This window comes from Schistocerca serialis, chromosome 3 (assembly GCF_023864345.2).
Source record: "Schistocerca serialis cubense isolate TAMUIC-IGC-003099 chromosome 3, iqSchSeri2.2, whole genome shotgun sequence".
NCBI classification, from domain to species: Eukaryota; Metazoa; Arthropoda; class Insecta; order Orthoptera; family Acrididae; genus Schistocerca; species Schistocerca serialis.
Genome location: NC_064640.1, coordinates 126260890 through 126549247, shown reverse-complemented (window position 1 = coordinate 126549247; position 288358 = coordinate 126260890). Strand labels below are relative to the sequence as shown.

The window sequence follows — 288358 nt, the reverse complement described above, 5'->3', positions numbered from 1 at the left end:
GGAGTGGGGGGCAGCAGTGACTGGACCAGGATGGGGGCAGCAGCCCCTCTGGTAGGCGGCGAAGGTGGTCCGGCATATCCCTCCCGGCAGCAGCTGGATGATGACGCATGGTATTCCCAGCTGGGGCCAGAGGTGAGTACCGGGTGGACACTGATGAACGAATGAACAAACAAGCGAATATACACGGCTCTTCCAAAAGCATTGATTGCATTGATAGTGTAGCTCAGGAAGTGTAATCATCTGATCTGGAAATGAGGGGATCCAACCCTCGAGATGACTGCTATTTTTTTTTTCTTTATTGTATATCAATGCCTCATATGGGGTAGGCTGGCAGCAGCTTAGGCACCACTCTTCAGCTGAGAGACAGACAGTAAGTACATCACATGGAGACATTTAAAACAAACATAAAGGAGGAAATACGGTGAAACAGACACATAAAAGGGGAAAACATAATGGAAGATAGAGTAAAAGGAGGTGACTATAAAAATGGTGATAAAAATCTAAAAACTGTACACAAAAGTACCACACACTGTGACAACTGAAAGAAACACAACACGAAGTACAGCCAGAGCATAAAAGTAGCGATGCGCAGCGTAGCACATAACAATCACTGACAGCAACAGTATGTACAAGTACGGCACACGATTAACATCACAGCTCTTGACGTCACGAGAGAGCAGCACCAAACACAACACTGATGTAGCACACTGACGATGATGAACAAACTGAGAGGATCTGCCAGGGAGATGGAGACGATGGAGAAGGGAAGAAAGGGGGGAGGGGGTACTAGAGAAGAGGAGAGGGGGGAGACAGGTGGGGAGCGCTCCGAAGGGGGCAAAGGAGGGAAGGATGTTGAAAGGGAACAGTTGAGGAGGGGATGCAGAGAGTCAGGCGGGAAGGAGAAAAATCCATTCTGGGGAGAGGAAAAGGGGGGCCCTGGGGAGGGGGCGGAGCAAGGCCAGGCTACGGTAGGAAAGGAAGATGTCACAGTGAAGTTCAACAGCCAGCCACTGGTGGCCGAGCAGTTCTAGGTGCTTCAGTCCGGAACCACGCAACCGCTACGGTCGCAGGTTCGAATCCTGCCTCAGGCATGGATGTGTGTGATGTCCTTAGGTTAGTTAGGTTTAAGTAGTTCTAAGTTCTAGGGGGACTGATGACCTCAGATGTTAAGTCCCATAGTGCTCAGAGCCATTTGAACCATTTTTTTAAGTTCAACATCCGGGAGGGGGAGGTGCTGGAAATTGCCCTGATAAAGGAGATAGAGGGTGTGGAGGTGGAGAGAGGGAGGGATAAAGCAATAGAAGTGTGGCAATGTGCAGAAGGAGGAAACCAGGGGATGGGGGGATCAAGCCTGCAGTCAGTGTAAAGGATGCAGATATGTTGGAGGAAAAAGAGGAGATGGGGGAAATGGATGAGGTCATACATGAGTCGTCTGGGGGAAGGAAGGTGGATAGGGAAGGCAAGGCGGAGTGCATGGCATTTGAGGATTTGGAGGGCCTTATAGAAGCAGAGGGGGGGGGGGGGGGAGGTGGGTGGAGATCCAGACAACGATGGCTTAACAGAGGATAAGATGGATGAGGGATTTGTAGGTGTGGAGGATGGTGGAAGGATGCAATCCCCATGTCTGACCAGACAAGAGTTTGAGGAGGCAGAGGCGGGAATGGGTTTTCTGCTGGGTTCAGGAGGGGTCCAGGTGAGGTGACAGTCGAGGGTGAGGCCAAGGTATCTCAGGGTGGGGGTGATCTGGATGGGACGACCATAAATGGTTAGGTAGAAGTCATGGACACAGAAGGAGCGGGTGGTGTGGCCTCTGATGATTGCCTGGGTTTTGGAGGGGTTGATATGAAGGAACCACTGGTTGCACCAAGTGGTGAACTGGTGAAGGTGGGTTTGAAGGGTGCATTGGGACTGTTGAAGGGTAGGATAGAGAGCCAGGAAGGCAGTGTCATCAGCATATTGGAGGAGGTGGACAGGTGAGGGTGGCTTGGGCATATCTGCGGTGTACAGGAGATAGAGGACAGGGCAGAGGATGGAGCCCTTGGGGACACCAGCAGTGGGATAAAAGATATGGGAGTTGGTGTCATGGAGGGTGACGTAGGAAGGATGGAGTGAGAGGAAGGAAGCGACCAGACGGACAAAATTGATAGGCAGGGTGTAGGTTTGGAGTTTAAAGAGGAGACCGGGATGCCATATGTGGTCGTTCGCATTTTGGAGGTCGAGGGAAAGCAAAAATGGCAGAGCGATGGGAGTTATGTTGGAGGGAGAGAAGGTGGACGATGTTAAGGAGTTGGTCTTCGGTGGAGAAGGAGAGTCGGAAACCACACTGGGTAAGGAGGAGGAGGTTTCGTTGACTAAGGTGGTGATGGATACGACAGGAGGGGACAGATTCGAAGACCTTACTGAAGATGGAGGTGAGGCAGGTGGGACAATAGGAAGAGGCGACAGTAGGGGGTTTGTTGTGTTTGAGGAATAAGAGTATGCGAGAAGTTTTCCACAGGTCGAAATAGAAGCTGGTAGAGAGGATGACATTGTATAAATTGGCAAGGACAGTCAGGAAGGAGAGGTGCATTCTCTGAGGTGGCGGTAGGTGACACAGTCGCGACCAGTGGTCCTATTGTATGGAGGATAAGTTTGAGGCAGCTGTCCCAAATGACTGGTCTTTTTTTTTCCTTTATTGAGTTTCGATTCCCCCAGAAGGAGGCGGGCTGGCAGCAGCTTAGCACACCGCTCTTCAGCCTACAGAATTTTTAAAACATAGGAAGATAATAATCAATAAAAGCAGGCGATAAAAACAGTGACTTAAAGTGTAAAATGGCGGAAAATTGTGGAAGTTAAAACATAAAACAAAGGGTTGGCGATGCTAATAAAATACACAGGAAGCAGACAGGTAAAATAGTAGACAGACAATTAAAAAACACGGCGACAGTCTGGTTTCTGTTCGCAAGAGGTATAAAAATCACACATAGCGACAGTCGCAACACTTCAGAAAAGATGCACAACACTTAACACTCACTTGAAACATTGCACTAAAAACTTGGCACAAAGATGACACACCACAGCCAAGGGCAGTTGGGGGAGGGGGGGGGACCTGGACAGACGAGGGGGAAAGAAGGGGAAGGAGAGGAAAAACGAAATGGGCAGGGGGGAACCAATGGAGCAAGAGGACTCATAAGGGGGGAAGGGCAGATGCGAGAGGGAGTGGGACAAGGCAGCGGAGGGGAATGCAAAAGAACTCGAGGGAGAGAAGGGAGGCAGAGAGAGGGTAGGCGGGGAAAAAACAGGATGGAAGGGGGGAGAGGGAGCCTGGGAAAAGGACAGAGGAAGGGAAAGGGAGGTGAGGATCAAACTTGATATCAGGGATAAATGGAGGGAGGGAGGGCATCATCCAGGAGGGGGAGTCGAAGCAAGCCACATTGGGAAAGGAAATGAAGGGTGTAGAGGTGGAGGGTACGGGGGACACAGTGATGAAGGCGCAGCAGAGGGCGGGGGTTGGAGAGGAGAGAAGCAACCAGGGGATGAGGGGGATGAAGGCGGCGGCAGGTGTAGAGGACGCGGAAAGGTTCAAGGAATAGGAGCAGATGGGGGAAAGAAATCAGGTCACAGAGCATCCGTGTGGAGGACAGGTGGCATATATGGAAGGTGAGGCAGAGTACATGGTGCTCGAGGATCTGGAGGGCTTATAGAATTTGCTTTGGGGGGGGGGAGGGGGCGGATATCCAGGCGGGACTGGCATAACAGATGCTAAAATGGTTCAAATGGCTCTGAGCACTATGGGACTTAACATCTATGGTCATCAGTCCCCTAGAACTTAGAACTACTTAAACCTAACTAACCTAAGGACAGCACACAACACCCAGCCATCACGAGGCAGAGAAAATCCCTGACCCCGCCGGGAATCGAACCCGGGAACCCGGGCGTGGGAAGCAAGAACGCTACCGCACGACCACGAGATGCGGGCATAACAGAGGATGGGATGGATTAAGGATTTGTAGGTGTTGAGGATGGTAGAGGGGTTCAACCCATGATTGGTCTTTTTTTCTGTATTGTGATTTCATTCCCCTGTCCCATATGGGCAGGGGAGGGCTGTCAGCGGCACAATCCACTGCTCTTCAGCCAAGTGACATGACAGCTAACACAAGAATAAAAGAAAGGCGATAAAAAAGGGGGACATAAAACAGAGTAAGGGGAGATAATGGAGGTAAAAATACACTGACACCGAGACGTTCATGGGGGGACAATTAAAAAGGTCGACATAAAGTTAGAAAACACAGTTGGCGATTCGTAGGGCACAAAAAAGACACTGAAGTCATATGCACAGGTTAAACGTTGGCCACAGTATTAAAAACATTCCAGAACAACACACTTTAAACCCACTTCGAGCACACATGATGAAGAATAAAACTGCCAGATGGGACGTGCCGAGGGAGAGGCCTGAGAGGATTGAAAAGGAGGGAAGAGCAAGGTGCAGCAGGGGAGGGAGCGGGATGAAAAGAGTAGGGGCGTCTGCGGGTGCACCAAGATGCAGGAGACAGGTGGGGCGGGAGATGAAGAGGAAGACAAGGCTGGAGGGAGGGCAAAGACACTGAAGGGGAGAACAGGAGAGGAAGTTGGCGTAGTAGGGGAAAGCCGCTCAGGAGAGGGGAGGGGGAGGAGAGGGAGCCCTCAGGAGGAGGCAGGAGGAAGGTGGGGCAAGAGTTGGTAGGAAGGGTAAATGTCAGGGCAAAGTCCATCATCCCGAAGGGGTAGATGATGGAAGTTGCGTTAGGAAAGGAGGCAGAGGATGTGGAGATTGAGAGAGGATGGGATACAATGGTAAAGGCGCTGCAATGGACTGGTGGTGGAGAGGAAGGGAGACATCAGGGGGTGAGAGGGATCAAGGCGGCGGATAATATGTAGGGTGCCGATGTGTTCAAGGAAAAGGAGAAGGTGGGGAAGAGGATAAGATCATAGAGGATCCGCATGGGGGACGGAAGGCAGATGTGGAAGGCGAGGCGGAGTGCAGGCGTATTAACTGGTCAAAAAAATAGAAATGGGGCCCCTCCATGCTCGCACCAACGTGGTGACCAAACCAAAAGTTCTACTGTCACTTCCGTCAACACGTTAGTTGTCTAATAGGTGGATCACAGGATGCTGGGCTGTGATGTTATCCGTGCGCATTAACACGGTCCATTAGGTGATAGATAGTGGACAAAACGCGAATGAGGGTAGCAATTTGAAGATCAGAGGGAAAAAAGTGCCAAGGCTCGTGCCGTGGGAAAAAAAACCTCTGCAACAGTGAGATGGGTAGTAAGAGCAGTAGTGGCTTACTAGCTGCGATAGTTCATGCAAGGTTGGGTTTGTTAGTGTGGGTATAATGCATCATTACCGTGGCAGGCAATGGCGATGCATCCTGGTTTGCTGCAGCCGCTGTATTCCTGGAACATTCGGGATCGTTATATATTAGTGGGAGATCGGCCATAGATCATCTCACTGTAAGGGGGGGGGGGGGTAGCTTGTTTGCATGTATTGTACGATACGGATTCCCTGCATGGTGCCAGTTATTCAGCAAGTGCTTCCAACTGGATATCCAGTAATGGCGGCTGATTAACAGGGGCTCACCTATACCGTTGTGTTTGCGTGTACTTGGCCATAGATGGTGGGTCCTTGCAAGTATGTCTTTTGGTCTTTTATGTTTCCATCTATGGTTGTGGTTGTAGTTCCCCAGATTCAGAATGAACGGATTCTGTGAATGTCTGGAGTTTCTTTATAGTCTTGTGGTGAGTTTTTGGATTGCCTCCGTAAGAGTCTCAAGTCGGTATTCCCGGTGAAGATCCGCGATGTATTGTGGAGCATTGCTTATGATTTAGAGTACTTTGTTTTGTATGATCTGCAGACGGCGCAGGCGTGTGGGCGGATCGTATCCCCAGACAGGGGCTGCGTATGTCATCAGGGGTCGAATAAGTGTCATGTGCATGGACCTCGGCACCCTTCAGTGCTCCACCTGTTGAACATAGGGTAAAGCTGTTTGAGCCTCACACTTGCTCTATGGCTCATGTGTTGTATGTGGTCCCTCGGAGTAATTTCCGGTCCAGCCAGACACCAAGGTATTTGGCTTTCTCGTGGAAACGTATTGGGCGTGCATGTAGAGTCATTGGTCTGCAGTATCGGTGTTTGCGCAGTTGCTTCGGTCTTCTAGTGAACAGAATGGCTTCACACTTGTCGACGTCTATTCTAACATGCCATTTCTCTAACCAAGGCTCAGCCACTCTGAGTGCGGTCTGTAGTCCTGACGTAATGTTTGATGGTTTCCAATCTTGCGCGAGGATGGCTGTGTCATCTGCGTAGATTGCCATCGTTGTGTTGTGTGTGGTTGGGAGATCGTTTATGTAGAGGTTAAACAGTAGGGGCCCTAGGATGCTTCCCTGGGGCACTCCTGCGTGTTGTGTTGATTGTTGTCCCTGCACGTCAGTGTTGAAACTCCTGTCTGTGACGTATGAGTTTATGAGACGCACCTACCGATCTGGGAACCGCGCATCGCTGAGTTTGCGAATGAGGCCGTTGTGCCATAGATGGTCGAAAGCCTTTTCGATGTCCAGGAACATCACCCCTGTTGCTTTGTTTGTATTGAAGCCATGAGTTATACGTTCAATAACATGTAAGAATTATTGTGTTGTGGAGTGGTGATTCCTGAAGCCGAATTGCTCTGGTCTCAGGACGTCATTTGTTATGCAGTGCCTAGTGATGCGTTTGAGAATCACCTTCTCAACAATCTCGCTGAGCGAACTCAGAAGACTGATGGGTCGGTAATTTTGTGGGAGGCTGTGTTCTTTCCCCGTCTTCCTGGACATCAGGACCTTGGCCGTCTTCCAAAAGGTGGGGAAGTGTTGGTGTTGTAGTATGGCATTCGTTTTGTGTGTTAGGTATTCAGTGGTTTTATCCGCGAACTCCTGGAGGACACAGTTTTAAATGCCATAATGATCAGGGGCTTTTCTCGCAGCGGAATGCATTATAGCCCAGGAGACTTCGGCTGTACTAGCATGTCGAATGTCGTCGAGCAATGGTTGGGCTAGAACGCATGTAACCTCCTGGTCAGCAGCAAGTGTGAACACTGGATCTGATGCTACCCGGTTTGGTGTGAATGACGCTACGATTGTGCGGGCCATTAGTTGTGCTTTCTCCACCGCTGAGTATGCAGGGCCGTCAGGCCCTTAGAGCGTTGGGGTATGCATTTTCTCCCTGGTGAAGTGTCGGGCTAGATGCCACACATCAGGTCGCGCGGTGTCCAGCCCTTCAAGGTTTTGGTTCCACTGCTGTGTTCTATGTGTTTGTATTTTGTCGCGTATGATGTCCTGTAGCCTGTTAATGTGCCGTTTGAAGTACTGACGCCTGGTACGCTGCCATTGTCTCCTGAGGCGATTCCTCATTGAGATGAGGCCCAGGATTTCCTGGGGCAGGGCCGCACTGTGTTGTTGTGAGAGGCGATCAGGTATGGTGCCCGCCATTGCGTCCTGGACGGCATTAGTGAGGGTTTCTACTGCCTCGCCGTTTTTTGCTTTTTCGTTAATTTCATGTATGGGTGGGATGTGGCTATTGAGCGTTTCCTTGAACAATGTCCAATTCACACGCTCGTAGTTCAACATCCTGCATTGTTCCATGTGCTGCAGTTTTTCTTCAATGTATAGTATTACAGGTTGGTGGTTTGAGGGCAGATCGTTTTCAACGGCAAAGTTGAGTGTCGATGTAATACCTTGATGAGGGCCATGTCTAACACGTCTCGCCTGTGTCCCCTCTGATAGGGAATGTGCGTCCGTTCAGTCGGCACTAGTATAATTTAGTTCCTGCCTAGTGAATGTTCTTATAGTTTTTTGCCATTGGGATTTCGTATGCGTGAATTTCATTCTGGGTGTTTTGCGTTTAAATCTCCAGCGACTATTACTCGCGGTGAGATGTTGAGAAGTGTGCTGATATCGCGTGTTAAAATGCCTTCAGGACTCTTGTATACAAATATCAGTGTAGTGTAGGCTCCGTTCAACTTGACCCTGACGGCCGTGGCCTCGATTTTTTCCAGTTCAGGGAGGTCTATGTTTGTGTGCTCAATGTCTTTGTGTATGACGATTCCAGTTCTACCTGCCGCGGCGTCGCCCGGTCGGTCGGTACGATAGACGCAGTAACCAGGAAAGTTTAATTGTTTGTGCGGTTTAAGCTCAGTCTCGTATTCATGTAAGGGTGTGAAAAAGTGTCGTGATGGCAGTGTGTATGACAGCCTAGTATTGCCCAGGTTCGGCGCTCATGAGCTTGGTGATGAGTGTAGTGACGGTCGTCAGCACCTTGGTAAGGATTTGAACGGTCGTGTGTCGAGGGAATATTCCCCCAGGTGATGTGTTGGTGTTGGGTGTGGCAGCCTGTGGTGCTGTTCTAGAGTTAGCAGCCGCTTGTGCAGGTATTGATGTGTTGTTAGGGGTGGCATTTGTGTTTACATTTTGTGGCAGAGGTTGAGGCGCCTGTGTTACTTCTGTGGTGAGGGGGATGGTGGTGTGGGTTACAGTCTCATTGTCTTGTTGACTGTTTGCCTGTGTCTTACTGGTCTGTTGTTGCTGGGTGACTTGTTGTGGTGATTTGGTGTTCCACGCCCTGTGCTTTCGTGTGCGTCTATTCTTCCTCTGGGCTTGGGGTTCTGGGGTGTAGGTGCGTTTGCCTGTATAGTGTGCGTTTCTTCGCAGCACGTGACTTCCAGGAGTGGGGTCGTGTTGTTTGGGGGCATAGGTGTTGGCACCGCTGCTTGTTGGTTTTCTGGTGTTGTCTGTGGCTGTTGTGTAGCTGTTGCAGCGTTTGTTTCGCGTGCGTGTGAAGGGCGCTGAGGTTCCGCAGCCTGTGCCGTTCCGCCAGGGCGTACAACTGTGGCAAACGTTACGCCTTTGCTAACTGGGTTCGGCGCTGACCTTGGACGTGGGGTGTCGTGCTGTGCCCTGTGCTTGTCTTGCTTACGCTTCAGTGCCTGTTTGTATATACTGCACTGCCTGAAGTTGGCCGCATGGGGCCCATTGCAGTTGGCACAGAGTCGTTGGTTTGGCTGTGTTCGTGTACATGTGTTGGATTTGTGATTGCCAACACATCTGCGGCAACGAGTTGCCAGGCCACAACGAAGGGCCGAGTGGCCGAATCGCTGGCAGTTGTTACGTTGTTGGGGGACCATGGGTGGTTCGCAGTGTTCTACACATACATCCATCCACAGAAAACTCTTTATCTGCAAGATGGCGCGGAAATCAGCCGTGTAGTGGGGTAGCGGTGCATGTGTGCAGAACCCCGCCATCCGGTAGGCACTTTTACAGTCGAATCCCATATAACAGAGCGCCGCCTGTACTGTCTAGTTAGAGGTACTGGGATCCACTCCCTTGATCACGTATTGCTGGATTCTCTCGTCCAGCGTTCTGTATGTGTAGTGTTCGATCTTCCGATCTTTGAGGAAGGTCAGAAGATCTTTGTATTCATTGTCTGTGGCAACGTACAGTGAGGCCCTATTCCCAGAGTACTTTGCATGTAATGTGTTGTTAATGTGCCTTTCCGCGAATGCAGTGTTAAGGCCACTAAGGTTCCCATAGTTTTGTATAACGACTGGGGGGAATCCAGTCTTGTGTTGCGTGGGCACAGATGTGGCTTTGTATGCTTTGTTGTTATTCGCCACAGCCGTGTTTGTGCTTTGCTGTTGCTAGCCTGAGATGTGCTAGTTAGTGTACGCAACAGCACCTTTCGGTTACCTAGCGAGTGTAGTTGCTAGCTTGTCTGTGCCGTTTTTCTTGGTTTGCGTCTAGGGTCCTCCACCTATTCAATAGTTTTTTTAATCCTTTGTTGTAATTTTGATACCTGTACAACAACAGGTAGGCTGGCAGCAGCATTCTACACTGCTCTTCAGCCTTAGAGTAGACAATGATTAAACAGAAAGAAGACACATAATATACATAGTGGCGGGTAACAAACAGGAGACACAGAATATGGAGCCACTCATATTGGACTAAAAATACACTAAAACACGTTGGTACAGCACACAAACACTGATGATTTCGATAAATGGTCTCCCTCCATGCTCCCTATATACAGGAATCATGTGGCAACAACAACGGGGAACGAAACGCTCTTTTATCTATTTATGAGTCGCAAGTCACATCCTAGCCAAGAGAAACAAGGGAAATGCACTGTACGATATTTTGTACGAATGTAGTGCTAATTACCTTATATGAACAGGCATGTCAAGATGAAATACTGACCAGACACCTCCAGTCTACTACAGCGCCATCTACCGAGTCTATTGTGTATCTGAAGAGCTGGAGTCTTCTTTGCACCTGCCGGTCACGAAAGACCTTTTAGCCACGGCTTCCAGTCAGCCAAGCCCACGTGACCACATCTGTCGCTGGCTGCGACCCGGCGTTTCTATCTACTAGCACACTGTGAGACAAACAGTCATCGTTTGGACATAGAGCTATAACTGCAGTTTCATCCCCAACGTAAACTCCCAAGTTTAAAAAATCCAGTGTATCCAATCCGAGGTGGGGATTTTGTTGTCCATACACCTCGAATTCATCACAAAAAATGTAGATTCCTTTCTTTCACGTGCGTTATTTTTGAAGACAAAAGAAATTGGAGCATGCAAGTGTTTTCACATAACTAAAGTATCGTTCTTAGGTGGAAATCCTGTACGACAGTATGACATGCTATATTTCCTCCATGTATTCTCTCATTCGGTGAAAAAAAAAAAAAAAAAAAAAAAAAAAAGTCTGCTCTTATCAGCTTAACATCTCTTATGTTCTGGATCTCCGGCGTTAATCCAGAAGGATACCGCCCTTCGATTGGCCTTTCGATTCTAATCGAAGCGTTAGGTGTATTGTAGTTTCCAGCCACCCTGCAGCAGTCCAGCCAGCAGCCAGCAGCCAGCAGCGTTCCCAGCCAGCGGCCAGCAGCGGTTCCTACCAGCAGCCAGCAGCGGTTCCTGCCAGCAGCCAGCAGCCAGCAGCAGTTCCTGCCAGCAGCCAGCAGCGTTTCCTGCCAGCAGCGAGCAGCCAGCGTCCAGCAGCGGTCCCAGCCAGCGTCCAGCAGCGGTCCCAGGCAGCGTCCAGCAGCCAGCAGCGTCCAGCAGCCAGCAGCGTCCAGCAGCCAGCAGCGTCCAGCAGCCAGCAGCGGTCCCAGCCAGCAGCGGTCCCAGCCAGCAGCAGCAGCAGCAGCAGCAGCAGCAGCAGCAGCAGTGTCCCCACCGGCCGGCCAGCCAGGTCGCCTCTCCCGCCAGCAGCAGCAGCAGAGTTGGGCTTCGGCCCCAGTTTCCTTCATCGTTTCTCCGTCCCTTTTACTCTGTGTTTCTCGTCGCTTTGTCCGTCCCTCGTTTGCTTCTTTGTCCAGTCCTGTGGTTTTCCCCTTGTCACCATGTCATGTCAACCCCCACCACCACCACTACAGCTACCACCACTGCTATAGTATACACATCTCCCTCCGCCGCCGCCACCACCATCACGTGGTGTGCCCAATCCCCCCCCCTCAATCCATCCCCCACTCCTCACTCTCCCATCTCCCTCACTCTTTGTTGCTCCATCCCCGGCTCCTCCCTGCCTCGCCTCCTCTGATCCCTTCCCTCCACTCCCCCCCTCTGCTCCTTCCGTTTCTGCAGCCTCCGCTTGGGTGGTGGCCCGGAGGGCCACGGCCCATGCTCAACTTTCCCCTTCACCCTCTTCATTTCATCGTCTCCATCATCACCGTCGCCATCGCCTTCACCATCTCTGGTGCCGACTCCAGCACCGGAACCTGCCCCTCCACGCCACCTTCCAGTTGCTCTCGTCCCCCACACCTCCTCCGCCGCCGTCAAACGCCCTAGCGCTACCCCTGCCTCTTCTGCATCCAAAAAGGCTCCACCCCGTCCCCCTTCACCTGTCCAAGATGCCATGGAACTCTCGCCATCTGTCCCTGCCCCCTCCTCCTCCTCCTCCTCCTCCTCTTCCTCCTCCTCCTCCCCCTCCCCCTCCTCCTACCGCTACATCCTCTCCCGTCCTGATCCCTCCCTTCTTGAGGCCCGGAACCTCACCCTCTTCCTTCGCCAGAATTTTTCTGGTGCCCCCATCTCCCTCCTCACTCCTTGCCGTGATTCGGTGTTCATCTCCTCCTCCAGCCCTACCCTCCACATAGATCTTCTTTCCCGCATCCCTGTCACCCGCTTTGACTTTAATGCCTCCCTCACCCCTGCTCCTTCCCCGCCTCCTTCCCACCAACCCCAACCCCCATGTCGCCCACCGACCCTCACCGCCGTGATCACTCGGTTAGTCTGGCGATCACGGAGGAGGAGGTGTTGGCAGAGCTCAAGGCGCATCCCCATCTGGAGGTGTGTGCGGTTCGCCACATCCATAACTCCGCCGGCCCCACCCGCCTTATGTGGGTCTTTTCCGACACGCCCCATCCATTGACCATCTCCTGAAGGAGGGTACCCTTCTCTTTCACCAACGCTACCAAGTTGTGCCTTCCCGTTCCCCTCCTCAATCCCTCCACTGCCAAAGGAGCTTGCGGTAAAATTCACACCCGACATCTGAGTGCCGCGAGGCCCCCACCTGCCCGCACTGTAGGCAAGCCCACTTTTTACCGCAGTGCCCCAATCTCCAGTCCCCCCCCTCCTGTAATACCTGTAACCTCCCTCATCCTACTTACTCCCAGAAATGTAAGGCCCGACCCCCTCCTACCACTCCTGAACTCACCGTTCCTGTCCACCCTCTGGACGCCCCCACCCCTCCCGGAAATTCCCTTCGCCCACCCCCTACCGCTGAGGACATCATCAGATTCCTCACCATCGTCCTTCAGAATGTTCATCCTTTTCAGCGCCCCCACACCCTCCAACAGATATCCCTCGCCGCCCGTTCCGTTTTCCACCTAAAAATGTACGCCACCTACTCCAACAACCAGGCCCATTTCACCTTCTCCTGTCTTGACACCCTTGTCTAAATCCCTGTCATGGCACGACAGCACCATATCCTTTTCAACAACATCCGCTCCCTTCCCGCCAACAAGAACCTCTTCCTGCACACCCTTGCCACCCCCCATGAGGATGCCTTCCTCCTCAATGAAACCTTCCTCCAACCCCACCACACCATCCACACTTCGCCCTACCTCCTTCACCGCTCCAATAATCCCCTCCTGATAGCGTGTGGCGGAGTCGCCATTGGTCACCACCGCCAGATCCCCGTTTGACTCCAACCCCTCCTTCCCGACCCCACCGAACACCTGATCCTTAGCCTCTTCTTCTCTGGCCTTACCGTTGCCTGTGCCACCATCTATGTCCGGCCTAACGCCCCTATTCCCTTCGACTTCCTCTCCCACATTGACAGTACCTCCTCCTCCTACGTGATCGCCGCTGACCTCAACATCCATAGTTGTTCCGCCGCCCAGTTACGGCGGTGGCATCGGCTCCTCTCCTCCATTCAAGGCGACCTCCTCCCCATCCCCCAGCACACCCGTTCCGAATCCAACTCCACTCCCAATGTTATCCTTTCCTCCCTCAACCTCCTTGGCTGCATAACGGTGGATGTCCTGGAGCCTATTGGTAGTGACCATCTCCCTGTCCTCCTCACCATTTCAGACGGTCGTCGCCCCCACCCCGACCCTCGTAATGACCCTCCCCCTAAGTACGTCCATGACCATTCCCGTGCCAACTGGAATGCCTACCAGGATACCCTCTCCACCCAGGTCAATAGCCACCCCCTTCACCTACCACCACCCTGACGATGTAACCCATGCTGCCTCCTTTCTCCAGCAGACCTTGTCTGAGGCCGTGGAGGCCCACATCCCTACTGTCGCCATCCAACCCCACCGTCCTACCTTACCCCCACAGGCCGTCCTCCTCCTCTGTGAATCCCACCGTCCCTACCGTGCCTTCCTCCACACGCGTGACCCGGACACACTACAATGCCACCGGCAACTCCAGCGACACATTCGTAATTTGGTCGCGGCTAAGAAACGCCGAGACTGGCGACAGGCATGCACCCATTTAAATGCTACCCTACCTATCAACTTGTCCAAGTTCTGGTCAGCCTTCCGTCGCTTTACCGGAACTAAACCCTCCCCCTACTATCCTCTTCTCCATGATGATCACCCCTTCCCTGACACCCTTAGTAAGGCCAGTCACTTTGCCTCCTACCTCTCCGATGTGTTTTCCATCCCCAATGATCCCCAGTTCGATTACTCCCTCTTCCCAGATGTCTGCGATCGAACTGACACCTCTGTCCCTCCCCTAGCACCTGGTTTCCAGTACTTGGACAACATTGCACACACGGAACTCAATGCCCCTATCACTACATAGGATCTCATTGCTACACTCCACACAAAACGCAACACTGCTCCTGGTCACGATCGTGTCACCTGCCATCACCTTCGTGAAGCTCCTGTCTCTTTCCTCTCCTCTCTGGCCAGGCTCTACAATGTAGTCCTGTCCACTGGTTACTACCCCGACCTGTGGAAAACTTCCCGTATCCTGATGTTCCTTAAACCTGGCAAACCGCCGTCTCCTCCTACCGTCCCATCAGCCTTATCTCGGTCTTCAGCAAGGTCCTGGAATCCATCCTCACCCGACGCATCCACCGGCATCTCCGCCAGCACCACCTCCTTCCCGTTACCCAGTGTGGCTTTCGGCTGTCCTTCTCTTCAGATGACCTTCTCCTTCACCTCACTCATCTCCTTTCCGACCAGCTTAATTCCCGTCGCTCCGTAATCTTCCTCTCCCTGGACCTCGAACATGCTTATGACCACGTATGGCATTCCGGTCTCCTCTTCAAGCTCCAAACCTTCGCCCTTCCCATTAACTACGTCCGTCTGATCGGCTCCTTTCTCTCCCACCGTCCTTCCTACGCCACCATCCATAACACAGATTCCTACACCTTTTTCCCCTCTGCCGGTGTGCCCCAAGGCTCTGTCCTCTCCCCCCTTCTGTACCTTTTGTATACGGCGGACATGCCGCCGCCGTCACCCCCGTCCACCTTCTCCAGTTTGCCGATGACACCGCCTTCCTTGCCCTTGCCCCCACCCTGCAGCGCTCCCAACACCTTCTCTAATCCCATCTTGACCGGTTCACCGCTTGGTGCAACCAGTGGTTGCTCAAGGTCAATCCCTCCAAAACCCAGGCGATCATTGCAGGCAAAACCACCCCTTCCTTCCGCCTCCTTGGTTTCTATCTCACCATCTATGGCCGTCCTATCGCCCTCACTCCCACCCTTAAGTACCTTGGCGTCACCCTCGACCGTCGCCTCTCCTGGACTCCCCATCTCTGGACAATCCAAGTCAAGGCACGCTCCCGGCTCCATCTCCTCAAGCTCCTTTCCGGCCGTACGTGGGGTCTGGACCCCTCCACCATCCTCCACACCTATAAATCCCTCATCCGCCCTATCCTTTGTTACACCCATCTGGCCTGGATCTCTGCCCCCCTACCTTTTATAAATCCCTCCAAATCCTTGAACGCCATGCTCTCCGCCTCGCCTATTGCATCCATCTCCCCTCCCCCACGCGGATCCTGTACGATCTCATCCCCTTCCCCCACCCCCTCTTTTTCCTTGAAAGGATACGGATCCTGTACACCTCCCGCAAACTCGATCCTCCTCACCCGCTTGTCTCACCCATCCTCTCCCACCCCTGCCCGCTGCCGCACCTGTATTCCCACGTCCCACCTGGTCTCCATCTCTCCACCCTCCTTACCCTCTCCCAAGGTGGCTTCCGCCAGCTCCCCCTCCCTGATGATGTCCTCGTCCCCTCCATCAACCCCCCCCCCCTATCAACTTTGATCCTCCCCCCCCCCCACTTCCTGTGTCCTTTCCTTTAGGCACCCTCCCACCCTTCTCTATCCTTTTCCCCCATCCCCCTTCCTCCGCCCCTCTTCCCCCAGGCTTCCCCTCTCCCTTCCTCCCTCCCCCTATCTCCCCTGCCCATGGCATCTCTGCTCTCCCCTCTCCCATTCCCCCTCCTCCTCCTCCTCTCTTGGCAGGTCCCCGGACTCGCACATGCTCAATGAACATTCGCGCGCCGGAGATCATCGCCATCAGTGTCTCGTGTGTGTACCTTCGTTTGTGTTTAGTGTTCTTTCGCTGTCACGCCACCACTGTTCACGTGTGCCGTCGCCGTCGTCCATGTTATGTGCGCCGTGTCAACTAGTGTTAGTGATATTTCTCGTCCAGCGTGAACGGCTCCATGTTTTTTGTTTTTAGTGTCTACAGTTTTTGCCCGCCATTTTGATTGTATTCTCTGTGCCACCTATATGTAATACCTATTGTACGACTCAAGGCTGAAGAGCGGCGTAATATGCTGCTGACAGCCCGCCTATGTATAAGGTGATCAAAATCACAATAAAGAAAAAAAAATCTTATGTTCTGCATCGCAAGACTGGAATATGGAAGTCATTTCTGGATCGTGATGGAGTGCTGAGATCGTGCTCTCTCTCTGTAAGGATGCGTCCTCACTTTCGAACTCTCTTAAGGTAGGTCAAATGCGTCGTCATCTACGAAGTCTCTTAACGTAGTCAAATAGCATCACAGAGAAGTTGTAAATATCAGGTTAATACTACATATCACTTTATAAGTTCGGTAATATAGCTGCTTTTATTACGATGACCATCTCTGCCTGTGTATACGTAAGATTGAAATTTCCTTAAAAGATTCCACCGCAGCGAAAAAACGCCTGATTGCTGCTCCAACCCGCGAATCACAGCCGTGGCACTCTCGCTCCCGCTTCCACCCGCCCGGTGGCACGTCATTGATATCAAACTGATTGACAAATTAATTAAATTGATCTTGAGAGTTCCTTTGGATAGTGAGTAATTTTTTCCTACGTTCGGGTTACACTCGCCAGGTAACACAAATGGGAATCCCTGGAGGGAAAGCGATGTTCTTTTTGAGGATTTTTAGAGAATAGACATTTGAAACTGACTGCGGAAGGATTCTACTGCAGCCAACATACGTTTCGTGCAAAGTCCACGAAAATAAGACGCGAGAAATTAGCCCTCATACGGAGGTGTATGGACAGTCTTTTCTTTCCCTTGCTGTATTTGCGAGTGAAGTAGGAAAGGAAATGACTAGTAGTGGTATATGGTACCCTCTGCCAAGCACCTTACCATGGCTTGTGAACGATGTATATATATGTAGACATAAATTTATCTATTAAGATGTCAGTCCATCCATTTACAGGGACACAAAACTCATGGAAGAATGTTGTCTCCTATTTATCGAAGAAACAAAAGACAACATCCGCTGCTGATAGTCTCTCAGTAAAAACCTTCAAATCAGCATCTACTTTTCTCATTAGAATCGCTTCGCGAGACTTATGTGAGGTGCTGTAATATGTGTGCCCACAACTCTTAGAAGAAGCGGTATAGAGCTCACCACTTAACTCCACTTTTGTCAGAGTATCCCTTACCCGCCATATTCTGCAGGTAACGCTGTTCCATTAGTTAGAGGCTGTCTAGCTATGTAGAGAACTATCACAACGAGAAAAATAGTACACCAACGTTCAGGGAGAAATTCACCACCATGCAGATTCTTGCGCCTGTATATTTTTGACGATTGGTACTAGTGATTTGAGTAAATGGCATAATACACGAGCTATTTTAGATTCAATAGTTACATTTCTTTACATACAGCTCCAACGCCCACCAACCCTCAATCCTCTGCAAATTGCTATAGCTTACAGGTGACACAACTCTGCTATAGACAGGAGCCTAAATCTAAATACGCTTTACGCAAACTACTACAGAGTGTAGACTATGTCGTAGCAGTACTATCGACCACTTCGTTTTTTTCCAGTCACATGCGTAACGATCGAGTAAAAATGAATGTCTGTATGCATCTATATATATCTCAATCTTCTCTATGATCGCTACCTTAGATATGGGTTCTTTAATGTTCAAAGAAGCCATTCTGCTGCACCTCTACTATATGAGGACTGCACAAAGAAAATCTTATACATCTGCAGTACATCGATATCGAATGATTGTCTATAGATATGTCTCTCTATGTGTCCTAATTTCCCTTATCGTATTCCAATGATCACTGCGCTACATATGCGATGGCATAATGGTACAGAATCTTCGTTGGCAGCGTAGTGTTTCATGAGAAATACATCACCAGTTTTTCAATTGGGATACACCTCCATAATACAATTCTAACAGTATCGCAGAGCTTCCAGCACGCACACTATCCAGTGAATCATTTAACAGCCTCGCACCTCCACGCACAGTTCAGAGTTACTGCAAGAGTAGGAAGGTTCAGGGTTTAGTCATAGCATTGTTCCTTTGTCCCCCACGCGGTCTTCAGAAGTGAACCGACCACGATACCTTATTCCGTCTAGAACAGAGTATCTCCACATGGTAGTAGACATATATGTAGTGTAGTTGTTCACTTAGAAGCAAACCCAGTACCTGCACACTCATCAACTATCGTACATCGAGAGCAAATTAACCAACAAGTACAAGCCAGACCAAATCAACGTATGTTTCCTTCAACGACAGGAGTCATCTTCGTGTCTCTTACACCTCGATCAGATTTTTACTACCATAGCCTCCACGTGAAATGCCATGGGAAGTGCGGCCACTCGCACACGTCCTACACTGTCACTTCTTAGGCGGATTACACGCCCTTAAAAAAACATGCATATGAATTTGAGCCTGACATATTCTTGTGCTTTAACTCACTGACTTGTCAGTTCTTAGTGTTTGTATTGCTCCCCTCAAGATTCCGGCAAATGAATCAGAACCCGAAGTATGCATTTTACTTCATTTTGCTCCAGATGCTTATTGCTAAGCGTTTTACTGCAGTTAACGCTTCCGGTGACACTGTACAGGATTTCTAGTCCTATTAATGTGCAATACAGGGTGAAAAGTATTTAAACCGACAAACTCTGGGAGGTTGTAGCGAACATCAAAACAAATATTTTTCCCTAATGTCATTTTTTCCTATGAGGATTATTTAAACCGGTGGAGGCCGTATTACGCTCTTCAGTTGTTAGAGGGCGTATTACGATCTTCAGTTGTTAGAGGGAGTATTACGCTCTTCAGTTGTAGGCAACTGCTGTCCACCAGTGTAGTAGTGCATTGTCCCTGTTTACTAATGGAGCGATACACCTGTAGTGAATACACTGATATGGTTGGTGCGCACTACATAGCGCACCACAACGGACGAGCTGCACAGCGGGTTTATCAACAACAATGTCCTAATCGCCGTATCCCGCATCATACGACATTTGATGCTGTGTACCAACGTCTGCGTGAGACCGCGTCATTTAGCAGATTACCTGGACAGGGATTCCGTCGCACGGTAAGAACGCTGCAATTTGAGGAAGCTGTCTTGCAGCGTGTGAAGCGGGATCCTTCAATCAGCACTCGTCCAATTGCACGTAACATGGGGACGAATCAGACGAATGTAAGAACAGTCCTTCGAGAGCAATTGCTACGTCCATTTCACTTACAGCATGTCCACAACCTGGAACCAGTTGATTATCCACCCAGAGCACAGTTTTCACAGTGGTACCTAGAACAGTGTTAAATGCATCCTACATTTCCATCCTCTGTGTTGTTTACTGATGAAGCAACGTTCGGGCGTGATGGAGTCTTCAACATGCACAATTCGCATGTTTGGAGTGAGGATAACCCACATGCCACAGTTACTAGCACTCATCAAGTGCGGTTCTTCGTTAATGTGTGGGTCGGTGTTGTTGGGGACTGTTTAATTGGGCCATATCTGATACCTAGGCCATTGGTTCAAATGGCTCTGAGCACTATGGGACTCAACTGCTGAGGTCATTAGTCCCCTAGAACTTAGAACTAGTTAAACCTAACTAACCTAAGGACATCACAAACATCCATGCCCGAGGCAAGATTCGAACCTGCGACCGTAGCGGTCTTGCGGTTCCAGACTGCAGCGCCTTTAACCGCACGGCCACTTCGGCCGGCTCTAGGCCATTAAATAACAGGAACTATTACAATTTTCTCACCACAGCATTGCCAGAATTGCTGAAAGACGTCGCGCTCCATTCAAGACTACGCATGTGGTTCCAACATGATCGGGCGCCGCCACATTTCAGTCGTCGTGTGCGTCGATTCCTGGACCGACGGTTCCCAGAAACGTGGATTGGCAGAGGTGGTCCTGTACCATGGCGTGCTCGATCCCCAGATATGTCCCCTCTGAACTTTTATGTGTGGGGAGAGATGCGCAACCTTATTTACGCAACTCCTGTTGCATCAGAAGAGGGTCTGGTTGCCCAGATAGTAGCAGCAGCAGGAACAATTCAGGATACTCCTGGGGCTTTTGCCCGTGTCAGACAGAACATGATCCGACGGTGGAACCTTTGTTTACGTGTCAATGGAGGCATTTTTGAAAATTTACTGTAGTTGAAATTGGGTTGTGTTAATGTGTTGTCTCTTGGTCATAAAAAAATGGAAAAGTGTTTGTTGGCTTAATTAATTTGCCGCCAGAGAAATCTTCCTCTACCGCTTTAAATACTCCTCATAGGAAAAAATGACTTTAGGGAAAAATATTTGTTTTGATGTCCCCTAAAACCTCCCAGAATTTGTCGGTTTAAATACTTTTCACCCTGTATATTTAGTTACATTACAAAACAAATACACTGCAAGGTGTTGTATAGCGTATGGTGGAGGATGCATTGTACCAGTATTATCGATTGCCCTTCCATCCCAATCTCATGCGCTGATCGAGTAAAAACCAAAAGAATGTCTATATTCGAGTAGTGTATGCCAACCTATACGATCCAAGGAGCATCTACATGATGCTTTCGCCCTACGAATCAGGCACGTAACCTGAACTGATGTGGACTCACATGATTGGTGGACAACAACTATGTAGTGTAGAGCTGTCGAATCGATGTTATTGTTCACCAGTACGAATCACTTAACCACAAATGGTTCTACGTATGTTAATGGCGCAATAGCAGCTGACAATGACCTCAAAGTTATAGTGGATGTTGAGAATGTATGGTGAGGTACGTAGGTGAGGCTCATTCAAATACAGTGGGACAAGCTGTACGCAGACTAACGTATATATCGATGGGCCGTTGACAGTCAAGTGCGGCACATTCTGTCTCCGCATTCCCGTTGTTACTGCATCATTACTCATTGTGCTTAGTGTTGCAACGTTAAAATTAACAACTCAGGAGTCACCTCAGAGCGTATTCCTTAAAGCATCAAAGCGTTATTCACATACGTGGTCTGCAGAAGCGGTATGTGCTGCAGTAGAGGGAGAGTAGGTCTGTGGTTTTGTCTTGATTAAGATAGCGAGAGCATTGAGACGGAGATGCGATGTTTATTATTTGGGTCACTCAATCATTCTAAGACAAAAGAATGTTCAATGGATGGTGCTATACTTATTCCAACAAGTTTTGTGCAATAAATGTAGAATTCAGAATACGCAAATACAGTTATTTGCGAAATACTGTCACATAGTATTCAAATGTAAGTCAATGCTATTTAAGTACAGCGATGCTGTGTGTGTTGTACTTCCTCCAACCATTAACAAATTTTCCATTAAAAATACAGTCTTCCACGCCGTATACATCCCACACTGATTTTTGAAATGTACTTCCGTATTGCTACCATTTAGACAGGATCAAACTCGAACAGTCCATCTCCTTAGTTATAAATCAGTGCTTAAAAGCCAGAAATCCAGGTTCTTTTTAGCGGAGGAAGGTGTAAACGTTTCTCTCGGACGTCATGTAATCGCACTTATCCATTCTGATTAAAAAAAGTCTAGCGTTTTATCCGAATTCATAAGCTAGTAGTCATCTGTAGAAAGGTGTTGCAATACCACAGGCTGATGGTCCATTTCAACATAACCAGTTCTGCTTTAAATAGAGTTTTTTTATTGACATTGCATCCATACCAATTTCTTCTAATATACATGCTGCTCCTGACTATGGAAAACAGTACAATGTTTCTAGAGTGCATAGGCTTCCCCCTGTTAAAATACTGATATATGACATCATCCTTCCATCAAAAATATACTGCATAGATTAAGAAACCAAGCACCTTCAACCACCAATTCCGATTACATGTGCTGTGTAATGCCTTATAATAAACTAATATGACACATGGTCATCGGCAGCACTCCGATTTTCTCCCTGCAGTACACCCCAGTATAGAATCTAGTCGCTGCTAGTCTAGTTGTATGTACATGTCACAAAACATATGTTACCGGATCATATGGAACTATGTAGCACCGACCTTAACAGAAGCACTCTGCTGGGGGACGAAATGATGTTTTTTAAATCCCATGGAAGACTGCATACATCGACAGAACGGTCGTGTTGTATGTCAGTTCTATGCTTAGACACTAAAAGATCACGATTATTCAACACAGACCACAGTGTTATCATAGCTATCATATTAAAAACAGACCTAAGTTGACTGATGTTGGAGAAAACAAGAAAAGAATACTTTTTCACGATAATGCTTTATTCTTCACAATGTGTATTAACAAAGTATAAAAAATACATCATAAAATAATAGCATCTCCCCCTTCTTGCAGCGGTGTACCGTAGGTCTCTAGAAGAGCGTAGCGTTCCAAAGGATTGGAAAAGGGCACAGGTCATCCCCGTTTTCAAGAAGGGACGTCGAACAGATGTGCAGAACTATAGACCTATATCTCTAACGACGATCAGTTGTAGAATTTTGGAACACGTATTATGTTCGAGTATAATGACTTTTCTGGATACTAGAAATCTACTCTGTAGGAATCAGCATGGGTTTCGTAAAAGACGGTCGTGTGAAACCCAGCTCGCGCTATTCGTCCACGAGACTCAGAGGGCCATAGACACGGGTTCACAGGGAGATGCCGTGTTCCTTGACTTCCGCAAGGCGTTCGATACAGTTCCCCACAGTCGTTAATGAACAAAGTAAGAGCATATGGACTATCAAACCAATTGTGTGATTGGATTGAAGAGTTCCTAGATAACAGAACGCAGCATGTCATTCTCAATGGAGACGAGTCATCCGAAGTAAGAGTGATTTCAGGTGTGCCGCAGGGGAGTGTCGTAGGACCGTTGCTATTCACAATATACATAAATGACCTTGTGGATGACATCGGAAGTTCACTGAGGCTTTTTGCGGATGATGCTGTAGTATATCGAGAGGTTGTAACAATGGAAAATTGTACTGAAATGCAGGAGGATCTGCAGCGAATTGACGCATGGTGCAGGGAATGGCAATTGAATCTCAATGTAGACAAGTGTAATGTGCTGCGAACACATAGAAAGATAGATCCCTTATCATTTAGCTACAAAACAGCAGGTCAGCAACTGGAAGTAGTTAATTCCAGAAATTATCTGGGAGTAGACATTAGGAGTGATTTAAAATGGAATGATCATATAAATTTGATCGTTGGTAAAGCAGATGCCAGACTGAGATTCATTGGAAGAATCCTAAGGAAATGCAATCCGAAAACAAAGGAAGTAGGTCACAGTACGCTTGTTCGCCCACTGCTTGAATACTGCTCAGCAGTGTGGGATCCGTACCAGATAGGGTTGATAGAAGAGATAGAGAAGATCCAACGGAGAGCAGCGGGCTTCGTTACAGGATCATTTAGTAATCGCGAAAGCGTTACGGACATGATAGATAAACTCCAGTGGAAGACTCTGCAGGAGAGACGCTCAGTAGCTCGGTACGAGCTTTTGTTGAAGTTTCGAGAACATACCTTCACCGAAGAGTCAAGCAGTATATTGCTCCCTCCTACGTATATCTCGCGAAGAGACCATGAGGATAAAATCAGAGAGATTAGAGCCCACACAGAAGCATACCGACAATCCTTCTTTCCACGAACAATACGAGACTGGAATAGAAGGGAGAACCGATAGAGGTACTCAAGGTACCCTCCGCCACACACCGTTAGGTGGCTTGCGGAGTATGGATGTAGATGTAGATTGTTACTTTCGTCAAAAATGCTCTTATTGTACCTATAACAGGTCTCTGACACACGGCACACAGGAAAGGGTAGGTCCACATTTAATGCAAGCAGCAATGTGTCTGCAGGTACTCCTACCTCTCCTTGGAAGCAGATTTTAGACAGGTAAGAATTGTCAGAAGCTCTCACAGTCACATGGTATTCTGATGCTGCTTTCAGGAGATTTGATGGAGGTTTAATATTAGCTGCAACCTTTGCAGTAGTTTTTGCTTCTCTGTTCTGACAAATATCATCCACAAAATCCTTACCCATCGCAAGAAGCACAAACAAGCACTGGGGAAATGACACATTGAACTGCATTCAGGATTGGGAGTATCAGGTTACAAGTATCACACAAAACAAACAGTTCGACCCACCGATATACCCCTTCCCCCCCCCCCCCCACCCGCCCCCGTATAAAAATAAACTCCTGAGATGTTACTACGTTACAGAGTGACCTACTTGCAAAGCTCCTTTTACATATAGCTTACTCTAAAGATCCAAGATGCTGCACTTCTTTCTCACATGATAACGACGTCAATCCTGGCCACGCATTCAAAATTTACTTGTAAATATAGTACAGTTGTAAAAACTTAGCACAATAGCTCCACTTTTCTGTATGTACGTGTATCAGTTTCTCACGAGAGAGGAGATTAGGATATAAACATTGGCACACAGACATTCGTTTTCACTCGATCATTACACATATGACTGGGAAAGGAACAACGAAATCCATAATACTGCTGTGACATAGTCCACTCTGTGCAGTGGTTTGTGGAATACAGGGTCTATCAAAAATAATCATCTGATTTGGCATCTGTGTATTTCTGAAACTAATAAACACAAACATTTAATTTTGTTTTTTCATGAGTGGAAAACTCGAAAAGTTTTTTTTTCATACCTTTTCATAGGTGTTCAATATGCCTCCCTTGACATGCATAGCATATGTCAATGTTGTATTCAAATTGTTCCCACACTGCAGCGAGCATGTCTTGAGTTACAGCTTCCACAGCTGCTGTTATGCAATGTCTCAGTTCATTCATTGTTGCTGGAAACGGAGGCACATAAACGGAGTCTTCTAGCAGTAGTAGTAGTAGTAGTAGTAATAGCAGCTTGATTCATCCGTAGATCTCTTTTTACAAGGATATAGGATATGTCAAAGTATTTACAAGGTTAGACCAATTTAAAATAAGCTAATTCGTATAGACATGCAATTACAGATTTCTAGTTAGAGACAATCATTAGATTTACTCCTGGTATACAATACTTATTTACAAATAACTTGTAAAATAATGAAAATGCCACACTGTTCACTCGTATCTCACTATCAGTCACTGCACACACTATACACGCATTGTTTCATAACACTTCCCTCACTACACATACAAACACACACACTCACACACACACACACACACACACACTAGTGATGTCTGGGCCTTTTTCTGTACCACAACTTCCCATTCTGTATCCTGAAAAACTGAGTCAGCATCCATCTATAATGGGTGAGATGTTGAGCTCAGAAAGAAGAAGAGGTGTTAGTATTGTGCAATGCGTAGCTTGGGGGTAAGTTTTTCTAGAAAAAGAAGAAAGAAGGAAAAAAACATAGTATGAAAGTGTTATGTGGAATGTTGGATGTTTTATAATCATTATTATTATTTATTTGCATAACTTTTTTACCAAACCCTTATTTTGTTTTATCTAAGCAATCCATTAATGTATAAAATGTATACCATAACACGTAATTTTCAGCTGCCTTTGTAAATAAAGTACTTTTGCAATTTATCTGTTTTGGTAATTTAGTGTACTGTTTTATTCCTTGGCAGAAAATGCTGTTTTGAGTTTTATTTTTGTTTTTTCTTGGCAAATATAAGTTGAGTCTAGTTCTTGTTCCATAGTCATGGACATAACTGTTTGTGCAGTAATTACCAATGTTATTTTTGATGTGCACAACTGACTGATAAATATATTCACACAGAACAGTTAAAATCCCCAGTGTTTTGAACAGATCTTTACAATGAGCTCGACTACCATTTTTGGTTATGATTCTTATGGCACTTTTCTGGAGTCTGAAAATTTTTTTCATATTTTACTCATTTTTCCCCCAAAAAAGTATGCCATAGCTAAGAACTGAGTGTACATATGAATAGTATGTAGCTAAAAGATACTGCATGTTACACACTGATCATAGGATTCTGAGGGTATAACATGCTGATGACATTCTGTTTGCAAATACCTTTGTGTGTTCACACCATTTCAACTGAGATTCAATATTCATAGCTAGAAATTTTGCATTTGTTACACAGTCTATAAGGGTGCCATCTACATTAATTCAACATTGTCATTTTCCCTCTTCAAACTGAAATGACATTAGTTTTCTTTATGTTCAATGTCACTTTATAGCTTGTTGACCAGTCATTAACTTCCCTGAGAGCTTCATTTGCTTTCTCTGCAAGGAGTTCTTTTGTTTTCTCAGTGACTATAATATTGCTGTCATCAGGGAAGAGAATTTTTTCACAGTGAGTAATACTACTGGGAAAGTCATTGATGTATATAAAGAATAGTATTGGTCCTAATATACTACCTCGTGGAACCCCTATATTAATGTAGTTTGGTTCTAATAAGTGTTTTACCAAATGTTTAGATCTATTTGCAGTATGTGTTATCTCTACTCATTGTACCCTATCTGCTAAGTATGATCAAAACCTGTCATTAGATACTTCTCTTATTCCCAATGCTTCTAATTTATTTAATAGAATCTTGTGGTCATATGTATCAAAGGCCTTAGAAAGATCCAAAAATATGCCTGTGACATACTCAGCTTTGTCAAGAGCATCAAGTGCAACCTTTGTGAATTCTACTATTTCTGACTCCATATTTTTGCCACTTCAGAAACCAAACTGTGATTCACTTAAAAGATTGTATTTATTCAGGTAATTCATTAATCTGTCTTTCATAATTGCTTCCATAATTTTTGAGAATGGTGACAGCAGGGAAATGGGCCAGTAATTTCCTATGTCTTCTGCATTACCTTTCTTGCTTGTTTTAACTGCTATGGAAATGTCCCTGATGTGAAGGATTCATTTATTATATTTGTTAAGGGGCCTTGTATAATGTCTATGCATTGTATCAGTACACACATTGATATTTCATCTAAGCCTACTGACTTTTAATTTTTTAGTTTTTGAACAGCTTTATTGACTTCATTCTCTGCAGTTGGAAGTAACATCATTGTATTTAGTGCAACATTATTTACAGGTGTTATATTTGTTTTGGGGAATTTTTGCTGTGACTTCTCTGCAATATTTGAAAAATGCTCGTTTACATAGTTTGACAAGTGTTGTGCATCATTTATTACCTTATCCCCCTCCCTTAGCAGTATGTCATTCTGCATTTGTTTGTCTCTCCCCTTTTTTTATAACATCTCAGAATGCTTTGCTTTTATTCTCTGCATTATGTGTTATTTTGTCATTAAATGACTTTTTTGCAGCAATCAGTACTTTCCTATAGATCATTTTGTATCTATGATAGAAATTTAATAATTCTGGATCATTGCGACTCTTTTCCATCGAACTGAGGTATTTAAGTATTTTGGAGGACTTCTTAATACCTACTGTTATCCATCTGTTTTTGTGAGATGTTGATACAGATATGGATACTTTTGGAAATACCTTTTCAAAGTTCAATTTAAATAATACGGAGAATTTAGAGAATTTCATATTCATATTGGTATCCTTATACACTTCATCCCAGCTTTGTTTAGCACATTCCTTTGAAAAATCTTTCATTTTGATTTCTGATAGATGTCGTTTGTAGGCTTGTAGTTTAGGGAATGATTAGAGCCTGATTTTACTGTTGTTATTTGACAGAGATGGTCTGATAGTCCGAAACCTTTTACAGCTACATCACATTTTCCCTGTCCATATTTGTGGCCACATGGTCAATTACTGATGCAGTCATTGTAATAATCCTTGTTGCACTATTGACCAATAGGGACATACCAAAACTTTGAAGGATATTTATGAGGGCGCTGCTTGATTCATTTATGATATTAGTGTTGATGTTAATGTCCCCACACAGAATTATTTTGACCTTTGTACTTGAGACTTTATCTAGAACTTCTGTTACAATATTGAAAAAAGTGTCAACGCTACCACTGGGAGATCTATAAACACATAAAATGATTAATTTCTTAGTGATATAAAGCCCTGTTAGCTGATATCTCAAAGTGTTTGTCTCTACTTGCTGTACTGAGCTCATGTCTTGATTTGAACTGTGTTCCTTTTCTGATATAAATGCATGGTCCTCCACCCCTTGAAGTAGTTCTGCAGTAAGACTTCGCCCTTTCATAAGATGGTAATACTACATGTTGGATTTCTGTCTCTCTACACCTGTGCTCAGAAACACAAACTACTGTGCGGTTCAAAGACTGGAGTTCAACTTCTAATAGTTGTATTTTATTTTGTATTGATTGCATGTTTCGATGGAGGATTGTTAAGTCTGTGAAATGCCCCATGTTACTCTTTCCAACTGTTTGTTTTTCTTTGTGACGTCTGGTATGTGCGATATTTGGAGTGTTAAAATGTGTCTTGTGAATGGCTGGCTGGGGTGGCTGAGTGGTCCTAGGCGTTACAGTCTGGAACCGCGCGACCGCTATGGTCGCAGGTTCGAATCCTGCCTCGGGCATGGATGTGTGTGATGTCCTTAGGTTAGGTAGGTTTAAGTAGTTCTAAGTTCTAGGGGACTGATGACCTCAGAAGTTATGTCCCATATTGCTCAGGGCCATTTGAACCATTTGTCTTGTGAGTGATTGTTTCAGTATTTTTTAAAGTGATGGAAATATGCTGGAGACATTCTTTAGGCAGGGGAACCTTTTCTCTGGGTTTATCATCAAAAAGACTTACTTTTCCTACCCATGACAGCAGATATTTGACCATATGCGGCCTGAGATCCACCCCCTGAACTTTAGTGAATCAGTTGAACCAATCTTCCCTTCCCAGTCCTGTTGAGGTGTAGGCCATGCCTAGTGAAACCCCATCTGTTGATAGTCCCAACAGGCACCAGAGAAATATGAGCATAGTTGCCTGCCCTCAGAGCCATCCTTAACCCCACATTGATTCGCCTCATAGTTCCATCAAGGTGTGCCTGATCATGACGCCAGAACAGCTCCACAAAGTGTACATTGGTGCCATGAGTCAGTGTATAAACACCTACAAGAAATAATCACATGCAGTCATGTCTGATGACCTCAAAGGCCAGTAATGTAAGGATAAAGCATGTGGTCCAGTGCGGCCGATCCATCGTTCAGTAATCCTTTGATTTTAAAATTCCAGCACTTCCAGATGCCAGTGTGGCGATGCCCCATCCTATTGGCTAATGAAGTCGTTCGAATCAGATTCCATCAAATTTTGGAGAGTCCCTCTCATGATGTAAAACTTCATGTGGTTGCTCAGTATCCCACATTATCACACTTCGACATTTCACCTTTCCATTTAAATGGAATGTTGCCTAATCACTAAACACTATACGTGCAAGAAAACTGTCATCCTCCAACTTGCCAAGAACGAAATTAAAGAGCTCCGCACGTTGTTGTTTTTCACGTTCACGCCGGCCGCTGTGGCCGAGCGGTTCTAGGCGCTTCAGTTTGAAACCGCGCGACCGCTACGGTCGCAGGTTCGAATCCTGCCTCGGGCATGGATGTGTGTGATGTCCTTAGGTTAGTTAGGTTTGAGTAGTTCTAAGTTGTAGGGGACCAATGACCTCAGATGTTAAGTCCCATAGTGCTCAGAGCCACTTTGTTCACCTTCACGCAGAGCTTGCAATAGCTGAATTTTGTATGGTTTCATGTATAAACGTCGACGCAACTCACGCTAGACGGTCATAGGGGGCATGTTGAGCTGTCGAGCTGCACTGCAAACGGATTTCTGTGTACTCCTTGTGAAACTACAGCGGATGCGTTCGACGTCTACGTCAGACGCTCTGGGACAGCGTGGCGATTCGCCTGTACACCATCAAATGCTCTGAGCTGCAGGAGTATCCACACCATACCTTGTATGAAAGTCACACTGAACAGTTGTTACTGACACGCACTGCGCAAAAAGTAGAACACAAAACGCTTTCTGTTGTCACGACACCATTTCTACTAGAACTGAAGTGGGCACACACTATTGCTGTCTAGCGGGAACCATGTAAAACATGAGACTTTACTTTTTCCAACAGATACACCAAACTCACCTTTTGTCAGAATATCACTTACCCGCCATATGCTGAAGAATCTTCCGGTCTTCGATATATAGCTGTATATACCCCCAGCCAAGTCACAAACCCCAAATAATTCTCTCGAAATACCATCACAATTCAACAATACTGTTTCATTAAGCGCTTCGCCAGTTACTGGCTATATGATATGTATGGCTCTTATGAGTATATCTACAATCAGCTCCAACACCCATCATTCCTCAGTCCTCTGGAAATTGCTATAGCTTACCGGTGTCACAACCCTGCCATAGACAGGAGCCTACATCTAAATACGTACAGTGTGTATCAAAAAGAATCATCTGATTTTTAAAAAATCATAACTATTTTGTTCTTTGAGACGTGTGCGTGAGCAACGTACTGTTGAAAGAGTAAACTCTCGAGTTTTACATGGCTCCCACTAGGTAGCAGTCAGCTTCAAATGCCAGTTCTCTAAATTTTCTCAAGTGTTCCTCGAAATGAACATTTCTTCCCCTCCAGTGACTCCGATTAGAGTTACCTGGCGACTGCAAAAAAAAATTACCCACCGTCTAAAAGGACTCTCATGACCAAATTAGCTAATAAGTCAATCAGTTTGATATCAATGACGTGCCGCCACGCAGGTGGAATGTGAGAACGGGAGTACCGCGGGTATGATTCGCGAATTGGGCGTTTTTCCGCTGCGGCGAGGTCTTTTGGGGAAATTTCAATCTCCTACCTACACAGCCAGAGATGGTCATCGTAATAAAATCAGCCATATTGCCGAATTTATAAAGTGATATGTAGTGCTGCTATTTGGTTACCTTACGAGACTTCGAAGGTGACGACGCATTTGACTGCCTTAAGGGAGCTCAAAAGGGAGGAGGCATCCTGTTACAGAGGTGGATCACGCCCTTAGCACTCCATCATGAGCTAAAACGAGTTTAATATTCTATTCTTGTGATGCACGACATAACAGATATTAAGCTGATAAGAACAGATTTTTTTTTACCGAATAAGAGACTACTTAGAAGAAAGAAAGCCTATCCCACACTGTTGTACATGATTTGCACACTAAGAACGATGCTTTAGTGATGTTAAAACACATGTATGCACTGATTTTTACTGTTTTCGAGAATAATGTGCATAAAAGAGAGGAATCTACATTTCGCATGTGAAATTCGATGTGTATGGACAAGAACACCATCCTCTCGGATTTGGTAAAGTGGATTTTTTTAAACTGGGGAGTCTATGTCGGGAGAAGAAGTGCAGTTAGAACTCTAAGTCGAAGCCACGCCTGCTTGTCTCACAGTGTGCTAGGAGTGCAACGGCCAGAGGCAAGCACGGTCACCACAAGCTGCAGTTTAGCCTGTCGCGACCGACAGGTACAAAGAAAGGCTCCAGGTCTTCACTGGAAGTGACTGGCAAGTTTTTCGTCTGGAGATGCCACGTTCATGTAAGGTAGGGCCAGCCACGGTGTGCCAAATTGCACGTATGTGTAATGGGCGGGCCGAAGTTAATTGTGCCTCAGCTTTCCTGGGTCCTTCGCGAAGTACTTGGTACGCCGCGAATTTTCGTCTAGTAGAGCAATGCTGCACGGTTTCTTCTAGCATATTGTGTGGTAACTTTCGAATTGCCATGGCTGTGTATTCCTTGCTATTTGCTTGTGGTTTAAAGGAAATGTAACAGAGCAGTAGTCTCAAAAAGAAACATTCTAACGCCATATCGACACAACCATTTAAATATGAATGGGAGTTATAGTACTTTTTCGAAGAGAAGGATGAAAATTCTCAGCGTCTATTATGCTGTCGCATAATCGCCAGGCACCACAGGATATGCTACAGAACGACATAACACCACAATGTACAAGGAATTTAAAGTTGCGCATCATGCAACTACTGTGCACAGTTTGAATCATAGCACGATGTCCTATGGCTGCAGTAAAAGCATTATTCAACATGATGGCGTTGTTGCCAAGGTTCCTCCGAGCCGTAATCCGTAGGCAGCGGTCATCCACTGCAGTAGTAGCCCTTGGGCGGCCTGAGCAAAGCATGTCATCGACAGTTCTTGCCTCTCTGTATCTCCTCCATGTCCGAACATCGACGCTTGGTTCACTCCGAGACGCCTGGACACTTCCCTTGTTGAGAGCCTTCCTGGTACAAAGTAGCAATGCGGACGCGATCGAATCGCGATATTGACTGTCTAGGCATGGTTGAACTACAGACAACACGAGCCGTGTATCTCCTTCCGGCCGACCCCCTCCGTCTAATAGACGCTGCTCATACATGGTTGTCGATGAAAGAGAAAAAAAGATGGTGCATCTAAAAATGTGCGGTGTTGCACAGCAAGCCGATATCAGCGTGAAAATTATTGTGTTTTTGCTGATTGTATTTGTACGTATTTGCTTGCAGAAATCCAATGTGTTTACGGTATGTTGTATTGTTTCTAATTTTTAGCCGGCAACAAACTATAACGGCTTGTCATTAAAAGCGAGCTACAAAACAGAGCTCAAAATTGCCACATCTAAAAGAAACTTTCAGCGACGGCAAGTTCGTTAATGAGTGCATTGTTGAGGCAACGGAACTCGTGGCGCCATTGGAGGTACAGACGTTTACCTAAATTAGCCTTTCGCGCCTAACAATAGTTCGCCGCATAGCTGTGACGGCCACGGGTGTCTACAGGCAGTTAACTGACAATGCCAGCGAGTTCTTGCATTCTCTATTGCTTTGGACGTGTCGTTTGACATTTCGGACACGACAAAACTTGTGATTTGTGTACATGGAATCGACCGTAGTTTGCACTTGACAAAAGAACCGTTAGATCTGCTGCCAATTAAAGACACAACGAGAGGGATCGACATGCTGAAAACTTTTGTAGAGGCAGCTGAAGGAGTTGGCCTGAATTGGAACATGTTGGTCTCAGTTACCATGGTTACGATGGAACGCTAGCGACGCGAGGAGCACAAAATGGGCTCATAGCATTGTTGCACAAAAAACTACGACGATTAACAGACGATTTGTACAGAATTCATTGTTTCGCACATCAAGAAGCACTTTGTGCTAAATTTTTAGGGATGGACCATGTCATGCAGTTGATGGTACGAACAGTAAATTATTTAAAGTGACAGGGGTTATTACATCCTCAGTTTAAAGAGTTTTTGATGGAACTGCAGAAACAGTATGGAGACGTGATTTACTACTTCGACGTAGACTGGTTAAGTCGATCAGCATCCTTGGAAGAATTTTTCCAGTTAAGACCCGCTATTGTTCAGTTTATGAACGATAAAGGAAGGGATAAACCAGCGTTAGAAGATCCGGAACGGACTGCTGATATCTCAGTTTTAGTTGACTTGAAAATCCTCAATAAGACGTTACAAGGCGAAAAGCATTTAATATCTGACTGCCGCGCGCGGTAGCCATGGGAACCATGTAAAACTCGAGAGTTTACTCTTTCAACAGTACGTTGCTCACGCACATGTCTCAAATATCAAAATAGTTACGATTTTTTAAAAATCGGATGATTCTTTTTTATACAACCTGTACGTATTTAAGATGTAGGTACCTGCCTATGGCAGGGTTGTGACACCGGTAAGCTACAGCAATTTCCAGAGGACTGAGGATTGGTGGGCGTTGGAGCTGTATGTAGATATACTCAGAAGAGCCATACATACCATATAGCCAGTAACTGGCGGAGAGCTAGACACCTTCTAAGTAATGGAACAGTGTTGTTGCATTGTGATGGTATTTCGAGAGAATTATTTGGGGCTTGTGAGTTGGCTGTCGATATATACAGCTATATATCGAATACTGGAAGATCCTTCAGCATATGGCGGGCAAGTGATATTCTGACACAAGGGGAGTTTGGTGTATCTGTTGGAAAAAGTAAAGTCTCGTGTTTTACATGGTTCCCTCTAGATAGCAGCAGTGTGTGCCCACTGCAGTTCTAGTAAAAATTGTGTCGTGACGACAGAAAGTGTTTTGTGTTCTACGTTTTGCGCAGTGCGTGACAGTAACAACTGTTCAGTGTGACTTTCATACAAAGTATGGTGTGGATACTCCTCCAGCACAGAATATTTGACGGTGTACAGGCAAATCGCCATAGTGTCTGACGCAGACGTCGAACTCATCCGCCATAGTTTCACAAGGAGTCCGTAGAAATCCGTTTGCAGTGCAGCTCGACAGCTCAACATGCCCCCGATGTCTGTCTAGCGTGTGTTGCGTCGATCTTTACACATGAAATCATACAAAATTCAGATACTGCAAGCTCTTCGTGAAGATGAAAAACAACAACGCGCGGAGTTCTTTAATTTCGTTCTTTGCGAGATGGAGGATGGCAGTTTTCTTCCACGCATGCTGTTTAGTGATTAGGTAGCATTCCATTTAAATGGAAAGGTGAAACGTCAGAATGTGAGAATGTGGAAGACTGAGCAACCACATGAAGTTTCACATCATGAGAGGGACTCTCCAAAATTTGATAGAGACTGATTCGAACGACTTCATTGGCCAATAGGATGGGGTGCCGCCACACTGGCATATGGAAGTGCTGGAATTTTAGAATCAAAGGATTACTGAACGATGGATCGGTCGCACTGGACCACATGCTTTAGCCTTACATTACTGGCCTTTGAGGTCAACAGACCTAACTGTATGTGATTATTTCTTGTAGGTGTTTATACACTGACTCATGGCACCAATGTACACTTTGTTGAGCTGTTCTGGCGTCATGATCAGGCACACCTTGATGGAGCTGTGAGGCGAATCAATTTGGGGTTAGGAATGGCTTTGAGGGCAGCCAACTTTGCTTATGTTTCTCGAGTGCCTGTCGGGACTATCAATGGGGTTTCACTAGGCATGGTCTACACCTAAACAGGACTGGGAGGGGAAGATTGGTACAGCTGATTCATGAAAGTTTAGGGGGTGGATCTCGGGCCACACATGGTCAAATACCTGCTGTCATGGGTAGGAAAAGTAAGTCTTTTTGAGGATAAATTCAGACATCAGATTCCCCTGCCTAAAAAATATCTCCAGCACTTTAAAAAATACTGAAACAATCACTCACAAGTCAGATTTTAACACTCCAAATATCACACATACCAGATGTCACAAAGAAAAGCAAACAATTGGAAAGAGTAACATGAGGCTTTTCACACACTTAGCAATCCTCCATCAAAATATGCAATCAATACAAAATAAAATACAACTATTAGAAGTTGAGCTCCAGTCTTTGAACAGCACAGTAGTTTGTGTTTCTGAGCACTGGTGTAGAGAGACAGAAATCCAACATTTAGTGTCATCATCTTATGAAAGAACTGCTTCAAGGGGTGGAGGATCATGCATTTATACCAGAAAAGGAAAACAATTCAAATCAAGACGTGAGATCAGTACAGCAAGCGAAGACAAACACTTTGAAATATCAGCTATTGAATTAACATTGCTTGATATCACCCAGAAATTAATCATTTTATGTGTGTATACATCTCCAAGTGGTAATGTGGGCACTTTTTTCAATATTGTAACAGAAGTTCTAGATAAATTCTCAAGTACAAAGGTCAAGATAATTCTGTACAGGGACATTAATATCAACACTAATATCGTAAATGAATCCAGCAGCACTGTCATAAATATACTGCAAAGTTTTGATATGTCCCTACAATGAAGCATCAGTAATTGAACATGTGGCCACAAATATGAACAGAGAAAAATGTGATGTAGCTGTAAAAGATCTCGGACTACCAGACCATCTCTGTCAAATGACAACAATAAAATCAGGCATCGAAACATTCCCTAAACTACAAGCCTACAAACGACATCTATCAGAAATCAAAATAAAAGATTTTTCAAAGAAACTTGCAAAACAAAGCTGGGATGAAGTGTATAAGGAAACCAGGAAACCAATGTGAATATGAAATTCTATAAACTCCGCACATTGTTTAAATTGAACTTTGGAAAGGCATTTCCTAAAGTATACATAGCTGTGTCAACATCCCACAAAACAGATGGATAACAGTAGGTATTAAGAAGTCCTCCCAAATACTTAAATACCTCAGTTCCATGGAAAAGAGTCGCAGTGATCTAGAATTCTTAAATTTCTATCATAGATACAAAAGATCTATAGGAAGGTGCTGATTGCTACAAAAAAGTCATTTAATGACAAAATATCATGTAATGCAGAAAATAAAAGCAAAGCAGTCTGGGATGTTATAAAAAAGGAAACGGGGAGAGGCAAAGAAACGTAGAATAACATACTGCTAAGGGAGAGGGATAAGGCAATAAATGATCCACAACACTTAGCAAACTATGTAAATGAGCGTTTTTCAAGTATTGCAGAGAAGTAACAGTAAAAATTCCCCAAAACAAATATAACACCTGTAAATAATGTTGCACTAAATACAATGATGTTACTTCCAACCACAGAGAATGAAGCTAATCAAACTGTTCAGAAATAAAAAATAAAAAGTCAGTAGGCTTACATGAAGTACCGATGTGTGTACTGAAACAATGTATAGAGATTATACAATTCCCCTTAACAAATATAATAAATGAATCCTTCACATCAGGGACATTTCTAGAACAGTTAAAAAGGCAAGAGTTGTACCTTTGCTTAAGAAAGGTGTGCAGAAGACATAGAAAATTACTGACCCATTTCCCTGCTGTCACCATTCTCAAAAATAATGGAAGCAATTATGAAAGACAGATTAATGAATTACCTGAATAAATACGATCTTTTAAGTGAATCACAGTTTGGGTTCTGAAGCGGCAAAAATACGGAGTCAGCCATAGCAGAATTCACAAATGTTGTACTTGATGCTCTTGACAAAGATGAGTGTGTCAGAGGTATATTTCTGGATCTTTCTAAGGCCTTTGATACAGCTGACCACAGGATTCTATTAAATAAATTAGAAGCATTTGGAATAAGAGAGGTAGCTAATGACTGGTTTCGATCATTCTGAGCAGATAGGGTACAAAGAGTAGAGATAACACATACTTCAAATAGATCTAAACATTTAGTAAAACACTTACCAGAACCAAAATACATTAATATAAGGGATCCGCAAGGTAGCATATTAGGACCAATACTATACCTGATATACATCAATGACTTTCTCAGTAGTGTTACTCATTGTGAAAAAGTTCTCTTCGCTGATGACAGGAATATTATAGTCACTGAGAAAACAAGAGGACTCCTTGCAGAGAAAGCAAATGAAGCTCTCAAGGAACTTTACGACTGGTCAATAAGCAAAAAAGTGACATTGAACATAAGGAAAACGAATTCCATTTCAGTTTGAAGAGGGAAAATGACAATGTTAAATTAAATGTACATGGCACCTCTATAGACTGTGTAACAAGTGCAAAATTTCTAGGGATGAATATTGATTCTCAGTTGAAGTGCTGTGAACACACAAAGGTATTCGCAAACAGGATGTCATCAGCATGTTATGCCCTTAGAATCCTATCATCAGTGTGTAACATGCAGTGTCTTTTAGCTACATACTATTCATATGTACACTCAATTCTTAGGTGTGACATTTATTTTTGGGGAACGAATGCACAAAATATGAACACAACTTTCAAACTCCAGAAAAGTGCCATAAGAATCATAACCAAAAATGGTAGTCAAGCTCATTGTAAAGATCTGTTCAAAACATTGGGGATTTTAACTGCTCCGTCTGAACACATTTATCAGTCAGTTGTGCACATCAGAAACAACATTGGCTCTGTCCATGACCATGGAACAAGAGCTAGACTCAACTTACATTTGCCAAGAGAAAATAAATATAAAACTCAATACAGCATTTTCTGCCAAGGAATAAAATTGTACAATAAATTACCAAAACAGATAAAAGAAATTGCAAAAACACACTTATTTAAAAAGGCAGCTAGAAAGAACCTATTATGCAATACATTTTATGCATTGAAGGATTACTTAGATAAAACAGAACAGGGGTTTGCTAAAAAAATGTTATACAAATAAATAATAATAATGATTATAAAACATCCAACATTCCACATAACACTTTCATACTATGTTTTGTTCCTTCTTTCTTCCTTTTCCAGAAAAACTTACCCCCAAGCTATGCATTGCACAATATTAACACCTCTTCCTCTTTCTGAGCTCAACATCTCACTCATTATAGATGGATGCTGACTCAGTTTTTCAGGATAGCGAATGGGAAGTTGTGGTACAGAAAAAGGCCCAGACATCACTAGTGTGTGTGTGTGTATGTGTGTGTGTGTGTGTGTGTGTAGTGAGTGAACTGTTATGAAACAGTGTGTGTACAGTGTGTTCAGTGACTGATAGTGAGGTACAAGTGAACAGTGTGGCATTACATTATTTAATAAGTTATTTGTAAAATAAATAAGTATTGTATACCACAAGTAAATTTAATGATTGTCTCTAACTAGAAATCTGTAATTGTATGTGTATACGAATTAGCTTATTTTAAATTGGTCTAAACTTGTAAATACTTTGGCATGTCCTATATCCTTGTAAAAAGAGACCTACGGATGAATCAAGCTGTTACTACTACTACTACTAAAAGACTCTGTTTATGTGCCTCCGTTACCAGCAACAATAAATGAACTGAGACACTACATAACAGCAGCTGCGGAAGATGTAACTCAAGACATGCTCGCTGCAGTGTGGGAACAATTTGAATACAACATTGACATATGCTATGCATGTCAAGGGAGGCATATTGAACACCTTTGAAAAGGTATGAAAAAAAAACTTTTCGAGTTTTCCACTCATGAAAAAACAAAATTAAATGTTTGTGTTTATTAGTTTCAGAAATACACAGATGCCAAATCAGATGATTATTTTTGATAGACCCTGTATTCCACAAACCACTGCACAGAGTGGACTATGTCACAGCAGTATTATGGATTTCGTTGTTCCTTTCCCAGTCATATGTGTAATGATCGAGTGAAAAAGAAAGTCTGTGTGTCTAATCTCCTCTCCTATAAGAAACTGACACGCGTACACACAGAGAAACAGAGCAGTTGCGCTAGGTGTTTACAACTGTACTACGAGTATATCAGCAGCTAGCATACCGATGATTAGAAAGTATTCACGAATGTGCCACAATTTGGGATTATTCCGTCCAATGTTAAAGACTGCGATGGAGCTCCGTATGCCACGGCAAACTGGCTGACACTGACGGCGGCGGTGCACAAATGCTGCGCAGCTAGCGCCATTCGACGGCCAACACCGCGGTTCCTGGTGTGTCCGCTGTGCCGTGCATGTGATCATTGCTTGTACAGCCCTCTCGCAGTGTCCGGAGCAAGTATGGTGGGTCTGACACACCGGTGTCAATGTGTTCTTTTTTCCATTTCCAGGAGTGTATTTCAGTATGCGGGCCATCATCGCGGCAAGCGAGAAGACCCGCCCAACGTAATATACTTTACTGAAGACATAGGTTTCTAAAACCCGTACCTTGTGAAGGAGGCTAAGGAAACGGCGTTCATGTTCAAGGATCGCCCCGTGAACACGACTCGTAACCTCACGCCAATTTAGTATCACCATTTTGGTCGGATTGTGATCCACTAAGATCCCTAAGGTCTTATGGCGATTGATGACCGTCGCCCAAGGAATGACGACATTATCGAAACCTCTCAACGATAGGAACGTGCATTTACGATCATTAATGCGAGCACCAGCAAGACGACAAAATGAATCCAAGGTATCCTTTAGCCTTGGTATGTCCTCTACATGTCGTACTAAAACCATGACGTCATCGGCGTATGTACGGACCTAAAAACGTTCCCCCAATATAGTCCAGCCACGTAATTGCATGACGAGGCGGCGAAGTAAGGGCTCTAAGAACAAGACAAAAAGGGGCATGGATAAGGGGCTTCCCTGGGGTAAACCCTATTCTAAGCTCAAACGTAAAGAGATATTTCTAACAGAATGACCTCCTCCATGACAGCCAGCATGGATTCCGAAAACTTGGGTTTTGTGGAACCCAACTCGTGCTTTCCTCACATGATATCATGAAAGCCATGGATCAAAGCAATGAAGTAATGCAGTATTTTTCGACTTTCGAAAAGAATTTGACTCAGTGCCACACGTGCGCTTATTATCAAAATTACAATCGCATGGGGTATCAAGCGAAATTTGTAACTGGACTCAAGATTTTTTGGCAGGGACGACGCAACGTGTTGTCTTGGAGGGAGAGTCATTGGACAGATGTGAAAGCAGCTTCTGGTGTGCCCTGGAGAAGTGTGTTGGGACCCTTGCTGTTCGTGTTGTATATTAATGACTTTACATCTACATCTGCATGCGTACTTTGCAAATCACATTTAAGTGCCTGGCAGAGGTTTCATCGAACCACCTTCACAATTACCTATTATTCCAATCTCGTATAGCGTGCGGAAAGAATGAACACCTATATCTTTCCGTACGAGCTCTGATTTCCTTTATTTTATCGTGGTGATCGTTCCTCCCTATGTAGGTTGGTGTCAACAAAATATTTTCGCATTCGGAGGAGAAATTTGGTGATTGGAATTTCGTGAGAAGATTCTGTCGCAACGAAAACCGCCTTTCTGTTAATGATGTCCAGCCCAAATTCTGTATCATTTCTGTGACACTCTCTGCCATATTTCGCGATAATACAAAACGTGCTGCCTTTCTTTGAACTTTTTCGATGTACTCAGCCAGTCCTATCTGGTAAGGATCCCACACCGCACAGCAGTATCCTAAAAGAGGACGGACAAGTGTAGTATATGCAGTCACCTTAGTAGGTCTGTTACATTTTCTAAGTTTCCTGCCAATAAAACGCAGTCTTTGGTTAGCGTTACCCACAACATTTTCGTGGATGGAGAGTCTTTGGACTTTACAGACAATATTAATAGCGATCTGAAGATCTATTGCAGATGACGCAACTATCTATAATGAAGCAATGTCTGAAAAAAGCTGCACAAGCATTCATTCCGATCCTGATAAAGTTAAGAAGTGGTGCTAAGACAGGCAACGTCATCTACATCTACGTAATTACTCTGCTATTCACAATGAAGTGCCTGGCAGAGGGTTCAATGAACCACCTTCAAACTGTCTCTCTACCGTTCCACACTCGAACGGCGCGCGGGAAAAACGAGCACTTACATTTTTCTGTGCGAGGCCTGTTTTCTCTTATTTTATCGTGATGATCATTTCTCCCTATGTAGGTGGGTGCCAACAGAATGTTTTCGCAATCGGAGGAGAAAACTGGTGATTGAAATTTCATGAGAAGATCCCGTCGCAACGAAAAACGCCTCTATTTTAACGATTGCCACTCTAATTCACGTATCATGTCTGTGACGCTATCTCCTCTATTTCGCAATAATACAAGACGAGCTGCCCTTCTCGATGTCATCCGTCAGTCCCACCTGATGCCAATCCCACACCGCACAGCAGTACTCCAGAATAGGGCGGACAAGCGTGGTGTAAGCAGTCTCTTTAGTAGACCTGTTGCACCTTCTAAGTGTTCTGCCAATGAATCACAGTATTTGGTTTGCTCTACCCACAATATTATCTATGTGATCGTTCCAATTTAGGTTATTTATAATTGTAATCCCTAAGTATTTAGTTGAATTTACAGCCTTTGGATTTGTGTGGCTTATCGCGTAATCGAAATTGAGCTGATTTTTTTTAGTACTCATGTGAATAACTTCACACTTTTCCTTGCTTTAAATGTTCAGAAATGTAAAACTGCACATTTCACAAAACGAAAATGCATAGTATACTATGACCCAAGTATCGACCAGTCACAGCTGGAATCAGTGAAGTCGTGTAAATGTGTGTGTTTAACCATTTGTAGCGATGTGAAATGGAACAATCACATAAGCTCAGTCGTAGGTAAAGCAGGTGGCAGACTTCGGTTCTTTGGTAGAATATTAGGGAAAAACAATCAGTCTACAAAAGAGATTGCTTACAAATCACTTGTGCGACCCATCCTAGAATATTGCTCAAACGTGTGGGATGCGTACCAAATAGGACCAGCAGTGGATATTGGACGTATACAAAGGAGGACAGCACGAAAGGTCACAGATTTGTTTCACCTGCGCGAAAGCGTCACGAAAATGTTGTTACAAACTGAACAGGTAGACGCTTAAAGATGGTCGCAAAAAATCCTGGGCAAGGCTACTTAGAGTTTCAAGAAACAGCATTAAGTGAAGAATCTACGAATACACTGCATTGTCGAGTCATAGTAACGTTACCATGTATAAAATGCCTGAGTAAGCACCTTTTGCAGCACAGACCACTGTGAGACATGCAAAAGAGAGTCAATGAGGTTCTGGAAGGTGGATGAGGAGCCATGACGACTCCACTGCCGTGGTCAGCTGCGCTAGTTTCTCGGTTGAGGATCCATAGCACGAACAGCCCGATCGAGGTGATCCCACAGGCCCTCGACTAGTTTTAAATCCGGGTAGGATGGTGGCCAGGGATGCATACTTGATCCATTGTGCCTTCCAGAATGACGAGATCACCCAGGAGATGCAACGAAAACATTCCCCTATAACGCTCACTCCTCCGGCCTGGACCGTTCCGACGATTGGTTCAAAGCACTATGGGACTTAACATCTGAGGTCATCAGTCCCCTGATCTTAGAACTATTTACACTAACCTAGGGACATCACACACATCCATGCCCAAGGCAGGACTCGAACCTGCGACCGTAGCAGCAGCGCGGTTCCGGACTGAAGCGCCTAGAATCGCTCGGCCACAGCGGCCGGCTTCCGATTATTTTTGCAGGGCGTTTGCTATCAGAAGTTTCACGCCGTATTCGCCAACGGCCATCTATGATTCCAATAGTCCACCTGTCGCCACTCAGTGGATGTCCAGATGCGGTAGTGACGTGCAAATTTCACCCTTTGTCGCCGATGAACTTCAGTCATCATGGATGCACGAACCAGGCGCCTCCTACGGAGGCCCGTACGCAGCAACGTTTGCTGAACGGTCGTTGAGGAGACACTGTTTGTGGCCCCTTGGTTCATCTAAGTGGCCAGTTGCTCAACAGTTGCAAGCCTATTTGCTCGTACACATCCCCGCAGCCGTCAATCACCCCTGTCATTTATGGGCCGTGGTGCACTACAGTTACCTCAGCGTCGATACTGGATAGCGCCATTTTGCCATGCATGTTCTTCAAACACGTCGGCACGCGAACAGTTTAAAAATTTAGCCGTTTCGGAAATGGTTCTATCCTTTGTCCGGAAACAATGATTATACCGTTTTGGACGTCAGGGAAGTAGCTCTTTTTCCGCGTTACGACAACCACTGCACTGTTTTCCGCATCCTCGACGCGCTTTACACTGAAGAGCCAAAGACATTGGTACACTTGCCTAATATCGTGTAGGGCCCCCGCGACAGCGCAGAAGTGCCTCAACACAACGTAGCATGGACTCGACTCATGTGTGAAGTAGTGCTGAAGGGAATGGACGACTTGAATCCAGCAGGGCTGGACATAAATCCATAATAGTACGAGGGGATAGAGATCTCTTCTGAACAGCACATTGCAAGGCATCCCAGATATGCCCAATAATGTTCATGTCTGGGGAGTTTAGTGGCCAGCGGAACTCAGAAGAGTGTTCGAGCAACTCTGTAGCAATTATGGACTTGTGTGGTGTCGGATTGTCCTGTTGGAAGTGCCCAAGTCTGTCGAAATGCACAATGAACATGAATGGATGCAGGTGATCAGACAGGATGCTTACGTACGTGCCACCTGTCGAAGTTGTATCTAGACATATCAGGCGTCCCGTATCACTCCAATTGCACACGCCCCACACCATTACAGAGCCTCCACCAGCTGGAACAGTCCCCTGCTAACATGCAGGGTCCGTGGATTCATGAGATTGTCTCCATACCCATACACATCCATCCATTCGATACAATTTGAAACGAGACTCGTTCGACCAGGCAACATGTTTCCAGTCATCAGTAGTCCAATGTTGGTGTTGACGATCCCAGATGAGGTTCAAATGGTTCAAATGGCTCTGAGCACTATGGGACTTAACTTCTGTGGTCATCAGTCCCCTAGAACTTAGAACTACTTAAACCTAACTAATCTAAGGACATCACACACATCGAACCTGCGACCGTACCGGTCACACAGTTCCAGACTGAAGCGCCTAGAACCGCACGGTCACACCGGCCGGCCCAGGTGAGGTGTAAAGCTTTGGGTCGTGCAGTCAAGAGGGGTACACGAGTGAGCCTTCAGCTCCGAAAGGCCATATCAATTATGTTTCGTTGAATGGTTCGCACGCTAACACTTGTTGATGGCCCAGCACTGAAATCTGCAGCAATCTGCGGAAGGATTGCACTTCTACATCTACATCTACATTTATACTCCGCAAGCCACCCAACGGTGTGTGGCGGAGGGTACTTTGCGTGCCACTGTCATTACCTCCCTTTTCTGTTCCAGTCGCGTACGGTTCGTGGGAAGAACGACTGCCGGAAAGCCTCCATGCGCGCTCGAATCTCTCTAATTTTACATTCGTAATCTCCTCGGGAGGTATAAGTAGGGGGATGCAATATATTCGATACCTCATCCAGAAACGCACCCTCTCGAAACCTGGACAGCAAGCTACACCGCGATGCAGAGCGCCTCTCTTGTAGAGTCTGCCACTTGAGTTTGCTAAACATCTCCATAACACTATCACGCTTACCAAATAACCCTGTGACGAAACGCGCCGCTCTTCTTTGGATCTTCTCTATCTCCTCCGTCAACCCGATCTGGTACGGATCCCACACTGATGAGCAATACTCAAGTATAGGTCGAACGAGTGTTTTGCAAGCCACCTCCTTTGTTGATGGACTACATTTTCTAAGGACTCTCCCAACGAATGTCAACCTGGTACCCGCCTCACCAACAATTAATTTTATATGATCATTCCACTTCAAATCGTTCCGCACGCATACTCCCAGATATTTTACAGAAGTAACTGCTACCAGTGTTTGTTCCGCTATCATATAATCATACAATAAAGGATCCTTCTTTCTATGTATTCGCAATACATTACATTTGTCTATGTTAAGGGTCAGTTGCCACTCCCTGCACCAAGTGCCTATCCGCTGCAGATCTTCCTGCATTTCGCTACAATTTTCTAATGCTGCAACTTCTCTGTATACTACAGCATCATCTGCGAAAAGCCGCATGGAACTTCCGACACTATCTACTAGGTCATTTATATATATCGTGAAAAGCAATGGTCCCATAACACTCCCCTGTGGCACGCCAGAGGTTACATTAGCGTCTGTAGACGTCTCTCCATTGAGAACAACATGCTGTGTTCTGTTTCCTAAAAACTCTTCAATCCAGCCACACAGCTGGTCTGATATTCCATAGGCTCTTACTTTGCTAGTCAGGCGACAGTGCGGAACTGTATCGAACGCCTGCAGGAAGTCAAGGAAAATAGCATCTACCTGGGAGCCTGTATCTAATATTTTCTGGGTCTCAAGAACAAATAAAGCGAGTTGGGTCTCACACGATCGCTGTTTCCGGAATCCATGTTGATTCCTACAGAGTAGATTCTGGGTTTCCAGAAACGACATGATACGCGAGCAAAAAACATGTTCTAAAATTCTACAACAGATCGACGTCAGAGATATAGGTCTATAGTTTTGCGCATCTGCTCGACGACCCTTCTTGAAGACTGGGACTACCTGTGCTCTTTTCCAATCATTTGGAACCTTCCGTTCCTCTAGAGACTTGCGGTACACGGCTGTTAGAAGGGGGGGCAAGTTCTTTCGCGTACTCTGTGTAGAATCGAACTGGTATCCCGTCAGGTCCAGTGGACATTCCTCTGTTGAGTGATTCCAGTTGCTTTTCTATTCCTTGGACACTTATTTCGATGTCAGCCATTTTTTCGTTTGTGCGAGGATTTAGAGAAGGAACTGCAGTGCGGTCTTCCTTTGTGAAACAGCTTTGCAAAAAGGTGTTTAGTATTTCAGCTTTACGCGTGTCATCCTCTGTTTCAATGCCATCATCATCCGGGAGTGTCTGGATATGCTGTTTCGAGTCACTTACTGATTTAACGTAAGACCAGAACTTCCTAGGATTTTCTGTCAAGTCGGTAAATAGAATTTTACTTTCGAATTCACTGAACGCTTCACGCATAGGCCTCCTTACGCTAACTTTGACATCTTTTAGCTTCTGTTTGGCTGAGAGGTTTTGGCTGCGTTTAAACTTGCAGTGAAGCTCTCTTTGCTTTCGCAGTAGTTTCCTAACTTTGTTGTTGAACAACGGTGGGTTTTCCCCGTCCCTCACAGTTTTACTCGGCACGTACCTGTCTAAAACGCACTTTACGATTGCCTTGAACTTTTTCCATAAACACTCAACATTGTCAGTGTCGGAACAGAAATTTTGGTTTTGATCTGTTAGGTAGTCTGAAATCTGCTTTCTATTACTCTTGCTAAACAGATAAACCTTCCTCCCTTTTTTTATATTCCTATTTACTTCCCTATTCAGGGATGCTGCAACGGCCTTATGATGACTGATTCCCCGTTCTGCGCTTACAGTGTCGAAAAGTTCGGGTCTGTTTGTTATCAGTAGGTCCAAGATGTTATCTCCACGAGTCGGTTCTCTGTTTAATTGCTCGAAGTAATTTTCGGATAGTGCACTCAGTATAATGTCACTCGATGCTGTGTCCCTACCACCCGTCTTAAACATTTGAGTGTCCCAGTCTATATCTGGTAAATTGAAATCTCCACCTAAGACTATAACATGCTGAGAAAATTTATGTGAAATGTATTCCAGATTTTCTCTCAGTTGTTCTGCCACTAATGCTGCTGAGTCGGGAGGTCGGTAAAAGGAGCCAATTATTAACCTAGCTCGGTTGTTAAGTGTAACCTCCACCCATAATAATTCACAGGAACTATCCACTTCTACTTTACTACAGGATAAACTACTACTAACAGCGACAAACACGCCACCACCGGTTGCATGCAATCTATCCTTTCTATACACCGTCTGCGCCTTTGTAAAAATTTCGGCAGAATTTATCTCTGGATTCAGCCAGATTTCCGTACCTATAACGATTTCAGCTTCGGTGCTTTCTATCAGCGCTTGAAGTTCCGGTACTTTCCCAATGCAGCTTCGACAGTTTACAATTACAATACCGATTGCTGCTTGGTCCCCGCATGTCCTGACTTTGCCCCGCACCCTTTGAGGCTGTTGCCCTTTCTGTACTTTCCCGAGGCCATCTAACCTAAAAAAAACCGCCCAGTCCACGCCACACAACCCCTGCTACCCGTGTAGCCGCCTGCTGTGTGTAGTGGACTCCTGACTATCCAGCGGAACCCGAAACCCCACCACCCTATGGCGCAAGTCGAGGAATCTGCAGCCCACACGGTCGCAGAACCGTCTCAGAGCCATTTGAACCATACGAACCAAAGGTCACGGCCAACTTCCTTCCTGAATCCGATGAGACCGATGACCTCGCTGTTGTGTTAGTCCGCTTTTTATGCTCTCCTTGCTTCGTCTGTTATGGCTTATTTTGCTTCCAAGGTAGCAGAATTCCTTAACCTCGTCTACATCGTGGTCACAAATCTTTTGCTGTTTCTCGCTACTCTCATTTATGCTGCTCCTCATTACTCTGCTATTTTTCCAGTTCACTCTCAATCCATTTTCTTTGCTCGTTAGACTGTTTATTCCATTCAACAGGTCCCGTAACTCTGTTTCACTCCCACTGAGGATAGCAATATCATCTGCGAATCTCGTCACTGATATCGTTTCACCCTGAATTTTGATCACACTGTTGAACTCTTATTTCCGTCATCCATTCTTCGATGCATATATTGAACAGTAGGGGCAAAAGACTGCGTCCCTGTCTTATACCCCTTCTAACCCGAGCACTCCGTTCTTGATCATTCAGTCCTTTCTGGTTCTTGTACATATTCCTCTTTCCCTATAGCGTATTCTTATTTTCGGCAGAATTTCGAACATTTTACTCTATTTTACATTATCGAACGCTTTTTCTAGGTCGACAAATCCTAGGAGCCTGTTTTGATTTTACTTGTCTTGTCTTGTTTTCATTATCAAGGTGCAACGTCATAACTGCCTCTCTAGAGCCTTTACCTCTCCTAAAGCCAAATTCATCGTCGTCTAACAGATCCTCAACATTTTTCCATTCTCCTATATACACTCCTGGAAATGGAAAAAAGAACACATTGACACCGGTGTGTCAGACCCTCTATACTTGCTCCGGACACTGCGAGAGGGCTGTATAAGCAATGATCACACGCACGGCACAGCGGACACACCAGGAACCGCGGTGTTGGCCGGCGAATGGCGCTAGCTGCGCAGCATTTGTGCACCGCCGCCGTCAGTGTCAGCCAGTTTGCCGTGGCATACGGAGCTCCATCGCAGTCTTTAACACTGGTAGCATGCCGCGACAGCGTGGACGTGAACCGTATGTGCAGTTGACGGACTTTGAGCGAGGGCGTATAGTGGGCATGCGGGAGGCCGGGTGGACGTAACGCCGAATTGCTCAACACGTGGGGCGTGAGGTCTCCACAGTACATCGATGTTGTCGCCAGTGGTCGGCGGAAGGTGCACGTGCCCGTCGACCTGGGACCGGACCGCAGCGACGCACGGATGCACGCCAAGACCGTAGGATCCTACGCAGTGCCGTAGGGGACCGCACCGCCACTTCCCAGCAAATTAGGGACACTGTTGCTCCTGGGGTATCGGCGAGGACCATTCGCAACCGTCTCCATGAAGCTGGGCTACGGTCCCGCACACCGTTAGGCCGTCTTCCGCTCACGCCCCAACATCGTGCAGCCCGCCTCCAGTGGTGTCGCGACAGGCGTGAATGGAGGGACGGATGGAGACGTGTCGTCTTCAGCGATGAGAGTCGCTTCTGCCTTGGTGCCAATGATGGTCGTATGCGTGTTTGGCGCCGTGCAGGTGAGCGCCACAATCAGGACTGCATACGACCGAGGCACACAGGGCCAACACCCGGCATCATGGTGTGGGGAGCGATCTCCTACACTGGCCGTACACCACTGGTGATCGTCGAGGGGACACTGAATAGTGCACGGTACATCCAAACCGTCATCGAACCCATCGTTCTACCATTCCTAGACCGACAAGGGAACTTGCTGTTCCAACAGGACAATGCACGTCCGCATGTATCCCGTGCCACCCAACGTGCTCTAGAAGGTGTAAGTCAACTACCCTGGCCAGCAAGATCTCCGGATCTGTCCCCCATTGAGCATGTTTGGGACTGGATGAAGCGTCGTCTCACGCGGTCTGCACGTCCAGCACGAACGCTGGTCCAACTGAGGCGCCAGGTGGAAATGGCATGGCAAGCCGTTCCACAGGACTACATCCAGCATCTCTACGATCGTCTCCATGGGAGAATAGCAGCCTGCATTGCTGCGGAAGGTGGATATACACTGTACTAGTGCCGACATTGTGCATGCTCTGTTGCCTGTGTCTATGTGCCTGTGGTTCTGTCAGTGTGATCATGTGATGTATCTGACCCCAGGAATGCGTCAATAAAGTTTCCCCTTCCTGGGACAATGAATTCACGGTGTTCTTATTTCAATTTCCAGGAGTGTATTATTCCTGTCAGCAGCTTGAATGCACGAGCTGTTAAGCTGGTTGTGCGATAGCTCTCGCACTTATTGGCTCTTACTGTCTTCGGAATTGTGTGGATGATATGTTTCAAATGGTTCAAATGGCTCTGAGCACTATGGGACTTAACATCTGAGGTCATCAGTCCCCTAGAACTTAGAACTGCTTAAACCTAACCAACCTAAGGACACCACACACATCCATGCCTGAGGCAGGATTCGAACCTGCGACAGTAGCGGTCGCGCGGTTGCAGACTGAAGCGCCTAGAACCTCTAGGCCACTGCTGGCAGCGCATGATATTTTTCCGAATGTCTGATGGTACATGGCCATTCTCATATGATCTACACGCCAACTAGGATAGTCGTTTGGTTGCCACTTCCTCCTGTGGTTTTAAGAATTCCGATGGAGTGTTATCTACCCCTTCTGTCTTATTTGTTCTCAGGTCTTGCAGAGCTCTTTTAATTTCTAACTCTGATACTGGATCCCCTATGTCTTCCCTAAGGACTAGACTCCATTTCCTCTTCTATCATGTCATCAGATACTCCTCACCTCACAGAGGCCTCCAATGTACTCCTTCCACCCTATCCGTCCTTCTCTGCATTTAACAATGAAATTCCTGTTGTTCCCATTGTGGTCTTAATGTTCCAATCCTTGTTTTCAATTTCATCGAAGGTGGTTTTGACTTTTATATATGCTGAGGCAGTCCATCCGACAATCATTTCTTTTTCGATTTCTTCACATTTTATATGCAGCCATTTAGCCTTGGTTTCCCTGCACTTCTTGTTCATTTTATACCAAAGTGATTTATGTTGCTGTATTCCTGTGTTTCCCTGAGTATTTTTGTACTTCCTTCTTTCGTCGATTAATTGAACGTACGCTCTCGGGACTTCAACAGTAAACCACTTCGTGTCACAGAACTATGTTTCAGCGTCTGCCGCTAGAGTTGGCTGAGCATCTACGTAACGAAACGCGCTGCCCTTCTTTTTATCTTCTCTATTTTCTTTATCAATGCTATCTTGTATGGATCCCAGAGTGATGAAAAATATTCAAGTATTGATCGAACGAGGGTTTTGTAAGCTATGTACCTCCTTTGTGCGCGGACTCAATTTCCTGAGATTCTTCAAATGAATCTCAGACTGTCAAACTTCCTTACCTGCAATTAGTTTTATGTGATCTCCTTAGAGGGGAGACTTTGCCTTTCTGTCTTGCCACGCTCATCCTTGTGCTGTTTGCTGGTTCTCCCTGAGGAGTCATGTACCGCATCACATGGGTTGTGGTCTGCGGGTACGGTAAGCCTCTGAATGGCCCGCTTTCGCCTCGTTGAAATGGTTTCTGCTGCCGATCACGACGTAAACTGATCCATCTTAGCAAGCAATGAAAAGTATTCTGTGTTAAACATAGCTTAAGATTTTCTAGAATTCAGAGCCATTTTCGAGACATTTTTACTTCATCCTCTGAAACGTAGGTAAGAAATTGAATAACTGACAGTGTCTACCTGATCAAAAGCATCCAGACACCGTTATGTAACCGAACGAGGTGGCAGTACACAGGACTCGTATTCGGGAGGACGACGGTTCAAACCGGCATCCGGTCATCCTGATTTAGGTTTTCCGTGATTTTCCTATATCGCTTCAGGCAAATGCCGGGATGGTTCCCTTCCACAATCCGATGGGGCCGATGACCTCGGTGTTTGGTCCCCTCCCCCAAACCAACCAACCAACCCCTACGTAATGCAGAATTGACCACAATGTCACGAGAGGCGGATCCGCCGGGATAAAAGGAGGCAGGTATTGTGTTGTCAGTAGAGACGTAGTAACAGCATAATAGGTCGAACAGAAGAGCTCAGTGATTTCGGATGTGGACTAATTATTGGATAATTAGTAACAAATTCATTAGGGATATTTCAACCCTTGTAGAGCTGCCCAAATAGGCTGCTGATGATGTGACTGCAAAGTGGAAACGCGAAGAAATAGCCACGGCTAAACCAAGACCAGAGAGACCCCATGTATTGACGGACAGTAACCGCCGAGAAAGGCGGAGGGTGGTTGTAGGAGTTTGCATGAAACAAGAGGATGGAATCACTAGTGAGAGGTTCCAAAGCGCTACCACCAGTTCAGCTAGCTCAGAGACTGTGCTGTGAGACAGAAATTGTGGGGTAGAATGATCGAACAGCTCCTCATAAGCCACACATTTCTGTAGTCAATGCTAAGGCCAGTATTACACTGTCAAATATCTTTGACAAAGATCTTTGCTCAAAGCCCTTTTATCAAATCTTTGAGAGTACTAAGGAAACTTTTATCAAGGATTTCTTTGATCCAAGATCTTTGTTCAAAGTTAGAGCGTGGGCCTAGCTTTCGGCAAAGTTCGCCGTAATGTATACTTGTTTGACTCGCTTAAGTTTAACCTGTAAGATGACTTCAAAGTTTATTTGGTGTGTGGCTGCCACTACATGGTTAATTTCCAAATATGAAGATATGACGTTATTCGTAACACCAAACACATTGATTATACTCTGAGGTGACGAGAATGGTTGTAGATTCCTCGACGTATGCTTTGGGGTGGAAGGTTATAGGACGCCTCTCAATAGATCAGGGGTGCACTACACACAGGAAGCAGCTACATGATTAGCACAGTACTTGTGGCGTGCACATGAGTTTTTTTTTTTTAGATTAGGTTCCTCCCCACGAGAAACAAACCGTTGACCTGAAAAATTACCAATTCATGACACTGATGTGGGTGTGGCAACTGTAAAAATTGTTAGTTCGGCTAAACAGGTCATTCCAAAGGATTTAAATATGCTAAATCTCATGTAAGTAAATTTCGAAGTGTCTGTAGCAAGATCCTCGACTTACTCTCCGAAATAAACAGTAACAATGCCAATATTGTATTAGATACCGAAAGTTGGTCGAAACCAGACATAAACAGCAGTAAAATTTTGAACTTGGATTGGACAATGTTCAGGAAGAATAGGACTGATGCTATGGGAGGTGATGTGTTCATTGCAGTTTAAAGCTGTTTAAACGCAGTTGAGATCGATACTGGGTCGGACTGTGAAATAGTCTTGTCAATCAGACAAGGATTGACCATTGTATTAGGATGTTTTTATAGACCACCAGTATCCGCAACAAACGTCGCAGAATGTTTCAGGGAAAGACTTGAGTACATAGGAAATAAATATCCAAATTATCTATTAGTTATAGGTGGAGACTTTAATCTGGCATCCATTGACTGGGAAAATTACACGTTTATCACAGGGGTCATAAGCAAAGACTCCGGTGAAGTTATTGTAGGAGCGCTCTCAACATACAACTTTCAGCAATTGGTTAGAAAACGAACTCGAGATGGGAACATACTAGATATCCTGGCGACAAACAGACGTGATCTTTTTGAGGAAGTTAATCTAGAAGAATGTATTAGCGACCATAATGTCGTTGTGGCTTCTATGTCAGTGGAAGATGCAATAAAAAAACAAAGAAACAGCGTAGAGTTTTCTTGTCTGGGAAAGCACATTAAAGTGTCATTAATGAATATCTTCACAGTCAGCTCCAAGCATTCACAGCGGGACACAAAGATATTGAGCATCTTTGGTTGGAATTTAAAGGTTCAAAAAATGGTTCAAATGGCTTTGAGCACTATGGGACTCAACTGCTGTGGTCATCAGTCCCCTAGAACTTAGAACTAATTAAACATAACTAACCTAAGGACATCACACACATCCATGCCCGAGGCAGGATTCGAACCTGCGACCGTAGCAGCAGCGCGGCTCCCGACTGGAGCGCCTAGAACCGCACGACCACCGCGGCCGGCGGAATTTAAAGGCATTGACCTCCACCTGCTAGAGAAGTATGTGCCTAGCAAAAATATAGGGGAAGGAAAGGATCTATCTTGGTTCAACAAACATACTAGGAAGTTGCTGAGAAAGCAGAGAATTTTGCGCAGTCGTTTTAAGCGTAGTCACTGCCCCGCTGCCAAACAGAAATTATGCGAAAAGGTCAATGAGAGATTCTTTTAACGAATTTGATAACAGTTCTGTCACTAAATGTAACTGGGTTTTCCTTTTGATGCTAGTCAATTGCCAGGATGAGCATTACTGCAAAGGGCATTTGATTCTAAAGCATTCTGTCAGGATGAAAATACTAAGTTAATTACTTTTCCTCTCTTAACAACATGTGGGCAGGGTGGGTTCTTCCTTGGCTCGGGTGTGAGGTAGAATGAAACAGCATTTTTACATAAGATAACTTTTATTGAAGATTTGTACAACTGTTTCCTTACTCGATGTTCTGGCTCGGAGAACGGCAGCTGTGTCGTTTGCGAAGCCTTCTGCTGCGGTAGCGGCGGCGTCTGATTACGCGTGGAAGTGTGTATCTCGTGTCGCCGTCTCGCCCAGTTGACTGGAGACGCGCCGCGCGAGGTGGCCCGTTTAATTATTGCGAGCGAAGTCGTGCATCGGATGGTGATACCTTGGATGTGGCGTCCCGGTGTTTCTCTTCTCTAAGCGGCCGCGTGTGTTGTGCGTCGGCCAGTGGAGCGGCGCGGCGGGGGGCGGGGGAAGGCCAGTGTCCCGGACTCGAACAACGGACTCCCGCTTGCCAGTCTTCGGCTGTCAGATCTTCATCCCAACTCACAGGTGACTGCTGATGTGAGGCCGTCTCCTTCCCGTCCTCACGAGTCACCCGGGTACGTAAAAATCAGACTTCAAATACCTCTTAACTTCTGTCCTCTGGTGCCGAGGCAGCTGCTTGCTATTCCATTACAGCGGCGGACTTGGTGCGTCTGTGTATGATGTAGTCTCTTCTTGCATGACGGTCTTCAGCACCGAAACTGACTGAAAACTACTGCTATTCTCTTCTCTTCCTTTGTCTCTCGGGCCCACTGCGTCTCACATATTTATTCACTTCAGTTCACTGGAGGTGAACGACTTCACGGTCATTGCCTCTTCTGCCACGTTGAAAAGCTTCTCGAAGAATCTTCTTAACGTCGGTCATTGGCTCTTGGAATGTAGGCGAGGGCCTTTGATCACATGTGACAACTGAGAAACACCTGAGCCGGTCATTGCCTCTTCTGTCACGTTGAAAAGCTTCTCTAAGAATCTTCTTAACGTCGGTCATTGGCTCTTGGAATCTACATTCCGAGGGTCTTTGCTCACTTGCGACAACTGAGAAACACGTGAGCCGGTCGGACGATGCCCTGACGGCTGAATCGACAGCGTCCACTTATGTGGGGAGGGCGATGGCTTCTTCTGAACTTGCTGACTTCACGGTCATTGTCTCTTTCTGCTCTGCTGCTCTGCCCGCTGTTTGGCAGTGTGTAATTCTTCTAAATTAAACCGAGTTTTTCATTTATTTTCTAATTTCTACTTTGATTTCACTAATTCATTTACTTGTCTTAAGTACCACTCAACACGATATTTTATCTGCATATTCTAAAAATAACCCCTAAAAATTTTGGTCATACGTAGAATCTATGAACGCTACAAATAATTCAATACCTTCTCTTGCTGACAATACTGGTAATGTAACGGATGATGATAAATAGAAGGCCGAAATTCTAAACCTAGTTTTCAAAAACTCGTTTACGGTAGAGGACTCCAGCACCATTCCCCCTTTCAATTATCGAAAAAACGCAAGGATGGCTGACATAATGTTTAGTGTGTCTGGGATTGTAAAACAGTTAAGATCTTTAGACGCTAGGAAGACATCTGGCCCAGACGGTATCCCCGTAAGATTATATATTGACTATGCTACAAATATAGCACCATTCTTATCCATCATCTATCAGAGATCACTGGAACAGTGGAAAGTTCCACGGGACTCGAAGAAGGCTCAGCTCATAGCAATCTATAAAAAGTGTAGAAAATCGGATTGCACATAATTACCGGCCAATTTCACTGACATCGATTTGTTATAGAATCATGGAACATATTTTGTGTTCAGACATAATGACCTTTCTAGACTCTGAGAAGCTCATCTGCAGAAACCAGCACGGTTTTAGGAAAGAGAGGTCATGCGAGACACAGCTGGCCCTCTTTGGCATGATATACAACAGGCTCTAGATACCGGCTCCCAGGCTGATGCCATACTTACCGACTTTCGAAAGGCATTCGACTCAGTTCCGCACTGTCGCTCGCTCCAAAAAGTACGCGCTTACGGTCTATCCGATGACATATGGGGTTGGATAGAAAGTTTTCTAACAGACAGAGGGCAGTATGTCGTCCTAAATGGGGTGACTTCAACAGAAACAAGCGTAACTTCAGGTGTGCCCCAGGGCAGCGTAATAGGTCCGCTGTTTTTTTTTCGATATACATGAACGATCTGGTTGATGGTATTGACAGCGGCATTAGACTGTTTGCCGATGACGCTGTAGTCTACAGGAAAGTGGTATCACACGAAAGTTGTGAACAAATCAATGAGGATTTGCAGAAAATAAATGCGTGGTGTAATGACTGGCAGTTGTCTTTCAATATTGGTGGGTGAGGCCTACTGCGTATAACAAGGCGAAAATCCCCATAAATGTACGAGTACAAAATAAATGCCCAGTCTTTGGACGCGGTAACATCCATCAAGTATCTGGGTGTGACTATTCAAAATGATCTCAAATGGAATAATCAGATTACACAAGTAACGGGCAAGGCGAACTCTAGATTGCGGTTTATTGGTAGAATCCTGAAGCGATGCAGTCCTTCAACAAAGGAAATCGCTTACAATACGTTAGTTCGTCCAGTCTTAGAGTATTGTTCGTCTGTATGGGACCCTTACCAGTTGGGTCTCATTCAAGAGATTGAGAAGGTCCAAAGAAGAGCAGCAAGATTCGTGACTGGTACACTTAGCCATCGCGAGAGCGTTACAAATCTCATAGAAAGTTTGAAGTGAGATACACTTGCAGATAGACGTGCTAAACGGAAGAGGCTGCTCACAAAATTCCGAAATCCGATCTTCGTCTAGGATGTAGAGCATATATTATTACCACCAACTTTCAAATCGCGCAATGATCACCACTCAGAGATAAGGGAAATTAGAGCTCCTACTGAGGCGTTCAGACAGTCGTTTTTCCCTCGCGCGATCCACGAGTGGAACAGAGGAGGGGGGAATATGACTTTGGCGCGAATTGTACCCTCCGCCACACACCGCTTGGTGGCTAGCGGAGTGTTGGGTTGGGTTGTTTGGGGAAGACCAGACAGCGAGGTCATCGGATTAGGGAAGGACGGGGAAGGAAGTCGGCCGTGCCTTTTCAAAGGAACCATCTCGGCATTTGCCTGGAGAGATTTAGGGAAATCACGGAAAACCTAAATCAGGATGGCCGGACGCGGGATTGAACCGTCGTCCTCCCGAATGCGTAGCGGAGTGTATATGTAGATGTAGACAAAAGTCATGGGATACCTCTTAATATCGTGTCGGGCCTCGTTTTGCGGAGCGTAATGAAGCAGCTCGACTTTTCATGGACTCAACAAGTCGTTGGAAGTCCCCTGCAGAAATACTGAGCAATACTGCCGCTGTAGCCGTCCATAATTGCGAAAGTGTTGAGGATTTTGTGCACGAACTGACCGCATGATTATATCTCATAAATGTTCGATGGGATTCGTGTTATGCGATCTGCGTGGCCAAACCATTCACTCGAATTGTCCAGGACGTTCTTCGGGCCAATCGGGAACAATTGTGAACCGGTGACATGACGCATTTTCATCCATAAAAATTCCATAGTTGTTTGGGAATATGACGTCCACAAATGGCTACAAACGATCTCCAAGTAGCCGAACATCCAGAGAACACAGTCCATTCCCTATAAATGTATAGTTATGTGTAAAAAAAGTTTTGTCAATAAAGTGTACATAAGTGAAATAAATAGATTTATTTGTTACTCTACATAACGTAACCTCTCTCATTAATTCCACCCATTAATTCCACCTTACGTGGTTTATATGTCGGTCCATACGTTTCTGAAATAATACCTATAAGGGGGATGCGAACGCTGTGTTGTAAGCTCCAATAGCTTTCGTCTGTACCGAGACTCGAGCTCGGGACCTTTGTCTTTCGCGGGCAAGTGCTCTACCAACTGAGCTACCCAAGCACGACTCACGCCCCGTCCTCACAGCTTTACTTCTGCCAGTACCTCGCCTCCTACCTTCCAACTTTACTGAAGCTCTCCTGCGAACCTTGCAGAACTAGCACTCCGGAAAGAAAGGATACTGCGGAGACACGGCTTAGCCACAGCCTGGCGGATGTTTCCAGAGTGAGATTTTCACTCTGCAGCGGAGTGTGCGCTGATATGAAACTTCGTGGCAGATTAAAACTGTGTGCCGGACCGAGACTCGAACTCGGGACCTTTGCCTTTCGCGGGCAAGTGCTCTACAAACTGAGCTACCCAAGCACGACTCACGGCCCGTCCTCACAGAAGTAAAGCCAGGAAGTTTCATATCAGCGCAGAGTGAAAATCTCATTCTGAAGTACGGAGCATGTTGTGTTTGGTACTGAGGTGTTTTTCGCGGTTATGGTGTGGTTCCCTTACTGCATGCTTAAGAAAACGCTAAATGTGGAAGGATATCAACACATATTACAGCATTGTGTTCCATATATAGCAGACAAACAGATCGGAGGCGATGATTTTATCACCTTAACAATGCATTCTATCATCTGCGACGCAACGCCTTGCTTACAGTAACATTCCTGAAATGGATTGTTCTGCCCTGAGTGCCGACCTGAATCCAGTGGAATATCTTTGGGATGAGTTAGAACGTCGACTTCGCTCCAGACCCTTGTGTCCAACACAACTACCTCCTCTGCTTTCGGTTTTTGAGCAAGACTGGGCTGCCATTCCACCTCGCTGGAAGTGGCCCCAGCAGAACTGAAGCCGCCATAAACTCGAGGGGTGAACACACGCCATACTGATATCCACTAACAGGTATCCTACTTTTGTATCCCGTTTGGAAGGCGGCGCGTGGGTAAGGAACAGGAACAGGAAAAGGTACTAATCTCTCGGTACTGATGTAGATGAAGATGAAATGGGAGATATGATACTGCTTGAAGAGTTTGACAGAGCACTGAAAGACCTGAGTCGAAACAAGGCCCCCGGAGTAGACAATATTCCATTGGAACTACTGACGGCCGTGGGAGAGCCAGTCCTGACAAAACTCTACTATCTGGTGAGCAAGATGTATGAAACAGGCGAAATACCCTCAGACTTCAAGGAGAATATAATAATTCCAATCCCAAAGAAAGCAGGTGTTGACAGATGTGAAAATTACCGAACTATCAGTTTAATAAGTCACAGCTGCAAAATACTAACACGAATTCTTTTCAGACGAATGGAAAAACTAGTAGAAGCCAACCTCGGGGAAGATCAGTTTGGATTCCGTAGAAACACTGGAACACGTGAGGCAATACTGACCTTACGACTTATCTTAGAAGAAAGATTAAGAAAAGGCAAACCTACGTTTCTAGCATTTGTAGACTTAGAGAAAGCTTTTGACAATGATGACTGGAATACTCTCTTTCAAATTCTAAAGGTGGCAGGGGTAAAATACAGGGAGCGAAAGGCTATTTACAATTTGTACAGAAACCAGATGGCAGTTATAAGAGTCGAGGGGCATGAAAGGGAAGCAGTGGTTGGGAAGGGAGTAAGACAGGGTTGTAGCCTCTCCCCGATGTTGTTCAATCTGTATATTGAGCAAGCAGTAAAGGAAACAAAAGAAACATTCGGAGTAGGTATTAAAATTCATGGAGAAGAAATAAAAACTTTGAGGTTCGCCGATGACATTGTAATTCTGTCAGAGACGGCAAAGGACTTGGAAGAGCAGTTGAACGGAATGGACAGAGTCTTGAACGGAGGATATAAGATGAACATCAACAAAAACAAAACAAGGATAATGCAATGTAGTCGAATTAAGTCGGGTGATGCTGAGGGAATTAGATTAGGAAATGAGGCACTTAAAGTAGTAAAGGAGTTTTGCTATTTGGGGAGCAAAATAATTGATGATGGTCGAAGTAGAGAGGAGATAAAATGTAGGCTGGCAATGGCAAGGAAAGCGTTTCTGAAGAAGAGAAATTTGTTAACATCCAGTATTGATTTAAGTGTCAGGAAGTCATTTCTGAAAGTATTCGTATGGAGTGTAGCCATGTATGGAAGTGAAACATGGACGATAAATAGTTTGGACAAGAAGAGAATAGAAGCTTTCGAAATGTGGTGCTACAGAAGAATGCTGAAGATTAGATGGGTAGATCACATAACTAATGAGGAAGTATTGAATAGGATTGGGGAGAAGAGAAGTTTGTGGCACAACTTGACCAGAAGAAGGGATCGGTTGGTAGGACATATTCTGAGGCATCAAGGGATCACCAATTTAGTATTGGAGGGCAGCGTGGAGGGTAAAAATCGTAGAGGGAGACCAAGAGATGAATACACTAAGCAGATTCAGAAGGATGTAGGTTGCAGTAGGTACTGGGAGATGAAAAAGCTTGCACAGGATAGAGTAGCATGGAGAGCTGCATCAAACCAGTCTCAGGACTTAAGACCACAACAACAACAACTGCAAATACGGTTTAAGCACCTTTACTAGTGGATAAACATATGCAAACATGTTACATAACTTGCAAGGTGGTGCGAAGTTGAAGCAAAGTGTCCTGGGTGTCGGCACCTGAAGAAATGGGCTGAAGTAGTCGCGGGGCTCGTAGACCTCGACAGGGCCGGATAGAGGGTGCTGTCGTCGGTGTCCCTCGTAGTGCCAACCTAGCAGAGCGGAACTACGTTGTGGCATCGTAGCTATCGATACCACACCTACTACTATTTTTGATCATTTGGTGTACAAGGTCTGTTCAAAAAACTCCGGAAACTTTATCCCCAAAATTTTTCGACGCGTAGCTTCTACTTATTGTGCATGGTCTCCTTCTATATACCCTCCTCCTCAATTGATACACCACTCCCAAGCAGTTTCCACTTCGGTACGCCTCTTGCTGGATCGCGCGAAGCGCCGTCTGCAAATTTTCTTTTATTTCGTCTATCGTTGCACTCTTCGTCCTTTCAACGATGTTCTGAATTTTGGAAATAAAAAAAATTCCGCAGGGGCCAGGTCTGGAGAGTACCGAGGATGAGGCAGCACAGTCATTTGGTTTTTTGTGCAATAGCCTCACACCAACACGGATAAATGTGCAGGTGCATTATCGTAATGTATGAGCCATGAATTGTCTCGCCACGTTTCAGATCGTTTCCTTCCCACATTTTCTCGCAGGCGTCGCAACACGACCCGATAGTACCATCGATTAACAGTTTGCCCCTGTGGCACGCCGGCCTCTGTGGCCGAGCAGTTCTAGGCGCTTCAGTCTGGAACCGCGCGACCGCTACGGTCGCAGGATCGAATCCTGCCGCGGGCATGGATGTGTGTGATGACCTTAGGTTAGTTTGATTCAAATAAGTTCTAGGGGACTGCTGACCTCAGGTGTTAAGTCCCATAGTACTCAGAGCCATTTGAGCCATTTCCCTGTGGCACGAATTCATGATGGACTAATTCTTCAAAGTCAAGGAAAACTATCAGCATGCCTTTGACATTTGACTTGACCTGAGCCATGGTCTCAACGTCATAACCATAGACCCATGTATCATCACCACTTCTGATTCTCTTAAGGAACATCTCGTTCTCATTCGCACGATCCAAAAGCTCTTCACAGATTGGGAGGCGAAGGTCTTTCTGGTCTTGACTCATGAGGCGTGGGACGAACTTAGCGGCAACACAATGCTTTCCAAGATGCTGTGTCAGGATTTCTTGACATGTTCCAACTGCAATCTCTCGTACATTGAGTCTTTTATTTGCACGCACAACTTCGTTGACGTCCCTGACATGAGCGTCGCCGGTAGACGTCGAAGGGCGTCGTTAACGGAGGACATCCTTCACTTCCCTCCGACCATTTTTAAACCGTGTAAACTATTCGTAACACCGAGTACGGCTTAAGTACTCATCACCGTAGGCTTCCTGCATCATTTGGTGTGTCTCTGTAAAGGTTTTCCTTAGTTTCACACATAATTTAATGCAGGCGCGTTGCTCTAACTCCGCCATCTCGAAATTCACAAACTGTGAGACAAACGTTCTTCTCAATACAGCACTGAACAATAACTAACAAACATATAACAATGAAACTTCCGGCAGTTGCACATTATACACAGGCGTATGAAGGAATGCGAACTGCATTTCGCTCCAACACAAAATTGGCACGAACTTACGAATGTTCCGGAATTTTTTGAGCAGGCCTCGTATGTAAAAACTGGAACACTTATAGTAAAATATTCCTTGGTGCAGGGTATTATGACCTCCATGATCCGCTCCTCATACATCCGCGGATGAGTAGTTTCAGCATTTTTGACTGCGATCTGTCATTGTTTTGTTGTGGCAGAATCTTTCCATTCAAACAAACTCACGAGGGGACCTTCTGGGAGGTGCATCGAGTTATGAGCTCCCACTTCGCCTGCTTATGGTGTGGGTAGGCACCTATCGCACCCTAAAATTGTAGGTGCCAATGCGGCCTCGTTTTTGAAATATTGCCTGTTAAAGTTTGGGCAGCACTTTATATATAGAAAAGTTTCACTATTGTGGCAAGTGAGCGAGTAGCCGAGTGTCAGCCGGCACGGTAGCTCAGCGTGTTTCGGTCAGAGAGCTAGTTGGCCTCTGTAATAAAAAAACTGAGTGGAAGGATCAACAATCGAACTTTAACGGATGTCTTGTGGCGTCCGCAACGACCAAACACCACAACGATCAACAACGAAAAAAAAAAAGTAGCAAGTGAGCTAGACTCCCGTCCAGGCGACCCTGGTTCGAGACCCGTCTATGCTACTTTTGTTTTCGCGACGCTAGATCCATCGCAAAAAGAAGTATTCCACAACGTCAATGCAGTTGCGTTTCCTGCGGACTTGAGAAAATACAGATGCGATTGCGACGAAAATGAATGTGCATTGCCCGCATCTCGTGGTCGTGCGGTAGCGTTCTCGCTTCCCACGCCCGGGTTTACGGGTTCGATTCCCGGCGGGGTCAGGGATTTTCTCTGCCTCGTGATGGCTGGGTGTTGTGTGCTGTCCTTAGGTTAGTTAGGTTTAAGTAGTTCTAAGTTCTAGGGGACTGATGACCATAGATGTTAAGTCCCATAGTGCTCAGAGCCATTTGAACCATTTGAATGTGCATTCGTACAATGTTCGTGGTGTCGAAAGTACAAATGTTTTGATTGTTTTTATAACAAGTATCATCCATCGGAATGTACTCGTCAAAATATAGGAAATATCGATTAACTTTCCATTAAATGAAACCTATTTTTAATCACTCATTCGTTGCTTTTTTAAATATTCCCTACCTCAACGGAACAAAATTAAAAATACAACGAAAACAAATTGAAGAATAATAAAATATTTCAAGAAATTACATTACGGTTAATTTCCTGTTAAAATAGAAAAAACGCAAAAGATTGAAACAAAATGTGACATTCAATTTGTAATTTTGATTTATAGAGGCTTGTAATTCTTTTTAATCTATTCCTTGTGGAATGTTCACTATTAATTATAAATTAAAACAGGCATTTGCAAAAAAAAAAAAAAAAAAAAAAGGAAAACAAAAGTAGCATAGGCAGATCTTGAACCAGGGTCGCTTGAACGGGAGTCTACCTCGCTTGCCACTTTTTTTCCGCTGTATCTGCTCGGTGCGGACGTCGTAAGACACCCGTTTAAGTTCGCCGTTGGTCGATTAACTCAGTTTTTTTTAATTACAGAGGGCAGCTAGCCCTCTGACCGAACACACTTTTTTTTTAAACTAATTTGTTCGTTATAGTTCGTTGCAATTGTTCGTGGCGGACGTCACCTGACGGCCGTTGAAGTTCATTATTGATCCATTCACTCAGTTTTTTTTCTTTTTTTTATTACAGAGGGCAGCTAACCCTCTGAGCTACCGCGCCGGCTGGCCACTCGGCTACTCGCCCACTTTCCACAATAGTGAAACATTTCCGTGTATAAAGAGCTGCCCAAACTTTAACAGGCAATATTTGAAAAACGTGGCCGCATTGGCACCTACAATTTTAGGGTGTGATAGGTGCCTACCCACACTATAAGCAGGCGTGGGAGCTCATAACTCGATGCACCTCCCAGAAGATCCCCTCGGCAGGGGGGAGAGAGAGACAGAGAGAGAGAGAGGTCTATACTGCGCATCTCAAAGGTAATTTAAATTTGTCTGGTGACCGTGGGCACGGCTGCAGTGCAGCTGGGGCGGCGAGAGCGCTGCTTAACTAGCGGCTGTTGGAGATAATTGCGCAGATAGCGCGCTGGGCAGAGCCGCCGCAGTGGACCAGCTGTCCTAGTTGCCGCTGCCACCGCCGTGCTCATGGCCACCAACGCGCGTGAGCGCTGCCGCACGCACAAGTAAGCTTCCTACAACACACTCTTTTTCATCTCTTGCTGCCAGTTTCATTTCACCAATTTATCTTAAAACAAATAACAAGTACCAATAAAATTAACTTCTTAATGCTACCAATTCTACCAGGCTTCTATGTAATGACTTTATGTAGTACGGATGACACCTTTAGCTGTATTTACAGGTCTTATTTCATTTGCAATCAGTTTCAATGTTAAGCGAGGGCACTTCAAAAAGTGAGTTACACATTATTTATGCCAGGCCAAGCAACTTACATTTTATGCTGCACGACACTTCGAAGTGACACATTTTTAAGATAGTGGAGCCATCCACGCCGACATTAGCATAGTGATCAGCGCAAAAGTTCTACTGTCACCTCTGCAATATGGTGAAAATTCAAATGTAGGCATCACGGGTGCGGGTCTGTGATGCTGTTGACTGGTTGATTGATTCGGGGGAGGGGACCAATGCCCGTATGTCTGGGCACAATTACGCACTAATGCCGTCCTACCTAGGGGACAGTTGACAGAAAGAAAATGAAGGGCAGTGGTTTTTAATGGCAGAGGGGGAAAAAGTGGCATGGCAAGTACTATGGGAAAAAGGCCTCTGCGATTGTCTAGGCGGGTAGTAGAGCTACTGGCGGGTTTTGGCCAGTGACGACAGTCTTACGCAATGTTAGTGGAGATGTATTACCATTGTAGCTTGTCTCCGACGAAGTCTTCTGGGTCTGCTGCAGCGTCAGCGTACCTGTAACATACAAAGTCGTCATCTAAGTGGTCAGTTTGATTATAACCAACCGAAATGGCCTTGTTTCGATTCCGGCTGGGTCGGTGATTTTCTCCGCTCGGGGACTAGGTCTTGTGTTGTCCTTACGTTTGTATCGTCATAGCTGACATTCCACTGTTGAGATGGCTGTATGGGCACGTCCCGAAAGCCAATAAACAAATAAAAAATTGTTATCAAACTGGCCGCTCGTTATGTGGAGTTGTTTCTGTCTTGTGTGTCCGGTTTCCCTGTTTAAGATCACGTTCTCATTGAAATGAGCAAAAAAATAGGCAAAGTTTGGACTTTTTTTGAGGCAACGAAAAGACATACAAAGGATCTGTTTGGGAGATATAATTGACCATACTTCGAACTTTATTTTAGATATTTAACTTAAAAGAGCAAAATGGCACCAGTAATTATGGTCTGATCAAGGGCCAGCGAGTTTGAAGTACGCAGACTGCGCACAGTTACCTGAAATAAAAAATGGATAACATCAGTCGACACTACATTAAATTGATGGGAGCTTATACCCAGTCACAATTAATCAACCTTAAATTTAACGATAATGTGCTACCCTGAACTTGAAGTTCGATTTTTTGACTTTTTTCTCTGTTTATGTCTTTAAAAACAGTTAATATTAACAAATTTCATATATTATAGATGTAAGTTCTCAAGAAAAGTGTTTACTTTTCGCGGGTCAGAGGGAGATGTTAATAGGTTGAACCGTTTCTATTTTATGCTGCACGCAGTTTTGAAAAATCGTTACTCGAGAAAAACCTGTTTAAAGCATACGTATTTGCATAAAAACTACTGTACATGTTATTACATATTTTTAATGTCGCTGAAAACAAATCTGAAGTTAGATTTTCTAAATTAAAAATGGCTAATCCAATATGACAAACCAAAAATTATGTTTTGACCAATTTTGACCAAAATTTTACCAAAAAAATATTTTCGTTACTTACGTTTAGTCTGCAATTCCAGGACCGTACACCAACCCTTCTTCTAACTCTAATTGTTCCTGGAGAGCACTTCCCTCGTACTTCTTGTTGAGAAAAGTCAATCTGGTTGAGCTGGATCTTCTGCTTTCGGCAGCCTGCACATGTTGCTTGTCAGGTTTCTCGACGAATATTTTTGCAAGCATGCTGCAATATAAATCATTTTGTGAACGTGCGTCACGGCACAAGTTTTCTAGGTGAGCCGGGTGTCTCCGGCTAAGAGCATCCCAGGGCGGCCGTAACACTGCTTCGAACAATGGGCTGTAGAAACTTTTGTAATGCACGAATTAAAAAATCTGTTCGTCCCAATATTCTAGGCACGTATACTTTTCAAAAAATGCAATAGAAATCGGATTTTCGATAATTTTGAATGAGAACCTGGCCTTATGCAGTGTAGCTTGTTTTATAACGGTGCCAGTCGGGTTTGCTGTATTAGAAGGGATCGTCGATATAGCGTTATTTGTGTGCTCAGTTAACGCTGTACGGCGAACCTCCGTATTACAGCAAAGTGACCCATAGACACGACGTCATTTTTCAACATTGTCACCGAGTCTCTGTAAACAACTGTCTGAACGTTCTACCAAACGTCCAATTTCTCGATGATAGAAATTCGCTTCTTGGTCACGGAACCATTCCAGAACTTTTTATATTAACTCTCTCATCGTTGGAAAATCTTTTTTCCCCCGGAGGTTCTTTCAGCGTGCCGAAAAGATGGAAATCGCACAGTGCAAAATTAACGTCACCCACGTATCTGCTGCCCTCGTCAAATTGCTGGCACCATTTCACTACGGCTGGATACGACATTTAATTTTGTCCTCATATCGCCAGAATTTCGTTGTGTACTTGTGTGCTGTTTAGATGTTTTACCCATAAGATATATACCGTCTCGCGTACTTCAACTTTGGAGTAATTTTCCATTTGCCGCACCATTTCAATCGCACACTGTGATGCACCTGTTTTCTGTACCGCAGCAGATCTGTGTCCTTAGGGATTAGGAAATCCGGAACATGTACTTTCTTTATGTGCCACTCTTATTGCGCAATTCTCTTAGCGTGGGACGAAAATGCTTACTTTTTGAAGTCCCTACGTATTACACTCTATTCACGCCCCTGAATGTAGTATATCTCTGCCGCAACTGTACAAAATTCAGTATCAAAGTATCTATAGTGCCTTTATAATTAATGATACGTTGACTATACAATTCCGAGTTTGTTTGCGTGGCCATCCTCCGCAGATGGCACACAAATATTTGTTTTGTAAATTAAAAACGCCTTCTCTTGCTGCACTGTATTTTATTTCTTCCAGAAGCGTTTCGCCTTTTCTCACTTTAAGGCGTCATCAGTGGGATCTAGAATGACGTAATTTTGTTTTGATATGTGTTATTTGTAGATTATAAAACAGTTCACGTCTCATTTTTTATGTAACAGTTGTTCGCGTTTTTAAGTTGGCATCTGCGTTTCCTCCCATCTGGTCACATGCTGGAGGTTAAACTATAGCATTTAAGAAACAGAAACGTCTTTTTTTGTTCCGAACATTTTCCCACTTTCCACAGGGCAAAAAAGATGGAAAGCGGAAAGAAAAAAGTCGTACTATAATCAGACAACTTACAACATACACTATGCGATCAAAAGTGTCCAGATACCTGGCTGAAAATAGCTTACAAGTTCGTGGCGTCCTCCATCGGTAATGCTGGAATTCAATATGGTGTTGGCCTTGATGACAGCCTCCACTCTCGCAGGCATACGTTCAATCAGGTGCTGGAAGGTTTCTTGGGGAAAGGCAGCCCATTCTTCACGGACTGCTGCACAGAGGAGAGGTATCGATGTCGGTCGGTGAGGCCTGACACGAAGTCGGCGTTCCGAAACATCCCAAAGGTGTTCTATGGGATTCAGGTCAGGACTCTGTGCAGGCCAGTCCATTACAGGGATTGTTATGTCGTGTAACCACTCCGCCACAGGCCGTGGGAAGCAAGAAGGTGCTTAAAAAATCAATGCAGCCCATACTGTGATAGTGCCACGCAAAACAACAAGGGGTACAAGCTCCCTCCATGAAAAATATGACCACACCATAACATCACCCTCTCCGAATTTTACTGTTGACATTACACACGCTGGCAGATGACGTTCACCTAGCATTCACCATACCCACACCCTGCCACATTGTGTACTGTGATTCGTCACTTCACACATCGTTTTTCCACTGTTCAATCGTCCAATGTTTACGTTCCGTACACCAAGCGAAGCGTCGTTTGCCATTTACCGGCGTGATGTGTGGCATGTGAGCAGCCAGTCGACCATGAAATCCAAGTTTTCTTACCTCCCGCCTAACTGTCATAGTACTTGCAGTGGATCCTGATGCAGTTTGGAATTCCTGTGTGACGGTCTGGATAGATGTCTGCCTATTACACATTGCGACCCTCTTCAACTGTCGGCGGCCTGTCAGTCAACAGACGAGGCCGGCCGGTATGCTTTTGTGATGTACGTGTCCCTCAACGTTTCCACTCCGCTATCACATCGGAAACAGTGGACCTAGGGATGTTTAGAAGTGTAGAAATATAGCGTACAGACGTATGACAAAAACACCCAATGACCTGACCACGTTCGAAGTCCGTGATTTCTCTGCCTCGTGATGACTGGGTGTTGTGTGCTGTCCTTAGGTTAGTTAGGTTTAAGTAGTTCTAAGTTCTAGGGGACTGATGACCATAGCAGTTACGTCACATAGTGCTCAGAGCCATTTGAACCATTTTTTGAAATCCGTGAGTTTCGCGGAGCGCCATATTCTGCTCTCTCACTATGTATAATGACTACCGAGGTCGCTGATATGGAGTACCTGGCAGTAGGTGGCAGCACAAAGCACCTAATATGAAAAACGTATGTTTTGGGGGTGTCCACTTTTGATCACATAGTGTATATGTATCACACTAGATAAGACAGTAAATGCACACATGTATTTCTTGTGCACTTGACACGTTCCACATCATAACGGATACCGTACTGTGCGACTGAGCAATGGAAGACGCAACCACCTGACTAACTAAACAAGGAATTAGATGCACAAGAGGTTATTCAGCAGACCGTTGAACCATACTGGTCTATATCAACCTTATGAGGGAAAGGGGGAGCGGGGTTGCTGCAATTCTCTTGTGTCAGTGATATTAAACATTCACATGGTGTGGCGCGTAACGCGTCCTTTGCATCAGGTCGTACCCGAATGTATCATAAAACAAAAATTTAACGTACAGCCAAGGCAGTTAAATCGTTTAATCATATGGTAAAGACCATCAGTTCAAATGGTTCAAATGGCTCTGAGCAGTATGGGACTTAACTTCTAAGGTCATCAATCCCCTAGAACTTAGAACTACTTAAACCTAACTAACCTATCGACAGCACACACATCCATACCCGAGGCAGGATTCGAACCTACGACCGTAGCGGTCGCGCGGTTCCAGACTGTAGCGCCTAGAACCGCTTGGCCACCCCGGCCGGCGCCATCAGTTCAGGGCAGAGTCATTACTCGTACTGTAATACATTACAACGGCTATTTACGGTGTTCTACTCACTTCGCCTACGTGAGTTAATGTGCGAACTAGTAACTGGTGTGGGTACTCCTGCACGCATGGTAGCCACTGAACAAAGGAGGCATTTATAACTGAGAGAGCCATCGGCCTTGCCGCAGTGGTCACACCGGTTCCAGTCGGGTCACCGAAGTTAAGCGCTATCGGGCTTGGCTAGCAGTTGATGGGTGACCGTCCAGGCTGCCGAGCGCTGTTGGCAAGCGGGCTGCACTCAGCCGTTGTGAGACCAATAGAGGAGCTACTTGACTGAGAAGTAGCGGCTCCTGTCACGAAAAGAGAAAACGGCCGGGAGAGCGGTGTGCTGTCCACATGCCCATCCTTATCTGCATTCAGTGACGCCTACCGGCTGAAGATGTCACGGCGGTCGGTCGTTACCCTGGGGCCTTCCGAGACCTGTTCGGACGACGTAGAGGAAGACAGTATTATAATTCACGCACCATTGGCAAAACAGCTCAAACGCTTGTTCCCACTTACGCATAACATATCCTTGTATGAGTTGTGTCTAAATGTAACACTAGAACAGAAAACATAACAAGTAGTTAAGGTAGCTAAGTATTTATTCGTGCTGCAAAACACGACAAACATAGGACAGAATCACTGTTTAAATCATAAAAGATTACACTGGTCTGTTTACGATCTCTTACTCTATTTCATCTATGTAACTAAGTATGCGACCATGTGAGAATATTTCAAAATGGCTCTGAGCACTATGGGTCTTAACATCTATGGTCATCAGTCCCCTAGAACTTAGAACTACTTAAACCTAACTAACCTAAGGACAGCACACAACACCCAGTCATCACGAGGCAGAGAAAATCCCTGACCCCGCCGGGAATCGAACCTGTGAACCTGGGCGTGGGAAGCGAGAACGCTACCGCACGACCACGAGCTCCGGACTGAGAATATTTGTTCAAATGGCTCTGAGCACTATGGGACTTAAAATCTGAGGTCATCAGTCCCCTAAAACTTAGAACTACTTAAACTTAACTAACCGAAGGACATTACACACATCCATGGCCGAGGCAGGATTCGAACCAGCGACCGTAGCAGTCGCGCGGTTCCGGACTGAAGCGCCTAGAACCGCTCGGCCACCGTGGCCGACTGAAGAATATTTGTAACTCTATACGCGTGGCAGCCATGAATAAAGGAAGTCCTAATATAAACGCTACGAGCACGTCGCGTACACGCCTCCCGACAGCGACAACTGGAGGTTCACACGAACAGCAGTGCGGGAGGTTTGTTACTGACAGTGAAACATTCGTATTAATCATGATGTTCAAACTTATTGGAAGGAACTAGAATCTACTCACATCTATGATATCTGTGATCACGCGAATACTAGCTAATCATCATTATACATGTAACAGACGGTACAAAAAATCTATGTCCGCTATCCTAAATATCACACAGTAAATGAAAATGTAAATTATAGCAGTTCTATATGTCAGAAGTAGTCGTGAAGTCAGCCATTCTACTTCCTGCATACCTTCCTTTCTCCTTAGAGTGTAGATGGTGGCAGCACATCAACTAGACTGTTGAAAGGAACTGGGGTTCTAAGTTGACAGAATCTGTTAAAGGAGTCATTCTCACTACATAAAGATGCAGTAACAGCTGTCATCCCATGATCTATCGAACGATGGATGTACGGGGATTCGAGGTAGTGGTTGTTAAGCGTTTTTACGTATCGTTAACTGGGAAAGCTTTACTGGAGTTTGGAAACGTATATATTTTATGCTCTGCCACGTTCCTGAACTAAACTATATGGTACCAATGTTTGCATCACACAAGGAAAACGTTTAACAAAGGTCATTTTATGCATTCTCAGCTTAGTCACACGATAACAGAAGTTTCTCGGTGTTTTAGCTTTCGTCTTGGAGGAGACAGTTTTGAGCAAATTATTACTGACTAAAATGCTTCTTAAAGGTCAGTGAATACTGCATCTACTTGACTCCAATGGTTCACTGCACTCAGAATGCCGTGTGAGAAAAGCATGAATTGTGTTTCAGACGACAGATGTTTCTGGGATCCACAGTAATTGGCACGTAGGTTGTGATTCTGTTCGAGATACCTCATTACGTTCGTGCTCATGATATATTATGCTATATAAAACAGATGGATGTCAAGGGTATGGGACGGTAATTTTGTGGATCCCTTCTGCTACCCTTCTGGTAGATGGGTGTGATTTATGCTTTCCTACTACTGAGCACAGTTTTTTGTTCGAGTTAAAACTTATATTGCTTACTAAAGCATATAATTGTCTTCCAGAATCACCTTTGCGTGTAAATATTATGCTGCATTTAGTTTTTACAATATCACTTGTCAATATTGCACAAGACCTTGCTGGAAATGGGATAGGCGCGCGGAGTGGCCGCGCGGTTTGAGGCGTCATGTCACGGATTGCACGGTCCCTTCCGCCGGAGGTTCGAGTCCTCCCTCGGGCATGGGTGTGTGTGTTGTTCTTAGCGTAAGTTAGTTTAAGTAGTGTGTACGTTTAGTGACTGATGACCTCAGCAGTTTGGTCCCTTAGGAATTCAAACACATTTGAACATTTGGAAATGGGATAACTTTGCCAAACTAGAATTTCATAATTTTCTTCTACTTTTTCCGTGTTTCTTTAGTGTGTCGCGTTGTTAAAAAGCCAAGAAGCACTAAGACCAAGCTGTGAGTGAGCACTCATGAAAATTATGACGACATCACTCTGCAACTTGCTGTCTCTACATTGTTAGGAAAAGAGCAGTGGAAAGGCAGCTGAAAGGTATAATACGTCACTTAGAACCATTGAAAATAACGGGAAGGGCTGCAATTCAAAGACACTATGGCGCCAAATTGAACTGAGCATTGATGAGGATGAAAAGTGTCTCAAATAAGTCATTGACGATTTTACGGAAAGTACGAGGTATCGTTTCTTCGAGCAACATCCCAAACATTGCTCAGTTTACTAGGCATTATGGGTATAACTGACGCTGCTTACAATGAAATCTGGGGAAAATTTCCCTTTTCTGGTGAAATTGTAGAATTTTCTGTGAATTCAGAACTGTGTGAATTTGAAGCTACTTGTTTTAAGTTTTCAATATTTATATGTACATATCTTTTCAATACGCACGTTTCATAGTTCAGATAAACTTTCTTCTCGTATTATTTGCTGGTTTCCACATGTTTTAACGCAGCAGGCAACTCTGCCATGTTTATGACGTGGTGTAAAAATGTTTGCTTAAATTGTCACGCTTCCACAAATTGTGAAACTAGAGTTAAGACTAATGGCCTATGGCGGTTTTGAAACATTTTCGTATAAATCAGTCACTACAGCAGTTAAAAGAAAGGGAAAAAATAGCGAAGTTGTCCCTGTTAAACAGTGGTCGTCCAACTTCTTTGCTTAAGAGCCAATACTGACATTTCAGAGCGACAACTCGGGCCGCGTATGTACCGATCTTATTACACACATCAATAAAAGTTTTGCGTCACCTCGATTCGGGAACCTGTACAGAAATTGGAACAGAGATCAACATAAACATCATTTCCGCTCTTTTTATTGCTCATGAAAACCACACATTGCATGTTGTACCGCCAGCCAGGGTGTCCGAGCGGTTCTAGGCGCAACAGTGTGGAACCGCGCGACCGCTACAGTCGCAGGTTCGAACCCTGCCTCGGGCATGGATGTGTGTGATGTCCTTAGGTTAGTTAGGTTTAAGTAGTTCTAAGTTCTAGGGGACTGATGACCTCAGAAGTTAAGTCCCATAGTGCTCAGAGACATTTGAACCATGTTGTACCACCGGAGGTGGTGGTCCAGACTGCTGTACACACCGGTACCTCTAATACCCAGTAGCACGTCCTCTTGAATTGATGCATGCCTGTATTCGTCGTGCCATACTATCCACAAGTTCATCAAGGGACTGTTGGTCCAGACTGTCCCACTACTCAACAGCGATTCGGCGTAGATACCTCAGAGTGGTTGGTGGGTCACGTCGACCATAAACAGCACTTTTCAATCTATCCCAGGCATGTTCGATAGCGTTCATGTCTGGAGAACATGCTGGCACTCTAGTCGAGCGATGTCGTTATCCTGAAGGAAGTCATTCACAAGATGTGTACGATGGAGGCGCGAATTGTCGCCCATGAAGACGAATGCCTCTCCAATATGCTGCCGATGTGGTTGCACTATCGATCGGAGGATGGCATTCACGTATCGTACAGCCGTTACGGCGCCATCCATGACCACCAGTGGCGTATTTCGGCCCCACATAATGCCACCCCAAAACAGCAGGGAACCTCCACCTTGCTGCACTCGCTGGACAGTGTGTCTAAGGCGTTCAGACTGACCAGATTGCCTCCGAACACATTGTCTGGTTGAAGTTATATGTAACACTCATCGGTGAAGAGAACGTGATGCCAATCCTGAGCGGTCCATTCAGCATGTTGTTGGGCCCATCTCTACCACACTGCATGGTGTCGTGGTTGCAGAGCTGGACCTCACCATGGACGTCGGGAGTGATGTTGCGCATCATGCAGCGTATTGCGCACAGTTTTAGTTGTAACACGATGTCCTGTGGTTGCAGTAAAAGCATTATTCAACATGGTAGCGTTGCTGTCGGGGTTCCTCCGAGCCATAATCCGTAGGTAGCGGTCATCAAATCTCCGACATCACTGCGGCCGGAAAAAGATGCTGCAAGAACGGGACAAACGACGACTGAAGAGAATTGTTCAACGTGACAGAAGTGTAACCCTTCCGCAAATTGCTGCAGATTTCAATGCTGGGCCATCAACAAGTGTCAGCGTGCGAACCATTCAACGAAATATCATCGATATGGCCTTTCAGAGTCGAAGGCTCATTCGTGTATCCCTGATGACTGCACGACACAAAGCTTTACGCCTCACCTGGGCTCGTCAACACCGACATTGGACTACTGATGACTGTAAACATGTTGTCTGGTCACATGAATCTCGTTTCAAATTGTATCGAGCTGACGAACGTGTACGGGTATGGAGAGAACCACATGAATCCATGGACGGCAGCAGATGTCGTTCACGCTGCTGGTGGCTCTGTAAAGGTGTGGGGCGTGTGCGGTTGGAGTGATTTGGGACCCCTGATACCTCTGTGTTCAAATGTGTGTGAATTCCTAAGGGACCAAATTGCTGAGGTCATCGGTCCCTAGACTTAAACACTACTTATACTAAATTATGCTAAGAACAACACACACACCCATCCCCGAGGGAGTACTCGAACCTCCGAGGGGATGGGCCGCGCTCCTGATACCTCTAAATACGATTCTGACAGGTGACACGTACGTAAGCATCCTGTCTGATCGCCTGTATCCTTTCATGTCCATTGTGCATTCAGACGGACTTAGACAATTCCAGTAGGATAATGCGAAACCCCACACGTCCAGAATTGCTACAGAGTGGCTCTGGAAAGACTCTTCTGAGTTTAAAGACGTCATCTGGCCATCAAACTCCCCAGACACGAACATTATGGAGCGTATCTGCGATGCCTTGCAACGTGCTGTTCAGAAGAAATCTCCATTCCCTCTTCCCCTTACGGATTTACGGACAGCCCTGCAGGATTCATGGTGTCAATTCCCTCCAGAACTACTTCAGACATTTGTCGAGTACATGCCACGTGACACTGCAGTGACACTGAAATTACGTGGCGAAATGTTGTTGGTTAATAACAGTAAGTTTACTTACATTTAAATGGACGATGCAATATGAGACAGGGTCACAAATGTATACCACATGTTTTGAATTTCATTTTTCTTCTACTCCATGCGCCTATTGCAACAGCCTTAATTTAATTTCATATTCTTTGCTAGAAATATGTGCCGCATTCGAAGATGACAGTCTCGAATCCATTTGACTTCTATCAAAAATGTATACCATAGCAGCTGACTTGTACCAGGGACACACGTTCATGAGTTGTCAGCACTGTAAGACAAACAAAACAACATTTTCCTTATCACGTCCCCTCACCTTGCAACGATAAATCTGCCTCTGCACCCATTTTCGAGCCTTAGGTAAGCGGCCAAGTCTATTTGGCTCAAGGTCCAATTCACCAACGTCATGACAATGAAGCCCCACTGACATATTCGTCTTCAGGTACACTAGCATACCTCCACCTTAATTTCTACTTAGGATAGTAAGAGCCCGCCAGACTACACCTGCCCCTTAACATCAGCTAGAGTTGGTACAGTCATAATTCATTAAATACAATGCCTAGCAAAAAAAGTGAGGCACCCAGAAGACATGGTTACAGGTCGCCATTGACATCTGACCATGTCTTCTGGGTACTTCGTACATGTACACACCATCGGCGACTATGTAAATGATATATAAGAGTTGCAATTTTCGTGACAGATAGGATGGCTACCAGACTGCATTAGTGTTGTTCGTTTTTTAGTATTATTACCAAGCTTGGTAGGATGTATAAGAGGTGAGAACAGCGTCAAATGTTGAGTGATCACTGTGAAGGGCAGGGAGATGCCACGTACTCGTATGAGCAAGATCAGCTCCTGGCAGACTTTGAAAGGGCCTCATGTCTGTTTTCCACATTTTCGGGGCATTCGGATGTGACAGCGGCCAAATGTCGGACTACATACATCTACCTCTACATCTTCATAGATACTCCGCAAGCCACCGTACGGTATGTGGCGGAGGGTACCGTGTACCACTGTTAGTCATTTCCTTTCCTGTTCCACTCGCAAATAGAGCGAGGGAAAAACGACTGTCTATATGCCTCCTCCATATGAGCCCTAATTTCTCGTATCTTCATGGCCCTTACGTGCAATGTACGAGGGTCACTCCAAAAGAAATGCAGACTATTTTTTTAAAAATCCATCTTTTATTCTAAATGTTTGAAAGTTTTACAGTGTGTAGATACATCCTTCAGGAACAATATTTTCATTTTTCCACATAATTTCCATCCCTCCCAACTGCCTTTCGCCATCTTGGAACCAGCGCCTGAATACCCGCACAGTAAAATTCTGGACCAACCTGTTGGAGCCACTGTTTGGCAGCGTGCACAAGGGAGTCACCATCTTCAAACCTTGTTACACGAAGAGAGTCTTTCAGTTTCTCAAAGAGATGATAGTCACATGGGGCCAGGTTAGGACTGTAAGGCGGGTGTTTCAGTGTTGTCCATCCGAGTTTTGTGATCGCTTCCATGGTTTTTTGAGTGACATGTAGCCGTGCAACAGCAAAACATCGTGCTTTTGCCGATGGTCGAACACGGCTCAGTCGAGCTTGAAGTTTCTTCAGTGTCTTCACATATGCATCAGACATCTCTGGTTCAACTTGGCATGATGTCCACAAGCAAGAGTCCTTCGGAATCGAAAAACACCGTAGCCATAACTTTTCCAGCAGAAGGTGTGGTTTTGATTTTTTTTTTTTCTTGGGTGATTTGCACGATGCCACTCCATTGATTGCCTCTTCGTGCCATGTTTCATCACCTGTCACAATTCTTCCAAGAAATTCATCTCCACCATTCTGGTACTGTTCCAAAAGTTCGCTGCATACCGTTTTTCTTGTTTCTTTCTGAGCCACTGTCAACATCCTGGGAACCCACCTGGCACAAACCTTTTTTAACGCCAACACTTTCAGTATTCTGCAAACACTTCCTTCCCCTATCCCAACGTAGCGTGACAATTCGTTCACTGTGATGCATCTGTCAGCAGTCACCAATTCGTTAATTCTCTGCACATTGTCTGGAGTATGTGTAGTACGAGGCATGCCGCTGTGAGGACAATCCTCAATACTGCCGTGCCCACTTTAATCACGTAATCTGCTTGCCCATCGACTAACTGTACTGCGATCGGCAGCAGCATCTCCATACACCTTTTTCAACCTCTTAGGGATGTTTCCCATTTTCACAGCACAGGAATTCTATGACAGCACATTGCTTCTGACGAACGTCGAGTGTAGCAGCCATCTTGAAGACATGCTGTGACGGCGCCACTCACGGGAACAGGTTGAACTAAGTTTGAAAACAAGCAGGAAGGATCTATCTACACACTGTAAAACTTTCACACATGCAGAATGAAAACTGTACTTTTACAATAATAGTGTGCATTTCTTTTGGAGTGACCCTCGTATGTTGGCAGCAGTAGAATCGTTCGGCAGTCATCTTCAGATGCTGCTTCTCTAAATTTTCTCAACAATGTTTCTCAAAAATAGCGCCGCTTTCCCTGCAGGGGTTCCCATTTGAGCTCCCGAAGCATCTCCGTAACACTTACATGCTGTTCAAACCTACCAGTGACAAATCTAGCAGCCCATCTCTGAACTGCTTCGATGTCTTACTTCAATTCGACCTGGTAAGGATCCCAAGCACTCGAGCAATACTCAATAATAGGTCGCACCAGTGTCCTATATGCGGTCTCCTTTACAGGTGAACCAGTATTTCCTAGAATTCTCTCACTAAACTGAAGTCGACCATTCGCCTTCCCTACCACAGTTCTCACATGCTCGTCCCATCTCATATCGCTTTGTAAAGTTACGCCCAGATATTTAAGGGACTTGACTGTGTCAAGCAGCACGCTAGTAATACTCTTTTTCCAATAATTTTCGGGTCAGCAGCCGGATCCCATCAGCATTCTGCCACGATATTTCGGCCATCCTCAGGTTAATAGACGAATATAGTGGCAGAATCTTGATGGGATCCGGCCGCAAACCCGTAAATTACTGGAAGAAGAAATACGCCGGGAAAATTTCAGAAGTCACAAGTAATACTGTATCCGAACTGCCATTCATCACACCAACAGGAAATTTTGTCTAACAAGGGGAGGCCGCCAATTGTGAAATTCAGATTCGATTCATACTGCGCATAATAAAAGCTCATGGCCAGAAGTGTAATGTGGCAAAGCACCAAGATGCACTTCTCAGCCGTTGTAGAGAAAATCGGCAGTTAAAAGAAACCGTTGCGGTGAAATACTCTCTACAATTAATAGTTTTCTACAGCGTCGTGGCGCAGCGGTAAGCGCTCGGGTTCGTAATCCGAAGGTCGCCGTATCAAATCTCGCACCATGCAATTTTTTTTAATAATAGTTTTTTGTAATTCATATATATATACTATTAATGAATTGCTTATGCATGTTGGTGAAGGCGGATCGCTCTCCAATTGTACCGCCTCCATTTTTCCGTTTTTTAACAGGGTGTAACAAAGCTCTCCCGTCCGCACTGATTTTCGACGATGTTATAAGTTGCGCTAGGGACCGCATCTACCTTCTTTCGAAGTTAGCAGGCAACTAAGCTGTTATACGGCTGCTCGTTTCGGCCCATTCAACATCTGTCCTTCAAGTGTAACGAGCGAGTAACGGAGTTTATATTTCATACCTGCCACAGCGAATTTGTGTTCGTGGGGTCTCTATTCTAATTCGAACGTTTGACTTACGCTATACGTATTCGTTTCGGAATATCGTTTCTACGTCTTCCGTTAACTATACGCGGTTAACATTATGAAGACAATTAATAACATTTGTGAAATACAACTTTGTTTGCGGAAAACATAATGATGTTCGAAGTCGCCAGTTTTTCCACGACAAACGACTTTCAACAACTTATTATATGCATAATTGTTGCAACTGATTTTCGGGAAATATATATATATATATATATATATATATATATATATATATATATATATATATATTTGAATTACAAAAAATAAATACTAAAAAAATTGCATGGTGCGAGATTCGATCCGGCGACCTTCGGATTACAAACCCGAGCGCTTACCGCTGCGCCACGACGTTGTGGAAAACAGTTAATCATAGAGAGTATTTCACCGCAACGGTTTCTTTTAACTGTCGATTTTCTCGACAACGGCTGAGAAGTGCATCTTGGTGCTTTGCCACATTACACCTCTGGCCATGAGCTTTTATTATGCGCAGTATGAATCGAATCTGAATTTCACAATTGGCGGCCTCCCCTTGTAAGTCGTTTTGTATCTTCCTACAGTCACTCAACTTCAACATCCTACCGTACACCACGGCATCATCAGCAAAAAAACTGCAGATTGCTGGCCACCCTGTACGCCAAATCATTTATGTATATATAGAACAACAGCGGTCCTACCACACTTCCCTAGAGCACACCTGACGATACCCTTGTCCCTGATGAAGACTCGGTGTCCAGGACAACATATTGGGTTCTATTACTTAAGAAGTCTTTGAGCCACTCATATGTCTGTGAACTTATTCAAATGGTTCAAATGGCTCTTAAGCACTATGGGACTTAACATTTCAGGCAATCGGTCCCCTAGACTTAGAACAACTTAAACCTAACTAACCTAAGGACATCACACACATCCATGCCTGAGGCAGTTTTCGAACCTGCGACTGTTGCAGCAGCGCAGTTCCGGACGGACGTATCTAGAACCACTCGGTCACAGCGGCCGGCTTGTGAACTTATTCCATATGCTCGTACCTTTCTTAACAGACTGCTATGGGGCACTGTATCAAATGCATTCCGGAAATCTAGAAATATGGACACAGCCTTCATCCATAGTTCTCATTATATTATGTGAGAAAAGGGCAAGCTGAGTTTCGCACGAGCGATGCCTTCTGAAACCATGCTGATTCGTGGACATAAGCTTCTCAGTTTCAAGGAAGTTTATTATATTCGAACTGAGAATATGTTAAGGGATTCTGCAGCAGACTGAAGTTAGGGATTGTTGTTGTTGTTGTTGTGGTCTTCAGTCCTGAGACTGGTTCGATGCAGCTCTCCATGCTACTATATTGTGTGCAAGCTTCTTCGTCTCCCAGTACCTACTGCAATCTACATCCTTCGGAATCTGCTTCGTGTATTCATCTCTTGGTCTCCCTCTACGATTTTTACCCTCCACACTGCCCTCCAATATTAAATTGGTGATCCCTTGATGCCTCGGAACATGTCCAACCAATCAATCCCTTCTTCTAGTCAAGTTGTGCCACAAACTCCTCTTCTCCCCAATTCTATTTAATATCTCCTCATTAGTTATGTGATCTACCCAACTAATCTTCAGCATTCTTCTGTAGCACCACATTTTGAAAGCTTCTATTTTATTCTTGTCCAAACTATTTACCGTACACGTTTCACTTCCATACATGGCTACGCTCCATACAAATAATTTCAGAAACGACTTCCTGACACTTAAATCTATACTCGATGTTAACAAATTTCTCTTCTTCAGAAACGCTTTCCTTGCCATTGCCAGTCTACATTTCATATCCTCCCTACTTCGACCACCATCACTTATTTTTCTCCCCAAATAGCAAAACTCCTTTACTACTTTAAGCGTCTCATTTTCTAATCTAATTCCCGCAGCGTCACCAGGATTTAATACGACTACATTCCATAATCCTCGTTTTGCTTTTGTTGATGTTCATCTTATATCCTCCTTTCAAGACACTGTCCATTCCGTTCAACTGCTATTCCAAGTCCTTTGCTGTCTCTGACAGAATTACAATGTCATCGGCGAACCTCAAAGTTTTTATTTCTTCTCCATGGATTTTAATACCTACTCCGAATGTTTCTTTTGTTTCCTTTACTGCTTGCTCAATGTACAGATTGAATAACATCGGGGAGAGGCTACAACCCTGTCTCACTCCCTTCCCAACCACTGCTTCCCTTTCATGTCCCTCGACTCTTATAACTGAAATTTGGTTTCTGTACAAATTGTAAATAGCCTCTCGCTCCCTGTATTTTACCCCTGCCACCTTCAGAATTTGAAAGAGAGTATTCCAGTCAACATTGTCAAAAGCTTTCTCTAAGTCTACAAATGCTAGAAACGTAGGTTTGTCTTTCCTTAATCTATTTTCTAAGATAAGTCGTAGGGTCAGTATTGCCTCACGTGTTCCAACATTTCTACGGAATCCAAACTGATCTTCCCCCTAGGTCGGCTTCTACCAGTTTTTCAATTCGTCTGCAAAGTATTCGCGTTAGTATTTTGCAGCCGTGACTTATTAAATTGCTAGTACGGTAATTTTCACATCTGTCAACACCTACTTTCTTTGGGATAGGAATTATTATATCCTTCTTGAAGTCTGAGGGTATTTCGCCTGTCTCATACATCTTGCTCACCAGATGGTAGAGTTTTGTCAGGACTGGCTCTCCCAAGGCTGTCAGTAGTTCTAATGGAATGTTGTCTACTCCGGGGGCCTTGTTCCGACTTAGGTCTTTCAGTGCTCTGTCAAACTCTTCGCGCAGTATCATATCTCCCATTTCACCTTCATCTACATCATCTTCCATTTCCATAATATTATCCTCAAGTACATCGCCCCTGTATAGACCCTCTATATACTCCTTCCACCATTCTGCTTTCCCTTCTTTGCTTAGAACTGGGTTTCCAACTGAGCTTTTGATATTCACACAAGTGGTTGTCTTTTCTCCAAAGGTCTCTTTAATTTTCCTGTAGGCAATATCTATCTTACGCATAGTGAGATAAGCCTCTACATCCTTACATTTGTCCTCTAGCCATCCCTGCTTAGAGATTTTGGACTTTCTGTCGATCTCATTTTTGAGACGTTTGTATTTCTTTTTGCGTGCTTCAGTTACAGTATTTTTATATTTTCTCCTCTCAGCAATTATATTCAATATTCCTTCTGTTACACAAGGATTTCTACTAGCCCTCGTCTTTTTGCTTACTTAATCCTCTGCTGCCTTCACTACTTCATCCTTCAAAGCTACCCATTCTTCTTCTACTGTATTTCTTTCCCCCATTCCTGTCAATTGTTCCCTTATGCTCTCCCTGAAACTCCGCACAACCTCTGGTTTTGTCAGTTTATCCAGGTCCCATCTCCTTAAATCCCCACTTTTTTGCAGTTTCTTCAGTTTTAACCTACAGTTCATAACCAATAGATTGTGGTCAGAGTCCACATCTGCTCCTGGAAATGTCTTACAATTTAAAACCTGGATCCTAAATTTCTGTCTTACCACTATATATAATCTATCTGATACCTTCTAGTATCTCCAGGCTTCTTCCACGTATATAACCTTCTTTCATGATTCTTGAACCAAGTGTTAGCTATGATTAAATTATGCTCTGTGCAAAATTTTTGTGCAAAATTCTACCATGCGGCTTCCTCTTTCATTTCTTACCTCCAATCCATATTCACCTTCTACATTTCCTTCTCTTCCTTTTCCTACTATCGAATTCCAGTCAACCATGACTATTAAATTCTCGTCTCCCTTCACTATCTGAATAATTTCTTTTATCTCATCATACATTTCATCAACTTCTTCGTCACCTGCAGAGCAAGTTGGCATATAAACTTGTACTACTGTAGTAGACGTGGGCTTCGTGTCTATCTTAGCCACAATAATGTGTTCACTATGCTGTTTGTAGTAGCTTACCCGCACTCCTATTTTCCTATTCATTATTACACCTACTCCTGCATTACCCCTATTTGATTTTGTATTTATAACCCTGTATTCACCTGACCAAAAGTCTTGTTCCTCCTGCCACCGAACTTCACTAATACCCACTATATCTAACTTTAACCTATCCATTTCCCTTTTTAAATTTTCTAACCTACCTGCCCGATTAAGGGATCTGACATTCCACGCTCCGATCCGTAGAACGCCAGTTTTCTTTCTCCTGATAACGACGTCCTCATGAGTATTCCCCTCCCGGAGATCCGAATGGGGGACTATTTTACCTCCGGAATATTTTACCCACGAGGACGCCATCATCATTTAACCATACAGTAAAGCTGCATGCCCTTGGGAAAAATTACGGCTGTAGTTTCCCCTTGCTTTCAGCCGTTCGCAGTACCAGCACAGCAAGGCCGTATTGGTTAGTGTTACAAGGTCAGATCAGTCAATCATCTATACTGTTGCCCCTGCAACTACTGAAAAGGCTGTTGCCCGTATTCAGGGACCACACGTTTGTCTGGCCTCTCAACAGATACCCCTCTGTTGTGGTTGCACCTACGATACGGCTATCTGTATCGCTGACGCACGCAAGCCTACCCACCAACGGCAAGGTCCATGGCAGGTCTGTTCTTTAACCCTTCTTATATATTCGAGTCACCTGCCCTTTTTTCCGGTGGGTTGGGTCTTTGTGCTGGGCGAGAGATCCTCGATAAATGCAAGCTATGTAAGGGGCCATGCCGTAGAGTATTCTTTGTAAAATCGAACTGGGATTCCGTGAGGGCAGGCATACTCGTCGTCAGAGTTGGGGTCGAACACGTCTGACCACCACAAGGAACGATGGCCATATTGGGCATCAAGCTCATCGCAACCCCTTCATATTTCCGCCTGCTATCCGAGAACAAGTAGTGGACTCCTTGTAACGTTCTATGTCATCCCGAACCCTTGGTCAGAAACTAACAGCACCCAGACGAGGGAATTATCGTCCTGTGCGTAGTCTGCCGTTAACACCACAACACAAACGCCTGTGTATGGTAGTGTGTTGCAGTGACCGGAAATCATGGGCTGCAGAGGAATGGGATCATATTGCGTTCAACCGATGAATCGCAGTGCTGCCGTACTTCGGAAGACTGTCGTCGGCGAATATGACAGCAAAATCTACATCTACATCTGCATGGCTACTCTGCAAATCACTCTTAAGTGCCTGGCAGAGGATTAATCGAACCACCTTCTCAATAATTCTCTATTATTCTATTCTCGAACAGCGCGCGGGAAAAATGAGACCTACGTCTTTCCATGCGAGCTCTGGTTTCTCTCATTTTATTACGATGACCGTTTCTCCCTACGGAGGTCGGCGTAAGCAAAATATTGTCGTATTCGGAGGAGAAAGTTGGTAGTTGAAATTTCGTGAGAAGACTCTGCCGCAACGAGAAATGCCTTTGTTTTAATGATGTCCGTCCCAAATCCTGTGTCATGTTCGTGACACTCTCTCCACAATTTCTCGATAATACAAAACGTGCTGCTCTTCTTTGAAATTTCTCGATGCACTCTGTTTTTCCTATCGCACAGCGCGCAGCAGTACTCCAAAAGAGGACGGACAAGCGCAGTGTAGGTAGTCTCTTTAGTAGATCTGTTGCATCTTCTAAGTGTTCTGCCAATAAATCACGGTCTCTGGTTCGCCTTCCCGACAACATTTTCTATGCGTTCTTTCCAATTTAAGTTGTTCGTACTTGTAATACCTAGGTATTTAGTTGAATTTATGGCATTTAGATTTCATTGATTCACCGTATAACCTAAGTTTAACATATTCCTTTTAGCATTCATGCGGATGACGTCACACTTTTCATTATTTAGAGTCAACTGCCAATTTTCGCACCATACAGATAACTTTCCTAAATCGTTTTGCAATTTGTTTTGGTCTTCTTCAAATGGCTCTGAGCACTATGGGACTTAACATATGAGGTCATCAGTCCCCTAGAACTTAGAACTACGTAAACCTAACTAACCTAAGGATATCACACACATCCATGCCCGAGGCAGGATTCGAACCTGCGACCGTAGCGGTCGCGCAGATCCAGACTGAAGCGCCTAAAATCGCTCGGCTACCGAGGCCGGCTTTGGTCTTCAAATGTCTTTACTAGACTTACTGACCTGGTGAGACGTCCCATTCTTGCAATGTTTTGAAAAGGCACAGAGGTGTTAGAACTAGCTTCAAGGTATGGGGAGCCATCGGATATGTCTTCCAGGTCACTGCTGGTAATGCTTGAGAGAAGTCTGACGGCACAACAGTACGTCACGAATATCCTGCGACCTCATTTGTTACCTCCTGTGTGACAGCAACGAGGTGCCGTTTTCCTACAGGACGATGCTGTTCCACAGATGGAACATGTCTCTATGAACTGTCTACATGATTTTGAGGTACTTCCCGTGGCGAGCAAGATCCCCAGATCTATCCCCAATAGAACAGCTGCGCGATTATTCATAAGTACCCCCGGGGTTTCAAAAGACGACTGCGTGACAACTACAAGACATACAGCAAAATGCTACATATCAGTGGATAGACCATCTCTCCAAGTTTCGATTCGTAATACGCGCCATTGCGAAGTTGACAAGTGCACCACAAGAGGGCAGGCGTGACACAGAATTGCGTACAGTTGGACGACGTGTGCATTGTGTATTCTTTAATTCGCTAAATATGAGTCAATTACGATGGTTCAGCGATGATTTCGTACCATATTTCATGTGAAAACTCCAATGGACAAAACAATCCATGGGCAGTAAAACATACTCCGTGAGAGTGGCTGTTTATGTGGCGCAAAGAGAAATGGCCATCTGGGACTGTCAGCAGAGAAGGTGGAGCATATGTGGAAACCATTCGTCAGGAACCCGAAGATATCGATGAAACGTGAGATCTGAAGTCAACTGTCAGGCGCATTCTACGCGAACGTCTGCATGTAAAACCATAGAGGCTGTAGTCGTTACATGCAGGGACTACTCGGAACAACAAGCTTCGTCCTGAATTTTGCTGCGACTTGCAGATGCTACTGGTGGTAGTCGGTTTTCACAGATGTTAGTTGGCAACGACGAAGCCACGTTTCATGGGTATGGAAACGTGAATTGTTTGAATGTGAGTGCTTTGGACACACAACATCCACGTGGGACTGTGGTACACATTCGTGATTCACATAAAGTTAACGCTTTTTGCTATGTCCTCTTCAAATGTTTTTGCATAATTTTTGTTTGCGGTGAAAACTGTGACTGGCTTTGTGTACCTGTGGACATGCTGCATCAGTGACTTATGCCACTATTACAGCAAGACACCGGACACTTGATTTTGCAACAAGACGATACTTCACAACACTTTGTTTCAGAAGTTCTTGATTACTTCTCTGCCGAATTGCCTCAGCACTGGACTGAACATGCTTCCCATCATGACTCCCCTCTTCAATGGCCATCGCGGTCATCTAATCTAACTGCACGTGATATCCTCTTATGGGGTTATGAAAGATCGTGAGATTCTGGCTCCACTGCTACTTAACTTTGAAGAACTGCAGGAAAGGATAATATGTGTGGTCACTGATGTCGACCATGATTTGTTGGAACGTGTATAGCAAGAGTTTGACTATCAGGCTGACATTTACCACTTTCAATGTCAGATAAAAACTTGAAGAGATGCTCTCTACTTTTAATTATCTGTCTTTTTTTTTGCGTCTCGTAGTTTTCATGTAGTCGTCCTCTGGAAACCCAGAGGTATTTATGAATAACCCTGTATAACTGCAAAGGAAGACGAGCAATCAAGATCGATTCAGTAGTCACATTAGTTTCGGAACGGAATAATAGAAAAAAGTATATTCTCATCTCCCAGTTGAGGTAACAGATGTACCACAGATGTAAATCTTTTCTGCAGTCAGCAGCAACCCAACCAATTCTTTGTTTACACAACTGATAGCAGTGTTAACCCACTGCCAGTCAAGGTGTTGCAGACTGAAATTTGGTGAGAGTGTGTGGTGGTCTTTGCCTGTTTTACGTGGTTTAGGTTTGGACCATTAGTTTTGGTCGAAGGGTAAATTAAAAAAAAATGACACTTGCATAATAATGACACCACAGTAGTAGTTAACACGAGGCTTTTCTGCATCAGCCTCGTAATGCTCCTGTCAGGACGACGTTGACGTTGTGGTGTGGAGAACATTAGCTCCTTTTGCTGTTCTGATCAGAGGCTGTACCTGAACCCAAACGAACATCTTTGGAATGAAGTGGAATGTCAGTTGCATGTCAAAAAGAACTTAAGTAAACTTTTTTTCACTATTTCAAGAAAAAATTCAAGATTTTTCTGATTCAGTGTATCATGATGTCTAAAGATTATTCTCTCCAATACCAGATCCTAAACGCTATTTTTTTAAAAACCTGGCGCCCTTGGAACGAACAGCAAAAGACGTCTGGACATTTTTAGCTGAAAAGCTAATTTCATTTGGAGACCTACTACATTAGCTGTGTATTTACAATTTTGTGTAGATATAACAAATATTTGACGTCTGTATATAACATAACCTACGTAACTTAGAGATCTCTGATAGTTTATAAATGTTTCCTGTGGTGCCAGCTGGCTGAGGTGGCCGAGCGGTTCTAGGCGCTACAGTCTGGAACCGCGCGATCGCTACGGTCGCAGGTTCGAATCCTGCCTCGGGCATGAATGTGTGTGATGTCCTTAGGTTAGTTAGGTCTAAGTAGTTCTATGTTCTAGGGGAATGATGACCCCAGAAGTTAAGTCCCATGGTGCTCAGAGCAATTTGAACCTGTGGTGCCAGAGTGAGCAATTATAAATGTGGGCATTTTGAGTTTACTGTGGCAAATGATGTGCAATATCGTAAATAATCATGTGGCGTAACGAATGAAGACTATGGTTTGATAGTGAGGGATATTTTTCGTATTGTAACCAATTCTCACATCTACAGCTATTTCAAGTGGGAATGTGGACTAATCATCTTGTAGAAGAAAGTGCACGTGAGTCAACTGATAATGATGATGACACTGAGTGCAGTTCCAGTGACGAATCGTGCCATTCTCAGGTACCGACCGGCCGCCGTGTCATTCTCAGCCCTCAGGTGTCACCAGATGTGGATATGGAGGGCCATGTGGTCAGCACACCACCCACTCAACCATTGTCAGTTTTTGTGACCGGTGCCACTGCTTCTCAGTCAAGTAGCTCCTCAGTTGGCCTCACAAGGGCGGAGTGCACCCCACTCGCCAACAGCACTCGGCAGATCCAGATGGTGACACATCCAAGTGTTAGTGAAGCCCGACAGCGCTTAACTTTGGTGATCTGACATGAACCAGTGTTACCACTGCGGCAAGGCCATTGTCTAAAACCACATAAAGTTGGTAAAACAATGCATAAAATGGTCTCTGATGGTGTACAGTTATGCGAGTCTATGATCATATGCGAAAGTGAACTGACTACAGGAGGGTTTACTGTGTTTCCATCTTGGGCGAAAAATGTGGGGAAGTGTGTGTGGTGTGGTGTGGGGGAGGGGGGGTTAAAGTGGAGAGGCTTGAATACAGTAAGTTGGTTTTAAGGGATGTAGGTTGCACAGATGAAAAGACTTGCACAGGACAGGCTAGTGTGGAGAGCTGCATCAGACCCCTTCAGAGTGAAGACTACCAAAATCATTTCTACTGCCACTCCAATTATTTTCATCCAGCTTGTAAGCGCCGGCTTCAGGTAGCCACTGCATCCCACATGATGCGACTCCTTTGAGCACTATTTTTCTACATGATAGCATATCGAATTATGAGAATAGTGCGCCATTAAATTTGCCACCTCAAGACAGTAAGGATGAGATATCGGCATGGCAAATTTCCTCGGTTTTTGAGAGTCGCAAGGAATGTGTGGATTTGTCTTTGGTGTGCTAGATGGCGGCGCAGGGCCTTTCTTATTGATCAGTTTGCTTGATTTCTCTAAATTTATTGGTGCTATCTATTCTGCTGTTAACAACAGAGTTTATAATAAGATGTTTGAGATTTTTGGGAACGAATTGTTTTTTAACGCCCATCCCTCCTCTACACACAAAGCGGCAATCCTGTTGCGTCAGTCTTCGATTTTCTTTCGTTCTCAGAACTTCATCTAACTTCAAACACCTATTTTTTGTACATCATTCTCCTGCATTGCCAAATTTTGTTACCTGTAATGGTTAGATGGGGCGGGGGTGGGGTGGGGGGGGGGGTTAGGACCAAACAACGAGATCATCAGTCCCTCGATCCAAGAGTAGTGCATCCAGAAGCCAGAAGTAGTGATGTCCACTGAGAACGTTTTCTGATCTAGTCAGGCGATTCATAATAGTAAAAGTCAGAAAGATAAAAACATAATGGACATCTTTTGTACCGTCAATAACACAAAGTAAAAGCAAGATGAAGGAAATTCGGAAGTCAGCAGGTGGGCATTCCCAGGGCTCTGCATGCGACAGGTAGTGTCTTACCTACAGCTGTCGCACCACCGATCCATTTCAGTCAAGAGCGCCCACTGTTCAACAGAGTGCGACACCTAGAACAGGAAGTTAGGTGCGACAGAAAGGAAGCAAATCGAATCTAAAAGTAATTAAAACAGAGAAAAAAAGAGGGGTGAAAGAGTAGCTTGGTTGAGGAAGTAGGGTCGGGGAACCCCCAGACCTAGCATACAATGGGAGACGCCCACTCCCCAATCAGCTGCCCCTTATAACTGAGAATAAAAACCACTTTCACGAAGAAAACTCAGAACCAGGTCAACCATCCGGGAACTGACCGCCCATATATGTGGCAATGAGTCCAGAAGTCCATGATTAGCATGCAGAGCCAAAAGGAGCAGGTGTTACACCAAGATATGAACTACTGTCTGTAAGACTCCGTAACCACAATGTGGCGGTGCCTCGTCACACAAAATAAAGCTGTAGGCTAACCAGGTATGACAGATGCGGAGACGCCATATGACTGTAGATTCCTTTTGGGAGAAGCGAAAGGAAGAATATCATGCTGCAGTAGTCTCCTTGACAGTGCAGAATTTATTACCCATAATGAGTAGTTTTAAAAATTAGTGAAAATTTATACTGCTTCAGCTGTTTTTCGCACATGGAATTTTGATCCACCATCAGTTCATATGGAATCGATGTATTACAAAAGAGCGTTATCTAAATGGTTTAAAACTATGCTGATATCAACGTTTAGTTCCCTGCAGATATTATGGCTGCTAATATGTTGGTGCCGCTCAATATTTATTGTGATATGATTGTTTTTCTAACGCTTCGTTGAAAAAACTCTAGTGTATTTTTGACATCAAACTTCCCAAATTGAAAATGATTATACTAACTTTTTGCCTCGTGTAATGTTACCGCATCATGTTCAAAAGCATCACAAATCGGTTTTGGCATCGCGAATAGCATTCATTCCATTTTCTAAAACAGCATTAAAATACATCGATTGTCCGCTGTGTCTTCGCTTAGATTTTCAAGATGCATAACCTTTTCCAGGATACGCTGGACGTACTTAATGCCAGATCGGGATAATACTTAATGAATTATGCGATTGCAAAGCCATTCATTGCAGATAAGCACAAAATTTCTCTCTAACCTTTTGTGTTGCATTCGCTTTCTTTTCTTAAACTATAACAATACTAACATGTAGAGTAAAGCTATCTCTTGTGGATAGCTAGAAAATTCTTCAAATGTTCTTAACTTACCAATAAACTTTTAAAATGAAACTCTGCTTCAGAAACATTCAGTGTGCTACTTTGACTAAATAACTAAACGTGTTTTATTTTAAGCTAACTTCTAACACTGCCACCAGTATAACAAAAAAGTTAACTTATTATGTGTTCAAAAACTTTAAAGGCTCTGACGGAAATCGGAAGTGCTACGCTACGAAGCATCAGTTCGATATATATTTAACTTTCTGGATACGTTCATCACACAACGGATATTAAATGATCATTTCATTCAATTCGGAACTGAAGTATACCATCAACAACAGCATGGGGTGTCAGGAATTAATTACAATACCTGAAATACACACTGTGTCAGTTCATGAAGATGGTTGGAGGTTGCTATGAAAGCATACATCCTCCAGTCTAAATCCAGACATGTTCCATGCATGACAAATCATAGGAAACTGCAGGCCAGTCGAGGACGCGAACATTCCTCAAGGCGTTTCTGGTGTGAACTGCAGTGTGGGTTCTTGCATTATCCTTCTGGAATTTACCACTTTGTAGCTTGGTCATAAAGGGTACAGCCACAGGTTTTGCTATCCTTGACAGTTACTGACGAGCATTCAGCCTCCCTTCAATAATTAACAAATCACTTCTATCGTCATATTCAGTAGCTACTCCCACAATGATCCCAGGAGTTGGACAGGTATGAGTCGAGAATCGCTGGCTCCTGCGACCTTTCACCAGCTCACCTCACTCTCTGGCGTCGATCTGACCGCCACAGACAGAAGCGAGACTCACAACTGAATATCACAGAATGTCACTCAGTGACCCAGTTGACTCTGGTTCTACACCGTGCAAGTCTCTGTTGTCTGTGGTACGGCGCCAGCGTTAAAAGACGCATGGCAACTGGAACCTCAACCCAGCTTCCAGCCGTCTGTTTCTGGTGGTTGGTGGTGACACTGCCTGTAACCTCTATATAAGTAGTTCCGCAAACGTTTTCAACAAACTGTGCATTGCAAACCACACGACAATGAATACACGCAGCATCAGTTTGTGTTGGATTTAGCTGGTCACTAAAGACATCTGCTCCTCTCAATCGCTCAAACTTATTTGACACAGCAAAGTACTCAGGGCAAATCATGCGGGAGATGTGCAAGTGCAGACATGTGGCAGCATCTGATTGGTACATCGAAGTCACAGTTTCCACAATTTTCTCTGAAGGGCAGTTCTCCTGTTCGTTAAATAGAGTCAATTCCGCGTCAGTCTTATAAATACACTGGTGTGCAAAGATTAAGGACAACACGAACTTTCGTATGATGTGTCACTGCCAGGTAACATAGCTAAGAAGTGCTACATGGTAGTACAGAAGATAACTGAAAGAAATATATAATGAGATGAACAGAAATGACACTTTTATTCTAAGACAATAATTTCAACGAAGTCACCGCGATTTATGATAATCCCCTGCACATTGCAAAAGGTGGGACATGGTTCTTAATAGGGTATGTGATCACCGTGGACGGTAATGCATTATTTGTGCTGCTATGCTAACCACAAGGTTGGTAAGGAGCACTTGCTGCTGGGTGTTTCATTCCTAAACCAGTCTAGTTGATAATTGCCAGATGGTCGTTGGTGCATATTGACATGCTGCATTTCATCTCCCCAACGTTGCATCTCAAATCCTATCGAGCAAGTTTTCAATGTCATCGAGTGAGATGTATGCGTCTGGGTCACCTCTGACAAAACTCTGTGAGTAATGGTCTGCAGTTAAGCGATCCTGAAACATAATTGTTCCCAAGTTCTGAGGATTTAAGTCGGCTGAACGTAAACACAGTCAATTCACCGAATATCCTCTTTTTCCAAGAGCTCTCCCACTTGCGATGTTCAATGCGGTCGCGCATTGTCATCCATAAAAATGGAGTCAGAGCCGAATGCACCTGTGAAAAAGACACACGGGAAGGAGAACAGTGCGACAGTGTCGTTGACCAGACAGTGTACTGTGTTCAAAGATTTGGAGGTAAATACACCCACGTTACATTATGGCCGCCCCACACCCCACAACACCTGGACCACCAAACCGATCAGGTAAGACCGTGTCACCGGAAGCATTACGTGTTCGCATCTCTCCCCCTGCATTGTTGAACATGACCGTTTTGGTGGGTCAGGTGTAATTGTGTGAACAGGCATTATTTGTATGGGTGCACTGAACTTTGAATTTTCAAATATGGTACATTCACCAGCCGACGTTATTGTGAGAATAGATTAGATTAGTACTTGTTCCAAAGATCATGAATACGACACTTCGTAATGATGTGAAACGTGTCAGGTTAATAAAAGGTGTCTATACAAGATATTACATTACACAAAATATTACATGACACTTAAAATTTTTAATTTTTTGTGGGATTTGGGGAAATTACCCACTTACTTTATCCAAAAATTCATCTAATGAGTAGAAGAAGTTGCCATTAAGAAATTCTTTTAATTTCCTTTTAAATGCTATATGGCTATCTGTGAGACTTTTGATGGTATTAGGTAAGTGACCAAAGACTTTTGTAGCAGCATAATTTACCCATTTCTGAGCCAAAGTTAGATTTAGCCTTGAGTAGTGAAGATCATCCTTTCCCCTAGTGTTGTAGCCATGTACACTGCTATTACTTTTGAATTCGTTTGGACTGTTAATAAAAAATTTCATAAGTGAATATATATATATATTGTGAGGCTACAGTGAAGATCTCTGGCTCTTTAAATAAGTGTCTGTGGGATGATCTTGGATGATCTCCAGCAATTATTCTGATTACACGCTTTTGTGCAATCAACACTCTTTTACTCAATGATGAGTTACCCCAGAATATGATGCCACACGAAAGTAGAGAATGAAAATAGGCGTGGTAAGCTAATTTACTGAGATGTATATCGCCAAAATTTTCAATGACCCTAATAGCATAAGTAGCTGAACGCAAACGTTTCAGCAGATCTTCAATGTGTTTTTTCCAGTTGAACCCCTCATCATTGCATACACCTAGAAATTTTGAATTTTCTACTTTAGCTACAGATTTCTGATCGAAGTCTATATTTATTAATGGTGTCATTCCATTTACTGTGTGGAACTGTATGTACTGTGTTTTGTCAATGTTTAATGAGAGCCCATTTGCAGAGAATCACTTAATGATTTTCTGAAAAACATCGTTTACAATTTCGCCAGTTAATTCTTGTCTGTTGGGTGTGATAGCTATACTTGTATCATCGGCAAAAAGTACCAGCTCTGCATCTTCGTAAATATAGAATGGCAAGTCATTAATATATATTAAGAACAGCAGAGGACCCAAGACCGAACCTCACAGCACCCCATTCTTGATTGTTCCCCCGTTTGAGAAATCACCAGCTTTTTGCATATTATATGAATTGCTTATTTCAACTTTCCGCACTCTTCCACTTACGTATGATTTAAACCATTTGAGCGCTGTCCCATTCATACCATAGTACTTGAGCTTATCTAGAAGTGTTCCATGATTTACACAATCAAAAGCCTACATATACATCTTCCCCATGTGGGTATTTTCAGGGGCTCATTCGGCCCCGACTTGATTTTTATGGATGAAAATGCACAACCACATCGAACGTTGAATATGGAGGATCTCTTGAAACGAGAGCATGGTCGGCAAATGGACTGGCCTACTCGTTCCCATCGATGACATGAGGGATGCGTTGGGGAGACGTACTGCAGCACGTCCACAAGCACCACTGACCGTCCAGCGTTTGCAACCACGCTGGCAGAGGAATGGAACACCCTCCATACCAGAGAACTCCTATGAGTCTTGTGGCCAGCACGGGAGCACTTTGTGATCATGTGTCCTGTTAAGAACCAAGTCCAGCGTTTTTTAATGTCCAAGGGACAATCATAAATCACAGTAACTTCATTGTTACCATTGTCTTTGAAAAAAAAAGTCATTCTGTTCGTCTCACTGAATATTTATTTCAGTTAAGTTTTGTATTATACTGCAGCAGTTCTTTCTATGTATGGTCTGAGTTTCCTCAAGCTATGTGACTTGGCAGTGACACAGCATGCCTAAGTTACTTTCGTCCTTAAGTTTTGCACACCAGTGTATTTTCCGATTCAGTTTTATTATGCCCAACCTGTGTGATTGTACGATCTTCCTGCGTGAATGATTTTTAAACGCAAAATTTAAAACGCCACTCTTCCTTTTGTTTTCTTACAGCCACACCAGACTGGTCGACGAGGAGCTACCTACTTAGAATTATATATTAATGCCTTCAGCTGCTGACGGGCGTTGATATACATCAACGGGGACAGGTGAAAATGTGTGCCCCGACCGGGACTCGAACCTGGGATCTCCTGCTTACATGGCAGACGCTCTATCCATTTTTCTTTTTTTATTGTTCTCATTTTGTTCGTTGCATTTGTTCGGTGCGGATCTACATCTACATCTACATCCCTACTCCGCAAGCCACCTGACGGTGTGTGGCGGTGGGTACCTTGAGTACCTCTATCGGTTCTCGCTTCTATTCCAGTCTCGTATTGTTCGTGGAAAGAAAGATTGTCGGTATGCCTCTGTGTGGGCTCTAATCTCTCTGATTTTATCCTCATGGTCTCTTCACGAGATATACGTAGGAGGGACCAATATACTGCTTGACTCCTCGGTGAAGGTATATTCTCGAAACTGCAACAAAAGCCCGTACCGAGCTACTGAGCGTCTCTCCTGCAGAGTCTTCCACTGAAGTTTATCTATCATCTCCGTAACGGTTTCGCGATTACTAAATGATCCTGTAACAAAGCGTGCTGCTCTCCGTTGGATCTTCTCTATCTCTTCTATCAACCCTATCTGGTACTGATCCCACACTGGTGAGCAATAGTCAAGCAGTGGGCAAGCAAATGTGCTGTAACCTACTTCCTTTATTTTCGGATTGCATTTCCTTAGGATTCTTCCAATGAATCTCAGTCTGGCATCTGCTTTACCGACGATCAATTTTATATGATCATTCCATTTTAAATCACTCCCAATGCCTACTCCCAGATAATTTATGGAATTAACTTCTTCCAGTTGCTGACCTACTATATTGTAGCTAAATGATAAAGGCTCTCTTTCTATGTGTTCGCAGCACATTACACTTGTCTACATTGAGATTCAATTGCCATTCCCTGCACCATGTGTCAATTCGTTGCAGATCCTCCTGCATTTAAGTACAATTTTCCATTGTTACAACCTCTCGATATACTACAGCATCATCCGCAAAAAGCCTCAGTGAACTTCCGATGTTATCCACAAGGTCATTTATGTATATTGTGAATAGCAACGGTCCTACATCACTCCCCTGCGGCACACCTGAAATCACTCTTACTTCGGAATACTTCTCTCCATTGAGAATGACATGCTGCGTTCTGTTATCTAGGAACTCTTCAATCTAATTAAACAATTGGTCTGATAGTCCATATGCTCTTACTTTGCTCATTATACGACTGTGGGGAACTGTATCGAACGCCTTGTGGAAGTCAAGAAACACGGCATCTACCTGTGAACCTGTGTCTATGGCCCTCTGAGTCTCGGGGACGAATAGCGCGAACTGGGTTTCACACGATCGTCTTTTTCGAAACCCATGCTGATTCCTACAGAGTAGATTTCGAGTCTCCAGAAAAGTCATTATACTCGAACATAATACGTGTTCCAAAATTCTACAACTGATCGACGTTAGAGATATAGGTCTATAGTTCTGCACATCTGTTCGACGTCCCTTCTTGAAAACTGGGATGACCTGTGCCCTTTTCCAATCCTTTGGAACGCTACGCTCTTCTAGAGACCTACGGTACACCGCTGCAAGAAGGGGGGCAAGTTCCTTCGCGTACTCTGAATAAAATCGAACTGGTATCCCATCAGGTCCAGCGGCCTTTCCTCTTTTGAGCGATTTTAATTGTTTCTCTATCCCTCTGTCGTCTATTTCGATATCTACCATTTTGTCATCTGTGCGACAATCTAGAGAAGGAACTACAGTGCAGTCTTCCTCTGTGAAACAGCTTTGGAAAAAGACATTTAGTATTTCGGCCTCCCAGGACACCCGTTCAAGTTCAGCGTTGAGTCGTTAACAGTTTTTCGTTACAGAGGGCAGCTAACCCTCTGACCGAACACGCTGAGCTACCGTGCCGGCATCCATCTAAGCCACCGAGGGCACAGAGGATAGTGCGACTGCAGGGACTATCTCGTGCACGCCTCCCGCGAGACCCACATGTCTCACCTCGTATGTCCACACACACCATTCGTAGTGTCCCTGCCCAACACACTCATTACTCGTGGAAGATATTCTTACCAAGTCCTGTAAGAGTTCGGGTAATATGTGTGCATCTGCACAGAAGAAGAAGGTCATGGCCGGTATTAACCAGAACTATATACTTATATGGATATGGTGTCTGTTCTTTCGGACATGTCCGAAAGAGCAGACACCATTTCCATGTAAGTATATTCGACGTACTTAGCGATTTTACGCAGGACCAGAATTTTCACTTTTTCTCGGCAAGATGTTTCGCTAATGTGTGACGGTGGAAGTTGACGCATGTTTCGTGCATCGATCTTTTCACAGACTACAAATTTCTACAAACTTTTGCTGTCGTCTTGCCTGTGTTCTTTCTCTGAAGCGAGGTGGTAACAATCTGTTTCCTGCCCATTTTCCGAATTTTTTTATTAAACCATGGTGGATGTTTTCCGTTTTCAATCCACTTACTCAGTGTACTTCTCTCCCAGGTGCGATTTACAGTCAGTTACTTCCCGTAATTCCTCAACATCTGTCATACTATGCCTAAATGGGGTCCGTTCACTATCTAAGTAGAATGCTAACAGCTTCATCTGCTCCTTCCAACATAAAAACTCTCTTAGCCTTCTTGATGGATTTATTAATATTAGTAATCATCGTGGCTATGATGACTTCGTGATCGCTAATCCCTGTTTCAATACTGACACTGTCGATACGGTCAGGCCGCTTTTTTATAGTTACAAGGTGCACAATATATCCATTGGGTGTGGGTTGTCCGAGTAGTTGCTCAAGACTTTTTTCGGAGAAAGCATTCAGAACTAATTGACAAGACTGACTGACTGCACCACCTGCAACATTTGTGGAGGTGTCCCAGTCTATACTTGGCCTCCAACTAATACTGCGTGATTGTTGTACTTCCACCCTACTGAACGTATTGTTTCTATGAATGATTCTACAAATGTACCAGCGAAAATGGGTGGTCAATGAAAACACATGAAAATTAGTTTGAATTCTTCTAGATCGATACTTGTGTCCAGATAACTTTGCAGTCAGACTCATTTTAGACCTCGATAGACATAATATATTTGTCAACTGCAATGAGTACTCCGTTTCCGACGATGTCTATCTTGGCTTTCTACTTCGATTCCGAGTATAATTACAGTGCGACAGCTTTTCTGAGGGGGGGGGGGGGTACATCCAGGGTCTTTTCCGGCAGTTTACCGCTAAAATCCAGACACTCGAAGTGTCTTAACTTAATACACAATCTGGTTTCGCTCACTGCGTATTGACTGACAAATATTCTTCAGAAGACTTCAAAGTATCGCCTAGCCTAAAAAGTTATGTGCACACTGCATTTACTCTGCTACCCATGTAGCTACTGCCTTTGAGTCGTGCACCTCAGACCTAGAATTCGCCACTCCATAATGCAGGTCTAGAAATTTTCAACCAAGACCACTACAAAATCGATGGACCCTCTGTTTGTGCTTTTCCAGTCGGCATAAAGCCTAAAGACCCTGATCAGTTCTGGCTTCAATACTGTAAAATAGTAAGCTCTATCTGAACTATGTGAGCAGGGCCAGCAGTTTTCCCCTGTTCCAACAGCTGCATATAGGAACTGACAACAGCCTCAAAATCCAAGTGATAGGCGTCACTGATGCCGACATGAGCAACACCTAGCAGATGACTGCACCATGCACCCTCAATAGCTGCAGGTAGGGCCTCCTACACATCTCAGATGAGGCCCCCTCCCCCTTGGAATATTCGATGTCTGTATAAATAGCAGCACTCACCGTCCAGGAGGTAGTTGTCTTCTGGCACTATGTTCGGTGTCCATAATAAAATATGCTTTCAGAGCTAAGTGCTGTACTTCACTGATGACCATGCTTTTGGATTTTCACTTGATGCTTGTTACGGTGTGAAATTGTTTGGTGCAGGCACCATATACCTACTTCAAAACATCTACATCACCATAGTCCCAATTGGACATCAATTCTGTTACTTACACAGGCAGGAACCTGTATAGACGCAGTACATTGTTCATTTGGGAGACCCGTGGATCCCAAAAGAGAACTGAGCTGCACAAACTGCATCCATCAGTGTTCTCCGGTGATGCTGATAAGGACCAGACGAAATGACTAAAAGGATGTGACCAATCACCAAATACAGTAGGTGGGATGACATAATGTGTTTGGCAGGTGCATAATTTTACTTGGATGGCACAGTGCAGTACTGGTTTAAGAACAATAAAGAGCAGCTGAATAGCTGGGACAAATTCCACACTGAATTGAAGAAAACATTTGGTGACAATCAAAAGCAAGTCCACTTAGTGGAAAAAGAATTGATGAATAAGGCCCAACGTCATGGGGAAACGACAAAGTCATACATATAGAACGTTTTGGCTCTGTGCCAATTTGTGGACCTAAATGTGACAGAAGCTGACAAAATCTCACATAATTCGCCAAATGATTCCAGTGCAAAGAGTAAACGCATCAGAAAAAGATTCGAATGAAACAGGTATGACCGAACCCAAATGTGGTCCCTATGGTAGTTGTGGAAGACCATCATGACCTCACCTCTCACATGCCATGCAGTACTGGTAAGAGAAGAGATACTGCAGTTTAGGAAGCCAAAAATATTGGACAGAGTATACAGAGAGATAGTAGCCCCATACATCAGGACGAAATAGAGAATGTTGAACAAGAGGTGTACTCATCTCCACCACCAGTTGTCATGCCATGAAGAATGGATGCAGACAATTAGAGGACAGAGGATAACATAATGATATGTTAACACTCTGGGCGCCCTGGACACATTGTGCACAACTGCAGAGAAAGAAAACATTGTTCAGCGATTACTACGCTGCAAGATATCAACATTCACAACAGTTTCATTCACGCAAGATAACAACTGACGATTATAGCCAACATGTGAGATGAAGCCCACAACGGTACCCTTGATAATGCCACTCCTCAACACACCATAACCATTTCCCATCACCATATGGAGTTGCCAGTTGCTCGCATAGTCTCTGAATTCAGTAAAACTAAGAGAGGTGACCAACTATGGAAGTGAGACTGTACAGGTGGAAATCCTCCATGGGCAAGGCACCAAGAAGTCAGGAAATCTCATTGATGACATTAACAGTGGACAACCTGTCCAGATGCCTTACGTCTCAGCATGTCCATTTCCTGTAATGTCAAATGCTTATTGTCACCAGCTAAAGAAGACTATGTTCCATGATACAAAAGTGATTGCACTGAAATTTACAAATGAGAAATATGTCCAGCCACCAGGAACATGTATTGCAAGAATAACTAGTAATGACAGAACACAGCCCTTCGAATTTGTCATTTTAACAGAATGCAGTCAGATGGTTATTATCGTATATAACTTCTTGCAGGCATCACAAGGGGTCATAGTCAGTGGAAGATCAGAGCTCCAGACCCACAAAGTTATTCCAACAAGCACACATAAAATGATTGCTTCAGGAAATTGTTTGTCATTGGAGACATTATTCTGCCGTCTTCAAAGAGAGGAGTCCCAGTCATAAACCTAGATGCTCCTTTAAAACTGTGCAAAAAGCTGTTGAGGCTCACAAAAGAAATCTACTTGCCAGCAACGATCATAAGTATTGTAGGTAGTCAAGGAAAACTTTGGACCATTAATTGTCACAAGCAACCGCAATTCACCCCTAAAGGTGTTTGCATAGGAACAGTTGAACCAGTGCTTCAGGAAGGGTACTTTAGTGTCACTGATGAAGAATCATGCTTTGCTACCTCTACAGGCAATCCAGTGGAGCAAGCTGCTGTCAAAATTCCAGCAGGACCTGGCTTGACCAAGGAACAATATCGGTGAGTGTTAGCCATTCTGTACTAGTTTTTGGATGCTTTCCAATAAATAGTGGAGAAAAGACAGACCAGATACCTCATGGTATAACACTGTGTCAACACTGGAGCTCATCTACCAACCAGTTAGCCAGCATTTGTATAGGGTTTCGCTGACTGGATGGTGAATAATCCAGGAGGAAGTGGAGATGATGCTACAATGACATCACTGAATCTTCAGAGAGGCCTCGCTCACCTACTGTAGTCTTTGTGAAGAAGAAGGAAGGCACATGGAGTGTCTTTGTCAACTACCAATGACAGAAGAAAATCACAAAAATGTATGTCTACCCATTACCACGCATTGACGACACCTTAGACTCAACTGTGGACATACAGACAGGTTACTGGTAAATCAAGATTAACAAGGCTGACCAGGAAAAGAATGCCTTCATAACTCCTAATAACTTCCATGAGTTTAAAGTTGTACCATCTGGACTGTGTAACACTCCAGCCACCTTCAAACATATAATGGACAACCTACTTTGACACCTTAAATGGACAGCATGTCTTTGATATCTGGATAACTTTGTTGGCTTTTTGAAGACCTTTGAAGAACATCTGAGTCACCTGATAATCACGTTGAAATGTGTTCAGACTGCAGGCATCTGCCTGAATCCAAGAAAGTACCTCTTTGTCACTCAGGAACAAAAATCTTGAGGCATCTAGTTAATGGTGATGGATTGGATTAGATTAGATTCAGTTTTTGTTTCATAGATCAAAAAAATGAGATGAATCTCATGGATGTGGAACATGTCAGTCTGTCCTGATCCAGAGAAAATAAGAACATTCACAAATTTACTGAAGCCTCGGCACGTTATTTATGTGAGAAGCTTTTTTTTCAGAATGTGTTCACACTACTGACTATTTATAACAGAATTCTATTTCAAAATATGTCCCTTGTAAGAGCTACTGCAAGGAGACAGCAAATTTTCCTGGAACAGGGTGTAAGAAAGATCTTTCCTTGTCCTTAAGGAGGTGTTAGCATCTTCTCAATTCCTAGCACTGTATGGTGAGAATGCTGGGACAGAACTTCACACCAATGCCAGTAGCTTTGGGACAGGTGTAGTTCTAGTGCAAATTCAGGGAGGTGCTGAAAAAGTGATATTGTATGCTTCTAGAGCACTCTCCAGGTCCTAGAGAAACTACTCTACAACTGTGAAAGAGTGGCTTGCAGTACTTTGGGCAATCAACATTTTCTGCTTATAATTATTTGGCAAAATGTTGTGACAGGTCATCATTCTCTGTGCTGACTGACTAGCCTGAAGGATCCACTAGGTTGACTGGTGATATGGGCACTGATGCTTCAGGAGTATGATGTCACATTAGCATAAAAATAAAAAGGCCACAAACATGGGACTGGTGGCTGCCTTTCAAGGAATCCTTTGGCAAAACAGTGCAGCATGGACAAAATGTCAGTCACTGCTGCATTTAATGATGCTGGTGCTAAACAGAGGAAATATTCAGTAGTGCTGCAAAACATAAAAGCCTTGAAGAAAGAGGAGCCAACTAATGAGAATTCCAGTTAATAAACAGAATATTGTATAAGATCTAATGTGGCAGAAATAGTGCTAGTAACAGTGTTCCACAGATTTCGTGTTTGATTTGAATACAGTCAGAGAGAGTCCCTTTAGTCAACCATAGTGCCAGCAGTGCTAGAGTTTGTTTTTAATACAGTCCAGAGACAGGTAGTGCTATTTTCATTGTTTTCTACAAGGAGTGGCTAACAACCACAGTTTAGTCAACTATCAGCCGCCTTTAGTGAATTAGCAGTCTAGTTAAAAGTTGATTAACTCTCTACAGTAAATTGATTTCTTAGGATAGATAGGATGTGTGACTGCTGTGTATGGACGCAGGAGGAGCTGGTCACTGTTCGCGAACAGCTGAATGTGTTGATGGCCGCGGTCAGCCGTCTTCAGGCTGCTGCCTCGGAGTGTAGCGGCAGTGGGGAGTCTGGTGTGTCGCATGGTACACCCCCAGGTGTTACATGCTTCACCCACTGTCCCTGCTGTCAGGACATCTTCGCGGGTACTGGGAGCGGTTGGGCCACCCTCTCCGCAAGGGGAGTGGCAGGTTCAGCGGCGCTCGCGGCGCACGAGGCGGAGGGTAAATGTGGAGGCTGGCCATGTGGCATTGCCCACTCTGCCTGTGAGTGGACATGTGGCCGCTCCTTCAGCAAGGTCCGAGCAGGCACACGGGGGGAAGGGTTTATTAGTTATTGGGAGCTCCAACGTTAGGTGGGTGATGGAGCCCCTTAGCGAAATAGCGGAAAGGTTAGGGAAGGAGGCCAGTGTTCACTCTGTCTGCTTGCCGGGGGATCTTATCTGAGATGTGGAGGAGGCCCTGCCGGCGGCGATAGAGAGCACTGGGTGCATCCGACTGCAAATTGTTGCTTATGTCGGCACCAATGACTCTTGCCGTCTGGGTTCAGAGGTCATCCTCAGTTCGTACAGGCGGTTGGCGGTATTGGTGAAGGCGGAAAGCCTCGCTCGTGGGGTGGAATCAGAGCTAACTATTTGTAGTATCGTTCCCAGAACCGATTGCGGTCCTCTGGTTTGGGGCCGAGTGGAAGGCTTAAACCAGAGGCTCAGACGATTCTGCCGAGATCTGGGGTGCAAATTTCTCGACCTCCGCTATTGGGTGGAGAAATGTAGGGTCCCCCTGAATAGGTCAGGCATGCACTACACGCCCGAAGCAGCTACAAAGGTAGCGGAGTACGTGTGGAGTGCACATGGGGGTTTTTAGGTTAGAGAATTCCCTCCCTAGGCCCGACAAGACACCTCCTGACACGCAGCAAGGTAGGAGTAGGCAAAATGCAACAGGGAATAACAATATTAATGTGCTAATAGTGAACTGCAGGAGCGTCTATAGAAAGGTCCCAGAACTGCTCTCATTAATAAACGGTCACAACACCCATACAGTACTAGGGACAGAAATTTGGCTAAAACCAGACGTAAACAGTAATGAAATCCTAAACTCAGATTGGAATGTATACTGCAGAGACAGGCTGGACAGTGAAGGGGGAGGCGTGTTTATAGCGATAAGAAGTGCAATAGTATCGAAGGAAATTGACGGAGATCCGAAATGTGAAATAATTTGGGTGAAGGTCACGGTTAAAGCAGGCTCAGACATGGTAATTGGATGTCTCTATCGGCCCCCTGGCTCAGCAGCTGTTGTGGCTGAGCACCTGAAGGATAATTTGGAAAATATTTCTAGTAGATTTCCCCACCATGTTATAGTTCTGGGTGGAGATTTTAATTTGCCAGATATAGACTGGGAGACACAAACGTTCATAATGGGTGGCAGGGACAAAGAACCCGGTGAAATTTTTTTAAGTGCTTTATCTGAAAACTACCTTGAGCAGTTAAACAGAGAACCGACTCATGGCGATAACATATTAGACCACCTGGTGACAAACAGACCCGAACTATTTGAAACAGTTAACGCAGAACAGGGAATCAGCGATCATAAAGCGGTTACTGCATCGATGATTTCAGCCGTAAATAGAAATCTTAAAAAAGGTAGGAAGATTTTTCTGTTTAGCAAAGGTGACAAAAAGCAGATTACTGAGTACCTGATGGCTCAACACAAAAGTTTTGTCTCAAGTACAGATAGTGTTGAGGATCAGTGGACAAATTTCAAAACCATCGTACAATATGCGTTAAATGAGTATGTGCCAAGCAAGATCGTAAGAGATGGAAAAGAGCCACGGTGGTACAACAACCGAGTTAGAAAACTGCTGCAGAAGCAAACGGCACTTCACAGCAAACATAAACATAGCCAAAGCCTTGCAGACAAACAAAAATTACGCGAAGCGAAATGTAGTGTGAGGAGGGCTATGCGAGAGGTGTTCAATGAATTTGAAACAAAAGTTCTATATACTGACTTGGCAGAAAATCCTAAGAAATTTTGGTCTTATGTCAAAGCAGTAGGTGGATCAAAACAAAATGTCCAGACACTCTGTGATCAAAATGGTACTGAAACAGAGGATGACAGACTAAAGGTCGAAATACTAAATGTCTTTTTCCAAATCTGTTTCACAGAGGAAGACTGCACTGTAGTGCCTTCTCTAGATTATCACACAGATGACAAAATGGTAGATATCGAAATAGATGACAGAGGGACAGAGAAACAATTAAAATCCCTCAAAAGAGGAAAGGCCGCTGGACCTGATGGGATACCAGTTCGATTTTACACAGAATACACGAAGGAACTTGCCCCCCTTCTTGCAGCAGTGTACCGTATGTCTCTAGAAGAGCGTAGCATTCCAAAGGATTGGAAAAGGGCACAGGTCATCCCCGTTTTCAAGAAGGGACGTCGAACAGATGTGCAGAACTATAGACCTATATCTCTAACGTCGATCAGTTGTAGAATTTTGGAACACGTACTATGTTCGAGTATACTGACTTTTCTGGAGACTCGAAATCTACTCTGTAGGAATCAGCATGGGTTTTGAAAAAGACGTTCGTGTGAAACCCAGCTCGCGCTATTCGTCCACGAGATTCAGAGGCCATAGACACGGGTTCACAGGTAGATGCCGTGTTTCTTGACTTCCGCAAGGCGTTCGATACAGTTCCCCACAGTCGTTTAATGAACAAAGTAAGAGCATATGGACTATCAGACCAATTGTGTGATTAGATTGAAGAGTTCCTAGATAAAAGAACGCAGCATGTCATTCTCAATGGAGAGAAGTCTTCCGAAGTAAGAGTGATTTCTGGTGTGCCGCAGGGGAGTGTCATAGGACCGTTGCTATTCACAATATACATAAATGACCTTGTGGATGACATCGGAAGTTCATTGAGGCTTTTTGCAGATGATGCTGTGGTGTATCGAGAGGTTGTAACAATGGAAAATTGTACTTAAATGCAGGAGGATCTGCAGCGAATTGACGCGTGGTGCAGGGAATGGCAATTGAATCTCAATGTAGACAAGTGTAATGTGCTGCGAATACATAGAAAGATAGATCCCTTATCATTTAGCTACAAAATATCAGGTCAGCAACTGGAAGCAGTTAATTCCATAAATTATCTGGGAGTACGCATTAGGAGTGATTTAAAATGGAATGATCATATAACGTTGACCGTCGGTAAAGCAGATGCTAGACTGAGATTCATCGGAAGAATCCTAAGGAAATGCAATCCGAAAACAAAGGAAGTATGTTACAGTACGCTTGTTCGCCCACTGCTTGAATACTGCTCAGCAGTGTGGGATCCGTACCAGATAGGGTTGATAGAAGAGGTAGAGAAGATCCAACGGAGAGCAGCGCGCTTCATTACAGGATCATTTAGTAATAGCAAAAGCATTATGGAGATGATAGATAAACTCCAGTGGAAGACTCTGCAGGAGAGACGCTCAGTAGCTCGGTACAGACTTTTGTTAAAGTTTCGAGAACATACCTTCACCGAAGAGTCAAGCAGTATATTGCTCCCTCCTACGTATATCTCGCAAAGAGACCATGAGGATAAAATCAGAGAGATTAGAGCCCACACAGAAGCATACCAACAATCCTTCTTTCCACGAACAATACGAGACTGGAATAGAAGGGAGAACCGATAGAGGTACTCAGGGTACCCTCCGCCACACACCATCAGGTGGCTTGCGGAGCATGGATGTAGATGTAGATGTAGAAATAACTGCTCATCATCCCAGATCATCTACAGCAGCTATACTGGAGTTTTCCCATCATGTTCCAATATCTGGTCACCTGGTATTCAAGAAGACACTATACAGAATCAGACACATATATCACTGCTTAGGTTTCTACTAACTCAGTAAACACTATGTGAGCCATTGTAAGGAATGCCAGCAGCAGAAGCATGAGTTATGATTACTTCTGTGACATTGGGTACCAATTCCACCTGCAGCAGTGCCATTCTACTGAACTAGTATCAGCCTCATGGGGAGTTTCCCACAGTCGACTAACAGGAATCGATGGATAATAGTCTGCGCTGACTACATCAGCTGCTATGCTGCCACAGCTCTGGAAATTGCAAGATTATTTATTGATGACATTATTTTGAAGCAGAGAGCATCCCATGTAATGATATCTGATTGTGAAAAAGTCTTCCAGTTAAGGTTAGTATCAGAGGTAATTTCACATTGCGACATCACCCACAGGTGGCAACTGGCTACCACACACAAACAAATTGTCTCACAGAATGCTTTAATAAGGTGTTAACAGACATTCTCTTGGTGTATATTGATGCTGAACACACACACTGGAATACAGTACTGCCTGTTGTGACATTCATGCCCAGGAGAAGGACCAAGAGCGCTATAACACCAAGCACAAGCCAGTGAGATACAGCCTGGGAAACTTAGTACAGATTTTTATTCCCGTACAGAAGGTGGGACTCTTAGAAAAATTACTAAAAGGCTACTTTTGGCCAATTCATAACCTACATTACTTGTCGGATGTCACATATGAAGTCAAGAATTATAACCCTTCGTCAAGAACATGAAAGCAAAAAGACATCGTCCACGTCCTCTGTATGAAGCCCTACTACAGTCCTGCGGCATAGAGTGATGGTGGGTGCTTTTTGTTCAAGGAAACTGAAGACCTACTTCATGATTACAAAGCTTTGATGGGAGGGGCTACCTTCAATCCTCACCATAGTGAAGAGGATGTGGCAACACAACCAGAATGCGAAAATCCCTCAGTGCTAAAATACAGAGGACCCCTAACAAGGTCTAGATCCAGTGTGCTATAGTCAGCTCCAATGAAAATCTCTGAAAGAATGGGTCACTGGTTCTCTATGAGAGGGAGCAATGCCACAAGCTGTGCTGGCACACTGCAGGTCACCAGTTTGAATCCAATCACCAGCAAATATTTGTTATTCAGCATCTATCATTTCTGTAAGATTCTCAGAATTTCTTATTCTTGTGACATTTGCATATTGTGGAATATTCATTGTCTGTGTAAGCAGCACTCTCCATCCAGGAGTTCAGTTTGTGATATGCCTTACCTGCAATGCTTTATTGCCTTCAGATGCTTATCTTCAAGTATTGACATGATATACTCAACACAGCACTAGCTAAGGTGTTGCAACTTCACATTTATTGATGCATATATCCACTTTATGATCAGCTTAATAAAATATCTCATATTGAATAATGACCACAGATAAGCATATGCATTTAATTATGAACTAATCAGACAGTGGGCATGCTTTTATAGTGTCCATTCACCACCAAATTCTGACTAGTTAATACAAATATGAAAACTATAACTATGAAACATTCACAATGTTCAGAACTCCCACCAACTCAAAGAACTTCACAATGACATTTGAGCTCACATGTAGTTGTTACCAAAACTGTGAATCTAACATAGATATACTAGCTCAACTCCAACTCTTGCTACATAAATATTACTTATACACTATGTGATCAAAAGTATCCAGACACCCTGCTGAAAATGACTTACAGGTTTGTGGCGCCCTCCATCAGTAATGCCTTGATGACAGATTCCACTCTCAGAGGTATATGTTCAATCAGGTGCTGGAAGGTTTCTTGGGGAATGGCAGCCCATTCTTCACAGAGTGCTGCACTGAGAAGAGGTATCAATGTCGGTCAGTGAGGCCTGGCACGAAGTCGGCATTCCAAAATATCCCAAAGGTGTTCTATAGGATTCATGTCAGGACTCTGTGCAGGTCCGGCCATTACAGGGATGTTATTGTCACGTAACCACTCTGCCACAGGCCATGCATTATGAACTGGTGCTCGATCATGTTGAAGGATGCAATCACCATCCCCAAATTGCTCTTCAACAGCAGGAAGCATGAAGGGGCTTAAAACATCCATGTAGGCCTGTGCTGTGATAGTACCAAACAGAACAACAAGGGCTGCAAGCCTGCAAGCCCCCTCCATGAAAAACATGACCACACCATAACACCACCACCTCCAAAATTTACTGTTGGCACTACACATGCTGGCAGATGACGTTCATCAAGTATTCGCCATACCCGCATCCTGCAATTGGATCGCCACATTGTGTACCATGATTCATCACTCCACACAACGTTTTTCCACTGTTCAATTGTCCAATGTTTACACTCCTTACACCAAGCGAGGCGTCGTTTCACATTTACCAGCGTGATGTGTGTCTTATGAGCAGCCACTCAACCATGAGATCCAAGTTTTCTCACCTCCCACCTAACTATCAAAGTACTTGCAGTGGATCCTGATGCAGTTTGGAATTCCTGTATTACGGTCTGAGCAGTTGTCTGCCTATTACACATTATGACCATCTTCAATTGTCAGTGGTCTCTGTCAGTCAACAGATGAGACCGGCCTGTACACTTTTGTGCTGTATGTGTCCCTTCACGTTTCCACTTCACTATCACATTGGAAACAGTGGACCTAGGGATGTTTAAGAGTGTGGAAATCTCACATACAGATGTATGACACAAGTGATGCCCACTCACCTGACCATGTTCAAAGTCCGTGAGTTCCGTGGCGTGCCCCATTCTGCTCTCTCACGATGTCTAATGACTACTGAGGTCGCTGGTATGGAGTACCTGGCAGCAGATGGCAGCACACTGCACCTAATGTGAAAAACGTGTTTTTGGGGGTGTCCAGATACTTTTGATCACATAGTGTTGTTGTTGTTGTTGTTGTTGTTGTTGTGGTCTTCAGTCCTGAGACTGGTTCGATGCAGCTCTCCATGCTACTCTATCCTGTGCAAGCTTCTTCATCTCCCAGTACCTACTGCAACCTACATCCTCCTGAATCTGCTTAGTGTATTGATCCCTTGGTCTCCCTCTACGATTTTTACCCTCCATGCTGCCCTCCAATGCTAAATTTGTGATCCCTTGATGCCTCAAAACATGTCCTACCAACCGATCCCTTCTTCTAGTCAAGTTGTGCCACAAACTTCTCTTCTCCCCAATCCTATTCAATACATCCTCATTAGTTACGTGATCTACCCACCTTATCTTCAGCATTCTTCTGTAGCACCACATTTCGAAAGCTTCTATTCTCTTCTTGTCCAAACTGGTTATCGTCCATGTTTCACTTCCATACATGGCTACACTCCATACAAATACTTTCAGAAACGACTTCCTGACACTTAAATCTATACTCGATGTTAACAAATTTCTCTTCTTCAGAAACGATTTCCTTGCCATTGCCAGTCTACATTTTATATCCTCTCTACTTTGACCATCATCAGTTATTTTACTCCCTAAATAGCAAAACTCCTTTACTACTTTAAGTGTCTCATTTCCTCATCTAATCCCCTCAGCATCACCCGATTTAATTTGACTACATTCCATTATCCTCGTTTTGCTTTTGTTGATGTTCATCTTATATCCTCCTTTCAAGACACTGTCCATTCCGTTCAACTGCTATTCCAAGTCCTTTGCTGTCTCTGACAGAATTACAATGTCATCGGCGAACCTCAAAGTTTTTACTTCTTCTCCATGAATTTTAATACCTACTCTGAATTTTTCTTTTGTTTCCTTTACTGCTTGCTCAATATACAGATTGAATAACATCGGGGAGAGGCTACAACCCTGTCTCACTCCTTTCCCAACCACTGCTTCCCTTTCATGCCCCTCGACTCTTATAACTGCCATCTGGTTTCTGTACAAATTGTAAATAGCCTTTCGCTCCCTGTATTTTACCCCTGCCACCTTCAGAATTTGAAAGAGAGTATTCCAGTTAACATTTTCAAAAGCTTTCTCTAAGTCTACAAATGCTAGAAACGTAGGTTTGCCTTTTCTTAATCTTTCTTCTAAGATAAGTCGTAAGGTTAGTATTGCCTCACGTGTTCCAACATTTCTACGGAATCTACATCTACATCTACATCTATACTCCGCGAGCCACCTTACGGTGTGTGGCGGAGGGTACTTATTGTACCACTATCTGATCCCCCCTTCCCTGTTCCATTCACGAATTGTGCGTGGGAAGAACGACTGCTTGTAAGTCTCCGTATTTGCTCTAATTTCTCGGATCTTTTCGTTGTGATCATTACGCGAGATATATGTGGGCGGTAGTAATATGTTGCCCATCTCTTCCCGGAATGTGCTCTCTCGTAATTTCGATAATAAACCTCTCCGTATTGCGTAACGCCTTTCTTGAAGTGTCCGCCACTGGAGCTTGTTCAGCATCTCCGTAACGCTCTCGCGCTGACTAAATGTCCCCATGACGAATCGCGCTGCTTTTCGCTGGATCATGTCCAAACTGATCTTCCCCGAGGTCGGCTTCTACCAGTTTTTCCATTCGTCTGTAAAGAATTCGCGTTAGTATTTTGCAGCTGTGACTTATTAAACTGATAGTTCGGTAATTTTCACATCTGTCAACACCTGCTTTCTTTGGGATTGGAATTATTATATTCTTCTTGAAGTCTGTGGGTATTTCGCCTGTCTCATACATCTTGCTCACCAGATGGTAGAGTTTTGTCATGACTGGCTCTCCCAAGGCCATCAGTAGTTCTAATGGAATGTTGTCTACTCCCGGGGCCTTGTTTCGACTCAGGTCTTTCAGTGCTCTGTCAAACTCTTCACGCAGTATCTTATCTCCCATTTCATCTTCATCTACATCCTCTTCCATTTCCATAATATTGTCCTCAAGTACATCGCCCTTGTATAAACCCTCTATATACTCCTTCCACCTTTCTGCTTTCCCTTCTTTGCTTAGAAGTGGGTTGCCATCTGAGCTCTTGATATTCATACAAGTGGTTCTCTTCTCTCCAAAGGTCTCTTAAATTTTCCTGTAGGCAGTATCTATCTTACCCCTAGTGAGACAAGCCTCTACATCCTTACATTTGTCCTCTAGCCATCCCTGCTTAGCCATTTTGCACTTCCTGTGTGTATGATCTTTAAAACCCAACTGACTGCACAAAGGGCTCTCGTAATTACTTATAGATTTACATCAGAGTAGTAATTATTATTGTTATTAGATTCTAGTTTGCAATAAGAGCTAGGTAGTTGCAATTACATCACAGAGAAACATGTAATAATTTGGTTTATTTATATGATGGATTTCTGTAACATTAATAATGTTAGCTGGAGTCTTTAGTTATTGCATTGTACATATCTGATTTTTATGCAAATTCTTAGGTTCATTATTTTCTCAAATTTCTTAAAATTTTAATTAAAAATATTATTTAAAGCAAGTGTTTTTAATTTAAAAAATAAGGGTAACTAATTACTACATAATTTCTGAGAATCAAACAGTCTTAAAGGCCAAAATAGTGAAAATTTCTTGTGGGAAACAGAAATTATAAATATCTTTTCATATAATAAGTTCTTGGAAAATATGAACAGCTTATGAAAGAAGTAAATGAAGGACTTGTCACTGAACCTCATTATTTGACAAACCATTAACTATTTGCTCACGGGTATAGCTGTAGCATATTTATCACATGCATAATGAAAAGAAAGAAAGAAAGAAAATTATATTTGTAAGGAATGAAATTATAGCAAGTGGGTGTAAGCCCCCAGCCTCCTTTTTCCCCTCTGAATTTCGAGTTCTCTTGTGTCCATATGTTGGGAATTAACATTCTTTCAGAGCTAAGTGTTGTACTTCAGTGACATCCCTGCTTTTGGATTCTGACTCAGTTGTGTTACCACATGACAATATCTACCAATGAGGAACTGTGATGCTGGGATTTATTAAGAGAAAGTGTCAGAAATAGTACACAAATATTGTAAGGTCTGTTACAGTAATCAACATCTTGAATAGAAAATAAATAATATTTACTGATGAGCCCAAAGTTTATCTTTGAGTTGAAAAGATGAGGAGTTTACTGTTATAAAGGCATGTAAACAGATGGCTGGTTGCTGGGTTGTCAAATTTTATTCTTTAAGTGTTGGCATATTTTTATAGATAGCATATCCCTATTTCATAAACTTATTTTGTAAGGCTGCATATTTCTGGCACTAAGTCATGTTAAACATTGCACAGGTGTCAGTAAGGATACTGACACATTTTCTGCAGCAGAGTGGACAAAAAATTCCACACATGTATTGCATTTAATGTAGATGCTTGAAAATTAGTTAATACTATCAGACCCTAATTTTGGTATCTTTGAATTAAAATCAAAAGACAAAATAGTTACTTAAACCAACAGTGCCCAGTTCCTTATGTTTAACCAGTCTTCATCTAAAGTCAATACAAATCATTAACAAGCTAGTTTTTGTTCTCACAGATATTTGGATATTCTCACATTTAAAATGTCTAGCCCACACAGTTGAGACAAAAGAATCAAAAATTTGTTCCATAATACTACATTTTCATTTTAAAGAAAATATATTATAAAAACAATTATCAATTAATCTGAATTTCCACCAATACAGTGTGAACTCAGCATATACAGCACTGCGCTCGCTGATACCAACAGAGCCACGAGATCGCAAACTTTCACGGATTGAGACGTTGCGTCTTGCTGTGAGCTACATTACACACCTTAGCCATCTCATCACAGCAAGTAAGTCATTTTACTGTTAAGAATCTACTTATAAGGCATTCACAAATATTAATTTAAGAGTTCATATTATTTTTAAATCATTATCAAAATGAAGTTATTGTTATGAGAAGTATCTAGTCAGGTTGGTTAACTTTACGACATAATTTGGGAAGAACTGAAAAGTGCCAATGAGAAAAAAAGAAAATTTGAAGTGATGTCACATAGATGTTACTGCATTGTGTCACAGTGGTGTTACTCACTGTCAGTATCCATGGATGTGTATGGATGGGTAGCCAAAATATTCATAATCAGTATGATCTAGAATGTTACCAGTGTTAATATTGCCACTTTGTTGTTTCACTGATTTCAAATGGGTTGGAATACTCAAAGCTTAATGACTGGTTCTTTGTTAAGTGTGTGGTATGGGCCATCCAAAGATATTGTATGCAATACCTTCACTGAACTTTTAAATCTCAGCAAGGATAATGTACACTATCTGAATGTATTTTGATCACAGGCATGGTGTCTACAGAAATATTTAACTTTGAACCATCACAATGACATGATACATCATAAGAGGCATAAAGAATATGTAAGTGTATGAATTATAACCTGCTGTTTCCTCTGTTGACTCCACTGCACACTGGTGTGCTTGTCAGCTTAAATAAATATTTAGGCCGAATTTCACTTTCATTCTCATAAATTTTGAACTGCTCGATTTTCTGTCTTATAATTTCACTCACAGAGAGATATAGCACAGTTCTGATCTCAATGATGAAATTAAGAACCAGTGGCATTCAAACAATGTTGACAATAATGAACATTTGAATTCCTGAGAAAGATGATACTTCAGTCAACACACAGTTATTTTGACTTCTTCCAAAACAGGCATTATAAGAGCCACCATAAAGTTATTAATGACTCACAAAATCAGAATGACAGTTTAAGTTATTATTTTAAACATTTCAAGAAAATTTAAAATTTTGCTCATTTGAGTTTAAATGCCATAAAGGGAGAGAATCGGTATTAACATAATTTACAAGTTTCATAACAGTTTTCTGTTATTCAATACATGGGTTAATAAAGTGCCCAATTCACATGTAAACAATGAAAGCATTAACAACATTAAATCACAATTCAAAGAGCTGAAAACAAATGCCTTTGCTTAGTAATCAGGCATTGACATAAGATGGCCAGCATGAGCTTAGCCCAGATATTGCTCAGTCCCTTTATTCGGCTCATATTAGATACTCTAAAACACACACAGGGTAAAAACCCGCATAGGCACAAGGTGAAAACAACAGAAATGAATTACATGTTGGATGCCAAAAAAATCTCATAAGGCCCTTTCAGACCTTAGCTGTGAACAATATGTTTCTATATTTTGAATCAATAATCCTGATTTTTTTTTAAATTGGCAATTTATCACAATGAGTGTGTAAAAGGGAATAAACAATTTTAATGATTAATCTTTCATGGCATTTTAACTCATTAGTCTTTAAAAATAAAACACACAAGTTAAAATTAATAATTCTGCTTATACCTGGCCATTATTGCACCAAGTAGTAAAAGAGTTTCAGTTTGGTAAGGTATTGCTTTTTACGAGTGGGCTTAGCAATAACTTGGGCATCTTCTGGAAACATGGAATGCTGGTCCACATTGAGGACTATGACAAATATAACAGTTACTAATCAAAGTTACAAGGCATTATACGCAAGAACTCAAATTAAAATTCCAGTTCAAAGAATAGGGATTTTCACAAATCACAACCAGTACTCTAATCATACATACAAAGGCTGCTCATTATTTTCTTTCTATGACAATCACTGACTGTGTAGTAAATACTGGCAGCTACGCAGCCACAAACCAATGCAGTAGAAGTGGGAGACTCTTAACTCTGAAGGTGCAAGCTCATGACCACGAAGGCAGCAGGAAACAGTAATTCTTTGAATACCATAGGCACACTTTTCACAGTTGCAGATCATGATCCACAACATGACAAACTGGATCTCCATCCTCAGTGAACAACTGTAGCTACGATGTGAAACAGCGAGCAAGACTCCCCAGCAGTGCAGCAACATCTGCTCAGCAAGTGGCTATGCTGCATCTGGCAAAAGGCCAGTGAACTTGTCACTACGATATGAAGTACAGAAAAGTTTACTGAGTGACAGTTATCACTACTAATTAACACATCTCAATAGTTGCATTAAAATCCCATCTCATCCTGATGAGACTGCAAACTAGTCTTTAACAGATGCTATAAAAGTAGGAAAACATATAATTTTACATTTAACTGCACTAAATGATAGTATTGTTTAATTGATGTTTCATACTAAAACCTAACACTAAATACATTATAAAAATACTGAAATACTGCAATTGCAAAAACAAAAAGGTATGATCAAGAAAAATGATCAAATAACCTCACCCACTGCTAAAGTTTTTTATGTGCTTTAATCCACCAACATGAATATGAATAGTTTCCCCACATCATATGCAAAAGGGGATTGCTCACTAAACATTTTGGCAGTTTACATTAGAATCCTATTACATCATATGAGTTATTATGTCACTATATGAGTACGGTGTGCTCCATTGCACCATGTGTGTAATGAGAAGGTGGATTAGGATGGAAGGGAATACAGTGTTAAGGAAGAAACCATCTGGAGTTTGTGCAGGGAAACCATAACGAAATTTCCTTCCAAGAGTGGTTGAGATGGATCTTCATTATGTGTTTCAAGCAGCTATTGCTTCATTGGAAACTGATTTACAGCAACTGGACATGCAAAAATGTGCCAAACCCATACAATACAATGAGAAGCTCCTTTTGTTTCCTGTTGTGATGTATATTTTAAGTTGCTAAAATGATAGACACTATGAATGTTTTGCTGCACACCAATTGTTATCTTGAAACTTTTTAAATAATTTCCACTACATTAAATGTCACACATCCTTTAAAACAATTCATAAAGCCAAGTCGGTTGGGTCTTCTAGCTGCTGGCCACCTTCATTATTCCATTCCTACTGAAGATCGTCATCTGCACAAAATTTTCATCTTTCAAGTGTGTCTTCACTAATCTGTGGTATAAAGAGGTCACACAAGAATATTTGTACCTAAATAGCCAGGACAAATTTCTGGCCATATTTATGATGATGACAGAAGCAAGTTCTGAGTCTCAATTTCCAACAGATAGTTTTACACACCTCTGCAACTCAAGACAGGAATTTTTTAGAAACCACATTAAAGTAACAGATTTCTTTTTGGAGTAAGCATCCTATGTTTCAGTAACATCATGGCAGTTAGAGGAAACTGCTACATTCTCTTCTGGGCATAAAGAAACCTCCAGACAAGCAAGTGTACTCTCATCATCAATCATCTACTTCTTGGTTTGGGATCTGTATCAATATGGCAAAATATTGATTATCTGTTAAAGGCACTAATCAGGTAACAGCTGTGTGAGTTTCAGTTTTTTTTTCAGAACTTATGCAACATGAAACCCAGTGTGTCATTTATAAACAATAAAGCTTTCTCACTTGCCATTAGCTTCTCTCAATCATATGGAAACTGTGAGTCAGTTCACAAGGTATGCTCAGATTACATTACATTAATACTTTTTCCATAGATCATGAATATGACATTTTAATGATGTGGAATGTGTCAGTTTAATATAAGGTTTATTTACACAATAATTTTTTGACTCCAACACTTTAAATTTGTCCTAAGAAAGAAAGTATCCTAATTCATGTTCCAAACTGGGACTTAATTTTACATGAGCACAACTAATTGATTTAAATTAAATTGCAGCTGGCAATAAGAATGGTGAACTACACAATAAACACAACTTATCCACTGCAAAAAGTAAAATAAAATCTCAGTAACAATTCTGTAACTGTGGAAAAGCCAAACTACTTTCCATACACATTATCTCATATATGATAGATTAACAGCAGTATGGGATAGCCTGTACTGAATTTGGAAGGAACAGAGATGATTTAGAGATAAACTGGTGATTTCAGTCTGTCTCTGAAACTTGTTCAGTATTTCACTATACACATAATATTATAGAATAAATTAAATAACACACACATATGATTGAAAACATTGTTATGTTACAACTAGAATAAAAGCTGGATTGTAGGGATATTTGAGAAAGATAGGCTCAATTTGTATGAACTGTAGTGGAACCATAGAAAACAGTTTTGGAAATAAGGTAGACTGAGTTGTGACAGGTCGGGGGGGGGGGGGGGGGGGGTAGGTTGAGGAATCTGACTGAAAAATGTTAAGAGAGAGTGGAAACAAGGATTTACAAAACAGGGTCATTTTTGGAATGTGAAACAATTAATATCTGTAGAAAAGTTGTATCCTTCGACAAACAGTGGAGCTTGACATCAAAGTACTGCTTTCCAGGTATGATGCTTGGATGAACCATGTAAAGAAAGCAAATGAGTAATACAATTTATGAGTCATCTAATTCTCTCATGTTATTCTGAAAAACATTTCATATAATTGAGTATTTGATCATGTTTTCAAGTATTAGGCTGCAGTCAACAGAAGTGCAATGGTGAGAAGGAATTTTAAGAAGTATGATACTTTTATTGTCTAGAAATGACTGTGATTGAAAATAAAAATGATTTTAACAAATATAGCAGACACAGTTGGGAAGCCTACTCTGTCCTATGTCGGGGGAAGACAATGCAAAAGGGTAGTTAATTGTCAGCAATTCGTATGAACAGAAAGTAGTGGTACCCTGTATGGAAATGGCAACAAGGGATAAGAATGACAATCTTGTGCACACAGTGTGCCTGCCTGGAGAAGATCATTCAACATTTTGAACAGGTTATTCCAGCAGCCATTGAGGGAACAAGTTGTAACCACTAGCAGATTGTGACAGACACTGGAACAAATGAAGTCTGTCATCTGGGCATCATAGTCATACGCGTATCATCCTAGTGACTGACAGAGAAGACTGAGGAAGAACAGCATTTTTTATGGAATTTCAACACAACTCACACTCTGCAGTAGTGTCACCGAGGTGTGCACACACCATCTCCAAGCCAGCTGGATGATGGGGTCAGTCATGGTGGTGTTCCCGTGTGAGGCTCCCAATTGTGACAGCATGCTCACCTGCTGCCACCCTTACCACACGCTACACCATTCTTCCATTGACCCCATAGTAGGGCACTAATGGGGATAGCTCCAGTAACTGCTGATGTGGGATCCTGAGGAATTTGAACCAGAACCCTCCTTCCCCCCTCTCCAGTGGACAGTTCCTCACTACTGATGATGTCAGCTGACTGCCCGTTACCACAGCCTCCGCAGTATTCTGTCCCTCCAGAGGTGTCAGCTCTGTCTGCATTTTCTCCCTCATTGGTCAATCCACTGCCGGGGAAACTTTTATCCAACAGAGGATGCCACAGTTGCCAGGACACTTCACAAAATGAAAAAAAAGCATAATATCCTATTACAGCAATACCAATGAGTCACAATTCGAATCAGTCCACTCATACAAATACCTTGGTGTAACAGTTTGTGAGGATGTGAAATGAAATGATCATTTAGTATCCCCACCAGCAGACACTGAGATGGAGGCAGATGAGATGACATAGGTATCACAGCAAAATAGTGCAGAATGCTGTCATGGAGAGCTTGCATGAAACATCATAGGGGCAGGACCACTGACAAGGGTGTTCACTTGCTGGTGGTGATAGGCCTGGTCCAGCAGTTCTTATACTGACATAAACATACCCAGAGCTGAATATTGCTTTGCACCATGCTCTGGGTTCCACCTGCTGACTTTCTCAATCATTTGCATGGATTGCATTGTGTCTTTCTCCATACTCATCTGTATGTGGTGTTCAGATTTTCTGCTCCCCCATAAATTGACTCAACACGTAGTTTTGTTCCCTCCCCACGGTTTCAACTACTTGGCTTTGCAATCAAGTCACTGCAGGCAGGTACAGTTACATCTGTGCTGGTGATGATGGTTCACGGCCTTGTCACATCTCTATCAGATACAAAAGTGGTGATATAGGATGTTCTTACAAGTGGAACACTTCTCCCCCACACCGCCAGTGCCGTTCACTGGCTTCAACAAATCTATGGGATGGTGGGAGAATTGTCTGCACTGGTTCTTGCTGCACTGCCAGGTAAGGCATTTTGCCAGTCCATTTGATAACGCTGCCTTATTATCATCCAGCAGTGTGGTACTGTACAAGACTGTGCAAACTTTTGCATTCACAATGGTATCCAGCATCTGACTACAGCCTCATTTCACCTGGTTTCTAACTTGGAGGTAGAGCAATTTGAGCAAGCATTCAAATTTCAAATGAGGAAATCTGTGTCTGCTTCATCCTGCGATGATGCCCTTTCTATTTCTCTTGCCACATGCTTTGAAATGCTAGTTAATGGTTGCAGTCCATGGAAAAGTTTGCGTGGGTACCAGCCATGGGGTCTTTTGGATTCGTTGCACCCCAAGATGCACTCCCCCGATTGCCTTGGCCTGCCTTGTTTTCCTTACAATGGTCATTCGGTCGGCAGCACAAGTGGCTGCCAGGTGTCATGGTGAGATGGCTTTTTTTTTATTTTTTTTATGGGTGTCATTCAGGAACAGCTGACCTGTCATTCTAAGCAGGCACATCTGCCATCTCCAAGCCAGACAGGTGATGGGGTCAATTGCACTGTTCTTCTTGTGGGACGTTCCCAATTGTGGCAGCATGCTCATTTGATGCCATCTCTACAGCACCCTCCACTGTCCCATCTTTGACTGCCTAGGGCATTGGCATGCATAACTCCAGTGACTACTGATGTGGGAGCCTGTGAAATTTAAACCAGTACCGTTATCCCAGCCTCTAGAACATACGCCCCTCTGGTGAAGCCAGCTGCATTGGCATTGTCTTCTTTGGTGGCCTATCCACTGCCAGGGAATCTCGAACCCTCTCTTGTTTTGTGACAGAGGTCACAATAAAAGCTAGGCAATTTTTGACCTTTGTGGCACATATATGCTCCAAGTTAGATTTCATCATACAATGTAGAAAGGCTTGTGCTGCTGTGTGTAGAAAGCCTTATGCTGCTGTACACCAGTGAGGAGTTAATATGTGAAGCAATTCCCATCCCATAAAACAACACATGGTCCCATAAACAACAGATGGTCACGCAGCATGAGAACAGAGATGCGAGCAGGAGCCATGTCTTAGTGGAGCATATAGACAATGCAGAGATTCACACTGCAAGGCTCGGCAGTAAACATATAACTGTGGTTATTAATATTATATGTTTAAATGTTTATATACAACTCCAACTAGACTGTTGACATTATCCATACTGACAGCTTTGTGCCGGCCAGAGTGGCCGTGCGGTTCTAGGCGCTACAGTCTGGAGCCGAGCGACCGCTACGGTCGCAGGTTCGAATCCTGCCTCGGGCATGGATGTGTGTGATGTCCTTAGGTTAGTTAGGTTTAATTAGTTCAAAGTTCTAGGCGACTGATGACCTCAGAAGTTAAGTCGCATAGTGCTCAGAGCCATTTGAACCATCTGACAGCTTTGTAAACATGCTTTTAGTAACTAAAAATCAAGCTCACTTTTTAATCAGAATTTCGTATAATATTATCTATCACTGGCTGAATAAATCAACCAATCAGAAATGTGTCCTATGCAAGCAGGCTCTTTGACTATCATTCAGGCTGACGACATGTATGTATTTATGCAAGTAGATATTTTATGGTCTTGAAATTAAGTGAGAGCAGTATTTGACCTCATAAAATATTTATGTGTGATCTTGCATGTGTGTGATAGTGTGTGGTCATTAAAGTCAGATGGATATTTCTGTGAACTTACAAAGATGCTCGATAAATGATTATTAGGATCTGTGAACTTAGATTCAAGTATTAGTATTAGTATTAGACTGGCTCTATAGACTCTTATTTTTCCTTAGTTTTATTATAAAAAAGGTGGCATCCTTTTATTTTGAGGCTTTCATTGAAGTAGATCAAAGACTTTCCCATTTGCACTCCCTCATTCACAGTTGATTGTATCCATGTTAGAATCTGCAACCGGTGGAGAAGACCAATTGGGATATCAAGCCAACCTATTAATGGTGAAATATAGAAGTCGCAGGTGCACAGAACCTACTCTTCACTGGTTAGTCAACTCCACATGCAACAACTCGTGAGAAACGACTCACACTGTTAGCATGTCCAACACCATAATGTGTTATGCAAGTAACATTCCATATATCTCAGGCAGTGGGGTTTAAATTTAAAAGGAGCCACTACAAGGGTAGTCCTTGTTGGGAAAAAACTGTTAAATATGGTGATTAAAAAAATGCATATCTTACATACAGCATCCCTGGTGGGGAAAATGCTGGTCTACAGTAATGAAGTTTTAAAAGGATGTGCTACATATGGTATCGCTTTCTGGGGAAAACAGACAATATAATGTGAGTGACTGAAAATGTTTTGAACATTGGGTGCCATATCATTACACTCGGCATACCTTTCTGAGGAAAACAGCCAATAGACTGTAGTGTCTGGCGAGACACAAAGCGTTTGAGCTGTGAAAATTGCATGTGAATTTTGGAAATTGCAAGTAAACTGAATTTGTATGACAGGAAATATTTTGAACACTGGATTCTACATATGTATTTTGAAATTAGTCATTGAACAATATGTAATAGGCATGGCAAGAAGTGTTTGAACAATAAATATTGAATATGGCCAGTGAACAGTAAATTATTAGCATGTCATGAAATATTCTGAACAATGAATATTATGTGTGAGCTGTGTTAATAGCCATTAAACAATGAATAACTACTGAGGCAGAAATTATGTTGAACAATCAAAATTACATTTGGCAGAGTTGATTATGTTTAACATTGAACATTAGGAAAAACTTTTGATTTTGAACTGATACTGAGGGTTACATTATTATGAACAGTGACACTCAATATTTCTGTGTCCTATGTGTGGCAATATTAATTACAAACAGTAGTAGAAGATGTTGATTGCGGAGTGTTGTTGTGGAACATTGTGGGTATTAGAAACTGTGATTGGATGTTTATTGCCATGACACTAATCTGGTGACAGTGAGCAAACTGAAGTGGAGGTGGATGTGTGAAGACAATGTGATCATCGGATGGCATGGACGGCTGCAAGTGCAGCAATAGCAGAGGTGCATTACTGGTGACTGATGGTGATTCGGTCAAGTAATTGGTAGCCTTGTATCAACTTCATGGCATCAGCGGCTCTTGATAGATGGTGTGCACAACTTAGAGTACAGCAGGCGGCAGCAGCAGCAGCAGCAGCAGCAGCAGCAGCAGACTACTGGCAGTTGATATGGGTCTGGCTGGGTTGACAGCTTGACAAGCATGGCTTCAGTTTCATGACAGCATGGAGACAGCACCTGACTTTACAGTAATTAATGTACATTGTATTTACAAAATTATTAAAGAAAGGAACTTTTGCTGTTGTTTAAGGGGCTTAATTTTGAAATTTTAGGAGTTATAAATTTTGTGTTTTGTAAATAATTGCTACTGCAAATCAGGCAAAATTAGTTCAGTTAATGAAACTGCAGGTGAGGAGATCACCATTCTGGGAAGTGTTGCTAGTAAAGAGAACAATATTAATGTGTTAATTAAAAGAGATAATGATGATATATTTCACTGAGTTAATATCGAAGTATAGGGTACAATGATATTGTTTTGGCAAATAAGTGGTACTTTGTTCAAGATAAAGACTCTCATAATTTACTGTGCCATTTTAGGACTGATAGTTAATGGCTGCTACTATAGAGTAACTAAGGCGAGCTGAGTTATGCTAGTAAGAAAATATGTGACGATATGGCCATGCAGAAAAATATTGTCAATATGGATAATAATGTTAACATGTTAGTTAATAACAAATGTGATTAGATGCTCGCAGTTAGTGAATCTCAGAAAGTGAAGGATGATGTCACAATTAAGCTGACTGAGAAACGAAACGTAAATAGTGGTTTAGGTAAAACATGAGTGGCACATAATAAAAAGAATTATAGAATGACACAAGTATAAGGAGATGTTACATGATTTAGCACAACTTCTTGGGTGGGAGGAAGATTACATTTGGGATTTCTCTGTAAGGAATAAACTAAGGAGAACATGATTCATTGAAAGAAATTCATGGAGGATTTGAACAAACAAATAAACACACTTTTGGGCTAACTGGTCAACTAAAAATTGTTTATGACAAAACATCAAATTAGATAAGTAAAGGTGAACTACACAAAATGATGATGTTTGGTTTGTGGGGCACTCAACTACGTGGCCATCAACACTCGTACAAAATCCCAATTTTTACACAGTCCAATTTTTTACACAATCCAACCTAGCTTCTGTCACGAATGATGATGAAATGATGAGGACGACACAAACACCCAGTCCTCGAGCATAGAAAATCTCCAACCTGGTGGGGAATCGAACCTGGGACCCCATGATCCAGAGGCTGTAATGCTATTACACAAAATGGACTCTGATTTGATGAAATTGACAAACATGATTATAACGATGGGTATAAATATTGACAATGCCAAAATAAACACTGAAAAGAAAATGTTGGGAGTGGTTATTTGTGATAAAAATAATGTACAGGCAATAAAATGGGAAAAAGTGAGGATCAGAATTATGAATTAATGTCATATATAGAGGCTGTAAATTGAGGTATAAACAGCAGCCGAATCATAGGTGTCACACTAGCTACTGAGATGTGTCAAGGTGATGTAAGGCTTTGTTTTGTCCATCAACAAACTAGGCAACTATTTATTTTTTTAATAAGTTCGTTCATATTTTTAAATATTAATGTAAATAATATTCAAATTTCAGGAAGATTATGACATTGTATATCTCTAACGTGTGTCTTGTTTAATGTACACTCCTGGAAATTGAAATAAGAACACCGTGAATTCATTGTCCCAGGAAGGGGAAACTTTATTGACACATTCCTGGGGTCAGATATATCACATGATCACACTGACAGAACCACAGGCACATAGACACAGGCAACAGAGCATGCACAATGTCGGCACTAGTACAGTGTATATCTGCCTTTTGCAGCAATGCAGGCTGCTATTTTCCCATGGAGACGATCGTAGAGTTGCTGGATGTAGTCCTGTGGAACGGCTTGCCATGCCATTTCCACCTGGCGCCTCAGTTGGACCAGCGTTCGTGCTGGACATGCAGACCGCGTGAGACGACGCTTCATCCAGTCCCAAACATGCTCAATGGGGGACAGATCCGGAGATCTTGCTGGCCAGGGTAGTTGACTTACACCTTCTAGAGCACGTTGGGTGGCATGGGATACATGCGGACGTGCATTGTCCTGTTGGAACAGCAAGTTCCCTTGCCGGTCTAGGAATGGTAGAACGATGGGTTCGATGACGGTTTGGATGTACCGTGCACTATTCAGTGTCCCCTCGACGATCACCAGTGTTGTACGGCCAGTGTAGGAGATCGCTCCCCACACCATGATGCCGGGTGTTGGCCCTGTGTGCCTCGGTCGTATGCAGTCCTGATTGTGGCGCTCACCTGCACGGCGCCAAACACGCATACGACCATCATTGGCACCAAGGCAGAAGCGACTCTCATTGCTGAAGACGACATGTCTCCATTCGTCCCTCCATTCACGCCTGTCGCGACACCACTGGAGGCGGGCTGCACGATGTTGGGGCGTGAGCGGAAGACGGCCTAACTGTGTGCGGGACCGTAGCCCAGCTTCATGGAGACGGTTGCGAATGGTCCTCGCCGATACCCCAGGAGCAACAGTGTCCCTAATTTGCTGGGAAGTGGCGGTACGGTCCCCTACGGCACTGCGTAGGATTCTACGGTCTTGGCGTGCATCCGTGCATCGCTGCGGTCCGGTCCCAGGTCGACGGGCACGTGCACCTTCCGCCGACCACTGGCGACAACATCGATGTACTGTGGAGACCTCACGCCCCACGTGTTGAGCAATTCGGCGGTACGTCCACCCGGCCTCCCGCATGCCCACTATACGCCCTCGCTCAAAGTCCGTCAACTGCACATACGGTTCACGTCCACGCTGTCGCGGCATGCTACCAGTGTTAAAGACTGCGATGGAGCTCCGTATGCCACGGCAAACTGGCTGACACTGACGGCGGCGGTGCACAAATGCTGCGCAGCTAGCGCCATTCGACGGCCAACACCGCGGTTCCTGGTGTGTCCGCTGTGCCGTGCGTGTGATCATTGCTTGTACAGCCCTCTCGCAGTGTCCGGAGCAAGTATGGTGGGTCTGACACACCGGTGTCAATGTGTTCTTTTTTCCATTTCCAGGAGTGTATGTTACATGGGGTATGATGAATGAAGATTGATGAACTGATGACAAAGGGAATGCCATCTACATCTGAGAGCCATGACCTGCCTGTGTATTGACTCTTGATTCCGCAAACACATCAACAAACATGAGCAGAACAACCAGTAATGTGGCTGCTTCATGAGTGCGATTAATAAAATTCATTATTACAAAATTATAAAAAATTATATTATTGTAACAGAAAACTCAATTATCAAAGGCAGAAAATAAGTACTGATTCTTATTCATACATAGGAGGCAGTAATACAGTATGCATTCTTCACTTATGGTTCATGAAATTTTGTAAGTGGTACTTTGTGAGATAGTTGGTATCTACCTTAAAGTGCCTGCTGGTTCAGGTTTTTCAGCCTTTCCGCAGTGGTCTTCCAGTGGCCCAACAAATTTGTGTGGCAGTTCCTGCTGTCCCACTTTGTATACATTCAGTATTACTGTAGGTCCTATTCCGTATGAGTCACATACATTTGAGCAAATATTGTAGGATGGGTCACAAGACTTCTTAAGCAATCCCCTGTGTAGACTGCATTTTCCCAGTTATCTACCAATGGACCAAAGTCTGCCATCTGCTTTACCTATGACAGAGCGTATGTGATCTTTTGTATTTGTCCCTGAACTGCCTCTGTTGGCACAAGTGTAACTGTATTAGCCTACATTGGCTTGACAACAAAGTTGAGGAGCTGAAACCCTGGAAGAGGGAAAGAAACTTGATGTGTGAGTCAACCTATGAGGAACAGAAAATCTGAAGACTGCATAGTGATGAGCACAGAAAAAAACACAATGAGACCAGCATGAACAACTGAACATCATGGCACTTGGAACCCAGAGCATGGCACAAGGTGAGAGCCAGGCCCAAGTAACTTGATGCCCAAAGGCCCAAGTAACTTGATGCCCCATGAGAACTCTTGGATCAGGCCTATTGACACCAGAAGTAAACACCTGGGTCAGTAGCTCTGCCTATATCACACCTTGTGCCCATCAACTGTGACAGCACTTTGCTGTATTCTCTGTGATACCCACACCATCTCATTTGCATCCATCTCAATGTCTGCTGAGGGGATACTAAATCCTTACTCCCTGAAAAGGTCACATAGAGCCAAAAATGGCTTGGCTTCTGCTGTAAACTCTGTTGCAAAACTGGAGAGGGTAAAAAATTCTCTGATAGCTGACTGACTACAGAAGGAGGCAACACTGATGCAGCTGTCTCCACTATAGGGGTGGAAGTTGGTGGAAACTAGGGTAATGGTTGGTCTGTCAACATTGGTGTGGGGGGGGGGGGGGGCTCATACACTGGTGAGGGGGGAAGGAGGGCACCAGGCTAACTTATGCAAGCTCTCCATCGGTAGTTGTGGGAGCTATACATGCAGTTGAAGATAAAATGGCTGATGGCGTAGTGGGGGTGGCAGTGGGTGAGCATGCTGCCTCAATTGAGATCGGCCCTGTTGCCCAGCTGGCTTGGGAGATGGCAGTGTCTAGGGTCCAACAGGTTGCAGATCCAACTGATTGGAATGATTGGTCAGCTGCTCCTGACTGACATTCACTACAACCAAATGCCACCTTTGTGGCCCATGACAACACTTGGCAGCCACATGTGCTGCTGACAGAAAGACCTGGCCTACACTGCAGCCCCATGAGGAAAACATGGTGGGCCACGACTGTCCAGGGCATTCAACTTGGGGTGCAACAAATCCAAAAGACACCTAGACAAACATTTCATTAGACTGCACCCATTAACCGGCATCACCCACCCAGTATGTGGCTAGAAATCTATGTAGCATGTCATCATTGGACGAGGCAGGCATGTACTTCTTCATTTGAGACTTGAATATTCACACAAATCGCTCCACTTCTGATTTAGAAGCTGGGTAAAATGAGGCAGTAGTCAGATCTGCATACCACAGCAAATATAAAAATTTGCATGATTTTGTACAGCCCCACACTGCTGGACAATGACAAGGCAGCATTATCAACTGGACTAGAGGTATGCCTTATGTGGCCGTGTAGCAAGAACCAGTGGAGGTAATTCCCCCACATTTTCATGGACTCGCCAAAGCCAGTGAACAGTACCTGGGCATGGTGGGGAGAAGGCTTATCTGCAGACACCTGGCCTGCCAGCAGCATGGCCTGCGTACAGAGCAGTTTCAATTTCTTTTTAGGAGTTGTTGCTGTTCCTGGAGACCCAACTGTTCCTGCCAGCATTCCAAAAATGGTGGGTCCATGGTGACCACAATTTAACACTATTTAAAAAAGATAAATAATTTTAAAAAAAGCATTACGTGTAAGAAGGTTGTATGATGTCACTTTCGTATCTTACCTGGATGTGACAATGCCACAAACCATCACTGTTGACACAAATGTAACTATACTGTCCTATAGTGGCTTGACTGCAAAGCTAGGCAGCTGAAACCTCGAAAGAGGGAATGAAACTCGACATGTGAATAAACTAGTGGGTGAGATGAAAATCCGACCACCACATAGAGATGAGTACAATGCAATCAGCATCAATGAATGAGCCACTCGGTGTCAAGAATCCAGAGTGCAGCATGAAGTGAGATCCAACTCTGAGTATGTTGATGTCAGCATAAGAGCTGCCAGGCCTCATCACCAAGTAAACATGTGGGTCAGTGGCTCCCTTTATCACACTTTGCGTCTGCCCTCCATGGCTGCATTCTGCACTATTCCACTGTAATACCCACACCAGCTCATCTACGTACATCTTGATGCCTGCTGACAGGGATACTAAATCCCCCCCAGAAAAGATCACTTAGGGTGTAGCATATACCTTTTTAAAATGCTCCATTGTTTAACAGCATTTTCTTGCACAAGACATGCCCCGTTGCCTAACTAATAAATTAATTGAGATTAAATATAAGGAATGTTCCTGGTGTGACATCTTACTGCATTGGATGCCAACAGCATGAGTTGTTCCACATGAATTGTTGCATGTGGAGGGCTATGTTGACCAACCCATAAAGAAAAGGTCAAGCACACCTGCTGCTTCCTTAATTCACCTTCAAAACATTGTGTTACCTCATGTCTTGTGAAGTTGTCTCAATGTCCAATTAATATTCTTCTCTGCCAGTCGCAGATTCTAATATGCGAACAATCAACTGTGAACGATGGAACTGCGAGTGGGAAAGTCTCAACTCTATTTCAGTTAAAGGCTCAAAATAAAAGGATGCCACCTTGTTTATAATAAAACTAAGGAAAAAATAACAGTCTTTAGAGCCATTCTAACAGGAATACTTGACTCTTATGTTCGCAGAGTCTAATCATCATTTATCGAGCACCATTGTAAGTTCACCAAAATCTCCACATGACATTAATGACGACTCAAGATTGCACATAAATGTTTTATGAGGTTGGATAATGCATTCACTTAATTTAAAGAACATAAAATATCCACTTGCTGTAAGTAGATGATTATGTCCTGAGTACTAATCAAAGGCTGCTTAGTGAGCTAGCTGCAGTGTTTCACACCTGCCTGCACAGGGGGAATTTCTGATTGTACTATATTATATAAAATTCTGATTAAACTGAGGCCTTGCAAATCATGGTTAGGGAGCTGGCAGTGTGGATAATGTCAACAGTCGAGTTGGAGTTGTATACAAACATTTAAACAGTTAATATTAATAACCAAAGTTATAAGTTTGCCACCAAACCTTGCAGTGTGAATCACCACATTCTCTATATGCCCAGTAAGAGACAGCTCCTCATTTTTCCATTCTCATGCTGTGTGATTTCCTGTTGTTTTATGGCAGGGGGATTGCCACCGATCTTAGCTGTTTGTTTGTTGACGTATAGCAGTGTAAGCCTTTCTACACAGTATGATGAAATCTAATAAAATGTGGGTCAACATGAGGCTTAAATGCCACATATCCCTCAAGAAAAATGCTTTTTTTTTTTAAAGATTTCCTATTTTTATTTACAATACAGAAAATTTAAAATGGTAAGAAAACTCCAATGCTTATGGAGCTTTATTCACGGCATTACAATATAGGTTCCCCAATATTTTTCAACTGTTATTCTTTTGTTTCAAAATTTCAGATTTCTTTCGTCTCCTAAGGTACTCATCCTTACAGCCAGATAACACTTACAGTTACTTAATAAGGCAGATTAGGTCAGAAAAATTTAAAAAGGGAAATGGATCAATTACAGTTGGCTATAGGTAGAATCAGTGAAGTTCAGTGGCAGGAGGAACACAACTACTTCTCAGGTGAATATAGGGTTATAAATACAGAATCAAATAGGGGTAATGCAGGAGTAGGTTTAATAATGAATTGAAAAATAGGAACACAGATAAGCTACTAAGAACAGCATAGTGAATACATTATGTAACCAAGATAGACACGAAGGACTGCACCTACCACAGTGGTACAAGTTTATATGCCAACTAGATCAGCAGATGATGAAGAGATCGAAGAAATTTATGATGAGATAAAAGAAATTATTCAGATAGTAAAGGGAGACGAAAATTTAATAGTGATGGGGTGGACTGGAATGCAATAGTACGAAAAGAAAGAGAAGAAAAAACAGTAAGTGAAAATGCACTGTCAGAAAGAGAAAGCTGGTAGAACTTTGCACAGAGAGTAATTTAATCATCACTAACACTTGGTTTAAAAAGAATGAAAGAAGGTACACATGGAAAAGATCTGCAGACACAAGAAACTTTCAGACTAATTATGTAATTGTAAGACAGATATTTTGGAACCAGGTTCTTTATTGTAAGACATTTCTAGGGGCAGATGTGGAGTCTGGCCATAATTTATTGGTTATGAACTGTAGATTAAAACTGAAGGAACTGCAAAAAGATATAAAATTAAGGCTAAACTGAAAGACCCAGAGGTTGTTATGAGTTTCAGAGGGAGCATTAGGCAATGATTGATAAGAACAGGGGAAAGGAATACAGTATAAAATGAAATGGTGGCTTTGAAAAATGAAATAGTAAAGGCAACATAGGATCAAACAAGTACAAAGACAAGGCCTAGGAGAAATCCTTGGATAACACAGGAGATATTCAGTTTAACTGATGAAAGGAGAAAACATAAAAATGCAGTAAATGAAGCAGACGAAAGGAATACAAACATCTAAAAAATGAGATTGACAGGAAGAGCAAAATGGCCAAGCAGGAATAGCTAGAGGACAAATGTAAGGATTTAGGGATTTAGAAGCATATATCACTAGCAGTAGCAACATTAACTTGAGAAAAGATAAACAGATGTAGGAATATCAAGAGCTCAGATGGAAAACCAGTCCTAAGCAAAGAAAGGAAAGTGAAAGGTGGAAGGAGTGTATAGAGGGTCCATACAAGGGAGAAGTACTTCAGGGCAATGTTACAGAAATGGAAGAGGATGTAGATGAAGACCAGATGGGAGATGCAATACTGCGGGAAGAATTTGACAGAGCAATGAAAGACCTAAGTCAAAACAAAGGCCTGGGAGTAGATGACATTCCGTGAGAAATATTCATAGTCTTGGGAGAGCCAGCGATGACAAAACTCTTGCATCTGGTGTACAAGATGTATGAGACAAGTGAAATACCTTCACACTTCAAAATGATTATAATAATTCAAATTACAAAGAAAGCAAGTGCCAACAGGTGTAAATATGACCAAACTATCAGTTGCAAAATACTAACATGTCAACCTTGGGGAGGACCAGTTTGGATTCTGGAGAAATATTGGAACACGTGAGACAATACTGACCCTACAACGTCTTTTTGAAGCTAGGTTGAGGAAAGGTAAACTTACATTTATTGCATTTTTAGTCTTAGAGAATGGTTTAGACAATTTTGACTGGAATACTTTCTTTTAAATTCTGAAGGCAGCAGGAGTAAAATACAGGGAGCAAAAGGCTATTTACAATTTATACAGAAATCAGTTAGTAGTTGCAAGAGTTGAGGGACAAGAAAGGGAAGCTGTGATTGGGAAGGGAGTGTGGCAGTTTTGTAATCTATCACTGATTTTATTCAATCTGTATTTTGAGCAAGCCGTAAAAGAAACCAAAGAGAAATATAGAGTAGGAATTAAATTCCACAGAGAAGAGAGAAAAACTTTGAGGTTTGCCAATGAGAATTTAATTGTTATTTGGGCAGGAAAATAACTGATGGTGGCCAAAGTGGAGAGCATATAAAATGTAGACTGGCAATGGCTAGAAAAGCATTTCTGAAGAAGAGTAGTTTGTTAACATCGAATATAGATTTAAGTGTCACGTAGTCTTTTCTGAAAGTATTTGTATCGAGTGTAGCTATGTACAGAAGTGAGAAACATGGACAATAAACAGTTTAGACAAGAAGAGAACAGAAGCTTTTGAAATGTGGTGCTACAGAAGAATGCTGAAGATTAGATGGGTAGATCACGTAAATAATGAGGAGGTACTGAATAGAATTGGAGAGAAAAGAAATTTGTGACAGAACCTTACTAGAAGAAGGGGTCAGTTGATAGGACACATTCAGAGACATCAAGCGATCAGCCGATCACCAATTTAGTACTGGAGAAAAACGTGTGAGGGTGGGGCGGAGGGGAGGGGGTGTGGAGGGGTGAAAATTGGTCTCCCTCTACAAGAGATGAATACAGTAAGCAGATTCACAAGGACGTAGGTTGCAGTAGTTATTGGGGAATGATGAGGCTAGCACAGGACAGAGTAGCATGGAGAACGGCATGAAACCAGTCTTCAGACTGAAGACCACAATGTAACACACAAATATGATGATGTCTGAAAATAAACATAATTTGCAGGTGAAAGGTGAAAATCTCTTGGCCTGGCAGTGAAAGGCTTTGTTATTAAGTCTAATACACACTTAGCTTTTGATGTTGTCATTTTTTATGGTAATGAAACTGTCCACTACTTCTGCAGTGAGTCCATTCCATCTGTCAAGTACAATTCTGAAAGGTCTGTAAAATATCCATCTACAGCAGCTGTACTCAATTCAGTGGACTCAAAATATTTTCCACACAGAAATTTCATTAAATGTGGGAATATGTGGAGGTCAGAGCTTGGCAGATCTGATGACCAGGATTAATCTTCCAACTGTTTGTAGTTCAAACCTCTCAGCTTTTCCATTGTCCAAGCACCTTTATGAGCAGCAGTGTTGTCCCAACAGCTGTTATTTTCTGTAATGTACTCCAGTCCTCTTCTGAGGTATTTTATCCAGTTGATACAGAAAACTTGCACAGTATTCACAAGTTTTTTTAGTCTTTGTATGAAATCTGAAGAATTCCCATTGCATCTCAAGAAAAAAAAAATCTGCCCTAAATTGTTCTGGCAGATAAAATAAGACTTCTTTTTTAATACAGGGCTACTAATTTCCACCACAACAATTTTGTTTTGTGGCATTGATCTTCCATATAGCTTTCTTGCTGTTAATTCTTCCTGTAGAATGCACAGTACTCTTTCTTAGTATATGCCCGTGATGATAGCAGTTCCATACATGTTTTAACTGACCATCATCCAATACTACATTATGCACTTCCTCAGTGTTTCACTTCTCGGGTGTCCTTTATGTGGATATTTTCAAGAGAAAAATACCAGTATTTGAATTCAGCAACACACTGTTTTCAATGGGAAGTGATAGACTATTTATAAATTTTCATCTACCTCAACTGAATTTATGGTTGTGATAAAACTTCAAAACAAGAACTTTTATGTTGACACAGTATTCCAGTTTATACATTTGAACAAAACAAAATTACTTTAAAATGCCTAATAAATAAAACTTTTCTGCAGGTCAGTTGGATGCTTGGCTGATTTCCTTGATTATGTACCAATGTAACAAAAACAAAGCTGCATAAATGTGATCATCATCTATGTGCAGGACAGGGACTTTTCTCCTTTCCTTAATGGCTGTGGAAACTGGATATTGCATTTTTCACCACATGATTATTAAAATAATGGGGTTCTAATGTTTCACCTATGATCACACACTGAAAGTCTCAGAGATTCAAAAATGAAGGGAAAGATGGTTAGAGTGTAATGTTTGTTCATGTCTATGTCATTAGAGAAAGATTCCAAATTCAGTTGTAGATGTGTGGGAGAAAAAAGCGACGAAACCTTATTTAAGGAACAGCCTCAGTGTTCACCTGAAAAGATTCGGGGGAAACATCAAAGGACACACATGGATCTGAGATTGTTTACAATTTATAGGAACAATAGAAGACCTATGTTTGAGTCTTGTGGGACCCTATAAGTGATTTCTCTCAACAGAAAAATGTCCCCTGCTGACAGTAGTTGAATTATTAGGTATAACTTTCTGCATTATTTTAGTTAGATATGACATTATCCAGTGGTTTGCTATACCATGAATTCCATACTGAAATATACATTTAACATCAGTGAGTGTTCCATTACATTCTGGACATTATGACATTGCTGGTCACAGTGTTGAAATATACAGTATGCATGCCAGATGTCATGTTCACCACCTATTACGTTTCACTAGATATTTGCAAAATAATTTTTGCTTTGTGTTTATTGAATCAGTCTTTTGGTGGCTCACACACACCACAATGTTGGCTGGAACAGGAGATGTGGATTGTTGGGCAAGGAAGATATGGCAAACAATAACAACTAACATTAACTGACTTGTCTCTCTGTTACTGACTACACCAAAGACTGAACGAGAAAAAGTCGTTTAGGCACAGCACTTGTATGGCCTGGCACAGTAACATTTTTTGATACATTTTCATACAACAGCCTGGTGATTAAGTTTCCATATACCCTTTCGTCACACCCTTGTGCTAACTCAGGCAACTCCAAGTGCCTGCAACCGTCATGCAGCAACACTAATCAATGACTGCTTGAGTAGTGGTCATTCTCTGTATTTTGCTGTCCCTGGCAATACATACTGTTAAACCAACTATCATGATTGAACAATCTGGAGCCACTCAACAGAATGGGTGCAGAAAATTCCTCTATAAAGCCATTTACTTTCTAACAAGAACAAACAGATGTTTACTGTCAATGCTGGGCATCACATTACAGACTGAAACGCCAAAGAAAATGCACATGACAAGTCTTAGGTTGGACACACCATATATATGGTAAATGTTTTCCTAATAACATTTGAAGCTCATTTAGTTCTTATCCTTTTTTTCTAAAAGAGCCTTATACAATAGTAGTAACATTATAAATGAGATGAGACATAAAAATTTTGTAGTGTAATTCAGTGTAAACAACAAAGCTTGCTACAGTTATTGTAAAGTGATTAGTGGGCTGGACATCATTAAGTCATTTAAGATCAAGAATGGACTATCCGACGATTCAGTTCTATTAGTTCAATTGAGTGGCCACCTAAGATGCAACGCTATGCTTTATAAATAGTGACTTGTGGACAGCCCAGGTTTTGAATGTGGAGCACCTGAGCAAACTCTGACCCTATCATAAAAATGTGCCCTATAAGCAAATACGGTGGATCAGCTGACTACTTCGTAGAAGCCACACCTCACACTATGAAGTGGATACAAGATCTGGACATCAATATGTAGCCAACAACTAGTCCTACATCATACTTTGTATTTGTTATGTGATACTTATTATGTCCTTTATGTTGCACACTTGTATTCTTGTTTATTATTGTAGTTTATATTTGTATATGTACTGCTGTCATGTGCCATATGATGATAAATTAAGGCCATGGCTTAATGAGAATTTTGCCTCAGTTGGAGTTAAAGCACACCACTAAACACAAACCATAACTGAGCAGTATGGCACTGTAACAAACAGTTATATAATTTGGCAGAATTTGCTCAACAACACATTTCAGTGTTCGGCAGCCCAAAAATGAGTCACAGATAACATACTCATAACATTACATAGAGTGGATAACGAAAATATCTGGAGCACACCTGATGAAGGCATGAAACCTCTCAACCTAAACACATTTTAGATTTTTAGAAATGTGGCCCAAACATTTTAATGTAAGAAACAAACATATTGTTACAATTTTCTTCTGGAAGTTACAGCCTGGAGGAGCATTACTACAGTACTAGAAAACTCTGGGTGGAATACAATGGAGTCAGGAAAAACAATCCTTCAGCATATTAGAGAAAGCTTTGAATATGCATATAAATAGAAACTGGAAAATCATATTACCTGACAAGCTGAACATGATTCCAGCACATTACAACAAGTGGATTGGTGCCATTACTCAAGCAAATAACAACTTTAGTGGCTGCTACGTTACTACACAAACAAAAATGGACATAATTTCTTTACTTTATTGTTGCTCATGACACTTCACTATCAGTATCTCTGCAGTTACTCACTAAGGTGATATCACATTCGTTGTTAGCCATGACCATGGTCATACCTGACTCTCCACTTGAGTACGTGCTATTAAGTAATACAGTATTTTCAGTTTCATTGTTCATCACAGCACGAGTCATCCCATGATAATCACACACTTAACCTACCATTTTTCTTCTTAACAACAGCATCATAATAAGACTGTATACTGCTAAAATCTCTGAAAGGAAAGACTGACATATAGTAATCATGAAAAATTATTCGCAAGATTAAAAATTAGTTATTCTGGATTTCAATCAGGGTGATCCAGTGCGTAGTGGATATGGTGAAAACATTCTTCTAGCAAAATATTCTAAGAAATGAGAAACAACAACATTTAAACACTGGCTGGAATTACTGATGTTTGGTAGTAACACCAAGTGCTCCACCTTTCCAAGTACTGGTTCCCTGTGTAATGTGTCAAAGCACATCTCATCCAAATAATGTGATTGTTGTTAGGACTTGCCTGCTTTGTTTTATCAAGGACATCCAGTTGGTAAATACATCCTGTTATTTGCTTTTGGCCATCTGACTATCCTGGTTCCATTTAAAACAAAATCATACAGAGAAAATAGGTTTCCTGTGGATTTCTTTCCTATTCTTGGAGCCCAACTCTTTGCAATAAATGTTGCAAAGTTTCCACAGAAATGGCATTTTCGTGTATACTGCACAGTATCTAAGAAACAGCTGTCCCACAGTACGCTTATGCAGACTGTCCATAAAACTTACATTAAGCAATCCTCACCTTATTTCTCTTTTCAACGAAAGATGTTCAAATTCCATTCCATGGTATCCCAATATTGTATTTTATGCACTGTCATCTTATGGTAAGTCGCCTGTAGTTGCTAACTATGCTTACATTCTGAGATAACAACATTCATCTTTTTTTAAGTTGGCTTTAGGCTTCTCAACCAAACAGCCAACACATCAGTCTTATAATCTTTGCCACCTTTAGCAAGTACATGGGGACACGGGATTGCTAGTTATCAGGAGCTCCATGTTAGGTGTATTATGGAGCCCCTTATGGAGATAGCATCCAAAGCTGGAAAAAGTCCAATATGAGCTCCGAGAATGTTTGCCAGGATGTAGATTGAAAAGACTATGCAAGTAATCAACCTAGACGAATTCAAGTTAATCATTGGGTATTTCCACCGGCCACCCAATTCCACTGGTACATTTGCAGAATCATTCAAAGAAAGACATGCTCAGTAGCACAGAAGTACATCAATCATGCAGTGTTAGTTGGAGGTAACTTCATACCAAGTACAGATTGAGATATCCACCCAACTGTTGTAGGTGATACGGACAATCAGTCTTGTGAGGTGGTTCTGAACTCTACCTCTGAAAACAGTCTTGAGCAACCACTCAGACAACTCACATCCAATAGAAACATTTTAGACCTCATAGCTACAAACAGGCTTGTATATAGGCCAGTATACAGACAGGGATTTGTGATCATGTCATCATGATAACAATGGTTACCAAAGTTAATAAATCCATCAAGAAGGATGGTAGAGTTTTTATGCTTGAAAGATCAGAGAAGACAGTTGTTAGCCTGATGGACATAGAGGAATTATGGGCAAAGTTTAAACTGACTGTAATCACACTCTGGAGAAATATATGCTGTACAAGTGGATTAAAGACAAAAAAGACCTCTGAGGTTTAATAACAAAATCCAAAAAATGCTCAGGAACAGAGATTGTTGCACTCTCATTTTAAAAAAGTATGTCGACAGACAAAAGGTTGTAGAAATTGATCCATCTATACAAATATTTTTGCACAGTGCATACAACAATGTCCACCACTCTCACACATCAATCAAAGATCTTGCTGAGAACCCAAGAAAATTCTGGGCCTATATAAAATTGCTACGCAGGTCAAAGGCTTCTATTTAGTCACTCATTGACCAGTCGAGTGTGGCAACAGAAGGCAGCAAGAGGTTTAAGGTTTAAATTCTGTGTTTAAAAAATCATTCATGCATGAGGACCACACAGACATGCCATTATTTGACTGTAACACAGACTTGGGTATGAAGGACATAGAAATAGGCAACCCTGGGACTGAGGAGCAACTGAAGCAGTTGGAAACAAATAAGTCACCAGGTCCAGATGGAATCCCAATTCCGTTTTACAGACAGTACTCTTTGGTTCAAATGGCTCTGAGCACTATGGGACTCAACATCTGAGGTCATCAGTCCCCTAGAACTTAGAACTACTTAAACCTAACTAACCTAAGGACATCAATCACATCCATGCCCGAGGCAGGATTCAAACTTGTGACCGTAGCGGTCACGAGGTTCCAGACTGAAGCGCCTAGAACCGCTTGGCCACTCCAGCTGCCAGTACTCTTTGGCATTGGCCCTTTTCTTAGCTTGCATTTACCATGAATCTCTCATTCAGCATGAAGTCCCATGTGACTGGAGAACCTGCAAGTTACTCCTGTATATAAGAAGAGTAAAAGAACAGACCTGCAAAATTATATGTCAGTTTGCTGCAGAATTGTTGAGCATATTTTAAAATTATTAATAAATATCCTTGAGACAGACAATCTTCTGTCCACAAATCAGCGCACACTTAACGAGGAATCATTCATGCAAAACACAGCTTGTCCTTTTCTCGTACAAGATCCTGCGAACCATGGACGAAGGGTAACAAGCAGATTCGATAGTCTTACATTTCAGGAAAAACATTTGACACAGTGCCCCACTACAGATTGATAACAAAAGTCCAAGCATAGGGAGTAGATCTCAGATATGTGAGCAGTTTTAACACTTTAAGTAACTGAACATGGACAGCATTTGTCATAGGGAAGTGTGATAGGACAGCTCTTGTTCACTATGACAAAACAATCTGACACACACAGAGCAGCAATCTACGACCGTTTGGTCACGAAGCTGTAGTGTATGGGAGAATTATCTGCAGGAGGGTAGAGGATGATTAGACAGAATTTCTATTTGGTGTGATGAATGGCAGGGCTTGCTCCAAATGTAGAAAAATATATGTTAATGCAGATGAGTAGGAAAAGCAATTGCTTAATATTAAAATAAAGTATTAGTGGTGTGCAATGTGTGACAATCACATTGATTAAATATGTAGGAGTAATGTTGGAAAGTGATATGAAATGCAAAAACACATAAAGTCAGTTGTATGGAAGACAAATGGTTGACTTCAGCTTATTGGGAGAATTCTACGAAAGTGTAGCACATCCATAAAGAAGACTGCACAAAGAGTGATTAGTTAGTTGCTTGAACCATAAATCAAATGTACAATAAACATTATCATGAGGGATATGCAAACAGAAGAAACATAGAAGACTTAGATACAACTAAACAAAAACATAATATTTATATGGCTGCATGCTGCCCATTCATAGTTTTTTAAAATTACTAATTATCTCTCCTCAAGATTACCTCTCTACTTTAGAAAGAGTTGTTAAGGAGAAAGCTCTTATCTCCATTTGAAAACATTTCTGCTATCTGTCAGAGGTGACAAAAGTCATGGGTTATCTCCTAATATCGTGTGGGACCGCCTTTTGCCCAGTGTAGTGCAGCAACTTGACGTTGCATGGACTCAACAAGTTGATGGAAGTCCCCCACAGAAATACTGAGCCATGCTCTCTCTGTGGACATCCATAATTATGAAAGGTTGACAGTGTAGGATTTCGTGCACGAACTGACAGCTCGATTACATCCCACAAGTGTTCAATAGGATTCACTTTGACTGATCTGGGTGGCCAATTCATCCGCTTGAATTGTCCACAATTGCAAAAACAACTGTGGCCCGGTGACATTGTGCACTGTCAACCATAAAAATTCCATCGTTGTGTGGGAACATGAAGTCCATGAATGGCTACAAATGGTCTCCAAGTAGCTGAACATAACCATTTCCAGTCGATGATCGGTTACATTGGACCAGAGGACCCAGTCCATTCCATGTAAACAAAGCCCACACCACTATGGAGCCACCACCAGCTTGGACAGTGCCTTTCTAACAATTTTGGTCCATGACTTTGTGGGGTCTGCGCCACATTCGAACCCTACCATCAGCTCTTACCTACTGAAATCAGGACTCATCTGACTGGCCATAGTTTTCCAGCCATCTAGCATACAACCGATATGGTCAAAAACTCAGGTGATGTGCTGTTAGCAAAGGCACTTGTGTCTGTCAAGTGCTGCCATAGCCCATTAACGACAAATTTCGCTGCACTGTCCTAACAGATACGTTCGTTGTACTTGCCACATTGATTTTTGCAGTTATTTCATGCAGTGTTACTTGTATGTTGGCACTGATAAGCAACACTGCCATTGGCCACTACATTGTTCATGATGAGAGGTAATGCCTCAGGTATGGTATTCTCGAGACACTATTGACACTTTGGATCTCAGAATATTGAATTCCTTAATGATTTCTGAAATGGATGTCCCATGTGCCTAGCTCCAACTACTATTCTGCGTTCACAGTCTGTTTAAGTCCTTTGGTGTCACGATAATCACATCAGAAACCTTTACACATGAATCACCTGAGTACATATGATAGCTCTGCCAAAGCACTATCCCTTTATACCTTGTGTATATGATACTACTGCCGTCTGTATACATGCATATTGCTTTTCCCATGACTTTTGTCACCACAGTGTATTTCCATGGGTGGACTGTCAAAGAGAGTTATAGCTGCATATTTCACTCCTTTCCGTGCCAGAGCCAGATTTATTAAACAGTAACGCAGATCATTTTTCCTTCAAGTGTTGTACTTGCAAATATCTCTGTGACTCTAAAACTTAGATGGATTGTTGAAAACAATTTCATAAGTGAATACATGTACTGTATGGCTGTGGTTAATATTCCCAGCTGCTTATACATTTTCCTGCAAAACATAATCTGTTAACTCTACACACAATTTTAATTACTTTCTTTTGCACAATGAATATTTTTTGCATAAGTGAGGAGTTATCGCATAAGTGAGGAGTTATCGCAGAATATTATCCCATAAAACATCAAAGAATGAAAATATGCAAAATGTATTAACTTACTGAATTCCTTATCCCCAGAGTTGGCAATTATTCTGATGGCAAAAGTAGCTGAACCCATATGGTTTAGCAAGTCTACTATATGATTTTCCAGTTTAAGTTTCCATCAAAATGCACACCTAAGAACTTTCCATTTTCTGCCCTGTCTATTATTAGAACACACTTGTGCGACACATTCTTGAGTATTGCTCAAGTGTTTGGGATTCCCACCAAGTCAGATTAAATAAAGACATCAAAGCAATTCACAAGTGTGCTGCTAGAACTGTTACTGATAGGTTCAATCAGTATGCAACTACTATAGAAATTACAAAAACCCTGAAGCGAAGAAGGTATTCTTTTCGCAAAACACTACTGAGAACTATAAAACATTATTTAAATAAAAGCAGCCTTGAACACAGCATACAAGTTATTTATTTCAATCGGTGACCAATTTCAATCTCTTACAGGATCATCATCAGACTATTTTACCTGTGAAAAAGAGTAACACACTTTCTAATAGGTCAAAAGACTTTAACACAATCATAAGAATAAAATAACATAAACGTATGGCTGATAATATAAAAGTATGTCTGTCAGACAATGACAATTTTTGAAAAAAATTCTTATTATTCAGAACTGGCATTTGCAACTTACTGCAGAACAAATCTACTGCCATCAACGTACATCTATTCCATTTGCAAGTGGAATAGGAAAGTGAATGACTAGCACTAGTACAATGTACCCTCTGCCACACACTGTATGGTGGCATGCGAAGTATGTATGTAAATGTAGATACATACATCACACTGTCAAATCTTTCACTTCTGTCAATGATCTGTTAATGTTAAAAATGCCAAGTTGCACCACGGTTTGGGGCACATGTTAAACTGTAGATCCCCATATAACTTGCTTGGTCAGTCATGGGTTGAAAGGCAGGGGCATACCACTTCCATTACCGCCACAGTTACCTAGTAAGGCACTCTAAGTGTTCCAAGCAGCCTTCTATTTGAGAACTGCTTTATATTTTATATTGTATTAAATTATTAAAATTAAGTACCTTATTTTTCATTTGTATTCTGCACCTAACATCCAGATTGAAGTCAACCTAGATTATGAATTATATTATCTATACCACTGTGTAAAGACATGTCATTCTTTAACATTGTTAACAAAACTCGTGAAAAGTACTTGACCAATTTACTTCAAATTTTTACATATGCTCTAATACACATTTGGACAGAAATACACTGTGTATTTTCTTAATATTAATATATATAATACAGGGTTCTGCACGAAGAACTGGTCCTGAGTACAAGACTGCTCATCATTGCCTGTCAGTTGTCATCTATTGTTTCAAAGCTGTTACAACTACATTTTGTATTGTCAGTATGAAAGCTGTTGTGACTTGGTTAAGATGTGTGAAGTAAATATCTCAGAGAGATATATCCTCTTCAAGAAAGAATAGCAATCGTGGAGGCATGTGTGTCTACCAGTTCATACAAGAAAATGAGACACATTTTTGCAAAGAAGTTTCCTGGCATTTTTGTACGAGCAAAGAGCAGTACATGGTGACAAAGTGGCATACTACAGGGTCAGCTGCAAATAAAAAAAAAAAAGAATTGAGCCCCATGATCCAGAGTCCAAAGAAGTTGACACACAAATTGTCGCAACAAGTGACTGTTTCACGTAAGTCTTGTCAGTGAGTGTTACACCATATAGGGAAGAAGCCCTAGAAAATGACATGTGTCCAAGAACTGAAGGAGGAATATAAGGCAAAAAATGTTAATTACAGTGTGTGGCTATGTCAAACAGGCGAGTTTGAAATGTTGGATCTGCTGCTTAATTTCAAGAGTGGTGAAGCCCATCTGACAGGACATGTGAACTCCCAGAACACCAGATACCGGTCAACAAACAATCAAGATTAATGAGGAACCTCTTCACAGTGAAAAAAACCAGAGTACAGTGTGCCTTATCAGCAAGTCGGACTGTGGGTTCCATATTGTTTGAAACAACAATAAAAACTGCTGTGTATATGCAAATCTTTGAGGAATTATTTTTTTATTTCTTTATTATCTAATTATTACATGTTTACCTAGTGGTTGTTGGATCTGTTCATGGCGGGCAACAAAGCATAACTGGTGAGCAGTCTGTACTCACTCGTGTGCAACCCTGTATATAAAGGAGAAACATTGTTTCCAATAGTATTAAAAAGTTCTCAATCAATTTACTTCAAATTTATACACATTGCTCTAACAAATGTTCAGGCGAATATGACTACATTTTTTTTAATAATATGGTGTATAAATAAACGAGAAATATTGTTAGCAAAAACCTCAAAAAGTTCTTGAACGATTTACTTCAACTTTTTGCACAATACTCTAATCATCAAACAGACAGAAATAAGCTACATATTTTTAATATATAAAGGGGAAACATTGTCGGCAAATATCTCGAAAATTTTTTTGACCAATTTGCTTCAAATTTTTAACTGATACACCTATATATATTCAGGCAGGTACAGGATAAATATTTTTGTAACCACAATATATATATTTTTTCTGTCAAACCTGACTTAATAAGGAAAGTGCTGTGCTGTGAAAACATGCAGTTTCACTTTCTTTCTCACAGTCAGTTTTAACTACGATAGCAGGGCATGTAAACTATTGGAAAAACTGTTTCTCCCACATGTACGGGCTGTACATAAAGTCCGGGAACACTTTCAATTATTTATTGCACAAGAATTAAACATTGTACAGATGTCATACATATTGCATTTTGAAGAAAAACTCTGCAAGTTTTTTTTTTAACCAACATTTGATATGCGAACCATGAGTGACTCGGTGGACATCAATATGGAACTGAATTCTTGCCATACCCGTCCCAGCATGGCATCGTCAACTGTGGCAGTCGCTTCCCGTATTCTCTCCTGGAGCTCTGCTACATCATGTGGTAGAGGCAGTACATACACCAGATATTTAATGTGGCCCCACAGAAAAAAGTCACATGGAGTGAGATCTGGTGATTGGGGAGGCCATTTCATGAAACAGCTGTCCTCTTCTGTAGCACGGCCGATCCATCGCCATGTTTGCAACTACTGCTGACTATTGGCAAATTACCAAACTATGCTGTGGCGGTATACATGAAAAAAAAACTTTTGGTTTCTCTTCAAAATGACATATGTATATCTGTACAGTGTTTGGTTCTTGTGCAATAAATAATTGAAAGTGTTCCCAGACTTTATGTTCACACTGTATTCTTCCTCCTTATACATAATTTTAAACAAAAATCGTATAGACAACAATGTGCCATTTCGTTTTCTGCCTTGCCGCTGGTTTTAAAGAAAACAGGAACGTTGTATTTATTGCTTATTGGCTCATTATTAGAATAATACTATAGAATCTGAATAATTTGAAACTTTGTAATCCTACCCATTCCAAAATTAAAACTATGTGTAATACTGTCACTGAAACTGCTGTCCTCACAGAGGCAGCAGGAGAGGTCTCTCCCATACCCTGCATACCAATGATCCCAACCATTTAACCCATTCATTTTAAGTGACTTCAATTTCCAATCAAGCTTTCTTTTGCAATTACAATAAACAAGGCTCAGAGTAAGAGAAAAGTGAGAAGAAGATATGAACAAATACAGGGGGGATGGAGGTGACGCACAGAGAGAGAGAGAGAGAGAGAGAGAGAGAGAGAGGGGGGATGGTGGGAGCAGGAGGAAATTGACAAAGAGAATGGAGAGGAGCAGATGGAAGCATGGGGAAGGAAGGAGTTTAGGATGTATATCCAATTTCCATAAATATTTTGCAATAGTGAAGCATTGCAGGGTTTGCTAGTAATGTATATTCACATTGAAAAGTAACATCCATGTGACACACACACACACACACACACACACACACACACACACACACACACACACACATACTACATTGTTTCAGCTGACTGAAATTAAATTCATAGGACAGTACTGACCAAGTGGTGCAGCAGATAGTACAAAGAACCTACATTCAAAGACTCATTTGGACATCTAGAATGAAGTATTTTATGTTGTTCCCTAAATCACCCCATGTAAATACTGGGAAACTTCCTTTCAAAAAATCACAGGTGATTTTCTCCCATTTCTAGCATCCTGTTGATGACGAAGTCATTGAAGATACATGACTCACATTAGAACTTGAACAAGAAGCAGAGGGTTCCTGAAAGTGTGAAACTTTACTTACTTTAAAACAAAAATGGAAAACATGGGATTTTAAGTTATGTAAGGGCCGAACACCGTTCAGAGGAAAAAATGTTGAAAATAATTTAACGGATTACAAAACCATGCTCATAAATTAAAATTAAAGTAAACAAATTTTTTGAAGAGACTGGGAAACAATGTGATGTTCAGTCATTTTGCTCAAATTATTGTCATTTTAATTTGTATGTTTTTGCATTGTGCATAGTTTTAAACTCATTTGTTTCTTTTCTGTACATCATTTCTTCTCCTTCATATTTCACTTTTTGTAATGGACAATAAGTGAATCTAGTCTGTGGCAATAATGTGTTAGGTCCACTCATACCTGGCTGGGTTAAAAACACTGAAGGAAGTCAAGAGCATACCCGTTCAGTAATAATACTACACTCAGCAAAAAACTATGGTGATCAAACCAACATTTGGGTGGATGTCTTGTTCTCTTTTACAACATTTCACATCCTGATGTGTGAATAGACTAGCAGCATTATTGTTTGAACATTTCTTGTTCCTTTTGTAATATAAATTATTGTGTTCTGGTACACAAGTATTTTATCCCTAAATCTGCTGTACTTATAGTGATTACTGATGTTTAGGACTTACATATTAAATTTAAAAAAATAAATAAATTATCCAGGTCATAAATATGTTTCTTTTTTAATAACTTAAGTATGCAATATAGTCATTTATATTTTTAATCCAACATAACAAGAATTTAATACATATATAATATGCAAAATATCATTCAACATTATAGGTAACGATTCTCTACCATGTCATCAGTTATCATTAGAGAATGAGAGAGAGACCTACAGCACAATTTGTACCTTCTGTCTTACACATGTACATGGAATGGTGAGTTATCAATGAGATTCACATCATAATTTTTAGCATGAAATAATACTTGTAAAATTAACTAGGCTGCTTCTTGCTTTGAAAGCTCTACGGTACATCAATGTTGGTCATTTCCTTGGTGTGTTTGTGTGTAAAATTGCACTTGAGAGAGACAGACTCATGTTCCTCACCTGCAAAATAAAGAAAATGGCCACAATCAGTTATACAAAAATTATTCATTTATTTATAAATAAACAATACTGTTGCTATGGTAAAAATATAGCTACACTTTCATAAAGATTCATCTGAAATGACAATATTATAACTATTTATTCAAAGTATTCAATAATTAACTATCTAAAGTAGTATCACATTGCCTGATTGTGTGTCTATGTTAAAGGACTCCTATGGATTGATAAATAAAGCAAACAAATATAAAGTACAATACTATCAATACATCTCTCTCTTCAGCACACTTTAATTCTTCTCCATACACAATCCAACACACAATATTTATCTAAATCTTACATTGGTTTCAATATATTATGAAAAAATCAGAGAAACAGCAATAACTTGTAAAGTTATTAAGTCTAGCTTGAGTACATTATTGCCATGGCAGCATTATGTAAATCTGCCACAAGCAAAATAGTGGTTAAATTTGCAGGTTGGCATCTACTTCCTGTGGAGATTACATACACAACCATAAATAGTATTACACATTATTTGTGACCACCGGTACAAAGGTGGGCAAGTGGTTACACATTCATCTTTTTGTCACTTATAGACTGTGGTAACCATTTCTAAGTGCATGCTCAACATCCAGAAGGATTAGCCAAGAGCTGCAAAGTGCACATATGATGAGTATTAGCTGGTATCTGCTTAAAATAATAAGACAATGTTCCCACTCACTCTGTGGTTTGCCCTTGGTGAAGCCACCAGAAGAGTGACACGTATTGGGCCCAAAAGGCTTCATGATTGTAGTTATGTGTGAGGTGACGAGTGTGGCAGCAATCGTAACTTTGTTTCTCATGAATCCATTTAACTATCTATCAAATACATGTGAAAGTAGTACCTATATATGAGAGAGAGAGAGAGAGAGAGAGAGATATTTGGGTGACGGCATGGACTTGGATTTCTAGCCATGTGAAACTGTGACTACAGGTTTTCTGAAATCGAAATGGCACCCTTGGTGCTTATGTACAGTCGTATGATGGTACAATAAGTCGAGATTTTCATCTTACTAGTCAGCAACATTTGAACAAAAAGAGCTTCTCTCATGGAAAAATATCTTCAACAGCAAACAATTCAGGACATGGAGTGGTTAGTTCAATTTCCTGACTTGCATCTAGTAGAGAATGTATGGGTCGCTCTCAGGAAGTGTGTTACTGCTGAGAGTTCTCCTCTCCTGACATCAGCCATGCTGAAGTTAAATTTGCAGGTTGGCATCAACTTCCTGTGGAGATTACATAGACAACCATAAATAGTATTACACATTATTATATGAGCTTTACTGTGGCTAGGGGGTTTGCACTAAGTACTGGCGCTACTTGTGCTATACCAAATGGATTCATCCATGTACGTTTCAAATGTAATGGTTCAAATGGCTCTGAGCACTATGGGACTCAACATCTGTGGTCATCAGTCCCCTAGAACTTAGAACTACTTAAACCTAACTAACCTAAGGACATCACACACATCCATGCCCGAGGCAGGATTCGAACCTGCAACCGCAGCAGTCACGCGGTTCCGGACTGAGCGCCTAGAACCACGAGACCACCACGGCTGGTGTTTCAAACGTATTCCAGATTTGAAGATAAACTGTATATTGTGTGTCATAAACAAACTTGCTGGATACATTTCATTACATTTGATACTGGTATATAATTATGCTAGAAACTTCTGTTCCACAGACAGCAAAGGGCAGAAGATAACCTTGGTTCTCTTACACATTATGCAAGTAATGCATGGTTATCAGTTTGCTATCACAGTTTCATTTTTGAATTACTGCTTATTCATAATTGTAACATATTGTTTCCATTGCTACAGTGTATTCCAGCAGATGGAATTATATTATTCCAAAACCAGTTGTAAACAATAAAATAGTTTTGGTTCAACTGTTGTGGTTTTCCTCATCTTTGAAAATGAGTATGTTAGTAATTATTTTTGTGATCTTCCCTTAATTTGTGGAAACAGTTTGTGATAGAGTAATAAGGAGGCCAGAAAACTGAGGCAATATAATAGTTAGGAACACACAACAATCCCATGGTATCCCAACACACTAAATAATGGAGATCCATAACAGAAGGACTGGAGTGAAAACTTCCAATGGTCAGTTCAGTTCCAATGTACAATATTTTGGCCATGTCATATTGCTTATTATTTCCAGAATTCATATGATCATCAGAATAGTCATACCAAAATATGAGAACATTTACTCTGCAGTTATGGAATTAGAAAATGACTTGCTCAATAGATGGCATGATCCATCTTTAGCCCAAGGGATGGCCTGGATATTTGTTTCTTATTACAGCCCATAAAAACATTGCACTATTAAAAAACAACATGCCCCACACAAACAGCCTCCTCAAATAAACAAAAAAAGTGCATTATGTGATTATATATTTCTATACACACATCTCTGGTTACTGTTAGTTTGAAAAGTCCTTAGTGAACAATTAGATGATTGTGTGTTTGCTGTTAACATCATTAAATGTGTTATTGTCACTTTAATTTTTCTGGATTTTTCAGACTATCATTTAGATTAGAATGACTCACAGAATAATTCACTCATAAAAAGTAAACTGATATCTGAAACAAATTAATTTATCAAGAACCTGTTGGTCAACTCAACTCCTCTTACCAAGTGCCTTTAATGTATTATAATATTTAGTGTTGACTTTATGTATGGGACCTGTATTTTTTTCTACATTTTTAATTATGAATGACATTATATATTAAATAGAGTAACTCATAAATTTCTTTCCAGGGTCATTACAAGAATAAGGAATCAAAATATGGAAAATGAATCAGTGGCGAACAGATACTTCCCAAGCAATGACATCAGATTTACTAAGCACACCACATACTTTGCTTGCAATACAATTCCAGGATGTACTGCCACACTATTAGCTATTGCTGTCAGCAACGTTTGCTGCTATGTTGTAAGGTTTGTAATGTTACACTTAGAATATTGAGGAGTAACTGTCAGGTGAAGTGGAACTACTTCCCCCATGTGGAGATGTTATGCTGCTAATAACTGTAATATATGTCACTTCAGGTAAACTTTAAAGTAACACAACTGAGTGATTGGCTTGAGATCTGTACATGTCAAAAATTAACACCTATATGTTAATTATATGGCCATCAGTAGTAACACATACTCAGGTCAAATCATACATATCTGTTTACACAGAGAGAGTGCACAAGATTATGCTAAATCAGTTGTAGCATATTTTAAATTTAAAATTAATAGAATTCAACTCAAAGGTTATTAAATAAACACTACTATATGATCTATTGACAGATAAACACACTTAAATTACATTGTTCATTTGTTACCAAGAACTGTAATCATAAGAGAAGCCAAAATCAGTCTATGTATTTTTATTTTTATTTTTTTTTTTACAGTATATGCTTGAAATGTGAGTATTAAATTGTAATAGAATAATAATATGAACACTCTTATTATTATGAATAATGATTCACAATAATGCCAAATCCTTCTAACTCTCATGTATTATTCTCAATGAGAGGAGGAAGGTGGATAACACTTTTCTCCTTCCTTCTCCTGCACCCTCCCCCTCACAAATCCTTGTGTTTCTGTTTTTTTCCCTACAGCCGTTGTCCTCTTCCTCATGCAACATTTGTTTCTCAAATGTAACATTTCACCAAATGTGCTAATTTTAACTTTGTTTTATTGCAAATACAAATCTCATTTACAGGTGATAATGGATGAAAAAATATCTCCCTAGTAAGTAAATGAAAATACAAAGCAATTCAAAACCATTTATGTAGAAGTATTCACAGTGCAACTACAATTATTTCAATGTTCACAAGCTTATATCTTTTAGGCACTTATTTCAAGAGGTAGGAATAACAACAATATTCTCACAGCACATTTGCCTTCGGCAATACATTCCAGTTTGTAAGTTACAGGGAATGTGACAAATGAAACTTGTATCTCTCCCTTCAACAACAAGATGATGACATTCCAAGTCATGTGTGTGTGTGTGTGTGTTATATATAAACCAATTTATGCAGGTTACAGCTAAAATCAAATCAGCAGTTAGCCACAGCCAAGTCTACATCTAAATCAAGTCACATCGGTGCATGTGCATTAACCCATAGGTAACACATAGTATGCAATGTTATTCTTTTGTATCAAAAACATTAAATACATGTAATTCCTTCAGCCTGTCATTTCCAATACTCAGCAATCAATATATGTGTGTATCTGCTATAAAATGAGTGGATATCTTTCTTCATTCCATAGTTCAGATTCTAACCAGGATTTTCCACTATCATACTGAAATGGTCACATGTTTTCTTCAGCTACTTTAAAATGTTGTATTACTAAGCTCTCAAAACAAGCTCTGTTTTGCACAATCTTAAAAATTTGTGTACTTAGCATCCAAGCGTAATCATACATGCCTCCCAACCATAGAGTATGGACACCTTTATTCTACATTGGAACACATTACTTCTACAAAATATTTTATTCCCCTGGGTAGATTACCAATACCAAGTAGTTTCACTGCTACATATTGCTTTATTTCTGAGCCAAAATCGTAGTCAACAAAAGGAAGGAGTTGATAATTTTACCTTCAAGTATTTTAATGCCAAAATTCTTCCTTGATACGAAACGCTGAAAATGTATTTCATTTCTTATGAGACTGTCATTAGTACATTCTAATACCTACACAGATGCCTACAGGTGTATATGTGTGAACTCTAAACACAATTCCCAAATCAAACCAACCAGTACAGAGCAATGTTCTGTGCCATACACGTTTTTGCGTTTATGCACGTCTGCCACTATGGCATTTATTTCAAACTGACAATGAGTGTGGAATGTTGTTATTGTGTGTGTCTATTACGAAAGCCATTACATATTAACATAACAGACATATATTTGTATACACCAATAGAGGTGATTAAAAGAGCAGAACAACTTGAAAATGCCACAGCACCAAAATCAGCCGATTATGATATAAATGATATTCATTGTACAACAGCCAAGGTGGAATATGGGATTGTCTTTCAATAAATTTGTTGTGACACCCACTTTTTTTAAAAAAAAAAAGAAGAAAAAATTAATTCCCAAGTACTTTTTATGGTACGATGAATAGTTCTTGTCTAAATGAGAGGTTACCCAAAAACACTTCTCTGTATAGCTTAAATGAATGAATGTACACAAAATATTATTTAAATGTATTGACAAGAATCCTATGAAAGAAAACTTTATAGTTCTTAATATGAGACAAGTTCTGTAAATGGCATACCATCATTTCATTGGCTACCTTATTTATCTCCATTATTCGAAAGTAATATGAAATAAATATTTATTTAAGGTCCTGACAGTACATACAACTTCAAGAACCTCCACCACACAATTCTCAATGATTTGTCGTACTTATTATTGTACATCCTCAGAACTGCTTAGTTTCACCTAAAATCAAGATATACAGCTTTCTAAATGAATTTCATGTCACCATAGTCATTAAAGTAGGTCAATGACAACAATAACAAAGCAATATTCCATTAAAATCAATTTACAAGCAATTACTTTCATAGTGTTGGTGCCCTTGCTTTCAGAAAAAGTGATTTATCTATTTTAGATTGTTAAGCCTATTTACTTTCAGGCATTTGGATTTAGGAAAAAAAATACAAAACAATTGTAATGAACACAGCACTACTGAAGATGTGTAAAATATAATGAAAGAATTCTGAAGCAGTGCCGATAGCCTAACAGGCATATTTCTCATGAAGGGGTTATAATATTTTGCTTTTATAAAAGAAACCAAAAGTTTCAAATGCCAAAAATTATTTGATACATACACATCATGATCAAGCATATTATTTTTCTGCCCTCTTCTGGCTCTATGGCCATTTGGTTCCTTCTGCTGTGAAGACTAAGTCCAGGTTTTAATGGCTTAATTATCACAAGATTATTATAACAGCTGTGACTAGTCTCCCAAGGTTCTCATTCACAGGCTGGGGGTTCACTTTGCCCAGCCATCCTGATTTGAGTTTTCTATTGCTTCCCTACATCATTTCAGGCAAAAGTCAGAATGGTTCCTAAATCAAGACCACGGCCGACCACCTGTCCTATTCTTATATAGCAAACTTAAATATTCTGTGTATATCTATATTCTGAACTATTGATTTTTATTGTACTATCTTGACAATTCCTATATCATTGTAAGATGATATTTGAATGAAATAAATTAATAAATACATAAATAAATAATTATATTTGTGCATTTAATCTGCTCAGGTCCTCAGTTGCTACAACATTGATCTTTCAACAGTCAAAAGCAATATCAATTGAATTCACACACATTTCATGTGCATGTGATCCACAACTGAACTAACTGAATATAGTATCGAACACTTCTGCCAATTACAAATATTTGGGCATAATTTCAAAAAATTACAACATACTGATCTCTGACTATTTAACTCTGTTAATCACTGAAGTTATCTAATCATTTTACACACAATAATAATGTGTGTTTAAATATTTCATTCAACCAAAAAAAGGCTCATTATTTTAACCAAATTGTTTTTGCACCTTGGACCAAGTTTCTGATAATTGTCCCACAAAAAGTAGTTGATTCACAATTCTGTCATGATAAATGTAGTAGTAGTAGTAGTAGTAGTAGTAGTAGCAGTAGTATGGTGGTCATTTTTAAATATGTAACAAGAAAGAATCACTGAGAATAAAACAATGAGTAGGAAAAACAATCAAATATGTACAGCAGGATATGATCTTAAACTGATTCATTTGCAATATGTCACTCAGTTTCTGGATTATGCCTTATTTTCATCTTCTGATCTCTCAACATTTTTGTAATTACAGTCTGGTTTACTAGACATGGCATGAGAACTGCTTAGTAATGTTACAGACATGACATAAAAATTGTCTGTAAATTTTTGTTATCACTTTTTGGTCATTTCCACGTAAAGTCACAACTTTAATTTGTTAACCTTCCAGCTGCAGGTGATATGGACTTGCGCATTCAACTCTCTTCAGACAAATTTGTGGGGCCAGTGATTATCACGTCAGATGTAATTTCTGCTCTCTTTGCATGTCAGAAGTTGCAGTTTTCCTATCAAATACTTTTCTATTGCTCTGGAACATCACAGGCTGCTATTTTCCCATCACATCTTTTTCTGTTGCTCTGGAACACTGGAAGTCACTATATTCCCGTCTGAAACATTGGGAGATGCGTTTTTCATGTTCTCCAGTCTCACTCACATACTTACATCTATACCTTCTCGTGGCAGCAATAATGTCTCCAAATTACTGAGCTTGTGTGAGGAACCCTTTTTTTAAAAAAAAGATATACAACACTCAGAAAATTTATCAACGAGTAATAAACTTACATTATAAAAGCAGAATAACTGCTTTTATGATGTTGAACATGATTTTTGCATTTCCCACATTATATATGACTGGCAGTCAAATGAAAACCGAATACCTGTCACAATGGGACCATGGAATGGTTCCATTGAAAAGTAATCACCACAGGCATTAAGGCATTTATCTCACTGGGAGACGAGATGATTACAATACAGTCAGTTGCTGATGGATCCACAACAGCACCCACACTTGCACTTCCTTGTCCAGCTGAAGCCGCCATCCATGCACGTATTTCTTGAGGTCACCAAAGATGCGAAAATCACACGGCCAAGGCGAGGCTGTACGGAGGATGTTGCAGTGCTTCCCAGCCAAATCATGAAGTGTAGCCTCTGTCCGAATGGTAGTGTGCAGGTGGGCATTATCGTACAACAGGATGATTCAGTCCGGTACCATTCATGAGCATTTTGACTTTATGGCATGTCACAGTTTCTGCAAATTGTCTTCATAACACTGCGCATTGACTGTGGTTTCACGGTTGAGGAACTTGACAAGCAGAGAGCCCCTGCAATCAAAGGAGGTCATCATGATCTTACCAGAACTTGGGTGAACACCTTTGGATTTATTCTGCAGGGAGATGTGGGATGTTTCCGCTGTTGGCTTTGCCAACCACATTTTGACACCTGACAATATAGGACAGAAATGCATGCTTGTGGTACTACTTGTGGTACCACAGCAGATGACTCAGAATTGACACCATTCTGACCATCTTTTGTCCCTCTGTCATGTGATGTGGCACCCACTGCACATAAATTTTGCAGTAAAGCAAATGGTCTCTGATGGGGGCAGGCATGAAGCCACTGCTAAGGCTGACCCGCACAAGAATTTCATACTCCATGATTCATCATTGTCCCAGGATAAGGCCACCAATTTGCCCCATTACATTAGGGTAATGGCTCAACAGATCTGTCCCGGGTGCAGATCGTCTTACAGTGATGTGCGCCTTTCCCAGAATCCCCCCTGCCAGTCGTACCCACACACCATAGACAAGCATGGTTCATTGCACACAACGGACATGCAATGATGAATTTTGCTTACTCCAGTACCCTCAGCCACCAGAAAACAAGCCACACTTCTCTACTCATCTTCAATTGCCTCCTCATCACACAGGAACAGTTGGATGAAAATACTACACCATTCCACCAGCAACTGTGTGCACCTATGATGTGGCACTATGCCATTTCCCTGCCACAGCAGTGACAGTATTGAAATGTAACAACAGTGGAGCCACCTGTTATGCCGATTGTGTATTATTGCGGGTTTTCGGTTTTCATTTAAAAATGCCGCAAAATGTTGCACTGAAAAATCGCCCATTGTTAAGAGTGTGAAATGTCTGACTATAACTAGTTTTTTTAATGAAATTTACATTCATCACCAGAAAACTGGAGTTTTTTATGATGCATACCCTCAATATCATTAAGAAGTTCTTTACATGAGTATTGCTGGCATGTCAAGAATATGCTAAAGTTCTTATTCCTCTTCTAGGAATTTATGTCTGCTACAACGTTTTAGCATCAAAACTGGCTTCACCTTATACTGTTTCCTACTGCAACACACACACACACACACACACACACACACACACACACACACACACACACACACACACACACACCATCTCAGTTATTTTCATTATGAACATTCTGGACTTCTATTTTGAGTTTTGTACTATACTTTGTGGCCATTAGTAGATGTTCTCCATGTACCCAACTACAAAATCAAACATCTATCATTTACTGGAATTATTTTCAAAAGTTAAGTATTTGTCATAGGCTATATGCTCCAACCATATACAGGGTGTTTCCAGATGAATAATAAATTTTTAGGAGGTGGTAATACAGACTAATTCAAATAAAACATTCCATATAACTTGCGTCTAATTTTTATTGGTTAAAGAGATACATCTGTTGGAATGTAACCCAAACAAATATTCAGAGAAAGTGCTAAGCAAAAGCAAATGATTAACTTTAAAGTTGATTTTCATGAATTTCAACTCCAACTTTACTGCTCTTCCCAATTCCCTTGACAACACCACACGTACTTCTCTCGAGTTTGTTTTCGTGCTAATTCATGGAAGCATAGTCCAAATGAACACCTTATTTCGTGTTTTTATTTTTTATTTGTAGACCATCCCCACAGGCAAAAATCTAAAGAAGTAAAGGCTGGTCACCTTGGTGGCCAAGAAACATGACCATTTCTGCCCATCCATCTTCTAGGGAATGTTTAGTGGTGTGTCACCTGATGACTAGAACACACAGAGGCCCTGTCATGTTGGAAGAATGTACCCATCCATGTAGCCAAAGTAATATTTTCCAATAATGCTGGAAGCTCATTTACAAGAAAATCTACAGAATGGGGCCCTCTAAGATGATGCGGTAACACAACAGGCTCAATCAACTTATTGGCTTAACAGATCACACCATACATTTACAGTGAATCCTTCATGAAAATGTGTTTCCACAAAGGCATGTGGGTTTTCGTTGGACCAACAATGTGAGTTATGAGTATTACTGATAAAGCCACACTTAAAAGTGGCTTCATCAGTAAACAGTTTCAATAGGATAACTCAGTGGTTTACAGTTGGCCTCTGACAAAGTTCCAATAGTCTATATTCATCTCCTTCTCAAAATCGTTACATCCACTGTAAATGAGGAGGACAGAAGCTAATACATATGTAATGTCACTATGTTCTACCAACTGAATAACGACTTCTACTTCACCCACAGATGAGATACAGCTGCTGGGTACTCAATCCAGTTTCATGCAGCTGCATGAAAACATGAATAAACTATCTTCAATCTGGTAACTGTCTACTTGATTCTCTACAAACAGGAGCTTTTTCATTACAAAATTCATAGACAGACACCATATCGGCATCCTCAGCATATGACATATTTGAATGATACATTACAATTGGCCTACAAATCACAATCACAGTTGAAAACCTCAATAGGGGAAGCTCAAACACAAGTTTACAACTTGAATTTCACAACAAAAAATGACAACTGATACATGAATCCATAGTAACTGGAATGCCATTAGCCAACATGTTATATGGAATGTATTATTTGAATTAGTCTATGCTAATGCCATCTAAAATATTTGTTATTTCTCCTCAAACACCCTAAATAACTCCCAATATCTTAATTTCAAAATTTAATGCACAAGCATCTTTCACTTTCATTTGTGCCACATTAATTTTATTCACTACTACATACTGATTGTTAAGTTCATTCCACTGAAAACTATTTCAGCAATTTTCCATCAAGCTCCAGTATTTTTATTACGAATGTTTCTCAATGGCATTTATTGTAAATGTTGTCCTTGTAATGGAGAAGGTCTGTGTCATTTACAGGATTATGGCCTTTATATTCTAGGGAGAGATGTGGGGGGTATGAAGGTAAGGCACATACTCGTCAGCAATGAAAGAGCATGTTGTCACAACAGGATCACTGAGGAGCAAGCATATTCATGTTAATTATTATCACTTGCATTCTAGGTACTTTACCAAAAACCTGAAGTTTTGTGTCAGCAGCAAATGTCTCAATCACATAATAGACAGTAGTATAATACTCCCGTGAGCTATGGCACAAGCAGTATGGTATAGTGGATAGCATCACTGGTAGGCACACTGTGGGTCACCACTTCAAACCCAACCACCAGTAATTATTTGTTATTTAGTATTCATCATTTCTGGGATGTTCTTGAAATATCTTATGTTTGTATATTCTGTAATATTCAGTGTCTGTATAAATAGCTGTACCCTCCATCCAGATGTTCAGTTCCATTGAGGCTAATGCACTGATGGAAGGGGAAAAAAATAACAACACCAAAAAGGAGTTGTGCAACATAAACAAGACCGGACTCCAGACGGCCATGTGGCACTACCAAGAGGGAAGACCATTGTGTTTGGTGTATGGCTCTGGTGCATCATACTGCATCTGCAGCAACAATTTCAGCATCAGCTGACACCACAGTGACACAAAAAAATGTTACAAAACAGTTACTTCCAGGCCAGCTCTGAGTCAGACACACTGCACCATGCATTCCTCTGACCCCAAACATCCACCATTTGCGGATGTGGCGGTGCCAGTGATGGTCATGCGTTGGTTAGGAGAAGACCAGTTCAGGCCCTGCAACCAACCTGTCTGCATGCCAGACACACTGGACCTATACCTGGAGTTACGGTCTGGAGTGCAATTCTGTATGACAGCCAGATCATTCTCATGGTTATCACCCACACCCTGACTGCAAATTTATAGATGAATTTGGTGATTCGACCTGTTGTGCTTCCATTCATGAACAGCATTCCAGGTGGTGTTTTCCAGAAAGGTAACACTCACCCACATACCACTGTTGTAACTCAACGTGGTCTACACAGTGTCAACATATTGCACTGGCCTGCTCGATCACCAGATCTATCTCCAATTGAGCACACATGGGACGTCATTGGATAACAACTCCAATGCCATCCACAATCAGCACTAATTGTCCCTGTACTGACCAACCTAGTACAACAGGCATGGAACTCCATCCCACAAACTGACAGCAAGTATGTGTACAACACAATGCATAAATGTTTGCATTCAATATTCTGGCATTTGCACTGGTTATTAATGTTCCAGCATTTTGCATATGCAATGGCTTATCCTGTGATCTTGCTTTGTTAATCACTTACATATGTTACCTAGACAAATGTATTCCTGAAATTTCATTAGTCTACATAAATCAGTGTTTGGTGTTGCGATTTTCTTCTGTCAGTTTAAATGTGCTTTCAGCTCTGAGTGTTGTATTTCACTGATGATCCCACCTTTGGATTTGGATTTGATGGTGGTTCAGAAGTGACATCGTTTGATGGATATGCTGGGTACTTCAAAACGTCTGCATCACTGTGGTTCCAATCAGAGAATGTAAAAGCCTTCACCTCTAGAGACATGAACTGGAATATAGGCAATACCTTGTTCCTGAGATCCATATATTCAGCAGAAAACTGGATTCCACAATATCCATAAGTCAGCTGCACATCACGCATCCAACAGTGTTTTCTAGTCAGGACCCAATGAAATGGGTGAAAGGATTTGCCCAAGTCACCAAATACAATAGGTGGGATGACATGAAGTGTTTGGCAAACATATACTTTTACATGGGCAGCATAGCTCAGCAATGGTTCAAGAACAATGAAGAGAAGCTCAATAGCTGGGATAATTTCCAGGCCAAACTGAAGAAAACAATGTGTATCTATCAACAGCAAGTCCACTTGGAAGAACAACAGGGCACATCATCATGACAAAATGACACATTCATACATACAGAATGTTTTGGTCCTTTGCGACATTGTGATTCCACATTACAGAAGCCGATATAATCCCACATTTTATGATAGGAGCCACAGAAGCCATGTACCAAGCTCTTATTTGTACCAAGTTGTTCTAGTAAACACATTGGTGTCCAAAATTATAGCAACAAACTGCTATTTTCCTGTCCTGTGTCTCATTCACAATATAATCATACAAACTGTCAACCAAATGTCCGTACAATCGTGTTCTGCACGGAAGATGGCATTCCGGTCAACAGGCAACCATGTCAATGATGACGTACGGGCACCTAAGAAACGAGGTAGTGTTTGCCGGCTAGCCCCACATCCACAATCACTGTGTACACAGTCACAGACGGTGCAGTATGGCACAGAGAAGATGCCCACCAGACTCTCTGCAGTGGAGGGCCATACAAAGAAAGGAAGCAGGACAGTCACAAACTGATGTGGCCCGACAGCTTGATGTGAATCATTCTGTTGTTTCTCGGATGTGGCGACAGTGTATACAGACCAAAACTGTATCCTGAAGACCAGGCCAGAGGTGACCAGGAGTGACTTCAGAAGAAAGGACCGTTATTTGACTGTAAGGGCATAACAGTACCACCACAGCAACTGGCATGTGAGCTCGCAGCATCCACTGGATGTGTCGTATTGAGGCAAACAGTGCGCAGAAGGCTTCAGCAGAGTGGCCTTTATTGTCGGAGACCTGCTGTATGTCTACCTCTGACACGTCTTCACAGAAGGGAACATATAGAGAGGAGTCATCAACATGCCACCTGGGCGGTCGAACAGTGGTCCAATGTTGTTTTCACAGATGAGTCCCGATTTACTCTAGGGAGTGATTCTCAATGGATTCACTCTCTGGAGTCAATGTGGAACACTATTTCCAGACCCAAACATTGTGGAAAGAGTGATATCGAGGAGGACCCCTAATGGTGTGGGCAGAGATTATGTTGACCACTCTAACCCCTCTTCATGAAATTGTATGGGTTAATTGGAAAGATTTAACTGCTGTCAGGTATTGCGACGAGATCTTGGGACATCATGTGTGTTTGCTGAGAAGAGCTGTAGACCCAGACTTTGTATTGATGGACGATAATGCTCGACCTCATAGAACATGGGTGGTTGGTGTTTTCTTGGAAATGGAAGATATTGCACACATGGTTTGACCTGCTTGCCCACCTGATTTGAATTCCATAGATCATGTCTGGGACGCACTAGGGAGATGGCTTGCATGACGTCAGCATCCAACAATTGCTCTTCAAGAATGAGAGCAGCTTTGCAGGAAGAATGGGTGTTATTGCCTCAACATGAGACTGATGACATGATTCACAGCATGCTCAGTCGTCGTCAGGCCTGTATTACTGCCACATGTGGTCACACCTTATAATGAGCACATTAACAAGTTGCCGGAATGTGTGTGCAAATTCCTTATGTCGGAAAAAATTTAGAACATTTTTGTCTACCGTCATGTATGTGCAGTTGTTTACATTCTGTATTCTTATCGCAAAATTTCCATTTGTTGTTTTAATTTTTGACACCAGTGTGTGTTACAACAACAGAATTCATCGAGCAGTGCCATCACGTTGAGGAAATGCAAAAGAAAAGAGTCCTGAATGCGGTCCCTATGATGAAGACCTTGGCTCTCTCATACAAGCATATCGCAAGAGAAGAGACACAGCAGTCGAGTGATAGCTTTCATAGCAACAGCTCATCAGAGTACTGAGAATTCACACAGCTTCTTATAAAATTTTAAATTTCACCAGTTTTCTTTGGCATCAACTTTTGTATTTCGTGCGTGTTTGTGTATTTATCAGGCAAAGTTCCACCCTTTCGCACAGAACCGCTGTTTGCATGATACCATGCATTTCTTTGGTAGTTAGTCAAGTGGTACCTCTTATTGTAGCAACAGCTCATCAGAGTACTGTGAGTTGACACAGCTTCTCATAAGAAGTGAGTTATTTTAAATTTCATCACTGTTCTTTAGTATCAACTCCTATACTTCCTGTGTGTCGATGTATTTATCAGCCTGTCTTTAGTATGGATATTGACTGTGATTGCTGTGTTCAGATGCAAGCAGAGTTGGTGACCCTTCGTTCACAGCTCCAGGTGGTGTTGGCTTTGGTCACACAGCTCGAGGATGTTGCCAATTGGCGTCACTGTAGGGGGCCAGAAGGGGTGATTGTAGGGAAGTCCAGCATGACCCACGTGTCCCCCAGTTGGTCCACTACTGTGGCCAACTCGCGTACTGCCCACACTGAAGTTGATCCCTCTCCCGTAGCAGAGTGGGATGTCATTCCAAGGTGTAGCTGGCAGTGAAAGACTTTCCAAAGCACCGATCGGAGGGCCTCCCTGGATCATCTGATGAACAGGTTTCAGGCACTGTTTGTAACTTACGAAGTCCTTGAGCCAGATGTAGTCACTCACCCTGGTCCAGAGACATCCTCTTGGCCTGCAAGGTCTGGGCATTCACTGGGGGTGCGATTACTAGTAGTTGGGAGCGCTAATGTTAGGTGTATAATGGGGGCCCTTAGGGATATGTCTGCAAAGGAAGGGAAGGAATCCAGTGTGCACAACGGGTGCACATTAGAAGGAGTCATTCCGGATGCAGCCACCTGCAGATGATGGCTCATGTTGGTACTAACGATGTGTGTTGCTTTTGATCAGAATAAATTCTTTCTGGTTTGAGGCAGCTAACTGAAGTAGTTAATACTGCCAGTCTTTCTTACAAGATGAAGGTAGAGCTCACCATGTGTAACATTGTCGACAAAACTTACTGTGGTCTTTCGGTACAGAGTTGAGTGGAGGGTATGAATCAGAGGCTCAGATTCCTTGACTTGTCCATAGGGTGGTGGGCTTCCAGGTTCCACTAAATCGATTAGGAGTCCACTACACACAGGAATCATCTACACTTGTAGAAGGGACTGTGTAGAGGGGACTGAGTGTTTTAAGTTAGGAGATCTTGGGCAAGTGCAGAAAGGGCTTCAGTTTCAACGGGTGCAGGATGAACACAGGAAGAGGGTCAACACAGGAACAATCAATATTGTAATTGTTAACGGTCATAGCCATGTCAGAAAAGTATCAGAGCTCCAAGTGGTAATAGAAAGCACAGAACCTCAAATCATTATAGATCTGGAAAGCTGGCAAAAGATGGAAATAAGTTCAGCCAAAATTTTTACAAAGGACCTAACTGTAAAGTCAATGGTGGAGTGTATACTGCTGTCAGTAGTAGTTTACCTTGTAGTGAATTCGAAGTAGATAGTTCCTGTGAGTTAGTATGGCAAGAGGTTATACTTGACAACCAGAGTAAATTAATAAATGGTTCCTTTTACAAACCCCAGACTCAGTTGCTGAATAGTTCAAAGGAGACCTGAGTGTCATTTCAAATAGGTATCCCACTCATACAATAATAGTTGGTGGTGACTTCAATCTATCCTCAATATGATGGCAAAAATACATGTTTAAAGTTGGTGGTAGGTGTAAAATGTCGTCCGAAATTGTACTGAATGCCTTCTCAGAAAATTATTTTGAGCAACTAATTCAGGAGCCCACTCAAAGTGTAAATGGTTGCAAAAACGTACTTAACTTCTTAGCATGAAATAATCCTGACCAAATAGGGAGCATCATGACAGAGACAGGGATTTGTGACCACAAGGTGGTTGTAGTTGGACTGAATACTGTAACATCCAAACCTGCCACAAATAAATTCAAAATACTGCTATTTAAAAAAAGCAGATAAAAATTTGATTGACACCTTCCTAACAGTACATCGCCATTCCTTCCAATCTGACTATGAAAGTGTAGACCAGATGTGGTTTCAATTCAAAGAAACAGTATTGAAGGCAGTTGAGATGAAATAAATTAATAAGAGATGGTACTGATCCCCAACAGTACACAAAACAGATCAGGAAAATACTGCACAAGCAACGAAAAAAAGCACGCCAAATTTAAAAGAACAAAAAATTCCCAAGATTGGCGAAGTTGTACAGAAGCTTGAAATTTAGCATGGACTTCTATGTGAGATGCTTTTAATAGTTTCCCCAACAAAACTCTGTCTCGAAATCTGGCAGAAAACCCAGAGAGATGCTTGTAGTATGTAACGTACACCTATGGCACAACACAATCGATACCCTCACTATGCAATAACAATGTTGATGTCATTGATGACAGTGCCACTAAAGCAGCGCTGCTGAACACGGTTTTCCGAACTTCTACGACAAAAAAAGATGAAGTAAACATTCCAGAATTCGAATCAAGAACAACTGCCAACATGAAGAACTTAGAAGTTGATAGCCTTGGAGTAGCAAATCAGCTTAAACACTGAAGAAAGGCAAGGCCTCCAGTCCAGACTGTATACCAGTCACGTTCCTTTAATAATGTGCTGAAACAATAGCTCCATACTTAGCAAATCATATACAACTACTCACTCATATGAAGATTCACTACCAAAGGCTGGAAAGTTGCACAAGTCACACCAATCCCCAAGAAATAAAATAGGAGATTTGCAGTATGATTTTGGAACATACACTGTGATGAAACATTGTGAATCACCTCGAAGAAAATGATTTATTGACAAATAGCCTACAAAGATTCAGAAAATATCATTCTTGTGAAACACAACCAGCTCATAGACATTTGACATCAAATTAATTCTATATATTTAGATTTCTAGAATGCTTTGGCCCCATTCCTCACAAGCAACTTCTAACTAAATTCCACGCCCAAGGAGTATCGCCTCAGTTGTGTGACTGGATTCATTATTTCCTGTCAGATAGGTTACAGTTCATAATAGCTGATGGAAAGTCATTGAGTAAAACAGAAATAATACCTGGTGTTCCCCAAGAAAGTGTTATAGGCCCTCTATTGTTCGTGATCTACATAAACAATTAGGAAACATTCTGAGTAGCCCTCTTAGATTATTTGCACATGGCGCTATCACTGGCCGTCATACAAACTCATCAGATGATCTAAACGAATTGCAAAATGATTTAGATATGATATCTGTACGGTGCAAAAAGTGGTAATTAACATTAAAGCAGGAAAGGTGTGAAGTTATCCAGATGAGCACTAAAAAGAATTTGCTAAATTTCAATTACACAATAAATTAAACAAATCTAAAAGCTGTAAATTCAACTAAATTCTTACAGATTACAATAACAAATAACTTAAACTGGAACAATCACATAATGTTGGGCAGAAAGCAAACCCAATACTGTGATTTATTGACAGAACACTTAGAAAATGTAACAGGTCAACAAAAGAGACTGCTTACACTACACTTGTCCTCCCTCTTCTCGAGTATTTCTGGGTGGTGTGGGATCCAAATCAGATAGGATTGACAGAGAACGTCAAAAAGTTCAAAGAAAGGCAGCTTGTTTTGCATTAATGTGTAATAAGGGAGAGTGCCTTGGATATAATACGTGAAAGAGTGCCATGGATATGACGTATGAATTGGGGTGGCAGTCATTAAAACAAAGGCTTTTTTCGCTGTGGTAAGACCATCTCCTTAAATTTCAATCACCAACCTTCTCCTCAGAGTGTGACAATATTTTGTTGGTGCCCACCTACACAGGGAGAAACGATCATCATAATAAAATAAGAGAAATCAGAGCTCGCATGGGAAGATTTAAGCATCCATTTCTTCCGTGCGCCATTTGAGAGTGGATCGGTAGAGAAGTAGCTTAAAGGTGATTCGATGAACTCTCTGACAGACACTTAACTGTGAACTGCAGAGTAATTGTGTAGATGTAGATTAGCCAGAACTGTCACTCTGATTACACAAGACACTGAGCCCATGGATGTCAACTCCATATGTCAGGAGGTAACAGAGATGTTGAGGAAGTGGTGTTATCAATCTTTGGCATTACTTTCTGCCATTCATTGAATATGCCATGAAGAATGGACTCGGCCAACTCGGGCTTACACTGCCGTCGCCAAACAACCCGCATCCGACCAATGCCGGTACAACCCACATCTCCATCATGTAAAATGCCCCATAGAAGAATGGACATTTAGAATATGGAGGAGAACACGCTTGTCTGTTTTCACTGTGGAAACCCTGGGCATTTCGAGCACTACTGCAAAGAAGGAAGATGAGTGTTCAGCAATTATTATGCTGCAAGACGTCAACCCTCACAATAGTTGTAGTCATACCAGTCAACTATGGAGGATTATCTTCGACCTGTAAGACAAAGCTCATGGCTGTACTCTGGACAAGATCACTCTGCAACACACCATAGCCATTCCCTGTCACCGTACAGAGGTACCAGGTGCTCGCCTAGCTCCCAAATTCAGTAATACTACGTGAGGCAACTGCAAATGAAAATCCTCCACAGACATGTTATCAAGATGTCAGGAAATTTCACTATCGTCATCATCAATGGTCAACTAGTCTGGGTGCTAGCTGACTTGGGTACTACTTTTTCTGTAATGTCATTAGCTAAAGGAGGCTATGTACTGTGATAAAAAAAATGGTTGTGCTGAAAGTTGCAAATGTGAAACATGTCCAGCTGACAGGAAAACATACTGCAAAAATAACTATCAATGACTGAACACAGCAGTTTTAATTTGTCATTTTAACAGAATGTAGTCTTGCAGGCATCACAAGCAGCCATAGACTGAGGAAGGTCAGAGCTCCGGATTTACAAAGCTATTCCAACAAGCATACATAACAAAGACTGTTCTGTGTGGGTGTTTGCCACTGAAGATGATTATGTCCTGCCTTCATCAACGAAATGAGTTCCATTTGTCAGTCAAGACTCTCAGTTAAACTATGAAGCGTTTGTCAACTGCAACAAGTTACTTAGGCTCATAAAAGAACTCTCCAAGAAATTAACATGCTAATGATGATGATAAACATGGTAGATGGTCTAGGAGTACTTTGGATTACTAATTGTCACAAGCAACCACAACTCAACGCTAAGGGCAGGTGTGTGTGTGTGTGTGTGTGTGTGTTTGTGGACAGCCAAACCCATCCAGCAAGGGCAGCTTAGTGTCATCAACAAAGAATCATGCTCTGCTACCACTACAGACAATGCAGTGGAGGATGCTACTATCAAATTGTCAATTGCTCTCTGGCCTGACCAAGGAACAACTTAGGTGAGTGACAGCCATTCTGCATCAGGTTTCCCATGTGCTCAACTCTGGAGTGGAGAAAAGGCAGAGTGGTCCAGGGTAAAACACCATATCAACACTGGGGACCATCCACCAATTTGCCAAGGCTCGTATAGTGTGTTGCCAGCTGAACGATGGATAATGCAGGAGAAGTGGAGAAGATGCTGGAAGATGACATCACCGAGCCTTCAGAGAGTGGTCCTTGTGAAGAAGAGGGACAGCATGTGGCACTTTTATGTCGACTACCCACTACGACTGAACAAAATCACAAAGATGATGCCTATCCATTGCTGCACATTTATGACATCCTTGACAGCATGAAAGGAGCAAAATCTTTCTCAATTATGGACATACACACAGGCTACTGGCAAATCCAAAGTTTAAACCATGAGTATGGAGTATAAAATTTTCTTTGTTTCTTGCTTTACAAGTGTGAGCAAAACAGTTCTCCTTGCATAATTTTAAATGACTACATAAACAAATGATAATACCACAGATATATAGGGAGAATACTGTTAATAATTTCATATTTTTAAATAGCGGGGAACATTATTTCCTTGGCTGCATAGCATACATGTTTCTAAAAATTCTTTTTTGTAATTTCAGTATGTGCATTAAGTTGTTTGAATTGCCCCAAAAAATAATACCAAACTTTACAACTGACTGGAAGCAGCTATGGTATGCAATTTTTCTTGTATCCATGTCAGTGGCATTAGCTAACATTTTCACTGCAAACGTAAAGTTTACTAGATATTCCACATGTTTATTCTAATTTAAATTCTTGTCTACATTTAATCCTAAACATTTCATAGAATCCACTTCTAGATTTTGATTTTTATGGTTTATTTTAATTTCCTGGAATGTTGACTGTTTTGTCTGAACTGGATCATGTGGATTTTTGGGACATTCATGGTTAATCCATCAAGATAAAACCACATTTCTACATGATCTATTATACTGATGATGCAGAGTGGGACAGTTTCTGGCTCATGCTTCTCAATTAGTACAGATGTGTCATCTGCAAACAAAAATGATGGGGCATTTATATTTATTGATAGGTAATTAATGCAGAATAGAAACACAACAGATTCTAGGGCAGAACGTTGAGGGATACCTTGTGTTACTGTCTTCCATTTGGAACAATAATTTGCTGAGTTTGTAGAGACAAGCACTCTGTTTCCTATTGCTATGTATGAAGTAAGCCAATGTAAAGCACTACTCCTAATTCCATATCTGTCAAGTTTATGGATAAGAATGCATGACTTACTGAGCCAAAGGCTTTTGTAAGGTCACAAAATATCCTTCAATTTTATTTTTATTGTCAAATGATGTGCTAATCTTGTCAACGTTTTTAAAATAATCTCAATGGATACACTGTACCCGTTGCAAAAAGGATGACACTCTGGATAACTATCCCAATAACGTCACTATCACGACCAAAGAAGCAAAGTAGATGGCTTACATGACAACCCTGGATACCCAGGAGAATCACTGAGCGCTATAACACCAAGCACCAGCCAGTGAGATATGGCCTAAGAGACTTGGTACGGATTTTTACTCCTGTGCGGAAAGTGGAACAGTCAAACAAGTTACTAAAGTGCTACTTTTGGCCATTTCATATACTTTGTTGCTTGTCAAATGTTACATACAACACATGTGATCCTTAGTGAAGAAGACGAAGGTGCAGATAAATTGTCCACGTGTTCCATATCAAGCCCTACCACAGTCCAGAGGTGCAGGTCAAGGTTCAATAAAACTGAAGACCCATTCATCAACAGCAAAGCCTCAATGGGAGGGGCTACATTCAATGCTCATCATAGTGAAGATACCATACCAACATGACGGTCTGACAATGCTGCCAAACAGAGGACCACTGGTAAGATCTAGACGCAGGGTGCTGTAGTTGGCTCCACTGAGGAATTCTAAAATAGTGGCTCACTGTTTCTCCCAGAGAGGGCGCAATGCCGTGAGCTCTGGTGCACGCAGCATGTTGCAGGTCACCAGTTAAAACCTCAGCCTCAGCAATTACTTGTTACTTCATATTTATCATTTCCATGAGGTTATTGAAATATCTTATGTTTGTAATGTTTGCACATTCTGCAATATTCAATGTTTGTATAAATACCAGCATTTGTAAACATAACAGCATAAATACTGGCATTTGTATAAATAGCTGTACACTCCGTCCAGACCAGTCCCATTCTGGCTGTACACTGATGTTCGTAATAAATGTGCTTTCAGTAGTAGGTGTTGTATTTCATTGGTGACCATGCTGTTGGATCTGGACTGGAGTGTGGTTACAATGTGACAGTGGTGTTCAGAAGAAAAGGTATGAAACAATACTGTTAGTATAATTAAAGTCTTTATTCAAAAGTAATCACCAGAGGTCTGAGCACAACAATCCCAGTGTTTCACGAGCTGAAGGATTCCCTGTTCCCAGAATTCCTGTGGCTGTGACAGGAGCCGGTCCTCCACTGTGTCCTTCAGTTCAGCATCCAAGTTGAAGTGCTTCCCTTTCAGATATTTTTTTAGTGGACCGAACACATGGATGTCACAGGGCAACATGTCTGGGCTGTAGGGCAGATGCTCAAGCTGCTCCCACTTGGACTTTGTGTGACCTAGGAGATGTGTGGACATGCAGTATTGTGGCGCAGAATCACTCCCTCCCTGAGCAGGCCAGGCCATTTGCTCTTGATGGAACTGTGTAGGTTACGAAGTGTCTCACAGTACATGTCACTGTTAATGGTTTTTCTGTTCACAAGGAATCCAATGAGTATCATAACTCGTACAGCGAAAAAGACAATATCAGTTTGCTTGCTGTGGGCACATCTTTGAAATTTTTAGGGGGAGGAGACACTAAACTTGTGTCCCTAGATGTCTCACTGAATTATCTCATAGTGGCATATGCAAATTTCAAACAGTTTAGTTGTTACTATGTTTCATATCCTTTCATACGAACACTCATAATATAGGTTTACTTTTAGTATTTCCTAAAAGTTTTACCAAGCCTTATTCATAAGTTCCTGGAGGAGAGCAACTGACATAAAACTATTAACTTCTATTCCAACCTTATTTAAATTAACATCACTAGTATTCAGTACAGCCAAAACACACAATAACTAATTTAAGGATAACAATATATTGACTTTGGTTTATCATAGTTCTTTCCAATTTTGCATACAGTTTCACTTCTGAAGTTCGCTCAAGTACAGTCTTAACCCTGTTGGTCAATTTATTTTCAAGTATTTTTTCCTTTTGAGGACTTAAAATGGTGTAACACTGTGTACACTTGGGTGTAACATTGTGTGCACATGAATGCCCACTATTTATACTGCAACATGATTATGATTTTTCTGTCATTTATCACTTGTTCCACATCTGTCGATGACATATTAATGTGAAAAATTAGTAAACAACTGATTAATTAAATTGGTTTGAGGGTCAGAGGAAGGCAAAGGCATATCACTTACAATAGGACCATGCCTAGGAAATCAGTGTGGTGTTTAAACCAACCTTCAGACTGAGAACAACTTTACGTTCAAACTTTAAATGATCCTACTTCAAAGAAAAACAAGAATTAAGTTTAGAGTTCTGCGCCTGATCATTACAGGACATTCAATGTAGCAAACATAAGCATCACTTGTAGGGGACACAGTTACCTTAACGTACTGATGTGTCACTGGTGGTGCCAAGCACTGTTTTAAACCTCTAATGTTTTCCACCTTCACTATGAATAACTGAGGTTCCTTGTGTCTGACAAGTGAAACTAGACTGTACATTAAGGTCACAGAATGTTCCTAAGATTGGGCAGTTAAAAGAGAAGGATAATCCATAGTCTTTAGAAGACTCAGAGGGCCATAGACATGGCTTCCCAGGTAGATGCCGTGTTTCTTGACTTCCGCAAGGCATTTGATACAGTTCCCCAAGTCGTTTAATGAACAAAGTAAGAGCGTATGGACTATGAAACCAACTGTGTGATTGGATTGAAGAGTTCCTAGATAACAGAACACAGCATGTCATTCTCAATGGAGAGAAGTCTTCCGAAGTAAGAGTGATTTCAGGTGTACCGCAGGGGAGTGTTGTAGGACCGTTGCTATTCACAATACCTATAAATGACCTTGAGGATAACATTGGAAGTTCACTGAGGCTTTTTGCAGATGGTGCTGCAGTATATCGAGAGATTGTAACAATGGAAAATTGTACTGAAATGCAGGAGGATCTGCAACGAATTGACGCATGGTGCAGGGAATGGCAATTGAATCTCAATGTAGACAAGTGTAATGTGCAGTGAATACACAGAAAGAAAGATCCTTTAGCAATTAGCTACAATATAGCAGGTCAGCAAATTATCTGGAAGTAGGCATTAGGAGTGATTTAAAATGGAATGACCATATAAAATTAATCGTCAGTACAACAGCTGCCAGACTGAGATTCATTGGAAGCATCCTAAGGAAATGCAGTCCGAAAACAAAGGAAGTAGGTTACAGTACACTTGTTCGCCCACTGCTTGAATAATGCTCACCAGTGTGGGATCCCTACCACATAGGGTTGATACAAGAGATAGAGAAGCTCCAACAGAGAGCAGCGCGTTTCGTTACAGGATCATTTAGTAATCACGAAAATGTTACGGAGATGATAGATAAACTCCAGTGGAAGACTCTGCAAGAGAGACGCTCAGTAGCTCGGTACGGGCTTTTGTTGAAGTTTCGAGAACATACCTTCACCGAGGAGTGAAGCAGTATATTGCTCCCTCCAACGTTTATCTCATGAAGAGACCATGAGGATAAAATCAGAGAGATTAGAGCCCACACAGAGGCATACCAACAATCTTTCTTTCCACGAACAATACGAGACTGGAATAGAAGGGAGAACCGATAGAGGTACTCAAGGTACCCTCCGCCACATACCATCAGGTGGCTTGCAGACTATGTATGTATGTAGATGTAGATGTAGATGTAGAAGCACTTTGAGGTGTTCTGTAAATGATAGGGGTTTACATATAACAGTCTATTACACAAACATGAATGATCATGAGAATGATTCATCACATTACATTTTTGAAAACCATCTGAGGTAAAAAGTAAAACTGAAATACTGTCTAACTGTATTCAGCCTGCTTATAACAGTATGGGATGAAGTGGTAAGTGAAAGATAAAAGTTCTAGAATTAACCAATGATGAAACATGAGACCCTTGGGATCCACAGTCTGGCACTTAAGCACTGAGTCACACATCAGTTCACCATGTAAGGTAACAACCAGTAAACTATTATTTTTTGTGGACTGGTCACTTCAGAAGAAAAAAGTAACATAAAGTAGAAAAGAATACCCACAGAGAATGAAAAATACAAAACTTTCTCGCTACATTTTAATGCCGTACTCCAGAGTTTGCTCAATATCTGCTGAAAGTTAAAAAAAGTAAAAAAAAATAATCTAGCAATACAAAGAAGCTGAGACCTTTAAAAACTGTAAATGTAGAAATGGAAAATTAAACTAAGAAATTAGTTGACAACTGCTAAAGTATATAACAATTGCAGAACTTCTGATGAAACATACGAGGGTGAGTCAAATGAAAACTTTAAATTTGTAATAACAAATTGCAATTTCGCGCCGTTATCCTGTAAGTTGGTAAGCATGCTAAAAAGAACATGCAGAATGGCCTGTAGGTGGCAGCATGGTGCAGATGCACACATACCGTCGCAGTATCAGCATAAAGATGGCCGCCCCACTTGCAACTTGCAACAGGAAAGAACAGCGTTCTGTAATTCGGTTTTTGCATAGTGAAGGTGTGAAACCTATTGAAATTCATTGATGAATGAAGGTTCAGTACGGTATTGCATGTTTGTCACAGCAGCAAGTCTACAAATGGAGTAGGAAGTTCACAAACAGTGTGACTTCAGTGGAAGACGCTCCTCATCCAGTCACACACAACGAGTTGTGACTCCACAGAACATTGCAGCAGTTGAAGCCATAGTGAAGGAAAACTGCCGAGTGACACTGAATGACACTGCTGTATGTTTACAGATCAGTCATGGGTCAGTACAGCACATTGTGCATTATGTGCTCCAGTTTCACAAAGTGTCTGCAAGATGGGTGCCACGGCAGCTAACTCCTGAAATGAGAGAACGATGTGTTGATGCTTGTGAAGAACTTCTTCGGTGCTTTGAACAAGAAGGTGATGGCTTCCTTGCAAGAATCATTACTGGGGACGAAACCTGGGTTCACTTCCACCAACTGAAAACGAAGAGAGCGAGCAAGGAATGGCACCATTCCTCATCACCAAAACCAAAGAAGTTTCGAACAGAACCAACAGCAGGGAAGGTTATGCTGACACTCTTTTGGGACGAAAAAGGCATCATTTTGGAGCACTACATGCCTAGAGGGACCACCGTCACCAGTGCATCATACACAGATCTCCTAAAAAATCATATGCAGTCTGTAATCAAATCAAAGAGAAGTGGATTGCTGTCAGCAGGTTTCCTTTTGCAACCCGAAAATGCAAGTCCCCACACTGCCCGTCCAACAGTTGCAACCATTACAGACCTGCATTTTGAGTGTATTCTTCATCTACCATACTCACCAGACCTTGCCCCAAGCGATTTCCATATGTTTGGACCACTCAAAGACGCAATGGGAGGAAAGAAGTTCCGTTCTGATGAAGAGGTACGCCACATGGTTGCGCAGACTACCAACAGAATTTTTTTCTAAAGGAATTTATGCACTTCATAAGTGCTGGAGGACTTGCATTGAACATGGGGGAGATTATGTTGAAAAGTGATACAGCTTTGTACCACTTCTGCACAATAAATAATATTTAAAGAATATTTAAGGTTTTCATTTGAGGCAAACACCGTTCAGCATAGCAATGAACCGCAACACAATCTACACTCCCAAAACTTGGAAACTATTTCATATGAAAATGGATAAAAGCTTACTTAATTCTACAAAAATATAGTTATTTAAAAATCCATGATATTTTAAACAAATAATATTTATGGTATTACTTACAAGTAGAAACAAAAACACACACACACACACACACACACACACACACACACACACACAAGCGCGCGCATGTGTGCACTTCTGGTCCTTACGTTTTACAGAAATTAAAAAAGGGTGAAATCAGTGGAGCCACATACCTCACTCACTCACTCAGAAAGACCATACAAAGATACTCCAATCATCACCTCCCCAGTTCCTCAATCAATGAGGAAAGGCGTAAGCGTGACTTCTTTCGATTTTGACACGTACAGCTCACAAGGGCCAACAAATGTTTACTGGAGTACTCCTACAAAAATTAATTATATTTTTATAAAACAACACACAATTAAACAAATTTACAAAAATAAATATATTTACACTCTTAAGAACAGCATAATTTCTATTCCCTATGTGTAATAATTAAATGACCTGAAAGATTTTTGTTTGACACATCACTGTTTGTAGCCTAAATAATAGCTGACTTTTTGTGAAATCAAAATTCAATCTATATTAAAAAAAAGTTTCATAATATTGAAACACCACAGATAAGGACCATTATGGGTTTACTGGTGTCTTGTTGTTGTTGTTGCTACTGCTGCTGTGGCTGTGGGAACAAAACAGCGCGACAATTAGTGCCAAGTTTCAGTAAGTAGACAGTAAATGTTTGAAAATCAGCCAAACAGAAAGACAAATATTATTAACTTAAGGGTTGTTTAATTAAATCGTCCTAATGATGACAAAGTTATGCATACTTTCCCCTACATACTGCAAAAAAGCTGTGAAGATGAATAAAAATTTAGTCGATGTCCGCTCATCGGCAAACTAAGTGTACTCTCCTTACATACAGCGCACACGCAGTCAGATGCCACACACAGTGTGCACATCAGAGGGCAGTATCCTGCTCAGAAGAGAGGTAACAGCACTTGATACAAACTCTGTGCCAGTTAGGAACTAAACCACAACTGGACAGTATGTTTCAACAATATCAGATTTTATCCCTGATTTACAGCCAGTTATCCTCCTGCTGACACAAAAGTATGACTCTGTTCCTCAACAACAAGGACACTGTAAATAATATGAGGATAGTACATAGTACTACTGTAAGAACTGTGCACATCACTTTGGCTGTGGTTATTATCAATTTCCACATGTTCTAGTACCCAGCAGGAAACCAAATCTTTCCCATCCTAAATAGATTTAGGAGTCAGTCCTGTGTAGAATAACGTGGTTTTTTGGTGTGGTCAATCATGAAGAGTCATAAACGAATGGATTATATATCCAGTTGAAGAATATTTCATCTCTCCGAAGACTTTTATACAGCTGATGTCAGTCTCTGTATTCCATTTCACATATTTACAAACATGTCAAAAACCAACATTTTTTCCACTTATTTGAAGTTCACTCATTGTATTGTTATAACAACTACCACTACACATATAAAATATATTTTTCTAAGATGACAGACTGGGATTTCATGTTTCCTTCGCTAAATTTTAAAAACTTACATAGCAAGAAAACTGACAGATTGATGCTCCATTTGTGCGTACAGTAGAGCACTATCAGATTGCAACTGCCATGAGTGACCCCAGAAATTTGAATGCCAGAATGTAAAATACAAAGCAAAATGTTGTTAACACTGATCATAAAACTTCCAAAACATTGTACTTATATATTAGCTACTCTTAAGCAGTTCACAATACAGAGCACCTTCTGTCACTGCCATGTTAGTGTATAATTCACATAAATATAATGATATACTATTGTGTTATTAATTTATGGTAATGGAAACAAATTCTAAAACAAAAAGCATAAGGAAGAATGTTATTTAGTGGAATACAGTGTGCAACACACTCCAGAGCAACAACACATGTTACCGCAGTTAGTCGCAAAACTATTAAAATGATTTCCTGGCTTGCAAACTGTCTGCAAGACATCTTAGGAATACTTTCTCAGAAAGTTTTTGCACCTGTTTAACTATGGGGTAACTTGAAAAATTATGTTTGTTTATACAGCAGGTGTCAAATTACAGAACATTCTCACATGACAAATTTGTTAACAGATATTAGCAAAAATTTTAACTACATTGGGAAGCAAACATTTATGTGACAAGTATACCAAAATAAACTTACATTATGCTCTTTAATCCATTTTTCTAGAGCAGGTTCCTGAAGATAGTAAGCTTTTACATACATTTCTACATATTCTTTATTTGGTATTGGGCGGATCATCACAAGTTTGTCCAGCTGTGTTAGGAACTGTGTAAAATCCAACTGCATTAATGCCCTTCCTCCATTGGAGCACTTCTTTGCATTTGAGAACCTAGAAGATAACATATTATACACAGCAGTCTTTTTATTTATGGAATGAAGTTACACAACTAGTTAACACACAAATTTGAAATAAAAACACAAAAATAATCAGTTTCACACAAACTATTGAATATATAAATACTTCCATTGTTAATCAGGCACCCAAATCTTGACTAATCTGCCTGGTAACAGACCATAGCCATATCAGTACAATTCACAGACGCATTTCTTTAATATTTGTCTTCCAGGTTCCATCAAACAACAGACAATAAATCATATTTGGAATAAAAAATATATGGTTCATTCGTAAATAAAGAGCAGGTTAAGTATACCAAGGATTGGTTAGAAAAATAACAGCAACACTTATGTACACTACAGCTGAAAGCTTGAGGAAAAAGCAAGTGACTTGTTTCATTCACATGTAGGCATGTGGGGACAGAGAGAGCTGAGGTAGAGGGCGGACATTGTGGAGGGAGAAGAGCAGTGACAGAGAGAGAGGGTGGAGGGAGAAGGGCAGTGACAGAGAGAGAGGGTGGAGGGAGAAGGGCAGTGACAGAGAGAGAGAGAGGGTGGAGGGAGAAGGGCAGTGACAGAGAGAGAGGGTGGAGGGAGAAGAGCAGTGACAGAGAGAGAGAGAGAGAGAGAGGGTGGAGGGAAAAGAGCAGTGACAGAGAGAGAGAGGGTGGAGGGAAAAGAGCAGTGACAGAGAGAGAGAGGGTGGAGGGAGAAGAGCAGTGACAGAGAGAGATAGGGCGGAGGGAGAAGAGCAGTGACAGAGAGAGAGAGGGTGGAGGGTCAGAGGGGCACGGCGGGTGGGAGGGGCGGGGGGTCAGACGGGCAAGGCGGGTGGGAAGGGGGGGAGGGGGGAGAGTCAGAGGGGAAAGGCGGGTGGGAAGGGGGGGAGGGGGTGTCAGAGGGGCAAAAAGGGTGGGAAGGGGGGAGGGTCAGAGGGGAAAGGCGAGTGGGAAGGGGGGGAGGGGTGTCAGAGGGGCAAAAAGGGTGGGAAGGGGGGAGGGTCAGAGGACCACGGCGGGGGGAAAGGGGGGAGGGTCATGGCGAGTGGGAGGGGGGGAGGGAGGGAGTGTCAGAGGGACACGGCGAGTGGGAGGGGGGGGGGAGGGTCAGAGGGACACGGCGGGTTGGAGGGGGAGGCTCAGAGGACACGGCGGGTTGGATGGGTAGGCTCAGAGAGACACGGCGGGTGGGAGGGGGGAGGCTCAGAGGGACATGGCGAGTGGGAGGGGGGGGAGGCTCAGAGGGACACGGCGAGTGGGAGGGGGGGGAGGCTCAGAGGGACACGGCGAGTGGGAGGGGGGGGAGGCTCAGAGGGACACGGCGAGTGGGAGGGGGGGGGAGGCTCAGAGGGACACGGCGAGTGGGAGGGGGGGGGAGGCTCAGAGGGACACGGCGAGTGGGAGGGGGGGGAGGCTCAGAGGGACACGGCGAGTGGGAGGGGGGGGAGACTCAGAGGGACACGGCGAGTGGGAGGGGGGGGAGACTCAGAGGGACACGGCGAGTGGGAGGGGGGGGAGACTCAGAGGGACACGGCGAGTGGGAGGGGGGGGAGACTCAGAGGGACACGGCGAGTGGGAGGGGGGGGGAGACTCAGAGGGACACGGCGAGTGGGAGGGGGGGGGGAGGCACAGAGGGACACGGCGAGTGGGAGGGGGGGAGGCACAGAGGGACACGGCGAGTGGGAGGGGGGGAGGCACAGAGGGACACGGCGAGTGGGAGGGGGGGAGGCACAGAGGGACACGGCGCGTGGTTAGGGGGGGGTCAGAGGGACACGGTGAGTGGGAGGGGGGGAGGCACAGAGGGACACGGTGAGTGGGAGGGGGGGAGGCACAGAGGGACACGGTGAGTGATAGGGGGGGCGGTCAGAGGGACACGGCGTGTGGGAGGGGGGGAGACTCAGAGGGACACGGCGAGTGGGAGGGGGGAGGGTCAGAGGGACACGGCGGGTGGGAGGGGGGTGGCTCGTGGCGGGAGGGAGGGGCGGGAGAGGCTCGTGGCGGGAGGGAGGGGCGGGAGAGGCTCGTGGAGGGTGGGTGGTGCGGGAGAGGCTCGTGGCGGGTGGGTGGTGCGGGAGAGGCTCGTGGCAGGTGGGAGGGGACGGACCTGCACGGGAGAGGCTAGTGGCAGGTGGGAGGGGAGGGCGTGAGGGACAGGCAGGGCGTGGGGGAGAGGCAGGGCGTGGGGGAGAGGCAGGGCGTGGGGGAGAGGCAGTGCGGTGATGGGGGTCGCCACACGAAGGAAGGGCGCCACAGGGAGGAGGGGACCATGGTGGTAGGGGTAAGGCAGGGGGGAATGGCCGGGGTGGGAGAGAGTGGCCGGGGCGGGGGACAGTGGCCGGGGGCGGGGGAGGGGGTGGCCTGGGCAGGGGGCAAGGGAGCCAGGGGGGCAGGGAATCCACGGGGCAGGGGGGGCAGGCGGGCAGGGGGGGCAGAGGGGCCTGTGGGGCACAGGGGGGCAGAGGGGCCAGGGGGGCAGAGGGCCCAGGGGGGCAGAGGGCCCAGGGGGGCAGAGGGCCCAGGGGGGCAGAGGGCCCAGGGGGGCAGAGGGCCCAGGGGGGCAGAGGGCCCAGGGGGGCAGAGGGCCCAGGGGGGCAGAGGGCCCAGGGGGGCAGAGGGCCCAGGGGGGCAGAGGGGCCAGGGGGGCAGAGGGGCCAGGGGGGCAGGGGGGCAGAGGGGCCAGGGGGGCAGAGGGGCCAGGGGGGCAGAGGGGCCAGGGGGGCAGAGGGGCCAGGGGGGCAGAGGGGCCAGGGGGGCAGAGGGGCCAGGGGGGCAGAGGGGCCAGGGGGGCAGAGGGGCCAGGGGGGCAGAGAGTGGGGCCAAGTTGGTAGAGAGGCCAGGGGTGTAGAGAGGCCAGGGGTGTAGAGAGGCCAGGGGTGTAGAGAGGCCAGGGGTGTAGAGAGGCCAGGGGTGTAGAGAGGCCAGGGGTGTAGAGAGGCCAGGGGTGTAGAGAGTGGGGCCAAGTTGGTAGAGGGCCAGACCAGGGGAGAAAGAGAGAAATCTGGGTGGGGAGGGAAGGACCTGGGGATTAGAGGGAAGGACCTGGTGATTTGAGGGAGGGACCTGGTGATTTGAGGGTGGGACCTGGGTGGAGAGTGGATGGGATCTGGGGTTGGGGGGGGGGGGGGGGAGAGGTAGGTGCTCCATGGAGTGGGAGGGACCCTGGGGAAGAGGTAGTTTGGGAGGGACCCTGGGGGAGAGGTAGTTATGAGGGGAACCATGGAGAAAGAAGGCATGGGGGGAGAGGGTCAGATATTGGGTAAGGAAGGACATGTGGGGAAAGTGTCAGACATGGGGAAAAGAGGGACATGGGGAAAAGAGGGACATGGGGAAAAGAGGGACATGGGGAAAAGAGGGACATGGGGCAAAAGGTGCATTCATAAGGAGAGTGATGGACATGTGTGCAAGAGGGTGGAACTTTTGGTAAGAGATGGACGGTGGTGGAGAGACGGACAGTGTTAGTGGGATGGATGGTTTGGGGCAAGATGGTGGTGTGTGTAGAAGTGGCATACAGGGGAAAGAATATCTTCTTCAAGATTCGAAGAATGCTTTCTATCGATTAATTATAGCTGCTAACTGATACTACTCACTATTGAACCAATGATACTGTATCACTTACGAACATAATCAAAATATGCCATTATCATGCTTTCACAGTGTAATGAGTAATCCATTAAATTTGATGCCTGCAGCTGTGCAAACTTCAAGAGTTCCCCTGATATTAGTGTTACGTATCTTCGGGCTGGAAGACACATGACCGAGGTATCAGTAGAAGAATAGGAATTTGTATGGCTGCATGCCCAAACTTTAATGGATTGCATTGGCATCAGCCCAAAATGAGATTCTACTATTACTGGAAGAGACTCTTTGGTTGAAATTTTGAGCATGCTCTAATATATTACCTGAAGTACAAATGAATGAAAAGCAAAATGAGAGTAAACACAGCACATTAATTGGTGGCTTAAATAATGAACACATCCTAAATTCAAAAATTTGAGGGCAAGTAATTGGATGTTGTTTACTTCCTCCCACAATTTGGGAGAGCTGTTGCATCACATTCTGGCATTCCTATTTAAGTTCAATCTAAATTTTTACTTGGTGTTTAATATTCTGGGCAGCTACAAGTGTGTAAATACATCTTGAGACATGAAGAGTTGCAACAGCTGTTAAATGATCCTTTATTGTTAACGACCAGTTTTGCCGCTTATAGCTGCATCCTGAAGTATACATCGGAGTTATGAAAAAAATGGGGAAAAATGTAATAAACAATTGTCTTACCCAATTTGAAAAAAGGATGTAGTAACTTCCCGATACAAGTGAACACCATAGGTATCTATTGCATACAATGTGACAACAGTCCAATGAAGAACACCGACAAACAGAAACAGGTTTCGACTTCCGATTCGAGAACATCTGAATCCAACCAATTAAAAATTGGCTTTGAGTACACACCTTTGCACCACTTCATTACTATCAAAGTGGAGTCTTAAAGGTGTTCTTTAAGGTTTTGAAACAGATGAAAATTAGATGGGGCCAAGTCGAGACTGTACGGAGGATTATCGATGACCCAAGGCATCAGATTATTGCAGATGTCGTAGCACTCGTGTGTGGTCTGGCATTATGTTGAAGGAGAGGGTGCTCTGTGTGTGGATGAACATTCTTGTAGTTAGAAACTCAAGTACAGCACACCTTTTCTCATGCACTGACATAGTTACATCACACATCATCATGTCACATTAGCAGTGTCTCTATGGCAGAGGCCTACAAATAAGTAGACAAGAATAGTAAAGATGTAGTATGTTGATAACATTTGTTTTATTTAAAAAGCTTTTAGGGTCTTCACACAATTAATTCAAAGGCATTACTTTGCAGCATGCCCTCATATTTACAGCTGCATGTCTTTCAAATTTTTCAGTTATACAAGGAAGTAATGCAATGGACTGTGGCATTTGTCACTACATCGTACGAGTATGATCTTATTGCAAATATTTCAAGATCAGCGTCACAAGTGCATTGTAAGCACTCTGTTTTGCAGCTTTGCAAAAAATAGCCTACAAATGAAATAAAGCCTGTTACTCTCTTTACTTAAGACTGCAGCTCTTATATTCAATTTTGAATGCATATGAATTATTAATCCAAAGTACAAGTATTGTGTAAAATGCAGAAGTCTACTTTTTTCTGCAGTCCCCAAGAATTTTCCATTTCCTGCAACGAAATCTCATATGGATCAAAGATGCCTCATTTAATTTCTGTACTACTTTGCCATAGCTAAGTCTTATGCTATGCTAGTAACACTTCACAAATTGTGATTTCCAATAACCACAACAACATGAGGTACCGTCACCAATTAATTAATCACAGTCCATATAATATCGCCTACAGTGATTAGATTTACTGAGTTAAGCAATATTATATGACCAAAATGAGTATTTAGCACAGATGAAAGGTGGCAAGGTGGAACATATCCACTTTCCTGATATTGCTCCTAACATAAATACTATTTTTTCTTTTTTGCTGATCTCTATTGTTTAAATTATAACTCACATTTGAGTGATGAACATGATATAAACACTCTTTAGAGAAAAAAAAACAAAATAAATGCAAATGCATATTCAACATATAAGATTAATGCGAACATGTACCATCAAAATTTAGATACTGCTAATATGTATCTGATTCTGGGCTTATATATCTTATTCTAAAGCCCCATTCTCCTAAGTAAAGAATGCTTTGTCTTGTTTCAAATTTTGCAGTTTTGGAAGTATTGCCATTAAAAATGTTTTCATATGTAATTCAAGTTAGGTTTATATTCTAAAAATTGCTGGGCCACAAGTAATTAATTGGGTGCAGCTGAGTAAAAATTGAGATACCTGCCAAGGCTAATGCAAGTGGCCACATAGGTGGGTCAGCAAAGAAGTGACCAAACATTATTGCAACAGGGACTGCTGCCAATCCAACAAGAACTGCGCTATGATGCTATACAGTTACTACCTTGCAGGGCACTATCAGAGTGGACATATTAGCCCAGTTAATTCACATCCGAGTCATGGACTTCTTACGACTAACGGGATAAAAACCAATGTTGTAGCAAAACAAGGATGGGCCAAGACCGTACACATACTAGTCATTTTTAGTCAAGGGTATTGCAGTCTGTCAGCCACCTCTCTCAAGGAGGGGCCAACATCAATACAAAGGTGGAAGAGTTCATGAGTCTACAAGTCTACATGGCTCAACCTGTCACCCTCACTGGACTCTGCCACAGCTAGCTGCAGCCCTGCTGCCAGCACCAAGTCCGATCCTGTGGACTTAACATTCTCTGGAAGTCCACTTGGGGAGCCTATTTTGGCTGCTGGTGGCCTTCCATCCTGGAGGTCTGACCTTCATCCAGGATTGTACAGCCACTGCCACTGCCGCTGCCACTGCCTGCCTCTGTTCTGTGCAGACACTACTGTTGTGAGCTGCCCCTTCTACATTGGGTCCACGTCACGATCTCATGTATCACAGCAATTCTCATGCAGGGCAACTCGGCTGCCTCTACGCACGGGGCTGCTGCAGTGGAAGCCAGCTCACCGGTGTCGAGTGGCCGCGGCTCACCAGCAGAGCTTCCTTGCCTGCAAGACATTGATGAGCTGCATACTGAACACAGCGCTTTCCCCGTTGGCTGTGTTCAGCTTATGTCCAATGGGTATCGGCCTTTTTGGGCATCAGCACAGCTACTGTTGTACTGAAAAATACATGTACAGTTTGTCTACTCTGTTTAACTGATGACACATTGGACGTCTACTGGGCATCCACTCATACCTTTATTGCTATCATGCCAAATATCTTGTTGACTCAACCACCGTAGTGGCCAACCAACTCATTCACTATAATATTGTACTTTCAAGAAATCCATTATTACTACCTTGTAGCCATGAAATTTTAGTTGCTAATAGTATATATGATTACTAGTAAAATATATTAGTTAATGAAATATTTCAAGTACACGTCCTAGTTTCCAGAATAACCTTGGGAGGCTCTATTAGTAAATATAGGATGAATTTTGTGTCTAAAATTCCTTGCATAAAAATAAAACCCACTTTTAGTCATTTTAAAAATACATAATTAACAGCAAACAAAATAACTTCAGTGGTAAATGTGTAAAAGTACTGCATATCATTCCTGTCTCATGTCATTACTAAAATGTAATTACTCCACAAACATTTTGTAAAGAATTTGTAGAACATTTCATATACGAATATTGAAATAAGTATTAAGTACTGCAAAAGTCAATCACAGATGATCAACAGTTGAGTTCAGTAAGTCAGTCATCGCCATGTTAGCATTAGTAAAGTATCTGTAATCAGAACATTCAATGTAAGTTGACACTAATATAAATAAGCTAGACTCATGTGATTGTATGTAAGTTATTGACCTACTTTGTGACATGTCATGAACATCTCAACTAAAAACTGATCCTTATGTCAGAGAGGATTGTGAAAGCAAATACACATTAAAAACTTCCTACCACCATTTATAGTGAAGGGCCAAAGAAACTGGTATAGGCATGTGTATTCAAATACTGAGATATGTAAACAGGCAGAATACAGCGCTGCAGTCAGCAACACCTATATAAGACAACAAGTGTCTCGCGCAGTTGTTAGTTCAGTTACTGCTGCTACAATGGCAGGTTATCAAGATTTGAGTGAATTTGAATGTGGTGTTACAGTGAGCACATGAGCGATGGGACACAGCATCTCCGAGGTAGCGATGAAGTGGGGATTTTCCCATATGAACATTTCATGAGTGTACTGTGAATATAAGGAATCTGGTAAAATATCAAATCTCAAACATCACTGCAGCCGGAAAAAGATCCTGCAAGAATGGGACCAACGATGACCGAAGATAACTGTTCAAGACAGAAACGCAACCCTTCTGCAAATTGCTGCAGATTTCAATGCTGGGCCATCAGCAAGTGTCAATGTGTGAACCACTGAATCAAACATCATTGATATGGGCTTTTGGAGGCGAAGGCCCACTTGTGTACCCTTGATGACTGCACAACACGAAGCTTTACGCCTTGCCTGGGCCCGTCAAGACCAACATTGGACTGTTGATGACTGGAAACCTGTTGCTTGGTCAGATGAGTCTCATTTCAAATTGTATTGAGTGGATGGACGTGTACAGGTATGAAGACAACCTCATGAATCCCTGGACCCAGAATGCCAGCAGGGGACTGTTCAAACTAGTGGAGGCTCCGTAATGGTGCGGGGTGTGTGCAGTTGGAGTGATATGGGACCCCTGATACATCTGACAGGTGACATGTACATAAGCCCCCTGTCTGATCACCTGCATTCATTCATGTCCATTGTGCATTGTGCATTACAACGCACCTGGGCAATTCCAACAGGACAATGCAACACCCCACACACCCAGAATTGCTACAGAATAGCTCCAGGAACACACTTCTGAGTTCAAACACTTCCACTGGCTACCAAACTCCCCAAACATGAACATTATTGAGCATATCTGGAATGCCTTGCAACATGCTGTTCAGATGAGATCTCCACCCACTCGTAATCTTACCAATTTATGGACAGCCCTGCAGGATTCATGGTGTCAGTTCCCTCCAGCACTACTTCAGACATTAGTCTAGTCCATGCCACGTAGTGTTGTGGCACTTCTACATGCTCATGGGGGCCCTACACGATATTAGGCAGGTGTGCCAGTTTCCTTGGCTCTTCAGTATATTTTATCCTCAATCAAGGCAGAAGAGGACTTCAAACAAGGTAATCAAGTGGGCAACATTACTAAATGGTAACAAGCTCTGAAAGAGTCTCTTCATGATGTAATACCAAATTAAAGATGTGTTGACTGGCATTCCTGATAATATGAATGAGAACATAGAACAAATAACTGACTGATAAAGAGTTAAAGACGTTCAAGGTGTTACATAACAAGTGAATGGCCAGTACAACACAGCATAGCTTCTGCAAATGGTGTGGAGGGTAGGAGAGGGGTACTTCCAACTTTGATTCAGGCCATGAAATTTGTTCAGATAAACTTATCAGAAGAATGTTGCATGCAAAAAACAAAGATTGTTGTTAGGGTCCCAGTAGGGCACATGGCCTTAATCTCTCAGGAAGATTCAATACAGCAAAACTCCACTGAAAGGTGAAATTTTAATTCTGGTAATAATTTTTCCATCACCTCCTCCTCCAAAATTTCCACCTCATATAACATCCAGATCTCCCAACACAGAACAGTCATCCTCAAATGGCAATTTATTTGCTTTTATAGTAAGTGTATGGGGTGAACGAGAATATTTACCAACTAGCCGGTTTCCAACAACAACAACAACAACAACAACAACAACACACACACACACACACACACACACACACACACACACACACACACTTACTTTTGGTGACAAATTTAGCCATGAGCAACTATTCAGTTTATGGTAGATTTTAGGTAGATTTTACGTTCCATAGCACATACAAAAATTGAAACCAAAACACAAAAAGGAGAGAATTTTAATAATTCCACATTTATAACAAGTACTTTATGGAAAGTAGCTGCCTGGATGCTTCCGAGAATAATATGACATAACCTTACATGCATTTACATAGCAAGTGTGTAAAACAGGTTAAAACCAAAATACATGTTTCAACACATTGCTATCTCTCATTTTTAAGACTTATGATACACCTCCCTTCCTTGACTTACTGAGTGTTATGTACGACCATTCCACTACATCTAAAGCAACAGCAGTGTTTCATTCAGACTGCTATCAGCTCTATACACCTAGCTGCAGTAAACAAGCAAAGCCCCTCAGAAACTAACTGCTTTCAGTTCCAGCAATGAATGTACCACACTAAATAACTGTTACTAATGCAATTATGTTTATAATGGTGTTGTACAAACCCTTCAACAAAGGTGTTGCATATCAGTTCTATGAGGTTACTCCAAAGCACTTTGTTCACTTCTGGAGACAACGGCACTATTGCAGCAACACTCTCCAGCTGGGAGAAAAATGTTTTTAACTCCTGCAAAAGCATAAAACAATACTAACTGAATACTTCTCAATGAGAAATGTGTTTGTTAAGTGACAATAACATACAGTATACAAATAAGTTCACAGCCAGTACATGAACTGTGACATATAAAAAAAAAGCATTTTAAAAATGAGACCAACTATTTCATGCCACGGAATCTGCAATTAAAACAGGAACTTCACGGTTTCCTTATCTTAAATTATGTTGGAAACAAATATTGCTGTTGGACAATTCACAAACCTATATTTCACAGTGTCATGTTTTGGAATCTAACATGAATGGAATGAATCACAAACAATGTAAAACAAATTTAAAATCTTAGTAACAAACAACTTCAAATGATAATGCTGAATTCTAATTCTTTGATACTCTTTACCATATAATTTCATAGATGTTAAAAATAGCTGATTAGCAGATAAGAAATCAAGAATTGTCCTGGCCTCAATCGTGGATTGTGCTTTTATGAGCAACTCTCTTACTGTCTAATGTCTAAAAAAGCACTGCAATTAAATAAAAACAGAAAATCTGGTGTTATGAAAAATTTTATAATACACATTCCAGCTGCAAGCTAACATATTCATTATGGAAGCTATTGAGACATCAGTTATCAACAAGTTATTTCATGTGTGCTTTACTCTCTACACAGGTTAATTTTATGTGAAAGCTACTGCACAATAAACTTATTTATCCAGCCCTCATGAATCCAAGTTTCCAGTTTACCTGTATTCATTTTTACTTCCTTTTCCTTTTTTGTTTAAGACAAAAATGGGCACCACACATTGGTACGGTATATGTACAGTTGTTATATGTTGGCACAGCATGTAGCATAGAGACCACTGGTCCCATTCTTCTTTCAGCTATGGTCAGTGTGGATCTGTTCCTTGTGGAGTTCAGAAGGTGTACCAGGATTGTTCTTTTGTTCCCATGTTTTGAGTGTCGAGAGTGAAATGGCTTTGAAGGTGAAGAAAATTGTCATATCAATGGGCAAAACGTTGCAAGCACTGAACAGAATAGACAAAGGAGAACTGCTGAAAAATAAAGCTGCAGGATATGGTGAAGGGACATCAACTGTGTCACAATGGAAAAAGAATCGAAGCTTACAGTAAAATCTATATTTCAGTGCCAAAAAAGTTTCTTGTTAGTGACAAAATAAAAGCTTTGTATATTTCCGGATCATCCCGATTTTCAGTAATCTGGATTACAAGCAGTCTCAACTAGTCTGCATAAATGAATTCTTGTGTATAAAATGTGATGGGTGAGAATGCAGATGAGAGAGGAGAGCCAAAGGTGTATGTATGTGTGGGCCGGGGGGAGGAGAGGGAGAGGGAGAAAGAGGGAGAGGGAGAGAGAAGCTGATACTGGGGAATAGGTGTAGGAAAGTGGAGAAATGGATGAATGTTGAGGAATCATTAAGTGGTTTTCTATTACTAGTAAATGTACAATATTATGGTTGTAACATAACTGTGTGAAGAGACTGATGTGAGGAAACACCCAAAGAAAATAGCTTGATATACTTAGGTCATGTAATGCATTTTCTGGGATCACTAGGAGAATTAACTTACCATCATAGAAGGATAAAGACAGTAGGAACCTAATTGATAATGTTTTCTTTGATGCAGCTCAAAACAAGAAAAAACTGCATCCCAATAAAAAAATGCTCTTGCTGATCATGATGCACAGTTAGGATAAATGAGATAGTGTCTTAACAGTATACACACTCCTCAGCAGAAATCAATTAGAATAATTAATGATTCCAAGAAAAATATTATTAATAGTTTGCAAGAGGTTACTAGGATGAAATTTATAATGAATCAAATGTTAACAAAGTTTAATCTATGCTACGATAAATTCATGTAATTATTTGTAAACAGCTATCCACATAAGTTAATCAGAAAGGACATTAAAGAACCATGTAGGAAACCATGGATCACTAGAGGTATTGAAGTATCTTGTGAAAGATCCTGTAGCTGCTGCCCACTACAAGACTTACTCAAAATTACTATGAAAAGTTATTTAAAAACCAAAGAAAATGCACACAGGCTTTAGGCTATATGGAATGTAATAAAACGATAGGACAAGCCACAGAATAAGATAAAATTACTATTAATTTAAATGACAACTCCCACGTAGCAGATATGTTTAATAATCATTTTTCAAATGCAGTAGAAAATATAGGGCAAACAGTTCAAGAGAAAAATAAAAAAAGAATGTTGGATGTCTCACTCACTTCTCCCTCTGAAATTAATAAAATTCTATAATCTCTCAAAAATAAACGCTCATCTGGATTTGATGGGGTTTCCAACAGAGTACTACAGACCTGTTCCCATATAATAATCACTGACTCTTCTGAAATATGTAATGCATCACCAACTCAGAGAATGTTTCCAAAGAGATTGATTATGCCATTGTTATATTCCTCTACATGAAAGGTGATAGGAAAGATGTCAACAACTATCAACCCAATTAACTAATTTTTCTAAAAATTTTCGGAAGATCATGTATTCTAAAATAGTACCCCACCTGACCAACAATGACCTTAGTAAATCACGGTTTGGATTTCAGAAGACTTGATCAGCTGAGAATGATATTTACACACTCACTCATCATCGGATTTTAAAAGCACTAAATACCAAAATATCACAAGCTTGTATTCTCTATGATCTATCTAAGGCATTTGACTGCGCGAACCACAATATTCTTCTGAATAAACTGAGGTTTTGTAGAACTGATGGAATAGTAATGTTATACCTAACTCAAACAATGAAGAAAGTTATACTTCATAATTCAGTCAACGTAAATAGGGGATATTCTTATGACTGGGGAGAAATCACTTATTGGTTTCCGTAAGGCTCAATTTTAGGTCCATTATGGTTTCTCTTATATGTAAACAACCTTCTGCCTAACACACAACAAGCAGAATTATTTCTTTTGCACCTGACACTAGTATCATAATCAATCCAAATTACATAGAGCAAGAGAAGAAATGGTAAATGATGTTCTTGGAAGTATTAATGAGTGGTTTTCTGTGAATGGTCTCATTTCCAATTTCAGTAAGCCACAACATACTCAGTTCTGCACATCTAGGGGACTACACCAATGATAAGTGTGACGCCTGGTGAGGAAATATTAACTAGGGAGGAAATATTAACTAGGGTGGAAACATCAAAATTTTAGATGTCCATATTGCTGAGAATTTCAATTGAAAAAAAAAAAAAAAAATTAAAAAACTGAACTCCTAAGACAACTTAGTTCAGACACATTTGCACTTCAATCACTGTAAATCTTGGGGAGAGAGAAATCAGTATGTTGGCATATTTTCATTCAATAATGTCATATGGAATCATGTTCTGGTACAACTCAATTTTAAGAAAGAACACGTTCATTGTTCAGAAATGTAATTTATGGCTAATATGTGGTGCTCTCCCATCATCATCTTGTAGACATCTGTTTAAGGACTTGGACATTCTGTCTACTGCCTCCCAAGATACTTATTCCTTCATTAAGTTTGTTGTAATTGATCAACTGTAGATCAAAAGGAACAATAATGGTGTAACCAAAATTTTTGGTCACTTACCCAATGATACAAAATGTGTGACAGACAGCAAAATTAAATTTGAAAACAAAGTGAAAAAGATTCACCTTGGCAACTCCTATTCCATAGAAAAGTTTCTAATTTTATTAATGTGTAAAACGTGATGGGTAGGAATTATTTTCTCCAACAGTGTTCTAAAAAAATTATAGGTGATCAACATGTCGGATGAGTTCATCCACACATGGAGCACCCTCTCCTTCGGCATGCAATGCTGGACCACACACACGAATGCTGCGACATCTACAACCACCCAATGCCTTGTGTTCACTGTCATCAGTCAGCCTCTGTACAGTCCCCAACTTGGTCCCATTCAATTTTCATCTGTTTCTAAAACTTAAAGAGCACATTTGAAAAATTAATTTTGATAGTGATGAAGCAGTGCAAACAGAGGTGAGGCTGTGGTTCCATAACCAAAGTGAAACATTGTATAGTGACGATATCAACAAACTGGTCTCTCATTAGTGATGTGTTCATCACCGGGCTGACTATGTTGAGAAATAAATACATAGACATGGAGAATAAAGATTTATAATGTTAATAAAGTTTGTTTTCTTTAAAAAGCTTTAGGAAGTTTACACACAAAACTCAGAAACATTACTTTTCAGCATGTCCTCATAAATATGCAACTTACGTGAAATAAAGCCACAAATTTTCGATTCAAATAGTACTAAACCATACATACCATCATTAAGGCATCAACATAGTCACTGTGCTGGCTCATAACATCCTTCACTTCCCAATTAACTTTGCTCATTAGGTGCAACATTCTACCAAAATCTACTATGCGCTGCGAGACACACATATACACTGGCCTTCGAAGGTCAACTGCTGCACTTATTGTCTGTTAGGAGGAAAGATCTATTAGAAGATTACAATGATATAAACATGAAGCAGACAGATCAGGTAGAAAATTAGTCTTACTTGCGTATAGAATTGCTGAAAATATGGCTCAGTCTTGCATGTTTGTTCTAGCAGCTGTTCTACATATGGTTTTAATGACTCCAGCTGCTTTGCTAAATGAACTAGTGACTCAACAGCAATAATTCTTTTTGGCAAACCATAGAGTCTCTGAGACTGACTCAAGTCAATATCTGGAGACATATATGGACGTGCTATCTGGAAGAGTGAAAAATAAGATCTTAGTCTCAGTATTTTTTCATGTAATGCACATATAAAATTTGCCCTATTAACAGCAATAGCCAACAGCATTGAAAATGGTTTTTTTAATTCTTAAATTGTATCTCACAGTAACTTTGTAATTTGTCTGGATATGAGGCTGTAACTGTAAATTGTCTGATGCTGACTAGTTTTTAAGAAAGCAGGTATCAACATCAAATGTAAGCAACAACAGAAAAGCCCCCTTTTGTCCTTTTAGTGCTTTGAAATTGTACATTTTTATTTCTTCATTTCATCATCCCTTTCTCAAACAGCTTTTTCCTATTTCAATTTTTGCCCACTTTTTTTTCACTTCCTTTGGGCTTTGTCTAATATCTTGCACTTCTCTGCACTGCATTTTCACCTTCTTAACAACTGTTACTTCCCAACTGCTCCATCCATCTGACAATGCTATGCTGTACTCTGAGACTCTGGGTATGCTCTTCATAATGATAAAAATGAAAGGTTGGAGAGCAGAAGTTTAGTCTCATTTAATTCATGTAAACTGAAGTACAAAAATAGTTTAATGTATTACCTACACCATATAAAGATGAAACAAACAGCAGGATGCAATTAACATGTATAAAATTAACACAGAAAATAAAACACACAGCATTCCAGCATGAGTCTCAGAAGTGTTCCTACAATAGTTTGTGTGGATTGAGGTAATGAATAGATTGGTTCTGATTGCATGTTGTGTGCATTTGGCATACACGTCAGGAAAGCAAGGTGAAAATGTTTGTATGGCATTACACTGTCACTGGCAGATGAAATGTATCCATAGAAAAAAAAAAAGATGGGCCAGGGGTTGAATCAACTGTACAGAAGATTTTAGGAAGGCGGACATATTCTATGACAGTACAAGGAAAATAGCGCATATACTACAACCCAGCATCAGGGTCATTAACGTGAGGCAACATATTTGGCCCTTGTTACAGACTTCACAACAGCCTACATATCAGACAGTTCCTTTCTCCCTTCAGGTCATATTACATTGGATTCAACAGGTTATTCCATGTGTTTGGTGACACACAAGATGAATTCACCTCATACAAAAGCACTGTATGCCTCTTTGCATGTGACGTTTTGTCCACCATGAATGAGAAAATCTAGCAGTCAGGAAGACTGAGATAGTATTTCATTCATGGATTAGGAACAGTTTAATCTAGAGTGTGATCCCCACCATTTGTTCCTCTTGGATGCCCAAGGGAAATTCTATACTAAATTTTCTAAGAGTGCATAGATCAAACAGTCCACAGGTGTACTGCCGGTCAATAGTACCCAATCGGCACAATATTTCAGCGATCAGACATGGTGCCATTGTCAGGTGTGTTAATGAACAGAACTCCTGACAGCACATGACTGAATTATATGCCCTCCCAATGCAAGCCGTTTTCTCCACGGTCCACATCCAAGGCTGCACATTGGCACTTGTGGAGGCACTTGCCTCGGCATGTGTGGCAGCACTGATGTAGTTGCTCTTTGCTCACTGGTCGCCAGATTGTTATGTTTGCTCTGCCTCATCTTAATTAGACCCAGTGCTGGTTCCCAAGTCTTGCTGTGATTATAGACATAGTCCCAATTGATAACGTTATCCTGGGTGCATATTTTGATGGCTTCTCTAATGAGACTCTCCCAGTATTTGGAAGTCTGCATTAAAATCCTGATACACTCGTACTCCATAGCATGATTCACTAACAAACAGTCCCCTATGACCACCGACTTGTTAGCCAAGTGTGCCGCTGGTATTCTTGACATAGATTTTCAATGGTGCACACTGTTTGTCCAATATATGTCTTGCCACACAGGCACGGAATCTGATACATCCCAGCCTCCCTAATAATGCCCGTGTCTTATTGGGTGTGCTAAAGACAGTTCTAATGTGGTGCTTGTTCAGTACACACCCGACTTTTCCCCATAGTGCATCAGTGTACAGTATAAAGGCCGTGGATACCTCTTCCCCCCCTGATTTCTTCCACATCCACAGGTTGTACTGTAGTGATAGGGTGATGAGCACACTTACGTTTCACAAAATCCACAGAACTGCAGATGTGATGTCGACATTTACCCACATAAGGACTTGGTACATGTATCTATCTCCTCCTCTCTACTTGCAGCTATTGTCCACATTAGTATTTTGTGAAGATTTGAGAGGAGCAAAGATTCCAATAAACTTTCTAGTTTACTTATATTTTCGCATAGAGTTGGCTCCAGTTCTTCTTGTCCGGGGGTCTGATTCTTGAAGCTGAAATTCTCACATTTTAGGTCCTCACAGTTGAATTGATCTAAATAAATTTGGAGATTGTTGTTGCAGAATTTTTGTTGTTATGTTAATATATTTTCTCACGTTTTAGTATATCACACAGTCTTTTGATTTTTCACATTAACGAAGCCAAAATTACATTGTTCACACAAAATACAAAAATATCTCTGATCACATCAGTGGCATGCTTACTATTGTCTCACTCAGTGGAAATAACAATATTCCAAAGGGTTTACAATGTTTCTTGACAGATGAATTTCTATTAGATTCAATTATTGTTTCATTAATGAATCCAGGAATAAACATAGTAAACAGTACTAGATTGCGTAGTTAATAATATAAACTTTAAGTGCGCGAAATAATTCATAATTTCAAATGTCTCTAAAAAAATAATTTTAACTGTATATTCAGAACTAGTACTTATCAATTATAACATCCAAAATAAAGTAATTCCTTTTCATAAATTTTATGCTTGAAATATAACACACTGCGTATAAAATTATATGGCAGTTTTCAAAAAAGCTGCTGAGATAATACTGACCTGTCCAAAATTCAAGAAATAATACTGGTATCAACAACTACTGCTGACGAAAGTTAATGTTAGAGGAAGATGTCCCGTTACATACGTCAATCAGGTATTTTGCCAGTGAATATGTTGGAGCTCTGATGTTGCTGACAATGAGAAATAACGGCACTTCATCAACGTGGGCCTTGGGGAGTTCATTAAGTCTTGGCAGTACTGGCCATTGTGGTGACAAATTCTTCACGACCCCCTCTGGTAACTGATTCCTCGACAAGCGCCCTGGTCTTGTTCTCCACCTACATGGTGAGGTCAGCATTGATCTACCTATAGGAGTCATCATTTAGTATGCTCTGAATCTTCTCAGTGTAGTCCTTGTGGGAGAGATCAACATGAGTATTGCCTTTGTTAGCATAAGATAATTTCAGGGCACACTCTCAGGTTCTGAATGGTCGCCCTCTCTCCAGAACCAAAATGGCATTACTACTCAGCTGCATGTTAGTCAGATTGATGACAGCCTTGCATGGGGCCTCCAGTGATGGTTTGTCAATGAGACATGAAAATTTTCATGTTTGATGTCCTGCAGCCTTCCTATGGGTGGAATTGGCTGCCATCCAGGTAAAACTATCAATCCAGTACCATGTTCAAGAGTTAAAATGATTGGCCAGTTGTAAATATAATTTAAAAAGTTTCTTGGAGTTGTATTCAAGACTCCGGTGGGTAAAGTGCACCTTCTCATGTACCAATGCAAGGCTGGCTCACTTCTTAATTCTCCTGGCTGCCACAAAATCAATGTGATCTACGACATTAGCAAAGTTCAGCACAACATCTCCTCAGAAATGCAAGAGGACTCAGCAAACGGCATCTTCAGTGGTGCAGCTTGTCAAATTTCTTCATGCTGTGGTACATCTCTTTTCCAAAAAGGTTTGTGATGCGATTCTTCAGTTATTCCTGGCATATTTGTTGTTCAGAAAGTCCATGGGTGTGGACAAATAGTGCACATAACCAAAGATCGATGCCAAGAACACCAGTGGCACACTGCACTAAAGTACCCCAACAAGTCAGTGCCCACATAGCCTTGTTTGTCAGAGAACCATGCAACTGAACAGGAATGTACCAGGATTTTAGCACAGACATCCAAATACTGGGACAGTGTCATTAGAGAAGCCATCGAAATTCCCACCTTGGGACGTTCTGGCAACCAGGCAGGAGAGAGCAACTATATCCACGCTACCACAGAATGCCGAAATATTGTGCCCACTGGACACTATGGACCATCAGTACAGCCATGGGCAGTTTGATCAACAAATACAGGAGAAACTGAAGAATTAAAGGTACTCTGATTGTTGAGATAAATAGGGATGGCGTCCTTTGATGGTGCGTGAGCAACTTTTTCATGGTGTTCACAACTGATGACAGCCAACCACCTATTTCCAACCCTCTTTCCTCCCATACATCCCCCCCTCCCCCCAACTCTCCCATTTGCCTAAGGACTACTAGCTCAAAATGCAGAATGACTGAGGTTTTCTGACTGTCTATATGTGTTGCTGTCACATTTCATCCAGTTTAACATCAATAATCAATATCCAAGGTATTCAATGCAAACAGAAGATGGATAACTATACAGTACAGCACCAAACACACATAAATATATTCACAGCCAATAGTATTAAATCTGTCCTTTGTACATACTTACTTTAGTTCATAAGACATGCTGTTCTATTAACAAGTATTGATCTACAGCAGCTAGCTAAAAATTGTCAGAACATAGAACAAACTTTAACATCAAATTTTAATAATCAAACATTTAATATTACCTTATTCTTCTGTGACTGAATTTCGCTATCTGATCTATCAAGGAGAATGAGGCTTCCTTCTATATGTTTTAATGTTGCTTGAAGTCTAAGACTGAAAGTATAATTTTCAGGTCCTTGCTGAAAATGAAAATAGATGCATGTTGCTGGAATTTACGTACAAACGTTCATAAGAGAACATATTAAAAATGAAGACAAGATGCTTTGAAACTTGACAGTTTTGAACTGCATTCCATTGCAAAAAGACAAGTAACAACCACAGTCTTGACTCACCCTTCTCTCATTAGTTTTTCTTCTCTTCCCTCTGTCCTCAGGCAGAGGGAGAGGGAGGGGGAGGGGGAGACAGAAGACGGGGGAGAGGGGATGGGAAAGGGAGGGATAGAGGGGAGGAGGGATAGAGGGGAGGGGGGGATAGGGGGAAGAAAGGGCAGGGAGGTGGGATAGAGGGGATGGGGGGAAGAAAGGGCAGGGAGGTGGGATAGAGGGGATGGGGAGAAGAGACGTCAGGGAGGGGGGAGGGGAGGGGGGGAGAGAGTGGAGGGGAGGGAGAGAGAGTGGAGGGGAGGGAGAGAGAGAGTGGAGGGGAGGGAGAGAGAGAGTGGAGGGGAGGGAGAGAGAGAGTGGAGGGGAGGGAGAGAGAGAGTGGAGGGGAGGGAGAGAGAGTGGAGGGGAGGGAGAGAGAGAGTGGAGGGGAGGGAGAGAGAGAGTGGAGGGGAGGGAGAGAGAGAGTGGAGGGGAGGGTGAGAGAGTGGAGGGGAGGGTGAGAGATTGGAGGGGAGGGTGAGAGAGTGGAGGGGAGGGTGAGAAAGTGGAGGGGAGGGTGTGGAGGGGAGGGTGAGGAGGGGAGGGATAGAAGGGGAGGGGAGGGAGAGAAGGGGAGGGGAGGGAGAGAAGGGGAGGGAGGGGAGGGGAGGGAGAGGAGGGGAGGGAGAGGAGGGGAGGGAGAGGAGGGGAGGGAGAGGAGGGGAGGGAGAGGAGGGGAGGGAGAGGAGGGGAGGGGGTGGAGGGGAGGGGGTGGAGGGGAGGGGGTGGAGGGGAGGGGGTGGAGGGGAGGGGGTGGAGGGGAGGGGGTGGAGGGGAGGGGAGGGGGTGGAGGGGAGGGGAGGAGGGGAGGGAGAGAGAGAAGGGAGAGAGGGGATGGGGAGATAGGACAAAAGGGGGAGAGGGGATGGGGAGATGGGACAAAACGGGGAGAGGGGAGGGGGACAGAGGAGAAACGGGAGAGGGGGAGGGAGACAGAGGAGAAACGGGAGAGGGGGAGGGAGACAGAGGAGAAACGGGAGAGGGGGAAGGGGGAGAGAGGGGACGGAGGGGGAGAGGGGACGGAGGGGGAGAGGGGACGGAGGGGGAGAGGGGGACGGAGGGGGAGAGGGGACGGAGGGGGAGAGGGGACGGAGGGGGAGAGGGGACGGAGGGGGAGAGGGGACGGAGGGGGAGAGGGGACGGAGGGGGAGAGGGGTCGGAGGGGGAGAGGGGACGGAGGGGGAGAGGGGACGGAGGGGGAGAGGGGACGGAGGGGGAGAGGGGACGGAGGGGGAGAGGGGACGGAGGGGGAGAGGGGACGAAGGGGGAGAGGGGACGAAGGGGGAGAGGGGACGAAGGGGGAGAGGGGACGAAGGGGGAGAGGGGACGAAGGGGGAGAGGGGACGAAGGGAGAGAGGGGACGAAGGGAGAGAGGGGACGAAGGGAGAGAGGGGACGAAGGGAGAGAGGGGACGAAGGGAGAGAGGGGACGAAGGGAGAGAGGGGACGAAGGGAGAGAGGGGACGAAGGGAGAGAGGGGACGAAGGGAGAGAGGGGACGAAGGGAGAGAGGGGACGAAGGGAGAGAGGGGACGAAGGGAGAGAGGGGACGAAGGGAGAGAGGGGACGAAGGGAGAGAGGGGGGGAGGGGGAGAGGGGACGAAGGGAGAGAGGGGAGGGGGAGAGGAAAGGGGGAGAGGGGACGAAGGGAGAGAGGGGAGGGAGAGAGGGGACGAAGGGGGAGAGGGGAGGGGGAGAGGGGACGAAGGGGGAGAGGGGACGAAGGGGGAGAGGGGAGGGGGAGAGGGGACGAAGGGGGAGAGGGGAGGGGGAGAGGGGAGGGGGAGAGGGGAGGGGGAGAGGGGAGGAGGAGAGGGGAGGGGGAGAGGGAGGGGGAGAGGGGAGGGGGAGAGGGGACGGGAAGAGGGGAGGGGGAGAGGGGAGGGGGAGTGGGAGAGGGGAGGGGGAGAGGGAGGTGGAGAGGGGAGGGGGAGAGGGGGGTGGAGAGGGGAGAGGGAGAGGGGAGGGGGAGAGGGGAAGGGGAGGTGGAGAGGGTAGGGGGAGAGGGGAGGGTGAGAGGGGACGGAGGGGGAGAAGGGAGGGGGAGAGGGGATGAAGGGAGAGAGGGGAGGGGGAGAGGGGACGAAGGGAGAGAGGGGGGGAGAGGTGACGAAGGGGGAGAGGGGAGGGGGAGAGGTGACGAAGGGGGAGAGGGGAGGGGGAGAGGGGAGGGGGAGAGGGGACGAAGGGAGAGAGGGAGAGGGGACGAAGGTAGAGGAGGAAGGGGAGAGGTGACGTAGGGCAAGAGGGGAGGGGAGGGGGAGAGGGGACGAAGGACGAGAGAGGAGGGGAGGGGGAGAGGGGACGAAGAGAGAGAGGGGGAAGGCAGGGGGAGAGGGGACGAAGGGAGAGAGGGGGAGGGCAGGGGGAGAGGGGACGAAGGGAGAGAGGGGGAGAGGGGACGAAGGGGGAGAGGGGACGAAGGGAGAGAGGGGACGAAGGGGGAGAGGGGACGAAGGGAGAGAGGGGACGAAGGGAGAGCGGGGACGAAGGGAGAGAGGGGACGAAGGGAGAGAGGGGACGAAGGGGGAGAGGGGACGAAGGGGGAGAGGGGACGAAGGGGGAGAGGGGACGAAGGGAGGGAGGGGGAGAGCAGGGGGGGAGGGGACGAAGGGAGAGAGGGGGAGGGCAGGGGGAGAGGGGACGAAGGGAGAGAGGGGGAGGGCAGGGGGAGAGGGGACGAAGGGAGAGAGGGGGAGAGCAGGGGGGTGAGGGGATGAAGGGGGAGAGGGGCGATGGGGTGAGAGGGTGAGGGGAATGGGAGAGGGGAGGGGAGGGTGCCATGGAGAGCGGAGGGGAGTGAGATAGAGGAAGTGCTAGGGGACAGAGGGGAAGAGAGGGGACAGAGGGGAAGAGGGGGGTCAGAGGGGAAGAGGGGGGTCAGAGGGGAAGAGGGGGGTCAGAGGGGAAGAGGGGGGTCAGAGGGGAAGAGGGGGGTCAGAGGGGAGGAGAGGGGACAGAGGGGAAGAGAGGGGACAGAGGGGAAGAGAGGGGACAGAGGGGAAGAGAGGCGACAGAGGGGAAGAGAAGGGGCAGAGGGGAGGAGAAGGGGCAGAGGGGAGGAGAAGGGGCAGAGGGGAGGAGAAGGGGCAGAGGGGAGGAGAAGGGGCAGAGGGGAGGAGAAGGGGCAGAGGGGAGGAGAAGGGGCAGAGGGGAGGAGAAGGGGCAGAGGGGAGGAGAAGGGGCAGAGGGGAGGAGAGAGGACAGAGGGGAGGAGAGAGGACAGAGGGGAGGAGAGAGGACAGAGGGGAGGAGAGAGGACAGAGGGGAGGAGAGAGGACAGGGGTGGGGAGGGGAGGGGAGGGAAGGAGAGGGAGAGTGAGGGGGGAAGAGGATGAGAGGGGAAGGGGGAGAGAGGATGAAAGGGGAAGGTGGAGGGAGGGAGGTAGGGGGAGAGGAAGTGCGGGATGGGGGGAGTGCGGGAGGGGGGGAGTGCGGGAGGGGGGAGTGCGGGAGGGGGGAGTGCGGGAGGGGGGAGTGCGGGAGGGGGGAGTGCGGGAGGGGGGAGTGCGGGAGGGGGGAGTGCGGGAGGGGGGAGTGCGGGAGGGGGGAGTGTGGGGGGGTGTGGGAGAGGGGGGGGGGTGTGGGAGGGGGGAGTGTGGGGGGGGGTAGGGCGGGGGAGTGGGAGGGAGGGGGAGATGGAGGGAGGGAGAGAGATAAAAAAACCTCACTTAGTGACTAAGAATTTATAGAGCAATTCTGATTCAGAATTAGATCACATCATTTACCAACCTCCTGTTCTACAATTTGCAATATATAAGTAGTTTAGGAATGGCAACTTTTGTTCAACACATTTTTAACAACACTGCATACCTTTCTTAATGTGAAAGCCAAAGGTTTACATATAATCAAATGCGATATGTTCTGAATAAACTGAAAACATACCAGGTCAGCAGTGAAGAAGACAAAAACAGCATACATGTAGTATTCAAACAACTGAATCATTCCTGCAATGACGTCACTTGCAATACGTCGCAGTAGCTGACTCATTTGCAGATATTTTCCACAGTAACGCAGAACTGTTAATGTTGTAGTTGTGAGTACAGGGACTTTAAGAAAATCATGTTGCACCTGCTTCCTTACAAATGGTTTTGGATTTCTGCAAATGAAATAAAAATACAGACTCTTCAATACATATACGAAAGGGTGCTACATGAATCATAGTCAAGAACGAATCAAATTTTCACTGAACATAAACTTTTAGGAGCAACAACCACAGCTGTTAATAAAGTAAGCACATTTATACAATACTGAAAACTTCTGGGCGCAATACCTACAATGGAAGAGGCAAATTTAAACTCTCACCATATGGTTGAGGCAGTGAGCAGCAGATAAGCACACCAACAATACTGAACTGTTAAATAAGCTTGTTCACAAGCACGCACGCACGCGCGCGCCCACACACACACACACACACACACACACACACACACAGCTACCACAATCATGAGTGATTAACTTTATTCTTTCTATTGATTATCTGTAATAAAGCAGTATTCTGGGGCCTGGAACTGGAGTAGAGTCAAAATAAAATCTGTAAAATACCAGGTGTAGAAGTATGAAACCGGACTTTGGTTGCAATAATTACTTGTCTGTTGTCAAAACTGATAAACAATATTTTATTCAAAATAATCTTCATTGCTATTTATAAATTTCTCCTACCTTTCCGGCAGGCTATGGATGCCTCACCAAAGAAACAGTTCTTTTGAAGCGAACCAGCCAGCAAGCCATTTTCGTACATTTTCATATGAATTTAAGAGTTGTTCAGCAAGAGGACGTCCCACTGATGCAAATAGACGATAATCGGATGGAGCCAAGTCTGGAGAATAAGCCGTATACCCTAGTATTTCCCAATTGAACACCTCGATCGTTTCCCTAACCCGTTTTGCTTCTTGTGATGGGGTGTTATCATGGAGCAATATGATTTTGTGTAGCCTTTTTCCATATTTCAGTCGTTTTTCACATGATGCTCAATTAAAATCAATCATTGCTGTTGGTAGTGATCAGTGTTAATGGTTTCACCAGGTATGGCAGCTCATAACAGATGACACTCTTCTGATCCCGCCAAACACACTGCATTGTCTTCTTTCCAAAGCGATTTGGTCTTGCAGCGGATGACGATGGTTTGTCTGGATTCACCCATGATTTACAACGCTTAGGATCCATTTTTCATCACCTGTCATTATTCAATGGAGAAATGACTTTCTTCAGTGTTAATGATTTCACCAGGTTTTGGCAGCTCATAACAGATGACACTCTTCTGATCCCACCAAACACACTGCATTGTCGGGATTCACCCATGATTTACAATGCTTAGGATCCATTTTTCATCACCTGTCATTATTCGATGGAGAAATGACTTTCTTTTGTATCTGGCAAGCAGCATTTCACCAGTGGTCTTTCAATTTGCTTGCTGTCTTTCATTCAGCTCATGCAGAACCCATTTTCCCACTTTCTGCACCTGTCCCATAGCTTTCAACTTAAGATAAATGGCTTTCTGTATCACATTCAATTGTTCAATAAGTTTCTGTCGATTTTATCATTTTCATCCAAGAAGGCCTGCAATTTGCTGTCTCTGAACTTTTTCGGTGGTTTCCCACGCTCATCGTTTCTCGCATCAAAATCATTTCTTTTGAATTTTTTGAACCGCTCGAAACACCATGTTTTCCCAAGAGCATGTTTGCCAAAAGCTTCGACAAGCATTCAATGTGATTCTGCAGCAGTTTTCTTCAAATGATAGAAAACCAATGCTGTCCGCAAATCGTAGTTCGTAGGCATACAACTCGACATGATTACAGGTTTCAAACAGATACCGATGTATGGTGGAACTTGGGTTACTGTGTGTTGACATTCGTCATCAGTCGCTGCAGGAAGCAGATGGCTCTGAAGATGTGGTTTCATGGGCCGTACACTGACAGCTAGCACCATCTACAGGGAAATTCCGGTTTCATACTTCTACACGTTGTAAATAAAAATTAGAATGGAAACTGTGATTACTAAAATACAGACAAAAGAAAAATTTTATTCTCTTTCTTGGCAAGCAGCTACAGAATTACTACGCAAGAAAACAATTTATCAAACTGGCACTGTGATGGCTTTGACATCAATAAAACATAATGTTCAGTAACAAGAGTCAAATATCAACTTTATCTACAGATCAGTTTTGCCTATATGGGTTTTTAAATTAGTTGGATTGTTTGGGGTTCATTTAAATGGATAAACTGGAAGACCATTCAGCCATACAATTCCTCACTTTGGATTGTTTAGCGAACAATGGTAATTCAGTGACCTAAAAGGGATAAATATCAAAAGATGTGTGCACTGATGGTGGAAAAAAAGTCTTTTACTGCACTTATATGATCACACAAGTAAACATTAATTAATTTAAGAGGTAAATGATGGGAGGTTTGTAGACCTTTTATGACTGGGTATGTAAAATCACCATGTTCCTTGACTCAAGGACACAAATTTAACGAATTATTCGATTTAACTGAAGTGTAGTTGGGTTGGTTGTACAATTGTCAAGTTTTGACAATCTGAACAGTTAGAAGTGGTAACAATATCTGTCAACAAGGCAAACACATGGTATAAGTAACTGAACAGGAACATTAATGAGGAGACAGATTTACGCCAGGTAAAGATGGGTTGTGAGGAGGTAGCACATAACGGAAAGAGAATCCTCAATTTGTGAAGTTCAACACAGCAACATTGTACCCGTAGTTCTAACACAAGAAGCTGTGTAGTGGTTATACATAAATTAGTATACACAGTAATTCACCTATGCTTCATCTCATATGTTTCGAGAACCATTTAAGATACTGTAATCCCATTTTCACCCATGTGAATTGTGAAAAAGTCCTCACTAAAGGAAGTATAGTCTCTGTTTTCATAGCTATATTAATTACAGAGATATTGGTATCAACAGTCCTTTTTTCAAATGGAATTATAGTAATTTCAGCAGCTATTATCGTATTTCTAAAAGAGACAAATTCAACAGTGTTTTACTCTTCCGAATCTGGTTACTGGTTTCGAACATTAAGATTTATACATTTTTAATTTGTAACTGAATGCTGTCTTATGCAAAAGCTTGTGGTTTCATACAAAAATAAGAAAATACGTCACATTGGATAAGGATAAAACTGCTGCACCACAAAAGGAGTCCACAGGAAAATGTAGCTTTTATTCTATTTGTCATTTAGGTGTACAGAGTGCTGTTTACTTTAAAAAAAGACATGTCTTTCACAAACCAAGACACGAAACATGAAAACAATAGTTCATGTTGTATACACAAAGGCATCCTGATAGACAGAGGCTAATAAGAATGACAATTCAGCACATATGCACAAAATTGTTATTGGAAGGGGGCTGGAGTTCTGTGCAGAGAGTAAAGAGCAGCCTGTACTGTGTGGAGCAAACAAAATATATGTTCTGCCAGCTGCTGCTTATAATCCACATGTAAATTCCAGAGAATCTGTGAACATATCCAGAGGAAGTCAAATCACCATCGTACACATTTTTAATGCAAACAGGTTTCATTCATTTCATCAGCAGATTAAGCAGTGGGATGGTAGGAGATGCAAAGAATTGTATCACTTGACTCCAATGCGATGCCTGGATAATAGTTTCTTTCTTCTAAGTGTTCTCTTTAACAATGAAGATACCATTACAAATCATGAAAATCTGAATGTAAGAAATATGTATTATTGGGCTGCTGAGAATTCATACCGGTTGATGCAGGCTGAACACATAAGAGGTAGTAGAATGTGAATGTTTGGTATGGGACTATTGGAGACTAGGTCATTGGTCCTTACTTTATTGAAGAAACCTTAATGGGTGACACAATTCCTTACTGGAGTGCTACTAGCTCTTCTAGAAGAAGTACCATCTGAAATATGTACATTTATGTGGTAGCAGTATGATGGGTGTCCAGTTCACTACTTGCTTGTGGCTAGGAAAGGACTCTGTCAGCTTTTTAACAGTTGCTGGATAGACATGAAGGTGTTATCAGTTGGCCTGAACATTCACCTGATCTGAGGTCAATGGACTTTTCTCTCTAGGGTAATGTCAAAGATAAAGTCTATGTACAAGTTCAGACAACCCAAGACTATTTAAAACATCACATTGTTGCAGCACGTGCAATGATATTGTTACAAAGAAGGAGGTGTAATTAGATGAATGACAAATACCAACTTCAATTAACAAAGGTTTATTCAGCACTTGCACATACAGGAGCATGGAGTGAACTGCCTCTGGCCAGAGCACATACAGTATACAGGGTGTTACAAAAAGGTACGGCCAAACTTTCAGGAAACACTCCTCACACACAAATAAAGAAAAGATGTTATGTGGACATGTGTCCGGATACGCTTAATTTCCATGTTAGACCTCATTTTAGTTTCGTCAGTATGTACTGTACTTCCTCGATTCACCGGCAGTTGGCCCAATTGAAGGAAGGTAATGTTGATTTCGGTGCTTGTGTTGACATGCGACTCATTGCTCTACAGTACTAGCATCAAGCACATCAGTACGTAGCATCAACAGGTTAGTGTTCATCACGAACGTCGTTTTCAGTCAGTGCAATGTTTACAAATGCGGAGTTGGCAGATGCCCATTTGATGTATGGATTAGCACGGGGCAATAGCCGTGGCGCGGTATGGTTGTATCGAGACTGATTTCCAAAACGAAGGTGTCTCGACAGGAAGACGTTTGAAGCAATTGATCGGCGTCTTAGGGAGCACGGAACATTCCAGCCTATGACTTGCGACTGGGGAAGACCTAGAACGACGAGGACACCTGCAATGGACGAGGCAATTCTTCGTGCAGTTGACGATAACCCTAATGTCAGCGTCAGAGAAGTTGCTGCTGTACAAGGTAACGTTGACCACGTCACTGTATGGAGAGTGCTACAGGAGAACCAGTTGTTTCTGTACCGTGTACAGCATGTGCAGGCACTATCAGCAGCTGATTGGCCTCCACGGGTACACTTCTGCGAATGGTTCATCCAACAATGTGTCAATCCTAGTTTCAGTGCAGATGTTCTCTTTACGGATGAGGCTTCATTCCAACGTGATCAAATTGTAAATTTTCACAATCAACATCTTAGATACCACATCATTTGCCTTCCAGTTGGCTTGTCACTCCAACCACAGGTCACCAAGTGTGATTAGTAGCAGTTTCCACTTCCGTGAATAGACTCGCTTAATTGCATCAAGATGGAGCACCTCATCAGCATGACATTAACTTCCACATAAGGCAGGAATCAGTTTCATGTTCAAAACAGATAACTCACTTATTGGATTTTGACATATTAAACACAACTGAATCTGTCTCTTTTAAAACTACAATACGAACAGCAGAAATCCCTACAGTACCATTTGAAAAGTGAAGTAAGTACTAATGATGATGATAATAATAATAATAATAATAATAATAATAATAAAATGGCCTGGTGAAAATATTTCAATTGGATGCCACTTTGGTGACAATCGCATCCCTAACCTGCCCCAGTTTTCCAAATGAGAAAAGGGGACTTACAGTTTAACATGGAATCCAATTGCCTACAATAGGCCCCATGTTACATCATGGGAAAAAAAGGCAGAGGCCTACCACAAATATGGGATTATGTATTCCCGACTAGGGCTATGCTCAGTGGAGAACCATCCAATGGAGGAACCATTTCACAAAATATCAGTCAGACGTTTAAAATTAGCTCTCACTCAATAAGCATCAACAAGTGTAATCCACTGTTTTTTATTAAGATTTCAATGTTGGCCCTTCCTTTTTACACATGGGCAATGGAAAAATAAGACAAATTCTGATATATTAATTAGTTAACAATTTCCTCACGCATTGGGACATGGCAATACTGTTACAAAGTAAAAAATGTGTTCTGAGTATTTCCAACCATTCAAGTATTTCATATTATACACTGAGGTGACAAAAGTCATGGGATAGTGATATGCATATATACAGATGGCAATAGTATTGTGTTCACAAGGTGTAAAAGGGTGTAAAAAGGTAGTGCATTTGCTGAGCTGTCATTTGTACACAAGTGATTCATGTGAAAAGGTTTACAAGGAGATTATGGCCATACGACGGGAATTAACAAACTTTGAATGTGGAATGGTAGTTGGAGCTAGATCCATGAGACATTGTATTTCAGAAATCATTGGGGAGTTCAATATTCAGAGATCCTCAGTGTCAAGAGTGTGCCAAAAATACTACATCTCAAGCGTTACTTCTCACCACAGACAATACAGTGGCCAATGTTCTTCACTTAACAACCGAGAACAGTGACATCCATGTAAAGTTGTAAATGCTAACATACAAGCAACATTGTGTGAAGTAACTGGAGAATATGGGTTATGGCAGCAGATGACACATGCACGTGCCTTTGCTAACAGCACAACATTGCATGCAGTGCCTATCCTGCACCCATCATCATATCAGTTGGACCCTAGATGGCTGGAAAACCATAGACTGGTCAGATTCCCGATTTCAGTTGGTAAGAGTTGATGGTAGGGCTTGAGTGTGGCACAGACCCCCTGAAGCCATGGACCCAGGTTGTCAACAAGGCACTGTGCAAGCTGGTGGTGGCTCCATGACTGTGTTTACATGGAATGGACTGGATCCTCTGGTCCAACCGACCTGATCACTGACTGGAAATGGTTATGTTCAGCTACTTCGACACCCTCTGCAACCATTCGTGGACTTCAGGCCTCCAGATAATGATGGAATTTTTATTGATGACAGTGCACTATTTCACCAGGCCACACCTGTCAGCGACTGGTTTAAGAACATTGTGGACAATTCGAGCGAATGATTTGACCATCCAGACTGCACGACATGAAACCCATCGAATATTTATGGGACATTATCAAGAGGTTAGTTCATGCAAAAAATCCTGCACTGGCAACACTTTCATACGAGGTGCATTCAAGTTCTAAGGCCTCTGATTTTTTTTCTAATTAACTACTCACCCGAAATCGATGAAACTGGCGTTACTTCTCGACGTAATCGCCCTGCAGATGTACACATTTTTCACAACGCTGACGCCATGATTTCATGGCAGTGGCGAAGGCTTCTTTAGGAGTCTGTTTAGACCACTGGAAAATCGATGAGGCAATAGCAGCACGGCTGGTGAATGTGCGGCCACAGAGAGTGTCTTTCATTGTTGGAAAAAGCCAAAAGTCACTAGGAGCCAGGTCAGGTGAGTAGGGAGCATGAGGAATCACTTCAAAGTTGTTATCACGAAGAAACTGTTGCGTAACATCAGCTCGATGTGCGGGTGCATTGTCTTGGTGAAACAACACACGCGCAGCCCTTCCCGGACGTTTTTCTTGCAGTGCAGGAAGGAATTTGTTCTTCAAAACATTTTCGTAGGATGCACCTGTTACCGTAGTGCCCTTTGGAACGCAATGGGTAAGGATTATGCCCTCGCTGTCCCAGAACATGGACACCATCATTTTTTCAGCACTGGCGGTTACCCGAAATTTTTTTGGTGGCGGTGAATCTGTGTGCTACCATTGATCTGACTGGCGCTTTGTTTCTGGATTGAAAAATGGCATCCACGTCTCATCCATTGTCACAACCAACGAAAAGAAAGTCTCATTCATACTGTCGTTGCACGTCAACATTGCTTGGCAACATGCCACACGGGCATCCGTGTGGTCGTCCGTCAGCATTCATGGCACCCACCTGGATGACACTTTTCGCATTTTCAGGTTGTCATGCAGGATTGTGTGCAGAGAACCCACAGAGAACCCACAGAGAACCCACAGAAATGGAGGCGATCTGTTCAACAGTCATTCGGTGATCCCCCAAAATAATTCTCTCCACTTTCTCGATCGTGTCGTCAGACCGGCTTGTGCGAGCCCGAGGTTGTTTCAGTTTGTTGTCACACGATGTTCTGCCTTCATTAAACTGTTGCACCCACGAACGCACTTTCGACACATGCATAACTCCATCACCATATGTCTCCTTCAACTGTCAATGAATTTCAATTGGTTTCACACCACGCAAATTCAGAAAACGAATGATTACACGCTGTTCAAGTAAGGAAAACGTCGCCATTTTAAGTATTTAAAACAGTTCTCATTCTCGCCGCTGGCGGTAAAATTCCATCTGCCGTACGGTGCTGCCATCTCTGGGACGTATTGACAATGAACGTGGCCTCATTTTAAAACAATGCGCATGTTTCTATCTCTTTCCAGTCCGGAGAAAAAAAATCAGAGGCCTTAGAACTTGAATGCACCTCGTAATTGCGGATGACTATAGAGGCAGCAAGGCCAATTATTTCAGCAGGGGACTTCCAACGACTTGTTGACTCCATGCCATATCGAGTTGCTGTACTCCACCAGGCAAAAGGAGGTCCAACATTATATGAGGAGGCATCCCATGACTTTTGCCACCTCACTGTAATAGTCACCTTTATGATTTAGTGGTTAGGTGAGCTGATTACCAATCTGGAGGCTGTCGTTTACTTACCAGATGATGACGATATGGACTTTTAACACACAACATCTTATGTGGAACTAGAATAAGTGAGCAACTAGATTAAACAAGAAAAGTTTTAGAAGTAGAGAAATGTACCTTCTGTTTACCAGTTGTCTGGTAAACATCTGTGAAAGAGAGGAGAATGTTTCAAAGGCTAGCCTGAGCAGTAATTTTCTTCCATGCAGAGTTAGAAGCAGGATCTATTTCATATGGAGGGAGGGGGGGGGGGAGGGAGGGGGAGGGGGGGGGGGGACTGACAATTGAATCAAATCTGAGATTCATGCACAACTGAACAATTTAAGATTCTTCCTACAATTCATTAAGACTGAAAATATTACAATTTCTGCATCAATCACAATATTTTTAATTTCCATTACATTTTAATGGTTACAGCATCATCATCATCATTATTATTATCATCATAATCACCACCACCACCACCACCACCACACAAAATGCATCCTTTACGTAACTGTTCTTAGAGCAAAGCAGTAAGCAAGGTGGCCAGGAAGTTATTTTGTGCTTTTTTGTAATGGTGCAATAGACTTCTTTCACACGAAAGTCACAAAATAGACTTCTGGACACCTCAAAATACTACTGCAAGGAAACCCCAGTGCTATCCACAATGAACTTTTATGGAAAAGATGCCTTCCACCTGATAACAATGGTCTAACCGCCAAAACACATAGTAGAAATTAAAAACAGATAATTTGAAACCAAGGGCAACCACAGCTAAAATACTTACACATAGTTCACAGTTCTTTCAAGCAGTAAAATCCAGATGTTAAAATAGCTAAAAGCGATGAACATATAGCTGAATGAAAGCTCGTTAATCCACTATAGCTGTATTTGCTGAAGTCCTTGTATGCTCGCACTACTGGTTTCACTACATTTTTAGTTGCATCTTCTGGTGCATCTATTGCTGTTACATGTGGTTATTGCAGTTTACAATTGACAGGGTGTAATGGTCAATATGCATGTCATTGCACTAATATTCTCAAGATCATTTTGACATCTGGATTTTACTACTTGGAAGTTCTGTAAACTACGTAGAAATTAAAAAGCTTATGACTGCTACAGAAACTGTGATATTTTCATTTAGAGAGTAACAGTATTCACAGCGCAGTTCATAATGAATGAACTGGTTATTCATTCAATGTACTTTGACAAAACTTATTTAATCATTTTCTTCTCATTGGAGTCATTTTAACATAAAAACAAAACAAAAATAAAAGAAAGAAATTCTCAGCGTACCAGATAGAATATGGTTAGATTTGCACCTCACTCACCACAGTACAAATAATCTCTCATGGTTAAGGTCATTTTCAAAACTAACACAATTCAAGAGAACTAAAGACACGAAATCCACAAAGAAACCAAGATACTTTATAAATAGGTATTTATGAAGAGTTCATACAGAGAACTTACTTATTGTTATCACCCCCTCCTTCATCAACGAAGTCTTTCTTTACATCTTCTGGCACGTCGTCATCGCTTTCATCACTGTAGTCCACAGACATGCCATCCTAAATGTGATGTCCAAAATCATATATGATTTTCAAGTACATTTTTAACCATAGGAAATTAGACTGTAAGAAACCTTATTGTTAAAACTTATATAAAAAATGCATTACCCTTATATTGGCCAAGATGTCCTCCTCCTGTGACTCAACAGGTATAATATCAAATGGTGACCCTGATTCTGAGTAACGTAGAAAATAGCCTCCAGCAGTTGATGAGCTATCTTGTGAATGGGCACTACTGGTACTACAGTCAGGACTTGCTGTATGACTTGTGAGGTTCAGGCTGCTACCTTCATCAAATTTTATCCCTTTCAGAGCATTTCGCAATGATTTGAATTCCTAAAAAAATAAAAAATGGAATGTATGCCTAAACAACACACTGGTAAGCAAACAAACACATTAAAAATAAATAATTATTAGGCAAGCTAGTCTTCTTTTGCAATACACACATTTGAGTGAAACCATTATCAAAAGACAACCAGCTCAAAAATTTTCAGAAATATATAGTAGAAATAAGGAAATGGCTGTTTTAATGTAAAAATCTGTCAAAGTTCCAAATAAGTTATTGCATTATGTTATTCTTTCCACTGTGCTCAGAAACAGCTGACTGACATATGGCAAATGTAAAGGTGTGTAATAATTCTTGTCATGTAAAATCTATCTTGAAACAACAAAGCTGAAAAGAAAATGGAAGTTGAGCATGATGTGCCACAAAAAGAACTGATAATCATTTTCATCATAACTCTGTACACACCAATGATAATCTAAAACCAAAGTTGGATGAATGCAGAGCTAGAACTGTGCTCCACTCATAGACATGTGTGCAATAACCATCAGAAGCAGCAGTATCTAGTTTGAACAGTGTTTAGTTTAGTCATTTTTAAATGAAAATACGTGAACACTTCCTTTCTGTTTACTTGTGTTTAGTGGTTTTCATGAATTTCTTTGAGGTGCTTGTATAATATGTGAGCATAAGTGTACAGTGAGCTGACTTCGTTGAATAATTTCTCACTGCTTTGAGTGCTACTGTCACAAAATTCACTTTGAATTTTCGTCTGTTACAAACAGTAAATAGTGATGATCTCATTGCCTTTTCTAGTGAACTGGACTATCATATAGCTCTTGGGCTTCCAGGCAACTGAGTTTTTTGATATGTAGAATATTTCACTGAGTGTCACTACCATCATTATCTGGCCAATAGATCAGGGGAGTGACAATCACTGAAACAATACACCATTTCAATGAAGCCATGCGACTGGAAATCCAAGAACTTTGTATGAGCAAATACTCAGGTACCCTCCAGCCATAAACTAGCTACCAGTCAGTAGAAGCAACTAAACAATATAATGTGCTTAGGTTAGTCATTTTCTTACAGGCCTCGGGACAAAAGTGAACAGTAACTGTCTTTTTACCTGTGTTCAGTAGTATTTGTTAATTTTTTTTCTAAATGTTTGGCTACTGAGAAAGTGTTTTTGTCTAGTGCACTAAATAATAGTGTAGTTATAGCCAGGTTCAGCGCAGCAGCAGCGGTTTGAATGTAGCTAGCATCTGCTTGGGGTAGTAGTAAATTTCTTGTGTAGTTGAACATATGTAAAAATACACTGCTGACCATTAAACCGCAACACCATGAAGGCAGCATGCAACAAATGTAAAACTGATTAGATATGCAAATGATCAGCATTTCAGCGCAAATGCACAAAGTAGACATGATTAACACCATAAGGAAATGTTACACAGTGGATTTCTCATTCAGAAATGTTGCTTATTTGTGAGATCATTTTATGCTTCGCCTCAGAAGAAGAAACATCTACCAGCACATATCGAAATCTGACAGTGGCAAGATCACTGCCTACTCAGATTTCCTGTTATCCGATATTGCAGCCCATGTTGGTCAGAAACCCATGACTGTCATGCAATTATGAAACTAATGAGTTCAGGAAAACCATACTCAATACCATGCAAAATCTCAACAGCCCCGTGTGACAAACACTCAAGAGACCAGACATATTCGGCAGTTGGCCATGTAGGATTGTACTGTCTCATCACACACCATGAATGAGAAAATAGGCTTGTTTGCAGCAAGTCAAGTGTCCACACAGACAGTGTGATAACATATGAAACACCAAAAACTATCAGCATGGTGATCATTGTTATGACTTCCCTTGACATGGCAGTGGAGGGAAACGTGTCAACAGCTGTGTGCCCAGTGACAACATTAGACACAGAATTGGTAAACCATCATCTTTTCAGATGAGTCTTGGTTTTGCATCAGGTTCCGAAGAGAACAAGCATTGCCAGAACACATTAGTTGTCACAATATGGGCCCCACACTTGGCATCACGGTATAGGGTGCCACTGAATATGCAACATGACCACCTCTGGTTTGTGTAGCCAGTAATTTGATTGGCAGCCATTCCACTTCTGAGGTGCTATGCCCAGTAGCTGTACACTTCTGTATCTTCAGGGGCTTCACATTATATTTCAACAAGATAACGCAAAACCATATGTTCCCTGTACTGCCCTGATGTACCTCAATACGGAGGTTGTTTGACAACTGCTCTGGCCAGCAATTTCTCCCAACCATTCACCCAGAGAAAACGTCTGGTCACTGACTGCTGAGAGACTGGCACACCACCATTCATCAGCCACAACAATTGATGAACTCTGGAAAAGACCTGATGTAGCATGGAATGACATACCCTATGTCAATCAAGACAACTCCGACTATGTTCAGCTGGGTTAGAGTCATTGTTGCTGGCAGAGGTAGTAGATCTGTGTATTACATTCTGCTCTCATGATGTATACCCACAATAAGTAAAATTTTGTCATTTTCTATTTATCCTGGAGTTGCAGTTCTAATGGCCAGATGTGGAGATGGAGATTGCACCTGTTGTGTACAGATGAAAGGAGAGTTGGATACTGTCTGCAAGGAATTAGAAGCTGCATTAAGCATGGTCAGCAGACTTAAAGCTGGTGGGCCAGACTGCAGTGCTGCTGAGGTGCCTTTAGCTGTAGCTGAGGCACTTCTGATATCTCTAGCTTAACCTGGAATCCCTGATGTCACAGCATCTCCCTAAACAACCGTCTGTCTGGTTCACACTCACATGAGGGTGAATCACAAATTGTGATAGAGTCATGTATCTGAGGAAGAAAGGAAAATCTGGATACTTGCTACATGGTTGTCTGCTTACACCTTACAAACAGAGCTGAGGTCCTGCCCAAAGGTGATAGTACATATGAGGTAGAATGGTACATCTCAACTATTGCGACTGGGACCAATCTCCATGAAAGGTTGAAACACATGCAGATGATGGTTTTGCTAGTCATCAGGAGCTCTAAAATTAGGTACATGATGGAGTTCATCAGGGTTGTAATAGATAGGTTGAAAAGAAATGTCAGTGCCCACTCAGTATGTTTGCCAGTGATTCCTGCCCAACACGTGCAGGAGGCCCTACTGCTACTAAGTGCACTAGATGCAGCAGGTTGCAAATAACAGTTCATGCTGGCATGGATGATACCTGCTCCCTAGACTAACAGGCAACCATCTGTTCCTATAGGTATATGGTTGAATTAGTGGCGACAGCTAGCCTCACTCACAGGATGGAAGCTGATATAGAGTCTTTTGCAGACTCATTCCCAGAAACAATTGTGGTCCTCTGGTTTGGAGACAAATGGAGTGCAGACACAAGAGGCTCAGACAATTTTGTAATGTTATTGGATGCAGTTTCCTCAACATTCCCTAGGAGAAAGGGGAAGGGGGGCAATAGTGAGAGAGTTCAGAAATACAAAGAATTTCACGGTCAATAAATTGTAATGAAATAACATCGCATTAAAAATTGATAATAATAATATCAATATGCTTGACAATTTTTGATTAGATTGCAGCTAGTCAGTTGCTCACATTTGATGAACTATTTAAAATGATGTTTCTTCGTCTTGCTTACTGCATGAACTGACTCATACTGTACTTCATAACAATGACCAATCAGAAGATGCTCAGATAAAGAAAAGTGTACACATTGTAAATTCTAGCTACTTCTAAGACCCACTAAATAAGTAAATTCATCTCTGCCTATCTGATCAATGAAGAAATTATTGTATGAAATACCAATGATTCCAAATTTCATTCTTATTTAAGGATCTAAGGATGATCAGGGGTTTCATGAACCCACTTACCAAAGTCAATACATATGCACACCACTGCAAGTTTGTTAAGGGAAGCATTCGGGCATTTGAGTCAAACAATTTAGTGAAACATTGAAAAATATCTGGATGGTGATGTGAGGACTAAGATCTCGTTCCTCATCAATCTGATTTCAGTGTTTGCCAATTCTGGTTTTCAAGGCTTTGGTTTTATAGACAGGGAGTTCCATTCATGACTTTTAACCTTGTTTTATAAACCACAATATACAGTACAATCCAGACAAAACTTCATCCCGCATCCTAGTCCAGGATAATATAGTGTGTGTGTGTGTGTGTGTGTGTGTGTGTGTGTGTGTGTGTGTGCGCGCGCGTGTCTAATTCTTGGGCTAGAACACAGCAGGAATTATTAGTGTTAGTATTAATTCTATGCCAGGGAGTTCACATGAACTTTAAAAAGATCACAGATATAAATAATAAGCAGGAAACAACAGTAGGTGCATACCAGTGGCAAATCATTCAGAAGGTGAAACTCAGTTGGACTGAATACATTTTGTGTTGAGAGAGTGAGCAGGACATTCATAGGCAAGTTCAGGTCATGAGCCCACAGAGATGGTTGTTTCCTTCTTTCTTTTGGTTTTATTACTATCGTCTATAGAATGGCCAAAGCTACAATTGCACACTCATTGATGTATTGCCTGTTAGCTTTTGTCTCAAGATCTTCGGCCAGTGTTAGTTTAATGATCTTCCTGAGATTCCACCAGTATGAGTGGCTGGCACTGACAAATATTCCCCCTCCATTGCTGCTGGACACCAGTAACTGAGGGTGAATCCTGGACAGTGCCAGCCACTCGTGGCGGCGAAAAATAAGGAAAAAGATTAAACAAACGTCAGCCAAGGATCCTGAGACAGAAGCTTGCTGGCAATATGTCAACAAGAGGCCACGGAAGTATGAACTATTTTATATGTTTAGTGATTATTTTTACATTTTACATTATTTGCATTCCATCCAGGATTTTTCAGTTGCAATGTAAGTATCTTGTGTTAATTGGACCATATAGGACATTTCAGAAAGAATATCAAATATTTTAGGAGTTGATGGTACAGCTAATTCATAAAAATTTACATCTGTATTGCTAATCTGCAAATAACACTTAAGTGCCTTGCAAAGGGTTCATCGAACTACATTCACACTAATTCTCTATTCTTTCACTCTCCAACGGCGTGCAGAAAAAAAGAACACCCATATCTTCTTGTGTGAGGTCTGATTCGCCTTTATTATAATGCTCTTTTCTCACTTTATTGTGAACTCGGATTCCCCTTTATTATAATTGTCTTTTCTCCCTATGTAGGTAGGCGTCAAAACAAAACATTTTCATATTCGAAGGAGAAAGCTGGTATTTGAAATTACATGAGAAGATACTGTTGCGACAGAAAATGACTTTGTTTTAATGATGGCCACCCCAAATACTGTATCATGTCAGTGACTCTCTCCCTTACTTCTCCACGATACAAAAACGTGTTGACCTCCTTTAAACATTGTCAATGTACTCCGTTAATCCTATCTCTTAAGAATCCCACATCATGCAGCAGTACTCCAAAAGAGGGCTGACAAGTGTGATGTTCTGCCAATAAAAGGCAGTTTTTGATTTGCCTTCCCCACAACATTTTCTATGCATTCATTCCAGTTGACATTGTTCGTAATTGTAATTTCTAGGTGTTTAGTTGAATTAATTTTAGTTGATTTGTTGCATAACTAAAGTTTAACAGATTCCTTTAAGCACTCATGGGGTGGATCCCACAAATTGTTTTGCAATTGTTTTATATCTTCTAATGACTTTACTAGACAATAAACAACAGTGCCATATATGAACAGCCTAAGACAGCTGGTGAGATTATCTCCCAAATCGCTTATAAAGATAAGGAACAGAGGGCCTATAACACTACCTTGGGGAATGCTAGAAACCACTCCTGTTTTATTCAATGACTTTCCATCAATCTCTACAAAGTGTGATCTCTCTGACAGGAGATTACGAATCTAGTCGCATAACAGGCGGTATTCCATAAGCACGCAACCTGATTACAAGATGCTTGGGAGGAGTCTATTTGCAAATCTAGAAATAAGGAATCAATTTGAAATCCTTGTCGATAGCACTCAGCACTTAGTGTGAATAAAGAGCTAGTTGTGCTTCACAAGTACGATGTTTCCAAAGTCTGTCTTGGATGTTAATGATATGGGCGTGTAATTTAGTGGATTACACCTATTGCCTAATCCAAACAAAAACACTCCATATACCACGTGTTCTACAGAAAATATTTTAGGAGTTGATGATACACACTAATTTGAATAAAAACACTCCATCCACTGTGATTCCAATTTTTCTTGGTTACAGAGATACAGCTGTTAGAATGTAGCCGAAACACTTGCAGAAGGTGTTAGGAAAAGGCAAATGATTAATTTCAAAGTTTATTTTCATAAATTTCCCCTCCAACTGCAATACATATTTAATTTCTCTTGACAACACCATGTGTAACTCTACCGAGGTCATTGTGATGTTCTTTTATGAGAGCAGCACAAGACATAAGCGAAACAAGCAATTTGCCTCACATATTTATTTTTTCTTTCAATACTTCCATCTCCAAACCACACCCAAAGGCAAAAATGTAAAGGGGGTAAAGGATGCGCACCTTGGTGGCCAAGAAACATGACTATTTTGGCCTAGCCATCATCCATCGAACACTGATATGATGTGTCACCTAACAACTAGAACATGCAGGGGAAGAACATACCTAGCCATGTAGCCAAAGGAACCTCTTCCAATAATGCCCGATGCTCATTTTCAAGGAAGTTGAGATAATAAGGGCCTGTGTCACAATGCAGCAGCACAACAGCCACAATCAACAGATTGTTCATCATACCACACTACACATTTACAGACAAGTGTTCTTGAAAATGCGTCTCCACAAAGGCATGTTGCTTTAGTCGGACAACTAATGTGAGTTACGAGTATTAATGATACAGTCACATGTGAAAGTGGCTTCAGCAGTAAACAGCTTTAATGGGGTTACTCAGTGATTTACAACTGGCCTGTGACAAAGTTCCAGTAGTCTAATTTCATCTCCTTCTTGAAGCTAGCAGCTTCCATGGGGCCTGCAGTAGTAATTGAAGGCACCACAACAGCTGCTGACTATGTGAACATTATTATGGACCAACTGTAACCCCTTATGCTTGATGTCTTCCCCAACAGCAGTGGCATCTTCCTGCAGGATAACTATCCCTGTCACAAGGGCAGAATCATGCAGGAGTATGATAGTGAACTGATGTTGACGTCTTGGTGATCTTGGCTTATCTGAATCCGATGACACCCAACAGGGTGCTATTGAGCACCACCTCCACATCCACAAACTAACTGCCCATAAATTATGGGAAGTGTCTGACCTGTGTGTAGGCATCTGCTGCCACAAATGTCTGGAAACCTACTAAGTACTTGTTGAATCCATGGTACGCAAAATCACTGCTGAATTGTGTTCCAGAGGTGGACCAACAAACTTTTAAGTAGGTGGTCATAATGTTTTGGCTGATCAGTGTAAATTGGACACGTCATAGGGAATAATACCACCTACTAAAAAACATACTACTACTACTACTACTACTACTACTACTACTACTGAAATACCCAGTACAGTATACAATAATATAATATCCAAGAGCTGATTAAGAATAAAACGACTTCATTATCATATACAAATCCAATCTTAAACCTACATTGTTAGCCGCCAGCATCCAGATGAAACTCTTTGTTACAACCAGCAGCAAACAGCTACATGTCTGCCAAGTGCTGATGCAAATTACTTCAAAAGTGTCAAAAGAATTTAATATTGTTTCATATCGCTCCCTCCCATAACAAAACAGGAATACTTATCTATCTCCACATGACACCTTATACAGCAGTTGTCATAGCTACAGAAGTGCCACACAAAAAAAAGAGAGATCTCCAGGAACAGAAACACCATAGGAGGATTCTATACCTTTTAGAAACCACATTGGAGAAATAATTTGTCACTTTCTGTTGTAAAATGTAGTGTGCTCGATACACACTACACTCTTCGATATACACCACAGTCCTAAATACAATATGACAACTCTCTACAAAATGTTTCAGTTCGGTTTTGAGCATAAATTCATGGCACATTTGCTTATGGCACCTTTGCTGTAAGGTGGACAGTCTCATTGTCTAACAAATGTAATACTGCCAAGAGGCATGATGTGTTTCCCTCCATAGCCTTAACTGCAAACAGGATGAAAAGTGCTGAAAGGATGATTTAAAAGAGATATCAATAGAAATTTCAAATAAGCTCACACTATGATATTTCAAGAGCTGTATGGCAGGTCCTACCTTCAACTGGACATTAATAGGATAGGTCTGTGTTTTTAAGGCCCAGCACACTACACTGCACTGAGTATTTTGCTTTCCTTAAAGTACTCCATTCTCTTCACAATTTCAATATTATTTCCCCACTTTGTACCTAACGTAGATATTGTGAACCATTCATCCACCAAGATACAGGCAAAAAACCATTTAAAACTTGCATCATGGATGGCTATAGTGTCCAACTACTGATCATTAAAACAGTAAGTTTACACTCTCTGGTTCTGTCTTAAGCTCCTATGTAGTACGTATTGCATTACCCATGCCATAAAATCTTTTTTCTGACATGAAGTACTAAAGAATTAGAAACTCAACTGCTGATCATAAGCAAGAAAGGCGAGGCTGAGGTTTATAGTGCAAAAATTTTTTCTGATGCAATTTAGGACTGTAAGTGTAAAATTTAGTCCCGATTATTTACATCATTTCCTTCCATGTAAAGGAACAATTTTGTAATCTTAAAAATGAAATTAACAGTTCTTGTATGCCGACAACTTTTGATGTGTGCACGTGGTAAATTTTTCACATATGACTGAATAAATTCCAGTGCAAAGTTCAACAAATTAAAATTACCTAGGCCTTAATACAGTTATCATAAACTGCAGTAGTAGCTGCAGCTGTAGCTACTACTTCTACCACCACCACCACCACCACTACTACTACTACTACTACTACTACTACAGTTACTATTACCATCATCTCAGGCTGCTGCAGCTGTTACTTACCTGTAACTGAAGGATAGTGAAATTATTTTTAACAGGGCAGAGTTCCCAATTCTCATTTTCTAAGAACAGCCTTAGCTCTTCCAAGCGTTCTCTGTGATAACTTTTAAAGTAATTTGTACTCTGTTCTCGAATAGAATTTTGTAATTCTTCTGATTTGCTTCCACAAAATTCCTCACCTACTTCCATCAACCTGTGTAAAATAACGTTTCCAAGATGAATGCCAAACAAATAAGTAAATACTATGGAAGAATTATGGCTCCATACTGATACACAAAAGAGAGATTAAGTTTTCATACCGTTGTCAATATTGTTTAGTACATAACTAACAACTTAAAAGATCTACAGTTCTCATTCAAAAAGCTTAATTCTCAAGAAAGTGCATCCTTTCCAACAGCCTTCAATTTTATAAACAGAACATGTAACATTGAACTACACATAACAACTCACATCATTTATTGTAGAAAATAATTTTGGATTATGTGAGAAACTCTCAAACACTAGTCCAATCAGCTACTATGAATGAAACCACTCAACATCATAGAAATGAGCAACTTTGAGATAAATTTTTTTTAAATTTCTTTTTCAAAGTGTATTAACAATATTGGTGTCAGTCTCAAGATTGATTAACAAATACATACTTAAAAATTTTACAATATTTTTAGCGAGAAGGCTGAACTTTGTGCAGTGACATTAATTTTTCAATATTTAGTGTCATGTCTGTCATCAGCAATCCTAAAGTGCCGCACTCTACAATTGATAGCCTGTTTCTGTTCTTCGTAACTAACTTTCTAACAATGTTAGATGGGAAACCAATGAAATATTTCTTTGCTGCAGCTCATACAGCTGGATAAAACATAGGGATTTGTCATTGAAGCTGGAATGCTAGATATACACTTCTTAATATCAATTTCAATTCTGGAATTCTAGATATACACTTTTTAATATCAATTTCAATTCTTCATAGGTTGAAAGTTCCATCAGCTATTCCTACAAGGATAATTCTGATGTTTGTAGATCAGAGGCAGGTTCCAGTACATAATCTGGAATATTAATTTGAAGGAGATCCTGAAATCTATAAAATCATCTTTAAGGGTGTCCAAGTGCTGACAAAATACTGTCATCATTTGTTTCCTCAGACAAAAGATTTGGAAACTGATAAAATTGTTTTTCACCCATATTATATCCACATGAGGCAAATTTCGAATGAAGGCAGAAATAGTTGTCTCTGCTGTGATTAAATTCAAGTCACTTCCTTGCAGCTGTAGATTTGTTTCATAAGCTATGTTGTTGTTGTTGATGTTGTTGTTGTCGTCTTCAGTCTGGAGAATGGTTTGATGCAGCTCTCCACGCTACTCTATCCTGTGCTAGCTGCTTCATCTCCAAGTAATTACTGCTGACTACAGCCTTCTGAATCCGCTTAGTGTATTCATCTCTTGGTCTCCCTCTACTATTTTTACCCTCCACACTTCCCTCAAATACTAAATTGGTGAACCATTGATGTCTCACAATGTGTCCTACCAACCGATCCCTTATTCTAGTCAGCTGTGCCACAAATTCCTCTTCTCCCCAATTCTATTCAGTATCTCCTCACTGGTAACGTGATCTACCCATCAAATCTGCAGCATTCTTCTGCAACATCACATTTCAAAAGCTTCTATTCTCTTCTTGTCTAAACTTTTATTATCCATGTTTCACTTCCATACATGGCTACACTCCATACAAATACTTTCTCTTCTTCAGAAACGCTTTCCTTGCCATTGCCAGTCTAAATTTTATATCCTCTCTACTTCGGCCACCATCAGTTATTTTGCTCCCCAAATAGCAAAACTCTTCTACTACTTTAAGTGCTGCATTTCCTAATCTAATTCCCTCAGCATCGCCTGATTTAATTCGACTACATTACATTATCTTCGTTTTGTTTTTGTTGATGTTCACCTTATGCCCTCCTTGCAAGACACATTCTGTTCAACTGTCCATCCAGGTCCTTTGCTGTGTCTGACAGAACCACAATGTCATCGGCGAACCTCAAAGTTTTTATTTCTTCTCCATGGATTTTAATTCCTATTGCAAATTTTTCTTTTGTTTCCTTTATTGCTTGCTCAATGTACAGGTTGAATAACATTGGGGATAAGCTACAAACCTCTCCCTTCCCAACCACTGCTTCCCTTTCATGCCCCTCTGCTCTTACAACTGCCATCTGGTTTCTGAACAAATTGTAAATAGCCTTTCGCTCCCTGTATTTGACCCCTGTCACCTTCAGAATTTGAAAGAGAGTAATCCAGTCAACATTGTCAAAAGCTTTCTCTAAGTCTACAAATGCTATAAACATAGGTTTGTCTTTCCTTAACCTATTTTCTAAGATAAGTCGTAGGGTCAGTACTGGCTCGCATGTTTCAAAATTTCCACGGAATCCAAACTGATCTTCCCCGAGGTAGGCTTCTACCAGTTTTTCCATTCGTCTGTAAAGAACTCGTGTTAGTATTTTGCAGCCGTGACTTATTAAACTGATAGTTTGCTAATTTTAACACCTGTCGAGACCTGCTTTCTGTGGGATTGGAATCGTTATATTCTTCTTGAAGTCTGAAGGGTATTTCACCAGTCTCATACATCTTGTTCACCAGATGGAAGAGTTTTGTCATGGCAGGCTCTCCCAGCGCTATCAGTAGTTCTAACGGAATGTTGTCTACTCCTGAGGCCTTGTTTTGACTAAGTCTTTCAGTGCCTTGTCAAATTCTTCATGCAGTGTTGTATTTCACTTCTCATCTTCTTCAATGTCCTCCTGCATTTTCATAATATTGCCCTGAAAGTACGTCTCCTTTGTATAGACACTCTATACACTCTTTCCAACTTTGTGCTTTCCCTTCTTTGCTTAGCACTGGTTTTCCAACTGAGCTCTTGATATTCATACAAGTAGTTCTCTTTTCTCCAAAGGTATATTTAATTTTCCTGTAAGTAGTGTCTTTCTTACCCGTAGTGATATATGACTCTACATCCTTACACTTGTCCTGTAGCCATCCCTGCTTAGCCATTTTGCACTTCCTGTCGATCTCATTTTTGAGACGTTTGTATTCCTTTTCACCTGCTTCATTTACTGAATTTTTATATTTCCTCCTTCCATCAATTAAATTCAATATCTCTTCTGTTACCCAAGGATTTCTACTAGCCCTCGTCTTTTTACCTACTTGATCCTGCCTTCATTATTTCATCTCTCAAAGCTGTCCATTCTTCTTCTACTGCATTTCTTTCACCCGTTATTGTCAATCGTTCCCTAATGCTCTCTATGAAACTCTCTACAACCTCTGGTTCTTTTGGTTTATCCAGGTCCCATCTCCCTCAATTCCTACCTTTCTGCTGTTTCTTAGGTTTTAATCTACAGTTCATAACCAATAAATTGTGGTCAGAGTCCACATCTGCCCCTGGAAATGTCTTACAATTTAGAACCTGGTTCCCGAATCTCTGTCTTACCATTATATAATCTATTTGAAACCTTCCAGTGTCTCCAGGCCTCTTCTACATATACAACCTTCTTTCATGATTCTTAAACCAAGTGTCAGCTTTGATTAAGTTATGCTCTGTGCAAAATTCGACTAGGCGGCTTCCTCTTTCATTCCTTACATCCAGTCCGTATTCACCTACTACTTTTCCTTCTCTTCCTTTTCCTACTATCAAATTCTAGTCCCCCATGACCATTAAATTTTCATCTCCCTTCACTATTTGAATAATTTCTTTTATCTCACCATACATTTCTTCAATCTCTTCATCATCTGCATTGCTAGTTGGCATATAAACTTGTACTACTGTGGTAGGCGTGGGCTTCGTGTCTATCTTGGCTACAATAATGTGTTCACTATGCTGTTCGTAGTAGCTCCTATTTTTTTTATTCATTATTAAACCTACTCCTGCATTACCCCTATCTGATTTTGTACTTATAATCCTGTAAAAGAGGATAATGGAATGTAGTCTAATTAAATTGGATGATGCTGAAGGTATTAGATTAGGAAATTAGACGCTTAAAGTAGTAAATGAGTTTTGCTATTTGGGGAGCAAAATAACTGGTGATGGTCGAAGTAGAGAGGATATAAAACGTAGACTGGCAATGGCAAGGAAAGAGTTTCTGAAGAAGAGAAATTTGTTAACATTGAGTAAAGATTTAAGTGTCAAGAAGTCTTTTTTGAAAGTATTTGAGTGTAGCCATGTATGGAAGTGAAATGTGCACGATAAATAGTTTAGACAAAAAGAGAATAGAATCTTTCAAAATGTGGTGCTACAGAAGAATGCTTAAGATTAGATGTGTAGATCACATATCTAATGAGGAGGCATTGAATAGAATTGGGAAGAAGATAAATTTGTGGCACAACTTGACTAAAGAAGGGATTGGTTGGTAGGACATATTCTGAGGCATCAAGGGGAGCCGCATCAAACCAGTCTCTGGACTGAAGACTACAACAACAACAATCCTGTATTCACCTGACCAGAAGTCTTGTTCCTCCAGTCACCAATCTTCACTAATTCCGACTATATCTAACTTTAACCTGTCCATTTCCCTTTCCAAACTTTCTAGCCTACCTGCCCGATTAAGGGATCTGACATTTCATGCTCCAAACTGTAGTACGCCAGTTTTCTTTCTCCTGATAATGAGTAGTCCCTGCCTGGTGATCCGAATGGGGGACTATTTTACCTCCGGAATATTTTACCCAAGAGAACTCCATCATCATTTAACCATACAACAAAGCTGCATGCCCTTGGGAAAAATTACGGCTGCAGTTTCCCCTTGCTTTCAGCTGTTCACAGTTCTCGCACAGCAAGGCTGTTTTTGTTAATGTTACAAGACCAGATCAGTCAATCATCCAGACTGTTGCCCCCACAACTACTGAAAAGGATGCTACCCCTCTTGTCTGGCCTTTCAACAGATACTCCTCTGTTGTGGTTGCACCTATGGTATGGCTAGCTGCATTGCTGAGGCACAAGCCTCCCCACCAATGGCAAGGTCCATGGTTCATGGGGAGGGGGGGGGGGGGGGCAAATAAGCAATATAGCAATATCACTCAAAAAAAAAAAAAAAAAAAAAAAAAAAAAAAAAAAAAAAAAAAAAAGGCATTTAGTAATTTTTGATCTTACTATACTTTTCCATTGCGGCTTTGCGAGAACTGACCAGAGTCGTGGCAAGTGGCCATCAACACTGCCTAAATTTGCTACACCCAATTCTGGATAGTCAGCTTTGCAGCTGAACCCAGCTATCCCGAATGTGAATCTAATGCATTTGGTACAATTCCACTGTGCTCAGTCTTATGGTCAGAATAGCAGATGAAAATTATATGGTTTCTTGGAAGCATAAAATATGATATTTCTGTTCAGATGTGGTACTTATTAAAATTAACGCATATGAAATTAAATTAAGCATGTTGTACAAATGTTAGACTGCTAAGGTTGACAATGGCTGGCTATTGCCTGAAGTTTATCAACAATACCAATGACAACACCCACAAAATGGGAACCAACAGCTAGTAAGTGAAGAAAATTGGAATTCTGTCATCCAAAAATTAGTAGAATTCTGGAAACCATTTTAGTCACTCAAGTAGGCCTCTGATAAGAATAATGTGATTTTTCCCTGTTTTCTGGGAGGAACTTCAGCTGTGATTAGAGAGAGAGAGAGAGAGAGAGAGAGAGAGAGAGAGAGAACACCATTGAAATTTCAGAGTTTCTGGTTTTTCTGAAATTACTGTAAAATTAAGCATTTAATCAAAAACATCATGTTTAGCAAATGCCTAGTGCATTATATTCTGTATTGAATCATGTATAGTGAACTGGTACGAACATTTCATTACATGTTGGGCCCCATATGTAATCTGAGAGAGAGTATTTAATTTCGTGTTCTCTGTGAGTTCGTGTTTAAATCACTGCGATAGTTTTTTAGTGAAAACAAGTAAAAGCATTTATTTTAGCAGGAAAATTTGGTGCACTTTTCCATTGTTTCATGAAAGATAACATGCTTCAAAGCACATTAGTACTCAATGAAAGGGCCTAAGTATTACATATGAAATAATACAATCCAAATATTTCATTCCAAAGAATTTGATAGTAGAGACCCATCATGGTATACAAACAACATTAGAAAACTTCTAAAGAAACAGCATATTCTCTGGAAGAGCCACTAAGCACAGCATAACCCAAAGAACTGCAAATGCTGATTGAAACATACATGACAATCAGAAAGCAGCGTGTGATGCATTCGGTAACTGCTGAAGCAGAACATTATTGCAGGGGCTATCCTAAAATCCTAAGAAATTTTAGTTGTACATTAAAGCTGCCAACAGCCAAAAATAAATGCACACACACTCACTGACAAAACAGGAACCAAAGAAGACAGCAAAACTAAAGCTTAAATGTTAAATTCCATCTTCAAATATTCCTTTAGAAAGGAACATCAAAAAATGTTATCTCCATTCAGTATCTGTACTGATACAAAGATGCGTGATATTGTGATCAGCACTAGGTATTGAAAAACAGCTCAGATCTCTAAAGCATAATAAAGCTCCTGGGCCCAAAGGTGTCCCAGTCAGTTTCTATCCAGAATTTATAACCAAATTAGCCACACTCTCAAACATAATTTACTGTGGGTGCCTTGAGCATGGAATTGTTCATAGTTTGCTTAGTTGTTTGTTTGTTCATATTTTATGTGCCTCTATACCATTCACACAATTTGATAAAACTCTTATTGCTTGCACTTGTGCAAAGGTTACAGGCATAGTGCAATTACGTACAGTAGGTGGCATGCATGTCATACCGGCAAATATACATAAGGAGTAGGGAAATAGTGAGAGAGGTCTGAATGTGACAAATGAACAGATCAACATTTAACTGCGTCTTACTCATTTTGATGACGATAAATATGAGTTATTTATAATCGAAATTGGAGAAAATAAATTTATGGGACAAACTGATTAAAAGAAGGGTTGATAGGACACATCCTGAGGCTTCACGGGAAGGAGGGCAAAAATTTGGAGAGGTATACCAATTGATGAATTCAGTAATCAGGAGTGGATGCATGTTGCAGTAATTACACAGAGATGAAGAGGCTTGCACAGGATAAACTAGTGTGGAGAATGGCAACAATCTGGTCTTTGTACTGAAGACTGTAGCAGCAACAACAAACTGTCTGTGACCCCTAGGAAGAAAGCACAGGTCAAACATCTAGAAAGGTGTCAAAAGTGATCCACAAAACCACTGTTTAATATTATTGATATCAATCTGTTGTAGAATCTTAGAACATATTCTGACCTGCCTGCTAGCCCAGTCTGAGATTCACAAAGGTAGTGTTCTGGTAATACCCATTGCCAGTTGTAATTATTCTATGTATTTATTAAGCAAAATCTTAATTTAACTGTTAACACAAATTTTTCATTCAAGCACAACTATACAGATTAAAATTCATATCTTTTAAAGCAGATTAAAGCCCTTTACATCTCTGTGAATGGTACATTTGTCTGCCTAGATATCACTAACATTTCGATAACTGAAACTATATGCATTGTTAAAACAAACTCCTCTTCTTCTCTACATTTATAAATTCAAGTCCCCTGCTCGCTTCTTTCTGGATTTTCAGGATAATCTCAGAAATTACTGTACAGATTTTGATATAGTTTTTACTAATAGGTAGTAGACTGAATTATGAGGAAGGTTTCTGTATATAATTTATAAATATTTCGAGCAATTTGGTTAAATTATGATGATTTTCTCAAATGCCACTGTGAAAACAACACCACTGCTATCTAGCAGTGAACAGCAGAACTCCTTGGATCCACAGCTCTGCGCAGCACAACAGAGGTCTGGTCAAACTGGGTGCACGCAAACACTCTGCTTCCTTCGATGTACCGACAACCGAAGGAATGTGTTTGGCATTGCATGGTCAGTGTGAATGTGACTTAACATATGCAGTTATTATTTGTTTGGACACTTTGAAATTAAGCTACAGTTCACGTGCAGCAGTCAGTGACCTAAAGTGCACCAACCAAAAAGAAGCAGTATTGCTCATAAACGTTGGTGTATTTGTCAGCTTCTTAAAGAAGAAAACAGGCATGGGTACGATCTTCTTCATACCTTAAAAATACAGGATGGAATGTCATTCAGAAACTCCTATTGGATAATTAGGGACAATTCTGAAAGACTTTTAGAGATGGTAGGGGACTCATTTCAGAAAAAGACAACAGCTTCAGTCTCTCAGTTTCTGCTTCCCTCACATTTGCAATAAGAATTTGCACTCATAATTTATTGCATGTTCTTCGAGCAATGGACAGTGAGTTGCTTAACTTTGAAGTACTATGACTAATTGTTTGAGGACAATTGTATAGCGAAAGAAACATGTGAATACAAAATCTGCAGTTTTTAACATTTTTTTGCAAAATGTGAAAATTTTTGAAAAAATTTTCCCTAAAGAAAGTTTTTTCAGCAGCGAAGCACATGAATAAACTTTCAGCTCTCTGCTTCCCTTCAATCAAACCTAGATACAGACATGAATATTTCAATGGTAGGGTGAATAGGATTGTCAAAAGAGTCTGCAACAAGTAACTGAGTCTGAACAATGAGTCAGTGAGTAACATAGTTTACAACAGGATTACTGCCATGGGCTGCACATCTACATTAGGCATGTTTCTTTGTGTTTCATTTTCTTTTATTTGTGACCTTTGGACATGATCCATTCAGCCAGTCTCCAATACATGATAGTGCCACAAATCTGAAGACATATCCAATTGCACACACATGCAATCATGGTTCACATAGAATATTTACATTGGTTGGACACATTTTAACTAAATCACTATGTGCTCCCATCACTGCCACAAGATGTCACTCCAAATGCCAATCACACATAGTAGAACAGATAAGAGTTCTGGCATGTGCTGCTTAAATCATTTCAGTTACATGAAACTGATGATACTCAGTTACATAACATTGTCCTCAGAATTTTATGCATAACCCTGTGCAGTGATTTCTAAAAAAATTTACCTCTTTGCCAAACAAGTCGCCCAGCTGTAGATACTTAGTACTACCAATGCGAAGCCGAGGCTGGTTGCTAGTGATCTATAAAAAAGAATGTACAACGGGTCCACAGAACTACAATCCTGTGTTGCTCATATCAATTTGCAGCAGAATACTAGAACATACTGTAGTCCAAACATAATGCTCCATGGAATCTACAATGGATTCCAAAAGTATTGATCATGCAAAACCCAACTTCCACTATTCTCACATGATCCCTAAGCGACAGCAGCAACTAGTTCGATTATTGTTTCTAGACTTCTGAAAAATATTTGACTCGGTGCTACATAAACACCTGTGAAAGACAATATACTCGCACAGAATATGCAGCCAGATTTGTTACCAAGCTGAGGATTTCTTGACAAGCAGAATGCAGCATGTTATCCAAGATGGAGAGTCTTCTTGAGATGTAGACATAATATAGGGCGTTCCCAGGGGAGTGTAACAGTACCATTACTGTTCCCATTGTACATTAATGACACAGGATAAGACTGGTAGCAATCTTTGACTTTTTGTAGATGACATGGCTATTTACAGGGAAATTCTATCTTACAAGAAATTGTAGTAGTATCCAGTTAGACCTTGTCAAAATATCTGCATGGTGCAGGGATTGGCAACTCTAACTGTACACAAAGGTAAAGTTGTGCACTTAATGAAATGTAAAAGCGAAATAGCCTCAGATTACAATATAATTGGTTTGCATGTGGAATCAGTCTTGTCATAAAAATACTTGGGAGTAACTATGAAGTGCAACGATCACTTGAGAGCAGCTGTGGGAAAGGCGTATGATAGGCTCCTATTTGTTGCTAGAATACTTGGAAACTATGGCTTGTATACAAAATAAATTGCTGACAAGACGTTTGTGCAGCCCATACCAGAATACTGCGCAAGTGTGTGGGACTTGCATCTGGCCAGACTGACGGGGGACACAGAATGTGCGTACCCAGATGTGCTGGACAACCTGAACTGGCAACACTCAAACAAAGACACTATGTATCTTGCAAAAATATATTTAAAAAAAAAAAGATCTAATGGTACAAACAACGTACACTCTTCAGCCACCTATGTATCGACACCACGAAGAAAACTTAGGCAAATAACAGCTTGCACAGAAGTGTATAGGCAGTTGTTCTTCCCATGCTCTATTCATGAATGGAACAGGAGGAAACCATAATACACCAAATAAGTACCCCATCATGCACCTCCCAGTGATTCACAGAGTTCAGTTGTAGATGTACATGTGGGATTGGAGACATGACCAATTAAATCTGCCACTGTATTTTGTGAAAATTCTGACAACTCCCTCTCCCTCCTCCCCCCCCCCCCCCCTCCCTCTCTCTCTCTCTCTCTCTCTCTCTCTTTCTCATAAAAATCCAAGGGCATATACTTAGCATAATTCATCTTTTAGTTTTGGTTTTCACAACCTGCTGATAGAACTTGGAAGGTTTTCTGCTGTTAATAACTACTGCCAATCTATGGGACCTAACAATAACTGGACCTGTTTACAAGGAAACAGAGAGTGATAAAGGGTAAGTGGTTTCACCTACTGCTTCCCTCAAACTTACTTGAAACAAAAAGAAATAATATGCACTTTGTGATGTAATGAACATCATGCCAGAAGAGCTATTAATTGCACAGTCAGGGCACATTCAGAATGAGCTCTGGTTGCAAAGGACTACTGCATTTTGAGTAAAAGAATTTTTTATCTCAGAAATGAAAACTCGAACAAACAGTAAGAGAACTGAATATGAAGAAAGGAGTTCTGAATACAAACAACAGAAGGATATCAGATACCCCAACATGCATATCATGTGGGAATCATTATAATACGGTTAGGGAAATCAGGACAAATACTGAGGTGTAAAAGCAATCTTTTCTTCCGCATACTGTCTGTGGATGGAACTACCGGGAGTAGGATATCCTTGAGTACCCTGCCTCACGTACCATGTTGTGGCTTGTGGACTACAAATATACACATGTAAATGTAAAAAGGTAAAATAGATTATCATATTGCACACATTAGCCGTTCCCCTCTCCCACATAACATTACTTAAAATAAGCATTAAAAAATATTCATCACAACAATAACAACAATTTGGCAGTTTCCAGGAAGTGTGACACCGATGGTAATTCGAAGCTGCTGCCATGTGAACAAATGTCTTCTAAGTGTACTCAGCCTCAACAGCTGTGCCAATTCAGGTATCCCTCGCACATGGACAGTGATACCTGGATTTTCCATGGCCTCCAGACAAACCAAATTCCTTTGAGGCTCAGTTCACACACACACATTTGTGCCAATATTGTCACCACCACTAGCTTACTGCTGCCCAATTCCCATCGCATACTACGCCATGCCAGCAATATCCAGAGTTTGGCAGTTGCATTGGGAAAGGAATACATTTGTTAACTATGATTCAGAATGAATTAGTATCATTTGTTGTTTGTAATCTACTTTCCTGATTTAAATAGTGGCAGAGGGGAAATCTGAGGCATCTGGAGCTGGCAAATCTGCCTTGGCCTTTGGTTTCTTAATTTTTGTTCCTTCCCCTTTTCATTCTCCTGGTTCTCATTATGAGATTTAAATTTGGTAGTAGTAGTGTCCATACAAAAATCTGTTACGGATAAGGAGTGGACAATTCGCAGCTCAGCTCTGTGTCCACACCTGTGCCAGCTGCTGTAGGTCAAGGAGGAAGCAACATGCCACCATGGGGTGTCACTCAGGTAAAGGTCTTTGTTATACTGATAGAGACTGAATGACCACAGGGAAAATGAGTCATGGTAAAGAATGTGATAATAACTGTAAGTGGATACATTGTGCAAAGCAGGTGAAATATATCATACAACTAGGATCCTTACAAGGCTGTTCACACGAAAAAAAAGAGTCTTGAAACCTGGAAAAAAATCCAAAGAGATTCTGACCGTATGTAAAGTAAACCAATAGAAAGATGCAATCAATACCCCGACTGTGTGATAACAATGGTGGTGTTACTGATGACAGAGTCACTAAAGAAGAGTTACTAAATACGTTTTTCTCAGATTGCTTCACCAAAGAGGATGAAGTAAATATTCTAGAATTCAAATCAAGAACAACTGTCAACATGAGTAACCAAGAAGTAGATATCCTTGGTGTAGCAAAACAGTTCAAATCACTTAATAAAGGCAAAATCTCCTGTCCGGAATGTATACTTGTCAGGTTCGTTTCAGAGTACGCTGATACAACAGCTCCATATTTAGCAATAATATACAACTGCTTGTTCATCAAATGATCTATACCTAAAGGCTGGAAAGTTGCACAAATCACATCAATATCAAAGAAATGATATAGGAGTAATCCACTGAATTACAGACCCATGTCAATAACATCGATTTGCAGTAGGAGTTTTGAACTTATATCCTGTCCCAACATTGTGAGTTATCTCAAAGAAAACAATTTATTGACAAACAGCCAACATGTTTTCAGAAAATATCATTCTTGTGAAACACAACTAGCTCTTTATTCTCACAAAGTAATGAGTGCTGCTGACAGGTGATGTCAAACTAAATCCGTATTTTTACATTTCCAGACAGCTTTCAACACCATTCCACACAAGCATCTTCTAATCAGACTGGGTGCCTATGTAGCATCATCTCAGCTGTGTGACTGGATTCGTACCTTTCTGTCAGAAAGGACCAGTTAACAGAAACTGATGGAAAGTCATCAAGTAAAACAGAAGTAGCACCTGGGATTCTCCAAGGAAGTGTTATGGGCCCTCTGCTGTTCCTGTTCTACATAAACATTTTAGGAGACAATCTGAGTAGCCCTCTAAGATTCTTTGCAAGTGATGCCATCATTTAAAATCTTATAAAGTCATCAGATGATAAACCGCAAAACAATTTACACAAGATACCTGTATGGTGCAAAAAGTGGCAATCGAAACTGAATAATGAAATGTGTGAAGTAATCCACATGCATACTGAAAGGAATCTGCTAACTTTTGGTTACACAATAAATCACTCAAACCTAAAGGCTGTAAATTCAACTAAATACAATTATGACGATCATAACTGGAATGATCACATGGATAATGTTGTGGGTAAAGCAAATCCAAGACTGCAATATACTGGCAGAATACTTAGAAAATGCAAGAGGTCTACTAAAGAGACTGCTTACACTATGCTTTTCCACCATCTTCTGGAGTATTAATGTGGTACACATCAAATAGAATCAACAGAGGCCATCAAGAAAGTTCAAAGAAGGGAAGTTCATTTTGGACTATCATGAAATAGGGGAAAGAGTGCTATAGATATGATATGCGAACTGGGGTGGCTATCATTAAAACAAAGGTGCTTTTTGTTATGACAGGATCTTCTCACAAAATTCAAAATTTCAATCACCAAGTTTCTCCTCAGAGTGTGAAAATATTTTGTTGGCACTAACCTACAGAGGGAGGGATGATCAACATAAAAAAAAAGAGAAATCAGAGCTTGCACAGAAAGATTTACATGTTCTGGATTTGCGTGCTCATTTTTCCTGCATGCTGTTCAAGAGTGGAACGGTAGAGAAATAAAAGGTGATTTGATGAACACTCTACCAGGTACTTAAGTGTAAATTTTAGAATATTCGTGTAGGTCTTGATGTAGGTTGAGACGTAGATGAAATTTATTTGCCAGTTACAGTCCACTTCATTGAATAATAATGGTGCAACATTAAGGCTATGAAAATTTTGAACTTCATTAAAAACTAAACAAATCATCTAAATTATGGACATGGCTGTAGTAATAAAAATGTTTGGTCCTGTTTTTCCAATATCCATGAATTTACCCTTGTCCTGGAATGATCTGTTGGTGGATATGTGCCTTTAGTTGTCTAAAAAATATGGGGCAGTGAAACGTGTAACCTCACAGAAGCCACTGTTCAGTGGATGAAACTACCATTGCTTTAAATGATCAAAATCTTTGAGTATACGTATGAGCTGCTATTTGTTGACAAAACTTATGGAGCTACAACATGGTTGCGGTATCATTTTCTGTCTCTATTACTACAATGACATAGAACAGAGCACTTCAAAATGAAATGAAGAAGTGGAAACTGTTCTTGTATAAACTTACCTGTGAACAACTGAAAGAATTTGAAGAAACTCTTCAAATTTGAACCTGGCCAAGTCACATCCCATTAGATACGCCCCTACCCTGGATTGGACATCGTGCCACATACGAAACATTCCTTTTTCCAGTTTTTGCTCCACATACTTCTGATCACAACTCAGTTCAAAGTCTATTACAGTACTAACACCCCCTGAAAAAAATATTATTTACACAAATTTCTTTGAAAATTACACAAATCAACTATATCTTAGGGATAAGAGAAAAAATACATGGCAAAGGTAAGTGACTAAGGGGTCAACGAATTGGCATTCCTTCTTCAGTTGATCCTAGGATTTTCAGTCACTTGTCGCTTCTTTCACTTCTAGCAATGATTTGTATATGAGAGAAAGGCCGAGTTGCCCTGTGGTTCTGAGTCCATGTTACTGTTATTCTCCCTATATCTGGTTGGGTAAGAGAATTCAAAGATCAGAGAGGGGAGAACCCAAGGGGAGGAGGGGGGGGCATCATGACTCCCCAACCCCCCCCCCCAAAAAAAAAAAAAAAAAAAAAAAAAAAAAAAAAAAAATTGTGAGAGCATTTATATTTTTACACACAACAATTTCCATCACCCATATGAACCATGGATCTCATCGAAGTGGGGTGGCTTGGGTGCTTCTATGATACAGGCAGCTTCTATAATACAAACAGTTGTACAGTAGAATCAACTATATGGGAGGAATATCTGTGGAGGGACCACACAAATGTTTGAATCCTAGAGAAGACCAGTAGCCTTCTCGGTACACAGTTGCAAGGGCACCTGTCTGGATGACTGACTCATCTAGTCTTGTAACATTGCAAGGGGAAACTAAAGCTGTCATATTTCCCAAGGACATGCAGTCCTACTGTATGGCATGATGATGATGGCACCCTCCTGGGTGAAATATTCTGGATGTAAAGTAATCCCCTATTCTGATCTCTTGGCAGGTATTACTCAGGAGCATGTTGTCATCTGGAGAAACAAAACTTGCATTCATTGGGTCAAGAGTGTGGAATTTTAAATCGCTACATTGGGTAAGCAGGTTAGAGAATTTAGAGAGGGAAACCGATAGGCTGAAGTTAGATATAGTAAGAATTAGTGAAGCATGATGGCAGGAACAACAGGTCTTCTGATGAGGTCAGCACAGCTAACAACACCAGCTAAAAGCATGGGTATTCCAGGAGTAGGTCTAATGATGAATAGGACAATGAATGCAATACAGAAGCCAAACAGATATGAAGCCAACATCCACCACTGTAGTAGAAGTTTATATGCCATCTAGCTCAGTGGATGAACAAGAGATTGAAGAATGTGATGTTATTCAAATAGCTGGGGAAATGAAAATTAATTGTGATAGAGGAGTGGAATACAATAGTAGATAAAGGACAAGAAGCAAAAATAGTAGGCGAACATAGACTGTGGGAGAGTACTGAAAGGGAAAGCTGCCTGGTAGAATTTTGCAGACTGCACTATTTAATTATTGCTAATACTTGATTTTAAAAATAGTGAAAGAAGGTCGCATATCTGGAAGAGACCTGGAGACAGCAGAAGGTTTCAAATTGATTACATAACAGTAGGACAGAGAGTTCGAAACCAGGTTTTAAACTGCAAAACATTTCAAGGGACAGATGCGGAATCTGATCATAATTAACTGGTTATGAGCAGCAGAGTAAAGCTGAAAAAATTGCAGGAAGGCAGAAAATGAAGGAGATGTGACTCGAATAAACTGGAACAACTAGAGGTTTTTAAGAGTTTCGAAGGGAGTTTTAAGGAATGATTGACTGAAACAGGGGTACAGAACATAAGAGAAGATGAATGGGTAGCCTAGAGAAATGAAATAGTGAAGTCAGTAGACAACCATCAAACAGACAAAAAGACAAGACCCAATAGTTGGATTATGCACTAGGCATTTAATCTAACTGATGAAAGGAGAAAATATAAAAATACAGTAATTAAAGCAGGCAAAAGGGAATATAGATGTCTAAAAAATGAGACTATTAGAATGTGTGAGCTGGTTAAGTAGGAATGACTAGATGAGAAAGCAAGGCTGCAGAAGCATACATGAATATGAGAAAGATAGATGCAGTCTTCAGACTGAATAGAACAAGAACAACAACAACAATCAGTTTCCAAATTTTGCAGCTAACTTTTTCAGAATAAAATAGCATGGAAACTACATAATCTCAAAAATGGATATGAATTTTTCAAATTACAAGCTACATTTAGCACATGTTGCTTGCATGAGGGCCTTTTCCACGTGGATGGGTTTACAGTCTTAACAGTAACACTCCCACAATGTAAAGGCAAATACACACAAGGAGACCAGCCAGCTGTCAAGAAGGTTCACTTATCCATATGTGGAATCGGCAAAGCACAGGAAGTTGAGTAAGAAATGGAAAAAAAAGAGGCCCTCCACTGAGGGGAGGGAAGAAGGGGGCAGAAAAACAGACTTCCTAAAAGTAGATAGAAACAACTGAAAGAAACAACATTCCCCTCATTTACAAACTTGTACTGCCACAGTCTGCACTTTTTTTAATTTGTTCATTTTTTGTAATTAAATCAATCACTCACTCTTACTGTAATATTAAAACATTTTATTTATTTTATTGTTAGCATTAAAATCATACACATATGTGGCATGTATAGTGTTGGTGACAAGTTACACAGGTTTCCCAGGATAAATGGTCAATATTCAGGGATATGACAGGAATAATCATTCAAAGCATGGTCTCTAAAATGCATACCTTTAAGAGCTACGGGCACTACTTCATCTTTAGTACTGTGAAGTAAAACTCTTCTACTGCAAGGTCTCTGCTTTCCATATTTTGAGAGGTGGCAGTATGGACCAAAATAAGAAAAAAATGCCCCTAAACATGGGCTCTAAAGTGCATACCTTGACATGATAATCTTTGCTACTGTGAAACACACGTCCTCTACTGAACAAGGTCTCATACCTCTTTTTTATTTATTTAGACGTCAAGTTCCGTAGGACCAAATTGAGGAGCAAATCTCCAAGGTCATGGAATGTGTCAGTACATGAAACTACAACATAAAAGTAATAACAGATAAAAATAAATGTTCATGAACCTGAAAAAGTCAGTCCATAAGTTTAAGTAAATGCTATCAGCAATACAATAAGAATCAGCTTAATTTTTCAAGGAACTCCTCAACAGAATAGAAGGAGTGACCCATGAGGAAACTCTTCAGTTTTGATTTGAAAGTGCGTGGATTACTGCTAATATTTTTGAATTTGAGTGGCAGCTTATTGAAAATGAATGCAGCAGTATGCCGTACACCTTTTTGCACAAGAGTTAAGGAAGTCCGATCCAAATGCAGATTTGATTTCTGCCTAGTATTAACTGAGTGAAAGCTGTTTATTCTTGGGAATAAACTAATATTGGTAACAAGAAATGGCAATAAGGAATATACATATTGAGAGGCCAATGTCAAAATACCCAGACTCGTGAACAGAGGTCGACAAGAGGTTTGTAAACTCACACCACTTATTGCCTGAATCGCCCGTTTCTGAGACAAAAATATCTTTTTAGAATGGGGAGAGTTACCCCAAAATATAATACCATATGACATAAGCGAATAAAATAAGCAAAGTAGACTAATTTTCGTGGCGAACGATCACTCACTTCTGATACCGTTCGAATAGTAAAAATGGCAGTATTAAGTCTTTGAACAAGATCCTGAATGTGGGCTTTCCACGACAGCTTACTATCTATCTGAACACTAATCATATGTTTCACAATCCAACAATGACCCCCACCCCCCCAAATGAACCCTGGATCTGCCCCTGATGTATACCACCCCCAAAAGGGCCATATTTAGTAAAGCACTAGTGTGTTCAAAGCTACCCCCCACAATGCAGAAGCTTAATCTTAAGGGACAAGAAGCATAATTTGAATAAAATTAATAATTAGTCTGTTCTGGAGCTAGAGAGGTAAAACTGAGTTTGCATACTATGCATGTAGGGAAAGTGCAGTCACTAGTGTACTTCCCAATTTTAGCCTGAAACAAATTTTCAATTGGACTATTTCTCTTCTTCATACAATGTAGAAGTGTTTTACAAAATCATATGGCACCATCTTCAAAATAAACTGTGTTTAGACCATACACATTTGTCTCACAAATAGTACATTTTCTTTACCTAATTACACCCAAAGCGAGAGAAAAATTGGAAATTCCACTTTAAAAAGACACAGAACATATTTACTTTCAATACAAACTTACACAAAACATAGGAGAATTGTCTTTCCAGACAAGATATTATCAAATGACAATTTTTATTTAAAAAGTCACAAAAAACCACAGAAAACAACTCGGAAAATAATAGTTTTGAGGCTCACTACTCCTTCACTTTGCAAAATGGAATTCTAAAATCTTCAATTACTTAGTCAAGAAACTACTCATATATTACTATGCAATAGCTGCCTTACAACAAATTACATATTTCATTCTAAAAAATATTTAATTGCATTTTCCTCTTATATAAATCAATGTGCACGGCCCATATATAAGTCAAAGATTCTGACCTTTGTGCAGCTGCTGACATGCATTCTGTTTGTGCCACATCCGCATTTGGTTGTAATTCAAGATAACTTCCCACAAAGATTTGCATAAGTTGAGTAGACAATCTATAAATTTTTCAGGCACAACGTTCTGGAAAATCAGAAAGCTTACATTACAGCTACTTTGTAGTCCCTAGTCAATCATCTTTACATAATGAGAATGTAGAATGTGGCAGCATTTGATATTTAATTATGTACAATATTACTATCTGTAATCCTACTTCATCTGCTAAAAAGTAATGTTAAATTCATCATGGGTACCAACAAAATGAAAAAAATGGGTTACAAAATAATTTGAAAATACAGCTCAGATGAAGTATTCGCAGATTACAAAATACAGAAAAATTTTCACACATGCTGAGAAAAGCCTTGTACACAAACTGATAAATTGTATTCATGAAAAAGTCAACAGTTATTTGAGGCAACACTCACAAAATTAATTAAATTTTCCATTTACCAACAACAAATCAATTAAATTAAAGCACAAGGCCAAAAACATTATTCAATATGGAAATGGCATCATCATCATCATCATCATCATCATCTAGTACAATTGTACATACAATTATAAATTTTAAAAAGGTGCAAGAAAATTGAAACCATCACTTCCTCCTCCTACTCCCCCCCCCCTCCACCTCACCCTCCCACATCTCTCTCTCTCTCTCTCTCTCTCTCTCTCTCTCTCTCTCTCTCTCTCTCCCCAACTTCCATCTTCATTTTAAAATTTTAGCTTTTTTTTCTAGTAGTGGAGCTGAACATACTAACTTGCAATATTAAAATACTGATAAGATTTGGAAATATTATTTGTTTTGGTATAATTAGCTGCTAAAACAACTTTAAAAAATGTGTGTCCTATTATGTTCTTGAACTAATTTCATGATGAGTACGTGAGGAAGTTGGTTTCACAACACTCAACAGTCTAATGTGCCTCGTTTTTAAGTAATTAAACACAAGGCCCTACAGATGTACCAACTTCTTTAATGAACAATTACTTTTCTTTCCCTTCTGTGTTAATTTTGCGAGTTTAGTACCTTACTGTTGCAATAACAAGCACTTCCACGTATAGAGAAAATAAAAGAAACCAATTTGTTCAAATAAACTGAAGTAATTTTTCTAAGACACATTTACTGTGGATATAACTGTACCGCTTTTTGTAATATTCAGCATTTGTTATCAGCATCCTGCAGGCTTCAGTGAAACAAGTGCCATTAAAAAAGACATGTAAATGGTGGGTTTCTGATTATGTGACATGTTACACCAGTAGTTTTAAGAGGAGCTCTTACTGAAAAATGCTTATAGGTCATGTATGCTGTGGCATGTTCATTTAAAGTTTATGTTATTACGACAATTGGAAAGTTGAGGCAATAAATGTAAGTGCTTATCATAAAGCTCCAGAACATAATGAAAATTTTATTTATCTGTATCACAGCACACAATTTACAAACCATTATAATTAAGTAAACAAGAAACATTCAAGATTTAAACCAAACAGAACCGTTTGCTAATAAAAAAAAATTTACTATAACTACCACAACATAACTTTAAATATATTTTGCACTCTACAATGAAACACACACTACTTCTTTCACACTGTAATTGTCTCACAATATAAAGTACTACCATGTTTACTATGCTGCAGGATTTTGTGAGGTACAGAAGATTCCTGTAAATGTAGTGGCCTTATCTAGCAATATTCTATGTTTCCTGGATTTACAATGTTCTTGTTTGCAGAAACCCAAAGTGGATATTCAGAATAATATACACTGCCTGACATGAAAAAGAAGCACCGAGAAGACATGGTCAGATGACAATGTAATATCGTACACATATACAATATCAGCTTATATGTAAATGATTAAGAGTTGTAAGTCTCTGTGGCACGTAGAATGGCCACCATAGGTCATGCATATTGTGCATATTTAGTGTTGTTATTGGGCCTTATAGTGTATGTGTAAAAAGGGCACTGAACAGCATCAAATGATTTGTAATCACTATGAAGGACATGGAGATGTCATACATACATGTGAGCAGCATTATCAGCACCTGACAAAGCACGAAAGGAGTGTCATTGCAGACATCCATTTGGCTTGCTGCTCAAATCGTGTTATATCCAAGATTTGTGGGGCATTTGGATGTGACACTGCTCTGATGATGAACTGTTTGGGAACATGTGGTAAAGCACATTTGTCATCAATGCTCTGGTTGACCACGTCTCACCAAGACAAGGGAGGATCGCCATATGTGCGCAAAGCACAGCACAATCCCTTCACATCTGCTCCTACCATCCAAGAACAAATTATGGACTCCCTGTAACATTCTGCACCATCCTATATTAGTGGTCACAGACTAGCAGCAGCCAGCCTAGGGAATTACAGTTCCATACGTGGGCTGCCATTAAAATCACAACACACAGCTGCATCTGGAGTGGTGCCGTGACTGGGAAGCCTAGACTGCTGATGAATGGCATCATTGTGTTCAGCAATGACTGTGGTTCTCCCAATGTTTTGGAAGGCTCAGCAGTGTTACTCCTTGGGTCATGGTGTGAGGAGCCATCAAGTATGACTTTGTGCCATGGCTGGTATTGATTGAGGGAACTTTGTTGGCAAAATGGCACATCACAGGCATCAGTCATCCTCATGTGTTGCCTCTCGTGTGCCTGTATCATGTTGCCATTTTTCAATGGGACAATGCTCATCCACACATTGCATGTGATTCTGGGCCCTGTCTGTATGAGTGTGAGGTACTCTTGTGGCCATTAACACCTCCAGATCTGTGTCAACTCCAACGCAGTGCCAGTATACAGGATATTAAGCAGTCACGCAGTAGTTATAGGCCATACTGCCTGGCTTTATGACATCCATCCCAACTAAATCAGTACATGCATCCAGGCCGAAGGGGGTACAACAACATACTGATAAGTGAGTTCATACTGCCAAAATCTTAATAAATCTGAGCTGATTTTGTAATCACTGCACTAACATCACATACCCTCTCATCAACCCGTGTGTGTGTGTGTGTGTGTGTGTGTGTGTGTGTGTGTGTGTGTGGGCGCGCGTGCACACGCGCACACACACACACTAGAAGGAGAAAGAAAGTGTTGAATAGGTGTGCCAATGTGGAGGGAAGGAGGGAGGGGAAAAAAAGTGAAGAGTAAAACAAAAAATGGCTGGTTGCAGTAATTTCAAGAAACCTTCATTCGTCACAGTCATGGTGTTCCTCATCTATAATGGATAAAAGTTGTATGTAATAGACATTCAGTACATGACAAATCTGTCATGGACTATATAGATTGTTCATGTGTTCTTGTCATTTCCCCCCCCGAGATGCTAAATGTTCCTTAGAGGTCCTGCATGGAAACAACATTATCCTGTGGGTCAAGAATGTACCAATACCCACTTAACGAATCAGGCTTACAATTGGGACAAATGAAACCAAACTCAGACAACATATTATGGGATGTCATTAAGTTTATGACTGACATATTGTGAAGCTAGAGTCTGTAACACGGACCATGAATTTAATCACATGCCGACTCTTCTCTGGTAATTAGCACGGCAAATGCTGTTTTAGGCAAGTTCACAGCTAACTGATCCAGTCACTTCACATCTGCATCAGAGATGATCTAATCCATCCATCAACAGCAGATATTTCTCACAATAATCTTATGCAATTCAAAATAAGGAGGAAAAATGTTGAAACTTCCTGGCAGATTAAAACTGTGTGCTGGACCGAGACTCGAACTCAGGACCTTTGCCTTTCACAGGCAAGTGCTCTACCAACTGAGCTACCCAAGCATGACTCACGCTCCGTCCTCACAGCTTTACTTCTGCCAGTACCTCGTCTCCTACCTTCCAAACTTTAGAGAAGCTCTCCTGCGAACCTTGCAGAACTAGCACCCCCGAAAGAAAGGATATTGCGGAGACATGGCTTTGCCACAGCCTGGGGGATGTTTCCAGAATGAGATTTTCACTCTGCAGCGAAGTGTGCACTGATACAAAGAGGATAATGCAGCATACAATGAGGCAGATTGCATAAATAAGATACACAATGGTGAGGTCCATACACAGCAGTATGAATTAAGGGCCCTGACATCATTGTAATCTGCCTGAAAAGAAGTGGAAGGATTTTAGGACTCATACCAACAGACTGGTGGAATTTTTCTAATAACATACGTGTCATACTCCATCATCAACATTACTCTCCTGCTAGTTGGAGTTGAGGCACATGGGACACCAATCACACATGCAGATAACAAAATGCCCATACTGTCATGGAAAATTGAAAATTTACAGTGCCATTTGGAGAACAGTGACTTACTTCAATTTTCTACAGTTGAAGGAGAAATCTGAAAGCATGTCAGTTCTCGAGAGGTGAGCACTCAAATTCTGTAAAAGATGACCGGCACAGCTGAACAAGTGCAGCAGGATGTAAAAGTGCAGAACATGTGTTATATTGGCATGTAGGAAAGATAGAAAAAGGGCATCTAATTGGACAATTGGTACAACATGAATCCCGTGTCCAGAGGAGAGAAAACTTAAATTTTGGGGGCAAAGACATTAAGATCTTGTTCAGAATGCTAGATGAAGATGACATCACATATTTCAAGACAAAAATAGATGTATTAGAAGGGGAACAGAAACAGCTACTCAGACTTCTGAAGCAGCTAGTGACAACCGTTAAAACAACAGGGTGTATACAAGTAGGAAAAAACATCCTGAATTTCTCACTTAAAAATACACTTTTGCCTGGTGAAAATACATTATATCCTGGGTGAAAGTATGTTTTTCCTGTGTTAAGTGACAATACACTTTCCATCAGATTTGTAAAACTTACCAATCCCTTGAATGGTAAAGGTTTTATACACCAGCATAGAACTTCCCGGCAACTTAGGACATGAGACACAGCAAAAAAGGAACTGTTTTGGAAAGATCTTTGATCTGTGACGAAATGTACACTGCATATTTTTGTATTACGAAAGTATAAATATGAATTCCACCAAATACAGCATGGCAGCTTCCAAAGTTCTGAAATCAAGTTTGCATTGCAGATATGCTTTTGTCAGCCAATTGTAGCTCACATCACATGATCTCACCAGGCAATGACGGCAGATTTTAATGCACAGGACACTTTTAGTCAACCAACAGTGACATCACTGTTAACGAGCACAAACACACAAATGTGAAAAGTTAATGGTTTAAATTAAGACACAGAGCCTAGCTACAAGAAAAGCTAAGCTTTCACTTATAACACTGGTATCAAATATTTTTTGCTGTTTTTTCTGAGGGTGTGGTTATGCAGGAACCTAAAAGCACAGCTTATATTGCAGCAGCTGAATATTTGTGACAAGCATGAGTACACATTTCACTGCTGTCAACCAAACATTTTGTGGGTGTTAACTGGATGAATACACATTCCATCAAGCACTTCAACTTTTCCATAGAAAGACGAATATACTTTATACTATCATTATTGCATAATTTGCAATCTATTAAAGAAACTGAATAAATATGAGAAACTAACCATTAAGCTTTTTGTTTTATAATGTGTGTTACCCTTCAAGATGTATCAAACACAAATGTGCCAATAAAATTTTAAATAATGGCATAAATGGCTGGTCTTCTGGGGCTGAAATTTTTCTGAGTGGCTAGTCCTCAAAGTGTCAAGTTTTGAATGAGAGTCAAATGCTCTGTGATTTAAGAAATTCATTGCACATTTTGACACACAATATAATTCATCTTATGTAAAAGGAAATTTACTTTGAAATTCATGCTTCTCAAACCAATATTCACAATATTTTCCCACGACCTGTTACATATGCACAAATTTGTGATGTCAAGCTCATCGAAAGCAGTTTGTTGTTAGGAAGCATTGCATAGTCTTCACACTAAAGCCTTTGATACATTTTGCTATCAGCAGATGTTTGATACATTTTGCTATCAGCAGATGCTTGTGTGTGCATTGCCCCCCCCCCCCCCCTTTTTTTTTTTTTTTTTTTTTTTTTTTTTTTTTTTTTTTTTTTTTTTTTTGTAAATGGTGCATTTCCTTTCCAACTAAAGTACAATTTTGGTGTTGTGGATTTGTTTATGTTTTATTGTTGCAGTATTATTCTGCAATATTGGGCTAAAGTAAAATTCTTTGTTAGAGCATCAGTTCTTACCAATAAAAATTACAAAAATTTAACTGAAAACTAAAATAAAAATATTCCTGGAATCCAAAAAACTTTCAAGGTTTCTCCCAGATGAAAAAATTCCTGGGTTCTTCTCGGATTTCACAGTTGTACACCCTGAATGACCTTAACTACTAGCTCTAATAGAATGGTATGCTTCATAGCGAAAAATGAAGATATTATAAAGTAGGGAATGAAACAGTTGATCTAAAACACAATAGATTAGAAAGCAGCACCTAAAGACAGCTGCAGATAGCTGTAATTCTGATCACTGTCAACAAATGGCTAATACAGCTTATGGGTATCTTCAGTGAACTGGAGTGGGACTATGACATTTTAATATCAACAATAGTAGTATTCTAAAACCATATCTGGTCAGTCCAATACAGATGGTGGAGTTTTTAGAACGGATCAAGGATGACATCGAGGACAAGAGGTTTCCAATTGCCCTTACACCAGACACCGGTTATCAACTGATCAGAATATTTTCATTGCCAGTAACATCTTAAGTTACATGCTGAATATCCTGTTAGGAGGAGACAGTGTGTATGAGCTGTATTGGACACTACTGTTACTGTCGGAAGTGGATGGAACATGGCATTTGTTTAGGTGTTTTGCCCCCCCCCCCAAAAAAAAGGAGCTACTGCTAGTTGATGACATGCCTGTGCCCTTATGTGGTACTGGCTGGACGCACAATGCAAGAATGCAAGGATTTCAGTTCAGCAGGTGGACTGACTGGATCGGGGTTGTGTCGGGTGCGGTGGGTGGAAGGGGATAGAGGCAGGAGGCAGGAAGAGGGATTGAGGGTGAGTAGGTAGTGGCTTTGAGGAAGGAAGCCAGTCTGCTACCTAGGAATGTAAGAGGAAGGGGGCTGGGGGTGGCACGTGGACAGGCTAAGCATGTGATGCACAGATGCAGGAGGCAGAGGGGAGCAGCATACTATGAAGGTGACACGGAGACATTAATTGGGAGGGGTTGATACGACAGAGGAAGTGGAAACAGTTGGGTGGAGGGTGTGGGGACAATGTGTTAACAGAGATTAAGGCCAGGAGGGTTACAGGAGTGAATGATGTGTTTCAAGGATAACTCCTATCTGCATACTTCAGAAAAGGTGGTGGTGGGGGAAGGATCCAGATGGCCAGGGTAGTGAAGCAGCTGTTGAAATCAATCGTGTTGTACTCAGGTTGCATGTTATACCACTGAATGGTCAAATTTGTTCTTGGCCGGAGTTTGGCAGTGGGCATTCATTCTGGTGGACAGCTGGTTGGTTATTTACCAATATAATAAGCTGTGCTGTGATTGCAGTAGAGTTGGTATATGACAAGGCTGTTTGCGTAAGTGGCCCTGCCTCTAATGGGGTACGATAAGCCTGTGGCAAGACTGAAGTAAGAAGTACTGAGTGAGTGGATTGCGCAGGTCTTGCACCAGGTCTTCCACAGTGATATGATTTCTGTTGCAAGGGTTTCAGAGAGGAAGTGGCACAGGGATGGACTAGGATGTTGTGTGTCGGAAGGTTCTTGGGTAGGATGTCCCTCATTTCAGGGCATGATGATAGATAATCACAGCCCTGCTGAAGGATATAGTTCAGTTGTTCCAGTCCATGGTGGTATTGTGTGACAACGGGAGCACTCCTCTGTAGCAGATTCTTAGTGGAGATGGGAAGATTGGAGATGTGTGAGGACCTGACATGACAAATCTGTGTGGGGACTAGGTTTGGTGGGTAGTTCCTGTCTGTGATGGCTTTTGTGAGCCCTTCGGCATACTTGGCAAGTGAGTTCTCATCACTGCAGACACATCATCCACGAGTGGCTAGGCTGTATGGGAGGGATTTTTTGGTATGGAAGGGACAGCAGCTGTCAGAATACATGTATTGTTGGTCATTAGCAAGTTTCATACAGACACAGGTGTGGTTGGCGCCATCAGAGACGAGTGGGTCAATGTCCAGAAAAGTGACACATTGGGTTGAAGAGGACCAGATGAAGCAGATGGGACAAAAGGTGTTGAGGTTCTGGAGAAATGAGGATACGGTGACTTGGCCCCATGTCCAGATCACGAAGATATCAATGAACCTGAAACAGACAAGGGGTTTGGGGCTTTGGGAGGTTAGAAAGGTTTCCTCTAGATGGGCCATAAAATGGCTGGCTTAGGAGGGTGCCATGCAGGTGCCCAAGGCTGTGCTGAAGATTTGTTTATAAACCTTGCCCCCCTAAGGAGTAGTAGTAATTTGTCAGTATATAGTCTGTAAGGTGTATGACGAATGAGGCAGTCGGTTTGGCACCTGAAGGATGTTGGAAAAGGTAGTGTTTGACAGTGGCAAGGTCATGGGTTTGTGGGATGTTGGTGTAAAGGGAGGTGGCATCAAAAGTAACTAGTATGGATCCAGAAGGTAAAGGGGTGGGAATGGTGGAGAGTCGGTGAAGTAAGTGGTTAGTTTCTTTGCTGTGAGAGGCTAGGTTTCAGGCAATTAGTTGCACACATTGGTCAACAAGAGCAGAAATTCTTTCAGTAGGTGCACAGTAACAAACTATAATGGGTGTCCAGGACTGTTGGCTTTATGGGTTTTTGGGAGCATGTAGAAGACAGGTGTGTGGGCTGTCATTGTGGTGAGGAGGGAGATGGACCAAAGAGAGACATTCTGGGATGGTCTCAAGGATTGCAGTAGGGACTGGAGGTTGTGTTGGACTTCTGGGATGGGATCACTATAGCAGAGTTTGTAGGTGGAGGAGTCAGAGTTTGTGGAAGCCTTCTGTCAGGTAGTCACTGCTATTCATCACAACAGTGGTGGATTCTTTGTCTGCGGGGAATATGATAAGTTTCGGTTCTGTTTTGAGATTTGTATGGCTGTCCTTTCTTCTGTTGAAACATTAGTTCTTACAAAAGGACCTGGGGACAGACGGTGAGGCCAAGTTGGAAGTAAGGAATTCCTGGAAGGTGAGTAGGGGTGGTAAGCTATGAGGCGTGTGGGTTAGGGTTGTCACAGTTGGATGGTGGTACGAAACGGGAGAGACAAGGTTAAATGTTTGGGTTAGTAAGTCTTTGGTCGGACGGATTGGTGGGGAAATATGGTTTTTCACAGCTGAGATCGGGAGAAGGAAAGCATGTCCTCTACAAGTCCAACATGGCTAAACTTGGTTGTGGGCCTGAAGGTTCAGCCTTTGGATATGACTAAAACTTACGTGGGACTGAGGTTTTTTGGTGGACAGGTTAACAACAGTGTTTCGTGTTTGTTTGGATCCTCAATTTCGTAGAGTGTTAAGCGGGAGTTTCAGAGAATCTGGCAAATTGACAAGGTCAGCTAGGCAGGTTCTGGTTGCCATGACGGGTTGACAAGGGTGTTCACTGTTGGTAGGACACATGGTGATGGGTAATGGTGGTCCGAGGCAGGAGTATGGTGTCAACAGGCTGGACAATTTATGGAGGTGGTATGAGGAATGCTTTTCCAGGTGTTGGACTGCAGGAGTTCCAATTCTGGAAATGCAGTGTATGTAGTTAGGACTGTGGAAGGAGCAGAGGGTGTTCTGGGATGCCTATGTCATGGAAATGTGTTCCTGCAGTACCAGTTTTGTGAGGAACAGTGACTGGTAGAATCTGAAAAGTTGTTAAAGAAGAGGTGGGACCAAAAAAAGGCATTTTATTGTTAGGTCATTTGTTGACCTCAAACTTTCTGATGACTCCATCCACACCACTCTCCATATTAAATCCACTAACCACTAACAGTATCTGCATTTTGACAGCTGTCATTCCTTCCATATCAAAAAATCCCTCCCATACAGTCTAGCCACCCATGGCCAACGTTTCTGCAGTGATAAGAATGCCCTTGCCCAGTAAGCTGAAGGTCTCTCAAAGGCCTTCACAGACAGACTTTGGCCCCCATACCTGGGCCAGCAACAGATTTCCCAAGCCATATCCTCACACGCCCCTAATCCTATCACCACCCCAAATAATCAATAATCACCTGCAAAGGAGTCCCCCTCCTCCTCCCTGTCAGCCAATACTGGAACGGAACAACTGAACCATATCCTTTACCAGGGCTCTGATTATCGATCATCATGCAATGAAATGAGGGTCAACCTACCATAGATCCTTTCCCTCTCTTCTACAATGGTATTCTGTTGCCCACTCAACCTACGCAACATCCTAGGCCATCCCTATGCCACTCCAACTCTGAACCCCTTTTCACAGGGATCATATCGCAATGGAAGACCCAGGTGCAAGACCTGCCCAATCCACTCACCCAGCACTTCTTACTCCAGTCTTGTCACAGGCTTATCCTCCCCATCAGAGGCACAGCCATTCATGCAAGCAGCCGTATTACATACCATCTCTGTTGCAGTCACTGCATATCTTTTTACACTGTTAGGTCAACCATCAAGCTGTCCACCGGAATGAATGGCAACTGCCATACTGTGGCAAAGAAAAAAATTGATCATCCAGTGGCACAACATGCACCTGAGGGCAACATGATCGATTTCAATGGCTGCTTCACAGTCTGGGCCATCTGGATCCTTCCCTCCAGCACCAGATTTTCTGAACTACACCGATGAGAGTCATCCTTGCAACAGATCCTTCGCTCCCATAACACTCCTGCCATCGATCTACTTTCACCCACTGCTCCCACACACTCCACCCAACTGTTTCCACTTCCTCTGTCCTATCACCCCCTCCCAATCCACATCTCCACACCTTCATAGTGTGCTGCTCCCCAGCGCCTCAAGCATTCATAAATAACATGCCTTGCCCATGCACGTGCCACCCCTCCTTCCCGCATTCCTAGGCAGCAAACTGGCTTCTTCCCACCAAGCCACTAATTACTCACTCCAAATCATGCCTCCAGCCTCCCTCCCTTTCTAACCACCTCACCGGGCAACCCCCACCCAGTCCACCTGCCGAACTGCAATCCCTGCATTGTGTGTCCAGCCAGCACCATGTAGGGCAGAGGCATGTGAGCGCACTTGGGTAAATTGCGTTTGCACCTGTTTGTGCCCACATGCATATTATTTGTAATTATGTATTCCTTTTGCTTATCATTGTACCACTGCATTGCAATTATGTATTTCTTTCAAATTACCACATAAAATTTTTGTAAAAGTTTATAGTCACTTAGGACGGCATTAAAAATATTTCCCAGGGTATCGCAACATAAGAAATACAACACCTAAAAGACAGTGAGTAGAATCCAGAACGAATGATTTTGCTTGAGAACACAAGGAAAACTCTTCAGGAAGTGTGTTGGCTGAAGTTTCAGTCAGATGTCAATGTGAATTCATGAAAAAGCCACTTGCCATGGCAGGATGATGGCAGTGTTAAAGTTAACCATAACTGGCCATCCAAGGTCTTGCTGGATGCTGGCCAGAAGCGCCAATGTGGAATAGGTGACATGAGCTACCATACAGTATAAAGGCGGAGACATTGAGTTCAGTTAGAGAGTAAAAGATAATTTGCTCTGGCTCTGCTTGTGTTAATACTTAGCTGTATATCTTCCTCCAAGGGAACTTCACAGTTAGTACAGATAGGACCAATGTACCTTCATCCCTTTATTTTGCTCAGACAGGCAGTGAAGACTGCTGTTGTTCATGTCTTGCCTCCATTAGCTTATATTTCCTGACTGAGTTCCACAATTCCTCAAAACATTCAATTAACCATAACCACATTACCTAATTGAAAGAACTTCCCTCAGTATCCATGTCATTCAGCATCCAGACTGCTCGGTGGACATGAAAATTTGAATCAATTTTGTAATCCATGGATGAAATTTTATTTCGTTCTCCCTCCTCTTCTGGTTCCTTTACTTTCTTTTGTCTGTGTATCTTCATTTCAATTTTTAATATATATTTCTGTGATGATCTACAATCTAAACTTTGTTCTATAAGTATAATCAAATGTCAAAGACAATCCAATGCTGAGCAGCAAGTGCAAGGGATACTGCTGCAATACTGAATTCCAATTCTGGGTAGGATTCTCATGTACATGGTTTGCTTGCAACTTATGATGGCGTTCCAAACATTTATCTGCATCATACACATTGCTGAACAAGTGTTCGTGCCATACTGTATGTGTGTTAAGAATGAGTATCAAATAAAAGGAAATGAGAGGGTGAAACTCTGTGCCCCAGCACTTATCCTATTCCTTCCGTATAGCACCATGAAGACTATCCAGCTTAAAATCTCCATCCAACGGATGAAAATCAGCACTGCATGGCCTCCCAACATAAAATTCATCGTTTTATAGCTTTATAACTTTATGTATTTTCTTTAATGTATGTAGCCCTCTAATTAAAGCTTTGTATGCTACTTGTAGGTCTGAAAATGATCACAGCAGTGGTCGAAACCGGTCACCTTAATAAATATAAATCGTGATCAAGACTGTTTTTAATAGTAAACATCAAATAGTACCTAAAGGGATAAATAAGAATGGTATTATGACATCTCTGGGAATGCTCTAAGCCATGTGTGTTGAACAGTCATCAAGTCATCTGAAGGCAGTTTTATCAGTGACAATAATCACAAATCCAATAGTGTTATACAGATCTAGTGCAATGACAGTACACAGGGGTCATGAGGAAAAATTATAGCTATTACTATAAGAAAAAATATAGATATTTATAAAGGAGGTTATTTTAGGTTTCTGTTCTCCAATGTTCAGCCAGGTGGAATTTCTCTCACAATAATATTACTACTGCAGAAATTTCAGTTCTCACCAAGGTTGTCGGGAAGTGTCCCTTCATTGTAAAGCAAATACTGGAACTACAAATCCCCCCCCCCCCCAAATATTCACAACTGAGATTCTGGGATTCCCTTGCCTCACTGCAAGATTGTCTGCCATTTGGTTGAAAGGTCACTACTCCAACAGTCCGCCCTAGTTTCAGGCATAGTAATAATAAAAATAAAACTCACAAAGTCTCTGCAGAAATGTATCCATTTTGACAATATGACAACAAATGCATATTTTACAAATGACAGATTTATGGTAATACCGCTGTTTCTCAACTTCTTGCAAGCTAGATGAATGCGAATAACAGACTTTAACTGTGCAAGAAGAACAATACTTTGACTACAGACAACTGGAAATATGCAGCATATCTGAAGAGTCTAATTTTACACTGTTCCTTAACTATCAGACAAGCTTCATACAAATTTGGGGATCATTAACTAGTTTTCAGCAGCACATATGGTCACACTGAAAGGAAAAGTACTGCAAATATGTAACACTGGAGAACAACATTGAGGTTTTTTGCACTCATGCCAAAATCTGATGAGACAAATGTACTTATAACAAGAGACAGGTTTAAAAATTCAGTACTACAACAAAAAATTCAATATTTTTTCTAAAAATACATAAGTGCATGCAGACCTACACACAAAAAATTTATTCTACACCACCTCTTAAAAAATGTTGCTTAAATGAAAGACAGAACTCAATCAAGAAGATATTAAGACAATACTGCAGATACATAAGGCTCGCTTATCGCTTAACTAAAAAAGGATGAGCCACACATTATGCAATGCACTAAGATCTTCATCTTATCAATTTTGTTTAAAGTTTCACCAATACACAGAATTTTAAAAGCTTTGCTCCACTACTGTGAATACCATCTAGATCACTTATTACACACAGGATGTCAGTATTCAGGGTTATGACAGGAACAATCATTTGCAGCAAAAAATTCTAGTAAACATGGGCTTAAAATGCATACCTTAAGAGCTATGCACACTACTTCATCTTGGCTACTCTGAAACAGATCTTTTCTACTGAAGAAGTGCCCACAGCTCTCAAGGTATGCATTTAAGAGCCCATGTTTAATAGATAATTTTTTTCTTGTTTTGGACTATCCTACCTCCCTCCAAAACATGGAATGCAAAGAGCTTGCAGTAGCAGAGATTTGTTTCACAGTACTGAGGATGAAAAAGTGTCCATAGCTCTTAAGAAATGCACTTTAGAGCCTATGCTTACTAGACTTTTTTCCTTTGTATGTTTGTTCCTGCCATATCCCTCAATATTAGCCATTCCTCCTGGGACATCCTACATAATTTTTTTTTCTTTAAATTAGTGACATGTTTTAGCTATTGCCATGATCAGATCCATAACTTTGAACAAAATCCAGTGACACATGCAATACAACTATTGCCTCACTTTGGCATCTGGTTTATTGCTATTGACAATGAACTTTATTTCACATGTTCCACATTCTGAAATTGTTGATGGCAGTAGCCAAAACGAGTCATTAATGTAGTATTATAAACAATATATTAAGTGAGCTAGATGGTATTATTCCCAAAAGTTCATAATGACTGCAGGCTCATTTAAGGAATGGAAAAGTTTCTCTGTGAGGAATGGTATAAAATCACAGTGACCAATGATAAGAATTTATATGCGTCAGTCTTTAGGACGATTCAAGCAGCCAAGGTGGCAGTACACCATATTAACAGGGGTTAAAGAGAAAGAAAGAAAGAAAGAAAGAGAGAGAGAGAGAGAGAGAGAGAGATAACACATTTGCTAAGCAGATTTCTTTTTCTTTACAATGTTCTGAGGATAATGAAAGTATAATACCTGACACAATAGACGAAAGGGCTTTAGAGAGCTTGAAGCACCTCCAGTTACAAGACTTTCAGTGTTGTCCACACACTCACGTATAACTTCCACAGCTTTATTGTGAATAGCAGAATAGAAGTGCATGTGTAACTGATCCATTGCCATCTGTGTTTTTCCTAGTAACTGATACGCTGTCATTACATTGTTATAAAATTCTGGCTGAAATTTTGCACATACCTGTGAAGAGAGAAAAAATACTGTTTCCATGTCTTTTTTTGAAACAAAACAGTATACACAAGTGACAGAAAAGGACAAACAATGTACAGAATACAGAATGTAAACAACTGCAATATGCATAACAGTGGACGAAAATGTTCATTTTTTCCAGCTTAATGGATTTGCACACACTTTCTGACAACTGGTTAATGTGCTCAGTATGGGGTGTGACCACCTCTGGCAGCAATACAGGCATGACAATGACAGGGTATGCTGTGAATGATATCATCAGTCTCATGTTGAGGCAATAACACTTATTCTTCCTGGAGAGCTGTTCACAAGTCTTGCAGAGTGGTTGGTGGATGCTTAGATGATGCAACCTGTTTCCCTGGTGCACCACAGACATGCCCTATGGGATTCAAATCGGGAGAGTGAGCAGGCCACACCATGCATTCAATATCTTCCATTTCCAAGAAAACATCAACTGCTCTTGCTCTATGAGGTCGATCATTATCGTCCATCAATATGAAGTCCGGGCCCCACCACCTCACAACAACTGCACATGAGGTCCCAAGATCTCATCAAGATACCTGACAGCAGTTAAATCTTGCATTTTCACCCATACAATTTCATGAAGAGGTGTTCATGTAATCAATATAATTCCTGCCCACAACATTGCAGACCCTACCTAATATCGGAGTCTTTCCATAATGTTATTTTATTTTTATTATTATTATTATTATTATTATTATAAAAATCCGCTATTTCTTTTTTTTTCATTTTCTCACTAAGAAAGTGTAAGTTCCAATGTAGAAGTTTTGTCAACTTTACAAGCTTGGTTGGCAGATACAAAAATCTTTTTTCCATTAACAAACTCTCTGAAAAACACTACATACGGGTGAACATCCATAACAGTTCACAGATCAGCAATACATCATTTCTTTTTACTTTACACAAACAATGAAAGTGCCAAAGTTGTTCCTGAAAACATATAAAACCTGCCACCAAAACACTGCTGCAGCTAGTGTATCAACAATTTTTACAGTTCTAAGGAGATTATAAGAAACTATACAAAAGTTAATAATGAAGAAATATAACTTTCTGCAGTTTATCATCTATTCCAGATATCCCCCCCCCCCCTCCTTTTCCCCCTCCCACTATTCCATAATCAAGAGTGGAGAAATATGGCAAGCAAATACAACTATGCAGTTGTACTGGGTGGGGCAAATAAAAGCGGCCCAGACGAATGGATATGACTGGATGTGAATGTATGCATACAACCACACACAAACAGGATGGAACGACTGCCAATATAGTGGACCAAACCTTGGGGTACATTTGCACAATCTTCTTGCCTGACAGAGTTGTTAGCAGAGGTCAGTCTGGTCGTGGCCCTAGCTGGCCATTCAGGTCACCTGATCTGTCAGTGTGTGATTATTTTGTGTGGGAAGCCCTCACATCTAAGGTGTATTACAACAACCCTCACAGTCTTCAAGAACTGAAGCAGAACATTTTGGATGAAACTGCTGCACTTACAGCAGTCCAGCTTCGATCTGGCTTCAGAAACTAGATAACCAGGGCACAAAAGTGCCAGGAGATGACTGGTGGTCACTTTCAACATCTGCTATAGTCAGGTTGTACTGTATTGCCTTTCTGCTGTTGTTTTTCTTTGTACACTGGAACTCTGTTCTCCCAGGAGACTCCTGTATTTTCTTGCGCGCGCGCGCACACACACACACACACACACACACACACACACACACACACACAGAGAGAGAGAGAGAGAGAGAGAGAGAGAGAGAGAGAATGTTATTTCAGTTATGTTCACTTCAGTTTCTCGAGATTGTAGCATAAATTTCACATACAGTCCATCACAAACAGACTGAAAATCTCGCCCATTCAATTACCTCAACTCAGTTCTTCCAAAAGTGTCCCTATTATCAACAGGATCCCAATGAAATAATTCAAAGTCACACAAGATGCTGCATTGCTTCCATTGTACGTTTCAAATGCCTTTCACAACACAGGGACATGTGCATCTGTTTATTTACAAATTCACATTGCAATGGCATTCATTTACACAGTTTAGCTAGCAGCAAACGAAACTACAAATAGAATAAAACTTTTGATTAAACTAAAATTATTTGGAGGCAAAGAATATTTTCCATGTTTTATACACTATTAAGTGATTCAATAATTGCCTGTTACATTTGTGATACTACATACTGTTTCTTTTCAATCACTCCAAATAAAAGTGGTCATATTTTCTGATAAAAAAAAACTTATGGAATATAGAAAAGCCACAAGGTATGGCAAGTTAAGTTAAACTGGAAATCTTACGGTACCTTCACACTGAAAACCAACTCCAATAAACAAAAACACACAACTGTCGTACATTTAGCAAACTTGCAACTTTAGTGAGTTTGACAAATCTACAACTTTTGTCAAGTGTTGCAAAATGTTGACAACAGTTTGAAGCTCCTGTAAACACACACACATTTGGTGTGATTTTATTTATTTATTACAGAAAAGAAAACTGATTCTGACTGAAGATACATTAGCACTTTGTGTTATAATTCTTGGTATAATGTTATAATTGTTTGTCACAAAAATTAACACAAAAAAGATGTGCATGTTCCAGACCATGAAGTTTTTGTTACAAAGACAAACTCATGTACTGGAGGAGCTCTACATTAAACGCAGGCAAGGTTTCCAAAATTTTGTCAGAATGACATGAGCACAATTCGAAGAACTCTCAGGGGATAGTAGCACAACATATTCAGTGGAAAGACACAAATTTTAGAGCTGCAGTAACACCAGCAGAACAACTTCTTGTAAACCTTCGATTTTTGGCAACAGGTGACAGTTATTCAAGTTCCATGTACTCTCATTGACTATCACTGGCCAGGATTAGTAAAGCTGTGCCATGTGTGTGCTGGGTTATTGTGAACATACTCAAGGATTTTGTAAAAGCAAGTACTGGTACTGTTATTTTACTTTTATACATTCTTAACACATTAATATGTGCACTTATCAGCACATACTACATATTCATCTCCTTCCCAGTACCCCATTATCTGAAGACAAGGAACTGAAAGTTACTGTTAAGGTCATATTAACATAGTAGCTGGCAGATACTTCAACATTTAAGTAAAAATATAAGTTGCTGGACACACTTTAAATAAATGCACCTTCACTCAGATACACTACACCTAGCCAACACTTCCCTCTGAAAGGAAGAAATCATAATATAAGACCCAAAATGAACATAGTAGATGTCCCTACCTCAAACATAAAATAAAAAGATTGTAAAATTGAAATAATTTATTCATAAAATTATTGAAGCAAAAGAATTCCACAGAGATTTCCTAACTTCAGTTTCTAACGAAAACTAGTTAGTTACTTCTGTGGACCACTCGAGAGTCGCCACCGTATAAACACAAGGGAGAAACAAAGCAGACAACATGGCTGTTGAGCCATGCATTCATACAGCGCAGTCGCTTCACCTAAAACACGGCCACCGCCTACTCAAGCACCATGTGCCAAAACTCCAGTGGCAGCAGTGCAGCAAGAGATGCAGCAATCATACCACTAGAGTTGATGGAGCCTCACGTGATTCAGTTGCATTGTTGCAGCCCAGAAGTGGAGTCATCTAGTGGGCCTTCTGGAGTACGAAGCAGGTCTCCTCTCAGTCACAACGCTGTTACTGTGATAGTGTTAACGGGATATGAACTTTGGCTACAGACCTGGATACAAGTGATTACGCCAAGTTGTGTTTCACCTCATTTTCAGAATAAATCTTCTAAGTTTTAAGTAATTCAGACTTTCCTTTTGGTAGTTTGTACCTGAGACACAAAAATGGCAATGCGCATGCACCAGTCACCCAACTCTGCCGTGGTTTTCCTCACTGACCACAAACTACAAACTTGAGACAAAACTTCCCTCAACTAGTTTTTCAAACTCACAATTTCAAACAATCGTTGGCAACAGGTGAAAACTAAGTCAAACTTTGAGATGAAAACAGATGTCAACCAAGTTTGTTGGAGTTGGTTTTCGGTGTGAAGGTACCATTACAGTCCTCCTACAAACTACATACATGTGCAGCCGAAAGTACCTACTTTTGTCAAAGCTCCATCAAGCTGCTCCTCTGCCATTTCTAAAGTATCCTGTAGCTTTCCACTGAGTGCAGCAACACAGTTAAAATGGCGGTACGTGCACGCAGCTCTTTGACATTCCAGAAGCAAGCTAATAGCTCTGGCATAATTCGCTTCATTCAGCAACTCCTGCAGGCGCTCTTCAGTGCACAGCTGAAATAAATTATTTCATAAAAATGAAATCTGAAACAGAATGAATCAATGTTTAAGAATAAAGCAATGTCACATTCAGCCAAAGGAGGCTCAAAACATCTACCACATACAGTGATACAAGCCAATGTGAGTGCACAAAGTAGGTGGGCACAAAAATGATTTCAAATCACAGCAGTTAACAGCTCTGGTCCAACTTGGAAGTACTGAAAACTAGCAAAACCCGTAGATGGATCAGGAACTGAAAAAGTGGGATGGGAAGATAAAATAAATATTAATATGGGAAAAAATCCCAATACTGTGTTAAATATCCTACATGACAATACTTCTCCATAGAAAACAAATGTGCTGGTCATCCAGAAAGTCAGTTCCCAACAGTGCCGAGAGATGGCAGGTTGTGCAGCACAAATCGTGGTGCCAAACTGCCGCCTCGGAGTCATGATGGCACGGATAAATTCTGGGACAGCATCAGACACGTGATGAAACATGGACTTTTCAATCCTCAGTAGTTTCACTTCCTTCAATTCTTTCTTGTAACACACAAAGGGACCTCTGGCTCCAAAATTTATGACTGCTTAGTATGTATTATCTATTTTATGATGGCATCAATCCAAGGGATATCTTAAAATAATTGGCTGAGAAGATGTACATCAAGACTACTAAAGTAAAATTACAACAATAGTATCTATTCTAAAAAAGTTAGGTTGGTAATAATATCTATCTGTACAGAAAACATGGATGTGGTGGGGATGGAGCCTACAGATGATTGTAAGTACCCATCTGAAATGCAGTCTCAGTACTGACTGTGGAATGTGATAGCTTTTGTTGATTTTTTTGTAATGATTTCACCAAAGATATTCCTGAAATGAAATTCTAGATTCCATGTGAGTCACTTCTGAATGACAGTTTTTCAAAAAATTATGCAGCGAATAAATTATGATTCAACAAGTTTCTCCTAGGTTGCATTAAAGTCTTCTGGAACTGCAAGGAATAAACACACATTTCAGCATTTTAAAGGCTTTTGGGTAGTTCAACAGCACAAAAGTTTGTGGATTTTAAAAATGTGTATTTACATAACGAAGAACTTGGGCAGCAGTATTTTTGACTTAACAGCCGAGGAGTAGCCCAAATGTAGTCCCTATTACTGGAAAGTAATAATCAATAACACAGTAATACAATAAATAATGCATTCTGTGCAGCTATCAGCATGAACTTAACCCCATACTTGACAGTGCATTGGTCATCACATGGCAAATCAAAGAGCAGCAATTTGACATGGAATGAATTTTACACGTCCTTGTTGAATAGATGAAGGTACATGAATTCATTATCTATACATAAGTCACAAAATTCCTGAAGATTTTAATGAGCTTATTTATGAATTATGTGACGTCACTCAATGACACATTTAGATGTGTTTCAAAGGACTGATAATCACGCTTTGGAATTCACGAATTTGTCCAGAAATTTATCAGAGTACTCCTGATATTTTTGAATCATGAGTGTAGTCACATTCTAGAGAAAATTATCTTACTCAGTAGTACTATTTTCAGCAAGGAACATGTCAGCTATTAAAGAATGCAACCAGTCACATATAACACTGACAAAGTAAAAAGTTTCCATTGTGCTTTCTTTACCAGCCACCCATCAAGTGAAGCATAATATTCCTCTCACATCATCTTGTTTACATATTAAATTGCGTATGTGAAGAACTGAAGCTTGTACTGTTCAGAAAGATGGTATTTTCAGTAATTATGATCAATATGATGAGATGCACAATTCATTTGACCGGTAACATGTTCCCAGTTTTCCATGATCTAATCGCAATGTTGCTAGGTCCACTGCAATCATAAACGTCTGTCACTGGATAATTATCGATATGCATACAGACTGTTGGCTGCCGCACTTCATTTGCAACAATTTACAATTAGCACTATACTCTGTAACACTCATACATTCCTCATAATTATATTATGCTGTCAGCTGCTACATGTATTTTAGTCTGCTGTTTTACAAAATGGGCAAATACCCAACACATTATCAGCTTCTAGACATTTCACCATTATTCAACAGCTTCCAACACTTACAAGCAATGGCCACACCTGGCTTACCACTGGGCCATGTCGTTTTCAATACACTCAGCATTCAGCACCTCACCATGTGGAGACCATTAGAGTGAGAATAGCTGTTGAACATACTGAATAAGATGGATCTACAAAGAATGAGCAATCATCAATTGAAGTTACCAAGTACAACAATTTGTTACTGAACAATCATACGGTGACAATAATTGGAAGTAAGGAAGATAAGTGTTTCACATAACATCATCACCAAGATCATCAGACATGGTGCACAAGCTTGGACCAGATAAAGGTGGGGGAAGTAAATTAATGTGGTTTTCTTTTTAAAGGGCAATCTGAGTATTTGTATACTAATGTACAGAAAGTTCCAGTCGAGAATTACTAAGTATTTAGGAATAAAGCAGATGACACACGAAAGGCAGAAGTGCTGTGCCGTCATTTGGTACACAAACAGAAGGTACAGAGCTTTGCAAACTTTTGGAATGCATTTCCTTTTTCAAACTTGTAGGGAAGACATGGATGCACACACACACACACACACACACACACACACACACACCTGTCTTCCTACACTGTCAAGTCAACTGAACACAAGTTGGTTTCCCCGAAATGGTAAGAACACCAGCAGAATAAATAAATAAATCAATCAAGATTTTGCACAAAACATACCAATGTTTTTATGGTATTTAATGAATGTAGCAAGCCTCGAAGCGTCTGTTTCTTGCGATAATTAGCAAGAATTCCCAAACTTGTAGTTGTGAACTGTGATTTAGCTCCACTCAAGCTTGTCCTCCCTTCCCGGCAGAGCCTTAGTGCTGCTTGTAACTGCTGCTGAATTTCCAGTATTCTGAGAACAAAAAATATATATACATATATCAGTATCATATTTACTATCAATATACTTTACTCCTTCTCTTCTATTATTATTATTATTATTATTATCATTATCTGGGCCTCCAGGATATGTTGTTCACTCTCCTACACAGGAGCACCGAAGATATTACTCACATCAAATGGGAATCCCTGGGGAGGAGACAACATTCCTTTCACAAAACACTAGTGAGAAAATTTAGAGGTCTGGCACTTGAAGCTGACTATATTTACTGCTATGTTATTAATGGAAAAATTAAACTAAATGTATACACATGTCTAAAGTGAGTGCATACTGGGTGTCCTGCAAGACCCACCACAACTACAACTACAACTACCACCACCACCACCACCACCACCACCACCACGGGATTATAACCATGTAGACTTTAATAAGAGACCCCTTTTTGAAAATAATGTCACTAATGATAAGGAATTCCTTGTCCAAATAGCTATATGTAACCAGTGTGCAACCCACCACCACACAAGCAACTCTGGGCATTTCAAATAAAACATTTACTATTGATGCATTCCACGCACAATTTTAAGAACACTTCTGCTCCGTTTGAGGAATTCTGACACACACTGATATCAAGCCTTTGATGGCTCCACCTTTCCGGCCTCACTCTAAAAGTGAGCCAGAGCACTTGGTTCATATTCTTAAATATCAAATTATGATGCCTAACAGTGAATGTGATGAAATAGGTGCATACACACCATTTTGTTGAACATCTATAAGATGATGTAGAACAATGAAGTTCTTTTAACATGAACGACTTTCTTGTCTCAAGTGATTACTCGTGGTAAGACTACTGCAGTACCACTGATGTTTTGTTCCAGTACTGAGTCTCATCTTTGATGATTGTTCATGGTTCGTTTACGCACCAGAGCCAACACTGTGTGTTGTCAGAGCTGCTCACTGTACAGTTCTGCACTGGAATGGTGAAAGTGACATTACACAAGGGACCATTCGTTTTACAAAAAAATCAAAATATAGCACCCGACTGCAGGAACAAGGATGATAATATTTTACTAATGACAAAAGTAAAAGTCAAAGTGGATGGTAGTTAGTTTCATGTTCCATGGATAATTTTGTACAATAAATCATAATGATGGGGAATGAGTCATTTTACATTCACATCACAAATTAACTTGTAACTATGGCTACATGCTGAACATTTATAAAGCTATTTTTTAATACACATGTTTGTTAGTAATTCCTACCTGACACCTTTAGCACATTACAATAATAGAAATTCTTCTATGGAACAGAAGTAGTTGAAACTTCCCGGCAGATTAAAACTGTGTGCCGGATCGAGACATGAACTCAGGCCCTTCGACTTTTGCAGCCAAGCATTCTACCGACTGAGCTACCCAAGCACAACTCATAGCTTTACTCCCACCAATACCTGATCTACTATCTTCTGAACTTTGGTCCAGCGCTCAGTTTCAATCTGCCAGTAAGTTTCATATCAGCACACACTCCGCAGCAGACAGAAAATTTCCAGAATGAAACATCCCCCAGGCTGTGGCTCATCCATGTCTCTGCAACATCCTTTCTCCCGAGAGTGCTAATCTTGCAAGTTTCCCCAGGGGAGCTTCTGTGAAGTTTGGAATGTAGGAGACGAGATATTGGCAGACTTGCCCATGAATGGCATAGGTCCTGAGTTCGAGTCTCGGTCCAGCACACAGTTTTAACCTGTCAGGAAGTTTCACATCAGTGCACATCTGCTGCTGAGTGAAGATTTCTTTATGAAAGTAATTTTCAAGAAGGATCTTTTTCAGTTTGTTTTCGAATTTTATTTTCTTGTCTGACAGGCATTTTATATCACTGGGTGAGTGATCAAAAATTTTTGTTGCAGCACTATGCACCCACTTTTGTGCTAAAGACAACCTTAATGTGGAGTAATGAAAGTCATTTTTCAATCTGGTAATCTAATTATGTACATCATTGTCCCTTTTGAACTGTAGCGGATTATTTACAACAAACTTCATGAGGGAATAAATATACTGTGAAGAATGCTCCACTCCTTAAACAGATTTCCGTAATATCATCATAAGTGAAAAACACACATTATTCTTTCAGGACATTTTTGAGCAATGAAGACTTTCTTTCTTAAAGCTGAGTTACCCCAGAACATTATTTCAAATGGCATTATTGAATGAAAATTTGCAAAATATGGCAGTTTATTGATTTGTCTCTCTCCAAGATTTGCAATGATTCTAAAAAGGGGAACTCCCCATCGCACTCCCCTCAGATTTAGTGGTAAGATGGCCCAGTGAACAGCCTGTCAAAAAATTAACACACATCAAGCATGAAAACAGGAAGGAGGTGTACAGAACTATTTTTAAAAAAGCAAAATAGAAACCATGAACACTCCAAGAACAAGAAGTGCCATAGAGAGCAACATGAAACAGCAACCATGTTGTGGGTAAGTGGTCAAGGTGTTGGACTGCCAAGCTGTCAAACAGTGAACTCCCTCATGCCATTTATTTATTCACATCATTATGAACTGTCCATCCCGTCATTGAAATATTTGTTCTCTTTCTGTGGCCCTGGCAGTTGTCATACTATACTGTACATTGGTTACAAACTACGAGTCGTATGGAAAGAATATGTTGCCGTCGCAAGTAAATGTAATGAACGGAGAGAGCAGGTGAGACACCACATAGATGTCTCACAGAAATGGAAAAAAAAAGTGTGAACTACATTACCTCAAAGGAATTCAAGGGTCAAGACTTCCAAAACGGAACCCAACTTAAAAAATGTTAAAATCATATGTTTCAACAGAGCACAGAGAAACTGTGTGATTGTGAAACTACTGCATTCATTTGTTGCAGCTTTTGTGACAAACTATTACATTTTCATCATTTCCTGGTGAATGATCACATTTATTATCAGACAAACACCTATATCGGGCAGGCAAGGAAGCATATCTCACTCACTTACCAGTGGTACAAATTAAGTGTGTCAATAAGAGATTCCTATCATGACACATGCACTGTCACTAATGCAGTGTGACACACCAGATGTGTTTTCTGGTGGAGGATTTGGTTGACTCATCGCCTTGTCATGAAACGTTTGCAGCTCCCATTCGATAGCCACTTCCTTTCAGCTGCTAATACAGACATTACACCACGACACAGACACATTTGAATAAAGAACAGCGCAAGTCTCCCAATGTGGCATCGACTAAAATAAGACTTGCACTTTGCGGCCAAACTTCCCTGGATGGGGACTCCCAGCCAACGATGCCATATGCTCATTTCTATTTCCATTGCACTTCTTGTTCTTGAATCGTTCATTGTTTCCATTTTGCTTTTTTTTTTTTCACAGTCCAGTACACTTTCTTCTGTTTTCATGCTTGATGCGTGTTCAGTTTTTGACGGGCTGTCCACTGGGCCCTCTTACTACTAAATCTGAAGGGGATGCAATGGGAAGTTTGCCTTGTAAGTACAAATATGGATGAAGTAAGTTTTTTTAGGTGTTCCAAAATGTGCTTTTTTCAGTTTAAATTCTCATCAATATGCACACTTAAAATTTTGACATTTCCACCCTAGTTAATATTTCCGCACCCTGTGTTACACTTATTAGTTTAAGTCATCTAGATGCGCAGAACTGATATATGTTCTCTCTTTCTGAAACTGAGGGTAAGAACCATTCACAGAAAATCAGTCAGTTATACTTTTGAGAACAATGCTTACCATTTCTTCTGTTTTGTGTGTATGCTTGAATTGATTAAAATACTAGTGTCCTCTGCAAAAGGAACTAATTCTGCTTGTTGTATATTAGACGGAAGATCATTTGCATATATGATGAACAATAGTGGACCTGAGATTGAGCCTTGGGAAACCCCATACACGATTCTCCTCAGTCAGAGTAATGTACGCAGACTACAGTGGTTGAATTACTATAAATAAATAAATTTAATGCTTGTAAAATTTGGTGAGTGAACATGTACATGGCATTCTCAGTACAGCAATTTGTATGAAACCCAAGCTGTGATTTGCTGAGGATATTATTGTCGCTAAGGTGAGATACTTCCCACAAAAGTTTTGAAAAATTGTGTCAGCAGTGAAACAGGTCAGTAGTTATTGACATATCTCCTGTCACTTTTCTTAAATATGGGTTTGACAATGGCATATTTCAGTCTCTCTGGAAAATTTGGAAAAAATGCCTTGAGTTAGTGATGAATCACATATTTCAGATAAGATTGGGCTTATTATATGGGAACAAGTTTTTAATACTTTATTGGAAACACCATCAAAACTACATGAGCTTTTATTTGTGAGAGAATGTGTATAGTAAATTGTCCACACTACTGAGAACTGAAAGAACAGGAACAGTGACACCTAAACATTTCAGAACATCTAAATTTATTTGCCTGACACAAATATATGAGGGAATATTGGAAAGTAATGCACAATAATTTTATTACCACAAATTTTACTATGTAGCAAAGCAAAGAAAATCACAAATGAACTTACATCTTTTACCTAATTTTCCACATAGTCACCAACATTCTTAACAAATTTCTCCCATCGTGGTACCAGTTTCAATAAGCCGTGTTCATAAAAGTCCATTTGGGCAGAGTATAGCCATCTGTCGAGTGCTAATTTCACTTCCTCATCTGTCGTAAAGCATTGGACGGCCAGATTTCTTCATGGGACCAAACAGATGGCAGTCCAATGGCGCAAGGTCCGCACTGTACAGTGAATGCTGGAGCACCTCCCACCCTAATTTGGCAATTTTTTCGTGAACAGGAGCAGCAACATGGGGGCGAGCATTGTCCTGAAGAAATCTGACACTGCAGCATAAATGTTGTGGTCTTTGTCGCGAAGGGCAAGACGCAACTTGACCAAAATTTTAATGTAGGCTACAGCGTTCACAGTGGTCCCATGTGCAGCAAACTCCACCAACAACACACCATGTATTTCCCAGAACAATGTCACAAGCACTTTCCTAACAGATTTAGTCACTTTGAAGCTTTTTCATAGTGGGGCACCAGCCACTCTATATTGGCCCAGCATGGTTTCGGACACATAGTTGTATATTCACCAGTTATGATTCCTTTCAGAAAGTCATGCCTTTCTGAGGCATAACACACTAAGTGATTCAAGAGTGTCATCATTCACTGGCCCTTATGGTTGTTTGTCAGGTTCTCAGGCACCACTATCTTTATGGAATTTCAACATGTTGTGAACAGTATCATACACTGCACTATAGGAAATGTTGAAATGCTGTGATAAGGTTCACAGTTGTACACACTGGTCATTCAAAATTGCTCCGACATTTTGCAGGGTGCAGCTTTTACCAGCCACCTGGAGTCCCATACATGCCACGCATGTCCCTGTGAATTTCACTCAGTTTAAGCCCTTTGGCCCACAAATATCAAAATACTCTTCATTGGTCTTCACAAGCAGACAACAGTAACATGCACACCATGTTTCTTTCATAGTTCCGGCTTCTCTCACAAGAGCTGCACATGAAAACAAAATATCCTCTGTAGTGCAAACTTCAAGCTACATCATCTTGAAATTTCAACATTCCAGCTGCAATACTTGGTGAGAAAAAAATTATTGTGCATTACTTTCTGACCTCCTCTCACATTTACCAAATGCATAAAACAATATTCAGAACATAGAAAATAGCACCTTTGGATTTCATTTTCTTTTTAAGTGTTAATTAACATCAACAATTATTTTCCTCATTAAACATACTTGATTTTCTCATGGTTGAAACAGTTTTCATTATAAACATTAATAGATTTACGTTCTTATTTATCCATCATGTAGACTTTTTCTTTGATCCTGTATAGTAAGACTTCAGTAACTTTTTTCATTCAGATATTTCATCTCTCTTGTGAGACAACACTAGCAGGAAATATACCAGGCCATTGAGTAACCTTTGCAATGTGTCACAAAACAAAGCGAGCAACAAAATAAAGATTATGAAGACACAAAGTCCATTAGTACGACAAAAGTGAGTCCAGTGAGAATTGATTAACTTCCTAATTAGCAGACAAAGTAACATTACTGTTTCTGTGCATGCACAGTCCGCAGCATACTTAAAATTTTCAAACTCCACATTAGGTGCAGTCAACTGATCACTAATGTCACTGATCCATTAGTGACATGGTTGGCAGCTGATTTACATGCAAGCACATGAAGCACACCCACAACAAGTATTCAATTTTGGCCAGAAAGTTGCTCATGTAAAATGGGCTTAAGAGGAGTCTTACCAAAATCCTTCATGAACATAAGCCTTTTATACTTCTGCACCTGCTTTGCTGAACACTGTTTTTTGCTTTATGGGCACAGTCAACCTAATACAGCTCCTGTACTCCCGTCTGCCTCTAGATATTTGAATGATGACCTGGATGGACATCACCTATGGATAGGTAGTGAAAACCTGCTTATCCATGAAGGTTTGAAATGCAGCAGCAAGATCCCACCACAGCCTATAACCCACAGCCCATCACTGCTGCTACAATTGGCATAATCTCACACAGTTGGCCACCTCAGCCAGCCATTCCCTGGTGCTTGATATGACACTGCTTTTCAGTCTACCACCACCACATGCCCCCCCCCCCCCCCCCCCAACACCAACACCACCACAAAGGACATCTTCACTGTGCCTGAGCAACTGCCAACGAGACCTTGAGTAGCATACAAAATCTACTCCAGTTACCTCCACTTCACCTGTCAACAATCTGTCCAAGGTCTGATCATCAAAGATTCATCTGCTAACACTGAAGTTGGAAATGCCGTAGCCTCTAGATGTAGCCATACACTGGGAAGAACTTGCATTTCCTTTGGCATCATATACAACTGGAAAAACTCCTTTTGTGGAGGAAGTGACACATTCAATTATATGAACCTGATGGAGATTTTCCTCAAGTGGAAAAAACTGCAAACAAATGCTCTTTTATCACTGAATCCTATGATAAACACTTGTTAACTATTGAATAAGAAGAGGTGTCCCTGGAAATGGTATCACCAGGATTATTTCAACACACACCAGAAACCTGAAATGTTCAGCAGAATTGCCTTGAATACATTTTAGTAAATCCAGATGGAAACCGTATGTAGGCTGTGCAATCTATGCATCATGAAAACAGCTCACATAGAAGTCAACAAAAAGGTATTAGTCTGAAATTTTGGGATTTCAGTGTAGGTGGTCCACACTACCAAAAAGGGGTGTGCAAGAAAAATAACATAAGGAAACTCGTACTGATGTAATACAACATTAAAAACTACAATAAAGCCAAAATACTACAAATTATAGCGATTTTAAGTATATTATTGATTTTATTCCCCTCTTCCTTCTATATCATTAATGAAAAATTCTAAAAAGAACTGTATGATTTTTTATTTGCCAAAGAGCATATTTATTAGAATTACATATTTATTAACAATAAAGAAATGCCCCATATGATACAGACATAAATTATAAAACAAAAATCAATACTACCTCGCAACTTCATCATGACGCTGAGATTGCTTTTGCAAAATTAACTGCAAAACTCTTTTAGATACCACCATATGCTGCTGTCTTAAGTTTTCCCGTCGGGCCTGAATACTATGTATGTCGAGGACATCAGGAAGTTTCTGGGGAAAAAAATTGAGCAACATAAAAAATAATACTGATAACATATGAAGTAATAGTTCTTCCTTACTAACGACAAATAGCCACATAAACACACAAGAGAAACCAATGATAAAAGGCACGAAAGAATGTAACTTCTCAAAATCCAGTCTACAAATGTCACTTTACAGCCACTCTTAACATCTCACTCATCTATCAGAACCTGTGCTTGCAAATATGGCATAGACTATCTATCTATGCTCATCACAGGAGAGCAGTCACAACAAGATGGTCCATGTCAGTTTCAATATATGTAGCAGAGTGCATTAAAACTGCTACATGTTCTGGAAATAAGAACATAGACCAAATTCAGTCAAGTATGCTCATATGCTGCACTTATAACCAATATGATATGCATACACGACTGAGGGAGTTGTGTAGTGGCGTATTTACATTCTTATAATACAATTTCTTCAAAGAAGAATGGATTAAAATTAAAAACAGACTAGGCAATGTGTGGTTGTGTGTGTGTGTGTGTGTGTGTGTGTGTGTGTGTGTGTGTGTGTGTGTGTAAAAGACAATAGCTAACTTCTTAAGTGAGATACAACAGATGCTGCTGTTACATATCACAATTGTCGTAACTCAGTGCAACTGTGTAGATCTGAAAATTTGTCGTCACTCAATCCCATAAATAAAAGTTTCATATACTTGCTGAAGTGAGAAAAATGCAAAGCACATTGCCTCTGATAATGCAAATATTTTTAGAGGCTATTCATGAACACAGAGAATAAACCTGTAAACCCATAATAGTTTTAGCATGCAGTTTCCTTAGAGCCGACAGTGTTGTTTCAATATACATTTTAGCTTTTGTACTGTCTCTGATCTTCAAAGTTACAGGCAACTCAGATAATCGCCAACTATTATGGGATGTGACAACCTTATTTAGTGCTCCATCTCTCTTCCATAGACAGTTGTATATAACATTGTATTCTGATGACAGCATCAATCTGCAAATCACCTGTGGCATCTATTGACCTCATACAGCACAGAAGGGCACTAAACAGCTGCAGGAAATGGACCAAGTGCAGATTATTCTAGTCAGCACTTTGCATATTAACAGAAGAGGAAAGTGCATTACTGTTGAAACTTCTCTTCAAAACAAATATTTAATTGCAGAGTACCTGTAATATTGGCTCCATTTCACTAGATATTCATTTGGTCTCTGATAGAAGAGAATACTAATGTAAATAGCTTCTTTCAGGGACATTGAATCTACAGATCACAAAATATATTGTGTATCAGTTTGACATGTTGCATGTCTACAAATATGGGAAATGTACACACCCCTGTCTCAATCTAGCGTTGGATATAGTCTACAGGAGCTGTAACACTTTGCTGTAGTTGTGATAGTACCCTCAATGTCTGTCAGTCTCTCCATATCATGGAGCATGTAATATTACCCAGTGTACTGACAGAGTATTCATTACTTGTGACCCAATTTCAGCAAAATCTTTCAGTATCTAGATCACATAATGGATGATGCCACGTTTTCTGATGTGGTACAAACTAGACTATATTATTTAATTGGATAGATAAAAAATCTACTCACCAAGCAGTGGCACAACACACACATAAGGGACTATTGGAATTGGCAAGCTTTCGGAGCCAGTAGCTCCTTCTTCAGGCAGAAGGGTTGAAGGGGAAGGAAGAGGGATGAGGGAAAAGGACTGGAGAGGTCTAGGAAAAGGGGTAGATTTTGGGAAAGTCACCCAGACCCACAGGTCAGGGGAGACTTACTGTACAGGATGAGAATCAAAGACTATACTGGGCTGTACTGAACTTGGTTGCAAAAGTGTCCCAATAAAGCTCATACAAACTGCCAAGCAGAGGTGACAAAAGTCACAAGTCTGTCCTGTAATTCAGAGTAGTCTTAGAAGATTGTGTAGCCTGCAGCTGATTAAATAGCTTTTTTCCCCTTTTTTCCACTACCCTCATGATCTCAAACAATAGACTGTACAACATATATTACACTGGTAAAATTATATAATAGGATAGATAAAAAATCTACTCACCAAGTGGCGGCAGAACAACACATAAAAGAGTGTGTTGTTCTGCCGCCGCTTGGTGAGTAGGCTTTTTATCTACCCTATTGAATAATTTCGTCAATAATTGGTTGTTTTCGTTGTTATATATTATACTGGGTTTTTCTGGAGTAAATACGTCCCCACACTACAAACAAGTACTTCTAAGAGCTAATATTTCCACAACGGAAACAAATGTAGCTGTTTCAATCAAACTGTGTACGAGTTACAAGCTATAATTTTTTCTTCCACAATGTAATTTTCAATGCATTTCCATTTTTTCTGCATTATGAACATAACAAATTGGAGGGATGCAAATTTTTGCATTGTGCAGCTGACTTTGTACTAGTATGGATTACATACATTTTTGTTGCAACTGTACTCATTGGTTGAGCATAGATTATTCAAGTTCAGGAATTTATCAAAATGCATGTGTTACATGTTGTGCTGTAAATTAAATTTTATGATTACATCGTGTATTTTCATATCAGTGTGAAACAATTTTTTTTATATCCTTAACTCCACTGTAGAGATCTGACTTGTTTTTAGCATTTTGTGTCTCCATTTAAAGGTTGTATGTATTACATTCATCTCTATCTAAGGCCTAATTCAATTGTTTGTGAGCTGTCTAGTGTTCTCTTTGTCTTCCTTTATGAATTTTGATAACTCTTCTATTTTAGTACAACTCTGTTTTCAGCCACAGATCAATCTATTTTATTAAAGCCTGACTGCTTACTTTCATTCTATTATGTCATATGGGATCATATTCTGGACTAACTCGTCAAACCAAGCAAAAGTTTTCATAGTGTGTAATAAGACTCATTTTTGGTGTAAATTCATGTAGAAACCTGTTTGAGGAACTAGGTATTCTAACAACTGCTGCTCAGTATATTTATTCCTTAATGAAATATGTTGCAAATAATGTGTGTCTATCTCCAAACATAGTTCAAGACTAGGAATAAGAACAACCCACACAAAGAACTAAAATCACTTGCCTTGGTCCAAAAAGAGGTCCAGCATTCAAAAACATATATATTTTCAATAAATTGCCAAAAACTACTAAAAACTTGCTTTCAGATAAAGCACAGTTTAAACAGAGTCTGGAAGACTTTTTGATAGGCAACTCCTCCTACTCTATAGATGAATATCTTAACATGGACTCTTAGACCAATTTCAGTAAAAACATCTGTCAGGTTTCAGTTTTGACAGAACTTGGTCACAATAGTCAAGATTAGATATTTTGTGTAAGATAAATTTATTAAAAGTGCACAACTACATTTCATTCTGACAGTGTATTAATTAGCAGTTCCAGTTTACTGTAATGTATTCACATATTTTTGACAATCACCTGACAAATGATCAGGGAAGTGAGAATTGTATGCAAATGTTCTAAATTTTTTATGTTATTCCTCTCACATGTTCCACATCCTATGAGAATCATCTCATTTTTGGGTCTATGGAACGAAAATTGAATCTGATCCAATCTATATCACTGTTCATATCCATTGCGACTATCTACACAATATACCTGAATTTTTCTTATAACTTATTGGCACTCCTTGTTTTCAGACTTGAATTTTCAGCAAGATTTGTCATTAAATAGATGGAAGAATTAAAAAAATATCATAAATGAATTTGGCTTTCCAATGGAAAAGTGAACCAATATCTGTTTGGCTTCATTTTTCCACTTTATTCACAAATACTATGTGACATCTTAAAAATTATGATGGCTTTACAAAAAATCATGAATATTACAGAATAGCAAGAGGAATTCCTATTTTGTAGCAAGCATATCCATGAATAACTGCAACACCACACGGTGATTAATATTACAGAAATAAGTCTGAATTTAAACAAAAAGAAAGAGGATTCTGCAAGAAAAGTTTGATATTTTGATGCTTCAAGCAGAAATTTCATATTTCATTACTCACTTTTAGTTCGTGAATACAAGGATCAAATGTAATACTGTCAAAGTAGTTGCTGTCTATCTCTTCAAGAACATCTTCAATTGTTTTCTGTACCGCAGCCGAAGGGCTTTTCTCTGGTTCCATTGTATGAAACCTGGATACAACAACCCTGGAAGCTGAATTTTCTATGTTCCAATCATAATAACTGCTACGCAATTTGAAATTTGCTCCTGCAAGATATACACAGAACATTCATTAGATGTGTGAACAGATATTAACTTTTTACAAATATTTACTAGCATACACAAAGAATGATTTGAGACAAAAGTTTTCAAAACTAAGGGTATTTTAATCTAGGGAAATGTACGAGGAGGAACCAGAATTTCAGAGAAATCACAGGAGGACTGAGCAGGGCCAGCTGCATAAAGATGAGAGGAATCTAATACGTTAGACATGGTAAATGTGAGATATGACAAATTAGATGAAGGAAGGAAGGCCAGATGATAGTTTAGCATCCCCCTGCGACAATGCCTAAGCTCAGACTGGACAAGGATGGCGAATGAAATAGGATATTTAGTTTTCAGAGGAATAATACCAGCATTGATCTTAACTGATTTAAGGAAACCACAAAAAAAATTTGAATGGATAGCCAGAGATTTATATCCCACTCCTCCCAAATGCGAGATCAGTACGCTAACAACTGTGACACCTCAATCTGAGGAAAGGTGGTGAGATGACAAGAAATAATTAGAGGAAACAAATCAGAAAAAAATCAACACAAGACGCCAGGGGAAGAAAACAGGCAAATGTGGAAAAGGAAAGGGCTCTTTAAATTAGAACAAAGAGAGGAGAATATGGGGGTCAAAAGATGGTTCACAAATGTAAATCTGACAGAGTAGTACAGAAAGCCAGCAATAAAATGAATGAACACAATTCATCAACATTAGGAGATATCACCATAAGTTGAAGCCAGATAGCTAGCAGAAACCAAGCACATTGTGTAAATAATGTTCACATCTGCAGCGCACCAAAGCATTGGTGCTGAGAGGATCTTAGTTGTCATGCTGACACATAAGAGGTGATAGTGGGGAAGTGGATAAGACAGAAACTTCTGGCCAAACTAAAATTGAGTTGTGAGTTGAGCCACAAACCTACATCTCTTGGAGACAATGCTTTTACTGACTGGGCAACCCAGGTACACCTTACAATCCACCTTTATTGTTTCAGTTAGATCAGACACACTCTCGTACTGCAGCTATAATTATCACCTGGCACATATTATTTTCCGTCAAAAGCTATCATAACACTGCATGCGCCACAAGAAAGTGAAAAACTCTTTCTGGACAAGATACTTTCAACAGTAATGTCAGTCAACCACATAAGGAATGAAAGGGACAAGATGTGGCAAATGGTCTCAGCAGAAGATGTGCATATTTCTGTGCATTGCTTGTTTACTGTTACATATTTCTTCCAATGCTGTATCAAGAGGGAGAGGGAAAATGAGATATCAGTCTGAAGACGTTTTTCTTTGTTGACAGGTCTACATGTAACGGAAGATTCACCACATCTTCGAATGAGTAGCAATAACTATCTATCTACAGCCAGACAACTTGTCTGGCATAGCAGCAATGTTGTTCAGAGGCCAAGTTGTGACTGAAATCCAGAAGGCAACATTAGATAACAGAATATCATCACTTTCATATAACTTACATCATTTAAGCAGTGCACAAAAAGAAAGTTCTCAGAAGGCACAACTGTTACATGTTCCATATATAATTGGTGTCTGAGTACTAGAATGTGAGAGGGACATAATCCGCACAGACATGGAACTGAGATATTTTGAGTTCTACTGTGATTCAGAGACATTCGAAGATATTTCTTTTGTAAAGTGGAAGAGTAAAGGTGAGTATGAATTATTCGTATACTGTAGGATAATAAATATATAATAGCAGTATCTAAACATGACAATAGCTCTTTTTTTTTAATAATTCGTAGATTAGCTCCCTCTCCCATTCTAGCACACATATTGGAAAATAACCCTCATAGTAATGATGGGAGCTGCATGCTACCATGAAACTTTGTCTGACCACAGCACCAGTTCAGTGCAGGCTACATTTTGGTGTGACCTTTTCCCGAATACCCCTTCACCCCGCCCCCCAAACATTAACTCCATACTAAAAACTGTTCTTACTAGCTTAATATCTGATATGTCCTGCATCACTGATTAACTGAGATTAACCTTCACAGACAGACAAAAAAATGACAGAGGGCTTTAATTCATAACATATATGGACAATTTCATGAAGCTCAGCCTTCACCTCTCGATGGTAATGGCATTATTTTCACAGTGGTAGGGAACTTTAATTCATCATAATTCAGCAAATTTGCATAAAATCAGTCTATTAGCAAAAAGAACACACAGACAGAAATTACAGAATTGCACTATAACTTTACAGATATATTTTTAAGAGTTCAGATTCACCACGAGAGCAGATGGTATAGATGGCAGTGTATCATAACCTGACTTGTTGCAAATAATACTGACACGAGCCATCCCCCTTCCCACATATTTACCAACAATCTTCATAAAACTTTCTTGGACTTCTTGCCACGGCAATTCAGGGTAAAACCTCGGGTTTTCAACGATTTCCATCATCATCGTCATCATCATCATCATCATTTGTTCCTGACAAAGACAATGGTAGAAATCATTGAAAACTTGAGGTTTCTCCCTGAACTGACGGGGCAAGAAGTCTGAAAATGTTTTATACAACAGTGTCATCATGAAAGACTTCATTCTCATATTACCAACAATCTGTTTGTACATCTACCCCACGAAGGTGGAATACTTATTATGAAAAAAGTGGTTTTTTATGTCAGAACATGATCAGCAACACATGTGCCAAGTGAACGGGTATATTGATAAATAAAGATGTCTTGTCAGTGGTACCAGTAAGATATGGCAAGAATGTGATTTGAGTAACAAGCTTTAGACATTCAAGAAAATTACTACACTTACAATAAGTTAATGAAATAATTGCATAACAGACAAAGCACTGGCTCATGACGACTGAAGCACATGTAGTTTGGACTCTGAGGACAGAAACAATACAGCAGTTAACATTGTTAATAACATCTATTTTTTTTAAATCATGTTGGAATACAAGGTTTAATATGAGTAAAAATATTTATGGATCAACTGCAATGCTTGACCAGATTAGATTCAACTTTGAGAAAGTGATCATGGCATCAGTGGAATGTTTAGTTAGTGTGGAGCCTTTCTTAAACTTTACAACTGGTCACACATGCTGTGTTTTTGACTTATAGAAAGCCTGAGATTTTTGCACCCTGTTTACAAAATACCGGACAAGCTATGCAACTGGATTTAACAGCTTCTCAGCGTACAGGCCATAGTGACTTGTTCTCGAAGAGTAGACATCTTCAGAAGCTAAAGCAAATTTGGAACATACCTCAATAAAGTGTATAGGTCCCCAATTACTATGAAAGGTATTGTATGGTGTAAGTGTGTAGGCTTCTACAGACAGAGTCAGTTAAGACAAAAAATATTCTAGTTTTAGAGGCACATCATGTTGCTAAAAAATTGTCCCACTGTTTCAGCTACACTTGCAGTGGAAGGACACTGCAACTATGCTTGAAATGCCAGAACACCTACTTCACAAAATGAGGTGGCTCTAAACCCAGAAAACTTTTATGTCAACTGATATATGTATGCTACAAAACACTTACTACCAACCAAAATATTATTGCACCTGGTAGGTAAGACACTTTGCTCACCTTATCATGAGTCAGCATGTGAGAACGTTTCATAATACAGCACAACTGACTTGAAAAAATTGACAGTGTGATGCCTTTTCTTTAGTTTACTGTAATGTCACTGCATGTTTTCGATAATGACCAAGTGCAACAATATCGTGGTTGAGCAGTATAGCAACAGAGTTACATGACATTATTTATTTTGTTTTAATTCAACTAAACCTTCACGTCAACAACACAAGGTCATAACATGTCAAGAACTTACTTTTTTATATAAATAAGGTTAACTAAATATTGAATTATGAAGTTCCAGAAATAAACATACAACATAAGAATTTACTTTGATGTACAAACCTTAATAACAGATAGTGGAAGGTGAGGGTGTCAGCCAACACCTGTAAGCAGAGAGCATTCCTGAGTTTATGTGGAATGATTTAAGACCACAGAAAATCTCAAGTCAGGATGCTCATATTGAAAAGTTTACATTGTTTTTAATTCATTTTAACCGATATAATATTACCATCCTAGCAGATTGAAAGTATTAATATATTAACAGTATGCAGGAACTTCCAGTATGACAACACAATTAAGTTAACCAAGTTTATTCCTGTGAGTAAGACGCAACTTCAAATTGGATTTGAAAACCTGCATTTTGCTGCCCTCAGTTTCCAACTCTTTTAGAGGCTAAATGAAAACACATGCTGCACAGTGTAACACACATTTCTGAAATGTACTTATGGATATGCTCAAAACATAAAGCTGATTTCTCTGTAACTTGTTCACTACATGTTACATATTTCATAAGAAAATACATGCGAAGTCAGTGTACAAATCTTCAGTTCATTTAACACAGGCCTCAACATGTTTTGTGAGTAAATGCTATAAATTGCTTCTGAAACAAATATACAGGGTCTAATCAATATTAATTTGACCACTGCCTATGTTCAACATCAACATGCAATAATCATTCACAGATGGTTGCACTAGTAATGGAGGTTATATAAAGCACGTTGAGGGAGGGTCGGGGATGGAAAACAGTGCAGTCGTCATCTCTCTGATGTCCAAAAGAGCATGATCCTTAGCTGCCTGGCAGAGGGTTGAAGCATTACCGAAACGGCTAAGTTTGTAAACTGTTTGCATGCTGTCATGCTTAAAGTATACCACACACGGCAAAATGAAGCTATCCAAAACGGGCACCCAGGCAATTGTGGTGCATCACAGGCTGTAGATGACAGGGGTGAACAACAGCTGTGGAGATGTATACAGGTGAACAGACATGCAACTATTGAGCAACTGACTGCCTAGATGAACCATGGGGTTACAGTATCTTCTCAATGCTCGTTGCTGTGTACGGGCCTCCGCTACATGCACCTAGTTCATGCAACCATGCCGATTCCTGTTAATAAATGATGAAGGCTGGAATTTTACATAACAATACTGCAACTGGACATCCACTGAGTGGTGACAGGGGCCTTTTCAGATGAATCAGGTTTTATGCTCCATTGGACAGATGGCCGTTGGCCCATTGGCATGTATGGCATGAAATGTCTGAAAGCTAACACCTTGCAACAACTGTCAGTAAAGTCCAGACCAGAGGAGGGAGTTCTGTGATCTGGGGGAATGTTTTTGTGGCATTCCCTGGGTGTTCTTGTCATTCTGCTAGGCACAATGGATCAACACAAGTATGCATCCATCCTTGGGAAATTGTCCACCCCGACATGCAGTTTGTTTTCTTCCTCTGCATGATTACATGTATCAGCAGGACAATGCAACGTGCCACACCATTCGAGATTTCAACAGCACAAGGATGAGTTTACCATACTCCCCTAGCCACTACATTTCCCAGAGTTAAACCCAATCAAGAATATGTGGGACAACCATGATCAGGCTATTCACACCATGGATCCTCAATCAAAACACCTAGTGCAGCTGGCCATGGCACTGGAGTCAGTAAGGCTCCACATCCCTGTCAGTACCTTCCATAAGCTCAATGACACTCTCCCTGCACATCTCGCAGCAGTCCACACTGCAAAAGGGAGTTATTTTGGGTTTAAACAGGTGGTGACGTTAATGTGACTGGACAGTGTATTACAGTTACTAAAGTTAATAAAACAATCAAGAAGGCTAGGAGAGTACTTCTGTTAGGAAGAGCAGATACACAATTGTTAGCATACCACTTAGACAAAGAACTAACGTCATTTAGCTCCAGTACAATGGATGCAAAGGAATTACGGGTAAGGTTTAAATGGACTGTAAATCGTGCTCTGGAGAAGTATGTGCCAAGTAAGTGGATTAAGGATGGAAAAGACTCACCGAGGCTTAACAATGAAATTACAAAAATGCTGATGCAGCAAAGGCTGTTGAATTTTCAGATCAAACAAGAATGCGCAAATGATGACAAGAAAAAGTTAATTAGAAATTCTAGCGGCTCTAAAACAAAAAGATCAATGGGTGAATTACAAGACAACTATCACTGTCATACCTAAGCAAAAGATCTTGACAAGAACCCAAGAAAATTCTGGTCATACGCAAAATCGCTAAATGGGTCTATGGCTTATATCAAGTGTCACTCATTGACCAGTCTGGTGTAGCAGCATAAAATAGCGATAGGAAAGCCAAAGTTTTGAATTTCGCATTCCAGAAATCATTCATGCAGGAGAATCATACACACATACCATCACTTGACCGTTACACAGCCTCCCACATGCAGGACACAGTAATAAGCATCCATGAGGTAGAGAAACAACTGAAAGACCTGAAAACCGAAAGTCTCCAGATCTGGACGGAATCCCAGTCCAAACAGCACTCTGTGGCATTGGCCCCTTAGTTAGCTTGAATTTATCATGAATTCCTCACCCAGCACAAAATCCCAAGCAACAGGAAAAAAGTGCAGCTGACTCATGTATGTAAGAAAGGTAGAAAGAACAGACCTCCAAAAATTACAGACCAATATCCTATAACATTAGTTAGCTACAGAATTCTTGAACGTGTTCTAAGCTCAAATACAATAAATTTCTTTGAGACATAAAGGCTTCTGTTCACGAATCAATATGGTTTTATAAAGCATTGCTCATGCAAGACTTAGCTTGCCCTTTTCTCAAAGGATATCCCGTGAACTGTGGATGAAAGGCAACAGGCAACTTACATATTCTTGAACTTCTGAAATGCATTTGGCACGGTGCCCCACTGCAGACTGTTAAAGATATGAGCCTACAGAATAGGTTCCCAGACACGTGAGTGGCTCAGAGACTTCTTAAGTAACAGAATGAAGAATGTTGTCCTTGATGGCGATTGTTCATCAGAAATGAGGTATTGTCAAGTGTGCTAAAAAGTGTGATACGACTGCTGTTATTTTCTTTAGACATAAATGATCTCGTGGAGAGGTGAGCAGCAATCTATGGTTGTTTGTTGATGATGCTGTCGTTCATCTGTACAGGATACCGTATATAGAACACTAATGTGACCCATTCTTGACTACGAGGTGTGGCTATAAAATAATAGGGCTATTGCTGTTAAAGAGTTTATTTCAAAAACACACACATCTAGTTATCGTCAACCTCAATATAGTCCCCATCTCTATCCCTGCAACATTCCATGTCAATTTCCCATTGAAGGAGACAGTGCTGAAGGTCTTCCTCTGTGAGCTTCTTGATGACACGCTGCTTTTTCTTTCACTGCTTTAACAGACTGAAATCTTGTTCCTTTTAATGTAGATTTGACCTCGTGGACCAGATAAAACCCACATAGTGTTAATGTCTAGGATAGTTTTGAATGGTATTCAAAGTGTCGGTACACAATATTTCACAAGCTTCTTTTTGTTTGGTCGTGAGAATTTTTGGCACCAGTTCTGCATGCATTCTTCTCATGTTAAATCAGTTGCATAAAATTTGCTTTACACATGCCCTGTCAATTCCAAAAGTTCCAGCAATCAATCAGATACTCAACAGACGGTCAGATCAAATCAATTACTGACTTTTTCAATATTTTCATCTGTTTTTTATGTTGATGAGCATCCCGGGCACAAGTCATCTTCAACGTCTTCTCAGCCACCTTGGAAACACCTGAACAACTCAAAAACTAGCGTATGTGAACAGTCTTCGGCATACACTTCTTACAGTAACCAATAGCTATCAGTAGCAGTTTTTTCCAAGTTTCATGTGAAACTTTACAAAAATTCATTACTATATTATTACACTTAACATTTCTCCAGCAAAACAAAATAACAGCTCTAAAACAAAAAAAAAAAGGCTATGGTCACACTGATTTGTCTACAGACACAAGAGATGCTGCATTCGACTGAGAAGGTTTCACATTTCATAGCTACTGGTTGTTCATCTTTGGCACGTGTACTTACTCTGTGACAGCACTGGTCCCATTATTTTATAGGCACACCTTGTACTGCTCGAGTGTTTGAGATCTGCACCATGTTAGATTGAAGAAAAACATTGAAGCAATTCAGGGACAGGCTGCTACATCTGTTACTAGTGGTTTTGAACATCAAACAAGTATTGTGGAGATGCTTTGGGAACTCAAATGGGAATCCCTGGAGGGAGGGTGACATTCTTTCCAGGGAACACTACTGAGAAAATTTATGGAACTGGCATTTGAAGTTGACTGCACAACCACCACTAACATTTTGCATTTAGGACCGCAAAGATAAGAGAAATTAAGGCAGGTACAGATGCATATAGACAGTAGTTTTTCCCTCTCTCTTATTTGCAAGTGAAACAGGAAAGGACACGACTTGTAATAGTACAAGGTACTCTCCGCCACGGACTGTATGATGGCTTGTTAAGTACATATGTGGATGTAGATTTATACTTTGATGTTCCCCCAATTTTATGCCATATGACTTTAAGGAATGAAAGTATGTGACATGAAAATCTTCAGTGAATCACTAATAATGACTACTTCAGCTGCAAAGGTAGCTGCATTTGGCTCCAGCAAGAGGTTGTGAATGTGTACCTCCTGCCTATCTTCACTTCCAGAAATTTGTTTTCTGCTTCAATAACTGTGCGTCCACTGTATGATAGTGTCATGCTAATCAGAATGCAACTGCCTGTAATAGAATGATGTTCTGTGTTTTACTGTAATTAATAGCCAGCATCCACAGCTTGGCTAAAGTGTGGTAGTTCATAGTGGATATCTCCTCCCCCCTCCCTTTCCCTTCCCATGAAATCTTTATTGGGTCAAGCGTATGAAGCCAACGAACGTGAATAAAAAAGAAGGGATTAAAATACTCATCTTTAGGATACTCCAATGTCTACAGTCATGTCATTTTAATGCACTTTTCTCATCTATAAAAACTAAAATTGCAATGTACATTCAGAACATCTACATTAAATAACAGACAAGTCCATGACAAGTATTTTTAGTGTATTATAAACATACATCATACATAAACTTATGATTGATGTTGATTAATTCTATCCATGACAGAAGCAAAACTGAAACAAGATATTTTGCATATCTAATTAACATCAGCCAAAACATCATTCACCCATTTCAGCAAATTTATAACTGAAGGTGTCTGTTAGGTCTTTACCACTATTCTTACTATAACCCCAGTTGTTTTTATTGTATGTATACATTTGTATGAGCAACATGCAAAGCTCATAGCCACTCTAATAACAGTATTTTTTTGTGATAGCTACTTCAGATGGCTCTTTTGAGTGTACTGTAAACCATCGTATCATTCCCACTAAATTTTACATCCTATGTGAGATTATAGTGATTTGTCTTAACACTGGCTGCTTGTTACCAATAGGATTGTGTTTTATGTAACTTAGAGGAAAGTAGTTTCCATTACATGTAGTAAAAGACTGTGTTAACACACTGCATTCCTCTTCCAGAGTACAACTGATGATCCTTGACGAGCTGAATAAATGGTTCTACACCATGTGAGTTAGTCACTAAATTTCTTGAATACCTATGTATTCTCCACTCACATCTTGGTTAAGTCTAATGGCCTGGTAACAAATTGGTAAATATTTCCACACCGTGTCAATCCAATATATCCCTGATGACATATCAATGAAAATAGCTACTGCTGCATCATTACTTTCCATATTTTTGTTGGAAAAGTCATAGTTAACTATAGGCCTAAATTATGAGGAGAAAGGTGGAAATCTACATCCTTCTCTTCTGCAGAGGAGTGAAATCATTGCTACTATGTTTTTCCTCCAGTGCTCACACTTTTTGAATTTAACAATGAAATGGGACCAATCTTCTGACAGTTTTCACCTCACAGCAGTTTCCTGCCACCCTCCCAGTTTCTGCCTGCATCAATGAATTTCATTATTCTAATCTTAAACTGTAATAACATAGCATGTGAAATACCCTTGTAACTGTTATCCAGAGATGAATAAAACTATTAATTCCACCACCATTCCCTGCCTGTTAAAATCCTTGTGGGAACCCCCCCGACCCCACCCTACCCGACATCACTTTCAAAATATGTTCTAGGCAGCTTATTTCTATAATAATAATTAAAAAAAGGAAGAGAGATATTTGTCAGATCATCCATATTACTTTGCAGTTAATGTGCAGAAAGTGTTGTGCATTCTATAAGCTAACAGTAAGAATGAACAGATCCACAGATATGTAAATAGAAGGCATCAGACACCACTGACATGCAGCAGAATGTTTTCAAAGCATTCAATGTAATACTACACCATGAGGAAGGTTAGAGGTGACTTTTTGCCAACAAGCTCATTTGGGAATGACAACTATCTCAGTTAGAGTAGAACTGGTAATGCAATTTGTGATGATTAGTTCACTTACACAATAGTAACAACATTGTGACACATGAGTAATAACTACCAAACACTGCACTGCAACAGTCCTGCGAATTGTATGTTACCAAACAGGTGCAATAAACTGTTTTACATCATTTATGCCCCTTTTCCAAAAACGAAAAATGTCCTATATTGCAAGAAATAGAGGATGATCTTTTTTAATATCACATTATGATAAAGGCATTACATGACCTAAAACATGTCTCTTTTTTCAAATAACAAACACACACACTACCACTAAGATCTGTAATGAAATGCTACACAAACTAAAACAGCAACTGAAATTCTTATCACTCCTGCCATTTCAAAGAAAGGTTTTATAACTACAAAGAAAAATTTCAATAAGCCCAATAACACTAGAGTTTATAGCCATAGGTTATCATTGCTCTGAAACAAAATGTGACACTTTTCTACATAGATCAGAAAACAAAATCCACACATCTATAAAAACTGTAGTTTCTTTGGATATTTCTCTTGGAGGAAGTTCAAGAACTTATTTAGACAGCTAATTCAAGAGAACTGTTCACATGAGATCAACCTTTGTACTTCATTGCCTACCATCATTGTAATTAATGTACTGTTCATGTCAAATTCATTAGAGAACTCTGACTACCTTATGGTTAATGTATTCAGTCTCATTTTTAAAGCATGAAACCCATGTGTGACACCAACATCTGAAATGTAAATTTCATTGAGTAAGTATTACACAGGATCCATGTCATGAACTCTGAAGAATGAACAACAGAAAAACGACCTAGCGGTCATGAAGAATCTTCAAATGAAAATGTATATCAGTTTCAAGTTGCATGAGTTACAAAGTGGGATTTGCACTAAGTGTTTTAAAAGAGAAAGTAATTGCATACAATAATTCCAGAAAGTTGTTTGAGTACATTTCAAAATCTGTAATTGTTCTGCATTCACTACCAGTTTTTGCAACATCTGGCAACATAATTATCACAGAGGATTGTGTCAGTAAAAAGCACAAAATATATAGGCCCCGAGTCACTTTATTTTACATATCGCCACAAATAACAAGAAGAATGTTATTTTTCCTACATCAAAATTAACAAGAGCAATTTTGTTATTGCTTACATGTAACTTTTAGAGAAATAGCTGCACCAAAAATTAACAATATTAAAAAAATACAACTTCACAAAAGGTGGTAATAATATCGCAAAGCCCATTATAAGCACACCACAGCATCCCATCATCTAAAATGATGAAGTAAAGTTAACTTACACTATAAAAATTAACAATATGTGCATCACGTGAAGGTAGCAGACAGAATTATTCCAAATCATGTACTGTTCTCGAAATGATTTATAATGTCCAGCATTGTGAAGCTACCTACAGTTGAAGTAGACAGTAGTATCACAGGATATTTGGTATTCCAGATTGACTGCTCTGTCAGAAATATACATGTTCTACTAGAATTTGGGGGAAGCTCTTATGCACAACTCGGGCTTTAGAGAGTGATATAATTATTTTCCTCTTTCATTCTTTTTCTTATTTATTTTGTAAATGCGAAAGTGGGCATATGCCGTACAACTTACAGCAACCTATCCGTTGCACGAGGCACTGTTTCTGTATTATGGTATAAGACGTCCTCAATTTAGCCATTTCAACATCAGTAATTCAGTTTAAGCAACGCTCTAGATTTAGCAACACGAATTAGCACAAAAAGCTTTGCATTGCGTCAGTTGTTTATACTAACGAAACAACTGTCACGCGCTGTACTTCGGCAGTGATATGCTAGTAAAACTAGATGACATACGACGAAAGTGAGGCTACACGAAATCTGATTGCACGAAAGTAACTCACAGCTTCAATCAATTGATGTAGGTTTTTTTGTAAGATCATTTCAAACTTTTTCCAACACACATAGCGTTTTTCCCCTCTCTCACGGTCCATACCACACTGTAAAGATAAACCACTGTAGCACCAATCGATCTGACGCACTTATGGCTATGCGCAGAATGTTTCAAACCTGTGTGTCTACTATCAAAAACTTTGCACAGACAAGGCTCTCCAAGCATTGTTTGATTAAACAGTGAAGTATGCATAACAGTTCTTAATGTGACATCAAATACATTGTTCATTCAGTTATCCATTGGCGCTAGGCAGACAATGAAAGGAATACCACAAAAAACACTTCTATGATGTTCTGCAACAATTAATTGAATAGTGAGTACATCACGAAATACAAAACATTAAGACTGTTTCTTTTAGTATTATAATACACATGTGTCTCTAACAATGAACAGTGTCAATATATAACAACAGTTTATTGAACTTTCCATTTATCCTTTTTTCTTTTCAATTCAAAGAGATGAGGCCTTTCTTTACGATACACAGTGACTCATACAAAGTACCCAGCAGAGTGAAGTGGCACAGTGGTTAGCACACTGGACTCATATTTCAGAGGACGACGGTTCAAACCAGAGTCCGGCCATCCAGATTTAGATTTTCCGTGATTTCCCTAAATCACTCCAGACAAATGATGGGATGGATCCTTTGAAAAGGCACAGCCCATTTCCCTCCCCATCCCTGACACTATATGAGCTTGTTCTCTGCCTCTAATGGCTTCGATGCCCACAGGACCTTAAAACCACTCCTCCTTCCATCCTTCCTTCCAAATTAACCCACGATAGATTGCCGTATCTATCTATATCTACATCGATACTTTCTGTACCACTGCTAAGTGCATGGCGAAGAATAGACTTACTTTCCTTTGTACCACGTATTGCATTCTTCCCTTTCCATATGTGTAGGGAGTGTGGGAAAATTATTGCTTAAATGCCTCTGTGTGTGTTGTAATTAGTGCAGTCTTCTTATCATGGTCACTTTGGAGCGATTCATAGGGACCACAATACATTGCAACATTTCTCACTCAACAACTGTCCTCGAAACTTCGTAAGTAGGACTTTGTGGGATAGTTGATGTCTATCTTGTCTTCCAGTTCAGGTTTTTCAGTATGTTTGTGACGTTCTCCTGTTAACCAAACAAACCTCTTACCATCTATTCTGCTCTTATTTGTATTTGTTCACTATCCCCTGTTAGTCCTATTTGCCATGAGTTCCTCAGCATCATCATATTTATTATCAGCCAATTCGATCACTTAGTTACGTGGCCTCTTTGAGTCGGCATACAACATAGGATCCATTTCCGCCGATCTCGAGCTACCCATTGGCAAACCAATCCTGCTATCTTTCTTAAGTTTCATTCCACTCAGCATGCTGGTGAAGCCTCAGAGTCTGACATGATATTGCTGGGTGTCGCATAACCATAAGCTACACCCAGCATCATTCACATTGAGCTGTGCAGGGCCAGGTCAAGCCATGAGCTCTGAGTACCACCCTCGTCTGGAGTCGCACCACTGTGTGCTAGTGACAGCTCTGTGCGCAGAGATACCACATGCATACTACCGATTCAATAACCTAACACAAGGTGGAGTATGTATGTTCAACGCTAATATGCTGTTGTGATTGCACTGCATCACCCTTAACATCACAGCTCACATGGCCCCACTTAAAACAGGAAACATAAAAAATGAATGAAGCATTCTAATTATACATTAAACCACACAGAAAAACTAGTCTGCCCAGTTATCTATGTATTCCAATCTTCAATTAATCCATCTCCACCTTCCCCATCTCTCTGCCCATCTCCTTCCTCCCCACTCTCTGTCCATCTGCTCCACTGCCTTTCTCTGTCCACCTCCTCTACCCCCTCTTTGTCGAACTCCTCCACCCCTCCTGCCTGTCCATCTCCTTCTTCCCATCACACTGTCTATCACCTCCTCCCTCTCTCAATGTTCACCTCCTCTACCATCCCCTCTCTGTACATCTCCTGATTCTTTCTTTCTCTGTGCAACTCCTCTTCTCCTTGTCGATTACCTCATCTTCCCTTTCTCTATTCATTTGCTCCTCCACCTCTCTCTGTCCATCTCCTCCTCTGCCTCTCTCTGTCCACATCCTACTCCTATGTGAGTACATCTCCTGATTACGCCTCCTTCTCTCTCCTCATTATCATCCCCACCCGAATAGGTGTCTAATGGTTTTTAACTCCAAAGTATTTCTCTCCAGATCGTAACCCATATGTGTACCAAATTTGGTTGAAATTGTTCCAGGGGTTTAGGATGAACTTTTTATCGGTAGCTTTGCTTTCATACACACATGTAAAATATATATCACATGTATTTAACATATTTCACGTGTATTTGTACATGTATTTCACCTGTATCTCTACCGAATTTCGTGCTACAATTCCATTGTCACCAAGCTCAATGTTTATGATGTCGTATCTTCTGAGCTATGTGTTGTACAATGATATAATTTTGCAGGTACATCCAGTGGTATACACTGAGGTGACAAACGTCATAGGATAGTGGTATGCACATGTACAGATGGGGGGTATCGTTTAAGCAAGATATAAAAGGGCAGTACTTGGGTGATTCATGTGAAAAAGTTTCCGACGTGATTATGGATATACGATGGGAATTAACAGATTCTGATGACGGAATAGTCGTTGGAGCTAGACACATGGGACAGTCCACTTCGGAAATCGTTAGGGAATTCAGTATCCTGCGATCTGCGGTGTCAAGAGTCTGCTGAGTACATCAGATTTCAGGCATTACCTTGCCCCATTGACAGCACAGTGCCCGATGACATACACTTAACGATCGAGAGCAGAGGCATTGCGTAAAGTTGTCAGTGGTTACAGACAAGCAACAGTACGTGAAATAACCGTAGAAAACAATGTGGTACTTGCGACGAAATATGAATTATCATTATCATTGACCTCTATGTCACTGTGTTCTGAAAATCCATGTACTCTGTAACACTGTAAAAACATTCTCTTAATAACATTTTTTTAAACTCATTTTTAAAAAAATGTTATTAAGAGAATGTTTTTGCAGTGTTACTCAGTGTTTAAACTCATTTTTAAAAAAATGTTATTAAGATAATGTTTTTACAGTGTTACAGAGTACATGGATTTTCAGAACATGGTGATATAGAGGTCAAAGATAATGATAATTCATACTTGAACAAATGTATGAAAATAGTCTGCCTGTACACAGTATAATTAATTAATTATTGTTTGTTCTGTTATTCTCTACTAGAATGGTCAATGATAATGATAAGTCACATCTGAAAAACAAATGTATGAAATAGTATGCACTATAAATAATTAATTATTGTTTGTTTTGTTATTATCTACTATATGCTGCATGAGATACATATCGTACAATTACATTATTTTTCTGGTATATTCTGTGGTATATGTGAATACTGTCTGTAAAATGTATCGAAAATGCAGTTAGTAGTAAAGAAGCAATAAATTAAAACGTCATACTTCATGCAACAGTTTTGCTGCATGAACAGCAAAAATGTAGTAAGTGATAAACATTTCTTTTTCTTCATTTTGTGGGGGTTTTCAGCGAGGAAAACATCCATAAAGGTTTGCTGCAAGTCACTAAGTACTCTCATTCTCAAATACTAGATTAATAAATATGGGCATTGACACGTTGTAAGCAACACTTCTTTTAGATCCCCGCCCCTTTGATAGGTAGGTATACTGGGTGGTCCATTGATAGTGACCAGGCCAAATATCTCACGAAATAAGCATCAAACGAAAAAACTACAAACAACGAAACTCATCTAGCTTGAAGGGGGAAATCAGATGGTGCTATGGTTGGCCCGCTACATGGCGCTGCCATAGGTCAAACGGATATCAACTGCGTTTTTTAAAATAGGAACCCCAAATTTTTATTACATATTCGTGTATTATGTAAAGAAATATGAATGTTTTAGTTGGACCACTTTTTTTCGCTGTAATAGTCACAAACGCATTAGTACATGGTATCACGTAACATTCCGCCAGTGCGGACGGTATTTGCTTCGTGATTCATTACCCGTGTTTAAATGGACCGTTTACCAATTGCGGAAAAGGTCGATATCGTGGTGATGCCCAACAGGCGTGTGCTATGTATGCTGCTCGGTATCCTGAATGACATCATCCAAGAGACCGGACCGTTCGCTGGATAGTTACGTTATTTAAGGAAACAGAAAGTGTTCAGCAACATGTGAAACGTCAACCACGGCCTGCAACAAATGATGATGCCCAAGTAGGTGTTTTAGCTGCTATCGTGGCTAATTCGCACATCAGTAGCAGACAAATTGCGCGAGAATCGGAAATCTCAAAAACGTCGGTGTTGAGAATGCTACATCAACATCGATTGCACCCGTACCATATTTCTAAGCACCAGGAAGTGCATGGTGACGACTTTGAACGTCGTGTACAGTTCTGCCACTGGGCACAAGAGAAATTACAGGACGACGACAGATTCATTGCACGCGTTCCATTTAACGACAAAGCGTCATTCACAAATAGTGGTAATGTAAACCAGCATAGTGTGCACTACTGAGCAACGGAAAATCCACGATGGCTGCGACAAGTGGAACATCAGCGACTTTGGTGAGTTAATGTATGATGCGGCATTATGGGAGGAAGGTTAATTTGCCCCCATTTTTTCGATGGCAATCTAAATGGTGCAATGTGATTTCCTACGTAATGTTCTACCGATGTTGCTAAAAGATGTTTAGAATGGCGATGTAATTCCAACATGATGGATGTCCGGCACATAGCTAGCATGTGGTTGAAGCGGTATTGAAGAGTATATTTCATGACAGGTGTATTGGTCGTCGAAGCACCATACCATGCCTGCACGTTCCCCGGATCTGACGTCCCCGGATTTCTTTCTGTGGGGAAAGTTGAAGGATATTTGCTATCGTGATCCACCGACAACGCCTGACAACATGCGTCAGCGCATTGTCGATGCATGTGAGAACATTACGGAAGGCGAACTACTCGCTGTTGAGAGCAATCTCGTTACATGTATTGCCAAATGCATTGAGGTTGACGGACATCATTTTTAGCACTTATTGTATTAATGTGGTATGTACAGGTAATCACGCTGTAACAGCATGCGTTCTCAGAAATGATAAGTTCACAAAGGTACATGTATCACATCGGGACAACCGAAATAAGATGTTCAAACGTGCCTATGGACTGTATTTTAATTTAAAAAACCTACCTGTTACCAACTGTTCGTCTAAAATTGTGAGCCACATGTTTGTGACTATTACAGCGCCATCTATCACAAAGCGCGAAAAAGTGGTCCAACTAAAACATTCATATTTCTTTATGTACTACACGAATATATAATAAAAAATGGGGGTTTCTTTTTTTAAAAAACACGCAGTTGATATACGTTTGATCTATGACAGCGCCATCTAGCGGGCCAAC

At 41.6% G+C, this 288358-nt stretch overlaps 2 protein-coding genes across 7 annotated transcripts; one reads left to right on the top strand and one right to left on the bottom strand.

Moving 5' to 3' along the window:
• The first annotated feature begins 63934 nt into the window (after positions 1-63934).
• Positions 63935-149246, top strand: LOC126469821 (basic helix-loop-helix transcription factor scleraxis-like). Its single transcript, XM_050097108.1, has 4 exons — positions 63935-64062; positions 112843-112973; positions 145581-145678; positions 148644-149246. Exons 1-4 carry the CDS (start codon positions 64025-64027, stop codon positions 148680-148682), a joined length of 306 nt encoding a protein of 101 aa, XP_049953065.1. The 5' UTR covers positions 63935-64024; the 3' UTR covers positions 148683-149246.
• On the bottom strand, positions 145503-282981 carry LOC126469819 (syndetin). Of its 6 annotated transcripts, none has more exons than XM_050097105.1 (21): positions 282290-282969; positions 274608-274648; positions 273499-273572; positions 270504-270709; positions 266378-266514; positions 258703-258880; positions 255767-255955; positions 251451-251669; positions 236702-236828; positions 232148-232334; positions 218024-218213; positions 208843-209070; positions 208637-208734; positions 198599-198812; positions 194416-194532; positions 189582-189776; positions 189343-189501; positions 184938-185059; positions 174838-175027; positions 172867-173015; positions 145503-145848 (listed from the first exon to the last, which is right to left on the bottom strand). In XM_050097105.1, the coding sequence occupies exons 4-20, from the start codon at positions 270621-270623 to the stop codon at positions 172911-172913; spliced, it is 2775 nt and encodes a 924-aa protein (XP_049953062.1). In that variant the 5' UTR covers positions 270624-270709; positions 273499-273572; positions 274608-274648; positions 282290-282969; the 3' UTR covers positions 145503-145848; positions 172867-172910. The 6 variants fall into 6 exon arrangements, with proteins under 6 accessions (XP_049953062.1, XP_049953064.1, XP_049953059.1 ...); XM_050097107.1 differs by having other exon boundaries at positions 282872-282959; XM_050097102.1 differs by lacking the exon at positions 273499-273572 and having other exon boundaries at positions 282872-282981.
• Between the last annotated feature and the right edge of the window lie 5377 nt (positions 282982-288358).

Bases quoted from the DNA above. Each gene is read 5' to 3' on its own strand.
- LOC126469821 (XM_050097108.1), top strand. From the start codon at position 64,025: ATGGCCACCAACGCGCGTGAGCGCTGCCGCACGCACAA. The intron at 64,063-112,842 runs GTAAGCTTCCTA...CCACCAATACAG, and splicing joins GAGCGCTGCCGCACGCACAA to TGTGAACTCAGCATATACAG. The intron at 112,974-145,580 runs GTAAGTCATTTT...TCAACATTATAG, and splicing joins TAGCCATCTCATCACAGCAA to GTAACGATTCTCTACCATGT.
- LOC126469819 (XM_050097102.1), bottom strand. From the start codon at position 270,623: ATGGAACCAGAGAAAAGCCCTTCGGCTGCGGTACAGAAAACAATTGAA. The intron at 209,071-218,023 runs GTAAGTAACAGC...TTATTTTTTTAG, and splicing joins TCACTATCCTTCAGTTACAG to GAATTCAAATCATTGCGAAA. The intron at 198,813-208,636 runs GTAAGTTCTCTG...TTTCATTTGCAG, and splicing joins GGAGGGGGTGATAACAATAA to AAATCCAAAACCATTTGTAA.